At 44.8% G+C, this 238,627-nt stretch overlaps 6 protein-coding genes and 6 pseudogenes across 9 annotated transcripts; 6 read left to right on the forward strand and 6 right to left on the reverse strand.

Annotated features, from left to right (window-relative positions):
* LOC132766000 (zinc finger protein Xfin-like) overlaps positions 1–20,559 on the reverse strand; it is a 27,850-nt pseudogene extending 7,291 nt beyond the window's left edge.
* LOC132766150 (zinc finger and SCAN domain-containing protein 16-like) lies at positions 5,306–13,479 on the forward strand. The gene is made up of 3 exons (XM_067465473.1): positions 5,306–6,161; positions 9,624–9,702; positions 9,826–13,479. The coding sequence occupies exons 1-3, from the start codon at positions 5,751–5,753 to the stop codon at positions 9,918–9,920; spliced, it is 585 nt and encodes a 194-aa protein (XP_067321574.1). The 5' UTR covers positions 5,306–5,750; the 3' UTR covers positions 9,921–13,479.
* A 34,717-nt stretch (positions 20,560–55,276) lies between the features above and the next one.
* Positions 55,277–110,718, reverse strand: LOC132765976 (zinc finger protein 585A-like; annotated as a pseudogene).
* On the reverse strand, positions 67,692–86,647 carry LOC132765988 (zinc finger protein 208-like; annotated as a pseudogene).
* On the reverse strand, positions 96,561–102,273 carry LOC137096279 (zinc finger protein 160-like). The gene has a single exon (XM_067465321.1). It carries the CDS (start codon positions 100,616–100,618, stop codon positions 98,858–98,860), a length of 1,761 nt encoding a protein of 586 aa, XP_067321422.1. The 5' UTR covers positions 100,619–102,273; the 3' UTR covers positions 96,561–98,857.
* A 3,630-nt stretch (positions 110,719–114,348) lies between the features above and the next one.
* Positions 114,349–123,200, reverse strand: LOC137096254 (zinc finger protein 585A-like; annotated as a pseudogene).
* Positions 123,201–126,072: 2,872 nt separating this feature from the next.
* Positions 126,073–149,587, reverse strand: LOC132765790 (zinc finger protein 420-like). Its single transcript, XM_067463474.1, has 11 exons — positions 149,475–149,587; positions 147,066–147,556; positions 144,443–144,542; positions 142,303–142,382; positions 139,643–139,763; positions 137,477–138,496; positions 131,606–132,324; positions 131,292–131,463; positions 129,125–129,204; positions 128,802–128,922; positions 126,073–128,308 (listed from the first exon to the last, which is right to left on the reverse strand). The coding sequence occupies exons 2-11, from the start codon at positions 147,474–147,476 to the stop codon at positions 127,131–127,133; spliced, it is 4,002 nt and encodes a 1,333-aa protein (XP_067319575.1). The 5' UTR covers positions 147,477–147,556; positions 149,475–149,587; the 3' UTR covers positions 126,073–127,130.
* Positions 149,588–149,679: 92 nt separating this feature from the next.
* LOC132765962 (zinc finger protein 585A-like) lies at positions 149,680–163,543 on the forward strand. Its single transcript, XM_060760271.2, has 5 exons — positions 149,680–149,954; positions 151,756–151,834; positions 155,237–155,319; positions 156,305–156,425; positions 158,303–163,543. Exons 1-5 carry the CDS (start codon positions 149,844–149,846, stop codon positions 161,341–161,343), a joined length of 3,435 nt encoding a protein of 1,144 aa, XP_060616254.2. The 5' UTR covers positions 149,680–149,843; the 3' UTR covers positions 161,344–163,543.
* A 1,463-nt stretch (positions 163,544–165,006) lies between these two features.
* Positions 165,007–192,681, forward strand: LOC132765789 (zinc finger protein ZFP2-like). 4 transcript variants are annotated; one of them, XM_067465222.1, is made up of 7 exons: positions 165,007–165,164; positions 168,711–169,230; positions 170,774–170,876; positions 171,654–171,736; positions 174,693–174,813; positions 176,072–177,581; positions 191,382–192,681. In XM_067465222.1, exons 2-7 carry the CDS (start codon positions 168,817–168,819, stop codon positions 192,481–192,483), a joined length of 3,333 nt encoding a protein of 1,110 aa, XP_067321323.1. In that variant the 5' UTR covers positions 165,007–165,164; positions 168,711–168,816; the 3' UTR covers positions 192,484–192,681. The 4 variants fall into 4 exon arrangements, with proteins under 4 accessions (XP_067321323.1, XP_067321320.1, XP_067321321.1 ...); XM_067465220.1 differs by lacking the exons at positions 165,007–165,164; positions 168,711–169,230; positions 170,774–170,876; ... (1 more) ...; positions 174,693–174,813; positions 176,072–177,581 and adding exons at positions 182,037–182,297; positions 182,404–182,879; positions 184,849–184,960; ... (1 more) ...; positions 186,949–187,069; positions 187,864–187,986 and having other exon boundaries at positions 191,288–192,681; XM_067465221.1 differs by lacking the exons at positions 165,007–165,164; positions 168,711–169,230; positions 170,774–170,876; ... (1 more) ...; positions 174,693–174,813; positions 176,072–177,581 and adding exons at positions 182,038–182,297; positions 182,404–182,879; positions 184,849–184,948; ... (1 more) ...; positions 186,949–187,069; positions 187,864–187,986 and having other exon boundaries at positions 191,288–192,681.
* A 3,832-nt stretch (positions 192,682–196,513) lies between these two features.
* Positions 196,514–203,872, forward strand: LOC132765968 (zinc finger protein 585A-like; annotated as a pseudogene).
* A 4,031-nt stretch (positions 203,873–207,903) lies between these two features.
* On the forward strand, positions 207,904–217,743 carry LOC132765977 (zinc finger protein 585A-like). Its single transcript, XM_060760292.2, has 5 exons — positions 207,904–208,526; positions 208,663–208,768; positions 212,084–212,163; positions 212,366–212,486; positions 213,744–217,743. Exons 1-5 carry the CDS (start codon positions 208,002–208,004, stop codon positions 216,026–216,028), a joined length of 3,117 nt encoding a protein of 1,038 aa, XP_060616275.2. The 5' UTR covers positions 207,904–208,001; the 3' UTR covers positions 216,029–217,743.
* A 1,468-nt stretch (positions 217,744–219,211) lies between these two features.
* LOC132765995 (zinc finger protein 208-like) lies at positions 219,212–236,211 on the forward strand (annotated as a pseudogene).
* The last annotated feature ends 2,416 nt before the right edge of the window (positions 236,212–238,627 follow it).

Here is a 238,627-nt window from a genome sequence, read left to right on the forward strand (position 1 = left end):
TAGAAAACTATTTCTAGATTTAAGTCTAGATTTAAGTCGTTGACGTGCTGGCTGATACCCAAACAGGGGATGAGCTGGAGATGTCTCTGCCTTGGTCCTTTCACTATTGGCTGCTACTTCCCGGCGGATGTCAGGTGGTGCAATACTGGCTAAGCAGTGGAATTTCTTCCTTCGGGAGATGTTAGCGGGATACAAAATTTTGTATTAATTAATTAATTAATTAATTAATTAATTTTTGAATAATACCACTCTGGATTGCCTTTGTGTTTGGAACAGAAACCAATGGAGCTGTTGCCACTCACCTGCGTCTCCCTCTCTTTCGCCTCTTGGTCCCGACTCAGGAGGAAGCCTTCCGCCAGGGCCACCGCCTGGGAAGAGGTCTCTGCCCCACACTCTCGGACCCAGCTCCCCATCTCTGGGGGCAGGATGCTCAGGAACTGCTCCAGGATCACCAGGTCCAGCATCTCCGCCTTGGAGTATCGCTCAGGCTTCAGCCACAGGCGGCAGAGAGAGTGGAGGCGGCTGCAGGCCTCTCGGGGTCCTGCAGCCTCATGATAGGAGAATTGTCTGAAACCTTGTTGTGCCCCCAAATCCCCCTCCTGTCCCCCCAGTTCCTTCTGCATGGCTCCTCCCAATGATTCCCCCCTGTGCTCAGCCTGGACAAGACCAGGCCCTTCTCCCAATTCTGGGCCCACTCCCTGCATGGGCATCTCAGCCTGGAACATGTTCCCACATGGACTGCTCTGCCCTGAATGATCTCCCTATCTGACCCTTTCACCCCACCATTGAACTCTCTCACTTCCTTGCTCTCTTCCTCCTCTCCTTGCCAAAAAAAGGACTGAGAAGGAGGCAGGCTGTTCCCCAGCTGTCACTCTTGGCCATAGCCCCACCCCTTCCTACTACACTTATGCTCCTTCCTAGAGCAGAGTGGGAAGCAGCCACAGGTACCTTGGAGAGGGCTGTATGGAAGAGTTTGGCGCCCCCTTTCCACTGGAGGACTCCAGCTGGAGTTCAATAGGTCCTTTGGAACACACAACCCCCCTGACACAACATTTGCACATGCAGTGTCACAAGCTAATTTAGATCTGGGTTGTTGTAGGTTTTTTTCGGGCTATATGGCCATGTTCTAGAGGCATTCTCTCCTGACGTTTCGCCTGCATCTATGGCAAGCATTCTCAGAGGTAGTGAGGTCATAGAATCATAGAATCAAAGAATTGGAAGAGACCTCCTGGGCCATCCAGTCCAACCCCATTCTGCCAAGAAGCAGGAATATTGCATTCAAATCACCCCTGACAGATGGTCATCCAGCCTCTGTTTCAAAGCTTCCAAAGAAGGAGCCTCCACCACACCCAGGGGCAGAGAATCATAGAATCATAGAATCATAGAATCAAAGAGTTGGAAGAGACCTCATGGGCCATCCAGTCCAACCCCATTCTGCCAAGAAGCAGGAAAATTGCATTCAAAGCACCCCTGGCAGACGGTCATCCAGCCTCTGTTTCAAAGCTTCCAAAGAAGGAGCCTCCACCACACTCCGGGGCAGAGAGTTCCACTGCTGAACGGCTCTCACAGTCAGGAAGTTCTTCCTCATGTTCAGATGGAATCTCCTCTCTTGTAGTTTGACATATGCGAGTTGTAGTTACTGGGATGTATAGTTCACCTACAATCAAAGAGCATTCTGAACTCCACCAATGATGGAATTCATAGAATCATAGAATCATAGAGTTGGAAGAGACCTCCTGGGCCATCCAGTCCAACCCCATTCTGACAAGAAGCAGGAATATTGCATTCAAATCACCCCTGACAGATGGCCATCCAGCCTCTGTTTAAAAGCTTCCAAAGAAGGAGCCTCCACCACACTCCGGGGCAGAGAGTTCCACTGCTGAACGGCTCTCACAGTCAGGAAGTTCTTCCTCATGTTCAGATGGAATCTCCTCTCTTGTAGTTTGAAACCATTGTTTCGCGTCCTAGTCTCCAAGGAAGCAGAAGACAAGCTTGCTCCCTCCTCCCTGTGACTTCCTCTCACATATTTATACATGGCTATCATGTGTCCTCTCAGCCTTCTCTTCTTCAGGCTAAACATGCCCAGCTCTTTAAGCCGCTCCTCATAGGGCTTGTTCTCCAGATCCTTGATCATTTTAGTCGCCCTCCTCTGGACACATTCCAGCTTGTCAATATCTCTCTTGAATTGTGGTGCCCAGAATTGGACACAATATTCCAGATGTGGTCTAACCAAAGCAGAATAGAGAGGTAGCATGACTTCCCTGGATCTAGACACTATGCTCCTCTTGATGCAGGCCAAAATCCCATTGGCTTTTTTTGCCGCCACATCACATTGTTGGCTCATGTTTAACTTGTTGTCCACGAGGACTCCAAGATCTTTTTCACACGTACTGCTCTCGAGCCAGGCGTCCCTCGTTTTGTTTTATTGTTCCTATTGTTTTTATATGGTTTATATTATAGTAAAGGTAAAGGTTGTCTCCTGATATTATGTCCAGTCGTGTCCGACTCTGGTGGTTGGTGCTCACTTCCATTTCTAAGCTGAAGAGCCGGCGTTGTCCATAGACACCTCCAAGGTCATGTGGCCAGCATGACTGCATGGAGCGCCATTGCCTTCCCGTCAGAGCGGTACCTATTGATCGACTCACATTTGCATGTTGTCAAACTGCTAGGTTGGCAGAAGCTGGGGCTGACAGTGGAAGCTCACGCTCAGGGGCAGCTCAACCATTACGCAAAGTAAGCATTTGCAGTATAGTTGATTTTACCCAGGGGTGCTCTTGAGGCGCTTTTGGGGGAAAATAGACCTTCATAGAATCATAGAATCAAAGAGTTGGAAGAGACCTCATGGGCCATCCAGTCCAACCCCATTCTGCCAAGAAGCAGGAATATTGCATTCAAATCACCCCTGACAGATGGCCATCCAGCCTCTGTTTCAAAGCTTCCAAAGAAGGAGCCTCCACCACACTCCAGGGCAGAGAGTTCCACTGCTGAACGGCTCTCACAGTCAGGAAGTTCTTCCTCATGTCCAGATGGAATCTCCTCTCTTGTAGTTTGACATATGCGAGTTGTAGTTACTGGGATGTATAGTTCACCTACAATCAAAGAGCATTCTGAACTCCACCAATGATGAAATTCATAGAATCATAGAATCAAAGAGTTGGAAGAGACCTCATGGGCCATCCAGTCCAACCCCATTCTGACAAGAAGCAGGAATATTGCATTCAAATCACCCCTGACAGATGGCCATCCAGCCTCTGTTTAAAAGCTTCCAAAGGAGGAGCCTCCACCACACCCCGGGGCAGAGAGTTCCACTGCTGAACGGCTCTCACAGTCAGGAAGTTCTTCCTTATGTTCAGATGGAATCTCCTCTCTTGTAGTTTGAAACCATTGTTTCGCATCCTATTCTACAGGGAAGCAGAAGACAAGCTTGCTCCCTCCTCCCTGTGGCTTCCTCTCACATATTTATACATGGCTATCATATCTCCTCTCAGCCTTCTCTTCTTCAGGCTAAACATGCCCAGTTCCCTAAGCCGCTCCTCGTAGGGCTTGTTCTCCAGACCCTTGATCATTTTAGTCGCCCTCCTCTGGACACATTCCAGCTTGTCAATATCTCTCTTGAATTGTGGTGCCCAGAATTGGACACAATATTCCAGATGTGGTCTAACCAAAGCAGAATAGAGCATGGGGAGCATGACTTCCCTGGATCTAGACACTATGCTCCTCTTGATGCAGGCCAAAATCCCATTGGCTTTTTTTGCCGCCACATCACATTGTTGGCTCATGTTTAACTTGTTGTCCACGAGGACTCCAAGATCTTTTTCACACGTACTGCTCTCGAGCCAGGCGTCCCTCGTTTTGTTTTATTGTTCCTATTGTTTTTATATGGTTTATATTATAGTAAAGGTAAAGGTTGTCTCCTGATATTATGTCCAGTCGTGTCCGACTCTGGGGGTTGGTGCTCACCTCCATTTCTAAGCTGAAGAGCTGGCGTTGTCCATAGACACCTCCAAGATCATGTGGCCAGCATGACTGCATGGAGCGCCATTGCCTTCCCGTCAGAGCGGTACCTATTGATCGACTCACATTTGCATGTTGTCAAACTGCTAGGTTGGCAGAAGCTGGGGCTGACAGTGGAAGCTCACGCTCAGGGGCAGCTCAACCATTACGCAAAGTAAGCATTTGCAGTATAGTTGATTTTACCCAGGGGTGCTCTTGAGGCGCTTTTGGGGGAAAATAGACCTTCATAGAATCATAGAATCAAAGAGTTGGAAGAGACCTCATGGGCCATCCAGTCCAACCCCATTCTGCCAAGAAGCAGGAATATTGCATTCAAATCACCCCTGACAGATGGCCATCCAGCCTCTGTTTCAAAGCTTCCAAAGAAGGAGCCTCCACCACACTCCGGGGCAGAGAGTTCCACTGCTGAACGGCTCTCACAGTCAGGAAGTTCTTCCTCATGTTCAGATGGAATCTCCTCTCTTGTAGTTTGACATATGCGAGTTGTAGTTACTGGGATGTATAGTTCACCTACAATCAAAGAGCATTCTGAACTCCACCAATGATGGAATTCATAGAATCATAGAATCAAAGAGTTGGAAGAGACCTCATGGGCCATCCAGTCCAACCCCATTCTGACAAGAAGCAGGAATATTGCATTCAAATCACCCCTGACAGATGGCCATCCAGCCTCTGTTTCAAAGCTTCCAAAGGAGGAGCCTCCACCACACCCCGGGGCAGAGAGTTCCACTGCTGAACGGCTCTCACAGTCAGGAAGTTCTTCCTCATGTTCAGATGGAATCTCCTCTCTTGTAGTTTGAAACCATTGTTTCGCGTCCTAGTCTCCAGGGAAGCAGAAGACAAGCTTGCTCCCTCCTCCCTGTGGCTTCCTCTCACATATTTATACATGGCTATCATGTCTCTTCTCAGCCTTCTCTTCTTCAGGCTAAACATGCCCAGCTCTTTAAGCCGCTCCTCATAGGGCTTGTTCTCCAGACCCTTGATCATTTTAGTCGCCCTCCTCTGGACACATTCCAGCTTGTCAATATCTCTCTTGAATTGTGGTGCCCAGAATTGGACACAATATTCCAGGTGTGGTCTAACCTAAGCGGAATAGAGCATGGGGAGCATGACTTCCCTAGATCTAGACACTATGCTCCTAGTGGCAACTCTCTCTCCATGTCTTGCTCCCCTTTCCAGCTCGAGTCCTCCAGTGGAAAGGTGGCGCCAAGCTCTTCAGTGCAGTCCATCTGATGTTTCTGTGGCTGCTTTCAACTCCGCTCTAGGAAGGAGCATCATCATAGCAGGAAGGGGCGGGACCAAAGCCAAGAGCAACAGATGGGGGATACCTGAGACAGGCAGGTATCACCTTCTCGGATGGAGGGACATCTCTGTATACATTGCCTCTGTTGATGCCTCCTTGGTGTAGCCCTGCTGAATGATTGGAAACTGCTTCAGCCCTCCATGGAAGGCCAAAGGAGAAAATGACAGGGAATGATAAAGGACAGGACAGTGGACATCTCTCTTTGGGAGAAGGTGGAAGGCCAAGATTGTAGGTTTTGACTGTGAGAGCCATTCAGCAGTGGAACTCTCTGCCCCGGAGTGTGGTGGAGGCTCCTTCTTTGGAAGCTTTGAAACAGAGGCTGGATGGCCATCTGTCAGGGGTGATTTGAATGCAATATTCCTGCTTCTTGGCAGAATGGGGTTGGACTGGATGACCCATGAGGTCTCTTCCAACTCTTTGATTCTATGATTCTATGGTTCCCCTGCTTGCAGAGAGCACTGATTCGGGAGAAGGGCCTGGCCTTGTTCCAGTTCAGCGTACAGAGGAATTCTTTGGAGGAGCCATGCAGAAGGAACCGGGGAACGAGGAGTGGGATTCAGGCGCACAACAAAGCTTCAGGCAGTTCACCTACAAGGAGGCTGATGGGCCCCGAGAGGTGTGCAGCCGCCTCTACTCTCTCTGCCGCCTGTGGCTGAAGCCCCAGCGACACTCCAAGGCGGAGATGCTGGACCTGGTCATCCTGGAGCAGTTCCTGGCCGTCCTTCCTGCGGAGATGGAGCGCTGGGTGAGGGAATGTGGGGCAGAGACCAGCTCCCAGGCCGTGGCCTTGGCTGAAGGATTCCTCCTGAGTCGGGCCCAAGAGGAGAAGGACAAGGAGACACAGGTATTTATTTATTTATCGTGTCATCAGCAACCATACCATTGTATTACAGTTCTAGCAGAACAAAGCAAACACACAGATTAAAAAGAAAAAGAAAAAAACCCACAGATTTTGCAAATTTGGTAGTTGGTTAAATGTCCTTTGACCAGTATGTGGCCACTTGGAGTGCCTCTGGTGTTGCCGCAAGAAGGTCCTCCATTGTGCATGTGGCAGGGCTCAGGGTGCATTGCGGCAGGTGGTCAGTGGTTTGCTCTTCTCCACACTCGCATGCCGAGGATTCCACCCTGTAGCCCCATTTCTTAAGACTGGCTCTGCACCTCCTGGTGCCAGAGCGCAGTCTGTTCAGTGCCTTCCAAGTCGCCCAGTCTTCTGTGTGCCCATGGGGGAGTCTCTCATCTGGTATCACCCACGGACTGAGGTTCTGGGTGTGAGCCTGCCACTTTTGGACTCTCGCTTGCTGGGGTGTTCCAGCGAGTGTCTCTGTAGATCTAAGAAAACATGACATGAGAGAACATGAGAGAAGCCTCCTCGCAGGATTGCAAGACATCCGGGCGTCCCCTGGGCAACGTCTTCGTAGACCGCTGAGTCTCTCGCCACAGAAGCGACCAGCATGCAAGCAAGTAAGCAAAACAACCAACGGTCCTTTTCAGGACCAACCATGACAATAATCTCAATCAACATCGAATGCATGTCAGCTGCCAAAGAACAACTGCTCTATGAACTGTGCCGAGATAAGAAATGTGATGTGCTGTGTGTCCAAGAAACACACAGGGATGGTAGAGACACAGGTGAGAAAGAGCAGATCATCCCTACGCTTCCAAAGAGCAAGGAACGCTTGTCATGAAGGAAGCCAAACTCCAGAACCCTCCCTCTTTCCCTTGTTTTCTGACCATTTCTACCTGAAACCCCAGGTGAGGCAAATTCATCTTAGTAATTCCAAGGAGCCAAAAATGACTGTTTTGAAGCACAATATCCACATGTTATGGACATTGTTCAACTCACCCAGGAAAATAGGTGATTGTTGTTATATTCTTCTGACAATTCCAGTCAGTTTAAGATCTTCTGGGGAGGCCCTGCTCTCGGCCCCACCTTTATCAGGTTTAGCAGCTTGGGTGTGACCCTGGACTCATCGCTGAGCCTGGAACTCCAGGTTTCGGCGGTGACCAGGGGAGCATTTGCACAGTTAAAGCTTGTGCACCAGCTGCGCCTGTACCTTGGGAAGTCTGACTTGGCCACGGTAGTCCACGCTCTGGTTACATCCCGTTTAGACTACGGCAACGCTCTCTACGTGGGGTTGTCTTTGAAGATGGCTCGGAAGCTCCAACTAGTCCAACGCTCGGCAGCCATGATACTAACAGGAGCGGAGCGCAGGGAGCATACAACTCCTCTGCTGCACCAGCTTCACTGGCTGCCGATTTGCTACCGGGCTCAATTCAAAGTGCTGGCGTTGGCCTATAAAGCCCTAAATGGTTCTGGCCCAAGCTACTAGGCTTGGGCAATCCATGATTCTAAATGGTTCTAACAAAACTAAAGTTCTGGTGGTGAAAATTTCAGAACTCTAACAAAACTCTCAAAATTTCATAATAAATGGCAGTTCCTAATTGGTTCTGTCATTAAAATCACCAATAATGAAATAATAATTAAATTTTGAAAGGTTTGTTAGAGTTCTGAAATTTTCACCACCAGAACTTTAGTTTTGTAAGTACTTTAGAACCATTTAGAACCATGGATTGCCCAAGCCTACAAGCTACCTATCCGAACATATCTCTGCCTATGAACCCACCAGGACTCTAAGATCTTCTGGGGAGGCCCTGCTCTCGATCCCGCCTGCATCACAAGCATGGCTGGCGGGGACGAGGGACAGGGCCTTCTCTGTGGTGGCCCCTCGGCTGTGGAACGCCCTTCCCATGGACATTAGATCAGCCCCTTCGTTAATGGTGTTTCGAAGAAAACTAAAAACCTGGCTGTTTGAACAGGCGTTCGGATAAACAGCGCAATGAATATGATGAATATAGGAAAATGGAATTACAGATGACGAATTTGGATCACGATTCTAGTTGCGAGACGTTGATGTGTTGTTTATTGATGTGTCATTGCTTTGTATATTATGCTGTTGTTGGTTTTTAAATATTGTATGTTGTTAGGTTTGACTTTTTGCTCTTGTTGTGAACCGCGTTGAGTCGCCTGCGGGGTGAGAAACTGCGGTATACAAGCAAAGTAAATAAATAAATAAAATAATAATAAATTATCACAAGTGAGGCTGGTGGAGACGACGGACAGGGCGATATTGACAAGCTGGAATGTGTCCAGAGGAGGGCAACTAAAATGATCAGGGGTCTGGAGAACAAGCCCTATGAGGAGCGCCTTAATGAGCTGGGCATGTTTAGCCTGAAGAAGAGAAGGCTGAGAGGAGATATGATAGCCATGTATCAATATGTGAGAGGAAGCCACAGGGAGGAGGGAGCAAGCTTGTTTTCTGCTTCCTTGGAGACTAGGATGCGGAACAATGGCTTCAAACGACAAGAAAGGAGATTCCATCTGAACATTAGGAAGAACTTCCTGACTGTGAGAACCGTTCAGCAGTGGAACTCTCTGCCCCGGAGTGTGGTGGAGGCTCCTTCTTTGGAGGCTTTTAAACAGAGGCTGGATGGCCATCTGTCAGGGGTGCTTTGAATGCAATATTCCTGCTTCTTGGCAAGGGCTTGGACTGGATGGCCCATAAGGTCTCTTCCAACTCTATGATTCTATTCCAAGTCAACCAGTTTTCTGTGTGCCCAGGAGGGAGTCTCTCATTTGGTATCAGGCATTGATTGAGGTTCCAGGTTTTAGCCTGCCACTTTTGGACTCTCGCTTGCTGAGGTGTTTCAGCGAGTGTCTCTGTAGATCTTAGAAAACTATTTTTAGGTGAATTTGTTGTTTTGAGGCACTGTGTATGTGCCATTGAGTCCTTGAGTCCTCCTGCTGAAGTAGAGAAAGGCAGGGTATAAATATAGCAAATAAAAATAAATAAATAAATAAATAAATAACGGAGGTTTTCCTGTGTGGAAGGGCCCTCTGACCAGCCCAAATTACAATCCCAGGATCAATAGGAGTCTAGTGTCTAGATCCAGGGAGGTCATGCTCCCCATGCTCTATTCTGCTTTGGTTAGACCACACCTGGAATATTGTGGCCATTTCTGGGCACCACAGTTCTGGGCAACTAAAATGATCAGGGGTCTGGAGAACAAGCCCTATGAGGAGCGGCTTAAAGAGCTGGGCATGTTTAGCCTGAAGAAGAGAAGTAGAAAAAGGCAGGGTATAAATATGGCAAATAAATAAAAAATAAATAAATAAATAACGGAGGTTTTCCGGTATTGGAAAACTCCCCACTGCTTTCCTCCTTTTTCTGGATACCATGCATAGTAGTCCGCCAGACTTTGTCCTTTTCTTAATTTACTTTTTTTTTCTTTCCTGTCCTCGATACAGAACATCTTTGAGAAAGAGACGGTCGAGGTAAAGAACGAATGGGCTGTGCAAGATGGTAACAGAGCATCCATCTCAGTGGGTAAGGATCCCTCCTGAGTCTGCTGAAAATAGTTGAATTTTTTATTTATTGTATCAGAAGCAAATTGAGAATAGTTACAGAAAAATTACAATCTTGGCATGATGCTAAATGTCCTTTGTCCAGAAGCTGGCCACTTGGGGTGCCTCTGGTGTCACTGTGAGAGGATCCACCATTATGCATGTGGCAGGGTTCACACTGCATTGCAACAACAGCCATAGGATCTCCGTCTTTGCTGGATTCACCCTCAACCTGCTGGCACGCTGCCATCCAGTAACGGCCTCGAGGCACTGATGGAAATAATTGGGTACAGAGTCCGGTCTGCCCTCCATCCTCAGCACCAGCTGAGTGTCATCAGCGTACTGGTAACACTCAAGCCCAAAACCTCGAACCAGTTGAGCAAGTGGTCGCATATAGATGTTAAACAACCGAAGGGAGAGAATGCCCCCCTGAGGAACCCCACAAGATAGAGGGGACCTCTCAGAGACCAAGCCTCCCCTCTCCACTCGCTGTCCACGGTTGTGAAGAAAGAAGGACAGCCAATTTAAAGATGTCCCCCTGACTCCATCAACAGCAAGGCGATGGGTCAAAAGATTGTGGTCGACTGTGTCAAATGCTACTGTGAGATCAAATAACACAAGCAGCGCCGATCCGCCCTGGTCAAGCTGGCATCGAAGGTGATCCATGATGGAGACCAGCACAGTCTCTGTCCCATGTCCTGCACAGAAGCCGGACTGGAAGGGATCTAGTCCGGCTGTGTCGTCTAAGAATTGCTGCAACTGCTCTGCTGCTGCCCTCTCAATCACCTACAATCAAAGAGCATTCTGAACCCTACCAATGATAGAATTGGGCCAAACTTCCCACACAGAACTCCCATGACCACAGAAAATACTGTGTATTTGGCGACCCTGACACCGCTTCACAACTCCCCCAGGGGCCCCAACTCTCAGGTTGAGAAACACTTTAGACTTTAGCAAATATTTAATTTTATTAATTTTATTAAAATGTTATTTAAAAGGCCTTTCTCCTGTGTAAGTTGCCTGATGACTAATAAGGTTGCTCTTGTGACTGAAGCTCTTTTCACACTGCAAACATTTAAATGGCTTCTCTCCTGTGTGAGTTGCCTGATGACTAATAAGGCTGCTATTGCGACTGAAGTTCTTTCCACACTGCAAACATTTAAATGGCTTTTCTACTGTGTGTTGCTTGATGACTAATAAGGCTGCTCTTGCGACTGAAGCTCTTTTCACACAGCAAACATTTAAATGGCTTCTCTCCTGTGTGAGTTGCCTGATGACGAATAAGCTTGCTCTTTTGACTGAAGCTCTTTTCACACCGCAAGCATTTAAATGGCTTCTCTCCTGTGTGAGTTGCCTGATGACGAATAAGCTTGCTCTTTTGACTGAAGTTCTTTTCACACTGCAAGCATTTAAATGGCTTTTGTACTGTGTGAGTTGCTTGATGACTAATAAGGTGGCTCTTTTGACTGAAGTTCTTTCTACACAGCAAACATTTAAATGGCTTCTCTCCTGTGTGAGTTGCCTGATGACTCATAAGGTGGCTCTTTTGACTGAAGCTCTTTCCACACTGCAAACATTTAAATGGCTTCTCTCCTGTGTGAATTGCCTGATGACGAATAAGCTTGCTCTTGTGACTGAAGCTCTTTTCACACTGCAAGCATTTAAATGGCTTCTGTGTGAGTTGCCTGATGACTAATAAGGTTGCATTTGTGACTGAAGTTCTTTCCACACTGCAAACATTTAAATGGCTTCTCTCCTGTGTGAATTGCTTGATGACTAATAAGGTGGCTCTTGCGACTGAAGCTCTTTTCACACCGCAAGCATTTAAATGGCTTCTCTCCTGTGTGAGTTGCCTGATGATGGATAGGGCTGCTCTTTTGACTGAAGTTCTTTCCACACTGCAAACATTTAAATGGCTTCTCTCCTGTGTGAATTGCTTGATGACTAATAAGGTGGCTCTTGCGACTGAAGCTCTTTTCACACCGCAAGCATTTAAATGGCTTCTCTCCTGTGTGAGTTGCCTGATGTCTAATAAGGCTGCACTTGTGACTGAAGCTCTTTCCACACTGCAAACATTTAAATGGCTTTTCTCCTTTGTGAGTTGCCTGATGACTAATAAGGCTGCATTTGTGACTGAAGTTCTTTCCACACTGCAAACATTTAAATGGCTTCTCTCCTGTGTAAGTTGCCCGATGACGAATAAGGTTGCTCTTTTGACTGAAGCTCTTTTCACACTGCAAGCACTTAAATGGCTTCTCTCCTGTATGAGTTGCCTGATGATGGATAAGGCTGCTCTTGTGACTGAAGCTCTTTTCACACTGCAAGCATTTAAATGGCTTCTCTACTGAGTGAATTGCTTGATGACTAATAAGGTGGCTCTTGCGACTGAAGCTCTTTTCACACCGCAAGCATTTAAATGGCTTCTCTACTGAGTGAATTGCTTGATGACTAATAAGGTTGCTCTTGCGACTGAAGCTCTTTTCACACCGCAAGCATTTAAATGGCTTCTCTCCTGTGTGAGTTGCCTGATGATGGATAAGGCTGCTCTTTTGACTGAAGTTCTTTCTGCACTGCAAACATTTAAATGGCTTCTCTCCTGTGTGAGTTGCCCGATGACTAATAAGGTTGCATTTGTGACTGAAGTTCTTTCCACACTGCAAACATTTAAATGGTTTCTCTCCTGTGTGAGTTGCCCGATGACGAATAAGGTTGCTCTTTTGACTGAAGCTCTTTTCACACTGCAAGCACTTAAATGGCTTCTCTCCTGTATGAGTTGCCTGATGATGGATAAGGCTGCTCTTGTGACTGAAGCTCTTTTCACACTGCAAGCATTTAAATGGCTTCTCTACTGAGTGAATTGCTTGATGACTAATAAGGTGGCTCTTGCGACTGAAGCTCTTTTCACACCGCAAGCATTTAAATGGCTTCTCTACTGAGTGAATTGCTTGATGACTAATAAGGTTGCTCTTGCGACTGAAGCTCTTTTCACACCGCAAGCATTTAAATGGCTTCTCTCCTGTGTGAGTTGCCTGATGATGGATAAGGCTGCTCTTTTGACTGAAGTTCTTTCTGCACTGCAAACATTTAAATGGCTTCTCTCCTGTGTGAGTTGCCCGATGACTAATAAGGTTGCATTTGTGACTGAAGTTCTTTCCACACTGCAAACATTTAAATGGCTTCTCTCCTGTGTGAGTTGCCCGATGACGAATAAGGTTGCTCTTTTGACTGAAGCTCTTTTCACACTGCAAGCACTTAAATGGCTTCTCTCCTGTATGAGTTGCCTGATGATGGATAAGGCTGCTCTTGTGACTGAAGCTCTTTTCACACTGCAAGCATTTAAATGGCTTCTCTACTGAGTGAATTGCTTGATGACTAATAAGGTGGCTCTTGCGACTGAAGCTCTTTTCACACCGCAAGCATTTAAATGGCTTCTCTACTGAGTGAATTGATTGATTACTAATAAGGATGTGCTTGTGACTGAAGTTTTTTTCACAGTGCAAGCATATAAAGAGCTTCTCTCCTGTGTGAGTTGCCTGGTTACTAATAAAGTTTCTTTTGTGACTGAAGCTCTTTTCACACTTTAAGCATTTAAATGGATTCTCTCCTGAGTGGGTTTCTTGAGAAAAGGTGGGTGCTTCCTTCCTATTGAGATTCCTTCCATCTTCCAAAGATTTAAATTGTGTCTTCTCTATTTACATAGTTCGAGAACAAGGGAAGTGTGACCATGTGTTGAAAATAAAAAGTTGTATTAAAGTTAAAATGTATACAAATTGCAACATGTATTTAGTCAAGACAGTCCTTTCCCAACACCCTTTCCAACACTGGCTGTTAAGTAAAAAAAAAATCTGTTTTGTTTTTGCTCTAAATATTATACCAGGATATAAGTCTCGAATTAAATCATAACTCTACCAGGACTAGGGAAAATAGAACTGTTTTCTTTAGCCCTAGTTTCTCTTGAATCCCCTGTACTCCTGGCACAAGAAAGGTAAAAACCCTTGATCTTCTTCATACGACAAAGATACGTGACCTTAATTTCATGGCATCAGGCAACAGAACAAACATCCACATTCAGATAAAAAGTCAGAATAAAGTTGCCATTTTAAAAAGCACCAAATGAAGATGCATACAACTGGAGTTTGACATTCTCTCTGTTTTGACACTCCCTAGATTACTGATTAAATTATATTTCTCCTAATTTAACCCCTGAGGAGAGGCAGATAAGAATTATTATTATTATCATTATTATTATTATTATGTGCTACCACCGCTCCACTGGCTGCCAATTTGTTTCCAGACACAATTCAAATTTCTGGTTATGATCTATAAAGTCCTTAATGGCTCAGGTCCAGGCTATTTGACTCATGTACCTGCTTGTACAAACCTACCTGGGCCTTACAATCCTCAAGAGAAGCCCTTGTCTCACTCCCACACCATCACAAGCATTGCTGGTGGATGGAAAATAAATATCGGCCTAAATTTCATACAATATGGCAACTCCAGCAAAGTGCCAGTTCTTTTTTTAAGCTGCCACCCATGTGGGATATGGAATGCGCTTATTTTCTATGGCTTCAAAGGAAGATATCTAAAACACTGGATGAGTTTTAGAACTTGTAAATGTATTTGGTTAACTACAAGCATAATGGAGCTTTACCCAGAGATGACACGATCCCTGAATAGTCCATGTTTTTTGAGCACCCCTACTGATTTTCTCTATTTGGGAATTAGTGAGGCACGTGGTAATACCTATTTAATATAGCTAGCTTCACAAGTGTGGACTGGTATATATTGTATTTGTTTTGGTACAGCCGCACCAGGAGTTCCAGCTTATCTTGCTATTTGTTCGTTGCTGCATGTATTTTGAAGTTCTGTGCCTTTACAGTTAGATGGCTCTCCTTACTTTGCACTTATTGGGTCAATTGCTTGTCATTATCCTTGGGTTTCCTGCCCCCCCCCCCCTTTTGGGCTTTGGTAGGGAAGTGAGCCATTTTGTTAGTTTAGTTTCAGCCAGGTTAACCAATGTAGAGGATGTGTGCAACTTCCCCTCTACAAAGGCTTCAACCTTTAAGAATTCCAGGGTCACAGAAACTCTAACAGAATCTCCAGGGAAAGAGTTTCCAGGAAGACAGCCTTAAGGTCTAAAGAACTCCAGCTGGAGAACATCCATTGCCTTGCTGGTAGGTCCTCTCAGCGCTCGAGAAGCAGTTCGGCCTGGCAGCGGAGCCCAGACCAGTGAGGGTTGGATTTTAGTTAGCCTTGGGAGAAGTTAAAAAGGGGTTTTTCCTTTCAAGAAAAGTGATTGAAGATAGGGCCTGTCCCCTGTGGGCAAGATCGAAAGAACTCATTCTTTATCAAGAAAGCCTTGAAGTACCTGTTTGATTCATTAATAAAAGACTTTGTTGTATTTTTCAAGCCATATGAAGATTCTTTTGTAGTGGAAACCTCTGAGAACTTCTTCTTAGGCCCCTGGCTTCCCGCTGGGCAAAAGTTACACATCCTATATTTAAAGCCAACCAAATACAGGCCCAGCGGTGACAGAACGGTATTACTTTTTGTGTATGGAGAAATCAATATATACATAAATACATAATGTCAGGAGAAACGTCAGGAGAAAATGCCTCTAGAACAGTGGTTCTCAACCTGTGGGTCCCCAGGTGTTTTGGCCTACAGCTCCCAGAAATCCCAGCCAGTTTACCAGCTGTTAGGATTTCTGGGAGTTGAAGGCTAAAACATCTGGGGACCCACAGGTTGAGAACCACTGCTCTAGAACATGGCCATATAGCCCGGAGAAACCTACAACAACCCAATAATAATAATAATAATAATAATAATAATAATAATTTGCTGCCATCGCTCCTCTGATTGCCAATTTGTTTGTAGAACCAATTCAAATTGGTGGTTCTGACCTATACATATTTAAATGGCTCAGGTTCAGGCTATTCTACTGATTCTATCTCCTTGTATAAGAGATCTGAAACACTGGATAATATTTAGAACTTGTAAACGGATTTGGTTAACTACAAGCATAATGGCGCTTTACCCAGAGATAACACCATCTCTAAATTCTCCTCCAAGACTTGCTGGTATAAGGCTTTTTGGCTTGGATCCAAGAGGGCCCACTCCTCCTCTGACAAATCCACAGACACGTCTTCAAAAGTCACCTGAAGACAAAAATAATGTTATCTGCAAGCAGAAAATGCCATCCAAGTGGGGGGGGGGGGGGCACAGGCTATTTGTGATTTTCGTCTTTGAATAAGTTAATCAATTGAAAACATGTAGAAGATTCATTGAGAGTCAGGGCAATATTCAAGGGACAAGGAGACTTGGCTTCCCCTCCCCTCCAGGGATCCTGCTGCCTACCTGATCCGGTCCCGCAGAATCTCCTCTTAGGAAAGAATCAGGAAAGGTTGTGCTACTCTCACTTGGCCGTGTTTCACCTCCTGTGAAAGAGAGGAAAGACGTCAGGGAGGGCAAGATCAGTCCGTTTCCCAGGCTGCTCCACAGTTCCTTCCCTCTGAAGCCCGTCACTCTCCCTTTGCCCCTCCTTGAATTTTGGTCCCAGGTCTTTAATGGGGACTGTTTTGTTTTATGGGGGTCTTGTGACCTATCCCCAGAAAACGTAGAGCAGTGGTTCTGAACCTTCCCAATGCCACGACCCCTGAATACACTTCCTCATGCTTTGGTGACCCCCCAACCATAAAATGAGATTTGTTGCTACTTCATAACTGCCATTTTGCTGCTGTTATGAATCGTAATGTAAATATCTGATATGCAGGATGTATTTTCATTCACTGGACCAAATTTGGCACAAATACCCAATATACCCAAATTTGGATACTGGTGGGATTGGGGGAAGGTATTAATTTTGCCTGTGGGAGTTTTAGTTGCTGGGATTTATAGTTCACCTACAATCAAAGAGCATTCTGAACTCCACCAATGACGGAATTGAGTCAAACTTAGCACATAGAACTCCCATGACCATCAGAAAATACTGGAAGGGTTTGGTCGACATTAACCTTGAGTTTTGGAGTTGTAGTTCACCTACGTCCCGAGAGCACTGTGAATTCAAACAATGATGGATCTGGACCAAACTTGGCACGAATTCTCAATATGCCCAAAAGTGAACACTGATTGTGTTCAAAAGTTATTTGAATGCAATATTCCTGCTTCTTGGCAGAATGGGGTTGGACTGGATGGCCCATGAGGTCTCTTCCAACTCTTTGATTCTATGATGGAGTTTGGGGAAAACAGACCTTGGCATTTGGGAGTTGTAGTTTCTGGGATTTATAGTTCACCTACAATCAAAGAGAATTCTGAACCCTACCAACGACTGAATTGGGCCAAACTTCCCACACAGAGCCCCCGGTGGCGCAGTGGGTTAAAGCACTGAGCTGCTGAGCTTGTTGATCGAAAGGTCGCAGGTTCGATTCCAGGGAGCGGCATGAGCTTCCGCTGTCAGCCCTGGCTTCTGCCAACCTAGCAGTTCGAAAACCTGCAAATGTGAGTAGATCAATAGGTACCACTCCGGTGGGAAGGTAACGGCGCTCCATGCAGTCATGCCGGCCACATGACCTTGGAGGTGTCTACGGACAACGCTGGCTCTTCGGCTTAGAAATGGAGATGAGCACCACACCCCAGAGTCAGACATGACTGGACTTAATGCCAGGGGACTACCTTTACCTTTACCTCCCAAACAGAACCTCCATGTCCAACAGAAAATACTGTGTTTTCAGGATGGTCTTTGATGACCCCTCTGACACCCCCTCGCGACCCCTCCAGGGGTCCCGACCCCCAGGTTGAGAAGCACTGACGTAGAGGGTTGACTGCATTCGTTTCTGTATTTGTGCCAATGTAGCCAAGAGAACATTCACCGCCATAAGTATCCAGATAGAAGCAAAAGAAAGTAGTAGTTTTGAAAGTGGCGCAAATACGTATTGTGGAGAAATGTCTCCTGTCAACAGCGTTCTCAAGTTCCCTGGCTTCCCAATGTTTTTTTTTAATTCTCGCAGCTCAGACATTTCTTGCCTACTCAAGAGGAGGTGAGCATGCACGAAGGGCCCTATGAGGAGTGGCTTGAAGAGCTGGGTATGTTTACCTGCAGAAGAGAAGGCTGAGAGGAGACATGCATATATATTTGAAGGGAAGTCATAGGAAGGAGGGAGCAAGCTTGTTTTCTGCTGCCCTGGAGACTAGGACACGAAGGGAAAGGAGATTCCACCTAAAAATTTGGAAGAACTTCCTAACTGTGAGAGCTGTTCAGCAGTGGAACTCTCTGCTCCAGAGTTTGGAGGAGGCTCCTTCTTTGGAGGCTTTTAAACAGAGGCTGGATGGCATTCTGTCAGGGATGCTCTGAATGGGATTTTCCTGCTTCTTGGCAGAATGGGGTTGGACTGGATGGCCCATGAGGACTCTTCCAACTCAATGATTCTATTATTTTATCACCACTCCCCATCCCTTACTTACCAACTGTGGTATGTTCTCCATTTCCAGTCTGGGCGACGCACATGGTGTCTGAAGGAGACTCCTCCACCTGGTTGGTCTCATTCACAAAAGAGTCCTGCACCTGAACAAGCAGCACAGATCACAAAGACAGATTAGAAAAGGAGGGAGGGCTCTCGTTCTGCAACCTGTTCCAGACCGCTTGGATTGTGGTTGGGACCCAAGACTGGTTTCCTTCATTCTGTAGAAGAATCCGTCTCTCCTCCATTTTGGTGTGCGAATTCTGCCTTCGTTTGGGCATTGCACTCTGCTTCAGGACTAGGTCTGAAGTGGAAGGGCTACTGCCATGATAAAGAAAGTATTTTGTACTTTGGGTCAACCCTAGAGGGGATCTCAGGTTGAGTAACCTAAGTCTGTATATCTGTGCTTTCAGGTCCCTGTTGAGTTATCTCTACCTGTGAATGACATATAGTTTCTTAGGGAAAGAATATTCAGAAGTGGTTCAGCCAGTTGCTTCCTCTGAAATACACACCACTGGAATTCTCAATACGTTCCTTTTAAACTTCAAAGTTTACCATCCTATGACTTCAGATCATTATACCTGGTTATTCCATCCTGGGGAATGGAGATGACCGGGGGGGGGGGGGGGGGTGCAAAGGAGGCAATCGTGGCACTCCGAGTCTCATTTCCAGGGTGAACACACCTGGATCACCCTTTCCTAATGTCTTCCTTTCCGAAAGGTTCTCTGAACTCGTTCCAACTTATTTCGATTATTCTTAAAGTTAGCTACCTGGCAGTGAATATGATAACCCCGGCCTGAGGAGTTCAGAAGAGTTTTACACTATGCTTCAAAGCACTTATTCTTGGTTCTTTGAAACTACAAGATTACTAACCGGTGCTTCTTACAGGGAGCGGTCAACCCTCCTGTTTAAGGAGCTCCACTGGCTGCCGTTCATTTTCCGGTCCCAATTCAAGGTGCAGGTTTTTACCTACAAAGCCCTGAATGGTTTGGGACCAGCCTATCTGCGTGACCGCATTTCTGTGTACGAACCCACACGTTCTCTTCGATCATCTGGAGGGGCCCTGCTCACGCTCCCACCTTCTTCGCAGGTGCAATTGGTGGGGACGAGGGAAAGGGCCTTCTCGGTGGTGGCCCCTCGACTCTGGAATTCACTCAGACATGCCCCAACGTTGGCAGTCTTTAGGAGGAGCCTGAAAACGTGGTTGTTCCAGTGTGCCTTCCCAGAATAAGGAAAACTCTTAGCAATATGTCCTCACATGCACTTTAATATTGACTTAGGGTTGTCTGCGTGCCCTCATCTCTCTCTGAAAACCCTATTTTAATTTGCCTTACCTTATTCATGCCCAGGACTTTTTAATTTTAAATTTGAATTATTACATTTGGCCCGGCCATAGGTTTTTAAATGCTGTATTGAAGGAGGCTTCAAGAGTCTCTGAGTGAAAGAAAGTAAGGGGCTTTGAATGAAATTAACAGCAAAAGAGAGACATACCCTTTCTCTGTAGAAAAAGAGCAATACGGAAGAAAATGTTTTTAAGATGTGACATATAGAGGTACTTTTCTGACACAGGATGTGTTGTGGTTAACTTCAAAGGTTGTTTTTTGAAGTGCAGAGGTTGCATGTACAAGAAGGTACTTTCCATCAAAAGGTCGGGTCTCTAACAATATGTTGTGATATGTTATTGTTATTGCTTATTGTGTATTTTCTGTTTTGAGTTTATTTTAACTGTTTTGTATTGATTATTGTTATTGATTTTGTTTATTGATGTGCTGTGGGCTTGGCCTCATGTAAGCTGCACCGAGTCCCTTGGGGAGATGGTAGCGGGGTACAAATAAAGTTATTATTATTATTATTATTATTATTATTATTATTATTATTATTATTAATCTCTCTCTCACACACACACACACACCTGGGGCTTCTCCTGCTTCCTCTCCTCTTCCTGACTCAGGAGGAATCCTTCAGCCAAGGCCACGGCCTGGGAGCTGGTCTCTGCCCCACATTCCCTCACCCAGCACTCCATCTCGGCAGGAAGGACGGTCAGGAACTGCTCCAGGATTAATAAGTCTAGCATCTCTGCCTTTGAGTGTCGCTGGGGCTTCAGCCACAGGCGGCAGAGAGAGTGGAGGCGGCTGCAGACCTCTCGGGGCCCCAAGGCCTCCTGGTAGGTGAACTGCCTGAAGCTCCGGCACTGAAGGTCTGAGTGGAGTAGACTGCTCTCCTGGTCTTTCCTCCAAGGGTCCTCCCATAGTGTTCTATTGTTCTCTGCCTCACCAGCAGAAGAAAATACTTCCAACTGGGTGACAACTGGCTCTTGGCCTTCCATCTTGGTTCTGCGCTTCTAGGCTGTCTTCTGCGCTTCTAGGCTGTGTCTAGGCATACTCCGAAAGGTATGTCCACGTCTTCCCTCAGATGACATTCAAAGTTGGAGGGCTGAGAGAACTGATGGGGCCTGCAAAGAAAACAAGATGAATGAGCTCATGGGAATAGTCTCAAGACATGATAATGTTTTGCCATGAATGTTGAATTAATGACTGGCTTCTGAATCTGGGGAGAAAAGATTCAAGGGGATCCTCTCCTTCCCAAAGACCAAAACCATTGCCCTGGGTCTTCTCCATGGCTGGGTCCTTTGCTATCTCTTTCTCATCCTTTGTGAATCTCTCCAAATCATTTTCCAGGCGGGTTCTCTGGGGGCAGGTGGTGAGGACCCTGTCCTTGCAGCCTCTCTCTGCCCTCCTTCAGGCCCCACAGATCCCATTCCCAGGCAGAGGCAGACGAGGCTGAGAAGGCAGCATCCTCCTCTGAAGAAGGGGGAGAAAAAGGCAGGAAAGCATGGACCCCTTGATAGATTCCAGAGGGACCTCCAGAGCACCTTGCTCCTCTGCAGAGTAAATAAAAAGGGTTCTGAGTCTGCCCTCATTGCCTCCTGCTGACCTCTGCTCCCTGAGCCTACCTGGCAGAGGGCCAGCTACCTCTGCACAAGGGAAGAAGGAACCCCACCCCCTTCCTCCCTCTCCTCAGGACAGAAGAGGGAAAGAGGTGACAGAAGAGGGAAGAGACCCACTGAAAGGGTCTTTGAGTGAAATTTGCAAATACTAAGTAAGGGGCTTTGAATGAAATTAACAACAAAATAAAAGTATACCCTTTCTCTGTAGAAAAAGAGCAATACGGAAGAAAATGTTTTTAAGAAACAAGATGTGACATGTAGAAGGTACTTTCTTATACAGGATGTGTTGTGGTTAACTTCAAAGGTTGTAGTAAAGTGCAGAGTCTGCATGTACAAGAAGGTACTTTGCATCAAAAGGTCAAGGGAGAGGGGCTGGAAAGAGGGACAAAAAATGTTCTTGTTTACTTGAGGTTATATTTGTTCATTTGTTCAGTCGTCTCCGACTCTTCGTGATCTCATGGACCAGCCCATGCCAGAGCTCCCTGTCGGCCGTCACCACCCCTAGCTCCTTCAAGGTCAGTCCAGTCACTTCAAGGATGCCATCCATCCATCTTGCCTTTGGTCGGCCCCTCTTCCTTTTACCTTCCACTTTCCCCAGCATAATTGTCTTCTCTAGGCTTTCCTGTCTCCTCATGATGTGGCCAAAGTACTTCAACTTTGCCTCTACTATCCTTCCCTCCAATGAGCACTCGGGCTTTATTTCCTGGAGGTTGGACTGGTTGGATCTTCTCGCAGTCCAAAGCACTCTCAGAACTTTCCTCCAGCACCACAGTTCAAAAGCATCGATCTTCCTTTGCTCAGCTTTCCCTAAGGTCCAGCTCTCACATCCGTAGGTGACTACAGGGAATACCATGGCTTTGACTAGGCAATGGATCTTTGTTGCCAGTCTGATGTCTCTGCTCTTTACTATTTTATCGAGATTGAACATTGCTCTCCTCCCAAGAAGGAAGCGTCTTCTGATTTCCTGGCCACAGTCTGCATGTGCAGTCATCTTTGCACCTAGAAATACAAAGTCTGTCACAGCCTCCACATTTTCTCCCTCTATTTTCCAGTTGTCAATCATCCTTGTTGCCATAATCTTGGTTTTTTTGATGTTTAGCTGCAACCCAGCTTTTGCGCTTTCTTCTTTCACCTTGATTAGAAGGCTCCTCAGCTCCTCCTCACTTTCAGCCATCAGAGTGGTGTCATCTGCATATTTGAGGTTGTGAATGTTTCTTCCAGCAATTTTCACCCCAGCTTTGCATTCATCAAGCCCCGCATATCCTCGCATGATGTGTTCTGCATACAAGTTAAAAAGGTTGGGTGAGAGTATGCAGCCTTGCCGTACGCCTTTCCCAATCTTGAACCAGTCTGTTGTTCCGTGGTCAGTTCTGACTGTTGCTACTTGAGGTTATATAATGGTGGTCAAAAGTCAAGGGGGGACAGCAGTCACTTGAAGGGTAGCATCTGTGTATGTTGCCTGGCTGTCCGTCTTCTTCATGAAGAAACTAAAAATAAAACCTTGTTTTTCAATCTCTTTTGGGACTGTCTCCTTCCTTACGTGTTCCCGTGACGACACAGACCTAAAAAGACCCAATTTAGGGCCTCTAACACCACCTCCAGCATTTGTATTCCAGAATGTCCCTTCACTCATCTCCCAAAGGGAAGAAGAGCCTTTTCCCCAGCCGGATGAATCGATTTAGAAAGGTGCTGAACAGACTGCACTCTGGCACCATGAGATGCAGGGCTCACCTTAAGAAATGGGGCAACAAAGTGGAGAAGAGCAAACCACCTTCTACAATGCAGCCTGAGCCCTGCCACATGCACAATGGAGGACCTTCTCACAGCGACACAGAGGCACTCCAAGTGGTCAAAGGACATTTCGTATAATGCCAAGTAATTATCGTTGTTTGTGGTTTTTCTATACATTATAACTCAAATTGGAATATGAACTAGGAACAGCTAAGACGATGGAACGTTTGAGGATTTGAACAAGAAGACATTGTTTTTATAAATTTTATTGTTTATTGCTTTTATGGTTTTTAAATGTATTGTGATTGTTTTTTGGGTTTTTTGGGGGTTTTTTTTGCTTTTAACCGATGTATGTATTTTTATATGGCATCTAATTGTGCCGATTTGTACGCCACCCTGAGTCACCTTAAGGCTGATATGGGCGGGATAAAAGTGACGTAAATAATTAATCTATATCAATAAAAATGTAATGTTCGTTTGTGGGATTAACAGAACTCAAAAACCACTGGATGAATTGACACCAAATTTGGACACAAGACACCTAATGTCCTTCACTCAAAAAAATTGCTTTTGTCATTTGGGAGTTGTAGTTGCTGGGATTTATAGTTCACCTACAATCAAAGAGCATTCTGAACCCCACCAACGATGGAATTGAACCAAACTTGGCACACAGTTCTCCCATGACCAACAGAAAATACTGGAAGGGTTTGGTTTGGTGGGCAGTGTCCTTTGGTTTTGGAATTGTAGTTCACCTACATCCAGAGAGCACTGTGGACTCAAACAATGATGGATCTGGACCAAACGCTACATGAATACTCAATATGCCCAAAAGAGAACACTGGTGGAGTTTGGGGAAAACAGAATCTTGACATTTGGGAGTTGTAGTTGCTGAGATTTGTAGTTCACCTACAATCACAGAGCATTCTGAACCCCACCAACAATAGAATTGGGCCAAACCTCCCACACAGAACCTCCATGACCACCAGAGTGGGCCGCAGCAACGTGTGGCAGGGGACGGCTAGTTAATAAATAAATAATAACTGTATTCTCAATTTTCTCCTGACATGATACATAAATGATAGCCAGATGAATCGGGCTTTTGCTTCTTTGTCCTGTTCTCTCTCAAGACAGAAACAGGCAGTGTTCTTGGGAATACAACATCCTAAAAGGGACACAAAACAGTCATAATTTTTATCATTTCATTAATCAGCGTCCTGCTTTTCTCTTAATAATGAGACTCAATGCAAAACAACATGGAAACAACAGGAAGCCTTGATCGCAGGCACGGGGCAAACTGTGGCCCTCTGGGCGTTTTGGACTTCAGCTGCAACGTCTGGATTTGGCCTCACAGCTCAAAATCCAGGTTTGTTTGGGTTTTTTTTGCCTGAGAACAAGGCAAGGAGGACCCTCTTCCCAATCCCTGTAAGAGAAGCACAGGCACAGACATGTGAGGCTGGGAAGGAAGGAGCAGTCCTCTAAAGAAGGGGGAGAAGGAGGCGGCAAGGAGTGCAAGGAACCCTTGGCCCGCTTCACAGGGGCCTCCAAAGCCCTTCCTGAAAGAAACAAAGGGCCTGAGCCTCCCTCCTTGCCACCTCCTTCCCTTTCCTCCACTTTAGGGTAAGTGTTTGGGGTATGGTAAGGGTTAGGGGTACGATTAGGGTTAGGGTTTGACCATTAAAGAACTCTCACATTCCTTCTATAATATCTGTGTTCCGTTCTCCGTTGCACAAACAGCACTCCTGAAGGAGCGAAGCGGAAACAGCGTAACGCTCAGAGCTTCCGGACTCAGCTATCATACTATTATCCTGTGCTGCCTGAGCCTGCTTGCCTGAGGCCCCGGCCATCGGCTAAGGAACACTAGGGAGCAGCAGGGATTCCTCTAGGCCAGTGGTTTTCAACCTTCCTAATCCCGCGACCCCTTAATACAGCGCCTCACGTTGTGGTGACCCCCAACCATAAAATTATTATTACTGCTACTTCCTGATTGTAATTGTGTTACTGTTATGAATCATAATGTAAATATCTGAAATGCAGGATGTATTTTCATTCACTGGACCAAATTTGGCACAAATATCCAACAACAGCGCTCCATGCTGTCATGTCAGCCACATGACCTTGGAGGTGTCTATGGACAACACCGGCTCTTTGGCCTAGAAATTGAGCACCAACTCTCAGAGTTGGACACGACTGGACTTAATGTCAGGGGAAAACTTTTGCCTTACCTTACCCAATATGCCCAAATTTGAACACTGGTGGGGTTGGAGGGAGAATTGATTATGTCATTTGGGAGTTGTAGTTGCTGGGATTTATAGTTCACCTACAATCAAAGAGAATTTTGAACGCCACCAATGATGGATTGGACCAAATTGGCACACAGAGCTCCCACGACCAACGAAAAATACTGGAAGGGTTTGGTGAGCACTGACCTTGAGTTTTGGAGTTGTAGTTCACCTGCATCCAGAGAGCATTGCAGACTCAAACAATGATGGATCTGGACCAAACTTGGCACGGATACTCAATATGCCCCAATGTGATCACTGGTGGAGTTTGGGTAAAACAGACCTCGGCATTTGGGAGCTACTGGGATGTATAGCTCCCCTGCCATCAAAGAGGTCGGAAGGGTGCACAGGGAGCGGACAGAAAGGCTGCGGTCATGGCAAGCCCCCCCCCCCTCCTGCGCCCGTCCAAACTCAGAAAGGTGCATTTAGAACTGTCTGCACTTTCTCCTATCCCAAAAGGATAGGAGAAACTTTTACCTTACCTTACCAAATATGCCCAAATTTGAACACTGGTGTTGCTGTTGTTGTTTTTATGTTGTTTTTGGGCTTGGCCTCTTGTAAGCCGCACCGAGTCCTGCGGGAGATGGTAGCGGGCTATAAGAAGAATAAATCAAAATAATAAATAAATACTAGCTGTACCCGCCACACATTGCTGTAGCCAACTTTCCCTCCCTCTCTCCTTCCTTCCCTCTTGTTCTTTCCCTTCTTCTTTCCTTCTCTACCTGTTTCTTTTCTCGCTTCCTTTGCTCTTCGGTTCCATCCTTCCTTGTCTCTTTCCTTCCTTCCTTCCCTTTCTCTTTCGTTCCTTCCCTCTTTCATTTTTTTATTTCATTCTCTCCCTCCTTCCCTACTCTTCTTTCTCTCCTTCCCTCCTTCTTTCCCTCTTTCTCTCCCTTCTTCTCTCCTTCTTTCCTTCTCTCCCTTTCTTCCCTCCTTCTTCCCTTTCTCTCCTTCCTTCCTTCTCTACCCTTCTCTTTCCTTCTTTATCTCCTTCTTTCCTTCTCTGCCTTTTTTCTTCCTTTCCTTCTCTTCTTCCCTCTTTCTCTCCCCTTCTCCCTTTCTTTCCTTCTCTACCCTTCTTTTTTTCTTCCTTCTCTCCTTCCCTCCTTCTTTCCCTTCTTCTCTCCCTTCCTTCTCTACTTTTCTTTCCTTCTTTCTCTCCTTCCTTCCTTCTCTACCCTTCTCTTTCCTTCTTTATCTCCTTCTCTACCTTTTTTCTTCCTTTCCTTCTCTTCTTCCCTCTTTCTCACCCCTTCTCACCCCTTTGGCAACTCACTCCTTCTCTCCTTAGGAACCCATCCTGGCCCAAGATCCTCAGGAGATCCTTCTCTCATTTTGCTCCCATTGCAGGCACAGTTGGGAAAAACATGAGGGACTTCTCGGCAGGTCCCCAAATCTGGAATTCCCTGCCCAAGGAAACCAGAATTGTTCTCTCAATGCTGGACTTCCCGCAGCAGGCTAAAACCCTTCAGTTAAGACAGACTTTTGAAGAAAGTTTTTAACACCAACACGAGTGCTGTGTTCTATGTAGAGAACAGGTTTTTAAATGGCTTAAAAGGACGAGAAAGAGATAGCAAAGAACTGTGAGATCTCCTTTCCTGTAGTTTGAACTCACAACTCCGAGTCCTCGTTTCAAATACAGCAGAAAACAAGCCTGCTCCCTCTTCCTTATATCTTATAGTAACGAATGAATAAGAGGACTCCACCCAGGCACTAACGTGGTTCCCCCACAACAAAGTTCATATTTACAACCTGAAAGATAACTTAATGATTCCGTAGCTTCCAGGCGTGGATGTTTCTGAGGAGAAGAGATGACAAGTTTTCCTCAGGAAAATAGATGACAGTTACCTCGCTCTCCGTCTCTGGCACAGAGGCCTCTGAGGAACCCCTAGGCCTCAAGTGTTCGCCGGTTGCTGTTTAACTGTTGGTTGATGAAAAGTTAATTGGTTGAAAGTATAACTGGAGATAGATAGTAAACCAGCACTGGTTAAAGTATAGACTTGAAATGGCTTCTAAAAGCCTGGTACTCTGGGACCAACGGAAGACACGTCCTGCTTCTAGAATTCCCTGCTGGACTATGATTGATAACGGCTCTTTTTACCTCAAGCAAAAGGGGGCGTGGCCAACTAACTGACACAAAATGGCTCCCTTTTCTTCAGGCAATTTCATTTACACTCTGGGTCCTTTACATCATGCTGGCAATAAGTTAAAATAAACAGTTGCAATAAATAATACTCATTGAAAGCAATTAAAAAACTAGCCGAGGTAAAGTGTCATTATCAGTTCCCTTTGGCCTTCTCTCAGGCTTCTCCTATTGACGCAGCCTAAAATGGCATTGGCCTTTTCAGCTGCAGCATCACATTATTGGATTGTGGTCGACGAAGATCTCTTTCACAGAATCCTAAAGTTGGGAGGGACCTCTAAAGGCCATTTAGTCCAACCCCCCTCATTTTGGCATCATGTAGGGAAAGCACAATCAAAGCACCTCTGACAGATGGCCATCCAGCCTTAATATTAACATGAATAATAATATTAATAATAATAATAATGTTGGAAGGGAGCTCTAAAGGCCATCTAGTCCAACCCCCTTCATTCTGCCTTCATGGAGGGAAAGTACAATCAAAGCACCCCTGACAGATGGCATCCAGCCTTAATATTAACATGAATAATAATAATAATAATAATAATAATAATAATAACAACAATAATAATAATAATAATAATAATAGAAGAGTTGGAAGGGAGCTCTAAAGGCCATCTAGTCCAACCCCCTTCATTCTGCTTTCATGGAGGGAAAGTACAATCAAAGCACCCCTGACAGATGGCATCCAGCCTTAATATTAACATGAATAATAATAATAATAATAATAATAGAAGAGTTGGAAGGGAGCTCTAAAGGCCATCTAGTCCAACACCCTTCATTCTGCCTTCATGGAGGGAAAGTAGAATCAAAGCACCCCTGACAGATGGCATCCAGCCTTAATATTAACATGAATAATAATAATAATAATAATAATAATAATAACAACAACAATAATAATAATAATAATAATAATAGAAGAGTTGGAAGGGAGCTCTAAAGGCCATCTAGTCCAACCCCCTTCATTCTGCCTTCATGGAGGGATAGTACAATCAAAGCACCCCTGACAGATGGCATCCAGCCTTAATATTAACATGAATAATAATAATAATAATAATAGAAGAGTTGGAAGGGAGCTCTAAAGGCCATCTAGTCCAACACCCTTCAATTTGCCTTCATGGAGGGAAAGTAGAATCAAAGCACCCCTGACAGATGGCATCCAGCCTTAATATTAACATGAATAATAATAATAATAATAATAATAATAATAATAATAGAAGAGTTGGAAGGGAGCTCTAAAGGCCATCTAGTCCAACACCCTTCATTCTGCCTTAATACAGGGAAAGTACAATCAAAACACCCCTGACAGATGACCACACAGCCTCAATAATAACAGAAACAACAACATCAATAATAATAATAACATTAATACTAATAAATAGTTGGAAGATATCCCTTAGGCCATTTAGTCCAACCCCCTTTTGCTTTCATGCATCAAATCTACAATCAAAGCGCTCCTGACAGATGGCCACCCAGCCTCAACAACAACAACAACAACATTAATACTAATAAAGAGTTGGAAGAGACCCCAAGGGCCATCTAGTCCAACCCCCTTCTGCCTCAATGCAGCAGAAGCACAATCAAAACACCTCTGACAGACAGCCAACCTTTCTCAATAATAATAATAATAATAATAATAATAATAGCAATAAGATTCATACTGATTAGTCTGAGGAGACCCCAAGGGCCATCTAGTCCAACCCCCTTCCGCCTCAATGCAGCACAAGCACAATCAAAACACCCCTGACAGACAGCCAACCTTTCTCAATAATAATAATAATAAAATAGCAATAAGATTCATACTGATTAGTCTGAGGAGACCCCAAGGGCCATCTAGTCCAACCCCCTTCTGCCTTAATGCAGCACAAGCACAATCAAAACAACCCTGACAGACAGCCAACCTTTCTCAATAATAATAATAATAATAATAATAATAATAGCAATAAGATTCATACTAATAAGTCTGAGGAGAACCCAAGGGCCATCTAGTCCAACCCCCTTCTGCCTTAATGCAGCAGAAGCACAATCAAAACACCCCTGACAGACAGCCAACCTTTCTCAATAATAATAATAATAATAATAATAATAGCAATAAGATTCATACTAATAAGTCTGAGGAGACCCCAAGGGCCATCTAGTCCAACCCCCTTCTGCCTTAATGCAGCAGAAGCACAATCAAAACACCCCTGACAGACAGCCAACCTTTCTCAATAATAATAATAATAATAATAATAATAATAATAGCAATAAGATTCATACTAATAAGTCTGAGGAGACCCCAAGGGCCATCTAGTCCAACCCCCTTCTGCCTTAATGCAGCAGAAGCACAATCAAAACACCCCTGACAGACAGCCAACCTTTCTCAATAATAATAATAATAATATATAATAATAGCAATAAGATTCATGCTAATAAGTCTGAGGAGACCCCAAGGGCCATCTAGTCCAACCACCTTCTGCCTTAATGCAGCAGAAGCACAATCAAAACACCCCTGACAGACAGCCAACCTTTCTCAATAATAATAATAATATATAATAATAGCAATAAGATTCATGCTAATAAGTCTGAGGAGACCCCAAGGGCCATCTAGTCCAACCCCCTTCTGCCTTAATGCAGCAGAAGCACAATCAAAACACCCCTGACAGACAGCCAACCTTTCTCAATAATAATAATAATAATAATAATAATAATAATAATAGCAATAAGATTCATACTAATAAGTCTGAGGAGACCCCAAGGGCCATCTAGTCCAACCCCCTTCTGCCTTAATCCAGCAGAAGCACAATCAAAACACCTCTGACAGACAGCCAACCTTTCTCAATAATAATAATAATAATAATAATAATAATAGCAATAAGATTCATACTAATAAGTCTGAGGAGACCCCAAGGGCCATCTAGTCCAACCCTCTTCTGCCTTAATGCAGCACAAGCACAATCAAAACACCCCTGACAGACAGCCAACCTTTCTCAATAATAATAATAATAACAATAATAATAATAGCAATAAGATTCATACTAATAAGTCTGAGGAGACCCCAAGGGCCATCTAGTCCAACCCCCTTCTGCATTAATGCAGCAGAAGCACAATCAAAACACCCCTGACAGACAGCCAACCTTTCTCAATAATAATAATAATAATAATAGCAATAAGATTCATACTAATAAGTCTGAGGAGACCCCAAGGGCCATCTAGTCCAACCCCCTTCTGCCTCAATGCAGCAGAAGCACAATCAAAACACCCCTGACAGACAGCCAACCTTTCTCAATAATAATAATAATAATAATAATAGCAATAAGATTCATACAAATAAGTCTGAGGAGACCCCAAGAGCCATCTAGTCCAACCCCCTTCTGCCTTAATGCAGCAGAAGCACAATCAAAACACCCCTGACAGACAGCCAACCTTTCTCAATAATAATAATAATAATAATAATAATAATAGCAATAAGATTCATACTAATAAGTCTGAGGAGACCCCAAGGGCCACTGCGAGCGGAGGTTCTCATCCGCTGCCTCGGCTGCTTCGGCTCCAGTGTCACTACTATTTGTCATCTGCTACATCCGGAAGATTAGACGACCCCCAACTTTTCAAAGGATTTTAAAGGCTTAGAAAGTTGTCTAATAGCCCGGTTTTTACGGTAACTGCTCTAAAACTATGTGAGAGGAAACCAAACAAAGGGAAACTGGAACTTATGCAGTTCCAGCATAGAGGACGAAAGGGAGAAATGTGCCAAGAGGAAGGCTCGTCAAACCAACCACTTTCCACTTGGAAACCAATGTCCTCACTATGGAAGAACATGCGGGTCAAGAATAGGGCTCTAAACGCCTAAATATTTAAATTTCTTGACTATTTCCAGACCTGTCATCTATTTTCCTCAGGTCTGGAAAAACTGACACAAAATGGCTCCCTTTTCCTCAGGCAAAAGGGGGTGCAGCCCACTAACTGACACACAATGGCTCCCTCTTTCTCAGGCAAAAAGGGGTGCAGCCCACTAACTGACACACAATGGCTCCCTTTTCCTCAGGCAAAACAAAATGGCTGACACAAAGCAGGAAGGATTTTCCTAAACTCCACCCTTATAAACTAACATAAAAGTACCGTATATTCCGGCATATAAGACGACTGGGCGTATAAGGCGACCCCCAACTTTTCCCGTTAAAATATAGAGTTTGGCATATGCTCGCCGTATAAGACCACGTATAAGACTCTTCCAATGCACACTAAATAAAAATTTAAAAAAATCAGATTTGAATTCAATATGGTAATTTTAATTCAAATGCTTATGAGAAGCGGGTTCCTATGAGAGGGACATTGTCCCTTACATTGTACATAGAATCATAGAATCATAGAATCAAAGAGTTGGAAGAGACCTCATGGGCCATCCAGTCCAACCCCAATCTGCCAAGAAGCAGGAATATTGCATTCAAATCACCCCTGACAGATGGCCATCCAGCCTCTGCTTAAAAGCCTCCAAAGAAGGAGCCTCCACCACACTCCGGGGCAGAGAGTTCCACTGCTGAACGGCTCTCACAGTCAGGAAGTTCTTCCTCATGTTCAGATGGAATCTCCTCTCTTGTAGTTTGAAGCCATTGTTCCACGTCCTAGTCTCCAGGGAAGCAGAAAACAAGCTTGCTCCTCCTCCCTGTGGCTTCCTCTCACATATTTATACATGGCTATCATGTCCCCTCTCAGCCTTCTCTTCTTCAGGCTAAACATGCCCAGCTCCTTGAGCCGCTCCTCATAGGGCTTGTTCTCCAGACCTTTTATCATTTTAGTCACCCTCCTCTGGACACATTCCAGCTTGTCAATATCTCTCTTGAATTGTGGTGCCCAGAATTGGACACAATATTCCAGATGTGGTCTAACCAAAGCAGAATAGAGGGGTAGCATGACTTCCTTAGATCGAGACACTATGCTCCTCTTGATGGAGGCCAAAATCCCATTGGCTTTTTTTGCCGCCACATCACATTGTTGGCTCATGTTTAACTTGTTGTCCACGAGGACTCCAAGATCTTTTCACACGTACTACTCTCGAGCCAGGCATTGTCCCCCATTCTGTATCTTTGCATTTCGTTTTTCCTGCCAAAGTGGAGTATCTTGCATTTGTCACTGTTGAACTTCATTTTACATTAGAGTTGCTCTTTCTCCTTGAATTTCATTTACACTCTGGGTCCTTTACATCATGCTGGCAATAAGTTAAAATAAACAGTTGCAATAAATAATACTCATTGAAAGCCATTAAAAAACTAGCCGAGGTAAAGTGTCATTATCAGTTCCCTTTGGCCTTCTCTCAGGCTTCTCCTATTGACGCAGCCTAAAATGACATTGGCCTTTTCAGCTGCAGCATCACACTATTGGATTGTGGTCGACGAAGATCTCTTTCACAGAATCCTAAAGTTGGGAGGGACCTCTAAAGGCCATTTAGTCCAACCCCCCTCATTTTACCATCATGTAGGGAAAGCACAATCAAAACACCTCTGACAGATGGCCATCCAGCCTTAATATTAACATTAATAATAATAATAATAATAATAATAATAATAATGTTGGAAGGGAGCTCTAAAGGCCATCTAGTCCAACCCCCTTCATTCTGCCTTCATGGAGGGAAAGTACAATCAAAACACCCCTGAAAGATGGCATCCAGCCTTAATATTAACATAGAATCATAGAATCAAAGAGTTGGAAGAGACCTCATGGGCCATCCAGTCCAACCCCCTGCCAAGAAGCAGGAATATTGCATTCAAATCACCCCTGACAGATGGCCATCCAGCCTCTGCTTAAATAATAATAATAATAATAATAATAATAATAATAATAATAGAATAGTTGGAAGGGAGCTCTAAAGGCCATCTAGTCCAACCCCCTTCATTCTGCCTTAATACAGGGAAAGTACAATCAAAACACCCCTGACAGATGACCACCCAGCCTCAATAATAACAGTAACAACAACATCAATAATAATAATAATAATAATAATAATAACATTAATAATAATAAATAGTTGGAAGATATCCCTTAGGCCATTTAGTCCAACCCCCTTTTGCTTTCATGCATCAAATCTACAATCAAAGCGCTCCTGACAGATGGCCACCCAGCCTCAACAACAACAACAACAACATTAATACTAATAAAGAGTTGGAAGAGACCCCAAGCGCTATCTAGTCCAACCCCCTTTTGCCTCAATGCAGCAGAAGCACAATCAAAACACCCCTGACAGACAGCCAACCTTTCTTAATAATAATAATAATAATAATAATAATAGCAATAAGATTCATACTAATAAGTCTGAGGAGACCCCAAGGGCCATCTAGTCCAACCCCCTTCTGCCTTAATGCAGCAGAAGCACAATCAAAACACCCCTGACAGACAGCCAACATTTCTTAATAATAATAATAATAATAATAGCAATAAGATTCATACTAATAAGTCTGAGGAGACCCCAAGGGCCATCTAGTCCAACCCCCTTCTGCATTAATGCAGCACAAGCACAATCAAAACACCCCTGACAGAGAGCCAACCTTTCTCAATAATAATAATAATAATAATAGCAATAAGATTCATACTAATAAGTCTGAGGAGACCCCAAGGGCCATCTAGTCCAACCCCCTTCTGCATTAATGCAGCAGAAGCACAATCAAAACACCCCTGACAGACAGCCAACCTTTCTCAATAATAATAATAATAATAATAATAGCAATAAGATTCATATTAATAAGTCTGAGGAGACCCCAAGGGCCGCTGTGAGCGGAGGTTCTCATCCGCTGCCTCGGCTGCTTCAGCTCCAGTGTCGCTACCATTTGTCATCTGCTACATCTGGGAGATTAGATGACCCCCAACTTTTCAAAGGATTTTAAAGGCTTAGAAAGTCGTCTAAACAGGGGGAGCTGCCGCTTCTCCGTCCACTTGTAACACTGAGTCCTTGATGGAGCACTTCCTCATTCTTCTGCACGCTGCTGGAATATTTTATGGCGTCATAGATTAGTTAAATTAGCCTTCCCGCATAAAGTGGTACCTAAATTTCCTAAATTGACAGATGCAACTGTCTTTCAAGCTGCACAGGTCTACAGCAAGCTAGACTGTTAATGGTCGGGAGCTCACTCTGACCCGCGCTGGCTTTGAACTCATGACCTCATGGTCAGTAGTGATTTAATGCAGCTGACTACTAACTAGCTGCGCTACATCCTGAACCTTAAAATTTTGGGTCAGATGGTGGTGACTGTGGTTATCGCAATATTTTCCCCCTGAAGGCCCCACAGCTCCCACCCAAGAAATTCTGCTGCATGAAGTCAAGGTCTAGGAGGCCTCCATTTCCTGGACCTGCAATTAAAACTCTCTATTTTAATTGCAGGTCCAGGAAATGGAGCCCCCCTAGACCTTGGCTTCATGCAGCAGAATCTCTTGGGTGGGAGCGGTGGGGCCAGAAATGGGACTCTTCCATAATGAGGCTTGTGGGGCAGGATAAATATTTCACCACGAATGTCTAATAGATGACTGGCTTCTCTATATGGATAGAAGACAACAACCTAGATTCACAGAAAGGATCCTAAACTTCTCACAGATCAAAATTGTTTCGTCCTGCAAATCCCTCCTCTTATTTTGTGTATCCCTCTGAATCCCCTGAATTCTTAAACTTATGTATTTATTTATTTACTTATTTACAGTATTTATATCCCACCCTTCTCACCCCGCGGGGCACTCAGGGCGGATTGCAATGCACATCTACATGGCAAACATTCAATGCCATAGACACACAACATATATGTCCAGAGGAGGGCGACTAAAATGATCAAGGGTCTGGAGAACAAGCCCTATGAGGAGCGGCTTAAGGAGCTGGGCATGTTTAGCCTGAAGAAGAGAAGGCTGAGAGGAGATATGATAGCCATGTATAAATATGTGAGAGGAAGCCACAGGGATGAGGAGGGAGCAAGCTTGTTTTCTGCTTCCTTGGAGACTAGGACGCAATGGAACAATGGCTTCAAACTACAAGAAAGGAGATTCCACCTGAACATGAGGAAGAACTTCCTGACTGAGAGCCGTTCAGCAGTGGAACTCCCTGCCCCAGAGTGTGGTGGAGGCTCCTTCTTTGGAAGCTTTTAAACAGAGGCTGGATGGCCATCTGTCATGGGTGCTTTGAATGCAATATTCCTGCTTCTTGGCAGAACGGGGTTGGACTGGATGACCCAGGAGGTCTCTTCCAACTCTTTGATTCTATGATTCTATATAGACAGAAACAGAGGCAATTTAACATTCCAGCTTTCCGGCTTCATGAGGGTATACTCGATTCTGGCCACAGGGGGGAGCTGCCGCTTCTCCGTCCACTTGTGATACTGAGTCCTTGATGGAGTACTTCCTTATTCTTCTGCATGCTGCTGGAAGGTTTTATGGTGTTGTAAATTAGTTAAATTAGCCTCCTCGCATAAAGTGGTACCTAAATTTCCTAAATTGACAGATGCAACTGTTTTTCGGGTGGCATAGGTCGACAGCAAGCTAGACTATACTATAGTCCTTGATCCCTTCTGTTTTCCTTATAGGAGGTGCAACAAGTGCACGGCTGAAAGCATCGCGTCACATGGATGGACCTAGAATATTTCCTATGAGGCCGAACCAGGTGAGGGGGCAGGATTCCTGTTGGGTGGAGAAGAGGGCTGGCTGAGAGTTCATGTCCTTTGAAGATTGCAAAACTCCTGCCTTGCCTTTGCCTCTTGACAGACCTCGCAACACTGCAATTCATGGGTAATGTCTGTTTAATTCAGGTGACATTTGAGGAGGTGGCTGTGGATTTCACGGAGGAGGAGTGGGCCCTGCTGGCTCCAGGCCAAAGGGCCCTCCATGGAGAAGTGATGGAGGAGAATTTGAGGATGGTGGCCTCTCTGGGTAAGACCCCTTTCCCCTTCCTTTCTTGTCAATTTTGCAAGAGCCAAAGCATTGTTTTCGTGCTCTTCTTTGGCCTTCCTGTACTTGTCATGTACAGTTTAACTCTGATCCAGAAACCGAGATATCTCAAAAGTCTAGAAGCTTTAGTTGATTTCACTGCAAAGTCATTAGAACAGCAGAAACAATTCAAGAGAGATATTGACAAGCTGGAATGTGTCCAGAGGAGGGCGATTAAAATGATCAAGGGTCTGGAGAACAAGCCCTATGAGGAGCGGCTTAAGGAGCTGGGCATGTTTAGCCTGAAGAAGAGAAGGCTGAGAGGAGATATGATAGCCATGTATACATATGTGAGAAGAAGCCACAGGGAGGAAGGAGCAAGCTTGATTTCTGCTTCCTTGGAGAATATGATGCGGAACAATGGCTTCAAACTACAAGAGAGGAGATTCCATCTGAACATGAGGAAGAACTTCCTGACTGTGAGAGCCGTTCAGCAGTGGAACTCTCTGCCCCGGAGTGTGGTGGAGGCTCCTTCTTTGGAAGCTTTTAAACGGAGGCTGGATGGCCATCTGTCAGGGGTGCTTTGAATGCAATATTCCTGCTTCTTGGCAGAATGGGGTTGGACTGGATGACCCATGAGGTCTCTTCCAACTCTTAGATTCTATGATTCTATGATTTTAAGGGATTATACAATATATAGTTTTAAGTGTGCATTTTAAACTTGTGTCTTGTGTTTAATCTCTGTTATACAAAACACAAATCAACTACCAAGCTTGCAGACTTTGTTCTTTGTATGTTTGTTTGTTTAAAAATGCAATACAACTGTTTGGTTTGCTCCTGACACGATAAATAAATAATCTTTGTTATGTGTATTTTAATATGTATTTTATAGAAATACGTTTTAATGTGTGCATTTGTGAAAATTTTAAGAGTGTTTATGTGTTTTAATTATGCTGTAATCCGCCTCGAGCTGTGAGCAAGGCGGGTAAGAAGTAATATTATTTTTATTATTAATATTATTGTTAGATAAAATCATAGAATCATAGAGTCAGAAGAGACCTCATGGGCCATCCAGTCCAACCCCATTCTGCCAAGAGACAGGAAAATCACATTCAAATCACCCCTGACAGATGGCCATCCAGCCTCTGCTTAAAAGCCTTCAAAGAAGGGGCCTCCACCACACTCCAGGGCAGAGAGTTCCACTGCTGAACCACTTTCACAGTCAGGAAGTTCTTCCTCATGTTCAGATGGATCTCCTTTCTTGTAGTTTGAAGCCATTGTTCCATAGCGTCCTAGTCTCCGAGTCAGCAGAAAACAATCTTGCTCCCTCCTCCCTGTGGCTTCCTCTCACATATTTATACATGGCTATCATATAAGAAGAAGGAGAAGGAGAAGAAGAAGGGCAATTTTACAAATGTTACAACTCCATTCCTCAATTAATGAAACTATCCCATGAATTATCTCCCCTCCTGTCTCTCAGTAAGACAACTCTGGCCTATACTTCTCACTTCCTATGCATCTGACCAGTCAACTACAACTCCAAAACTCAAGGTCAGTGCCCACCAAACCCTTCCAGTATTTTCTGTTGGTCATGGGAGTTCTGTGTGCCAAGTTTAGTTCAATTCCATCATTGGTGGAGTTCAGAATGCTCTTTGATCATAGGCTAATTATAAATCCCAGCAACTACAACTCCCAAATGTCAAGGTCTATTTCCCCCAAACTCCACCAGTGTTAACATTGGGTCATATTGAGTATTCGTGCCAAGTCTGGTCCAGATCCATCATTGTTTGAGTCCACAGTGCTCTCTGGATATAGGTGAACTACAACTCCAAAATTCAAGGGCAATGCCCACCAAACCCTTCCAGTATTTTCTGTTGGTCATGGGAGTTCTGTGTACCAAGTTGGGTTCAATTCCATCATTGGTGGAGTTCAGAATGCACTTTGATCATAGGCTAATTATAAATCCCAGCAACTACAACTCCCAAATGTCAAGGTCTATTTTCCCCAGGACCAAGAGCAGGGCCTCCCCAGATGATCTTAAACTCCTAGATGATTCATAGGGAGAGATATGTTTGGACATGTACACTGGGCCGGAACCGTTTAGCGCTCTATAGGCTAAAGCCATCACTTTGAATTGTGCCCAGTAGCTGTATTAAGGGGTCCAATTTGACACAAATAGCCAATACACCCAATTTTGAATACTGGTGGGGTTGGAGGGTTGGTTTTGTCATTTGGGAGTTGTCGTTGCTGGGCTTTATAGCTCACCTACAATCAAAGAGCATTCTGAACTCCGCCAGCAATTGAATGGAACCAAATAGTGGAAGGGTTTGGTGGGCATTGACCTTGAGTTTTGGAGTTGTAGTTCACCTACATCCAGTGAGCACTGTGGACTCAAACAGTGATGGATCTGGACCAAACTTGGCATGAATATGCAAAATGTGAACACTGGTGGAGTTTGGGGGGAATAGACCTTGACATTTGGAAGTTACCTGTCCGAACGCATCTCCCCCTATGTACCATCGCGGTGATTCAGATCCTCCGGAGAGGCCCTGCTTTCCGTCCCGCCATTGTCACAGGCACAATTGGTGGGGACGAGAGACAGGGCCTTCACGGTGATTGCTCCCCGGCTATGGAACTCCCTTCCTGGTGAGATCAGGTCGGCCCCCTCCCTCCTGTCCTTTAGAAGGATGGTAAAAACTTGGCTGTGGGACCAAGCTTTCAGGACAGGGCAATAAAGCGGCAAGAGGAAAGATGACCAGGCCAATTAGATTTGACGCGGATGACTAGGACGGTTTTAAATGGTGTATTTTAATATTTTGATATTTTCTTTAATGTTTATGTATGGGTATGTGAATTTGTATCCTGGCATTGAATGTTTGCCGTATATATGCTGTGCTCCGCCCTGAGTCTCCTTTGGGGTGAGAAGGGCGGAATATAAATGTTTTAAATAAATAAATAAATAGTTTTTGGGATTTGTAGTTCAGCTACAAAGAGCATTCCGAACCCCAACAACGATAGAATTGGGCCAAACGTCTCACACAAAACTCCCATGATGAGCAGAAAATACTGTGTTTTCTGATGGTCATTGGCGACCCGTCTGACACCCCCTTGTGACCCCCCCCCCCCCCCCAGCGGTCCCGACACCCAGGTTGAGAAACGGTGCTCTAACATCTTTCAGAGAAGATGAAAGACTTGATGGAGCTGGTTTCTCAGGAGAGCCATTATAGAGACTCTGGAGTCACACCTCTCTTTTGAGAAGCTTCCTTAGCTTGATCCCAATCGATGTCAGCTTAATAATTGTGTTATGTCTTTGACTTATGTCTATATTGCGGTTGGGCTGTGAGTAGTTGTACTTTTCTTTTTCAGGTTGGGATGAGCAAGAGATTGAGAACAATGGAGAACTTAGTAGGGGATTCCTGCAAAGGAAGAAGCAGAAGAAGATGACAAGGAATGAAAGAATATCAGATTCCAACGGCAAGAGAAGGAACACGTATCCTGCTTCTCAGGAGGGTGACAACTCAGTCGAAGAAATGACAGGGAAAGAAGGAAGTAAATATTTTTGTCCCCTGTGTGGGAAAAGCTTTAGGTGTCAAGCAAGCCTTATTGTTCATAGGCGAATTCACCCAGAGGAGAAATCCTTCAAAGCTGGTGAGTGGAGAAGGACACCCAGTTTAAGGAAGTCTCTGGTTTCCCAAATGAGAGAGAAAACCTTTAACTACCTGGGGTGCGTCAAGAGCTTCAGGTGGAGGTCACATCAAGGAACGCACTCAGGAGAGAAATCCTTTAAATGCCTGGAATGTGGAAAGAGCTTCACCGGGAAGAAACAACTCACTCGTCACGTGGCCACGCACACAGGAGAGAAACCCTTTCAATGCCTGGAATGTGAGCAAAGTCTCGATCAGAAGGCACACCTTACTTGTCAGCAAGTCACTCACATAGAAGAGAAACCATTTAAATGTTTGGAATGTGGGAACATGTTTGGTCACAAAACAGAACTTCATCGCCATCTGGCCACTCACTCCGGGGAGAAACCGTTTCAGTGCTTGGAGTGTGGGAAAAGCTTCTCTCAAAAGGCACACCTCACTCGTCATTGCAGAACGCACACAGGAGAGAAACACTTCCAGTGCCCGGAGGATGGGAAAAGTTTCATTCGCAAATCCTGCCTCGCTTCTCATCAAGCGACTCACTCCGGGAAGAAATCGTTTCAGTGCTCGGAGTGTGGGAAGGGTTTCTCTCAAAAGGCGCACCTCACGCGCCATTACAGAACTCACACGGGAGAGAAACCCTTTCAGTGCTTGGAGTGTGGAAAGAGCTTCAGTGAAAAATCGGTACTTCTGTCACATCAGAGAATTCACACAGGCGAGAAACCCTTTGGATGCTCGGAGTGTGGGAAGAGGTTCAGGCATAAAATAAGCCTCACTCGTCACCTGGCAGCACATAAAGGAGATAAATCATTTCACTGCTTAGAGGGTGGGATAAGGTTCACACAGGAAACAAGCCTCGCTTGCTATCAAGCAACTCATACAGGTGAGAAACCATTTCAGTATTTGGAAAGTGGGGAAACACTCATTGAGGAAGGAAGCTTCACTTCGTCACACTCAGGGGAGAAACCATTTCGATGTGCGGATTGTGGGAAAAGCTTCAACCAGAAGTCAATCCTCACGTCACACCAAAGAATCCATACCGGGGAAAAGCCGTTTAAATGCTTGGTGTGTGGGAAAAGCTTCCGGCAGAGATCCATCCTCTTGTCACATAAAAGAACTCATACAGGGGAGAAACCATTCAAATGTGTGACTTGTGGGAAGTGTTTCAGTCAAGAAGTAAGCCTTAACTGTCACCAAAGAACTCACACCGGGGAGAAACCATTCCAGTGCTTAGAGTATGAGCAAAGTCTCGATCAGAAGGCACATCAAGTCACTCACGTAGAAGAGAAACCATTTAAATGTTTGGAATGTGGGACCACGTTTGGTCACAAAGCCAAACTTCGTCGCCATTTGGCCACTCACTCCGGGGAGAAACCGTTTCAGTGCTCGGAGTGTGAGAAGAGCTTCTCTCAAAAGGCACACCTCACTCGTCATTGCAGAACTCACACAGGAGAGAGACCGTTTCAGTGCTTGGCGTGTGGGAAGAGCTTCAGGCATAAATTAAGCCTCACCTCTCATCAAGCGACTCACAGAGGCGAGAAACGATTTCAGTGCTCGGAGTGTGGGAAGAGCTTCTCTCAAAAGGTGCACCTCACATGCCATTACAGAACACACACAGGAGAGACACCCTTTCGGTGCTTGGAGTGTGGGAAGACTTTCCGGCACAAAATTAGCCTCAGGTGTCACCAGGCAACCCACACAGGAGAGAACCCCTTTAAATGCCTGGAGTGTGGGAAGAGCTTCCCTTGGAAGCAAAGCCTCACACGTCACCTGGCAGCACATAAAGGAGAGAAACCATTTCAATGCTTGGAATGTGGGGAAAAGTTTGCTCACAAAATAACCTTCAGTCGTCATTTAGCCACTCACACTGGAGAAAAGCCCTTTCGCAATGTGGCGGGTGGGAAATGTTTCGTGCGCAAATCGAGCCTCACTAGTCATCGTACAGGGAAGGAACCATTTCAGTGCTTGGAGTGTGGAAACAGCTTCAGTGGAAAATCAGCACTTCGAACACATCAAAGAATTCACACAGGGGATAAACCCTTTGGATGCTCGGAGTGTGGGAAGAGGTTCAGGCACAAAATAAGCCTCACGTCTCATCAGGCAACCCACACAGGAGAGAGACCATTTAACTGCTTAGAGTGTGGAAAGGGCTTCATTTGGAAGCAAAGCTTCACTCGTCACCTGGAAGCACATAAAGGAGAGAAACCATTTCAATGTTTGGAGTGTGGAAAAAGTTTCAATGAGAAGACATACTTCACTCGTCATCTGACAACTCACATAGGAAAGAAATCAGTAAAATGATTGTTGATGGCTTTCATGGCCAGAATCACTGGGTTGTTGTAGGTTTTTTGGGCTGTCTGGCCATGTTCCAGAAGCATTCCCTCCTGATGTTTCGCCTGCATCTATGGCAAGCATCCTCAGAGGTTGTGAGGTCTGTTGAAAACCAGGCAAGTGAGGTTCATATATCTGTGGAAAGTCCAGGGTGGGAGAAAGAACTCTTGCCTGTTGGAGCTAGGTGTGAATAATAATAATAATAATCATCATCATCATCTAAATAAATAAAAATGTAATGTTGAAACATTCACACCTAGCTCCAGCAGACAAAAGTCCTTTGTCCCACCCTGTTCTTTACACAGATATATAAACCCATTTTCCTACTTCCAACAGACCTCACTACCTCTGAGGATGCTTGCCATAGATGCAGGCGAAACGTCAGGAGAAAATGCCTCTAGAACATGGCCATATAGCCCGGAAAACCTACAACAACCCAGTGATTCTGGCCATGAAAGCCTTTGATAATGTAATGTTCGTTTATGGGATTAACAGAACTCAAAAACCACTGGACGAATTTACACCAAATTTGGACACAAGACACCTAACAACCCAATGTACGTCCTTCACTCAAAAAAAGTAGCAGCCAATAGTGAAAGGACCAAAGTAGTGACATCTCCAGCTCATCCCTTGTTTGGGTATCAGCCAGCACGTCAACGACTTAAATCAAGAAATAGTTTTCTAAGATCTACAGAGACACTCTCTGGAACACCCCAGCAAGCAAGAGTCCAAAAGGGGCAGGCTCAAACCCAGAATCTCAACCAATGGCTGATACCAAATGAGAGTCCCCCCGCTGGGCACACAGAAAACTGGGCGACTTAGAAGGCGCTGAACAGACTGCACTCTGGCACCACGAGATGCAGAGCCAACCTTCAGAAATGGGGCTACAAAGCGGAATCCACGACATGCGAGTGTGGATAAGAGCAAACCACTGACCACCTGCTGCAATGCACCCTGAGCCCTGCCACATGCACAAGGGAGGACCTCCTTGCGGCAACACCAGAGGCACTCCAAGGGGCCAGATACTGGTCAAAGGACATTTAATCAACTACCAAGCTTGCAAACTCTGTTTTATCTGTTTGTTAAAAACTTGTTAAAAATGTAATACAATTGTCTGGTTGCTACTGGCACGATAAATAAATAAAAACAAATAAATACTCAAAAAATGATTTTGTCATTTGGGAGTTGTAGTTGCTGGGATTTATAGTTCACCTACCATCAAAGAACATTTTGAACCCCACCAGCGATGGAACTGAATCAAATTTGACACACAGTTCTCCCATGACCAACGGAAAATACTGGAAGGGTTTGGTGGGCAGTGTCCTTTGGTTTTGGAGTTGTAGTTCACCTTTGGTCAATGATGGATCTGGACCAAACTCTACACAAATACTCAATATGCCCAAATGTGAACACTGGTAGAGTTTGGGGAAAATAGAATCTTGACATTTGGGAGTTGTAGTTGATGGGATTTATAGTTCATGTACAATCAAAGAACATTCTGAATCACACCAATGATAGAATTGGGTGAAACCCCCCACACAGAAGCCCCATGTGGGCCACAGCAACGCATGGCAGGGGACGGCTAGTCTATATAAATAAAAATGTAATGTTCATTTGTGGGATTAACAAAACTCAAAAACCACTGGGGGAACTGACACCAAATTTGGACACAATACACCTAACCACCCAATGTATGTCCACTCAAAAAAATGATTTTGTCATTTGGGAGTTGTAGTTGCTGGGATTTATAGTTCACCTACAATCAAGGGCATTTGGAACCTCACCGACAATAAAATTGGACCAAACTTGGCACACAGTTCTCCCATGACCAACAGAAAATACTGGGAGGGTTTGGTGGGCAGTATCCTTTGGTTTTGGAGTTGTAGTTCACCTACATCCAGAGACTCAAACTGTGGACTCAAACAATGATGGATCTGGACCAAACTCTACACGAATACTCAATATGCCCAAATGTGAACACTGGTAGAGTTTGGGGAAAATAGAATCTTGACATTCGGGAGTTTTTGTTGCTGGGATTTATAGTTCACCTACAATCACAGAGCATTCTGAACCCCAGCAACAATAGAATTGGGCCAAACCTCCCACACAGAACCCCCATGTGGGCCACAACAACGCGTGGCAGGGGACGGCTAGTAATAATAATAAACTTTATTTATACCTCGCCAACATCTCCCCCAAGGGGGGACTCGGAGTGGCTTACATGGGGCCAAGCCCAAACAACAAATTATAATACAAAAAATACAAATTGCAGTAAAATAAACAACATAACATTAAAGTATAAAACATCAAAGCATATAAACAATATACACAGAACAGAGAAATCAAACATAATGATCGAGAGTGGGCCGCATGTACATAATGTGATTTAAAAACATAATGTGATTTTAATTTACATAATGTGATTTAAAAACTCAGGGTGAGATAATATACATCAGGGTGGTAATATACATCAGAGAGGACATCCCTGCAGAACTACTATTCAAGGATCAGGAGGGCAGAATGGTTGCCGTTAAGATCAACTTGGGTGGCGAAGGGATCTTGATATGCAACATATACGCCCCTAACGGGCCCAAGACTAAGTTCCTCAGCATCCTGAAAGAAAATCTTCTAAAATCGGAGTGCGACAGTATAGTCTTATTAGGAGACTTCAACGGAATTTTAGATAATTACATGGATAAACGCCCCAACGGGAAAAAAAACCGGTGCAAGGCCACGCTTCCTAAGAACTTTATTGCACTCAAAGAGGAATTTGACCTCCAGGACACATGGAGACACCACCACCCGGGAGAAAAGGATTTTACGTTCTACTCCCACCGCCATAGATCATGGTCTAGGATAGACATGATCTGGGCATCCAATTCTATCCTAACTAATATTGATAACATCCAAATACTTGCAAGGGAACTTTCGGACCATTGCCCCATAACCCTGAACCTCAACAAGAAGGGCGAACATAGGAGGTGGAGACTGAACGACAATCTTCTCAAAACAGAATCGGACATTAAGAGGAACAAAGAACTCATCCTGAACTATTTAGAACTAAACGACTCAGCCGAAGTCTCACCTCAAATAGTATGGGACGCCCTAAAGGCGGTCATGAGAGGTCACTTAATACAGCAGAACGCGATCAAAAACAAGAAGAATAACGCAGAGATGAAAAGCCTAGAAAAACAAATAGCTGAAAAAGAGCTAGAATTTAAAGCCAATCCAGAAATGAGTAAGATTGACGACACCCTGAAGTGGCTCAGGAGGAAGAAACATCACCTGGAGATCGAATCCCTAGAGAAGAAATACAAATTCATAAAGCAATACGAATTCGAAAATGCCAACAAGCCCGGTAAGTGGATGGCGAGGAAAATAAGGAAAAAGAAGCAATCGCAGCGTATAACCAAGATCAAAAAAGGAGATAGCCACCTGACCACGGATAAAGAGATCATTGAGGACTTTCAAGAATACTTCACACTCCTATACAACAGAGATGATACAAAAGAAACTGAAATAACAGGCTATCTAGCTAAGCTCAAATTGGACAAGATCTCAGATGAGCATAGAGAGGCCCTTAATAAAGAAATTTCGAAAAAGGAGATTTTAGAAGCAATTTCCAACCTCCCCACAAACAAGGCACCGGGCCCTGACGGCTTCTCTGCCAGGTTTTACAAAACTATGAAAGAGGAGCTCTTACCATTACTTCACAAAATCTTGAATTTGGCACTTACTAAGGGGGAGATCCCGAATTCCTGGAAGGAGGCTGAAATAGTCCTTATCAAGAAAGGTAACACGGACGGGTCGGAAAAACAGAATTACAGACCGATATCTCTCCTAAATTTCGACTATAAAATTCTGGCTGCTATACTAGCGAAAAGGTTGAGAGGTTTCCTGGTAGATTGGATCGGCGAGGACCAAGCGGGCTTTCTCCCCGGTAGAAGCATTAAAGACAATCTGAGGGTAATCATCGATACCATTGAGTATTATGATACTAATACCCAGAAGGAACTGGCCCTGCTGACCATCGATGCGGAGAAAGCCTTCGACAACCTAAGCTGGAACTTTCTTAAACTTCTCTTAGAGGAGTTGGACATCGGCTTCTCCTTTAGAAATGCTATAGCCGCAATTTACACAGATCAATCAGCAAGGCTCCTGGTTAATTCTCAACCCTCGGGGAATATCCGGATCTCAAAGGGAACCAGACAGGGGTGCCCCCTTTCCCCCCTATTGTTCATCATGGCCCTAGAGCCCTTATTAAAATCAATTAGAGAAGACCCTAACATCAAGGGAATGAAGATAGGAAAACTCGACTATAAGATCAGGGCGTACGCCGATGATGTCATCTGCATCATTGAGGATCCTATCCATAACATACAAAAATGGTTAGCCAGATTAGAAGACTTTGGCAATGTATCCGGATTCAGAATAAATAATAGAAAGACATACATACTTACAAAGAACATGGACCGAGGCAAACAGAGCGAATTGGAAAATCAATCGGGCCTGGTGGTAAGTAAAAAAATAAAATATCTAGGCATTTGGCTCTCGGCTAGCAACGCCAAACTGTTCAAAAACAATTATGAGCCGACCTGGAAAAAGATCCAGGCTGACCTAACTAACTGGAGATTCCTGAACCTATCTTTGTTGGGGAAAATTGGTTTAATTAAAATGAGTATTCTGCCAAGACTTCTTTTCCTTTTTCAAAATCTGCCAATCATAAGAAACAACACAGTCTTTGATAAGTGGCATAAAGATCTTTCAAAATTCGTCTGGAACGGGAAAAAACCGAGACTGAAACATCGAATAATGGTGGACAGTAGGGGTGGCTTCGGCCTTCCCAGTTTAAAAAACTACTATGAAGCCTGTGCCCTTATCTGGGTCAAGGACTGGGCCTCACTCAAAAATGAGAAAGTCCTAACATTAGAGGGGTTTAACTTACGAGTAGGTTGGCACGCGTACCTATGGTACGGTAGATCTAAATTGGAGGGTAACTTCGGGAATCATTTTGTTAGATCTAGCCTCCTTAAAGTATGGAATAAATATAGGAGATACTTTTATGCCAAAACCCCCAGGTGGCTGTCCCCAATCGAGGCGAAACAAAGACGTCTGTTAGGCTGGCAGCATTGGCCTACCTACAAAGACTTGCTTGTCAGAGATAATGTTAAAAAAATATGGGTCCTGAACTCCTTGGAAAAACTAACTCCGAAGTTTAAGAAACTCTCGTGGCTGCAATACTTCCAACTTCGAGAGACCTTCAAGCAGGACCAGAAGATCGGTTTCGAGGAAAAAGACTCAACTTGGGATGTAGTGCTGAAATCGGACAGGAAGTCTATAACTAAGCTATACAACCAGCTCTTAAAATGGGAGACAGAAACAATCAAAAATTGCATGACCCTCTGGGCCAAAAATATAGGGCGTCCCATCAGGTTACAGGAATGGCAAACAATCTGGCAGAGAAAGCTAAAATATACGTATTCCGTAACATTAAAAGAAAGCTGGCTAAAAACATTCCATAGGTGGTACTTAACACCTTATAAGCTTCACCAAATGTATAAGAATCTGAAGAACTTATGTTGGAAATGTAAAGAGCAGCCAGGGACCTACTTTCATATGTGGTGGTCCTGTGCAGAAGCAAAAAAATATTGGCTTGGGATCCAGGAAGAAGCACAAAAAATTCTCAAGAGGAACTTTCCAAGAAAGCCGGAGTACTTCCTATTAGGGTTGACGGACGAGGACTTTACGCTCAGCCCTAATGAAGATGTCTTGTGGATGCACATCTCCTCCGCAGCCCGCATTGTTTTTGCTAGACATTGGAAGGAAGACAGGTTACCAGATATAGAGGAATGGCTAGTCAAAATTTCAGAACTTAGAGACATGGACAAACTTACCTTTCTGCTGAAATCTAATTCGGGTAGTCCGATCAGGCAGACAGATTGGTCCGACTTAGACGAATATGAAAAAAAGAAATACGAATCTTAACGGATTTAAAGCTGACCAGAAGAGACATGAGCAAGAATAAACAGCGAGGTGCAAGACAAACCAGGAGACGAAAAGTGGTCTCATGGTAAGGTGCATTGGACTCTCTTTATAGGAACTAAATGGAAGTCACAGTCTGCATGGCGGACAAGGAGCAAGCTTTCTGTTAACTGTCGCGGTGTGCCAACACCCCTCCTACCCCTCCCTTGTGTTTCGGTCCCCCCCTCTTTCCCTTCCTTTCGCATCTTCCCCTCCCTTTTCCCTCTTGTAACCCCCCCTCCCCCTTGTTCAGTCGTTCATCCATTGTCGATAAGCTTGTATTTTTATATATGTATAAAACAATAAAGATTATTTATAAAAAAAAACAAAAAAAACTCAGGGTGAGATAAAGGGGCAGAACGATTTGTAAGGGAAAACTCGTAGAGAGACAGGGAAATAAACAAACTTTCGTACATTGGGGGGGGGGGGGGGCGGACAACCGGAACAAAAACGTTGAGGGAGCAATAGCATAAAATGATGTGACTACTCTCCGAAAGCGCAACGGCAGAGCCAGGTCTTGAGAATGCTTCAAGTGGCCACCTTAATTAGCATTTGGTGGCCTGACAGTTCAAGGTGTGACTTGTTACTGCCTGGAAGAATCCTTTGTTGAGAGGTGATTAGCTGTCCCTGATTGTTTCTTGTCTGGAGTTCCCTGTTTTTTAGTATTTACTGTTGTACTTTTAGAGATATTTAATACTGATAGCCAGATTTTGTCCATTTTCTCTAATGGGGGCTCTAATGGGGGCAGCTAACATGAGGCCAAGCCCAAAAATACAATACAACACAATAAAATACAGAATATAGAAAACAAAAATTACATCACAAAATAATTACAATAGCAAAATAAAGTAATAAAGCATTAGCTGTCCCTGGTTGTTTCTTGTCTGGAGTTCCCCATTTTTGAGTGTTGTTCTTTATTTACTGTTATAATTTTAGAGATTTTTAATACTGGTAGCCAGATTTCGTTCATTTTCATGAACAAAATAATAATAATAATAATAATAATAATAATGTTTATTTATACCTCACGACCATCTCCCCAATGGGGACTCGGGGCAGCTAACATGAGGCCAAGCCCCAAAATACAATACAACACAATAAAATACAGAATACAGAAAACAAAAATTACATCAGAAAATAATTACAATAGCAAATATAAAGTCATAAAGCAAATTACATGATATAAAATCGAACAGAATGGCAGGCCAAATGGACGAGATAAAATGATAAAACCCTGGGTGAGGTAGGAATAAAAAATATGTAATTTGGGGAGCCCAAGAAGGATAAAACAGTGGAGTAAGGCTTTCAGTTCTGTGAAATGATGTCCAGGGTGGGAGAAAGAACTCTTGTCTGTTTGAGGTAAGTGTGAATGTTTCAATTGGCCACACTTAACCCCTATTGTGCAGTCTGGTATCTTTGTCCTTTGCAGAACTATAAGTCACCATCCCTTGTTAGGGGGGGGGGGGCATGCTCAACTTCACAACCAATTGTGTGTAGCCTGTTGTCGACCTTTGCAACCCAAAGACAGTTGCATCTGTCAAGTAGGAAAATTAGGTACCACCTTAAAAGTGTGGAGAGGCTAAATTAACTGATTTATGAGGCCATAAAGAAGACTCCAGCAAAGCATTCCAGCGGGGAAGCATGCGGGGAATGCGGAAGTGCTTCATCAGCATCGCAGATGGACGATGAAAGCGACAGCTCCCTTGGCGGCCAGAAAAAAAAAAGTTAAGTAGCCTCTGCGTATGTCTGTACATGTTTGTGTGTCAAAATTTGGCATTGAATGTTTGCCATATATGTGTACACTGTAATCCGCCCTGAGTCCCCTGCGGGGTGAGAAGAGTGGAACATAAAAGCTGCAAATAAATAAATTGTTGTTTACCTGAATCCAGAGAGTCCCAGAAGGCAGGCCACGGGCGCGACGCACTCCACTCCCAGCCACAAGTGTGGCAAGACTTCAACGCACAGGCACAAAGGCCTGCCACGTGCATGGGTGCAAAAGCCTGTCAAGTGCACGGGTGCAAAGGCCTATTGCAGCCTCCAAATGGTCTGTGGTGCGGCGGCATCCTCTTTTGCACCTGGGCTGTCGGTGCACTCCCCTTCCTCTCCTGGCACCGAAGGCTAAAACTGGGGCACTAAAAAGGAAAGAGAGTGCACCGAGGGCCCAGGTGCGGACAAAGGCGCCACCGTACCACGTACCAGTAAGGCCTTCTCGTGGACCACCCTGAGAATTTCAGTGGGAGGGCTGAAGATAGAAATGTTGGACCATAGTCCTGCATATAATGTCTCACATTTTGAGGTAGACATCAGAACAGGGCATAGGGTTACAGCCTGTGTTAGACGGGGTTACACTCCCCCTGAAGACGCAGGTTCGCAGCTTGGGAGTGATCCTAGATTCACCACTGAGCCTGGAACCCTAGGTCTCGGCGGTGGCTGGGACAGCTTTCGCACAACTAAAACTTGTGCACCAGCTGCGCCCGTACCTTGGGAAGTCAGATCTGGCCACGGTGGTCCACGCTCTTGTCACATCCCGGTTGGACTACTGCAACGCACTCTACGTGGGGTTGCCTCTGAAGACTGCTCGGAAACTTCAACTAGTCCAGCGAGAAGCAGCCAGGTTGCTCACCGGAGCGACATACAGGGAGCATACCACCCCCCTGCTGCGTCAGCTCCACTGGCTGCCGAGCACAATTCAAAGTGCTGGTTTTGACCTATAAAACCCTATATGGTTCCGGCCCAGTGTATTTGTCCGAACGGATCTCCCTCTACGTCCCACCTCGAAGTTTAAGATCTTCTGGGGAGGCCCTGCTCTCGACCCCGCCACTCTCACAAGTGAGGTTGGCGGGGACGAGGAGCAGGGCCTTCTCAGTGGTGGCCCCCCGCCTGTGGAACTCACTCCCCGGGGAGATTAGATCGGCGACGTCCCTTCTGGCGTTTAGGAAAAAACTGAAGACCTGGGTGTGGGACCAAGCCTTTGGTCATTCTGACAATTAATTTAAGGATCTGACGATAAACAAGGGCAAATGAAATGGAATGGATATATGGACTCTAACCCTGATCATGAGATTGTTTTATTATTGTATGATGTATTGATGTTTTAATTTAACTGTTGAATTGCTTTGTATTTTATACTGTTTGTCAATGGATTTGGGCATCTAATTGTGCCTCCTCTGTAAGCCGCCCTGAGTCCCCTCCGGGGTGAGAAGGGCGGGGTATAAGTAAGAGAAATAATAATAAAAAATAATCAGACAGGCCCCTTCGTTGCTGGCGTTTCGGAGGAAGGTCAAGACTTGGCTCTACGAGCAAGCGTTTGGCTAAACAGCGCAACTGAACAACTGAACACAGGAAGTCGGTAAAATTGAACATAGGAATGGCACAAGGATTATGAGAATGGATCTTGTTCTGTTTGAGGCGTCATGAATTGTTAAGGAATTGATAATAATTGTTGATTTTGTTGTAATGTGTGATGTGTTTTTAACTGTATATTACTGTATATTACTGTACTCTATGTGGGGTTGCCTTTGAAGACAGCTCGGAAGCTCCAACTAGTCCAACGCTCGGCAGCCATGATTTTAACAGGAGCGGAGCGCAGGGAGCATACAACCCCCCTGTTGCGCCAACTCCACTGGCTACCGATCTGCTACCGGGCTGAATTCAAAGTGCTGGCGTTGGCCTTTAAAGCCCTAAACGGTTCCGGCCCAAGCTACCTATCTGACCGCATCTCTGCCTATGAACCCACCAGGACTTTGAGATCTTCCGGGGAGACCCTGCTCTCGATCCCGCCTGCTTCTCAAGCTCGGCTGGCGGGGACGAGAGATAGGGCCTTCTCGGTGGTGGCTCCTCGGCTGTGGAACGCCCTTCCTACGGACATTAGACTAGCACCATCTCTAATGGTATTCCGCAAAAAGGTGAAGACCTGGATGTTTGTGCAGGCGTTTGAGTAATTTAGTGCAATCTGGTAATGGAACATAGGAATGGAACAATGGACGACGAACCTGGACTACGCTTGGATGATGAGAAGGTTGGGTACGGTTGTTTTTCGTAATAATTGTGCATTGTAATTGCTTATTGGTAATTTATGGATAATGTGTTAAGTCAATTGTTATATGTTGTATGGAACCACTGCTGTTTCTACTGTTTTTACTGTTTGTGAACCTCTGTGAGTCGCATTCGGGCTTGAGATACAGCGGTATATAAGCAAAGTAAATAAATAAATAAATAAATAAATAAATATAACTTGCATTGTGTAAACCGCATTGAGTCGCCTAATCTAGGCTGAAAAATGCGGTATAGAAATAAAGCAAATAAATAAATAAATAAGGCTAAGGGTTTAAAGATAGTTTCAAAGCGACTTTACATAAAAACGTGAGCATACCACTTAAAATATACAAACATTAAAACAGAACTAAATGGAAACAGTATTAAAAGATTCAGAGTTAAAGCCATTCAAACATATTTGCATTATATCTCCTTCAAGCTAAGCTAAGTTATTGCTGTATCATCTATCCATCTATCTTCTATACACACAATTAAAGTGAAAATGTGTATGTGTGTATGTGATGGAGGTGTCCACTTACACAGTCAGCCTCCCGTCTCCACAAACAACTTTAACCCAGAGTTTTATTTGTCGTGTCAGAACAACCAGTCAAATTATATTACATTTCTAACAGAACAAAGCAAACAAGCAGATTACAAAATTTGTGAGTATGAGAGTTGATGAAATGTCCTTTGACCAGTATCTGGCCACTTGGAGTGCCTCTGGTGTTGCTGCAAGAAGGTCCTCCCTTGTGCATGTGGCAGGGCTTAGGGTGCATTGCAGCAGGTGGTCAGTGGTTTGCTCCTCTCCACACTCGCACGTCGAGGATTCCACTTTGTAGCCCCATTTCTGAAGGTTGGCTCTGCATCTCGTGGTGCCAGAGCGCAGTCTGTTCAGTGCCTTCCAGGTCGCCCAGTCCTCTGTGTGCCCAGGGGGGAGTCTCTCATTGGGTATCAGCCATTGGTTGAGGTTCTGGGTTTGGGCCTGCCACTTTTGGACTCTCGCTTGCTGAGGTGTTCCAGTGTCTCTTAAATCTTAGAAAACTATTTCTAGATTTAAGTCGTTGACGTGCTGGCTGATACCCAAACAGGGGATGGGCTGGAGATGTCTCCAACCCAGAGTGCTGAGGAGCCACCCAAAACACTCCCTCTAAGGACATTTCAGGTTATACCAGCCCCATGAACATGTCTCCCAATCCCTGCCAATGTCCTCCCCAAACACCATCCTGCCCACCACCCATGGAATACTTTCATTCGGAGACAATCTCATCCTAGATGTTCTGTTTTTCCTTCAGAAAAGACATCCCAGCGTTCCTTTCTTTCTCTCCATGGGTGTGGAATTTGCATGACCCCGCCCACTGCCTTTCCCTTAACCCTTTCCTACTCTTTCCTATGGCACACAGCAAACAGGAATTGATCAGCAACTGAACAAGAGATTTGGGGGGAATTGACCTTGATTTATAGGAGTTGGAGCTCAACAAACTTGGCACACAGGTACAACTGTGGATACAGGCAGGTTTTGGGTGTGACTGCCCTGGGAATCCATGAGTTGTAGTTCACCTGCATCCAAAGAGCACTGAACCCACCCAATGTCAGATTTGGACTAAACTTGGACGCAACTGTGCATACAGGCCTGGTTTGGGGAGGATTGACCCACGATTCTGGGAATTGTAGTTCACTACAACCTTATATATTTTCTAATGGGAGCATTAAAAAAACAAATAAAATGACTTTTTTCTAATAAATAGTGTTATCTAAATGATATTACCTTTCACCCCAAAACAAACAATGCCTTTTTCAAATAACCCGAGCATCACTGGGTACCCAAGCTAGTATTAAAAAAAAACTGCAAATGTTTTAATTAAAAACTAAAAATATAATTTGTATGAGATATATATTTAACTCCCTTAAATATTTATAAATTTCCCAAAAGGAGGAAGCACTCAAAAAAGGTAAATCAGCAGCAACAGCTGTAGCAGTAGCAGTTTAGCAAATGAGAAGCTTCTGGTGACAGCAACAGAGCGATTGAGCTTAAGCAATTCAGGAGCTGAGTCAAACTTAGCAAGTTATAATAGACTTTATTCAAAGAACATCACTAGATAGGAGAGTGAACAGGTCCTATCTATCTGTCTAACCCACAGCAGACATCTTTCCATTCTCATTGAAGAAGAGCAAAGAGAACAACTGCTTTGAGCCTCCTTTGTGGAGAGAAAAATTGGAGTACCAATATATACTTCATAGATTTGGCCATGAATTTTGACCAACCTGAAATCTTTTTGTCCTGTCTTATTTTCAGCAACTCTTTTTTTTTATAGTTCATCAAAAGAAGCCAGTTTGTTTATAAAGAACTAGCTGTACCCGTCACGCGTTGCTGTGGCCAACCTTCCCTCTTTCTCTCCTTCTTTCCCTCTTTCCTTCACTCCCTCTTTCCCGCCTTTCCTCCTCTTCTTCCTTCCTTCTCTATCTCTTTCCTTCCCCCTATTTCTTTCTCTTCTGCTGTCTCTTTTCTTCCTTCTCTTTCCTTCTTTCCTTCCCTCCCTTTCTCTACATCTTCCCCTTTTTTCTTTCCTTTTCTCTTTCCTTCCTTCTCCCCTTCCTTCCCCCTTTTTCTTTCCCTCCCTTTCTCCCCTTTCTTCCTTCCCCCTCTTCTTTCTCTTCTGCTGTCTTTCTTTTCTTCCCTCTTTCCTTCCCTCCCTCTTTCTCTATATCTTCCCCCCTTTCCTTCACTTCCTCTTTCCCTTTTTTCTTTCCTTCTCTCCTTCCTTCCTTTTCTAACTTTCCTTCCTCCCCCCTTTTTCTTTCTCTCCCTCTTTCTCTCCTTTCTTCCTTCTCTACCTCTTTCCTTCCTTCTCTCTTTACTTCCATGTTTCCTTCTTTCCCTCCCTCCCTCCCTCTTTCTTTCTTTTCTCCCCTTCCCTCCCTCTTTCTTCCCTTTTTTCTGTATTGTCATTTAGCTTTTCCTCATTTAGATTTTTGGGGCTTTTTAAGTCCCTTCTGCTGTGTTTTTCAGTGTTTTTTTGAGTGAAGGACATACATTGGGTTGTTAGGTGTATTGTGTCCAAATTTGGTGTCAATCCATCCAGGGTTTTTGAGTTCTGTGAATACCACAAACAAACATTACATTTTTATTTATATAGATGATTTTTTAAAATTCCAATCATTCGTGAAAAAAACAACAACGAAATAGAATTTTAAAGTCATCTCTATTATAGAAGTTCAGTCTCCTCAGGGTTTGGATGAGGGAAAAGAAGGGAGGCATTTCTACTGGCAAAAGCACTTTACACACTCTGGGCATTTAACAGGTTCCATCCCCCTTGCGTTTCGCTTGATGAATATGTAGGGTTTGTCTTCTGTTTGAAACTTCTTCCACACTCCAAGCATTGAAATGGATATTCTCAAGTGTGGATTATTTGGTGTTCTGTGAGCTTTGCCTTGTGTGAGAAGCCCATCCCACAATCCAAGCATTTAAATGGTTTTTCTCCAGTGTGGATTCTTTGATGTTGTGTGAGGCTTGCCTTCTGTGGGAAGCCCTTCCCACACTCCAGGCATTTAAATGGCTTCTCCCCAGTATGAGTAGCTTGATGAAAGGTGAGGCTTACCTTCTGAGTATAACTCTTCCCACACTCCAGGCATTTAAATGGCTTCTCCCCAGTATGAGTAGCTTGATGACAGGCGAGACTAACCTTGTGAGTGTAACTCTTCCCGCACTCCAAGCATTGAAATGGCTTCAACCCAGTATGAGTAGCTTGATGATAGGTGAGGTTTGTCTTCGTAGTGTAACTCTTCCCACACTCCAAGCATTTAAATGGCTTCTCCCCAGTATGAGTAGCTTGATGATAAGTGAGGCCTATCTTATGAGTAAAAGACTTCCCACACTCCAAGCAATTAAATGGCTTCCCCCCACTATGAGTAGCTTGATGATAGGTGAGGCTTTTCTTCTGAGTGTAACTCTTCCCACACTCTAAGCATTTAAATGGCTTCTCCCCAGTATGAGTAGTTTGATGATTGGTAAGGCTTGTCTTCTTAGTGAAACTCTTTCCACACGCCAAGCATTTAAATGGCTTTTCCCCAGTATGAGTAGCTTGATGATAGGTAAGGCTTGTTTTCTGACTGAAGCCCTTCCCACATTCCAAGCATTTAAATGGCTTCTGACCAGTATGATTAGCTTGATGATAGGTGAGGCTTGCCTTCTTAGTGAAACTCTTCCCACACTCCAAGCATTTAAATGTCATCTGCCCAGTATGAATACCTTGATGATAGGTAAGGCTTGTCTTCTGATTGAATCCCTTCCCACATTCCAAGCATTTAAATAGCTTCTCCCCAGTATGAGTAGTTTGATGTTTCGTGAGGCTTATCTTGTGAGCGAAGCCCTTCCCACACTCCAAGCATTTAAATGGCTTCTCCTCAGAATGGACTGCTTGATGATAGGTGAGGCTTCTCTTATGAACGAAGCCCTTCCCACACTCCAGGCATTTAAATGGCTTCACTCCAGAATGGACTGCTTGATGATAGGTGAGACTTAATTTATGAGTGAAACGCTTTCCACACTCCAAGCATTTAAATGGCTTCTGCCCAGAATGACTAGCTTGGTGATAGGTGAGCTTAAGCTTCTGAATGAAGCCCTTCCCACACTCCAAGCATTTAAATGGCTTCTGCCCAGTATGAATAACTTGATGATAGGAGAGGCTTAACTTATGAGTGAAACTCTTTCCACAATCCAAGCATTTAAATGGCTTCTCCCCAGAATGGACTACTTGATGATAGGAGAGGCTTAACTTATGAGTGAAATGCTTTCCACACTCCAAGCATTTAAATGGCTTCTGCCCAGTATGAATAACTTGATGATAGGTGAGTTTTGTCTTCTGATTGAAGCGCTTCCCACACTCCAAGCATTTAAATGGCTTCTGCCCAGTATGAATAACTTGATGATAGGTGAGTTTTGTCTTTTGAATGAAGCCCTTCCCACACTCCAAGCATTTAAACGGCTTCTGCCCAGTATGAATAATTTGATGATAGGCAAGTTTTGTCTTCTGCTTGAACCCCTTCCCACACTCCAAGCATTTAAATGGCTTATCCTCTGTATGAGTAGCTTGATGACAGGTCAGGCTTGTCTTCTGCGTGAAACTCTTTCCACACTCCAAGCATTTAAATGGCTTCTTCCCACTATGGATAGCTTGATGATAGGTGAGGCTTAACTTACGAGTGAAACACTTTCCACACTCCAAGCATTTAAAGGGTTTCTCCCCAGAGTGAATTGTTTGATGAGAAGTGAGATTTCCCTTCTGAATAAAAGACTTTCCACACTCCAAGCATTTAAAGGGTTTCTCTCCCAAGTGAATTTTTTGATGAGAAGTGAGATCTCCCTTCCGAATAAAAGACTTTCCACACTCCAAGCATTTAAATGGTTTCTCCCCCGAGTGAATTTTCTGATGAGAATTGAGATCTCCCTTCCGAATAAAAGACTTTCCACACTCCAAGCATTTGAACTTTTTCTCTCTGGTGTGCATTCTTTGCTGACTAGAAAGGCACAGCTCCTGATTCGCTCCACAGTCTCGGTATTGAGATGACTCCCCTTCTCTGTGAGTTGCTTAACAACAAAGACAATGAAAACACATATTAAAAGAAACCAAAAAAATCTTAATAGGCATCATTAAAATGCTCACCAGCAATTTAAACAATAAATCCCACTGTTGAACTTCTCCCACTTGAAGAGTTTCCTTCTAGGGTTTTTTCAAAATCTATTTTCTTGTAACTTCCAACAATTAAACCTGGACTAAATGCTATATTCCAGGGGTAGCAAACTGTAAAAACATGTAGAAGATACCACTTTCTCCAAGGCTTGGGTGCGGGAAACCACACATATAGGGCACATGCTGTAGTTACTAATTGTGAATAAGAGAGTGCCTATTTCTGCATTTTTGGAAAAAATAATAATAATAAACCAAATTACAAACAAGCAGTTCTTGTTGACCCAGAAACAGGATGCTCCACATATTTTGTGACAAGTCTGAGGGACTGCAGCCTAACGAACTAATTGGGGGTGGGGGGGTGTTGTTGTTTGATTGCTAATATATGAACAATAGAAAAAAGTGGATGATCTCTCAGCTGGAGTCATTTGAACATTGGGCTATGGCTTTTCTAGACACTATAGTCAATTCCCAGCTCAGTCATGGAAACCTATTGAATGACCTTGGACGAGTCACACAATATGAGCCCCAGAAAACCCTGTGATAGGTTTGTCTAAGACAGTGGTTCTCAACCTGTGGCCTACAACTCCCAAAAATCCCAGTCAGTTTACCAGCTGTTAGGATTTCTTGGAGTTGGAGGGCAAAATATCTGGGGACCCACAGGTTGAGAACCACTGGTCTAAGGCTTGCCATAAAATGGAAACGACTTTAACGTACACAACGATGACAACAATAACAATGCAAAAATGACATCTGCTCTAGAAAAAGTACAGTACATCATGTTGGACCTATAGAGACATGCTATAGTTGAATGGTAAACTTTTAATTGATATCATGCGGCTATGTCATGTTGTGACTAATACTAAGAGGGAGCCTTACTTAAAGTGGACACAATCTCCAGGTTTTCCTCCATGACCTCCTGATGGAAGGCCCTTTGGTCCGGATTCAGCAGGGCCCACTCCTCCTCACTGAAAGACACGGCCACCTCTTGGAAGGTCACCTGGGCAGAGAAACATGATCGGTAAGCAGGACATGCTGATCCCAAATAGAAAGCAGTTGCTTCTGGTGGCCAAGTTAGATGTCAGTCTTTACACAGGGACATTGCTGCATGCATCTTGGGTGGAATGAGGGGGAAATAGCAATTTGAAGAGGATGCTGGAAGCCTGAGCCCTTCTTGGCCCATCAGGGATTCTCTCACCTACCTGATCTGGTGTCACAGAATGTGTGCTGCGTACATCAGAAGGAAGAGGTAAGCCAGTATGTGTTGGTTCTGATTCACCTCCTGTAGGAAGAGAAAAGGTAAGGGTACTTTTATTGGCTCCCATTTCTGGTGGTACCATCTTCCTAATGGTAACAGCGGTTCCACAATGGAGTATGCTGCGAACTAAGAGTGTGGTGGAGTCTCTTTCTCTGCAGGTTTTTAAACAGAGGCTTGATGGCCATCCATAAGGACAGCTTTGAATGTGTATTACTGCCTGGCAGGGAGTTGGGACTGGATGGCCCTTGTGGGCTCTTCCAACTCTAGGATTCTATTATTTTACGATTCTATGATTCAATCGTGGAAGACAAGACCTGAGCAAGGCTGGGGATGAGAAGGCGTTGTTAGTTTGCCTCAGTGAGGAAACTCCTCAGTCGGTGTGAGGTAAACTTCTGTGTAAGAGAAGCCTTGTGAGGGAGCTCCAGTATAAAGACTGTGTGCTGTGTGTAAAGCAGTCTTATTGGTGTTATAGAAACCTTGTTATTGTAAATAGTGCGACTATATACAAAGAAAAGCCTCTTGTGGAAGAGAGAATATTGGTCTGTGTGTTTCTCTTCTTTCAGTCACTTTGGGCTACGGCTGCTGGGTCATGCTGCTGCTAATAACTAGCTCTGCTGTGAATGTATGGGGAGAGTATTCTGTTATTAAGCCCACTTGCCCAACAGTATTTGCCTTTTTAGCCGACGGCATTCCCCAAACTCCCCTCCAGGACATTTCAATTTGCCTTTCTCCACTGTGCAGCTTTCAGAGTCATACATAGAAAAGGGTACCTTGCGGCCTTTCATTCATTAGCCGAAGCCACGTTGAGAGCAGTTGACATCAGCAACAACCTCTGGCCTGGAGACTTCAGCCCTTTTATGCACCCTGACCCCCATTGGGCTCTTTGAGGAATTTCTCCCCTTCCTCTTCTGCTTTTTTTGATAGATATTGAGGAGAGAAAACTGTACCAAATACTAACACTTTTAAGTAGTGCTGGTCAATGACCGAAATAAATGATTTGATTGATTTGAACACTTTTAAGTGCCATATGGGTTAAGTACAGTTTTCTCTCCTCAATATCCACACACTTTTTGGTGGACATTGAGGAGAGAAAACTTACCTAATACATATGGCACTTAAAAAAATAGGTTCTCAGTGTGGGAATAGCATAGCAGTATGTATATTAATATGATATCCTTTCAACATATTCCCCTCTCAGCCTGCTCTTCTCCAGGCTGACCATACCTGGCTGCCCCTCGTAGGGATTCATGATATCCAGAACAATGAGCAATTTGGTCTCTTTTGGCCAGGCTCAGCCACAGAGCCCTGCTGTTGTGTTATTTACTTTTATTTTCTAAAGGAAGTGACTGGGGAGAAACAAGGAATGGTTAGGTTTCCTATTTCTTCTCTGGCTGCCTACGAGTAGTGATAATGGGAGCAGTCTGGGAGCAGGCGAGCGCAGTGGAGAGGAGGAACGGCCACAACACACCTACCATCTATGTCAGTAGCCTCAAAGTCACTGCACATTATTATGTGGCTGAAATTGCTTTGAAAGACTGATTGAAAGCATGTTGAGCAGGCCTAATTTTCCAAAACAGCTACTTAAGCACAACTTGAAGATTTGTCTGCAGTGAGTTGTTGGTGCTGCCATGTGAAGCCAGCCACCATCCAACGCAGCTCGCATCCCTAGGCACTACACTCCTCTAATGATGCAGCAAATATGCTTGATTGTACTGTTTACCCATGTTCAGGAGAACCTGTGTATCCAAAGGGACCTGGATCCCTTTCATTCACTGAGCAACAAAAACCCCAAAGGAGTGGAGTCAAGCCACCCAAGTGTCGCTGGGTCTTTACTTGTGGAGCTGGGAGGTTCCCTTTGTCCTGCACAATCCGGCATCCAGCTGGAAGTGGAGGGAGGCCTTTCCAAGGCGGAAAATACTTCTGCACACATGTCCGCCACCTGAAAAAACACCAAAGGGACACAGATACTAATGATCGGAAAATAAGGGAAAGAGGGGAGGGAGGGATCTGGAGTTTGGCTCCCTTCATGATAAGCGTTCCTGGCTCTTTGGAAGCGTGGGAATGATCTTCTCTTTCTCACCTGCGTCTCCTTCTCCTCTTGGTCCCGACTCAGGAGGAAGCCTTCGGCCAAGGCCACGGCCTGGGAGCTGGTCTCTGCCCCACATTCCCTGACCCAGCGCTCCATCTCGGCAGGAAGGACGGCCAGGAACTGCTCCAGGATGACCAGGTCCAGCATCTCCGCCTTGGAGTGTCGCTGGGGCTTCAGCCACAGGCGGCAGAGAGAGTGGAGGCGGCTGCAGGCCTCTCGGGGCCCCAAGGCCTCCTGGTAGGTGAACTGCCTGAAGCTCTGGCGCTCTGCCCCTGAAGGTGGTGGGGGCTCTCCCCTTCGCAGCCCCCCCTCCTCCTCCTCCTCCTTCCCCACCAGAAGGCTTCCTCCTCCTCCTCCTCCCCACCACTGCCCCCCATTCCCAGCAGCAGCAGCAGCAGCAGCAGCAGCAGGAAAGGCAGGCGGAGGGTCCTGGCTTGGCTCTGCTGGGCCTGAAGATGCACCACCGGGCTGGCTTCCCTCCTGCGGCCTCTCCTGGCAGCCAGGCTCCAACCTGGGCAGCAGGAGAGCCATGGCCCCCCTACCTGGGAAGGAAGGAAGGAAGGAAGGAAGGAAGGAAGGAAGGAAGGAAGGCACTCTCTCCCAAGGCTCTCCCAGCCACTCCTCCTCCTCCTCCAGGAAGAGATCCACATGGCCAGAAGAGGAGGGGCCTGGCCTGCAGGACGCTTCTGATTGGCCATTGACTTCCCCTCTAGGAATCCAGATGTTTTGCTTTAACTCTTTGGAAGCCAACTAGCAAAACCTCCCTCTGAAAGACATGGGGAGAGGCTGCTTTCAAGGGATTTCCCCAGGAACAGGAGAGGGTTTGAAGAACTCAAAGCAGCAGTTCCCAAACTGAGGTCCTCTGGATGTTTTGGATGAAATCCAAAACATCTGGAAGTCTAGAAATTGGGACACTTTCTTAAAGGCACCAGGACACTTTCTGTCCTTGCAAGCTAAGAAGGAGTAGCTCTGGTAGTGCTTGGATGAGAGACAGCAATGAATCCCAGTAGGATTCAGAGGAAGCCACTGGCAACATTTGGGTGTTACTGTTACTGCCTGCTCAGAGCTGCTTCTTTAAAACACCACACCTTCCAGCAATGGAAAAGAAAACCAGAGAAATAGGCAACACTTCCCTCCAGGAGCCTCTCCTGTTTCTCTGCCCTCAGCTTCCTTGGGTGACTCTATGCTGTAGAACAGGCATCGTCAAACTGCGGCCTTCCAGATGTTTGGGTCTCCAACTCTGAGAATTTCTAACGGGCTTCTTCCATTGTCAGGAATTCTGGGAGTTGAAGGCCCAAATAGATGGAGGGCTGCAGTTTGAGCATGCTTGCTGTAGAATGAATGCAGCTTGACACCACTTCAATGGTCCCGGCTCAGATTCCTGGGAGGTGTAGTTCAACAAGCTCACTCTTTAGCCTTCTCTGCCAAAGAGGGCTAGGGCCTCCACAAACTACAAATCCCAGGATCTCATACACTGAATAACGGTACTCTCAGTGTTATCACACAGCATACACGCTTACAGTATAGAATAGGTATATCATAGGTGATTCTGAGCCCGAGCGCGGCGGGGAGCCCCGCCTTCACATTGGTGTGAGTTGCAGCGGAGAGTTCCGCAGTTCCTGGACCAAGCCTTTGGGACTAACAGATGAAATGCGCCCCAGCAGCTAGCTCAAAGACCAGGAATGCCTGCAGTCTCACCTAGCCTTCCCTTTCCCTATACTTTGTATCCTTCCCCTAATAAAAGGACTTGAATCTTGCAACTTTATATCTTTCCGCAAAAGAGCTCAATTCTAAAGTCCTTGGGTGGGATTGTGGTGCAGCTGGCTGAGTGTCAGCTGCATTAAGATCACTCTGACCAAAAGGTCATGAGTTCGAAGCCAGCCCGGGTTGGAGTGGGTTTCCAACCAATTGTGTAGCCTGTTGTCGACCTTTGCAACCCGAAAGACAGTTGCATCTGTCAAGTAGGAAAATTAGGTACCACCTTAAAGTGTGGGGAGGCTAAATTAACTAATTTACGAGGACATAAAAAAGACTCCAGCAAAGCATTCCAGCGAGGAAGCATGCGGGGAATGCGGAAGTGCTTCATCAGTGTCGCAGATGGACGATGAAAGCGACAGCTCCCCCTGGCGGCCAGAAAAAGTTACATAGCCTCTGTGTATGTCTGTATATGTTGTATGTTAAAAATTGCCATTGAATTTGTGGCGCAGCTGGCTGAGTGTCAGCTGCATTAAGATCACTCTGACCAAAAGGTCATGAGTTCGAAGCCAGGCCGGGCTGGAGTGGGTGTCCAGCCATTGTGTAGCCCGTTGTCGACCTTTACAACCCGAAAGACAGTTGCATCTGTCAAGTAGGAAAATAAGGCACCACCTTGTGTGGGAGGCTAAATTTAACTAATTTATGAGGCCATAAAGAAAGAAGACTCCGGGGAATGTGGAATGCGGAAGAACTTCATCGGTGTCGTTGATGGACGATGAAAAGCAGCAGCTCCCCCGGCGGCCAGAAAAAAAAAAAAGTTAAATAGCCTTTGTCTGTTAAATGTTGTTTGTCAAACTGGCATTGAATGTTTGCAATATATGTGTTTACTGTAATCCGCCCTGAGTCCCCTGCGGGGTGAGAAGGGCGGAATATAAGAACTGTAAATAAATAAATAAATAAATAAATAAATAAATATATGTGTACACTGTAATCTGCCCTGAGTCCCCTGCGGGGTGAGAAGGGCGGAATAGAAATACTGCAAATAAGTAAATAAATAAATAAATGGGTGAATTTATACGGGAATCAACGCAGCCTGATGCCACTTTTACTCCTATGGTTCAATGCTATGGAATCATGAGGACATGAGTTTGCAATGTACTTCGCTTTCTCTGCCAAGGAATGCTGGTGCCTCCCCAAGCTACAACTCCCAGGATTGCATACTGAGGCATGGCAATTGGAAGTGCTGTCAAACTGCATTAATTCTGCAGTGTAGATGCATCCTGGGAGGGCTATGCTTGTGCCCTAGACTTTAGCCCTCAAATGCACTAAAAGGGAACCACAAGCAAACCAAATCGAGTTTGGCTGCTGGAAATGACCATTTTGGCGGCCTTTCTCTGGATATATTATAGGTTGTGGATTCCATAAACAAAGTTCCACATAAGAACCACAGTGACATTTGGTAGGCCCTGTGTAGAATCATAGAATCAAAGAGTTGGAAGTGACCTCATGGGCCATCCAGTCCAACCGATTCTGCCAAGAAGCAGGAATATTGCATTCAAAGCACCCCTGACAGATGGCCATCCAGCCTCTGTGTAAAAGCTTCACAGAGAAGAAGGAGCCTCCATCACGCTCCGGGGGCAGAGAGATCCACTGCTGAACAGCTCTCACAGTCAGGAAGTTCTTCCTCATGTTCAGGTGGAATCTCCTCTCTTGTAGTTTGAAGCCATTGTTCCGCGCCCTAGTCTCCAGGGAAGCAGAAAACAAGCTTGCTCCCTCCTCCCTGTGGCTTCCTCTCACATATTTATACATGGCTATCATATCTCCTCTCAGCCTTCTCTTCTTCAGGCTAAACATGCCCAGCTCTTTAAGCTGCTCCTCATAGGGCTTGTTCTCCAGACCCTTTATCATTTTACTCGCCCTCCTCTGGACACATTCCAGCTTGTCAATATCTCTCTTGAATTGTGGTGCCCAGAATTGGACACAATATTCCAGGTGTGGTCTAACCAAAGCGGCATAGAGGGGTAGCATGACTTCCCTAACCACAGCGGTAGTCTAAGCGGATGAGTTTGTTTTTGAAGAACCTTAGGTTGCAAAGACAGAAGAGAGAGATCTTTTCACTGATTGTAACTCTACACAGTGGGGATCAATATCATCTAAGGGCAATGGCCCACTCAAATAGTATTGATCTTGGGTTGCTGTTAAATTGTCCACCTGCTTGTGGATTTCAATGGCTTCTCTGTGTAGCCTGTCATGGTGGTTGTCAGAGTGTTCCAACATTTCTGTGTTGTCAAAAAACACTCTGTGTCCGTGCTCTGCTATGGCTGATTTCTCTGGTTGAATGAGTCTGCAGTACCTTTCATGCCCTTTGATTTGTGTCTGCGTTTTGTGGTCCTGTTCCGTCTTCCAGGAACTTGGTTTGCATTGCCCCTTAGTTGCTTGAAATAGCATCCCTTTGTATTTCCTCCAATGTTGCTACAGTCTTAGCAGCACCCCAATAGTCAAACATTAGCAAAGGCTGGAAGCCAACCTGCAAGCCTTTTGCAGTTATTGATTTTAAAAAGTATCTGTTAGACCGCCCTTTTTCCTGGGGATGAGATCTCCATTTTGGAAAGGCTCTCCTGCCTTCTTTAGTATAAAAAAAAAGCCTCAGATGTGCTGGTGGCCAAGCTAGGCAGCTCAGACAGGCCATTGTGAGTATGGTTAGGGTTAAGGTTACTCTCTCGCCTTTGAAACTGGTGCTGAGCTCAGATAGAGAAAGACCTGCTCTTTCTAAAGGACAGTAGCTCAGTGCTGGGGCAGGGAATATCTCAGGATTTCTCTGCCATTGAGAGAGGCTCCATTACTTCATCTCCAAAACTAATCTTGAGCTTAGATAGGGGAAGACCTGCTCTTTCTGAAAGATAACAGCTCAGGGTTAGGGTAAAAGATCCCAGGATTTTTCTACCGTTGGGGAAAAGTTAACTTGGTAATTGAAGGAAAAAGGAAAGAAAGAACATCTATATGGTTTCCCAAATTGACTGTTTGTGTTTGTAATTTCATCAAGCTGTGCCAAGTCTGTCAAGGACTTTGAAAAATAAATGTTCTGTTGATGTTCAAATCTGGACCAGCCTCAGTTGCTGAGAATCTTGAGCTTCTAAGAAAGGCACCCACAGTTCACCCAGATAAAGAGAGAAGCACATCTTAGTTTTAACCTTATAGTGTCTGGGTGGGTCAGCACAGGTCCCTATGTAGACTTCTTGTCCACAGTTGCATAGTATACAGAAACTTTTGCAATGGTGAGAGAATCCCTCTGATACTTTGCTGAACATGGCGTTTGCTGAATTTTCATGTTGGGTCTGTACTGAACTTCCCACAAAACCACGTAAGGACTTCAGTCATAGATAACTGTGAGGGGTCTTTCCAGGTCAAAGGGAATCTCCTTCCACAAGGCTCTCTTGTCTTCAGGCAGCCATTCGTGAAATGTAAAGAGCAGTGACCACATTACTATCAGAAAGGTTAAAATTAACTGGGTATTTTTTATTACAAAAGTGTGAGTCAAGGATTGAAAGAGTGAGCAGGCCGAAGCCTGTTAAAAGAATCAGTGGGCCAAAGCTAGCGTCGTTCTGAGAAGAGTGAGCAGGTCGAAGCCTGTTAAGAGTCAGTGGGCCAAAGCTAGTGTCATCCTGAGTATACGTAGGCCGAAGCCTGTTAGAGTCAATGGGCCGAAGCTAATGTCGTCCTGAGGAGAGTACGTAGGCTGAAGTGTGTTAGAGTTAGTAGGCCAAAGCTAGTGTTGTCCTGAGGAGAGTAAACAGGCCGAAGTCTGTTACTGTCAATGGGCCAAAGCTAGTGTCATCATGTGGAGAGTGAGCAGGCCAAAGCCTGTTAGAGTCAGTGGGCCAAAGCTAATGTCATCATGTGGAGAGTGAGCAGGCCGAAGCCTGTTAGAGTCAGTGGGCCAAACCTAATGTCGTTCTGAGGAGAGTACCTATGCCAAAACCTGTTAGAGTCAATGGGACGAACCTAATGTCGTCCTGAGGAGAGTACATAGGCTGAAGTCTGTTAGAGTTAGTGGGCCAAAGCTAGTGTTGTCCTGAGGAGAGTGAACAGGCCAAAGTCTGTTACTGTCAATGGGCCAAAGCTAGTGTCATCATGTGGAGAGTGAGCAGGCCAAAGCCTGTTAGAGTCAGTGGGCCAAAGCTAATGTCATCCTGAGGAGAGTACGTAGGCTGAAGCCTGTTCAGTGGGCCAAAGCTAGTGTCATCCTGAGGAGTGAGCAGGCTGATGTCAAATTGAGTCAGTGGGTCAAAGCTAGTATCGTCCTGAGGAGAGTGAGCACGCTTGTTAGAGTCAGTGGGCCAAAGCTAGTGTTGTCCTGAGGAGAGTATGTAGGCTGAAGCCTGTTACAGTCAGTGGGCCAAAGCTACTGTCATCCTGAGGAGTGAGCAGGCCAAAGTCAAATTGAGTCAGTGGGGCAAAGCTAGTGTCATCCTGAGGAGTGAGCAGGCCAAAGTCAAATTGAGTCAGTGGGTCAAAGGTAGTATCGTCCTGAGGAGAGTGAGAACACTTGTTAGAGTCAGTGAGCCAAAGCTAGTGTCATCCTGAAGAGGGTGGATAGGCTGAAGCCTGTTATAATCAGTGGGCCAAAGCTACTGTTGTCCTGAGAGTGAACAGGTCAAAGTCTGTTAGAGTCAGTGGGCCAAAGCTAATGTCATCCTGAGGAGAATATGTAGGCCGAAGCCTGAGTGATGCTGCTTTCAAGGCATTTTCCCAGGAACAAGAGAGGGTTGAAATAATTCAAAGCAGCAGTTCCCAAACTCAGGTCCTTTGGATTTTTGGAATTTAATATCAGAAATATTAAAAATTTGCTGGGTGTTTTTGATTACAAAACTGTGAATCATACACCGAAAAAGTTAGTGTGCCAAAGCCTGTTAGAGTTAGTGGGCCAAAGCTAGTGTCATCCTGAGGAGTGAGCAGGCTGAAGTCAAATGGAGTCAGTGGGCCAAAGCTAATGTTGTCCTGAGGAGAGTGAGCAGCCGAAGCCTGAGAGTCAGTAGGCCAAAGTTAGTGTTGTCCTGAGGAGAGTGATTAGGCCGAAGCTTGTTTGTGTCAGTAGGCCAGAGCTAGTGTCGTCCTGAGGAGAATGTTCTGTTGGAGCATGTAAGGAATCAGTTGGTGAGTGTGTTAAGTGTAAAATGCAAAGCACAAAACTAACTGGTTGGGCCATGCCCAGGGAGCTAGCTGAGCCTGGGAGTTTTGGCAACAGTTACATTTTTTTGCTTCAGCAGTGCAGGTGATTTCAGACAGAGAGACAGTTTTTGCTTCATGAGCTGCTAGAAGGTAGATTTTCCACGTGGACAATGAAAGACGATTTATATCTCTCTCAAGGGATATTGTGTGAGTCAATGCAACTGTTCACATGATTGCATATATGTTGCTCTGCATTACAAAGAGTAAACTACTTTTTTTATTAAGCATCTGCGTGGCATTTTTTCCACGCCTGGCAGTGTGTGGACTGCTAAAATGTGAACTACGTGTCATTTACATTACATAAACAGTTCAGAAAGAAAGTTTTTTAAAGGCTCCAGTCATTCCTCAAAAAAACCACAACAGATATATACTATTTTAAAGTCTTCTCTCTCTATTACAGAAATTCAGTCTCCACATGGTTTGGATGAGGGAAAAGGAGGGAGGTGTTCTCCGGGCATTTAAAGGGTTCTTTCCCTCATGTGTTTCGCTTGATGAAGATAGAGGGATCTCTTCAGTTTGAAACTTCTTCCGCACTCCAAGCACTTAAATGGTTTCCCACCAGAGTGTGTTGCCTGATGAGCAATGAGGTAACTTTTTTCTGTAAAAGAGCTTTTGCACTCCAGCATTTAAAGGGTTTTTACCCAGAGTGGATTCTTTGGTATTCTGTTAGCCTTGCCTTCTGTGTGAAGCTCTTCCCACACTCCAAACATTTAAATTGCCTCTCCCTAGTATGAGTAGCTCGATGATAATTCAGGAGTGTCTTCTGAATGAAGCCCTTCCTACATTCCAAGCATTGGAATCACTTCTCCCCAGTATGTGCAGCTTGATGACGGGTGAGGGATGTCTTCTGAGTGAAACTCTTTCCACACTCAGAGCATTTAAATGGCTTCTCCCCAATATGAATAGCTTGATGTCGGGTGAGGCTTGTCTTCAGAGTGAAGTCTTTCCCACACTCCAAGCATTTAAATGGTTTCTCTCCCGAGTGAATTCTTTGATGAGAAGTGAGCTGTTCCTTCAGAATATATGACTTCCCACACTCCAAGCATTTAAATGGCTTCTCCCCAATATGAATAGCTTGATGTCGGGTGAGGCTTGTCTTCAGAGTGAAGCCCTTCCCACACTCCAAGCATTTAAATGGCTTCTTTCCCGAGTGAATTGTTTGATGAGAAGTGAGGCTTAACTTACGGGTGAAACATTTTCCACACTCCAAGCATTTAAATGGTTTCTCCTCAGTATGAGTAGCCTGATGATGGGTGAGGCTTATCTTGTGAGTGAAACTCTTTCCGCACTCCAAGCATTTAAACGGTTTCTCCCCCGAGTGAATTGTTTGATGTGTAGTAAGATGGGTCTTCTGAATGAAGCCCTTCCCACACTCCAAGCATTTAAATGGCTTCTCCCCAGTATGAGTAGCTTGATGATAGGTGAGGCCTATCTTCTGAGTAAAAGACTTCTCACACTTCAAGCATTTAAATGGCTTCTCCCCAATATGAATAGTTTGATGTCGGGTGAGACTTGTCTTCTGAGTGAAACTCTTTCCACACTCCAAGCATTTAAATGGCTTCTCCCCAGTATGGGTAGCTTGATGATGGGTGAGGCTTATCTTGTGAGTGAAACTCTTTCCACACTCCAAGCATTTAAAGGGTTTATCCCCCGAGTGAATTGTTTGATGAGTAGTGAGATGGGTCTTCTGAATGAAGCCCTTCCCACACTCCAAGCATTTAAATGGCTTTTCCCCAATATGAGTAGCTTGATGACAGGCGAGGCTTGTCTTCAGAGTGAAACTCTTTCCACACTCCAAGCATTTAAATGGCTTCTGACCAGTATGAGTAGCTTGATGACAGGTGAGGCTTGTCTTCTGAGTGAAACTCTTTCCACATTCCAAGCATTTAAATGGCTTCTCCCCAGTATGAGTAGCTTGATGATAAGTAAAACGTTTCTTCTGAACGAAGCCCTTCCCACACTCCAAGCATTTAAATGGCTTCTGCCCAGTATGAATAGCTTGATGATAGGTGAGTCTTGTCTTCTGAATGAAGCCCTTCCCACACTCTGAGCATTTAAATGGCTTCTGCCCAGAATGGACGGCTTGATGATAAGTGAGGCTTGTCTTATGAGTGAAACATTTTCCACAATCCAAGCATTTAAATGGCTTCTCCCCAGTATGTGCAGCTTGATGATAGGTGAGGCTTATCTTCTGGGTAAATGACTTCCCACAAACAAAGCATTTAAATGGCTTCTGCCCAGTATGAATAGCTTGATGATAGGTGAGTTTCGTCTTCTGAATGAAGCCCTTCCCACACTCCAAGCATTTAAATGGCTTCTGCCCAGAATGGATTGCTTGATGATAGGTGAGGCTTAACTTATGAGTGAAATTCTTTCCACACTCCAAGCAAATAAAGGGTTTCTCCCTCGAGGGAATTGTTTGATTAGAAATGAGATTTCGCCTCTGAATAAAAGACTTTCCACACTCCAAGCTTTTGAATTTTTTCTCTCTGGTGTGAATTGCTTGATGATAAGCAATACTTTTCTTCAGACAGAAACATTTTCCACATTCCAAGCACTTGAAGGGCTTCCTCTTAGTGGACGTTGCTTGCTGACAAGAGAGGCACAGTTCCCGATTCTCTTCACAGTCCCGGTACTGAAATGATTCACCTTCTCTGTGAGTTGCTTGACAACAAAGATAATGAGAACACATATTGAAAAATCAAAATCTTAATAGGTGTAGTTAAAGTCCTCACCGACAATTTAAGCAATCAATCCCATTACTGAACTTCTCTCACTTCAAGGGTTTCCATCTCTCCTTTAAGCAGAATGAATGCTTAAAGGACAGATGGTTTAAACTTTGAGCCAATAAGCAATGTACCTGCATGCTGAATACACGAAGTTCTAAGTAAATCAACTATGCTAACTTTTAACAACGACTATTTATTTTTGGTCTCTTGAGAGCATGATTTAAAAGCCATATATTTTAGGGGAGAGTAGATGCTTTTGGGCAACTAAAGTAAGACTTCTGAAGATCTGATATATATTTTATGCATTGGCATATCTTTGTTCCTAACAACTCCGACAGGGAGCTCTGGCGTGGGCTGGTCCATGAGGTCACGAAGAGTCGGAGACGACTGAACGAATGAACAACAACAACAACTCAAAGGGATCACCAGGGATAATACAACTGAGAAAACTAAATTGCCTTGCACGAATACTAGTGGATATTTACCACTAAGAGAAGATTGACTCAAGTGAGTTTTTAACTCTTCTCAGGAAGATCATACTTTATGACGACTCCAAATAGTGTAAATGCCAGTTAATCTCAAAAAAGGGTCACACTTCCAAATGGCTATGGAGACTCTGGTTTTACAAAAGGTCTCAAAAAGTTCCTAATTTCCAAAAGGTTTGGCCTTTCAAAAGGCTATGATTTCCAAAAATATTTGATTCCCTGCTCAGTCATGGAAACCTATTGGGTGACCTTGGGAGAGTCACACAATATCGGCCCCAGAAAACCCTGTGATGGGTTTATCAAAGGCTTGGCATAAAATGGAAATGAATGACAACAAGAACAATGGAAATAATGACATATGCTGTAAAAAATAATGGAAACAAGCAGTTTCTTTTCAACCTGTTTCAACACTGTTGATTTTGAAAACGACACATGGGAGTTGGACCTATAGAGATGCTATAGTGGAATGGTAAACTTAATGTGATCTTACCCTTATCTTAGCTTTTAATTGACATTATGTGGCTATGTCATGTTTTGACTAATACTTACTCATAAAAGAGGGGGCCTTACTTAAAGAGGACACAGTCTCCAGGTTTTCCTTCATGACCTCCTGATGCAAGGCCCTTTGGTCTGGATTCAGTAGGGCCCACTCCTCCTCACTGAAAGACACGGCCACCTCTTGGAAGGTCACCTGGACAGAGAAACATGATTGGTAAGCAGGACACACTGACCCCAGCCAGAAAACCTGTTGCTTCTGATGGCAGATATAGATGTCCATCTTGACACAGGGACTTTGATGTAGGCATCTTGGGTGGAAAGAGGGGGAAATAGCAATGAGAGAGGACACAGGATGCCTGAGCCCTTCTTGGCCCATTAGGGATTTTCTCACCTACCTGATCTGGTGTCACAGAAGGTGTGCTGCGTACATCAAAAGGAAGAGGTAAGCCAGTATGTGTTGGTTTTGATTCACCTCCTGTAGGAAGAGAAAAGGCAAGGGTATTTTATTGGCCATGGTCTCCATTTCTGGTGGTATTTATTTATTTACGACATTTATATGCCGACCTTCTCACCCCGAAGGGGACTCAGAGTGGCTTACAAGTAAAAAGTAAATATAATATATTACATTATTATCATAGCACGATATTAATATTATATATTACATTGTACTATAACATTATACTGTAATATTATTAGTAATATTACATTTAATATAAACTATATAAACTATATAATTATATCATATTATTATTAGTATATTGTATTACATTGCAATATGATCAATATTATATGTATATACAATTTATATTATATATATTATATTATTATATTATATTATAAGGACAGTTCAGGAGACAAGATGGAACTGTCTTCATGGCCCCTCCATTCATTCTGATCTCAGAGCAGCGGTTGGTGCCGGGGGGGAGGGGTCCCAACTGATGACACTGGAGGCAAGATGGTCCCATTTTCCTAATGGTAAGAGCTGTCCAATAATAGAGTATGTTGTGAGTTGAGAGTGTGATGGAGTCACTTTCTCTGGAGGTTTTTAAACAGGTTGGATGGCCATCCATTAGGAGTACTTTCAGTGTGTATTTTAAGAGAGATACTGACAAGCTGGAATGTGTCCAGAGCAGGGCGACTCAAATGATCAAGGGTCTGGAGAACAAGCCCTATGAGGAGCAGCTTAAGGAGCTGGGCATGTTTAGCCTGAAGAAGAGAAGGCTGAGAGGAGATATGATAGCCATGCATAAATATGTGAGAGGAAGCCACAGGGAGGAGGGAGCAAGCTTGTTTACTGCTTCCATGGAGACTAGGACTCGAAACAATGGCTTCAAACTATAAGAAAGGAGATTCCATCTGAACATGAGGAAGAGCTTCCTGACTGCGAGAGCCGTTCAGCAGTGGAACTCTCTGCCCCGGAGTGTGGTGGAGGCTCCTTCTTTGGAAGCTTTTAAACAGAGGCTGGATGGCCATCTGTTGTGGGTGATTTGAATGCAATATTCCTGCTCTTGGCAGGGGGTTGGACTGGATGGCCCATGAGGTCTCTTCCAACTCTAGGATTCTATGATTCCATGCTCTCCTCAGGATGACACTAGCTTTGGCCCACTGACTCTATCAGGCTTCAGCCTGCTCACTCTCCTCAGGACAACACTGGCTTTGACTTACTCATGAGGTCTCTTCCAACTCTTTGATTCTATGATTTCTGCATGGCAGGGAGCTGGGACTGGATGGCCCTATTATTTTATGATTCTATGATTCAATCCTGAAAGGCAAGATCTGAGCAATTTTGGGGATGAGAAGGTATTGTTGTTGTTGACAAGTGCCTTCAGGCCAACTTTGACTGATGGAGATGCTATGATTGAGGGACCTCCAAGCCAGGTCTGCTCAGGTCTTGGAGACTCAGGAAAGCCACGTCTCTCTTGGTGGAGTCCATCCCCTTGCAATTCAATCTCCCTCTTTTCCTGCTGCCTTCTCTCTTACTAAGACTTACTGTCTTTTCTAGCAAGCCCTGTGTAATCGTAATATGGCCACATTACAACTAGTCAGTTCAGTCATTTTGGCTTCTAGTAGGAAATAAAGATTGATTTTTTGCCTTTTTAAACTGATGGTATCAACAAAACTCGACTCCCTCACATTTCAATTCAGCGTTCTTCACTGTGCAGCTTTCACAGCCATACATAGATAATGATACCATGTGGGCTTTAATACATTAGTCAAGGCCACTTTAGAGAGCAGCTGACAACAGCAACAACCTCTGGCCTTGAGACTTTAGCCCTTTTATGCACCCTGATCCCCATTGGGCTCCTTGAGTAATTTATTTTCTAACACTCCCCCCCCACCCCCCCGGCATTGTTTGGTGGGATATTGCGGATATTGTTTCAAATACTAACAGACAATGTTTTCTCTCCCATGTGGCACTAAAAATAGGTTCTCATTATGAGAATAGCACAGCGGTGTGTATAGCAATATGACATCCTTTCAACATATTCCCCTCCAGGCTGACCATACACAGCTCCCTAAGGAATTCATGATATCCAGACCGATGAACACTGGTCTCCTTTGGCCAGGCTCAGCCACAGATCCCTGTTGTGATTGGGGAGAAATAAGAAAGTTTTAAGTTTGCACCCGAACATCTTCAAAAGGAGTGAGGTCAAGCCACCCAAGTGTGGCTGGGTCTTTACTTGTGGAGCTGGGAGGGTCCCTTTGTCCTGCACAATCCGGCATCCGGCTGGAGGTGGAGGGAGGCCTTTCCCAGGCAGAAGACACTTCTGCACACAAGTCCGCCGCCTGAAAAAACACCAAAGAGACACATACATAAACAAATGATCAGAAAATAAGGGAAAGAGGGGAGGGAGGGATCTGGAGTTTGGCTCCCTTCATGACAAGCGTTCCTGGCTCTTTGGAAGCGTGGGGATGAGCTTCTCTCTCTCTCTCACCTGTTGTTCCTTCTCCTTCTCCTCTTGGTCCTGACTCAGGAGGAAGCCTTCAGCCAGGGCCACGGCCTGGGAGCTGGTCTCTGCCCCACATTCCCTGACCCAGCGCTCCATCTCGGCCGGAAGGACGGCCAGGAACTGCTCCAGGATGACCAGGTCCAGCATCTCCGCCTTGGAGTGTCGCTGGGGCTTCAGCCACAGGCGGCAGAGAGAGTGGAGGCGGCTGCAGGCCTCTCGGGGCCCCAAGGCCTCCTGGTAGGTGAACTGCCTGAAGCTCTGGCGCTCTGCCCCTGAAGGTGGTGGGGGCTCTTCCCTTCGCAGCCCCCCCTCCTCCTCCCCCACAAGAAGGCTTCCTCCTCCTCCCCACCACTGCCCTCCGTTCCCAGCAGCAGCAGCAGCAGGAGAGGCAGGCGGAGGGTCCTGGCTTGGCTCTGCTGGGCCTGAAGATGCACCACCGGGCTGGCTTCCCTCCTGCGGCCTCTCCTGACAGCCAGGCTCCAACCTGGGCAGCAGGAGAGCCATGGCCCCCTCTGGGAAGGAAGGAAGGAAGGAAGGAAGGAAGGAAGGAAGGAAGGAAGGAAGGAAGGCACTCTCTCTCTCCCAAGGCTCTCCCAGCCACTCCTCCTCCTCCTCCAGGAAGAGTTCCACATGGCCAGAAGAGGAGGGGCCTGGCCTGCAGGAGGATTCTGATTGGCCACTCACTTACTCTCTAGGAATCCACATGTTTAGCTTTAACTCTTTGGAAGTCAACTAGCAAAACCTTCCTCTGGAAGACATGGGGAGAGGCTGCTTTCAAGGGATTTCCCCAGGAACAGGAGAGGGTTCGAAGAACTGAAAGCAGCATTTCCCAAACTGAGGTCCTCTGAATATTTGGACTTTAATCACCACAATCCGCAATCCTTGGCCAACGAAGATGAGGCTTCTGGAAGATGAAGTCCAAAACATCTGGAAGTCTAAAAATTGGGACATTGTCTTAAAGGCACCAGGACACTTTCTGTTCTTGGAAGCTAAGAAGGAGTAGCTCTGGTTGTGCTTGCATAGCTGAAGCTTGATAAAATAGTTAATGGGCCAAAGCTAGTGTTGTTCTGAGGAGAGCGAGCAGGCCAAAGCCTGTTAGTCAGTGGGCCAAAGTTAATGTCGTCCTGAGGAGAGCGAGTAGGGTAAACCTGTTAGAGTCAGTTGGCCAAAGTTAGTGTCGTCCTGAGGAGAGCGAGTAGGCCAAAGCCTGTTAGAGTCAGTGGGCCAAAGTTAATGTCGTCCTGAAGAGAGTGAGCAGGCCGAAGCCTGTTAGAGTCAGTGGGCCAAAGCTAGTGTCATCCTGAAGAGAGTGAGTAGGGCAAAGCCTGTTAAGAGTCCGTAGGCCAAAGCTAGAGTCGTCCTGAGAGTGAGCAGGCCGAAGTCTGTTAGAGTCTGTGGGCCAAAGCTAGTGTCGTCCTGAGGAGAGTTAGTAGGCCAAAGTCTGTTAGACTCAGTAGGCCAAAGCTAGTGTCGTCCTGAGGAGAGTGTGCAGGCTGAAGCCTGTTAGAGTCAGTGGGCCAAAGCTAGTGTCATCCTGAAGAGAGTGAGTAGGCCAAAGCCTGTTAAGAGTCCGTAGGCCAAAGCTAGAGTCGTCCTGAGAGTGAGCGGGCCAAAGCCTGTTAAGAGTCCGTGGGCCAAAGCTAGTGTCGTCCTGAGAGTGAGCGGGCCAAAGCCTGTTAGAGTCCGTGGGCCTAAGCTAGTGTCATCCTGAGGAGAATGGGCAGGTTAAAGCCTGTTAGTCAGTGTGCCAAAGCTAGTGTCGTCCTAAGGAGAGCACGTAGGCCGAAGCCTGTTAGTGTTTGTTTGCCTCAGTGAGGAAACTCCCCAATCAGAGTGAGGTAAAAATTTCTGTGTACGAGAAGCCTTGTGAGGCAGCTCCAGTATGAAGGCTGCTTCATGTAAAGCTAATATGTATTTGTTTATGATCGAGTTTGGCTGCTAGAATTGACCATTGTGGTGGACTTTCTCTAAACATACCATAATTTTTCAGGATTAATTACATAAAGAAAGCTTCACGCAGGAACCACGGTGACATCTGGGAGGCTCCTGTGTAGAACCACAGCCGTAGTCTAAGCGGACGAGTTTGTTTTTGAACAACCTTAGGTTGCAAAGACTGAAGATGTCAAATTCGGAAGAGATGGGCAGATAGAAACTGTCATATTAGACTGTCCTAAAGTATAGCATGAGTTCAGCTAAGCCTATGTTAGCTATTCATAATTCTCCTCTGTTTTCTATTACTTTTCTTCATTCTCAGCATGGACTCAATTTACTTGCTCTTCAAGCAACCGGATTATTTAATGGTGATTAACTTTAAGGCAGTGGTTTGCAACCTGAGGATCCCCAAATATTTTGGCCTTCAACTCATCTAACTCCTAACTGCTGGTAAATTGGCTGGGATTTCTGGAACATCTAAGCCAAAACTCCTGGGAACCCACAGGTTGAGAACCACTCTTTTAAAGGCTATTGACGAAGGATCCGGTGGAATACTCAAAGATCCTCTCTTCACATGTATGTATACTGTTTGTGTTAGAATAGGGCGTGTGTAGTCTATAAAGACAGATAGGGGGAAAAAGAAAAAATAGAATGGAGGAATCAGTAAGGAATACCTCAACACACTATTTATTTATTATTATTATTTGAAACACAACAAGATTACTACACAGCAAACAAGATCACTATGCTGGTTGTTGCATTGGATCACATGTCGAACACTTTCCAAGTATCTAGGACTATGTGATGTATTGGCAAATAATGCATGCAGATCCCAGTAGGGCGGCCTTTTGCAGCTGACAGGTGGTAATTTTTTCCGTGCCAATTGTGTTTACGTGTAGGCCAAGGTCTTTAGGCATTGCATTATTATTATTATTATTATTATTATTATTATTATTATTATTGATACCCTGCTTTATCACCCCTGAAGGGGACTCAGAAGCAGCTTAACATAAAAGTGCAAGCACACCATTTAAAATATACATAGATACAAATTCGGAAACAGAATTAAATGGAAACAGTATTAAAAGCTTAACAACTAAAACCGTTCAAACATATTTGCATTATATCTCCTTAAAGATAAATTAGTTATTTCTGCATCATATTCTTCCACCCAAAAAACGCTGACTGAAAATGTTTTATTAAAACCTAAATATATGATTTGTTTGAGGTATATATTTAACCCACTTAAATATTTCTAAATTTTCAAAAAGGAGACAGCATTTCAAAAAGGTAAATCAGCAGCAACAGCTGTAGCAGCAGTTCAGCAAATCAGAAGCTTCTGGTGGCTGTAATAGAGTGACTGAGGTTACGTAATTCAGGAACAGGGTCAAGCTTAACAAGTTATAGAAGACTTTGCCCAAAGAACATCACTAGATAGGAAAGTGAACAGGGCCTAGCTATCCATCTAACCCACACCAGACATCTTTCTATGCTCATCAAAGAAGAGCAAAGAGAACAGCTGCTTTGAGTCTCCTTAGTGGAGAGAAAAAGTGGAGTCCCAACATTGTATGCTTCGCATTCCTGACCATGAATCTTGTCTAGCTTAAAACCTCCTTTTGTCTTCTCTCTTATTTTCAGGCACTCTTGTTTTGATATTTCATCAAAAGAAGCCAGCTTCTTCATAAAGAAAGATTTTTAAAAAAATTCCAGTCATTCCTGAAGAAAACAACAACAAAGAAATACTATTTAAAAGTCATCTCTTTCTATTACAGAAGTTCAGTCTCCTCATGGTTTGGATGAGGGAAAAGGAAGATGTCTCTTCTCACAAAAGCTCTTTTCACACTCCTGGCATTGAAAGGGTTCTTTCCCCCGTGTGTTTCATTTGATGACGCTGTAGGCTTCTCTTCCGTTTGAAACTACTTCCACACTCCAAGCACTGAAATGGTTTTTCCTCAGTGTGGATTCTTTGATGTTCTGTGAACTTTGCCTTCTGTGTAAAGCCCTTCCCACACTCCAAGCATTTAAATGGCTTATGCCTAGTATGAGTAGCTTGATGATAGCTGAGGCTTGTCTTCAGAGTGTAACCTTTCCCACACTCCAAGCATTTGAATGGCTTCTCCCCAGTATGAGTAGCTTTATGATAAGTCAGATGTGCCTTCTGAATGAAGCCCTTCCCACACTCCAAGCATTTAAATGGCTTCTCCCCAGTATGAGTAGCTTGATGATAAGTGAGGCCTATCTTCTGAGTGAAACTCTTTCCACACTCCAAGCATTTAAATGGCTTCTCCCCAGAATGAATTATTTGATGAACTGTGAGGTTTCCCTTCAGATTAAAAGACTTCCCACACTCTAAGCATTGAAATGGCTTCTCCCTAGTATGAGTAATTTGATGACAGTTGAGGCTTGTCTTCTGAGTGAAACTCTTTCCGCACTCCAAGCATTTAAATGGCTTCTCCCCAGTATGAGTAACTTGATGATTGGCAAGGCTTGTCTCCTGAATGAAGGCTTTCCCACACTCCAAGCATTTAAATGGCTTCTCCCCAGTATGAGAAGCTTGATGATTGGTAAGACTTGTTTTCAGAGTGAAACTCTTTCCACATTCCAAACATTTAAAGGGTTTCTCCACTGAGTGAGTTTTTTGATGAGAAGTGAGATGTGCCTTCAGAATAAACGACTTCCCACACTCCAAGCATTTAAAAGGCTTCTCCCCAGTATGAGTAGCTTGATGATAAGTGAGGCTTGTCTTCATAGTGAAACTCTTTCCACACTCCAAGCATTTAAAGGGTTTCTCCCCTGAGTGAATTCTTTGATGAGAAGTAAGATGTGCCTTCAGAAAAAAAGACTTCCCACACTCCAAGCATTTAAATGGCTTCTCCCCAGTATGAGTAGCTTGATGATAAGTGAGACTTGTCTTCATAGTGAAACTCTTTCCACACTCCAAGCATTGAAAGGGTTTCTCCCCTGAGTGAATTCTTAGATGAGAAGTGAGATGTGCCTTCAGAATGAAAGACTTTCCACACTGGAAGCATTTAAATGGCTTCTTCCCAGTACGAGTAGCTTGATGATAAGTGAGGCTTCTCTTATGAGTAAAAGACTTCCCACATTGGAAGCATTTAAAGGGCTTCTTCCCAGTATGAGTAGCTTGATGATTGGTAAGGCCTGTCTTCCGAATGAAGCCCTTTCCACATTCCAAGCATTTAAATGGCTTCTCCCCAGTATGAATTGCTTGATGATTGGTAAGGCCTGTCTTCTGAAGGAAGCCCTTTCCACATTCCAAGCATTTAAATGGTTTCTCCCCAGTATGAATTGCTTGATGATTGGTAAGGCCTCTCTTCTGAAGGAAGCCCTTTCCACATTCCAAGCATTTAAATGGCTTCTCCCCAGTATGAATTGCTTGATGATAAGTCAGGTGACTCTTCTGAAGGAAGCCCTTTCCACATTCCAAACATTTAAATGGCTTCTTTCCAGAATGGATTGCTTGATGACGGGTGAGGCTTCTCTTATGAGTGAAACTCTTTCCACACTCCAAGCATTTAAAGGGTTTCTCCCCTGAGTGAATTGTTTGATGAGAAATGAGAGGTCCCTTCCGAATAAAAGACTTCCCACACTCCAAGCATTTGAACTTTTTCTCTCTGGTGTGAGTTGCTTGATTCTTAGCAATGCTTTTCTTCTGACGGAAACATTTTCCTCGCTTCAAGTACTTGAAGGGTTTCCTCTTACTGGAGGTTGCTTGCCGACGAGAGAGACACAGCTCCTGATTCTCTCCACAGTCCCGGTATTGAGATGATTCTCCTTCTCTGTGTGTTGCTTGACAACAAAGAGAATGAGAACACATATTTGAGAAATGAAATCTTAATAGATATTAAAGTGCTCCCCAACAATTTAGGTAATCAATCCCATTGCTGAACTTCTCTCACTTCAAGAGTTTTCTTCTGCGGTCATCTTACAGCCTATTTTTTTGTAACTTCTAATGATTAGACCTGGATGTACCCTGTTCAGCAAGATTAAATGCTAATTTCCAGGGCTAGCAAATCATGAAATCATATAGAAGATACCACTTTCCACCAGGCTCAGATGGGTGAAACCACAGATATGAATATACAGGGCACATGCGGTAGTTACTAACTGTGAATAAGAGAGCGCCTATTTCTGCATTTTTGAAAAAAAGTATTTCTAATAATACCCCAAATTACAAACATATATATATACATATATAAGATATATAACATATCTTATATATGTATATATATGTATATACACACACACACACACACATATATATGTTTTTATATATGTATGTATGTATGTATGTGTATATATATATATATATACACACACACACACACATACATACATATACATATATACATATATAAGATATATAAACCTCTTTTTTCCCAGTTCCAGCAGACCTCACCTCTGAGGATGCTTGCCATAGATGCAGGCGAAACGTCAGGAGAAATGCCTCTAGAACATGGCCATATAACCCGAAAAAACCCACAAGAACTGAGTACAAACTAACAGTTCTTGTTGACCCAGAAACAGGACGGCTCCCCATATTTTGTGACAAATTTGAGGGACTGCAGTCTAAATAGCTAATTATTTGGGGGTTTTGTTGTTGTATTATAGCTAATAGATGAGCACTAGAAAGAAAGTGGACGATTTCTCATTGAGGTGGTTTATACATTGGGAGCCCAATGGGTTAAACCCTGAAGACTGAAACAGGTTTGAATCCAGGGAGAGCACGGATGAGCTCCCTCTGTCAGCTCCGGCTCCCCATGGGGGGACATGAGAGAAGCCTCCCACAAGGATGGTATAACATCAAAACATCAGGGCATCCCCTGGGCTACGTCCTTGCAGACGACCAATTATCTCACACCAGAAGCGACTTGCAGTTTCTCAAGTCGCTCCTGACAAAGGGAAAAAAATACATTGGACTATGACTCCTCTAGACACTATATCCGATTCCCTGCTCAGTTATGGAAACCTACTGAGTGACCTTGGGCGAGTCACACAATATCAGCACCAAAAAACTCTGTGATGGATTTATCTAAGGCTTGCCATAAAATGCAAAGGACTTCAAGGTACACAACAACAACAACAACGGAAAAAAATGACATCTGTTGTACAAAATGATGGAAACAACCAGTTTCTTTTCCACTTGTTTCAACACTGTTGATTTCAGACATGACACCTGGGTGTTTCTGCCTCCCTCCACATCATGTCAGACCTATAGAGAGATGCTATAGTTGAATGATAAACTTAATGTTATCTTATCCTGCTGTGAACCTATGCCAAACCTGGCTCATCCCCCCCCCCCCCCCCTTAAGTGATATTATGCGGCTATGTCATGTTGTTACTAATACTTATACAAGGGGGAGCCTTACTTAAAGAGGACACCATCTCCAGATTTTCCTCCATGACCTCCTGATGCAAGGCCCTTTGGTCCGGATTCAGCAGGGCCCACTCCTCCTCACTGAAGGACACGGCCACCTCTTGGAAGGTCACCTGGACAGAGAAACATGATCGGTAAGCAGGAAATGCTGACCACAGGCAGAAACCAGTTGCTTCTGGTGGCCAAGTTAAATGTCAGTCTTTATACAGGGACTTTTCTGCAGGCATCTTGGGTGGAAAGAGGGGGAAATGGCAATGCAAAGAGGACACTGAAAGCCTGAGCCCTTCTTGGCCCACCAGGGATTTTCTCACTTACCTGATCTGGTGTCAAAGAAGATGTGCTGCGTACATCAGAAGGAAGAGGTAAGCCAGTACGTGTTGGTTCTAATTCACCTCCTGTAGGAAGAGAAAAGGAAGGGCATTTTATTGGCCATGGTCTCCATTTCTGGTAAGAGCTGTTCAAGAATGGAGTATGCTGTGACCTGAGAGTGCAGTGGAGTCTCTTTCTCTGGAGGTTTTTAAACAGGTTGGATGGCCATCCATTTGGAGTGCTTTGAATGTGTGTTTCTGCCTGGCAGGGAGTTGAGACTGTATGGCCCTTGTGGGCTCTTCCAACTCTAAGATTCTATTATTTTACGATTCTACTAGCTGTCCCCTGCCATGCGTTGCTGTGGCCCAGTCTGTGTGTATATATGTGTGTTGATGTATATATGTGGTTTTGCGCATGTGTTGTAATATATTTTGGGGGGGGGGTTGTGTTTTTCAGTGTTTTTCTGAGTGATGGTCACTCGTTGGCCTGAGAGGTGTCTTTTGTCTAAATTTGGTGTCAATTTGTGAAGTGTTTTTTGAGTTATGTTAATCCCACAAATAAATATTACATTTTATTTATATAGATGATTCAATCATGGAAGGCAAGTTCTGAGTAAAGCTGGAGGCATTGTTATTGTTGTTGGTAAGTGGTTCAGGCCAACTTTGACTGATGAAAATTCTATGAAATAGGGATTTCCTAGCCAGATCTGCTCAGGTCTTGGAGATTAAGGACAGTCAGGGCTCCCTTGGTGGAGTCTATTCCCCTGTAATTCAATCTCTCTCTTTTCTTGCTGCCTTCTTACTAAGACTGTCTTTTCTAGTCAGCCCTGTGTAATCATGATATGGCCACATTACAACTAATGTCAGTTCAGATATCTTGGCTTCTAGGAGGAAGTAAAGCTTGTTTTTCTCTAGGAACCGTGTATTTGCCTTTTTTGCCAACGGCATCCACCAAACTCTCATCCAGCACATTTCAATTTGGTTTTCTCCACTGTGCAGCTTTCACAGCCATACCTAGAAAACGGTACCTTGCGGCCTTTCATTCATTAGCCAAAGCCACTTTTAGAGCAGCTGACATCAGCAACAACCTCTGGCCTGGAGACTTCGGCCCTTTTAGACACCCTGATCCCCATTGAGGAATTTATTCCCCTCTGCTTTTTTGGTGGATATTAAGGAGAGAAAGTTGTACCTTAAAAATAGGTTCTCACCATGGGAAGGGCATAGCAATATGTATAGCAGTATGACATCCTTTCAACATATTCCCTGCTTCACCTGTTCTTCTCCAGGCTCACCATGCCCGGCTCCCTAAGATGCCCCTTGTATGGATCCATGATATCCAGACAGATTACCACTTTCGTCTCCTTTGGCCAGGAACAGCCTCAGAGCCCTGCTGTTGTTTTATTTACTTCATTTTTTAAATGAAGTGATTGGGGAGAAATAGAATCATAGAGTTGGAAAAGACCTCGTGGGCCATCTAGTCCAACCCCCTGCCAAGAAGCAGGAAAATCATGTTCAAACCACCCCCAACAGATGGCCATCCCGCATCGGTTTAAAAGCCTCCAAAAAAGGAGCCACCACCACACTTCAGGGTAGCGAGTTCCACTGCGGAACAGCTCTCTCAGTTAGGAAGTTCTTCCTAATGTGCAGGTGGAATTTCCTTTCTTGTAGTTTGAAGCCATTGTTCCGAATCCTAGTCCTTGTCCACAAGGACTCCAAGATCATTTTCACACGTACTGTTCTCAAGCCACGCATCCTCCATTCTTTATCTTTCCATTTCATTTTTCTGCCTAAGTGGAGTATCTTGCATTTGTCACTGTTGAACTTCATTTTGTTAGTTTTGGCCCATCATCTCTCTAATCTGTTAAGATCGTTTTGAATTCTGCTCCTGTCTTCTGGAGTATTGGCTCTCCCTCCCAATTTGGTGTCGTCTGCAAACTTGACGATCATGCCTTCTAGCCCTTCATCTAAGTCATTAATAAAGATGTTGAACAGGACCGGGCCCAGGACAGAACCCTCCTGATGGCACTCCACTTGTCACTTATTTCCAGGATGAAGAGGAAGCATTGGTGAGCACCCTCTGGGTTCGTTCGCTTAACCAGTTATCTCACCGTAGTTTTGTCTAGCCCACATTTGACTAGTTTGTTTGCCAGAAGGTCATGGGGGACCTTGTCAAAGGCCTTAACGAAATCCAGATACGCTACATCCACAGCATTCCCTGCATCTACTTAGCTTGTAACTATCGAAAAAAGAGATCAGATTAGTCTGGCATGACTTGTTTTTCATAAATCCGTGTTGACTATTAGCAATGACCGCATTTGCTTCTAAGTGTTTGCAGACCACTTCCTTAATGATCTTTTCCAGAATCTTGCCTGGTATCGACGTGAGGCTGACTGGACAGTAATTGTTTGGGTCATCCTTTATCAACTTTATCAAAATAAAGAGGTCAGATTAGTCTGGCATGACTTGTTTTTCATAAATCTGTGTTGACTATTAGCGATGACCGCATTTGGTATCTTTCTACTATTGTAGTAGTGGACCTGTTGTCTTATTGGACTGGATGACCCATGAGGTCTCTTCCAACTCTAGGGTTCTTCTCTGGCTGCCTACCAGTTGTGGCAATGGGAGCAGACTGGGAGCAGGTGACAGCAGTGGAGAGGAGGAACAGCCACAACACACTTCCAGTATATGCCTATGGCCTCAAAGTCACCACACATAATCACATGGCTAAAATTGCTTTGGAAAACTGATTGAAGGGGCTGGGGGTGGTGACGGCCAACAGGGAGCTCTGGCGTGGGCTGGTCCATCAGGTCACGAAGAGTCGGAGACGACTGAACGAATGAACAACAACAATGTGCAAATACAGCTACTTGAGCACAACTTGAAGATCGATTTGCAGTGAGTTGACGGTGCTGCCATGTAAAGCCAGCCACCATCCAACGCAGGTCTCATCCCTAGGCACTACACTCCTCTAAGGATGCAATCAAAAATGCATTAGTTTTTTAAGCTGTTTGATTATATTGTTTACTCCTGTTAAGGAGAACCTGTGTATCCAAAGGCTCCTGGATCCCTTTCATACATATATACGTTCACTGAGCCACAAAGACTTCAAAGGAGTGGAGTGGAGCCACCCAAGTGTGGCTGGGTCTTTACTTGTGGAGCTGGGAGGGTCTCTTTGTCCTGCACAATCCGGCATCCGACTGGAGGTGGAGGGAGGCCTTTCCAAGGCGGAAGATACTTCTGCACACAAATCCGACATCTGAAAAACACCAAATGGACACAAGTAGAAATAATTAGAAAACAAGGGAAAGAGGGATGGATCTGGAGTTTGGCTCCCTTCATGACAAGCGTTCCTGGCTCTTTGGGAGCACAGGGATGAGCTTCCTTCTCTCACCTGTTGTCCCTTCTCTTTCTCCTCTTGGTCCCGACTCAGGAGGAAGCCTTCAGCCAAGGCCACAGCCTGGGAGCTGGTCTCTGCCCCACATTCCCTGACCCAGCGCTCCATCTCGGCCGGAAGGACGGCCAGGAACTGCTCCAGGATGACCAGGTCCAGCATCTCCGCCTTGGAGTGTCGCTGGGGCTTCAGCCACAGGCGGCAGAGAGAGTGGAGGCGGCTGCAGGCCTCTCGGGGCCCCAAGGCCTCCTGGTAGGTGAACTGCCTGAAGCTCTGGCGCTCTGCCCCTGAAGGTGGTGGGGGCTCTTCCCTTCGCAGCCCCCCCTCCTCCTCCCCCACAAGAAGGCTTCCTCCTCCTCCCCACCACTGCCCTCCGTTCCCAGCAGCAGCAGCAGCAGCAGCAGCAGCAGGAGAGGCAGGCGGAGGGTCCTGGCTTGGCTCTGCTGGGCCTGAAGATGCACCACCGGGCTGGCTTCCCTCCTGCGGCCTCTCCTGGCAGCCAGGCTCCCACCTGGGCAGCAGGAGAGCCATGGCCCCCTCCCCCTGGGAAGGAAGGAAGGAAGGAAGGAAGGAAGGAAGGAAGGAAGGAAGGAAGGAAGGAAGGAAGGAAGGCACTCTCTCTCTCCCAAGGCTCTCCCAGCCACTCCTCCTCCTCCTCCAGGAAGAGTTCCACATGGCCAGAAGAGGAGGGGCCTGGCCTGCAGGAGGATTCTGATTGGCCACTCACTTTCTCTCTAGGAATCCACATGTTTTGCTTTAACTCTTTGGAAGTCAACTAGCAAAACCTCCCTCTGGAAGACATGGGGAGAGGCTGCTTTCAAGGCATTTTCCCAGGAACAGGAGAGGGTTCGAAGAACTTAAAGCAGCAGTTCCCAAACTGAGGTCCTCTGGATGTTTGGGCTATAATGCCAGAAATATTAAAAATTAAAATAATGAAACAAAAGTGTGAATCAAAATCTGAAAGAGTCAGTAGGCCAAATTCAGTTAGAGTTAGTAAGTCAAAGCCAGTGTTGTCCTGAGGAGAGTAAGCAGGCTGAAGCCTGATAGTCAGTGGGCCAAAGTTAGTGTCATACTGAGGAGAGCATGGAATAATAGAATCAAAGAGTTGGAAGAGACCTCATGGGCCATCCAGTCCAACCCCCTGCGAAGAAGCAGGAAAATTGCATTCAAAGCATCCCCGACAGATGACCATCCAGCCTCTGCTTAAAAGCTTCCAAAGAAGGAGCCTCCACCACCCTCAAGGCAGAAAGTTCCACTGCTAAACGGCTCTCACAGTCAATAAGTTCTTCCTAATGTTCAGATGGAGTTTCCTTTCTTGTAGTTTGAAGCCATTGTTCCATAGCATCCTAGTCTCCAAGGCAGCACAAAACAAGCTTGCTCCCTCCTCCCTATGACTTCCTCTCACATATTTATACATGGCTATCATGTCTCCTCTCAGCCTTCTCTTCTTCAGGCTAAACATGCCCAGCTCCTTAAGCCGCTCTTCATAGGGCTTGTTCTCCAGACCCTTGATCATTTTAGTCCTCTGGACACATTCCAGCTTGTCAACATCTCTCTTCAGTTGTGGTGCCCAGAATTATTTATTATTATTTATTTCGAGGTTTTATATACCGACCCTCTCACCTTACCGGTTCACAACATGTGTTAACATACAAAAAATATACAATAACAACACAATGCCACTTCATTACACGATTAAAATATCAGCACGATACACATTAAAACATTATCATCCCAGTTAAAAGAATTGGGCACAATATTATACGTGTGGTCTAACCATGGCAGAATAGAGGGGCAGCATGACTTCCCTGGATCTAAACACTAGACTCCTATTGGCTTTTCTTACCGCTGCATCATATTGTTGGCTCATGTTTAACTTGTTGTCCACGAGGACTCCAAGATCTTTTTCACACTCGAGCCACATGTCCCCCATTCTGTATCTTTGCATTTCATTTTTTTTCTGCTTAAGTGGAGTATCTTGCATTTGTCACTGTTGAACTTCATTTGGTTAGTTTTGGCCCATCTCTCTAATCTGTTAGGATCGCTTTGAATTCTGCTCCTGTCTTTTGGAGTATTGGCTATCCCTCTCAATTCGGTGTCATCTGCAATCTTGATGATATGGCCCTGGGGACTTGAACTCGTTTAGAGTGGCCAGGTATTCCTGGATGACTTGTTTTGGATGTCCTCTAATCCCCCATCCAGTCCATCTTGCTGAGGTAGAAGATGACTTTCTTTTTGTAAGAAGACCGAGGGAAAGAAAGCATTAAGGAGTTCTGCCTTTTCTTCATTCTCAGCCTGGACTCAATTTACTTGCTCTTCAAACAACCTGATTATTTAATGGTGGTTAGTATTAACTTTAAAGCAGTGATCCGCAACCCATGGGTCCCCAGATATTTTGGCCTTCAACTCCCCCGAAATCCTAACAACTGGTAAATTTGCTGGGATTTTGGGGAGTTGTAGGCCAAAACAACTGGGGACCCACAGGATGAGAACCACTGTTTTAAGGGTTATTGAAGAAGGATCGGGGAATACTCAAAGATCCTCTCTTAGCATGAATACTGTTTGTGTTAGAATAGTGTGAGTGTGGTCTATAAAGACAGATAGGGAAAAAAGAAAAAATGGAATGGAGGAATCACTAAGGAACACTTCAATACACTTTATTTATTTATTATTATTTGAAACACAACAAGATTAGTACACAGCAAACAAGATCACTACGCTGGTTGTTGTACTGGATCACACGTTAGACATTTCCCATGTGTCTAGGACTGTGTGATGTATTGGCAAATAATGCATTCAGATCCTAGTAGGGTGGCCTTTTAAAGCTGGCAGATGGTAATTTTGTCAGTGCCGATTGTGTTTAAGTGCAGGCCAAGGTCTTAAGGCATTGCATTATTATTATTATTATTATTAATTATTATTATTAATTATTATTAATTATTATTAAAATTGTTGAAGGCTTTCATGGCTGGAATCACTAGGTTCTTGTGGGTTTTTTTCGGGCTATATGGTCATGTTCTAGAGGCATTTTTCTCCTGACGTTTTGCCTGCATCTATGGCAAGCATCCTCAGAGGTAGTGAGGTCTGTTGGAATTAGGAAAATGGGTTTATATATGTGTGGAATGACTGGGGTAGGGCAAAGGGCAAAAAGCTCTTTTCTGCTGGAGCTAGGTGTGAATGTTTCAACTGACCGTCTTTATTAGCATTTGAAGGCCTGGCTGAGCCTGGGGGAATCTTTTGTTGAGAGGTGTTAAGATGTGCCTGGTTGTTTCCTCTCTGCTGTTTTGGTGCTGTATTTTTAGAGTTTTTTAATTATTAAAATTATTGATACCCTGCTTTATCTCCACTGAAGGAGATTCAAAGCAGCTTAACATAAGTGTTAGCACACCATTGAAAAAAATATATACAAATACTGAAACAGAATTAAATGGAAACAGTATTAAAAGGTTAAAACCCCATTCAAACATATTTGCATTATATCTCGTTCAAGCTATGCTGGGGAAGTTTTGTAAAAGGAGAAAGCATTTTAAAAGGTAAATCAGCAGAAACCTAAATATATAAGCTACCTATCTGACCGCATCTCTGCCTATGAACCCACCAGGACTTTGAGATCTTCCGAGGAGACCCTGCTCTCGATCCCGCCTGCTTCTCAAGCTCGGCTGGCGGGGATGAGAGATAGGGCGTTCTCGGTGGTGGCTCCTCGGCTGTGGAACGCCCTTCCTACGGACATTAGACTAGCACCATCTCTAATGGTATTCCGCAAAAAGGTGAAGAGCTGGCTGTTTGAGCAGGCGTTCGAATAATGCAATGATTGGTTAATGAACACTGGAATGGAACAATGGATGACGAATCTGGAACATGTTTTTGATGACGAGACGACAGTGAATGAGTATTGTAGTAACTGTTTATTAATTGTGTAATGTGTTAGGTTGTTAACTGTTTCTATACTGTAGCACTGAATTTTTGCTGTTCGTATTTGTTGTGAACTGCTGTGAGTCGCCTTCGGGCTGAGAACAGCGGTATATAAGTAAGGTAAGTAAGTAAATAAATAAATAAATAAATAAGTTGCTTGGGATATATATTTCACCCACTTTAGAGTACTGGAGAGAAAGCATTTAATAAGGTAAATCAGCAGCAACAGCTGTAGCAGCAGTTCAGCAAATCAGAAGCTTCTGTTGCCAGCAATAGAGCGACTGAGCTTAAGCGATTCAAGGACAGAGTCAAGTTTAACAAGTTATAGAAGACTTTACCCAAAGAACATCACCAGATAGGAAAGTAAACAGGGCCTAGCTATCTGTCTAACCCACAGCAGACATATTTCCATGCTCATCGAAGAAGAGCAAAGACAACAGCTGCTTTGAGCCTCATTTGTGGAGATAAAAAGTAGAGTCCCAACACATACTTCATATTCCTGGCCATGAGTCTCATCCAGCCTGAAACCTCTTTTTGTCCTTCTCTCTTATTTTCAGAACTCTTTTTTTGATATTTCGTCAAAACAAGCCAGTGTGTTCAAAAAGAAAGACTTTTAAAATTCCAGACATTCCTGAAAAAAACAACAACCAAGAAATACTATTTTAAAGTAATCTCTGTTACAGAAGTTCAGTCTCCTCATGGTTTTGGATGAGGGAAAAGAAGGGAGGTGTTTCTACGGACAAAAGCTCTTTCCGCACCCCAGGCATTTAAAGGGTTCTTTCCCCCGTATGTTTCACTTGATGACGCCGTAGGCTACTCTTCTGTTTGAAACTTCTTCCACACTCCAAGCACTGAAAGGGTTTTCCCTCAATGTGGGCTCCTTGATGTTGTGTGAGGTCTGCCTTCCGTACGAAGCCCTTCCCACACTCCAAGCATTTGAATGGCTTCTCCCCAGAGTGTGTTGCTTGATGAACAATTAGACCTCTTTTTCCTGTAAAGGAGCTTTCGCACTCCAAGCATTTAAAGGGTTTTTCCCCAGTGTGGGTTCTTTGGTGTTCTGTGAGCCTTGCCTTCTGTGCGAAGCCCTTCCCACACTCCAAGCATTTAAATGGCTTCTCCCCAGCATGAGTTGCTTGATGAATAGTCAGATACATCTTCCGAATGAAGCCCTTTCCACACTCCAAGCATTTAAATGGCTTCTCTCCAGAATGAGTAGCTTGATGATATGTGAGGTTTGTCTTCTGAGTGAAACCCTTTCCACACTCCAAGCATTTAAATGGCTTCTCGCTCAAGTGAACTGTTTGATGAGAAGTGAGATGTGCCTTCAGAATAAAAGACTTCCCACACTCCAAGCATTTAAATGGCTTCTCTCCAGTATGAGTAGCTTGATGATAGGTAAGGCTTCTCTTGTAAGGAAAACTCTTTCCACACTCCAAGCATTTAAATGGCTTCTCGCCAGTATGACTTCCTTGATGGTAAGTCAGATTACTCTTCTGAAAAAAGCCCTTTCCACACTCCAAGCATTTAAAAGGCTTATTCCCAGAATGGATTGCTTGATGACGGGCGAGGATACTGTTATGAGTGAAACTCTTTCCACACTCCAAACATTTAAAGGGTTTCTCCCCTGAGTGAACTGTTTGATGAGAAGCGAGATTTTCCTTCCGAATAAAAGACTTTCCACACTCCAAGCATTTAAAGGGTTTCTCCCCTGAATGAATTGTTTGATGAGAAGTCAGATGTCCCTTCTGAATAAAAGACTTTCCACACTCCAAGCATTTGAACTCTTTCTCTCTGGTGTGCGTTGCTTGATGATAAGCCATGCTTTTCTTCTGACAGAAACATTTTCCGCATTCCAAGCACTTGAAGGGCTTCTTTTTAGTGGACGTTGTTTGCTGATCAGAGAGGCAGAGCTCCTGATTCTCTCCACAGTCCCTGAATTGAGATGATTCCCCTTCTCTGTGAGTTGCTTGACAACAAAGACAATGAGAACATATATTTAAAAAACAAAATATTAATAATAGGTAACTTTAAAGTTCTCACCAACAATTTAGGCAACCAATCCCATTGGTGATCTTCTCTCACTTCAAGAGTTTCCTTCTATGGCTATCTCAAAATCTACTTTCTTGTAGCTTTCAACAATGAGACCTGGATCTCTCCAGCAAGACTAAATGCTAACTTCCAGGAGTAGCAAACCAAAAAATCATGTAGAAGATACCACTTTCCTCAAGGCCTGGGTGGGTGAAACCACACATATAAATATACAGGGCACATTCTATAGTTACTAATTGATAAGACTGTGAAAAAAGAGAGCACAAATTTCTGTATTTTTGGAAAAAGGTATTTCTAATAATAAACCAAATTACAAACAAGCAGTTCTTGTTCACCCAGAAACAGGATGCTCCACATATTTTGTGACAAATCTAAAGAGCTAATTATTTGGGGAGGGTGGAGTGTTGTTTTATTGCTAATAGATTAGCATTAGGAAAAAAAGTGGACGACCTCTCAATTGGAGTGTTTATACATTTGAGAGTCCCTGGTGGCACAATGGGTTAAACCCTTGTTCCGACAGGACTGAAAACCGGCGGGTTGCAGGTTCGAATCTGGGGGGAGAGCGTGGATGAGCTCCCTCTGGCAGCTCCGGCTCCCCTTGGGGGGACATAAGAGAAGCCTCCCACAAGGATGGTAAAACATCAAAACATTATCTGGGCAACGTCCATTCAGGTGGCTAATTCTTTCACACCAGAAGCGACTTGCAGTTTCTTAAGTCACTCCTGACACAGAAAAAATACACTGGGTTATGGCTCCTCTAGACACTATATCCGATTCCCTGCTCAGCCATGGAAACCTACTGGGTGACCTTGAGTGCACAGTTTCAGCCCCAGAAAACTCTGTGATAGGTTTATCTAAGGCTTGTTATAAAATGGAAAGGACTTCAAGGTACACAACAACAACAACAATGGAAAAAATGACACCTGCTGTACAAAATGATGGAAACAACAAATTTCTTTTCAACCTGTTTCAACACTTGATTTCAGACATGACACCTGGGTGTTTCTGCCTCCCTCCACATCATGTCAGACCTATAGAGAGATGCTATAGTTGAATGGTATCTTAATGTTATCTTATCCTGCTGTGAACTTATGCCAAATCTAGTGTATTCTTTGCCCCCTTCCTTTTAAGTGACATTATGCAGCTGTGTCATTTTGTGACTATTTTTTCCTTACATAAGAGGGAGCCTTACTTAAAGAGGACACAGTCTCCAGATTTTCCTCCATGACCTCCTGATACAAGGCCCTTTGATCCAGATTCAGCAGGGCCCACTCCTCCTCACTGAAGGACACGGCCACCTCTTGGAAGGTCACCTGGACAGAGAAACATGATTGGTAAGCAGGACACGCTGACCCCAGTCAGAGACCAGTTGCTTCTGGTGGCTGAGTTAAATGTCAATCTTGACACAGAGACTTTGCTGCAGGCATCTTGGGTGGAAAGAGGGGGAAATGACAATGCAAAAAGGATTCTGGAAGCCTGAGCCCTTCTTAGCCCATCAGGGATTCTCTCACCTACCTGATCTGGTGTCACAGAAGGTGTGCTGCGTACATCAAAAAGAAGAAGCAAGCCAGTATGTGTTGGTTCAGATTCCCCTCCTGTAGGAATAGAAAAGGCGAGGGTATTTTATTGGCCATGGTCTCCATTTCTGTTGGTACTATCTTCCTAATGGTAACAGCTTTTCAAGAATGGAGTATGCTGTGACCTGAGATTGTGGTGGAGTCTTTCTCTGGAGGTTTATAAACAGATTGGATGGCCATCCATTTGGAGTACTTTGAATGTGTATTCCTGTCTGGCAGGGAGTTGGGACTGGAGGGTCCTTGTGGGCTCTTCCAACTCCAGGATTCTATTATTTTATGATTCTGTGATTCAATCATGGAAGGCAAGACCTGATCAAGGATGGAGGCGTTGTTGTTGCTGTTGGCAAGTGCCTTCAGGCCAGCTTTGACTGATGGAGATTCTATGAATGAGGGACCTTCCAGCCAGATCTACACTGGTCTTGGAGATTCAGAACAGCCAGGGCTCCCTTGGTGGAGTCTATCCTCCTGCGATTCACTCTGTCTCTTTTCCTGATGCCTTCTCTCTTACTAAGGCTTGCTGTCTTTTCTACTTAGCCCTGTGTAATCGTGATATGGCCACATTGCAACTACTAGGGTTGAATGAAAAGTAATGCCTCCACCTTCGTAACTCAACAGTGGGCAGTACTGGTATGCTTGTTCAGTAGACTCTCCTCTACAGTTCTATTTTGGCAGGAAGGCTTAGCATTAAAAGGTTGTGTTGTTAAAGTGCAAAGTATGGAACCCTGCACAGACGGTTGGTCAATGCGACTCAAGCAGCGTGCAGTCATTAAATTATTGACAGGAGAAGGTATCACCCCAAAGAGAATGGAAGCTGTTTATGGTGATTGTGTTGATGTGAGTATTGTGCGAGTAAGCTTAATGTAAATATGTAAATAATTTTTGGGAGAAAGTATTTAGAGAAATAGAAGATATAATGAACATTAAAATAGAAAGAAGTCCTAGTATAGCTTTATTATCATTATATAATAATAAACAATTGAAAAAAAGAGGAAAAAGATGTGATAACAAATGTATTAACAATAGCAAGACTGCTTATAGCAAGGGACTGGAAAAGAGAAATAAATATACAAATAGAGGAGTGGTACAAGGAAGTATGGAAATTGGCAATAAATGATAAGCTGACATGTTTATTAAAAGTTAAAAGAGGTATATGGAAACAAAGTGATTTTGATGACGTATGGAGAAAATTTATGGGAAAAGGATTTAAAAATAAAGAAGGAAGGTTTCCTCCACAAGAAGAATTGAAATTTTGGACATGATATGTAAAAGCCATGGCTTTGGGGGGGGGGGGCACAGCGGTGAGGGATAGATAATATGTATAAGCAGAAAAGATCTAAGAGCTACAGACACTCGCTGGAACACCCCAGCAAGCGAGAGTCCAAAAGTGGCAGGCTCAATCCCAGAACCTCAACCAATGGCTGATACCAAATGAGAGACTCCCCCCTGGACACAAAGAGGACTGGGCGACTTGGAAGGCACTGAACAGACTGCGCTCTGGCACCACGAGGTGCAGAGCCAACCTCAAGAAATGGGGCCACAAAGTGGAATCCACGACATGCGAGTGTGGAGAAAAGCAAACCACTGACCACCTGCTGCAATGCATCCTAAGCCCTGCCAGATGCACAATGGAGGACCTTCTTGCGGCAACACCAGAGGCACTCCAAGTGGCCAGATACTGGTCAAAGGACAATTTAATCAACTACCAAGCTTGCAAATGTTGTGTTTTGTCTGTTTGTTTGTTTTGTTCTGTTAGAAATGTAATACAATTGTCTGGTTGCCCCTGACACAATAAATAAATAAATAAATAAATAAATAGCAGAAAAATAACACTAGATACCTAAAGTTAAAGTATGGTAGGCTGTATGAAATAAATAATAAAAAAATCAGAGAGGAATTTCAAGCATAATCGGTATTTCACAAGAATGTGTGGGTCACATCATTGCTTTGCTTGGCTATCAGAAGATCTGTGCACAATGGGTACATTGAGAGAACTGTGAGACTCTGGTTGCGGAAACAAGAGTGTCGACTTCTCCTGTGACGGCTTCAGAAAACTTGTTCATCATTTTTGAGGAATTTATTCCCCTTCACCCCTGCTTTTTCGGTGGATATTGACAAAACTGTACCTAACTCATCAGGCATTTAAAAAATAGGTTCTCACCATGGGAAGAGTATAGCATCCTTTCAACATATTCTCCGCTTAACCTGTTCTTCTCCAGGCTGACCATACCCAGCTCCCTAAGCTGTCCCTCGTAGGGATTCACGATATCCAAACTGATGACCAATTTCTTCACTTTTGGCTAGGTTGAGGCACAGAGCCCTGCTGTTGTTTTATTTACTTTGGTAATAGTGAGACAAGCTGACTAGATGGCCACAAACGCCCTCCCCCAATCTTTTAAGCTAAGTACTAAATTTGAAAGATCCTGATAAGTTCTACTTGTGGCTATTGGCCATTACCTTGTTGTGGAATAGAATTGTGTGGGAGAGACCGAGACCCAGATGAAACTGTCAGTAGACACTGGAACAAGAAATGACTGCTAGTAGGAGAAGGTTAGAGATAGAATCATAGAATCATAGAATCAAAGAGCTGGAAGAGACCTCATGGGCCATCCAGTCCAACCCCATTCTGCCAAGAAGCAGGAATATTGCATTCAAATCACTCCTGACAAATGGCCATCCAGCCTCTGCTTAAAAGCTTCCAAAGAAGGAGCCTCCACCACACTCCGGGGCAGAGAGTTCCCCTGCTGAACAGCTCTCACAGTCAGGAAGTTCTTCCTCATGTTCAGATGGAATCTCCTCTCTTGTAGTTTGAAGCCATTGTTCCGCGTCCTAGTCTCCAAGGAAGCAGAAAACAAGCTTGCTCCTTCCTCCCTGTGGCTTCCTCTCACATATTTATACATGGCTATCATATCTCCTCTCAGCCTTCTCTTCTTCAGGCTAAACATGCCCAGTTCCCTAAGCCGCTCCTCATAGGGCTTGTTCTCCAGACCCTTGAGAACAAGATTGATGACGGCTGCTCCCCTCTGCCCAAAAAACAACTCAAGATAAATGATTATTTTATGCCCAGGAATGCAAAGATCCTCTCTTGGCATGTATAGTGTTTGTGTTAGAATAGGGTGGGTGTGGTCTATAAAGACAGATTTGGGGGGGGGGGGGGGAGAGAGAAATGGAATGGAGGATTCAGTAAGGAACACTTCAATACACTTTATTTATTTATTCATTTATTATTATTTGAAACACAACAAGATTAGTACTCAGCAAACAAGATCACTATGCTGGTTGTTGCATTGGCTCACATGTGACACTTCCCAAGTGTCTAGGACTGTGTGATGTATCAGCGAATAATGCGTGCAGATCCCATTAGGGTGGCCTTTTGCAGCTGACACATGCCGATTGTGTTTAAGTCCAGGCCAAAGTCTTTAGGCACTGCATTATTATTGTTATTAAAATTATCTCCCGTGAAGGGGACTCAAAAGCAGCTTAACAAAAAAAATGTTAGCACACCATTTAAAATATACATATATACAAATACTGAAACAGAATTAAATAGAAAGTATTAAAAGCTTCACAATTAAAACCATTCAAATATATTTTCATTATATCTTGTTCAAGCTAAATTAGTTATTTCTGCATCATATTCTTCCACCACAAAAGAAAAACCAACTGAAAATGTTTTTATTAAAATCTAAATATATACATTGCTTGAGATATATATTTCACCCACTTTAAAATGCTGGGAAAATTTTCTAAAAGGAGAAAGCATTTAAAAAGGCATATCAGCAGCAACAGCTGTAGCAGCAGCAGTTCAGCAAACGAGAAGCTTCTGTTGCCAGCAATAGAGCGACTCAGCTTAAGCGATTCAGGAACAGAGTCAGGCTTAACAAGTTATACAACACTTTACTCAAAGGACATCATTACATACGAAAGTGGACAGGGCCTAGCTATCCGTCTAACCCACAACAGACATCTTTCCATGCTCATCGAAGAAGAGCAAAGAGAACAGCTGTTTTGAGCCTCCTTTGTGGAGGGAAAAAGTGGAGTCCCAACATATACTCCATATTCCTGGCCATGAACCTTGTCCAACCTGAAACCTCTTTTTGTCTTCTCTCTTATTTTCAGCAACACTTGTTTTAATATTTCATTAAAAGAACACTGTGTGTTGAAAACAAAAGCTTTTTTTAAATTCCAGTCATTCCTGGAAAAAATAACAACAAAGAAATGCTATTTTAAAGTCATCTCTCTCTCTATTGCAGAAGTTCAGTTTCCTCATGGTTTGGATGAGGGAAAAGGAGGGAGGTGTTTCTGGTGGAGCTCAGCCTGTGATTGTGTTTAAGGATCAGGGTACTTTGGATGTGGGGAATGATGACAATGAGGTTCATGAAGGTAATGGTGTTTCCAACGATATTGATGCAGAGAATGACCAGGAGATCCCTGTTCAAAGTGTATTTTCTCATGAGAATGTTCCTGAAGGGTGTGGGGATGATGGTGTGCTCCCTGAATTGCTACCAGAGAATTCCCATGATTTGGAGCTTGAGAACAGCCTGGCACTTGGGCCAGCTGCAGAAATCAATGAGCAAATAGACAGGATGTTGTTAGTCAGAATAGGAAAGCAGATCAGTGTCTCAGGCGTTCTGCAAGGCTCAAAGAAAGAATGATAAGGGATTCAAGGCTAAAACAAAACCCATTTCCGTCCGCTTGGGACATATCGTAATGAGGAGATAAAAGTCCCAAGTACAGGAACTGTAGTCAGATGAAGCATCATTTGGAATCAAGTCAAGACCTCTTTCCTGTTTCTTCGAAGCCTTTTAAGTGCCTTTGATTCATGTTTTCAATTCTTGGATTTTATGATCATGGGTTAAGTGCCTTGCATTCATGTTTCCAGTTTTTGGATTATACTATAGAACAGGGGTCCTCAAACTTTTTAAACAGAGGGCCAGGTCATAGTCCCTCAAACTGTTGGAGGGCCGGATTATAATTTGAAAAAAAAAGAATTAATTCCTATGCACACTGCACATATCTTATTTGTGGTGCAAAACCACTTAAAAACAATACAATAATTAAAATGAAAAACAATTTTAACAAATATAAACTTATTAGTATTTCAATAGGAAGTGTGGGCCTGCTTTTGGCTGATGAGTAGGATTGCTGTTGTTGTTGTGTGCTTTCAAGTCATTTCAGACTTAGGTTGACCCTGAGCGAGGGCCGGGTAAAAGACCTTGGAGGGCTGCATCCGGCCCCCGGGCCTTAGTTTGAGGACCCCTGCTATAGAAGTTTCTGCCTTTGTTTTTCATGAACTTTGATAGACTAATTTCTTAGACTATTTGTTCCGGCTTATCTTCCTAGCTAATTGGATTTACCTATTACTTTAAAGTGCATTTTACTATTACTCCTTTTTAATTATCTTCAATTACCTGATTTCATTTCTACTCAGCTGTGTGGTGTTTAAAGTCAGAGGGCTTTTCCTGGTCTACTGACAAAAGCTCTTTCCGCACTCCAGACACTTAAAGGGTTCTCTCCCCTATGTGTTTCACTTGATGACACCGTAGGCTACTCTTCTGTTTGAAACTTCTTCCACACTCCAAGCACTGAAAGGGTTTCCCCTCAATGTGGGCTCCTTGATGTTGTGTGAGATCTGCCTTCCGTACGAAGCCCTTCCCGCAATCCAAGCATTTGAATGGCTTCTCCCCAGAGTGTGTTGCTTGATGAGCAATTAGACCTCTTTTTCTTGTAAAGGAGCTTTCACACTCCAAGCATTTAAAGGGTTTTTCCCCAGTGTGGATTCTTTGGTGTTCTGTGAACGTTGCCTTTTGTGCGAAGCCCTTCCCACACTCCAAGCATTTAAATGGCTTCTCCCCAGTATGAATAGCTTGATGATTAGTCAGGTGTATCTTCCGAGTGAAACTCTTCCCACACTCCAAGCATTTAAAAGATTTCTCGCCAGTATGAATTGCTTGATGATAAGCTAGTTGTTTCTTCTGAATAAAGCCCTTTCCACACTCCAAGCATTTAAATGGCTTCTCCTTCAAGTGAACTGTTTGATGAGAAATGAGATGTACCTTCTGAGTAAAAGATTTCCCACACTCCAAGCATGTAAATGGCTTCTCCCCAGTATGAGTAGCATGATGATAGGTGAGCTTTAACTTCTGAAAGAAGCCCTTCCCACACTCCAAGCATTTAAATGGCTTCTCCCCAGTATGAGTAGTTTGATGATTGGTGAGGCTTATCTTGTGAGCAAAGCCCTTCCCACACTCCAAGCATTTAAAACGATTCCCGGAAGTATGGATTACTTGATGATAAGTCAGGTGACTCTTCTGACAGAAGCCCTTTCCACACTCCCTGCATTTAAATGGCTTCTCCCCAGTATGAGTAGCTTGATGATTGGTGAGGCTTATCTTCTGAATGAAGCCTCTCCCACACTCCAAGCATTTGAATGGCTTCTCCCCAGAATGGGTTGCTTGATGATAGGTGAGGCTTAACTTACGAGTGAAACTCTTTCCACACTCCAAGCATTTAAAGGGTTTCTCCCCCGAGTGAATTGTTTGATGAGAAATGAGTTTTGTCTTCTGAATGAAGCCTTTCCCACACTCCAAGCATTTGAATGGCTTCTCTCCAGAATGGGTTGCTTGATGATAGGTGAGGCCTCTCTTATCAGTGAAACTCTTTCCACACTCCAAGCATTTAAAGGGTTTCTCCCCCGAGTGAATTGTTTGATGAGAAGTGAGTTTTGTCTTCTGAATGAAGCCTTTCCCACACTCCAAGCATTTGAATGGCTTCTCTCCAGAATGGGTTGCTTGATGATAGGTGAGGCGATTCTTATGAGTGAAACTCTTTCCACACTCCAAGCATTTAAATGGCTTTTCCCCAGAATGGATTGGTTGATGATAGGCGAGGCTTTTCTTATGTTTGAAAGTCTTTCCACACTCCAAGCATTTAAAGGGTTTCTCCCCCAAGTGAATTTTTTGATGAGAAGTGAGATGTCGTTTCCGAATAAAAGACTTTCCACACTCCAAGCATTTGAACTCTTTCTTTCTGGTGTGCGTTGCTTGATGATAAGCAATGCTTTGCTTGTGACGGAAACATTTTCCGCACTCCAAGCACATGAAGGCCTTCGTCTTAGTGGACATTGCTTGCTGACGAGAGACACACAGCTCCCAATTCTCTCCACAGACCCGGTATTGAGATGGTTCTCCTTCTGCGTGAGTTGCTTGACAACAAAGACAATGAGAACAGATATTTAACAAACAAAACTTAATAGGTATCATTAAAGTGCTCACCAGCTATTTAGGCAATCGATCCCATTGCTGAACTTCTCTCATTTCAAGAGTTTCTTTCTATGGCTATCTCAAAATCTACTTTCTTGTAGCTTCCAACTATTAGACCTGGATGTACCGTCTTCAGCAAGAGCAAATGCTAACTTCCAGGGGTAGCAAACCAAAAAATCATGTAGAAGATACCACTTTCCCTAAGATACCACCACCCTGGGTGGGTGAAACCACACATATGAATATTCTATAGTTACCAATTGATTCTATAGTTACCAATTGATCAGACTAACTGTGAAAAAGAGAGCATCTATTTCTGATTTTCGGGAAAAGATATTTCTAATAATAAACCAAATTACAAACAAGCAGTTCTTGTTCACCCAGAGACAGGATGCTCCACATATTTTGTGACAAATCTGAGGGAAAATCTGCAGCCTAAAGAGCTAATTATCTTGGGGATCTTTGTTGTTGTATTATTGCTAACTCCCTCCCTAAGGAGGTTAAATCTGCCCCCTCCCTCTTGACCTTCCGGAGGAAACTTATTTCAGCAATGTTGTTTAACTGTGATGAAATATTGCTTATAGTTTAAACTCTGTGTTCGGTATAGAAATGAAATGCTGTGCAAGAGTTAAGTGCACAAAGCAATGCTTTATGCCTAGACCGTAACTTTGGACAGATTCTGTTTCGACACACATTCCAGAGAGGAGATAACAACACATGCTTCTTACAGCGATGTACGCCAAAGAGGAAAGATGTGTCTTTGGCTATTCCTGTAGTTTCTGTAGTTTTTTAGGAAATAGCAATAAATCTTTAAGTGCCGCTCTGAGGCTTCAGAGCTGAACGAAAGCTGCATGGTTCATTTGTTTTGTGCCTCCGAGCAGTTGCTATGAAGTCGAATAACCGACAACCTAAATCCTGGCTAAGCATTTGCAGATTAGATTGATTTTACTGGCAATGATGAGATGTTATTGGACGGCAATTTGGATGGATTTCGATGACATTTTAACCTGGCAAACTGTTTTAATGCATCCTGTATATAGTTTTTTAGGAAATAGCAATAAATCTATTTTTTAGGGATTTGATTGTATTTTATGATTTGTTTTATGGTTTCAGCATTGAATTGTTGCCTGCTGGTAGCCGTCCTGAGTCCCTCCTCGGAGGTCGAGAAAGGACAGGGTATAAAAATTCCAAATAAATAAATAATAGATGAGCATTAGAAAAAAAAAAGTGGACGACCTCTCAATTGGAGTGGTTTATACATTGGGAGTCCCCGGTGGCGCAATGGCTTAAACCCTTAAACTGAAGACCGACAGGTCAGAGGTTCGAATCCGGGGAGAGCGCGGATGAGCTCCCTCTGGCAGCTCTGGTTACCCATTTGGGGACATGAGAGAACCTTCCCACAAGGATGGTAAAACATCAAAACATCCAGGCATCCCCTGGGCAATGTCCTTGCAGGCAACCAATTCACACCAGAAGCAACTTGCAATTTCTCAAGTCGCTCCTGACACACAGACACACACAAAAATTACATTGGGCTATGGCTCCTCTTGACACTATATCCGATTCCCTGCTCAACCATGGAAACCTACTAGGTGACCTTGGGCGCACAATATCAGCCCCAGAAAACTCTGTTATAGGCTTTTCTAAGACTTGCGATGAAATGGAAAGGACTTCAAGGTACACAACAACAACAATGGAAAAATGAAATAATGACACCTGCTGTACAAAATGATGGAAACAACCAGTTTCTTTTCAACCTGTTTCAAGACTGTTGATTTCGGACATGATACCTGGGTGTTTCTCCCCCCTCCACATCATGTCAGACCTATAGAGAGATGCTATAGTTGAATGATAAACTTAATGTTATCTTATCCTGCTGTGAACCTATGCCAAACCTGGGGAATCCTTTGCCCCCCTCCCCCCTTTAAGGGATAATAGCGGCTATTTCATGTTGTTAAGTAATACTTTCTTACAAAAGAAGGAGCCTTACTTAAAGAGGACACCATCTGCAGGTTTTCCTCCATGACCTCCTGATGCAAGGCCCTTTGGTCCGGATTCAGCAGGGCCCACTCCTCCACACTGAAGGACACGGCCACCTCTTGGAAGGTCACCTGGACAGAGAAACATGACTGGTAAGCAGGACATGCTGACCCCTGCCAGAAAACCCATTGCTTCTGGTGGCCAAGTTAGATGTCCATCTTTACACAGGGATTTTGCTATACGCATCTTGGGTGGAAAGAGGGGAAAATGACAATGCAAAGAGGATGGTGGGAGCCTGAGCCCTTCTTGGCGCATCAGGGATTCTCTCACCTACCTGATCTGGTGTCACAGAAAGTGTGTTGCGTACATCAAAAAGAAGAATTAAGCCAGTATGTGTTGGTTCTGATTCACCTCCTGTGGGAATAGAAAAGGCAAGGGTGTTTTATCGGCCATGGTCTCAATTTCCTATAGTACCATCTTCCTAATGGTAAGAGCCGTTCAAGAATGGAGAATGCTGTGACCTGAGAGTGTGGTGGAGTCTCTTTCTTTGTGTGATAGAGGCTGGATGGCTATCCGTTTGGAGTGCTTTGAATGTATATTCCTGCCTGGCAGGGAGTTGGGACTGGATGGCCCTTGTGGACTCTTCCAACTCTAGGATTCAATAAAGAAACTGAAGCTCTTAATAAGGATATTATTACTTCTTTAAGAGACTATAATTAGTATTGTGAATACAACATACTTAAGTTTATTGTAGATTTTTGCTGATTCTATCTTGTACAAGCTGTCAAATATATGCTTGGAATTTTTCTACTATTGTAATAGTGGACCTGTTGTCTTGTTGGGCTGGATGACCCACAAGGCCTCTTCCAAATCTAGGGTTCTTCTCTGGCTGCCAACCAGTACTGGCAATGGGAGCAGACTGGGAGCAGGCGACACCAGTGGAGAGGAGGAACAGCCACAACACACTCACTAAATGCATATTGAGCAGTCCTGGTGTTCAGAAACAGCTACTTAAAAATAATGTGAAGACTGGTTTGCAGTGAGTTGACGGTGCTGCCAGGTAAAGCCAACCACCATCCAGTGCAGCTCGCATCCCTAAGCACTACACTCCTAACAAGGCAGTCAAAAATGCATTAGTTTTTTATGCTGCTTGATTGTTCTGTTTACTCCTGTTCAGGAGAACCTGTATATTTAAAGGCTCCTGGATCTCTTTCATACATATACACGGTAGTCCACACTCTGGTTACATTCCGAATAGACTACTGCAATGCTCTCTATGTGGATATGCCTTTGAAAACTTCTTGGAAGCTTCAATTAGTCCAACAGTCAGCAGCCAGGTTGTTAACCGGAGTGTCGCATAGGCAGCGACACTCCACTGGCTGCCAATGAGCCTCTGGGCACAATTCAAAGTGCTGGTTTTAACCTTTAAAGCCCTGAATGGTTTTGGTCCAGATTACCTGTCCGAACGTATCTCCTACTATGAACCATCATGAAACTTAAGATCGTCCCCACCACTTTCGCAAACACGGTTGTTAGGGACAAGAGACACGGCCTTCTCGGCAGTTGCCCCCCATCTGCGAAACTCTTGTTAATGTATTGTATAATGTTCTAAATTGAGTTTTACGGTACTAATTGAAATTTTATTGTATATGTTGATAGCATCATTGATGCTTATGTGAGGCCGCCATGAGTCCCCTTTGTGGGGAGAAGGGAGGGAAAGAAATGATTGGTTTGCAGTGAGTTGATGGTGCTGCCATGTAAAGCCAGCCACCATCCAATGCAGCTCGTACCCCTGGGCACTACACTTCCAACGAGGAAGCCAAAACTTAATTGCTTTTTAAGCTGCTTGATTGTATTATTTCTTCATGTTCAAGATTGTGGCGCAGCTGGCTGAGTGTCAGCTGCATTAAGATCACTCTGACCAAAAGGTCATGAGTTCGAAGCCAGCCCGGGCTGGAGTGGGTGTAAAGCCATTGTGTAGCCCAGGGGGTCCCCAAACTAAGGCCCGCGGGCCATATGCGGCCCGCCGAGGGCATCTATCCGGCCCGCGTGGCCTGGCCTGGCCTCACGCAAAGCCCCTCGCTGCCTCGCGCCACCCGTCGGCCCTGGCAAGCAATGGAAGCAGCGATGAAAATTACCTGCCTCACGCTGCCCCTCGTGCAAGCCAGGCAAGGGAAGGGCATCGCGCGAGAACAGGCCACGAGTTGCAGCTTCCCTTGCCAGGCCCGACGGGCAGCGAGAGCGCTGTATGGAAGGGCTCTGGAGAAGCGCCTTTCCAAACAAGCACACCATTAATTTGTCCTGTGGAGCGAGAGCAGCCTGGCTCGCCTCTTCCTGGGAAGAGAGTTGAAACGGAGGCCGAGGCCTGGCAGGCCCTCCTTCTCAGGCGCTGCTCTCCCCTCCCCCGCCAGAAAGGCCGCCTCCCTTTCCCTCTCCCTTCCATCCCCTTGTGCAAAACACACTGGTTCCCCGTAGCAGAACCAGCCCAGGCTCCTGGGACATCGGAGGAAGAGAAAGGAAGGCAGGAAAGGCCCGTCGAGGAATTCTGAGGTGGGTTCTTGTCTTGGTTTTATCTGAGCCCCCACTGCCATATATTCCAGTTCAAAGCAGATATGGTGGGATTTTCTGCCTTAATATTCAGGGATATAGAGACGTATGGAAGGGCACCCAGATCCACACATTTCTATATCCCAGAATACCAAGGCAGAAAATCCCACCACCATATCTGCTTTGAGCTGCGTTATCTGAGTCCACACTGCCATATATTCCAGTTCAAAGCAGATATTGTGGGATTTTCTGCCTTGATATTTAGGGATATAGAGACGTATGGAAGGGCACCCAGATCCACACATTTCTATATCCCAGAATACCAAGGCAGAAAATCCCACCACCATATCTGCTTTGAGCTGGGTTATCTGAGTCCACACTGCCATATATTCCAGTTCAAAGCCGATATGGTGGGATTTTCTGCCTTAATATTCAGGGTTATACAGCTGTGTGGAAGGGCACCCAGATCCACACATTTCTATATCCCAGAATACCAAGGCAGAAAATCCCACCACCATATCTGCTTTGAGCTGCGTTATCTGAGTCCACACTGCCATATATTCCAGTTCAAAGCAGATATGGTGGGATTTTCTGCCTTAATATTCAGGGATATAGAGACGTATGGAAGGGCACCCAGATCCACACATTTCTATATCCCAGAATACCAAGGCAGAAAATCCCACCACCATATCTGCTTTGAGCTGCGTTATCTGAGTCCACACTGCCATATATTCCAGTTCAAAGCAGATATTGTGGGATTTTCTGCCTTGATATTTAGGGATATAGAGACGTATGGAAGGGCACCCAGATCCACACATCTCTATATCCCAGAATACCAAGGCAGAAAATCCCACCACCATATCTGCTTTGAGCTGGGTTATCTGAGTCCACACTGCCATATATTCCAGTTCAAAGCCGATATGGTGGGATTTTCTGCCTTAATATTCAGGGTTATACAGCTGTGTGGAAGGGCACCCAGATCCACACATTTCTATATCCCAGAATACCAAGGCAGAAAATCCCACCACCATATCTGCTTTGAGCTGCGTTATCTGAGTCCACACTGCCATATATTCCAGTTCAAAGCCGATATGGTGGGATTTTCTGCCTTAATATTCAGGGTTATACAGCTGTGTGGAAGGGCACCCAGATCCACACATTTCTATATCCCAGAATACCAAGGCAGAAAATCCCACCACCATATCTGCTTTGAGCTGCGTTATCTGAGTCCACACTGCCATATATTCCAGTTCAAAGCCGATATGGTGGGATTTTCTGCCATAATATTCAGGGTTATACAGCTGTGTGGAAGGGCACCCAGATCCACACATTTCTATATCCCAGAATACCAAGGCAGAAAATCCCACCACCATATCTGCTTTGAGCTGCGTTATCTGAGTCCACACTGCCATATATTCCAGTTCAAAGCCGATATGGTGGGATTTTCTGCCTTAATATTCAGGGTTATACAGCTGTGTGGAAGGGCACCCAGATCCACACATTTCTATATCCCAGAATACCAAGGCAGAAAATCCCACCACCATATCTGCTTTGAGCTGGGTTATCTGAGTCCACACTGCCATATATTCCAGTTCAAAGCCGATATGGTGGGATTTTCTGCCATAATATTCAGGGTTATACAGCTGTGTGGAAGGGCACCCAGATCCACACATTTCTATATCCCAGAATACCAAGGCAGAAAATCCCACCACCATATCTGCTTTGAGCTGCGTTATCTGAGTCCACACTGCCATATATTCCAGTTCAAAGCCGATATGGTGGGATTTTCTGCCTTAATATTCAGGGTTATACAGCTGTGTGGAAGGGCACCCAGATCCACACATTTCTATATCCCAGAATACCAAGGCAGAAAATCCCACCACCATATCTGCTTTGAGCTGCGTTATCTGAGTCCACACTGCCATATATTCCAGTTCAAAGCAGATATGGTGGGATTTTCTGCCTTAATATTCAGGGATATAGAGACGTATGGAAGGGCACCCAGATCCACACATTTCTATATCCCAGAATACCAAGGCAGAAAATCCCACCACCATATCTGCTTTGAGCTGCGTTATCTGAGTCCACACTGCCATATATTCCAGTTCAAAGCAGATATTGTGGGATTTTCTGCCTTGATATTTAGGGATATAGAGACGTATGGAAGGGCACCCAGATCCACACATCTCTATATCCCAGAATACCAAGGCAGAAAATCCCACCACCATATCTGCTTTGAGCTGGGTTATCTGAGTCCACACTGCCATATATTCCAGTTCAAAGCCGATATGGTGGGATTTTCTGCCTTAATATTCAGGGTTATTCAGCTGTGTGGAAGGGCACCCAGATCCACACATTTCTATATCCCAGAATACCAAGGCAGAAAATCCCACCACCATATCTGCTTTGAGCTGGGTTATCTGAGTCCACACTGCCATATATTCCAGTTCAAAGCCGATATGGTGGGATTTTCTGCCATAATATTCAGGGTTATACAGCTGTGTGGAAGGGCACCCAGATCCACACATTTCTATATCCCAGAATACCAAGGCAGAAAATCCCACCACCATATCTGCTTTGAGCTGGGTTATCTGAGTCCACACTGCCATATATTCCAGTTCAAAGCCGATATGGTGGGATTTTCTGCCTTAATATTCAGGGTTATACAGCTGTGTGGAAGGGCACCCAGATCCACACATTTCTATATCCCAGAATACCAAGGCAGAAAATCCCACCACCATATCTGCTTTGAGCTGCGTTATCTGAGTCCACACTGCCATATATTCCAGTTCAAAGCAGATATTGTGGGATTTTCTGCCTTGATATTTAGGGATATAGAGACGTATGGAAGGGCACCCAGATCCACACATCTCTATATCCCAGAATACCAAGGCAGAAAATCCCACCACCATATCTGCTTTGAGCTGGGTTATCTGCGTCCACACTGCCATATATTCCAGTTCAAAGCCGATATGGTGGGATTTTCTGCCTTAATATTCAGGGTTATACAGCTGTGTGGAAGGGCACCCAGATCCACACATTTCTATATCCCAGAATACCAAGGCAGAAAATCCCACCACCATATCTGCTTTGAGCTGCGTTATCTGAGTCCACACTGCCATATATTCCAGTTCAAAGCAGATATTGTGGGATTTTCTGCCTTGATATTTAGGGATATAGAGACGTATGGAAGGGCACCCAGATCCACACATCTCTATATCCCAGAATACCAAGGCAGAAAATCCCACCACCATATCTGCTTTGAGCTGCGTTATCTGAGTCCACACTGCCATATATTCCAGTTCAAAGCAGATATTGTGGGATTTTCTGCCTTGATATTTAGGGTTATACAGCTGTGTGGAAGGGCACCCAGGTCCCCACATCTCTATATCCCAGTATACCAAGGCAGAAAATCCCACCATATCTGCTTTGAGCTGGGTTATCTGAGTCCACACTGCCATATATTCCAGTTCAAAGCAGATACTTAATATTCAGGGATATATGGAAGGGCACCCAGATCCACACATCTCTATATCCCAGAATACCAAGGCAGAAAATCCCACCACCATATCTGCTTTGAGCTGGGTTATCTGAGTCCACACTGCCATATATTCCAGTTCAAAGCAGATATGGTGGGATTTTCTGCCTTAATATTCTGGGTTATACAGCTGTGTGGAAGAGCACCCGGGTCCACACATCTCTATATCCCGGAATATCAAGGCAGAAAATCCCACCATATCAGCTTTCAACTGGGTTATCTGAGGCAAGGGAGGCTACACTGCACTTCCTGTTCTCGCATGAAGTCCTTGCCACCTGCATTGCTTGCCAGGCCTGACGGGCAGCATGAGGCAAGTGAGGGGATTGGGCCTTGCAAGCGGCGAGGGGCTTTGCGCGAGGCCAGGCTTTCATGATGGGCAGCGCGAGGTAGGTAAGTTGCACTGTGCCGCCTCCTTTGCCCGGCCCGCACGATGGTCCGGCCCTCCAACGGTCTGAGGGTCAGTAATCTGGCCCCCTGTTGAAAAAGTTTGGGGACCCCTGGTGTAGCCCATTGTCGACCTTTGCAACCCAAAAGACAGTTGCATCTGTCAAGTAGGAAAATAAGGTACCACCTTGTGTGGGAGGCTAAATTTAACTAATTTATGAGGCCATAAAGAAAGAAGACTCCGGGGAATGTGGAATGCGGAAGAACTTCATCAGTGTCGTTGATGGACGATGAAAAGCAGCAGCTCCCCTGGCGGCCAGAAAAAAAGTTAAATAGCCTTTGTCTGTTAAATGTTGTTTGTCAAACTGGCATTGAATGTTTGCCATATATGTGTTTACTGTAATCCGCCCTGAGTCCCCTGCGGGGTGAGAAGGGCGGAATATAAGAACTGTAAATAAATAAATCTGTGTATCCAAATGGACCTGGATCCCTTTCATACAGATATACATTCATTGAGCCACAGAGACTGAAAAGGAGTGGAGTCGAGCCACCCAAGTGTCACTGGGTCTGTACTTGTGGAGCTGGGAGGGTCCCTTTGTCCTGCACAATCCGGCATCCGGCTGGAGGTGGAGGGAGGCCTTTCCAAGGCGGAAGACACTTCTGCACACAAGTCCGACATCTGAAAAAACACCAAAGACACACAAGTAGAAATAATTAGAAAACAAGGGACAGAGGGGAGGGAGGGATCTGGAGTTTGGCTCCCTTCATGACAAGTGTTCCTGGCTCTTTGGAAGCGTGGGGATGATCTTCCCTCTCTCACCTGTTGTTCCTCCTCCTTCTCCTCTTGGGCCCGACTCAGGAGGAATCCCTCCGCCAAGGCCACGGCCTGGAAGCTGGTCTCTGCCCCACATTCCCTGACCCAGCGCTCCATCTCGGCAGGAAGGACGGCCAGGAACTGCTCCAGGATGACCAGGTCCAGCATCTCTGCCTTGGAGTGTCGCTGGGGCTTCAGCCACAGGCGGCAGAGAGAGTGGAGGCGGCTGCACACCTCTCGGGGCCCCAAGGCCTCCTGGTAGGTGAACTGCCTGAAGCTCTGGCGCTCTGCCCCTGAAGGTGGTGGGGGCTCTCCCCTTCGCAGCCCCCCCTCCTCCTCCTTCCCCACCAGAAGGCTTCCTCCTCCTCCTCCTCCCCACCACTGCCCTCCATTCCCAGCAGCAGGAGAGGCAGGCGGAGGGTCCTGGCTTGGCTCTGCTGGGCCTGAAGATGCACCACCGGGCTGGCTTCCCTCCTGCGGCCTCTCCTGGCAGCCAGGCTCCAACCTGGGCAGCAGGAGAGCCATGGCCCCCTCCCCCTGGGAAGGAAGGAAGGAAGGAAGGAAGGAAGGAAGGAAGGAAGGAAGGAAGGAAGGAAGGAAGGAAGGAAGGAAGGAAGGAAGGAGGGCACTCTCTCTCTCCCCAAGTCAGGAAACCTCCCAAGGCTCTCCCAGCCACTCCTCCTCCTCCTCCAGGAAGAGTTCCACATGGCCAGAAGAGGAGGGGCCTGGCCTTCAGGAGGCCTCTGATTGGCCACTCACTTACTCTCTAGGAATCCACATGTTTTGCTTTAACTCTTTGGAAGCCAACTAGCAAATTCTCTCTCTGGAAGACATGGGGAGAGGCTGCTTTCAAGGCATTTATCCAGGAATAGGAGAGGGTTCTAATACTCTATGCAGCACTTTGAACTATAATGCCAGAAATATTAAAAAATTAATATAACAAAAGAAAAGTGAATCAAACACCGAAAGAGTTAGTAGGCCGAAGCCTGTTAGAGTCAGTGGGCCAAAGCTAGTGTCGTCCTGAGGAGTGTGAGCAGGTCAAAGCCTGTTAGAGTCAGTGGGCCAAAGCTAGTGTAGTTCTGATGAGAGTGAGCAGGCCGAAGCCTGTTAGTGAGTAGGCCAAAGCTAGTGTCATCTTGTGGAGAGTGAGCAGGCCGAAACCTGTTAGTCAGTGGGCCAAAGCTAGTGTCGTTCTGATGAGAGTGAGCAGGCCAAAGCCTGTTAGTGAGTAGGCTAAAGCTAGTGTCATCCTGAGGAGTCACTAGGCTAAACCTAATGTCGATCTGAGGAGAGTGAACAGGCCAAAGTCTGTTAGAGTCAATGGGCCAAAGCTAGTGTCATCCTGAGGAGAGTGAGCAGGCCAAAGCCTGTTAGAGTCACTAGGCTAAACCTAATGTCGATCTGAGGAGAGTGAACAGGCCGAAGCCTGTTAGAGTCAGTGGGCCAAAGCTAGTGTCGTTCTGATGAGAGTGAGCAGGCCGAAGCCTGTTAGTCAATGGGCCAAAGTAGTGTCCTGAGGAGAGTGAGTAGGCCGGAGCTTGTTAGAGTCAGTGGGCCAAAGCTAGTGTCGTCCTGTGGAGAGTGAGCGGGCCAAAGCTAGTGCCGTCCTGAGCATCTAGAGCTTTATAGGCTAAAGAGGAGTTGTATGCTCTAGTGAGCAATGTGGTTGCTGCCCATTGAACCACTTAAAGGTTCGAAACAATCTGCAAAATCAACCCTACGTAGAATGTGTTGCAGTAATCTATGCTTGCTGGGGCCCTAGACTTTAGCCCCCAAATCTCACAGCTGCAAAAAGGAACTACAAGCAAATCTAATCAGGTTTGGTTGATAGAATTGACCATTTTGGTGGCCTTTCTTTGAACATATACATTTTCAGGGTTAATTACATAAAGAAAGTTATACATAAAGAAAGGAAACACGGTGACTTTTGGGAGGCCCCCATGTAGAATCACAGCTGTAGTCTAAGCAGACCGGTTGCTTTTGAAGAACCTTAGGTTGTAAAGACTGAAGATGTCAAATTTGGAAGAGAAGGGCAGATAGAAATGGTCATATTAGGAAAGACTGTCCAAAAGTATAGGATGAGTTCAACTACGCTTTTGTCAATTATTTGTAATTTTCCTCTGTTTTCTATTACTTTTCTTCTCAGCATGGTCTCAATTTACTTGCTCTTCAAACAGCCTGATTATTTAATTGTGGTTGGTATTAACTGTAAAGCAGTGGTTCACAACCTGTGGGTCCCCAGATATTTTGGCCTTCAACTCCTCGAAATCCTAACAGGTGGTAAAATGGCTGGGATTTCTGGGAGTTGTAGGCCAAAACGCCTGGGGACCCACAGGTTGAGAACTACTGTTTTAAAGGCTATTGAGGAAGGATTTGGTGGAATACTCAAAGATCTTCTCTTCACAAGTATGTATACTGTTTGTGTTAGAATAGGGTGGGTGTGGTCTATATTGACAGATAGGGGGGAAAGGAAAAAAATGGAATGGAGGAATCAGTAAGGTATACTTCAACACACTTTAGTTATTTATTATTATTGTTTGAAACACAACAAGATTAGTACACAGAAAACAAGATCACTATGCTGGTTGTTGTATTTGATCACATGTGTCTAGGACTATGTGATGTATCAGCAAATAATGCATGCAGATCACTGTAGGGTGGCCTTTTGCAGCTGACAGGTGGTAATTTTTTCGGCGCTGAGTGTGTTTAAGTACAGGCCAAGGTCTTTAGGCACTTCATTATTATTATTATTATTATTATTATTATTATTATTATTATTAAAAATTTTGATACCCTGCTTTATCTCCCCTGAATGGGGACTCAAAAGCAGCTTAACATAAAAGTGTTAGCACACCATTAAAATATATATATACAAATACTGAAACAGAATTAGACGGAAACAGTATTAAAAGGTTAAAACCCCATTCAAACATATTTGCATTATTATCTCGTTCAAGCCAGATTAGTTATTTCTGCATCATATTCTTCCACAAAGAAAACCTAACTCAAAATGTTTTTATTAAAACCTGAATATATAAGTTGCTTGAGATATATATTTCACCCACTTTAGAGTGCTGGAGAGAAAGCATTTAATAAGGTAAATCTGCAGCAATAGCTGTAGCAGCAGTTCAGCAAATGAGAAGCTCCTGTTGCCAGCAATAGAGCGACTCAGCTTAAGCAATTCGGGAACAGAGTCAAGCTTAAATTATAGAAGACTTTACCCAAAGAACAGTGAAAAGGGCCTAGCTATCCGTCTAACCCACAGCAGACATCTTGCCATGCTCATCGAAGAAGAGCAAAGACGACGGTTGCTTTGGTCTCCTTTGTGAAGAGAAAAAGTGGTGTCCGAACACATACTTCATATTCATAGAATCATAGAATCAAAGAGTTGGAAGAGACCTCATGGGCCATCCAGTCCAACCCCATTCTGCCAAGAAGCAGGAATATTGCATTCAAATCACCCCTGACAAATGGCCATCCAGCCTCTGCTTAAAAGCTTCCAAAGAAGGAGCCTCCACCACACTCCGGGGCAGAGAGTTCCACTGCTGAACGGCTCTCACAGTCAGGAAGTTCTTCCTAATGTTCAGATGGAATCTCCTCTCTTGTAGTTTGAAGCCATTGTTCCGCGTCCTACTCTCCAAGGAAGCAGAAAACAAGCTTGCTCCCTCCTCCCTGTGGCTTCCTCTCACATATTTATACATGGCTATCATATCTCCTCTCAGCCTTCTCTTCTTCAGGCTAAACATGCCCAGTTCCCTAAGCCGCTCCTCATAGGGCTTGTTCTCCAGACCCTTGATCATTTTAGTCGCCCTCCTCTGGACACATTCCAGCTTGTCAATATCTCTCTTGAATTGTGGTGCCCAGAATTGGACACAATATTCCAGATGTGGTCTAACCAAAGCAGAATAGAGGGGTAGCATTACTTCCTTAGATCTAGACACTGTGCTCCTATTGATGCAGGCCAAAATCCCATTGGCTTTTTTTGCCGCCACATCACATTGTTGGCTCATGTTTAACTTGTTGTCCACGAGGACTCCAAGATCTTTTTCACACGTACTGCTCTCGAGCCAGGCGTCCCCCATTCTGTATCTTTGCATTACATTTTTTCTGCCAAAGTGGAGTATCTTGCATTTGTCACTGTTGAACTTCATTTTGTTAGTTTTGGCCCATCTCTCTAATCTGTCAAGATCGTTTTGAATTCTGCTCCTGTCCTCTGGACTATTGGCTATCCCTCCCAATTTGGTGTCGTCTGCAAACTTGATGATCATGCCTTCTAGCCCTTCATCTAAGTCATTAATAAAGATGTTGAACAGGACCGGGCCCAGGACGGAACCCTGCGGCACTCCGCTCGTCACTTCTTTCCAAGATGAAGAGGAAGCATTAGTGAGCACTCTCTGTGTTCGTCCACTTAACCAATTACAGATCCACCTCACCGTAGTTTTGCCTAGCCCACATTGGACTAGTTTCCTTGCCAGAAGGTCATGGGGGACCTTGTCGAAGGCCTTACTGAAATCCAGGTACGCTACATCCACGGCATTCCCCGCATCTACCCAGCTTGTAGCTCTATCGAAGAAAGAGATCAGATTAGTCTGGCATGACTTGTTTTTGATAAATCCATGTTGACTATTAGCGATGACTGCATTTGTTTCTAAGTGTTTGCAGACCGCTTCCTTAACAATGTTTTCCAGAATCTTGCCCGGTATCGACGTGAGGCTGACCGGACTGTAGTTGTTTGGGTCATCCTTTTTTCCCTTCTTGAAGATTGGGACCACATTGGCCCTCCTCCAATCTGCTGGAACTTCTCCCGTTCTCCAAGAACTCTCAAAGATGGTTGCCAATGGTTCCGAAATGACTTCCGCTAGTTCCTTCATATTCCTGGCCATGAGTCTTGTCCAGCCTGAAACTTCTTTTGTCTTCTCTTATTTTCAGGAACTCTTTTAAAAAAATTCCAGACATTCCCGAAAAACAACAACAAAGAAATACTATTTTAAAGACATCTCTTGCAGAAGTTCAGTCTCCTCATGGTTTGGATGAGGGAAAAGTAGGGAGGTGTTTCTACTGGCAAAACCTCTTTCCGCACTCCGGGCATTTAAAGGGTTCTCTCCCCCATGTGTTTCACTTGATGACGCCGTAAGCTACTCTTCTGTTTGAAACTTCTTCCACACTCCAGGCATTGAAATGGGGTTTCCCCGGTGTGGATTCTTTGATGTTCTGTGAGGTGTGTCTTCCGAGCGAAGCCCTTCCCACAATCCAAGCATTTAAAGGGTTTTTCCCCAGTGTGGATTCTTTGGTGTTCTGTGAGGTGTGCCTTCCATATGAAGCCCTTCCCACACTCCAAGCATCTAAAGGGTTTCTCTCCAGTGTGGATTCTTTGGTGTTCTGTGAGCCCTGCCTTCCATATGAAGCCCTTCCCACACTCCAAGCATTTGAATGGCTTTTCCCCAGAGTGTGTTGCTTGATGAGCAATGAGGCATTTTTTTGTTGTAAAAGAATTTTTGCACACCAAACATTGAAAAGGTTTTTCCCCAGTGTGGATTCCTTGGTGTTCTGTGAGGTGTGCCTTCTGTGTGAAGCCCTTCCCACACTCCAAGCATTTAAAGGGTTTCTCCCCAGTGTGGATTCTTTGGTGTTCTGCAAGCCTTGCCTTCCATACAAAGCCCTTCCCACACTCCAAGCATTTGAATGGCTTTTCCCCAGAGTGTGTTGCTTGATGAGCAATGAGGTATCTTTTTCCTGCAAAAGAGCTTTCACACTCCAAGCACTGAAAGGGTTTTTCCCCAGTGTGAATTCTTTGGTGTTCTGTGAGCTTTGCCTTCCGTGCAAAGCCCTTCCCACACTCCAAGCATTTAAATGGCTTCTCCTTAGTATGAGTACCTTGATGATAGGTGAGGCTTATCTTGTGAGTGTAACTCTTTCCACACTCCAAGCATTTAAAGGGTTTCTCCCCAGTATGAATAGCTTTATGATAAGTCAGATGTGTCTTCTGAATGAAGCACTTTCCACATTCCAAGCATTTAAACGGCTTCTCCCCAGTATGAGTAGCTTGATGATAGGTGAAGCTTTTCTTATGAGTGAAGCTCTTTCCACACTCCAAGCATTTAAATGGCTTCTCTCCAGTATGAATTCCTTGATGATAAGTCAGATGTCTCTTTTGAAAGAAGCCCTTTCCACACTCCAAGCATTTAAATGACTTCTCCCCAGTATGAGTAGCTTGATGATAGGTGAAGCTTTTCTTATGAGTGAAACTTTTTCCACACTCCAAGCATTTAAATGGCTTCTCTCCCGAGTGAATTGTTTGATGGGAAGTGAGCTGTTCCTTCAGAATAAAAGACTTCCCACACTCCAAGCATTTAAATGGCTTCTTGCCAGTATGAGTAGCTTGATGATAGCTGAGTCTTCCCTTCTGAGTGAAACTCTTTCCACACTGCAAGCATTTAAATGGCTTATCCCTTGAGTGAATTGTTTGATGAGTAGTGAGATTTCCCTTCAGATTAAAAGACTTCCCACACTCCAAGCATTTAAATGGCTTCTTCCCTGAGTGAATTGTTTGATGAGAAGTGAGATGTGTCATCAGAATAAAAGACTTCCCACACTCCAAGCATTTAAATGGCTTCTCCCCAGAATGAGTAATTTGATGGTAAATCAAGTGTGTCTTCTGAATGAAGTCCTTCCCACATTCCAAGCATTTAAATGGCTTCTTCCCAGTATGAGTAGCTTGATGATAGGTGAGGCTTGTCTTCTGAGTGAAACTTTTCCCACACTCCAAGCATTTAAATGGCTTCTCCCCAGTATGAGTAGCTTGATGAGTAGTCAGATGTATCTTCTGAATGAAACCCTTTCCACACTCCAAGCAATTAAATGGCTTCTCTCCAGTATGAGTAGTTTGATGATAGGTGAGGCTTGTCTTCAGAGAGAAACTCTTTCCACACTCCAAGCATTTAAAGGGTTTCTCCTCAGTATGAATAGCTTGATGAGTAGTCAGATGTATCTTCTGAATGAAGCCCTTCCCACACTCCAAGCATTGAAATGGCTTCTCCCCAGTATGAGTAGCTTGATGATAGGTGAGGCCTATCTTCTGAGTAAAAGACTTCCCACAGTCGAAACACTTAAATGGCTTCTCCTCAGTATGAGTAGCTTGATGACAGGTGAGGTTTGCCTTCTGAGTGAAACTCTTTCCACACTCCAAACATTTAAATGGCTTCTCCCCAGTATGAGTAGCTTGATGATAGGTGAGTCTTATCTTGTGAGTAAAGCCCTTTCCACACTCCAAGCATTTAAATGGCTTCTCCCCTGAATGGACTGCTTGATGATAGGTGAGGCTTAACTTACGAGTGAAACTCTTTCCACACTCCAAGCATTTAAAGGGTTTCTCCCCAGTATGAGTTGCTTTGTGATAAGTCAGGCGTTTCTTCTGAATGAAGCCCTTCCCACACTCCAAGCATTTAAATGGCTTGTCCCCAGAATGGGTAGCTTGATGATAGGTGAGGCTTAACTTACGAGTGAAACTCTTTCCACACTCCAAGCATTTAAATGGCTTCTTCCCAGAATGGACTCCGTGATGATAGGTGAGGCTTATCTTATGAGTGAAATGCTTTCCACACTCCAAGCATTTAAATGGCTTCTGCCCAGAATGGACTGATTGATGATAGGTGAGGCTTAATTTATGTGTGAAACTCTTTCCACACTCTAAGCATTTAAAGGGTTTCTCTGAGTGAATTGTTTGATGAGAAGTGAGATGTCCCTTCCGAATAAAAGACTTTCCACACTCCAAGCATTTGAACTCTTTCTCTCTGGTGTGAGTTTCTTGATGATTAGCAATGCTTTTCTTCTGACGGAAACTTTTTCCCCACTCCAAGCACTTGAAGGGCTTCCTCTTAGTGGACGTTGCTTGCTTTCCACAGTCCTGGTTTTGAGATGATTCCCCTTGTCTGTGATTTGCTTGACAACAAAGAAAATGAGAACATGTATTTAAAAAACAAAATATTAACAGATATCATTAAAGTGCTCACCAGCAATTAGGGAATTGCTGAACTTCTCTCACTTCAAGAGTTTTCTTCTACTGTTATTTCAAAATCTACTTTCATGTAACTTCCAACTATTAGACCTGGATGTACCCTCTTAAGCAAGACTGCATGCTAACTTCCAGGGGTAGCAAATCATAAAATCACATAGAAAATACCACTTTCCCCAAGGCTCCGGTGGATGAAACCACGGATATGAATATACAGGACACATGCTGTAGTTACCAATTGATCTGACTAACTGTGATAAAGGGAGCACCTATTTTTGCGTTTTTGAGAATGGTATTTCCAATAATAAACCAAATTACTAACCAAGGAGTTCTTGTTGACCCAGAAACAGGATGCTCCACATATTTTGTGACAACTCTGAAGGATTGCAGTCTAAAAAGGTATTTGGGGGGGGGGGGGTTGTTTGTTGTTGTGTGATTGCCAATAGATGAGCTTTAGGGAAAAAATGGATGACCTCTCATTTGGAGTGGTTTGAACATTGGGTGATGGCTCTTCTAGACACTATATTTGTTGGATATAGCAACCTTCTACAAGCCTCCTATACTAGTTATTTGTTACGTATATAATTGAGATTGCTTACTATATTGTATGTATATATTGGTATGCAGTTTTTCCTTTAACTCTACGTTGTTTGCGGTTGTGGGAGGGACTACAGACCATGTGAGACTGAGTCAGTATGCTTCTCTGACTTCTATGCTAGTTATTTGTTATGTATATAAATTGTGATTGCTTGCTGTATTGTATGTATATATTGCTATGCAGTTTTCCCTTTATGTTGTTTGAGGTTGTGGGAGGGACTACAGACCATGTGACCAGATCTGGACTATTCAGAGTGAGACTCCATTTTGAAGTCAGGATGCTTCTCTTTGAGTTAGTATGTAGTATGCTTCAGTATATAGTTTAGCGATAGTATGCAGTTGAGTATAGTATGCTGCAGAGAGTAGTCAGTTTATATTGAGTCAGTGTTCAGTAATGTATTAAACTGAAAAAAGTGTTCTATATGCAACAGAGAAGAGACTGAAACAAAATGAATGCTTAAAAGACACAACGATTTAAACTTTGAGCCAATAAGCAATGTACCTGTATGCTGAATACATGAAGTTTGGAAGTAAATCAACTATGCTAACTTTTAACAAAGACTACTTATTTTTGTCCTCTTGAGAGCATGATTTAAAAGCAATATATTTTATGGGAGAGTAGATGTTTTTGGGCAACAGAAATAACACTTCAGAAGATCTGCTATATATTTTATTCATTGGCATATCTTTGTTCCTAACAGTTCAAAGAGATCGCCAGGGATAACAGTCTCACAACTGAGAAACCTAAATTGGCTTGCAGGGATACTACTGGATATTTATCACTAAGGAGAAGACTGACTCAAGCGAGTTTTTCACTCTACTTGGGAAGATCATACTTTATGATGACTCCAAACAGTGCGAATGCCAATTAATCTCCAAAAAGGGTCACGCTTCCAAATGGCTATGGAGATTCTTGTTTTACAAAATGTTATGATCTCAAAAAGGTTATAATTTCCAAAAGGTTTTGCATTTCAAAAGGATATGATTTCCCAAAATATTCGATTCCCTGCTCAGTCATGGAGACCTATTGGGTGACCTTGGGCGAGTCACACAATATCAGCCCCTGGAAACTCTGTGATAGGTTTGTCTAAGGCTTGGAATAAAATGGAAATGACTTTTAACGTACACAACGATGACAACAAGAACAATGGAAAAAATGACACCTGCTGTACAAAATGACAGAAAGAACCAGTTTCATTTCAACCTCTTTCAACACAATGTTGATTTCAAAAATGACACCTGGGAGTTTCTGCCCTCCTCCACATCATGTCGGACGTATAGAGAGATGCTATATTTGAGTGCTACATTTAATATTATTTCATCCTGCTGTGAACCTATGCCAATCCTGGTGAGTCCTCCCCCCACCCCCACCCCCGCTCCTTTAAGTGGCATTATGTGGCTATGTCATGTTGTGACTAATATTTCCTTATATAAGAGGGAGCCTTACTTAAAGAGGACACCGTCTCCAGATTTTCCTCCATGACCTCCTGATGCAAGGCCCTTTGGTCCGGATTCAGCAGGGCCCACTCCTCCTCACTGAAGGACACGGCCACCTCTTGGAAGGTCACCTGGACAGAGAAACATGATTGGTAAGTAGGACACGCTGACTCCAGCCAGAAAACCCGCTTCTGGTGACTGATATAGATGTCCATATTTACACAGGGATTGTTGTAGGTTTTTTCGGGCTATATGGCCACGTTCTAAAGGCATTTTCTCCTGACGTTTCGCCTGCATCTATGGCAAGCATCCTCAGAGGTAGTGAGGTCTGTTGGAACTAGGAAAACAGGGACTTTGCTGCATGCATCTTGGGTGGAAAGAGGGGGAAATAGCAATGCGAAGAGGGTGCTGGAAGCTTGAACCCTTCTTGGCCCATCAGGGATTCTCTCACCTACCTGATCTGGTGTCACAGAATTTGTGCTGGGTACATCGGAAGGAAGAGGTAAGCCAATATGTGTTGGTTCTGATTCACCTCCTGTAGGAAGAGAAAAGGCAAGGGTGTATGGCCATGGTCTCCATTTCTTATAGTACCATCTTCCTAATGGTAAGAGCTGTTCAAGAATGGAGTATGCTGCGACTTGAGAGTGTGGTGGAGTCTCTTTTTCTGGAAGTTTTCAAACAGAGACTGGATGGCCATCCATTAGGAGTGCTTTGAATATGTATTACTGCATGGCAGGGAGCTGTGATGGCCCTATTATTTTATGATTCTATAATTCAATCATGGAAGGCAAGACCTGAACAAGGTTGGGGGTGAGAAGGCATTGTTGTTGCTGTTGGCAAGTGCCTTCAGGCCAACTTTGACTGATGGAGATTCTATGAATGAGGGACCTCCAAGCCAGGTCTGTTCATGTCTTGGAGATTCAGGACAGCCAGGGTTCCCTTGGTGGAGTCCATCCCCCTGTAATTCAATCTCTCTCTTTTCCTTCTGCCTTCTCTCTTACTAAGACTTATTGTCTTTCCTAGTGAGCCCTGTGTAATCATGATATGGCCACATTACAACATCAGTTCAGTCATTTTGACTTCTAGGAGGAAATAAAGCTTGATTTTCTCTAGGACCCGTGTATTTGCTTTTTTTTTTGACAGTGGCATTCACCAAACTCTCCTCCAGCACATTTCAAATCAGCTTTCTCCACTATGCAGCTTTCACAACCATTCATAGAAAAGGGTACCTTGTGGCCTTTCATTCATTAGTCAAAGCCACTTTGAGAGCAGTTGACATCAGCAACAACCTCTGGCCTGGAGACTTCGGCCCTTTTATACACCCTGATCCCCATTGGGCTCCTTGAGTAATTTATTCCCACCTCCTTCTGCTTTTTTTTGGTAGATATTGGGGAGAGAAAACTGTACTGAATACTGACAGGCTTTCTCTCCCATCCGGCACTCAAAACTAGCAATATGTATGCTATTCTATTATCATCATGAGAATAGCATAGCAATATGTATAGCAATATGACAGATGTCCTTTCAACATATTGCCCTCTTAACCTGCTCTTCTCCAGGCTGACCATACATGGCTCCCTAAGCTGCCCCTCGTAGGGATTTATGATGTCCAGACCAATGACCACTGTGGTCTCCTTTGGCCAAGCTCAGCCACAGAGCCCTGCTGTTATTTTATTTACTTTGTTTTTTAAAGGACGTGATTGTGGACAAATAAGGGATGTTTAGGTTTGCAGCCAGACTTCTTCTGTGGCTGCCTATGAGTAGTGGCAATGGGAGCAGATTGGGAGCAGGCAACAGCAGTGGAGAAGATGAACGGCCACAGCACACCCACAGTATATGTCAGTGGACTCAAAGTCACTGCACATTATCGCAGGGCTGAATTTGCTTTGGAAGACTGACTGAATGGATGTTGAGCAGGCCCGATGTTCAAAAAAAGGTAGTTAAGCACAACTTGAAGATTGGTTTGTAGTGAGTTGGCGGTGCTGCCATGTAAAGCCAGCCACCATCCAACACAGCTCGCATCTCTAGGCACTACACTCCCAATGATGCAGGCAAAACTGCATTGCCTTTTAAGCTGCTTGATTGTATTATTTCCTCATGTTCAGGTGAATCTGTGTATCCAAACGGACTTGGATACCTTTCAAACATATATATGTTCATTGAGCCACAAAGACCCCAAAAGAGTGGAGTCGAGCCACCAAGTGTCGCTGGGTCCTTACTTGTGGAGCTGGGAGGTTCCCTTTGTCCTGCACAATCCGGCATCTGGCTGGAGGTGGAGGGAGGCCTTTCCAAGGCGGAAGACACTTCTGCACACAAGTCCGACATCTGAAAAAACACCAAAGGGATACAGATACAAATGATCAGAAAATAGGGAAAGAGGGGAGTAGTTAAGCACAATTTGAAGATTGGTTTGCAGTGAGTTGGCGGTGCTGTCATTTAAAGCCATCCAACATCCAATGCAGCTTGCACCCCTAGGCACTACACTCCTAATGATGCAGGCAAAACTGCATGGAGCTAGAGTATGGCTCCCTTCATCACACACTCTTTGAAAGCGTGTTGTACCTTCTCCTTCTCCTCTTGGTCTCGACTCAGGAGGAAGCCTTCAGCCAAGGCCACGGCCTGGGAGCTGGTCTCTGCCCCACATTCCCTGACCCAGCGCTCCATCTCGGCCGGAAGGACGGTCAGGAACTGCTCCAGGATGACCAGGTCCAGCATCTCCGCCTTGGAGTGTCGCTGGGGCTTCAGCCACAGGCGGCAGAGAGAGTGGAGGCGGCTGCAGGCCTCTCGGGGCCCCAAGGCCTCCTGGTAGGTGAACTGCCTGAAGCTCTGGCGCTCTGCCCCTGAAGGTGGTGGGGGCTCTCCCCTTCGCAGCCCCCCCCCTCCTCCTCCTCCTCCTTCCCCACCAGAAGGCTTCCTCCTCCTCCTCCTCCCCACCACTGCCCTCCATTCCCAGCAGCAGGAGAGGCAGGCGGAGGGTCCTGGCTTGGCTGTGCTGGGCCTGAAGATGCACCACCGGGCTGGCTTCCCTCCTGCGGCCTCTCCTTCCAGCCAGGCTCCAACCTGGGCAGCAGGAGAGCCATGGCCCCCTCCCCCTGGGAAGGAAGGAAGGAAGGCACTCTCTCTCTCCCAAGGCTCTCCCAGCCACTCCTCCTCCTCCTCCAGGAAGAGTTCCACATGGCCAGAAGAGGAGGGGCCTGGCCTGCAGGAGGCTTCTGATTGGCCACTCACTTACTCTCTAGGAATCCACATGTTTAGCTTTAACTCTTTGGAAGTCAACTAGCAAAACTTCCCTCTGGAAGACATGGGGAGAGGCTGCTTTCAAGGCATTTTCCCAGGAACAGGAGAGGGTTCGAAGAACACAAAGCAGCCGTTCCCAAACTGAAGTCCTCTGGATGTTTGGACTATAATGCCAGGAATTTTGAAAATTAATATAACAAAACAAAAGTGTGAATCAAACACTGAGTTAAAAGGCCAAATGCAGTTAGACTTAGTGGGCCAAAGCTAGTGTCGCCCTGAGGAGAGTGAGCAGGCCGAAGCCTGTTAAGAGTCTGTGAGCCAAAGATTGTGTCGTCTTTAGGCGAGTGAGCAGGCTGAAGCCTTTTAGAGTCAGAGGCCAAAGCTAGTGTTGTCTTTAGGCAAGTGAGCAGGCCCAAAGCCTGTTAGTCACTGGGCCAAAGCTAGTGTTGTCCTGAGGAGAGTGAGCAGACTGAAGCCTGATAGAGTCAGCGGGCCAAAGCTAGTGTCGTTCTGAGGAGAGTGAGCAGGCCAAAGCCTGTTAGAGTCAGCGGGCCAAAGCTAGTGTTGTGCCGAGGAGACTGAGCAGGCCAAAGCCTATTAGAATCAGTGGGCCAAAGCTAGTGTCGTCCTGAGGAGATTGAGTAGGCTAAAGCCTTTTAGAGTCAGTGACCAAAGCTAGTGTTGTCTTTAGGCGAGTGAGCAGGCCAAAGCCTGTTAGTCATTGGGCAAAACCTAGGATCCTGAGTAGACTGAGCAGGCCGAAGCCTGTTTGAGTCAGTTGGCCAAAGCCTGTACCGTTCTGAGGAGTGAGCAGGCCGAAGCCTCTTAGAGTCAGTTGGCCAAAGCTAGTGTTGTCCTGAGGAGAGCCCGTAGGCCAAGGCCTGTTAGAGTTAGTTTGCCTCAGTGAGGAAGTACCCAGTTTGTGTGAGGTAAAATTTCTGTGTAAGGGAAGCCTTGTGAGGGAGCTCCAGTATGAAGGCTGCTGCATGAAAAGCTACTATGTATTTGTTTATAATTGGGTTTGGCTGCTAGAACAGACCATTGTCCAAAACATCTGAAAGTCTAGAAATTGGGACACTGCCTTAAAGGCACCAGGACACTTTGTGCCCTTGGAAACTAAGAAGGAGTCGCTCTCGTTAGTGCTTGGGTGGGAGACACCAATGACACCCCAATGCTATAGGCTAGAATTCGGAGGAAGCCACTGGCCAAAAGGTGTGCATCTCAGTTGCTTTCTGCTTGGAGCTGCTTCTTTAAAAACCAAAGGGTTAGGACACCAAATCTTAGAATCATAGAATCAAAGAGTTGGAAGAGACCTCATGGGCCATCCAGTCCAACCCCATTATGCCAAGAAGTAGGAATACTGCATTCAAATCACCCCTGACAGATGGCCATCCAGCCTCTGTTTAAAAGCTTCCAAAGAAGGAGCCTCCACCACACTCCGGGGCAGAGAGTTCCACTGCTGAACGGCTTTCACAGTCAGGAAGTTCTTCCTCTTCCAGGAATTGAAAAGGAAACCAGATAAATACTTGTTTATTTATTTGCCTCACTTGTATATTGCTTTTCTCCTGCCAGCGGGGCACTCAAAGCGGTTTCCAACAAAATTACGGCAAAATTTAATGCCTCATGTACAGGAACCTAACATAGCAATAATAACATACAATTATCAATTAAATCATAAAACACGACATCATTTCACATTCAAACATGAAATTAAAAACATATGAATAAAAACATTAAAATCACACAATCTAACAATCATAGTCCAGGCCGTTCAAAATATCTCAAATATCTATTGCTCATAATCCCTGATCATTCCTTGTACTGCTTACTGCCCAAAGGCTTGGTCCCATAGCCAAGTTTTTACTTTTCTTCTGAAGGCCAGGACAGAGGGCGCTGACCTGATTTTGTTTGGGAGGAAGTTCCTCAGCCGAGGAGCCACCACTGAGAGTTGTATGCTCCTTGTACGCTGCTCCAGTGAGCAATTTGGCTGCTGCCCATTGGACCACTTGAAGCTTCCAAATAGTCTGCAAAAGCCACCCCACGTAGAATGCGTTGCAGTAATCTATGCTTGCTGGGGCCCCAAACTTTAGTCCCCAAATCTCAGAGCTGCAAAAAGGAACCACAAGCAAATCTAATCAAGTTTGGCTGCTAGAATTGACCATAGATTGTAAGGCTTAATTACATAGAGCTTCACACAGGAACCACGGTGACATTTGGGAGGCCCCCTTGTAGAACCACAACTGTGGTCTAAGCGGACGAGTTTGCTTTTGAAGAACCTTAGGTTGCAAAGACTGAAGATGTCAAATTTGGAAGAGAAGGGCAGATAGAAACGGTCATCACCTCACCTCTGGGACCTCACCTCTGAGGATGCTTGCCATAGATGCAGGCGAAACGTCAGGAGAAATGCCTCTAGAACATGGCCATATAGCCCGAAAAAACCCACAAGAACTGAGAGAAACGGTCATATTAGGAAAGACTGTCCTAAAGTATAGCATGAGTTCAACTAAGCTTTTGTCAATAATTTAGAATTTTCCTCTGTTTTCTATTACTTTTCTTCATTCTCAGCATGGACTCAATTTACTTGCTTTTCAAACAACTTGATTATGTAATGGTGGTCGGTATTAACTTTTAAGCAGGGGTTTGTAACCTGAGGGTCCCCAGATATCTTGGCCTTCAACTTCCTTAAAACCCAACCAGCTGGTAAATTGGCTGGGATTTCTGGGAGTTGTAGGCCAAAACACCTGGGGACCTACAGGTTGAGAACCACTGTTTTAAAGTCTATTGAGGAAGGATCCGGTGAAATACTCAAAGATCCTCTTTTCGCATGTATGTATACTGTTTGTGTTAGAATAGGGTGTGTGTGGTCTATAAAGACAGATGGGGGGGGGGGGATGGAATGGAGGAATTGGTAAGAAACACTTCAATACACTTTATTTATTCATTAATTTATTATTATTTGAAACACAACAAGATTAGTACATAGCAAACAAGATCACTATGCTGCTTGTTGCATTGGATCACATGTCGGACACTTCCCAAGTGTCAAGGACTATGCGATGTATTGGCGAATAATGCGTGCAGATCCCAGTAGGGTGGCCTTTTGCAGCTGACAAGTGGTAATTTTGTCAGCACCGATTGTGTTTAAGTGCAGGCCAAGGCCTGTAGGCACTGCATTATTATTATTGTTATTAAAATTATTGATACCCTGCTTTATCTCCCCTGAAGGGGACTCAAAAGCAGCTTAACATAAAAGTGCTAGCACACCATTTAAAAATATACAAATACTGAAACAGAAATAAATGGAACCAGTATTAAAAGCTTCACAATTAAAACCATTCAAACATATTTGCATTATCTCTCATTCAAGATAAATTAGTTATTTCTGCATCATATTCTTCCACCAAAAAAGATCTAACTGAAAAAGTTTTTATTCGAACCGAATTATACAAGTTGCTTGAGATATATATTTCACCCACTTTAGAATGTTGGAGACAAAACATTTAAAAAGGTAAATAATCAGCAACGGCTGTAGCAGCAGCAGTTCAGCAAATAAGAAGCTTCTGTTGCCAGCAATAGAGTGACTGAACTTAAGCAATCCTGGAACAGAGTCAAGCTTAACAATTTATAGAAGACTTTGCCCAAAGAACAGTGAACACAGCCTAGCTATCCATCTAAGCCACAACAGACATCTTTCCATGCTCATCGAAGAAGAGCAAAGAGAACAGCTTGCTTTGAGTCTCCTTTGTGGAGAGAAAAAGTGGTGTCCCAACACATACTTCATATTCCTAGCCACGAGTCTTGTCCAGCCTGAAACCTGTTTTTGTCTTCCCTCTTATTTTCGGGAACTCTTTTTTTAATATTTAATCAAAAGAAGCCTGTTTCTTCAGAACGATTTTTTTGAAAAAAATTCCAGTAATTCCCGAATAAACAACAACAAAGAAATGCTATTTTAAAGTCATCTCTCTCTCTATTGCAGAAGTTCAGTCTCATCATAGTTTGGGATGAGGTAAAAGAAATGAGGTATTTCTATTGGCAAAAGCTCGCTCCGCACTTGGGCATTTAAAGCGTTCTCTCCCACGTGTTTCGCTTGATGACGCCGTAGACTATCCTTCTGTTTGAAACTTCTTCCACACTCCAGGCATTGAAAGGGTTCTTCCCCAGTGTGGATTCTTTGGTGCTCTGTGAGCTTTGCCTTCTGTGTGAAGCCCTTCCCACACTCCAAGCATTTAAATGGCTTCTCCCCAGTATGAATAGTTTGATGATTAGTCAGATGTATCTTCCGAATGAAGCCCTTTCCACACTCCAAGCATTTAAATGGCTTCTCCCCAGAATGAACAGCTTGATGATAGGTGAGGTTTGTCTTCTGAGTGAAACCCTTTCCACACTCCAAGCATTTAAATGGCTTCTCCCTCAAGTGAACTGTTTGATGAGAAGTGAGATGTGCCTTCAGAATAAAAGACTTCCCACACTCTAAGCATTTAAATGGCTTCTCCCCACTATGAGTAGCTTGATGATAGGTGAGGCTTCTCTTGTAAGGGAAACTCTTTCCACACTCCAAGCATTTAAAAGGTTTCTCGCCAGTATGACTTGCTTGATGATAAGTCAGATGACTTTTCTGAAAGAAGCCCTTTCCACATTCCAAGCATTTAAATTGCTTCTCCCCAGTATGAGTAGCTTGATGATTGGTGAGGTTAATCTTGTGAATGAAGCCTTTCCCACACTCCAAGCATTTAAATGGCTTCTCCCCAGAGTGTATTACTTGATGACGGGTGAGGATGTTCTTATGAGTGAAACTTTTTCCACACTCCAAACATTTAAAGGGTTTCTCCCCCGAATGAACTATTTGGTGAGAAGTGAGATGTTCTTTCCGAATAAAAGACTTTCCACACTCCAAGCATTTAAAGGGTTTCTCCCCTGAGTGAATTGTTTGATGAGAAGTGAGATGTCCCTTCCGAATAAAAGACTTTCCACACTCTAAGCATTTGAATGCTTTCTCTCCAGTGTGCGTTGCTTGATGATAAGCCATGCTTTGCTTGTGACAGAAACATTTTCCGCACTCCAAGCACTTGAAGGACTTCCTTGTTGTTTGCTGACCAGAGAGGCACAGCTCCTGATTCTCTCCACAGTCCCGATATTGAGATGATTCTGACACAGAAAAAAAATTACATTGGGTTATGGCTCCTCTAGACACTATATCCAATTCCCTGCTGAGTCATGGAAACCTACTGGGTGACCTTGGGTGCACAGTTTCAGCCCCAGAAAACTCTGTGATAGGTTTATGTAAGGCTTGTCATAAAATGGAAAGACCTTCAAGGTACACAACAACAACAACAACAACAACGGAAAAAATGACACCTGCTGTACAAAATGATGGAAACAACCTGTTTCTTTTCAACCTGTTTCAACACTGTTGGTTTCAGACATGACACCTAGGTATTTCTGCCCCCCCCCCCCCACACACACATCATGTCAGACCTACAGAAAGATGCTATAGTTGAATGGTAAACTTAATGTTATTGTATCCTGCTGTAAACCTATGCCTAACCTGGTCCTTTGACCCCCCCCCCCCCTTTTAAGTGACCTTATGCAGCTATGTCATGTTGTGACTAATACTTTCTTATACAAGAGGGTGCCTTACTTAAGGAGGACACAGTCTCCAGATTTTCATCCATGACCTCCTGGTGCAAGGCCCTTTGGTCCGGATTCAGCAGGGCCCACTCCTCCTCACTGAAGGACACGGCCACCTCTTGGAAGGTCACCTGGACAGAGAAACATGATTGGTAAGCAGGACACACTGACCCCAGTCAGAGACCAGTTGCTTCTGGTGGCTGAATTAAATGTCAGTCCTCACGCAGGGACTTTGCTGCAGGCATGTTGGGTGGAAAGAGGTGAAAATGACAATGCAAAGAGAATGCTAGAAGCCTGAGACCTTCTAGGCCCATCAGGGATTTAATCACCTACCTGATGGGGTGTCACAGAAGGTGTGTTGCATACATCAAAAAGAAGAAGCAAGCCAGTATGTGTTGGTTCAGATTCACCTCCTGTAGGAATACAAAAGGCAAGGGTATTTTATTGGCCATGGTCTCCATTTCTGTTGGTACCATCTTCCTAATGGTAACAGCTGTTCAAGAATGGAGTATTCTGTGACCAGAGAGTGCGGTGGAGTCTCTTTCTCTGGAGGTTTATAAACAGGTTTGATGGCCATCCATTTGGAGTGCTTTGAATGTGTATTCCTGCCTGGCAGGGAGTTGGGACTGGAGGGCCCTTGTGGGCTCTTCCACCTCTAGGATTCTATTATTTTATGATTCTGTGATTCAGTCATGAAAGGCAAGACCTGATCAAGTCTGGAGGCATTGTTGTTGCTGTTGGCAAGTGCCTTCAGGCCAGCTTTGACTGATGGAGATTCTGTGAAAGAGGGACCTCCCAGCCAGATCTGCTCAGGTCTTCGACAGGCAGGGCTCCCTTGGTGGAGTCTACCCTCCTGTAATTCAATCTCTCTCTTTTCCTGCTGCCTTCTCTCTTACTAAGACTTACTGTCTTTTCTAGTCAGCACTGTGATATGGCCACATTGCATCTATGTCAGGAGGAAGTAAAGCTTGAGTTTCTCTAGGACCAGTATATTTGCTTTTTTAGCCAACGGCATCCACCAAACTCTCCTCCAGCACATTTCAAATCAGCTTTCTTCACTGTGCAGCTTTCACAGTCATACATAGAAAAGGGTACCTTGCGGCCTTTCATTCATTAGTCAAAGCCACATCGAAAGCGGTTGACATCAACAACAACCTCTGGCCTGCAGACTTCAGCCCTTTTATACACCCTGATCCCCATTGGGTTCCTTGAGGAATTTATTCCCCCTTGCCCCTGCTTTTCTGGTGGATATTGACAAAACTGTACTTAACTCATCAGGCATTTAAAAATAGGTTCTCACAATAATAATAATAATAATAACAACAACAACGACAACAACAACTTTATTTGTACCCCGCTATCATCTCCCCATGGGACTTGGTGTGGCTTACATAAATCCGAGCCCACAATACATCAACACAAGCAAAAACATGGGAAGAGTATAGCATTATGGATAGCCATATGACATCCTTTCAACATATTCTCCGCTTAATCTATTCTTCTCCAGGCTGACCATACCCGGCTCCCTAAGCTGCCCCTCGTAGGGATTCATCATATCCAGACTGATGACCAATTTCTTCACCTTTGGCCAGGTTGAGGCACAGAGCCCTGCTGTTGTTTTATTTACTTTGGTAATAGTGAGTCAAGCTGACTAGATGGCCACGAACGCCCTCCCCCAATCTTTTAAGCTAAGTACTAGATTTTAAAGATTTTGTTAAGTTCTACTTGTGGCTATTGGCCATTACCTTGTTGTGGAATAGAATTGTGTGGGGGAGACCGAGACCCAGATGAAACTGTCAGTAGACGCTGGAACAAGAAATGACTCCTAGTAAGAGAAGGTGAGAGACTGATGACAGCTGTTCCCCTCCGGCCAAAAAAACAACTCAAGATAAATGATCATTTTATGCCCAGGAATGCAAGATCTGCCCAGAGCATTGAGATTAATATACCAGTGTCAACCCAATATGCTCTACTTGAACAAGAGCTTTTGGAGGAAGGGGTACTGCTTGGTATTTTTCTACTATTGTAATAGTGGACCTGTTGTCTTGTTGGACTGGATGACCCACGAGGTCTCTTCCAATTCTAGGATTCTATTATTCTTCTCTGGCTCCCTAAAAGTAGTGGCAATGGGAGCAGACTGGGAGCAGGTGACAGCAGTGAAGAGGAGAAACAGCCACAACACACCCACAATACATATCGGTGGTCTCAAAGTCATTGCACATTATTGCAGGGCTGAAAATGCTTTGGAAAACTGACTGAATGCATGCTGAGCAGCCCTAATGTGCAAAAACAGCTACTTATGCACAACGTGAAGATTGGTTTGCAGTGAGCTGACGGTGCTGCCTGTAAAGCCAGCCACGATCCAATGCAGCTCACATGCCTGGGTACTACACTCCCGATGAGGAAGTTTGTTTTTTTAGCTGCTTGATTGTACTGTTTACTCTTATTCAAGAGAACCTGCGTATCCAAACGGACCTGGATCCCTTTCATACATATATACCTTCATTGAGCCACAGAGACTGAAAAGGAGTGGAGTCGAGCCACCCAAGTGTGGCTGGGTCTTTACTTGTGGAGCTGGGAGGGTCCCTTTGTCCTGCACAATCTGGCATCCGGCTGGAGGTGGAGGGAGGCCTTTCCAAGGCGGAAGACACTTCTGCACACAAGTCCGGCATCTGAAAAAAACACCAAAGGGACACAAGTATAAATGATCAGAAAATAAGGGCAAGAGGGGAGGGAGGGATCTGAAGTTTGGCTCTCTTCATGATAAGTGTTCCTGGCTCTTTGGAAGCGTGGGGATAAGCTTCCCTCTCTCACCTGTTGTTCCTTGTCCTTCTCCTCTTGGGCCCGACTCAGGAGGAATCCTTCAGCCAAGGCCACGGCCTGGGAGCTGGTCTCTGCCCCACATTCCCTGACCCAGCGCTCCATCTCGGCCGGAAGGACGGCCAGGAACTGCTCCAGGATGACCAGGTCCAGCATCTCCGCCTTGGAGTGTCGCTGGGGCTTCAGCCACAGGCGGCAGAGAGAGTGGAGGCGGCTGCAGGCCTCTCGGGGCCCCAAGGCCTCCTGGTAGGTGAACTGCCTGAAGCTCTGGCGCTCTGCCCCTGAAGGTGGTGGGGGCTCTCCCCTTCGCAGCCCCCCCTCCTCCTCCTTCCCCCCCACCAGAAGGCTTCCTCCTCCTCCTCCTCCCCACCACTGCCCTCCATTCCCAGCAGCAGCAGCAGCAGCAGCAGGAGAGGCAGGCGGAGGGTCCTGGCTTGGCTGTGCTGGGCCTGAAGATGCACCACCGGGCTGGCTTCCCTCCTGCGGCCTCTCCTGGCAGCCAGGCTCCAACCTGGGCAGCAGGAGAGCCATGGCCCCCTCTGGGAAGGAAGGAAGGAAGGAAGGAAGGAAGGAAGGAAGGAAGGAAGGAAGGAAGGAAGGAAGGAAGGAAGGAAGGAAGGCACTCTCTCTCTCTCCCCAAGTCAGGAAACAGCCCAAGGCTCTCCCAGTCACTCCTCCTCCAGGAAGAGTGGCCAGAAGAGGAGGAACCTTACCTGCAGGAGGCCTCTGATTGGCCATTTACTTCCCCTCTAGGAATCCCCCTTCTTTGCTTTAACTCTTTGGAAGCCAGAAAGCTTGTCAGAATGCTCCAGCATTTCTGTGTTCTCAAATAATATTCTGTGTCCAGGTTGGTTCATCATAGTATGAAAGCTGAGTCTGGAAGCTCAGAACCTTAACACTGTTTCCGCTTCGCTCCTTCGAGAGAAGCTGTATGCGCAACGCAGAACAGAACACAGATATTATGGAAGGAATGTAAGAATTCTTTAACGGTAAAACCGTGAAGCTGGGTTGCAGTTAAACATCAAAAAAACCAAGATTATAGCAAAAAGAATGATTGACAACTGGGAAATAGAGGGAGAAAACGTGGAGGCCGTGACAGACTTTGTATTTCTAGGTGCAAAGATTATTGCAGACGCAGACTGCGGCCAGGAAATCAGGAGACGCTTCCTTCTTGGGAGGAGAGCAATGTCCAATCTTGATAAAATAGTTATGAGTAAAGACATCACACTGGCAACAAAGATCCGCATAGTCAAAGCAATGGTATTCCCCGTAGTCACCTACAGATGTGAGAGCTGGGCCATAGGGAAGGCTGAGCGAAAGAAGATAGATGCTTTTGAACTGTGGTGTTGGAGGAAAGTTCTGAGAGTGCCTTGGACTGCGAGAAGATCCAACCAATCCATACTTCAAGAAATAAAGCCTGACTGAGTTCTTGTGGGTTTTTTCGGGCTATATGGCCATGTTCTAGAGGCATTTCTCCTGCCTCTAGAACATGGCCATATAGCCCGAAAAAACTGACAAGAACTTAGTGATTCCAGCCATGAAAGCCTTCGACAATACATTAAAGCCTGACTGCTCATTGGAAGGAAGAATACTAGAGGCCAAGATGAAGTACTTTGGCCACATAATGAGAAGAAAGGAAAGCTTAGAGAAGACAATTATGCTGGGGGAAATAGAAGGAAAAAGGAAGAGGGGCCAACCAAGGGCAAGATGGATGGATGGTATCCTTGAAGTGAGTGGATTGACCTTGAAGGAGCTGGGGGTGGTGACGACTGACAGGGAGCTCTGGCGTGGGCTGGTCCATGAAGTCACGAAGAGTCGGAAACAACTGAACCTTATCCTAACCCACCCCTCCTTTCTATCCTTCCATCAAATTGAAGTATATTCCTGCCCTCGGTGTGCCACTCTCCCCTTCCATTATTCACAACCACCGTTGCGGAATGTGCGTAACGCTTGAAGCTTCTGGACCCAGCTATCATACTATCATCAGGTGTTCTGCTATGGCTGACTTCTCTGGTTGAATGAGCCTTCAGTGCCTTTCGTGCCCATGGATTGATGTCTGTGTTTGGTGGTCCCTATGTAGACTTCTTGTCCACAGCTTTACAGTATACGGAGACTCCTGCAGTGGTGAGAGGATCCCCCTTTTCCTTTGCTGAATGTAGGATTTGTTGATTTTTCTGTGTTGATCTTACCACAAAACCATGTAAGAGCTTCACTCTTTGATAGTTGTGAGGGGTCTCTCTTAGTGTGAGAGAATTGCTGTCTACAGAGACATGGAGCGCTTGGATATGCTACAATCCTGCTGGGAGGCTTCTCTTATGTCCCCGCATGGGAAACTATGGCTGACAGATGGGAGCTCATCCCGTCTCGCAGATTAGAACCACCAACCTTCAGGTCAGCAGTTCAGCCGGCACAACAGTTTAACCCATTGCTCCACCGCAGCCCCTGGGGAATACAGTCATTCCCACATAGTATTGCTCTTATGCTTTAAAGCAACCTCCCCCAACCTTGATCTTTTCTCCTGACTAGAAAGTAATCAAGATTTTCCAAGGGATATTGGTAATTTAACATGTCTAGAAAAGGTCATGTTGGGAAAGACTGTCCAAAAGTATAGGATCACTTCAACTACGCTTTTGTGAATTACTTGTAATTCTCCTGTTTTCTATTACTTTTCATTATTCTCAACATAACTCAATTTACTTGTTCTTCAAACAACCTGATTATTTAATAGTGGCGAGGATTCATTTGAAAGGCTATTGAGGAAGGATCAGGTGCTTTCAGATGAAATACTCACAGATCCTTTCTTAGCATGTATACTGTTTGTGTTAGAATAAACCATATAAAATTTACAAATATTAAAGCAGAATTAAATGTAAACTTGAAGTCCTTGTGGACAGCAAGTTACACATGAGCCAACAATGTGATGTGGTGGCAAAAAAAAGCCAATGGGATTTTGGCCTGCATCAATAGGAGCATAATGTCTAGATCTAGGGATGTCATGCTACCCCTCTATTCCACCTTCGTTAGACCACACCTGGAATATTGTGTCCAATTCTGGGCACCACAATTCAAGAGAGATATTGACAAGCTGGAATGTGTCCAGAGGAGGGCGACTAAAATGATGAAGGGTCTGGAGAACAAGCCCTATGAGGAGCGGCTTAAGGAGCTGGGCATGTTTAGCCTGAAGAAGAGAAGGCTGAGACATGGTGGCCATGTATAAATATGTGAGAGGAAGCCACAGGGAGGAGGGAGCAAGCTTGTTTTCTACTTTCCTGGCGACTAGGACGCAATGGAACAATGGCTTCAAACTACAGGAGAGGAGATTCCATCTGAACATGAGGAAGAACTTCCTGACTGTGAGAGCCGTTCAGCAGTGGAACTCTCACCCAGAGTGTGGCGGAGGCTCCATCTTTGGAAGCTTTTAAACAGAGGCTGGATGGCCATCTGTCAGGGGTGCTTTGAATGCAATATTCCTGCTTCTTGGCAGAATGGGGTTGGACTGGATGGCCCATGAGGTCTCTTCCAACTCTGTGATTCTATGATTCTATGATATGCAGTGGCCATCAACAGAGCATTTTTCTATGGAGCGTATAATAGTATGATGTGTGGTCTATAAAGACAGAAAGGGGGGAAAACGGAAAATTGACATGGAGGAATCAGTAAGGAATGCTTCAGCACACTTTATTATTTATTGTTATTATTATAATATTATTTATACCCTGCTTTATCTCCCCCGAAGGGGACTCAGAGCGACTTAACATAAAAACATTAGCACACCATTTAAAATATACAAATATGAAAGCAGAATTAAATGTAAATAGTATTAAAAGATTCAGTTAAAACCATTCAAACATATTTGAATTATCTCTCCTTCAAACTAGTTATTTCTGTATCATATTTCCCTCCCGCCAAAAAAACAACTGAAAATATTTTTGTTACAAACAAAATATATAATTTGTTTTAGATATATAAATACTTCACCCACTTTAGGATGTTGGAGAAATTTTCCAAAAGGAGAAGGCATTTTAAAAAGGTAAATCAGCAGCAACAGCTGTAGCAATTGCAGTTCGGCAAATCAGAAGCTTCTGGTGCCAGCAATAGAGTGATTAAGCTTAAGCAATTCAGGAGCAGTCAAGCCTGTCAAGTTATAGAAGACTTTATTCAAAGAACATAACTAAATAGAAAGGTTAGCAGGGCCAAGCTATCCAACTAGCCCACAGCAGACATCTTTCCATGCTCACTGAAGAAGAGCAAAGAGAACAGCTGCTTTGGGTTTCCTTTGTGGAGAGAAAAGGTTGAGTCCCAACATATACGAGGGTTATCCAGAAAGTAAGGTTACAAGGCATGTAGCTCTCGCGGGGAATTTTCACGCTGCAGCCAAAAGCCAGTGGAAGCGAACGAACAGTGTCTGTCGTCCGTAGTTCATCGACTGGCGTTGTGGTGAAGGTTAGAGATGAGTGTCCTCATTCCATTTCCTGCCAAGTGCAAAGTTTGCACTGTAATATGCTACCTAAATGCTAAGGGCACAAACGCCGTTGCGATTCATTGCAAGAAAAATCGTGGCATCAGTGTTTTTGGACAGAAAAGGGATTCCGCTCGTTGATTTTTTGGAAAGAGGTGAAACAATCAATGCTGCAAGGTATTGTGAGACCATGAAGAAACTTCAAAGAGCCATCCAAAACAAACGTTGTGGAATGCTGATAATAGGGGTCTGTCTCCTTCATGACAATGTGCATCCACACACTGCTCATGCAACACAAGAGTTGTTGACTTCATTTGGTTGGGATGTTTGAAGCCACCCCTCTCACGGCCCAAATCTTGCATCCAGTGACTATTTATTTATTTATTTACAGTATTCATATTCCACCCATCTCACCCTGCAGGGGACTCAGGGCGGATCACAATGCATATATACATGGCAAACATTAACACAACACACAACACATATAGACAGACACACATAGGCTAGTTAACATTCCAGCTTCATGAGGGTATGGTTAAATTCCGTCCACTTCCCCATTCTTTTGCATGCTGAGGGAGATTTTTTATGGAGTCATAAATTAGTTAAATTAGCCTCCCCGTATAAAGCGGTACCTGAATTTCCTACTTGACAGATGCAACTGTCTTTCAGGCTGCAAAGGTCGACAGCAAGCTACACAAATGGTTGGGAGCTTATTCCAACCCAGGCTGGCTTCGAACTCATGACCTTTCGGTCAGTGGTGATTTTAATGCAATTGACTCCCAATCAGCTGTGCCACAGTCCAGTTCACGCACCACAACCCAGCCCACAACCCGGTGACTATCATCTCTTCACTAAATTGAAGGAATACCTGGGTGGAAAACACTTTTCTGATGATGCCAAGGTGACAATCGAAGTGATGAACTGACTGAAAAAGGAAACGGGAGAGTCTATGACACAGGAATCAAAAAACCCATTGCACGGATGACAAAATGTATTGAACTGAATGGTGATTATGTGGAAATAGAATGTAATACCTATGCTATAATCCGTACAAGTTTTATTAAAATATATTCTTTGTATTTTTAAAAAACCTTGCAACCTTACTTTCTGGATAACCCTCGTACTTCATATTCCTGGCCATGAATCTTGTCCAGCCTGAAACCTTTTTTTGTCCTTCTGTCTTATTTTCAGTAACTCTTGTTTTGATATTACATCAGAAGAAGCCAGTTTGTTCAGAACTAAAGATTTTTTTAATTCCAGTCATTCCTGAAAAAAACACAACAAAGAAATACTATTTTAAAGTCATCTCTCTCTACTGCAGAAGTTCAGTCTCCTCGTGGTTTGGACGAGGGAAAAGAAGGGAGGTGTTTCTTCTGGCAAAAGCTCTTTCCGCACACCAAGCATTTAATAGGTTCTTTCCCCCGTGTGTGTCTCTTGATGAAGATGGAGGGTTCTCTTCAGTTTGAAACTTCTTCCACACTCCAGGCATTGAAATGGTGTTTCCCCGGTGTGGATTCTTTGATGTTCTGTGAGGTTTGCCTTCCGAGCGAAGCCCTTTCCACAATCCAAGCATTTGAATGGTTTCTCCCCGGAGTGTGTTGCTTGATGAGCAATGAGGCATCTTTTGTCTGTAAAGGAGCTTCCACACTCCAAGCATTTAAAGGGCTTCTTCCCTGTGTGAATGGTCAGGTGAGAGGCAAAGCATCCCTTTTGCCGGAAGCTCTTTCCGCACACCAAGCACTGATAGGGCTTCTCCCCAGAGTGAATTGTTTGATGAGTAGTGAGATTTCCCTTCCGAATAAAAGACTTTCCACACACCAAGCATCTATATGGCTTCTCCCCAGTATGAGTAGCTTGATGATAGGTAAGGGCTGTCTTCTGAATGAAGCCCTTTCCACACTCCAGGCATTTATATGGCTTCTCTCCAGAATGAATCGCTAGATGATAAGTGAGGCCTGTCTTCTGAGTGAAAGTCTTCCCACACTCCAAGCACTGAAATGGTCTTTCTCTTGTATGAGCTTCCTGATGAGGAATCAGATTCCTTTTGTGACGGAAGCTCTTTCCGCACTCTAAGCATTTAAACGGTTTATCCTCTGTGGGAACTGCTTGATTGGCAGTGAGGTTTCTCTTCTGCATGAAAGCTTTTGCACACTCCGAGCATTTAAATGATTCGACGCCTGCTTGCGTTGCCTGATTCCACATAAAGTTTTCATTTTGAGAGAAGGTCTTTCCACATTCTGAGCATATAAATAGTGTTTCCCTAGTGTGATAGGTTTCCTGACTACTAAGGTTTTCCTTCGGAATGAAGCTCCCTCCAGACAAGTATTCAAAAGATTTCTCTCCTGTGTGAATTGCTTGATGGAAGGTGAACTTTTCCTCCCAACTGAAAGTCTTTCTATTATCCCAACATGTAAATGGTGTCGCTTCTATTTACATGGTTTGAGAAGAAGGGAAGTAAAAGAAAAACATGGATTAGATTCAAATTCTCCTTGAATCATTACAAATTATACAAATTACAATATGCATTTAGTCAATAGGATCAATAGGATCAATTGCATCAAGAGGAGTCTAGTGTCTAGATCTAAGGAAGTCATGCTCCCCATGCCCTATTCTGCCTTGGTTAGACCACACCTGGAATATTGCGTCCAATTCTGGGCTCCACAATTCAAGAGAGATATTGACAAGCTGGACTGTGTCCAGAGGAGGGCGAATAAAATGATCAAGGGTCTGGAGAACAAGCCCTATGAGGAGCAGCTTAAGGAGCTGGGCATATTTAGGAGAGAAGACTGAGAGGAGATGTGATAGCCATGTAGAAATATGTGAGAGGAAGCCACAGGGAGGAGGGAGAAAGCTTGTTTACTGCTTCCCTGGAGACTAGGACGCGGAACAATGGCTTCAAACTACAAGAGAGGAGATTCCATCTGAACATGAGGAAGAACTTCTGACTGTGAGAGCCGTTCAGCAGTGGAACTCTCTGCCCCGGAGTATGGTGGAGGCTCCTTCTTTGGAAGCTTTTAAACAGAGGCTGGATGGCCATCTGTCAGGGGTGATTTGAATGCAATATTCCTGCTTCTTGGCAGAATAGGGTTGGACTGGATGGCTTATGAGGTCTCTTCGAACTCTTTGATTCTATGATTCTAATATAACCCTTTTCTCACACTGGCTGTTCATTACAGAAAATGTTTGTTTTGTCTTTGCTTCAAAAACTATACCAAGATGAAAGTTTCAAAATAAATAATTTCTAAACCAGGGATGGTAGAAATATAGCCCAAGCATGTCAGAAATATTAAAAATTAACTTGGTATTTTTGATCACTGAAGTGTAAGTCAAGCACTGAAAGAGTTACTAGGCCAAAGCCTGTGAGAGTCAGTGGGCCAAAACTAGTGTCGTCCTAAGGAGTGTGCAGTAAACCTCAGTGTGAGGGAAGCCTCATGTGAGAAAGCTCCAGTGTGAAGGCTGCTGTGTGTAAAGCCACTATGTGTTTATTTGAGACTGATTTCTACAGATTCTGATGAAAAGACCTGAAACAATGGATGATTTGGGGGATAACCACAAGTATAAGAGAGCTTTACCCAGAGAGGACACCATCCCTAAATTCTCCTCCATGACTTGCTGGTGCAAGGCTCTTTGGCCAGGATCCAAGAGGGCCCATTCCTCCTCTGTGAAACCCACAGACACATCTTCAAAAGTCACCTGGAGACAAAAAAAACAACAACCACACACATCAAAATTGTGCTGAATTGGAAGCTTTGTCTATTTATTTATTTCGGTTACCTTTTACCCCGCCCTTCTCAACCCCCGAGGGGGGACACAGGGTGGCTTACAAAAAGGCACAATTCGATGGCTATACAAATTACACATACTGTACAAAACCATAGTTAAAACAATTATCACAGTTAAAACAATCAAAAAAATCAGTATATAACACATCATATAAAACTATTCTCATGCTCAGCGTTTCGTCTTTCAGAGTTCCATAGTTCCCTTCCATTAATCATTTCCTGACCATTGTCAAAGTCCTTTCTTTATCTGCCAGATTGTCCGAATGCCTGGTCCCAAATCCATGTTTTCAGTTTTTTCCTAAAGGAAAGGAGGGATGTCACTGATCTAATCTCCCCGGGGAAGGAATTCCATAGGTGGGGTGCCACCACCGAGAAGGCCCTGCTCCTCGTCCCCGCCAACCTCACTTGTGATAGAGGCGGGGTCGAGAGCAGGGCCTCCCCAGAAGATCTTAGACTCCAGGGTGGGACGTAGAGGGAGATCCGTTCGGACAGATACACTGGGCCGGAACTGTATAGGGTTTTGTAGGTCAAAACCAGCACTATGAATTGTGCTCGGAACTGGATTGGCAGCCAGTGGAGCTGACACAACAGGGGGGTAGTATGCTCCCTGTATGACGCTCCAGTGAGCAATCTGGCTGCCTCCCGTTGGACTAGTTGGAGTTTCCAAACAGTCTTCAAAGGCAACCCCACGTAGAGTGCGTTGCAGTAATCTAATCGGGATGTAACAAGAGCGTGGACTACAAAAGACTACAGAAAATTATTAAATGGGATGAAGGAAATATTAGGGGAAAGACAGAGTTGACCAAAAAACAGTAGAAGGTAAAGGAGGAAATAAAGAATGGGGCAAAATTCCCAAACCAGGCCTGTATGCACAGTTGGCCATGTTGGGTCTGTGTGCCAAGTTAGCTCCAGATCTGTTGTCGACTGGGTTCAGTGCTCTCTGGATAAGGGTGAACTGCAACTCCCAGATTCCCAGGGCAATCACCCCCAAAACCAGTCAGTATTTACAGTTGGCCATGTTGGGTCTGTGTGGTCCAGATCCATTGTCAGCTGGGTTGAGTGCTTTCGGGATGCAGGGGAACGACACCTCCCAAAATCAAGGTCATATCCCCCAAACTCCTGCAATGTGTTCAGTTGGTGATGGGCTTCTCTGTGCTACCTTTGGTCCTGGTGCATTGACAGACCCCTGCAGTCTATTCAGCTGCTGATCAGTTCCTCTGTGTTTGCTGTGTGCCATAGCAAAGGATATGAAAGGGTTAAGGGAGAAGAAATGGGCAGGGTCATGCAAATTCTACACAAGGAACCATGGGATGCCTGCCTGTGGTGGAGGAAAAACATCAAATCTAGGATGAAACTGTCCTCAAATGAAACCATTCCTTGAGTGGTGGGCCGTAGTGTTTGGGGAGGATATTGGCAGTGTTTGGGGTACATATGTCCATGGTGCTCGCTCTAACCTGCAATGTCAGTTGGAGGCTTCTCAACACTTAGCCTGTTTGTGGAGGCCAGAGGCTATCTGTGTAAGTCGACACCTCTGCCACATACACATTTTTCACTTTTATGATGTGTAAGATATAGATAGAAGATAGCTACACACACTCATACATACCTGAAGACAAAAAGTGTTATTACTGAGGAGGAAATGCAACCCCAACCAGAAAGGAAAACCAGACCATTTGTGACTGAGTGTCACGGGGTGTGTGCACCCTACACCACTGGAGAAATTGCACTATTCAACCGGTATTGCACCACCTGACATCTGCCGGGAAGTAGCAGCTAATAGTGAAAGGACCAAGGCAGTGACATCTCCAGCTCATCCCCTGTTTGGGTATCAGCCAGCACGTCAACGACTTAAATCAAGAAATAGTTTTCTAAGATCTACAGAGACACTCGATGGAACACCTCAGCAAGCGAGAGTCCAAAAGTGGCAGGCTCAAAACCATAACCTCAACCAATGGCTGATACCAAATGAGAGACTCCCCCCTGGGTACATAGACGAGTGGACGACTTGGAAGGCGCTGAACAGACTGCACTCTGGCACCACGAGATGCAGAGCCAACCTTAAGAAATGGGGCTACAAAGTGGAATCCACGACAGGCGAGTGTGGAAAAGAGCAAACTACAGACCATCTGCTGCAATGCAACCTGAGCCCTGCTACATGCACAATGGAGGACCTTCTTATAGTAACACCAGAGGCACTCCCAAGTGGCCAAATACTGGTCAAATGGCATTTAATCAACTATCAAGCTTGCAAATGTTGTGCTTTGTTTGTTAAAAAATGCAATGCAACTGTTTGGTTTGCTCCTGACATGATAAAGAAATTTGTGACGGACATTTAAAAGAGCATATTGGATGGAAGGAAAAGGAAGACAGAGAGGTTCAGCCAGGGCCAGGGCAACATTCAAGGGACAAGGTAACTTGCTTCCCTCCCCTCCAGGGATCCAGCTTCCTACCTGATCTGGTCTTGTAGACTCTCTTCTTAGCAAGGAAGCATGAAAAGATGGGCCACTACCACTTGGCCATGTTCCATTGCCTGTGAAAGAGTGGAAAGACATCAGGGAGGGTTAAACCAAGCTGGCCCCCACCATTCCTAGCCTTGGGAGTCTGCCACTCATGGTCCCCCTTTAAAATCCCTCTTTAAAATTGTGTTCTGTGCCTTTAATGTGGACCACTTGGTTTCAAAAATGATTTGCTTGCTGTTAGGTGTGACCTACCCTATCACTCAGGGTCAAGGATGTTAGCTAGAGTGAGTCTGAGGAGGAACGCAAGGCAGTTCAACTTTTTTAGACCATGCAAAAAAGGTAAAAGTAAAGGTTCCCCTTGAGATTAAGTCCAGTCATGTCTGACTCTGGAGGCTGGTGCTCATCTCCATTTCTAAGCCGAAGAGCCGGCGTTGTCCACAGACACCTCCAAGGTCATGTGGCTGTCATGACTGCATGGAGCGGTGTTACCTTTCTGCCAGAGTGGTGCCTATTGATCTACTCACATTTGCATGTTTTTGAACTGCTAGGTTGGCAGAAGTTGGGGCTAACAGCGGAAACTCACGCCGTTCCCCGGATTTGAACCTGGTGTGCAGCCCCCAACCCTTACAAGTATTCCCTTCCATGAGAAAGTTGGAGAGAAGGCCCATAGAGATAAAAGAATGATGAGAAATCCCTTGTCTCAATAAGTCATCTTCTTGACTATACAGAGAACTAGTATTTAACCTACACCTGTTGATAAACTCTACAAACTAGCTGGCATGCCCCCCCCCCCCCCATGTGCGTCGGGATGTTGCTAACTGTGAGAGAAATAAGGCTGAACACTGCGAAAGCAAGGCTACCAGCCTCCTCCCAGTAGATTCAAATCAAGGAAAAGCTTCATGAGAACCACCACTCCTCTTAACATCCCCCCAGCAACAGCAAGGGTATTCCTCTGGGCAGCTAATCCAGGAAATCCCAACTGGATAGCCCCCCACGAGAGAGGGTCTTCCTCCAGACGCGAACCAAGAATGGGCAACTTGCAAGTCCCTGACAGACTCAGAAGCAGAGTGGGCAGAACAAAAGACAACCTGGCAAAATGGCACTACCTAAAAGAATCCCCCACCTCGTGTGACTATGGAGCTGAGTAGACAACTCTGCATCTGTATGCTTGCCCACTATGCTCTGCCTCATGTACAGAGGAAGAATTGTTGGAGGCTACAGACAATGCCATTGCTGTTGCCCGTTTTTGGTCAAAAGATATTTGGCTTCTTCTATTTTTATCAGTTTTATACTAATGTATGCAATGGTTTTGATACAAAGTAAATAAATAAACCAGTATTTAAATGGTACAAGGTGGAAATGGTCACATTTAGTTTTCCTTCTACAATTCCAAAACACACAAAGTGAGGAGTTCCTATGGAGGGCTAGAAAGCCTCAATGGACAATGCATGCTAACTGAACCCATTCCTAGTGGAGGACAGGGAAAGAGATTTAAAGATGGGCTCAAAGCCAACCTTAAAAGCTCTGCCATAGACACTGAGAACTTGAGTGCTCCACCTGGAGGTCAGCTGTGACCAGCAGTGCTGTAGAATTTGAAGAGGCACAAAAGGAGGGCGAAAGAGAGAAATGTGCCAAGAGGAAGGCGCATCAAGCCAACCCCAGCCAGGACCATCTTCCACTTGGAAACCAGTGCCCTCACTGCAGGAGAAGATGCAGATCAAGAATAGGACTCAACAGTCACCTACGAACCCACCGCCAGGACACCCATCTTGGAAGACAATCCTACTCGGACTATGAGGGATCGCCTAAGTAAGTAAGTGGGAAGTAGAGGGTGTGTGAAGAGAAAGTATTGGGCCATGTCGGACATGGACACCAAGGGATAAAAACAGGCATTCCACTTACATATTGCATTCCCAATCTTTTCTCCTTACACACATCAGGGTTCAAACAGTTAGGTCGTATAAACTCTCATCAGTGTTGGATTTAGCATTGTGCTTAGGTGTGCTTAAGCACAGGGCCCAGTTGGCCGGGATGAGGGTGGGGGGCATATTCCTAACCAATTTTTTTTTTTTTTTACAATGGATTTCGCTAACTACTTAAGAGGGGATGATCATCCTTGCCCATCCCTTACCAGCTGTGGTGCATTCCCTGTCTCCAACCTGGACAGTGCAAGTAGTGCCCGAAAGAGACTTTTTCACCTCATTAGTGTCATCTGCAAACGAATTCCGCACCTGAACAAGAAGCAAGGATCACAAAGAAAAACAAAGATTAGAAAAGTGTGTGGAGGCAGGCAGGGCTCTTGGACTGTTGTTGAGGAGCCAATTATGGTTTTGTGCATTCTATAGAAGACCCTTTGGAGTCTCCATGGACAACAAGTTGAACATGAGGCAACAATGTGATGAAACAGCTAAAAAAGAGCCAATTTTGACAAGCTGGAGGGTGTCCAGAGGAGGAGAATTAAATTGATCAAAGCTCTGGAGACCATGAATCCCCATGAGGAGTGTCTTAAAGAATAATAATTTTAAAAACTTTATAACCTGCCCTCTCTCCCCGACAGGACTCAGAAATAACAAAAATGGCAAACATTCAATACCAAAGAACAGATAAGCAACAAACCAAGCAAAATAGGAAATGAAATAATTAAATATAACTTGGACAACAAACAAAGCCAAATGTAAACAGGGTATGTTTAGCCTGCAGAAGAGAAGATTGAAAGGAGACATGGTTGCCATGTATAAATATATGAAAGGGTGTCATAAGGAAGAGGGAGAAGGCTTGTTTTCTGCTGGATTGTTGTAGGTTTTTTTGGGCTACATGGCCATGGTCTAGAGGCATTCTCTCCTGGCGTTTCACCTGCATCTATGGCAAGCATCCTGTGAGGATGCTTGCCATAGATGCAGGCAAAACGCCAGGAGAGAATGCCTCTAGACCATGGCCATATAGCCTGAAAAAACCTACAACAACCCAGTGATTCCAGCCATGAAAGCCTTCGACAATACCCTGTTTTCTGCTGCCTTGGAGACTACGACTCGGAGCCATGGGCACCAATTACAGGAAAGGAGATACCATCTAAACATTAGGAAGAACTTCCTGACTGTAAGAACAGCAATGAAACTCTTTACCTCAGAGTGTGGTGGTTTTTAAACATAGGCTGGAGGTTCCTTGGAGATTTTTAAACATAGGCTGGATAGGCTGGATGCCCTCTGTCACTTTTGTTGTGCTTTTCCTGCATGATAGGGGGTTGGACTAGATGGCCCATGTGGTCTCTTTCAGCTTTATGATTCTATTACTCTTGCCTTAGTTTTGGTGGGAAATTCCTGCCTCTGTTTGTTCACTGAGCTCTGCTTCCGGGCACAATTCAAAGTGTTGGCTTTAGCCTATAAAGCCCTAAACTGTTCCGTCCCAGCTTACCTATCCAAATCTCCTCCTATGAACCATCTAGGACAGTGGTTCTCAACCTGTGGGACAGGGCCTTATCAGTGGCCCCCCCCCCCCCCCCGGTATGGAACCTGGTTTTCCGAAAGAAGGTGAAAACCTGGCTTTTTGAGCAAGCTTTTGAGAATACAGCAGAATAGATAACATGAAACTATGAATGATGAACTTGTAATGGCTAGACGATGTTATGGGAAATCGATTATTATTATTATTATTATTATTAAACTTTATTTGTACCCCGCTAGCATCTCCCGAAGGACTCGATGCAGCTTACAAAGGCCAAGGCCTCAACACACAATACAACAATACAAACCTAAAGCAAATTAAAAACAGTTAAGGATTACAGTTAAGGATTACACTAGAGACAACATGTTTTACTGCCTTTATATTGTCATGTTGATTGTTTTACTTGGTTCTTTGAGCAAGCTTTTAAGAATAGAGCGAAATAGATAATATGAAACTATGAATGATGAACTTGTAATGGCTAGACAATGTTACGGGAAATTGATTTTAACAGGATTACACCAGAAACAACATGTTTTCTTGCCTTTATATTGTTATGTTGATTGTTTTTAATTGCTTTTTTATGAATGCATGGCATCGAATTGTGCCAACCTGAAACCCACCTTGAGTCGCCGTATGGCTGAGAAAGGCAGGCTATAAATATCGTAAATAAATAAATAAGTAATTGTGAAGGGGAAGGGCTATGGCTGAGATTAAAGAAGTATGTTAAATAATCCTGGGATTGTAATTTGGGTCGCTCCTAGAGGGACTCTCAGGCTGAGAAAATCAAGTCTGTATATTGTGCTTTCAGGTCCCTGTTGACTCATATAATTGGAAAAGACCACATGGGCGATGTAGTTCAACACTCTGTCATGCAGGAAAAGCACAACCAAAGCATCCCTGACAGATAGCAATCCAGCCTCTGTTTAAAAGCTTCCAAGGAAGGAGCTTCTACCCATCCATTACATACAGATTTTAGGCAAATAATATTCAGAGGTCTGGGCTATTTTTTAGGCAAATAATATTCAGAGGTCTGGGTTGTTGTAGGTTTTTTCGGGCTATATGGCCATGTTCTCTAGAACATGGCCATATAGCCCTAAAAAACCTACAACAACCAGTGATTCTGGCCATGAAAGCCTTCGACAATACATTTAGAGGTCATCCGAAATACAGATCATTGGAATTGTCAGAAGAATATAATAGCAATCTCCTATTTTTCTGAGTGAGTTGAACAATGTCCATAACAAGTGGATATTATGCTTTCAAACAATTATTCCTGACTCCTTGAAACTACAAGATGACTCTCTCACACACACCTGGGGCTTCTCCCGCTTCTTCTCCTCTTTCTGACTCAGGAGGAATCCTTCAGCCAAGGCCACGGCCTGGGAACTGGTTTCTGCCCCACATTCTCTCACCCAGCGCTCCATCTCTGGGGGCAGGATGCTCAGGAACTGCTCCAAGATCACCAGGTCCAGCATCTCCGCCTTGGAGTGTCGTTCGGGCTTCAGCCACAGGCGGCATAGAAAGTGGAGGCGGCTACAAACCTCCCGGGGCCCCTCGGCTTCCTCATAGCGGAAGCACCGGAAGAGTAGGCTCTGAAGTTCTGAATGGAGCAGACTGTTTTCCAGGTTTTGCTTCCAAGGGTCCCCCCAGAATACTCCACCACTCTCTGTCTCAACAGCAGGAAGTGTTTCTAACTGGGAACCAGCTGGCTCTTGCCTTTCCATCTTTGTTCAGTGCTTCTCAGGTGCCTCCAAAGTGGATGAAGAGTGTATCCAAAGGCAAGGATTGAAAACACCGAAAGGGCCTGAAAAAAGAAAACAAGATGATAATGAGACTCTCATAATGAGACTTTTGGGCAGGATAAATGTTTGAACATGAATATCTAATAGATGGCTGGCTTCTTGTTATGGATAGAGGGCGAAAACCTGGAGTCAAGGAAAGGGTCCTAAATGTCTCACAGATCAAAGGCTCCTCTCAATAGTTCTCACACTCAAATCCCTCTTATTTTGTGAATCCCCTGCATTCTCTGGCTGGATTTACACTGCCCTATCTCCCAGGATTGGACCCCAGATTATCTGATTGCGGAGATGGTGGCTGGGTATTAAATAAAGTTTATTATTATTATTATTATTATTATTATTATTATTACTCTGTGATTCATACCAGACAGCCCGGAAAACTCACAACAACCCTGTGTCCTTTTTGGTTGTGGCTGTGGTTCTTGCACTGCTTCCCCCTTGCAGGCCCCACAACTCCCAACCAGCTTTTAAACAGGGGCTGGATGGCCATCTGTCAGGGGTGCTTAGAATGCAATTTTCCTGCTTTTGTGTAGGAAAGCGTTGGACTGAATGACCCACGAGGTCTCTCCCAACTCACTGCTTCTTGGCAGGGGGTTGGATTGGATGGCCCATGAGGTGTCTTCCAACTCTTTGATTTTATGATTTATGTAAGCCGCCCCGAGTCCCTATTGGGGAGAGGGTGGCTGGGTATTAAATAAAGTTTATTATTATTATGATTATTATTATTCTATTATTCATGGCCAGACAGCCTGGAAAACTCACAACAACCCTGTGCTCTTTTTGGTTGTGGCTGTGGTTATTGCAATGCTTCACCCTTGCAGGTCCCACAACTCCCAACCAGCTTTTAAACAGGGGCTGGATGGCCATCTGTCAGGGGTGATTTGAATGCAATATTCCTGCTTCTTGGCAGAATGGGGTTGGACTGGACGGCCCATGAGGTCTCTTCCAACTCTTCGATTCTATGATTCTATGACCGGATGGCCATCTGTCAGGGGTGATTTGAATGCAATACTCCTGCTTCTTGGCAGAATGGGGTTGGACTGGACGGCCCATGAGGTCTCTTCCAACTCTTTGATTCTATGATTCTATGACTGGATGGCCATCTGTCAGGGGTGATTTGAATGCAATATTCCTGCTTCTTGGCAGAATGGGGTTGGACTGGACGGCCCATGAGGTCTCTTCCAACTCTTTGATTCTATGATTCTATGACCGGATGGCCATCTGTCAGGGGTGATTTGAATGCAATATTCCTGCTTCTTGGCAGAATGGGGTTGGACTGGACGGCCCATGAGGTCTCTTCCAACTCTTTGATTCTATGATTCTATGACCGGATGGCCATCTGTCAGGGGTGATTTGAATGCAATACTCCTGCTTCTTGGCAGAATGGGGTTGGACTGGACGGCCCATGAGGTCTCTTCCAACTCTTTGATTCTATGATTCTATGACCGGATGGCCCTCTGTCAGGGGTGATTTGAATGCGATACTCCTGCTTCTTGGCAGAAGGGGGTTGGACTGGATGGCCCATGAGGTCTCTTCCAACTCTTTGATTCTATGAATGCTTCTGGAACATAGCCAGACAGCCTGGAAAACTCACAGCAACCCAGTGTCCCTTTTGGTTGTAGTTATTGCAATGCTTCCCCCCTGCAGGCCCCATAGATCCCAATGAAGATGTTTTGGTGGCTTAAGACAAAGCCCAAGAGGCCTCCTTATCCTGACCCTGCAGAGGGAGCAGCAGAGAGAGGGATCTTCCTCTGGGGCAGCCACTGAAGGCAGGGCCCCTTGGCCCCCTCCTCCCTCCACAAGAGAAGGGCTCTTTGGGGCTGCCCCCCACTCTCTGCTGCCTGAGCCTACCTGGTGGAGGCCCTGCTCCTCTGCCTCCATGCCCAGCCCCTCCCCAGCAGCATCCCTCCCCATTAGCACTACCTGTCAAGTCCTGAGAGGAGCCTCCAAGGCAAGGCCTCAGCTTCAAAGCCCCGCAGACGTCAATGCCTGTGTCCAGGAGACATTCCTCTCTCTCTCCTCCCAGAAAAGGTGGGCCACTTCCGGCCCCGCCCCTCGCCATCCCCCTTTGAGGAGCCCTGCAGCGGAAGCCCCGCCCACACCACCCCTGGCCGGAAGTGGCTGGGCTCTGGACTTCCTCCTTCCCCTCTAGGAATCCCTCTCCTTCAGTTTTAACCCTTCAGGGGAGGGAGGAGAGGCAGGCTTCCTTTTTTCCCAGCCTTCAGGCCTCAGAGTTGGGAGAAGGGCCTGGCCTTGTCCAGGCTCAGCACTGAGGGGGATTTTTTGGAGGAGATGGAGCGCTGGGTGAGGGAATGTGGGGCGGAGACCAGCTCCCAGGCCCTGGCCTTGGCGGAAGGCTTCCTCCTGAGTCAGGCCCAAGAGGAGAAATTCGGAAATCAGCAGGTGAGTGGATTTCAGAAGGTGAGATATAGGTAATAGGGTAATAGTGTAATTCTGGGCACCACAGAATCATACTATTGACAAGCTGGAATGTGTCCAGAGGAGGGCAACTCAAATGATCAAGGGTGTGGAGAACAAGCCCTATGAGGAGCGGCTTAAAGACCTTGCTATATTTAGCTTGAAGAAGTTAACAGTTCTGCAATTGCAGTTCTTTTCAGGGTCAAAGAACGTTTCAGTGGTTTCTTGCCTGTTAATTGCTTGATGATAAACGAATCCTTTCACATCAGATATTGACAAGCTGGAATGTGTCCAGAGGAGGGCGACTAAAATGATCAAGGGTCTGGAGAACAAGCCCTATGAGGAGCGGCTTAAGGAGCTGGGCATGTTTAGCCTGAAGAAGAAAAGGCTGAGAGGAGACATGATGAGGGCCATGTATAAATATGTGAGAGGAAGCCACAGGGAGGAGGAGGGAGCAAGCTTGTTTTCTGCTTCCATGGAGACTAGGACGCAATGGAACAATGGCTTCAAACTACAAGAGAGGAGATTCCATCTGAACATGAGGAAGAACTTCCTGACTGTGAGAGCCGTTCAGCAGTGGAACTCTCTGTCCCGGAGTGTGGTAGAGGCTCCTTCTTTGGAAGCTTTGAAACAGGGGCTGGTTGGCCATCTGTCAGGGGTGATTTGAATGCAATATTCCTGCTTCTTGGCTGAATGGGGTTGGACTGGATGGTCCATGAGGTCTCTTACAACCCTTTGATTCTATGATTCTATGATTTGAAGCACAGAAATTGTTCTGACACATCTGTGCCAGGAGCTCCAATTTTGTTTGCTTTGCATTGAATGTTGGTTTGTAGTCCTAAGTTTTAGGGACTCTGCAGATAAGTGGCTTCTTTTGGCTGCAGTCATAGGGCAGGCCACCTGTCCATCAACATTAAGTTTTGGTCCTGCCCCTTGCTAAGAGTAATTGGGAAGGGAAGTGAGCCACTTTGTTAGTTAGTCTCAGCCAGGTTAGCTTATGTATATTATTATTATTATTATTATTATTATTAAACTTTATTTGTACCCTGCTAGCATCTTCCGAAGGACTCGATGCGGCTTACAAAGGCCAAGGCCTCAACACAACAACAACAGACAATAACAATACAATGCAAAGCAAATTAAAAACATAAGCAATAACGAAAACAAAACATTACACTATTATGCAATAAAACCAGGGCCGGGCCAATGAAGAGTGCAGGTTAAAAAGTGCTGGGTGTGAGAGGTGATATGTTGGGATTCTGGGCAAGTGCAATGTGCAGAGAGTCTTAAACTCTAATAAAGTGCTTTTGGGACATAGTGCTGGAGGTTATCCTATTCTGGGAAGACACATCGAATAGCCAGGTCTTCAAGCCAGGTAAACAATGAGCTAGGCTGACAGTTGGCAGCTCACGCCAACTCGGGGCTTTGAACTTACAACCTTTGGGTTGATAGATCTTAAAATTGCTGATGATTTACCAGCTGTGCTAAACCTCTGGCTTTGGCTCAGCACTAGTCCCATGGCTCTCCCCTCAAGTCCCAAATGGAGTGGCTCTGAGCTCAGGAGGGCTGTGGTGCCCAGAGCACATCCCAGGCTCTTCCCATGTTGCATAGAAACATTCAATGAGATATTAGTATGTGAAAACTCCCCACTGCTTTCCTCCTTTTTCTGGAAGTCATGTAAAGTGGTGTGGTGCTAGTCATCGACCGTAATAAATAAATATATATACAAAGTAGTCCACCAGACTTTGTCCTAATTTTCTTTTTTTCTTTCCTGTCCTCGGTCCAGGACATCTTTGTGAAAGAGGTGGCTGAGGTGAAGAGTGAGTGGGCCTTTGAAGATGGTGACAGAGCATTCACCTCAGTGGGTAAGGATTCCTCCTGGGTCTGCCCAAAATAGTTGAGTTGTGTGCTTTGCAGTCCTTTCACACTGCGAACGTGTCCTCTCTAGCCCTTGGACATTCCATATGTCTGTGGTGGTTTGGCATCCTCACCCCAGACAGACTGACAGAAAGCGGACCACATCACTCTAGGGGAACTACCCACTGGAAATCCTTTGGCTGCCTTCTTCCTGCAGAATTCTGGGATTTCTGGGTTTGTTTAATGAGGCCCAGGACCTCTCTGTCTGAACTACTAGCCCCACATTCTTCTGCAGCATAAGCTTTATAAAGTGGTCAGTGATGCAGCAGATGATGCACAGCACACAAATGTGGCAGCCCTTTCACCCATATGGCCTAGCCTTACAGCCTTATTGCTCTCCCAAATTAATTTTCGCCAGACGATTCGAATTTCTTATCACAGGATCCATGCCGCGATAGCTTGGGGTGCCCCTTTCCAGGGCAAGGCTGAAAGCAACCGAACTCTGAAGGGTTATATGGAACAGAATTAAAGAAAATCCACGTCTGCAAGTGTGATGCGTAACTATCTTCCCCTCTGGTTATTAAGTCTGTTCTCAGTCTTCCTACCTTGGCCCCAGGTTCAAACTGCCAAGTGAATTTTAAATAAAGTATCAGACAAGGCCACTAATACAAATTAATTGAATTTTAGACTTGTGTCCCTTGGGGAGATAGGGCGAAATACAAGAAAGTTATTTGTTTATTATTTATTTAATCTCTGTTTTAATATGTATTTTATAGAAATACATTTTAATATGTGTATATGTTTTAATTATTCTATAACCTGCCTCGAGCCATGAGGAGAGGTGGGTAAGAAATAAAATTATTATTGGGTTGTTGTAGGTCTTTTTGGGCTATATGGCCATGTTCTAGAGGCATTCTCTCCTGACGTTTCGCCTGCATCTATGGCAAGCATCCTCAGAGGTAGTGAGGATTATTATTGTATGATATATAACAAGATGAGTACACAGCAAACAAGATCACTATGATAGCTTTTGTATTTGATCACACGTCTGAAACTTCCCAAGTGTCTAGGACTGTGTGATGTATGGGCAAATAATGCGTGCAGATCTGAGTAGGGGGGGGGCTTTTTCAGCTGGCAGGTGGTAATTTTGTCAGTGCCGATAGGTTTTAAGTGCAGGCCAAGGACTTTAGGCACTGCACCCAGTGTGCCAATCAATCTATATATCCTTATATCATGTAAGCTTTTCTAGTTGCTGTTCGTCAATCCTGCTGTCACCTGGGATTGCAACATCAATGATCCAAACTTGTTTGGTTTTCCCCTGGTCGTGAGGTCAGGAGTATTGTGCTCCAAAATTCCTTCAGTCTGAATCTGGAAGTCCCAGAGTAGTTTTATTGTTGTTGCTGCTGCTGCTGCTGTTGCTGTAGTAGTAGTAGTAATAATAATAATAATAATAATAATAATATTTGAACCCTTTAAATACCCCAAAGAGGAGAGTGCAGACCTGCTTCCTACTGCTCGGGAAGACAAAACCATGGTTTGAAGTTACAGGAGGGTAGACTTTGGTTGAACATCAGACGGCAGGGTCTCCATCTCTGAACGTCTTCAAGAAAATGCTGGTCATCTCCATGCAGTGGATGCTCTAGCTCAGTGTTTCTCACTCTTCCTAATGCCAGGACCCCTTAATACAGTTCCTCATGTTGAGGTGACCCCCAATCATAAAATTATTTGCGTTGCTGCTTCAGAACTGTAATTTTGCTACTTTTATGAATCATAATACAACTATCTGATATGCAGGATATATTTTCATTCACTGGACCAAATACTCAATATGCCCAAATTTAAATACTAGTGGGGTTGGGGGAGGATTGACTTTGTCATTTGTAGTCGCTGGGATTTATAGTTCACCTATAATCAAAGAGCATTCTGAACTCCATCAGTGATGGAATTGAACCAAACTTGGCACGCAGAACTTCCATTACCAACAGAAAATACTGGAAGGGTTTAGTGGGCATTGACCTTGAGTTTTGGAGTTGTAGTTCACCTACATCCAGAGAGCACTATGGACTCAAACAATGATAGATCTGGACCAAAGTTGGCACGAATTCTCAATATGCCGAATGTGAACACTAGTGGAGTTTGGGGAAAATAGGCCTTGACATTTGGGAGTTTTAGTTCTTGGGATTTATTATTATTATTATTATTATTATTATTTACAGCTTTTATATTCCGCCCTTCTTCTCACCCCACAGGCGACTTAGGGTGGATTACAGTGTACACATATATGGCAAACATTCAATGCCAATTTTTGACATACAAACATATACAGACATACACAGAGGCTATTAAACTTTTTCTGGCCGCCAGGGGAGCTGTCGCTTTCATCGTCCATCTGCGACGCTGATGAAGCACTTCCGCATTCCCCGTATGCTTCCCCGCTGGAATGCTTTGCTGGAGTCTTCTTTATGGTCTCATAAATCAGTTAATTTATAGTTAATTTACAATCAAGGGGCATTCTGAACCCCACCGACGATAGAATTGGGCCAAACTTCCCGCACAGAACCCCCATGCCTTGAACGGACTCGCTTGCATGAGCCTCCCTCCAGCTTTGCGTGCTCTCCCTCGCCCGCACATGTGCACCACACTGCCATGCGCCAAGCATGCCTGCTCTCCCCTCCCCGCTTGGAGTCTCAGAAACTGTCCCCTCTCGGCTGACAGACCAGCCAATCATAGCAGAAGAGGGCTTTTGCTGGGAGGAGTTGCCGTCTGTTTCCAAAAAGGAGGAGGACAGACGTAGACATCTTCAACCTTCTCTGCCAAAGGGGTTCCTAAGACCATCAGAAATACATGGTTTCTGATGGTATTTTGCGACCCTTCTGAAATCCCATATATAAATATGTGAGAGGAAGCAACAGGGAGGAGGGAGCAAGCTTGTTTTCTGCTTCCCTGGAGACTAGGACACGAAACAATGGCTTCAAACTACAAGAGAGGAGATTCCATCTGAACATGAGGAAGAACTTCCTGACTGTGAGAGCCGTTCAGCAGTGGAACTCTCTGTCCCGGAATGTGGTGGAGACTCCTTCTTTGGAAGCTTTTAAAGAGAGGCTGGATGACCATCTGTCAGGGGTGATTTGAATGCAATATTCCTGCTTCTTGGCAGAGGGTTGGACGGGATGGCCCATGAGGTCTCTTCCAACTCTTTGATTCTATCATTCTATGAAATCCCCTCGCAACCACCCAAGTGGTCCCGACCCCTAGTTTGAGAAACGCTGCTCTATCTGGAGATCCTGCAATGAACAAGGAGTTGGACTTGGTGGCCATGAGGCCCCTTCCTACTAAAGTATTTTACGTGTGTGAATGAAAAGACTTGAATGAGAAATAATGCTCTCTTTTCTCTCCATCTGTTCTCACAGGAGGTGGAATGAGGACCCAGCTTATATGTCCAAGCACATCTTTTCAGTGTGGTTTGAGAACACCTTCTGCAAGACAGGTCGAGGTAAGGATTGGGATCTCTGGTGGGCCAAAGGAAGAGCAGGTTGGAAGGAAGGGCAATAATCATCACTAGTCTCCTCTTCTGCACCCTCCATATTGGATTCAAGATTAGAAATATGTTAAAACAACATAAGAACGTTTTCTAAGACTGAGCCGGGGGTTCTGTGGAGTGTTTTAACTATTGGGTTGTTGTAGGTTTTTTCGGGCTATATGGCCATGTTCTAGAGGCATTCTCTCCTGACGTTTCGCCTGCATTTATGGCAAGCATCCTCAGAGGTAGTGAGGTCTGTTGGAACTAGGAAAATGGGTTTATATATCTGTGGAATGACCAGGGTGGGACAAAGGACTCTTGTCTGCTGGAGCTAGGTGTGAATGTTTCAACTGACCACCTTGCTTAGCATTTGATGGCCTGGCAGTGCCTGGGGCAATCTTTTGTTGAGAGGTGATTAGATGTCCCAGATTGCTTCCTCTCTGTTGTTTTGCCGCTGTAATTTTAGAGCACATAAATACGGGATTTCAAAAAAAAAAAAAAAACCCATAGAAAAAAATTACAAGGGGCCAAATCTGGTGAGCGGGCTGGGCACTCCAAATCCGCTCGAAAAGTAGGCCTCAAAGGCAAAAGCACGCTCCTCACTGTTCCAACGCATGATGGCGACTGAACTGTGTCAGAACAAAACTTTATACTCCCGCCTCTCGAATGAGACCACTAGAGGTCCGCTATGTCTTCAACCGACTGAAGGGCGCACATTTTAAAAAAGGAAGTTATGCTGCCTCACCCTGTATTTCTTTTCCTTTGATTCCATCAAAGTTGCCCACCGAAGGCATTGCAAATGTTACTGTGTGGGGGTTTGTGCTGGTCAGTGACCCTAATAAAGTTTTGTATTGTATTGTACTGTGCGGGGGGAGGGGGGGGAATCCCAAACTACATTCTTCTCTTTTCTGACTCGGGGTTTGCACGTTCAGCTTGTGGGTGATTGGTCTTTCATTAGGTGACCTTCCAAGATGTGGCTGTGGATTTTTCCGAAGAGGAGTTTGCCCTGCTGGACCCCGGCCAAAGAGTCCTTCACAGAGAGGTGATGGAGGAGAATTGGGAGCTCGTGTCCTCCCTGGGTAAGGCTTCATCTTTCTTTTGGTTGAGCAAATCCATTTATAAATACTGAAGAAAGAAAATCCCTTCTCGGTTCTCTTTATTTTTATTTCCGAGCATTTATACCTCATGCTTCTCATGCCCGGAGGGGGACTCTGGGTGGCTTACAGTTTTCCCATCTGGAAGTGTGCTGGTTTCTGACTCTCTTGTCCCAGGAAGCTGTTCACAGTTATATCTTGGTTAAGATCACAATATTGTTCAGGCCTGGGCAAACTTTCTAACTTGGAGGCCACATGCTAGCACTCCCTGCTAGGAGGACTGGCTGTCCAATGATGGAAGGAAAGACAAAAGCAAGGAAGGGAAGGAAGGGAGGAGAAAGAGGGAATGAGGGAGAAAAGGGTTGAAGGAAGGAAGGAAAGACAAAAGAGAAGGAAGGAAGAATGAAAGGGTGGAAGGGAACCCAAAGGAAGGAAGGAAAGGAAACATAAAGGAAAGAGAAGGAAGGAAAGACAAAGGGAAGAAAGGAGAAAGAGGGAAGGAAAGTTGGAAGAGAAGGAAGGAAGGAAGAAGGAAAGAGAGAAGGAAGGAAGTACAAAAGGTTGGAAGAGAAAGAAGGATGGAAGAAGAAAGGAGGAGGAAGGAAAGATGGAAGTAAGGAAAGACAAAAGAGAAAGAAGGAAGGAAGGAAAGGAAGGAAGAAGGAAAGAGAGAAGGAAGGAAGAAGGAAAGAGAGAAGAAAGGACGGAAGGGAAAGAAGAATGGGAGGAAGGGAAGGATAAAGGAAAGAGAAGGAAGGAAAGACAAAGGGAAGAAAGGAGAAGGAGGGAAGGAAGAAGGAAAGAGAGAAGGAAGGAGCTACAAAAGGGAGGGAGGGATGGAAGGGAAGAAAGGAAGGAAGAAGGAAAGAGAAAGAAGGAAGGAAAAACAAAGGGAAGAAAGGAGAAAAAGGGAGGGCAGGGTGGAGGGAAGGAAGAAGGAAAGATAGAAGGAAGGAAAGACAAAAGGGAGGTAAGGATGGAAGTGAAGAAAGGAAGAAGGAAAGAGAGAAGGAAGGAAGGACAAAAAAAGTGGAAAGGGAAGGAAGGGCAGAAGTAGAAAGAGGAAGGGAAGGAGAAAGGAAGGAGAGAAGGAAGGAAGGATAGGATGGCGAGAGAGAATAGGACCTGAGAAAAGAACTCCAGAGGCTGCATCTGGCTCCCAGGCCTGGGTTTGCCCATACCTGGTATTGTTGGTTCGCCACATTTGTGGTGTTTGACCTTTGCAGGTTTGATTTTTCACAGATTTGATTAAGTGTTCTCTCTAGCAAACTCTAGATCCTCCAGTGCAAATATAGAGTCAGGCTCCTTTGTTTATTTGTTTGTTTATTTATAGTGTCAGAAGTGAATTGAGAATACAGCTATAATGTATAGAAAAACCACACAGTTAAAAACTTGGCATTCTACTAAATGTCCTTTAACCAGAAGCTGGCCACTTCAGAGTGCCTCTGGCGTTGCTGTAAAGAGGTGCTCCATTGTGCATGTGGCAGGGCTCAGGCTGCATTATAGTAGGTGGTCTGTGGTGTGCTCTTCTCCACACTCGCATGTTGTGGATTCAACTCTGTGGCCCCATTTCTTAAGGTTGGCTCTGCATCTTGTGCTACCTCCCTTTCTAAGTGTGAGATACAAATGTATTTCTTTCAGTAAAGTTAAACACTTGATTCACTAGTACTGCACAGATTTCTAATTTTCTCCATAAATGCCGAGGAAAGGAAATTCCTCTTCAATTGAGGTAATGGAGAGAAACCATGGAGTCCCATCTCTCTCTCACGTAGCTTCCTCAGTTTGATGCCAGTTGCGGTTTGCCAGTTGTGTGTCCCCTTTTTCAATTTTAGGCTCTGAGCAGTTGTGTTGCTCTTTTCCAGGTGGAAGCGACCAGCTGAGTGAGAAGGAAGGAGAACCGCACAGAGCATTTCTGCAAAGAGTCCACTGTAAACAGAAGAATGAGAATCGAATAAAATCTGACCCTCCAAAGAGGTGGAAGATTATTTCCCAGAGTGGTGAGGTCTGTGAAACCTCCCTTGAAGAAATAGCACAGAAAGAAAGGGAGAGACAGCTTTGTCTTGTATGTGGGAGGAGCTTTAGATGTAAAACAAGCCTGAATCTTCACAGGAGAGTTCACACAAGGGAGAACTCTTCCAAAAGTAGTGAATATGGGAAGACATCCATTTTGACTTCATATAGAAGGACTCACACAGGAGAAAAACCGTTCAAGTGCCTGAGATGTGGAAGGAGATTCAAGTGGAGGTCACAACTGATACCACACCAGGAGGCTCATGTAGAAGGCAAGCCATTTAAATGTTTGGAGTGTGGAAAGAGCTTCAGTTGGAAGGTGAATCTCAGTCGTCACCAAGCAGTCCACAGAAGGGAGAAACCATTTGAATGCTTGGAATGCGGGAAGGCCTTCAGTGGCAAGATGAATTTTGCTTCTCATCAAAGAACTCACACCGGGGAGAAACTCTATAAATGCCCTAAGTGTGGAAAAACCTTCAGTTGGAAAACGAACCTCATTCGTCACCAAGCCACTCACACAGGGGAGAAGCTGTTTAAATGCTTGGAGTGTGGGAAAAGCTTCTATCATGAAATAAGCCTCCTCTGTCATCAAAGAACGCACACTGGGGAGAAACTCTATAAATGCCCTGAGTGTGGGAAAGCCTTCAGTCGGAAAATTACCCTCATTTGTCACCAAACTACTCACACAGGGGAGAAGCCGTTCAAATGTTTTGAGTGTGGACTGACCTTCAATCGGAAGGGAAACCTCATTCGTCACCAAGCCACTCACACAAGGGAGAAGCTGTTTAAATGCTCAGAGTGTGGGGAAAGCTTCAATCGTGAAAGAAGCCTCCTCTGTCATCAAAGAACTCACACTGAGGAGAAACTCTATAAATGCTCTGAGTGTGGGAAAGCCTTCACTCGGAAAACAAACCTCAAGCGTCACCAAGCCACTCACACAGGGGAGAAGCTGTTTAAATGCTTGGAGTGTGGAAAAAGTTTCTATCATGAAAGAAGCCTCTTCTGTCATCAAAAAACTCACACCGGGGAGAAACTCTATCAATGCGCTGAGTGTGGGAAAGCCTTCAGTCGGAAAACGACCCTCATTCGTCACCAAGTCATTCACAAAGAGGAGAAGCCATTCAGATGTTTTGAGTGTGGAAAGACCTTCATTCGGAAGGAAAGCCTCACTTATCACCAAGCCACTCACACAGGGGAGAAGCTGTTTAAATGCTCGGAGTGTGGGCAAAGCTTCAGTTGGAAGATAAGTCTCACTCTCCACCAAGCGACTCACACCGGGGAGAAACCGTTTACGTGCCTCAAGTGTGGGAAGAGCTTCAGTCGAAAGAGAAACCTCGTTCATCACCAAGCGATTCACACCGGGGAGAAACCCTTTAAGTGCTTGCAGTGTGGGAAAAGCTTCAGCCAGAAGACAAACCTGACTTCTCATCAAGTGATTCACACGGGGGAGAAGCGGTTCAAATGCCTCGAGTGTGGGAAAAGCTTCAGTTGGAAGAGAAACCTCTTTCGTCACCAAGCGACTCACACTGGGGAGAAACCCTTTAAGTGCTTGCAGTGTGGGAAAAGCTTCAGCGAGAAAGCAAGCCTCACTTTTCATCAAAGGACTCATAGCGGAGAGAAGCCATTCAAGTGCTTGGAGTGCGGGAAGAGCTTCAGCCGGAAGACAAACCTGACTTCTCATCAAGGGATTCACACGGGGGAGAGGCGGTTCAAATGCGAGTGTGGGAAAAGCTTCAATCAGAAGGCACACTTCATTCGTCACCAATTGACTCACACTGGGGAGAAACCCTTTAGTTGTTTGCAGTGTGGGAGAAGCTTCAGCCAGAAGTCAATCCTCATTCTTCATCAAAGGACTCATAGCGGAGAGAAGCCATTCAAGTGCTTGGAGTGTGGGAAGAGCTTCAGTCAGAAGGGAAACCTGACTTCTCACCAAGCGACTCACACAGGGGAGAAGCGGTTCAAATGCCTCGAGTGTGGGAAAAGTTTCAGCCAGGAGCTCAAGTTCACTTTTCATCAAGCGACACACACTGGCGAGAAACTGTTTAAATGTGTTGAATGTGAGAAAAGCTTCAGTCGGAAGGCAAACCTGACTTCTCATCAAGTGATTCACACGGGGGAGAAGCAGTTCAAATGCCTCGAGTGTGGGAAAAGCTTCAGTTGGAAGAGAAACCTCTTTTGTCACCAAGCGACTCACACTGGGGAGAAACCCTTTAAGTGCTTGCAGTGTGGGAAAAGCTTCAGCGAGAAAGCAAGCCTCACTTTTCATCAAAGGACTCATAGCGGAGAGAAGCCATTCAAGTGCTTGGAGTGCGGGAAGAGCTTCAGCCGGAAGACAAACCTGACTTCTCATCAAGGAATTCACACGGGGGAGAGGCAGTTCAAATGCGAGTGTGGGAAAAGCTTCAGTCAGAAGGCACACTTCATTCGTCACCAATTGACTCACACTGGGGAGAAACCCTTTAGTTGCTTGCAGTGTGGGAGAAGCTTCAGCCAGAAGTCAATCCTCATTCTTCATCAAAGGACTCATAGCGGAGAGAAGCCATTCAAGTGCTTGGAGTGTGGGAAGAGCTTCAGTCAGAAGGGAAACCTGACTTCTCACCAAGCGACTCACACAGGGGAGAAGCGGTTCAAATGCCTCGAGTGTGGGAAAAGTTTCAGCCAGGAGCTCAAGTTCACTTTTCATCAAGCGACACACACTGGCGAGAAACTGTTTAAATGTGTTGAATGTGAGAAAAGCTTCAGTCGGAAGGCAAACCTCACTCTTCATCAAATGACTCATAGCGGGGAGAAGCCATTTAAGTGCTTGGAGTGCGGGAAGAGCTTCAGTCAGAAGACAAAACTCACTTATCACCAAGCAACTCACACCAGAGAGAAGCCCTTTAAATGCCTGTAGTGTGGGAAACGATTCCATCAGAAGACCCACCTCGATTGTCATCGAAGAATTCACACAAAGGTCAAATGGTAGAACTGGTTTGGTACTACAGGGTGAGGCAGCATAACTTCCTTTTTTTCAAAACTTAATAAAACCCATTGTATGAATCAGAAATTTTTATTTATATAACATAGGCGCATACCTAAAGTTTTGTTTTACGTAGTTTTGAAGATCAAATTAGGTAGGTGACGTCCCCTATTCTCCATATACTGAGGAAACAGATTTCTGGCGTTTGTCCTGACTCTTGCCAGCATAGCAGGCGTTATGTTGGCAATTTCTTCCTGGATGTTGGTCTTCACATCTTGTAGGGTCCTTGGACGGTTCACAGAAACACGGGATTTCAAAAAACCCCATAGGAAAAAAATCACAAGGGGCCAAATCTGGAGAGCGGGCTGGCCACTCCAAATCCGTTCAAAAAAGTAGGCCTCAACGGCAAAAGCACGCTCCTCGCTGTTCTAACGCACGATGGCAACTGAACTATGTCAGGACAAAATTTTATACTCCCGCCTTTCGAACGAGACCACTAGCGCTCCGCTACGTCTTCAACCGACTTAATGGCACGCATTTTGAAAAAGGAAGTTATGCTGCCTCACTCTGCATTGCAGTTTCAGTCAGAACTGAGATTTTATGTATTATTGAAGAATTAATATACAGAAGGTACCATTTTTTGTATGCCAGAGCAGGAACACCTCTGTCCTTAAATAACACACCGGTGTAGTAAAATCCACAAGCACTTTATTGAAGGATAGATGTAAGCAGGGTAATAAAAATGGTAAAAACAGTATAGTTCAAAGCAATACTGTTGCAAGATAAAAGTCAGTCCATAAACTTTCAGGTAACAACGTAAAACCACAAGATCCAGGGCACAGAATCCATAGAACAAGGCAGAGTGAAAGTCCAATGAACAGAACAGGAACTTGGCAAAACTTGAAACTTGAAACTAGAAATGCACTTGGAAAAACAAAACTGTCATGAAGTATCAACGTTGACAAGACTGAAGTGAACCTTTCTTTTGTATCCATATAAAGCCTTTCCTGGCCCTGAAACGAAAGGAAAGCATTCCACTTGCCCTTACAACCAAATAAGGATTTCTTATCTCTCTTCTCCTGAGAACTATGCCTCTGTTTACAAAAGTCTAGAAAGACTGCTGTGGCCCGATCCCAGAAATTTGACGGTGTGCATCTGCAGGAGAAACACTCCATTCATCAGACACCTTGGGCCTGTTGCCTGGGAACCACTGTCCTAGACAAACCGTTTCTTACACTGTTGCATTTTCTCCTCTGTAGCAGGGCCAATGGAAGTCACATTATTTTCATACAGAAACTAATAATATACATTCTGATTATAAGATGTCTTAGTAGCAGAGGTAACATTATAAAAGTAATGTAATGCATCTTGAATTAAGGACCTAAACAATTTTTTGAGCAATAATATTAAGAATGCGGTAGCATTTTAGAGTTCCAGAATATTTGGAATGTATGCTGTACCACTAGTATTGTAGTTCATAGAGTGTTGTTTTCAAATCTTGTCTTTTGTAACATGGATATTAAATATAGAAAAGAACCTGTGTAGGCTACATCATACATTTTTGTTACTATTGCCTTTTTATACTGAACTGTGATTAAATTTGGTCTTAGAAATACCAAAACAGAGAGAGATAGCCTTTAGCCCTCCAGTCCTGATCCTGACCATTAACATTAAGTCTTAAACAACATCCTTGTCTGGCCCCAAAGAGCCAGCCCATTGTCATAAAGTTCAGCAATATTACCTTTTTTATATATATAAGATCTTGGATCCTTTTCCTGGGACTGAAGGAGGCTCAAGCCTGTAATAGATTTACTTTGGTCACAAAATGTCCCTGCAGCAACACGCCAACCACAGGGTGGAATGCTCCAAGAAATTGTGTGTTTTGCAATAGATAAGCTAGTCGTGAAGGTAGGGCTTGCTGAACATGGACTGGGACTTGTGTGGCAACAGATATTTGGCTGAAATTTGCCCCAGAAAACATGTACAGTAGAATCTTGATAGATAAGAAAAAACTATATAATGTGTGGTCAAGAGGTGTGGGGGACGACAGCCTTTTTCAAGTACTGTGACCTGCGTGTGCAGTATGGCTGATCTCTTTATGGCCATAATGAAATAAACCTTGCTTTTGCTCTTCTCCTGAGACTGGATATTTTTGCTGTTTGCCTCATTCAACCGGACTTTCAACAGGGGCTCATATTTGGGGTCCCTTACAGGACGGGGAATAGCTTTGTGGGGAGAAATGGCAACATCCCTTTTTCCTCACATTTGGGGAAAATGTCCTTTGTGTCACGTGATTACCATGTCTGTGAACCCCATACCTTAGGTCAGCATTTCTCAACCTGGGGGTAAGGACCCCTGGGGGGGTCGCGAGGGGGCATCAGAGGGGTCACCAAAGACCATCAGAAAACACAGTATTTTCTGTTAGTATGGGGGTTCTGTGTGCCAAGTTTGGCCCAATTCTATCATTGGTGGGGTTCAGAATGCTCTTTGATTGTAGGTGAACTATAAATCCCAGTAACTACAACTCCCAAATGTCAAACTCTATTTTCCCCAAACTCCACTAGTATTTACATTTGGGTGTATTGAGTATTCGTGCCAAGTTTGGTCCAGATCCATCATTGTATGAGTCCACAGTGCTCTCTGGATGTAGGTGAACTGCAACTCCAAAATTCAAGGTCAATGCCCACCAAACCCTTCTAGTGTTTTCTGTTGGTTGTGGGGGTTCTATGTGGGAAGTTTGGTCCAATTCTATTGTTTGTGGGGTTCCGAAAGCTTTTTGATTGTAGGTGAACTATAAATCCCGGCAACTACAACGCCCAAATGTTAAGGTCTATTGGAGTCTACAGTGCTCTCTGGGTGTAGGTGAACTGCAACTCCAAAACTCAAGATCAGTGCCCACCAAACCAATCCAGTATTTTTTGCTGGTCATGGAAGTTCTTCTGTGTGCTAAAATTGTTTCCATTACCTCATTGGTGGAGTTCAGAATGCTCTTTGATTGTAGGTGGACTATAAATCCCAGCAACTACAACTCCCAAATGACAAAAATTAACTACAACTCCCAAATGCCAAATTTGGTCCAGTGGATGAAAATACATCCTGCATATCAGATATCTATATTACGACTTGTAACAGTAGCAAAATTACAGTTACGAAGTAGCAACAAAAATAATGTTATGATTGGGGGTCACCACAACATGAGGAACGGTGTTAAGGGGTCCCGGCATTAGGAAGGTTGAGAACCACTGTGTTAGAGTATTACATAAACCCAATTTTCCTAGTTTCCTACAGACCTCACAGCCTCTGAGGATGCCTGCCATAGATGCAGGCGAAACGTCAGGAGAGAATGCTTCTGGAACATGGCCATACAGCCCAGAAAACTTACAGCGACCAAGAACCACACTTGATTCAAGCCTCCAACCTTCCTGACATGATATCCTTATTAAGTAGGCTATCTGAAATGAATGGGAGAGAAAAGCTGAACTCCAAAGAGGAGAGCTTTTTTTCCTGGCTGGCTTGGAATGGGTTAACACCAGCGAGAAGGGTATTCCTAGAGTTGCAGGAAGTGAAGGGGTGGGAGGTGGAGGCAGCACTTCCTCTATTCCCAAGCCCCTCCCCTTCCGGCTGTCTGTGCCAAGGAGCCCAGATGGGCTGAGAAGAGGATGCAGAAGGAAGTCTGTGGGTCTCTCTCCATGTTTTCCTTTTGACAGAAGGAGGGACAACTCTGCTGTTTCTCTTCCCCAAGAAGGGAGATCCTGGTGAGTCCCTTCTCCAGGTGATCTGGATTGTATTGAGTCTACACTGGCATATAATCCAGTTCAGAGCAGAAACTGGATTATATAGGGCAGTGTGGATGGGGCCTAACTGTAAGCAACCCCCCCCCCCCCCCCCAGTTACCCAGTTACGAAAAAGATATGATTCATGCAATAATTTATTTTAAAGACTAGAATCATAGAGTTGGGAGAGACCTCATGGGCCATCGAGTCCAACCCCATTCTGTCAAAATTGCATTCAAAGCACCCCCAACAGATGGCCATTCAGCCTCTGTTTACACCCAAATGCCTGGGAGTTACTCTGGACCGTGCTCTTACCTACAAGAAGCACTGCCTGAACATCAAGCAAAAAGTGGGTGCTAGAAACAATATCATATGAAAGCTGACTGGCACAACCTGGGGATCACAACCAGATACAGTGAAGACATCTGCCCTTGTGCTGTACTACTCTGCTGCTGAGTATGCATGCCCAGTGTGGAACACATCCAACCACACTAAAACAGTGGATGTGGCTCTTAATGAGACATGCCGCATTATCACGGGGTGTCTGCGCCCCACACCACTGGAGAAATTACACTGCCTAGCCAGTATTGCACCACCTGACATCCGCCAGGAAGTAGCAGCCAATAGTGAAAGGACCAAGGCAGAGACATCTCCAGCTCATCCCCTGTTTGGGTATCAGCCAGCCAGCCAACAACTTAAATCTAGACATAGTTTTCTAAGATCTACAGAGACACTCGCTGGAACACCTCAGCAAGCGAGAGTCCAAAAGTGGCAGGCTCAAACCCAGCACCTCAACCAATAGCTGATACCAAATGAGAGACTCCCTCCTGGGCACACAGAAGACTGGGCGACTTGGAAGGCCCTGAACAGACTGCGCTCTGGCACCACGAGATGCAGAGCCAACCTTCAGAAATGGGGCTACAAAGTAGAATCCTCGACATGTGAGTGTGGAGAAGAGCAAACCACTGACCACCTGCTGCAATGCAACCTGAGCCCTGCCACATGCACAATGGAGGGCCTCCTTGCAGCAACACCGGAAGCACTCCAAGTGGCCAGATACTGATCAAAGGACATTTAACCAGCTACCAAAGTCACAAGTTGTGTATTTTTCTGTTTGTTTGCTTTGTTCTGTTAGAAATGTAATATAATGGACTGGTTGCTCTGACACGACAAATAAAATAAAAGCCTCTGTTTAAAAGCCTCCAAAGGGGGAGCCTCCACCACACTCCGGGGCAGAGAGTTCCACTGCTGAACAGCTCTCACAGTCAGGAAGTTCTTCCTCATGTTCAGATGGAATCACCTTTCTTCTAGCGTGCTGGAAGAAGCAAAGACCACAAACATTGAAGCGATGGTCCTCCACCACCAACTCCGTTGCACCGGCCACGTTATGCCATTGTTCCATTGCGTCCTGGTTTCCAAGGCAGCAGAAAACAAGCTTGCTCCCTCCTCCCTATGACTAGGTGTATCTTACTTATTTAAGCAATACTTTGTAGTTTGAGGATGATGTTCCTCCAAGTGATGTGTCTTGGCGGTGGGTCCGTAGGTGGCTGTGGAGCCCTATTCTTGATCTGCATCTTCTCCCACAGTGAGGACATCGGTTTCCAGATGGGAGGTGGTCCCAGTCAGGGTTGGTTTGACGCGCCTTCCTCTTGTCAAATTTCCTCCTTTCGCCCTCCATTTATGTCTCTCTGAATTCTGCAGCACTGCTGGTCACAGCTGACATCCAATTAGAGTGCTCAAGGGCCAGGGCTTCCCAGTTCTCTGTGTCTGTGCTGTCAGGATTTATTGAGATATAATTGTGTGTTTTAAATGTAATTCTTGTATTACCAATATGGATGCCACTTAGAGTGTAATGCTATGCTGAAATGTTTATGTTGAAGCTGTGATTGAGTGACCTTAAGATAAGCTCTCTGCTGCTGAGACAAATTAGGGAGTTAACCACTTGGAGCAGAAGAGCTAAGCAGCTGCAAAAGAACTGTTTTGACTCGGTTTTCCTTGTGTGTTCCTGTGTGTCGCTTGCTGAAGATGGATGTGCTTTTGCTCTGTGCTTAGTAAACTGAGTTTTCCTTGTAACCTGACATCTCCAGAGCCCATGATTTTACAGAGCTGTATCTGGTGTATCTAGCATTCGCTTCTGTCAAGATGCGCCTAAGCTTGACATATGCCACCGTTTTTAAGGTTGGCTTTAAACCCATCTTTAAATCACTTTTCCTGTCCACCAACATTTCCCATTCTTGAGTTTAGAGGATAGCAACTGCTTTGGGAGACGGTGATCAGGCATTTAGACAACTTGGCTGGTCCAACGGAGTTGGTGGTGGAGGACCATCACTTCAATGCTGGTGGTCTTTGCTTCTTCCAGCACGCTATAATTGGAAAATGTGCAATGACTACAGAATAGCCTTAAGACTACGATTTCTGGATGGTGTGATTCTCATATTGAATGTAATTTGAAATGCTTTATATGTATTAATTTTAATTCAGTTGACTGTAAGCTTAATGTTTGTAAGTGTTTAAGTCATTGAATAATTGCCATATGTAAGCCACCTTGAAGTATTATTTATAAATAGGGTAAATAAATAAATATTTTTCACAGTTTTATTAGTGGCGTTGCATCTCCTTGAAAGGGAGAAAGCAGGATGCAAAGAAGAGGCAGGTTATATTATTATTATTATTATTATTATTATTATATTTCTTTTAATAAATAAGCAATTCTGGTTTAAAACCATTCCCTTCCCTCGCCTATGGGTGCATCTGGAATACTGTGTCCAATTCTGGGCACCACAATTGAAGGGAGATGTTGACAAGGTGGAATGTGTCCAGAGGAGGGCAACTAAAATGATCAAGGGTCTGGAGAACAAGCCCTATGAGGAGCGGCTTGAAGAGCTGGCACATTTAGCCTGAAGAAGAGAAGGCTGAGAGGAGACATAATGAGGACCAGGTATAAATATGTGAGAGGAAGCCAAAGAGAGGAGGGAGCAAGCTTGTTCTCTGCTTCCCTGGAGACTAGGGCGCGGAACAATGGCTTCAAACTACAAGAAAGGAGATTCCATCTGAACACGAGGAAGAACTTCCTGACTGTGAGAGCTGCAGTGGAACTCACAGCACAATGTGTGGTGGAGGCTCCTTTTTTGGAGGTTTTTAAACAGGCTGGATGGCCATCTGTGAGGAGTGCTTTGAATGCAATTTTCCTGCTTCTTGGCAGAATGGGGTTGGACTGGATGGCCCATGAGGTCTCTTCCAACTCTTTAATTCTATGATTCTAAGAACTTCCTGACTGTGAGAGCCATTCAGCAGTGGAACTCACTGCCCCAGAGTGTGGTGGAGGCTCCTTTTTGGAGGTTTTTAAACAGAGGCTGGATGGGCATCTGTCGGGGGTGTTTTGAATGCTATTTTCCTGCTTCTTGGCAGAAAAGGGTTGGACTGGATGGCCCACGAAATCTCTTCCAACTCTAGGATTTTATGATTCCTGAATTATCTCTCTCAACATTCATTGCAGCTCTTTCACAGACTTTTTTTGTTTGTTTCTAGTGTGCTTCATATCCAGAAATTTGGCCTTTTTTCATGCCTTGAGAGTGAAGATACACACACACGCACACCTTCTGTTGTGCTATCTGCCTGGGAACAGAGCCCAAAGATGGAAAAGCAAGACTCGGCTGGTCCTGAGTTGGAAAACGGTTGTGCTGCCATTCTGCTTGCGAAAAGTGGGGAGTCCTGGAAAAGGAACCCAAGGAAGAGCTCGACGGAAGATGTGCTCAATTCAGATGTGCAAAGACAGCTTTTCCGGCAATTCCACTACCAGGGAGCCAAAGGACCCCGAGAGGTTTGCAGCCAACTCCATGCTCTCTGCTGCTGGTGGCTGAAGCCAGAGCGATACACCAAGGCGGAGATGCTGGACCTGGTGCTCCTGGAGCAGTTCCTGGCCATCCTGCCCTTGGAGATGTCCGCCTGGGTGCGGGAGTGTGGGGCGGAGACCAGTTCCCAGGCGGTGGCTTTGGTGGAGGGTTTCCTCCTGAGTCAAGCAGAAGGGACCAAGGACGAGAAGCAACAGGTAAAGAGAAATTCCTCTGCAGTATTTCAAACATAAGGTAAAACAGACCTTCCAGCAAAGTACAAATCTCATCTCTATGGGACCACAACTTGTGGTTTCATTGCAGTGACAAAAATATGACCTCTCAAAGCATTTTCTAGTTCCTTTTTTTTTTTTTGGTTTTGTGTCAGGAGCGACTTGAAAAACAAATGTTTATTTTGTATTGTCGAAGGCTTTCATGGCCGGAATCACTGGGTTGTTGTAGATTTTTTCGGGCTATATGGCCATCGTCTAGAGGTATTCTCTCCTGACGTTTCGCCTGCATCTATGGCAAGCATCCTCTACCTCTGAGGATGCTTGCCATAGATGCAGGCGAAACGTCAGGAGAGAATGCCTCTAGACCATGGCCATATAGCCCGAAAAAACCTACAACAACCCAATGTTTATTTTATTTATTTATTTAAAAGTTTTATATCCCGATCTTCTCACCTCAATAGAGGGACTCAGACTGGCTTACAGCAAGGATTCAATGCTATGAATACAAGTTAAAACATCATACAACAATACAAAATTAAAATACATATAGATAAAATACATATATACCAAATCACCAAGGTAAAATCATGTCCAACTCAGTCTGCATATGTGGCCACTCACTTCGGTCTGTAACCAGTCTCAGCCATTATTCTGGGAATGCTTCGTTCCATAACTAGGATTTCACTAGCCTCCTGAAGGACAAGAGGGAGGGGGCGGATCTAATCTCGCTCGGGAGAGAGTTCCATAGCCGAGGGGCCACCACAGAGAAGGCCCTGTCTCTTGTTCCCACCAGATGCGATTGCGAGGGTGGTGGGATCGAGAGCAGGGCCCCTCCAGAAGATCTTAACAACCTTGATGGTTCATAGGGAGAATCCGTTCGAACAGGTAAACTAGGCTGGAGTCGTTTAGGGACTTATAGGTCAGCACCGGCACTTTGAACTGTGCTCGGAAGCTAATTGGCAGCCAGTGGAGCTGACGCAGCAGAGGAGTAGTATGCTCCCTGTACCCCGCTCCTGTTAGTAATTTGGCTGCCACTCATTGGACTAGTTGAAGCTTCCGGGCAGTCTTCAGAGGCAACCCCACGTAGAGAGCATTGCAGTAGTCTATACGGGATGGAACCAGGACCGCCGTGTCCAAGTCAGACTTCCCAAGGAATGGGTGCAGCTGGCGCACAAGTTTTAATTGTGCAAAAGCTCTCCCGGCCACCGCCAAGACCTGGGGTTCCAGGTTCAGCGATGAGTCCAGGATCACTCCCAAGCTGCGAACCTGCGCCTTCAGGGGGAGTGTGACCCCGTCCAGCACAGGCTGTAACCCTATGCCCTGTTCGGCCTTTCGACTAAAGGATTAGGATTAAAGGAGTATTAATCCAGGAGTAAAGAATTGACTATTATGTGATGAAATACAGTATACCCCATGAATATGGGAATTGTATTGTATTTGCTGAAGGTCATGGAATGAGGATTTTCCCAGCCCTGCTCCTGGGCTCATTCCTCTCTTTTTGCCATTATCCCTATTTTTTCTTTTCCAGAAGCTGTTTGCTCAAGAGGGCTCGGAAGCAAAGACGGCAATCCCAGACTCTGGACAGAAAACAGGGAACATGGAGGAAAATGATGGGGATGCCAGCTCTGTAGGTAATAATAATAATAATAATAATAATAATAATAATAATAAACTATATTTATACCCCGCTACCATCTTCCTGAAGGGACTCAGGGCGGCTTATATGAGGCCAAGCCCATCAAATACAATACAACAATACATCCACAAACAAGCAAGCAACTAAAACAATACAAATAATACAATTGCAATAGAATCATAGAATCAAAGAGTTGGAAGAGACCTCATGGGCCATCCAGTCCAACCCCATTCTGCCAAGAAGCAGGAATATTGCATTCAAATCACCCCTGACAGATGGCCATCCAGCCTCTGTTTAAAAGCTTCCAAAGAAGGAGCCTCCACCACACTCCGGGGCAGAGAGTTCCACTGCTGAACAGCTCTCACAGCCTAATATTCAGATTCTTCCTCATGATCAGATGGAATCTCTTCTCTTGTAGTTTGAAGCCATGGTTCCATTGCGTCCTAGTCTCCAGGGAAGCAGAAAACAAGCTTGCTCCCTCCTCCTCCCTGTGGCTTCCTCTCACATATTTATACACGGCTATCATATCCCCAATAACACACAAAAGATTATTCTTCCTCGGCCAACCTTCCCCACATGACAGTGTATTTTTCTTTCTAAATTCCATAACGTTTTCTATCTCTACTGATCTTCTTGGTTCTTTTGAGTCCCCGAAGCTTGCCTAATGACTTGGGGCTGTTTATGTGAATTTTGAAAAAGGAAAAAAAAAGAAACATGAATCAGAACTAGGGGGATTGCCAAACTTTATTATTTACTTTTTTGTTTTTCACAGGAGGGGAAACAAGAACACTAGCGAATGACAGCAACTCGTTTCATTTTGAGGACAGGAGAACAACTTCAGTAAATCTGGATCAGGTAAAGGTCAGGAACCAAGAAAAGTCCAAGAAATTGATAGTTTAGATCAGTATTTCCCAACCTTCCTAATGCCGCGGCCCCTTAATACAGTTTCTCATGTTGTGGTGACCCCCAACCATAAAATTATTTTCGTTGCTACTTCATAATTTTGCTCCTGTTATGAATCGTAATGCAATTATCTGATAAGCAGGATATATTTTCATTCACTGGACCAAATTTGGCACAAATACTCAATATGCCCAAATTTGAATAGTGGTGGGATCGTGGGGGGTTGATTGATTGATTTTGTCATTTGGAAGTTTGAGTTCTTGGGATTTATAGTTCACCTACAATCTGAACTCCACCAGCGATGGAATTGAACTAAACTTGGTACACAAAACTCCCATGGCCAACAGGAAACACTGGAAGGGTTTGGTGGGCATTGACTGTGAGTTTTGGAGTTGTAGTTCACCTCCATCCAGAGAGCACTGTGGACTCAAACAATGATGGATCTGGACCAAACTTGGCACAAATATTCAATATGCCCAAATGCGAACTCTGGTGGAGTTTGGGGAAAATAGACCTTGACATTTGGGAGTTGTAGTTGCTGGGATTTATAGTTCACCTACAATCAAAGAGCATTCTGAACCCCACCAACAATCAAATTGGACCAGACTTCCCACATAGAACCCCCATGACCAACAGAAAATACTATGTTTCTTGATGGTCTTTGGTGACCCCTCTGACTCTCCCCGGCAATCCCCGCAGGGGTCCCGACCCCCAGGTTGAGAACCACTGGTTTAGATGCTCTTGTTCCTGGAACATCTCTTGGACCTTTACATCCATCAGACTTGTCCAGGAAGGTATCAGCAATGCCCTGCGTGAAGACAAGTCTTTGTTTGTTTATTGCATTTGCTTTGCATCAGGGCCGCTCCCAAACAGAAGCAATGAAAATGAAAGAAGAACCATTAAACCGTATAAAATCGTACAACATTTGAAAAAATATACAAAATATTATTTATACCTTCTTTCTCTCAGAGTGAGACCCAAGGCAGCTTGCAAAGACAAACGATTAATACATCGATATAAATAAAAATGTAATGTTCGTTTGTGGGATTAACATAACTCACAAACCACTTGCTCAGTTGACATGAAATTTGGACACAATACACCTAACAGTCCAACGAGTGTGCATCACCCCTAAAACACACACAAACACACCCACACACAAAACCCCACCAGAAAAGACTTAAAACCCCCCAAAATACACCATAAATACATATACAAATACACTCATATACATATACACACATTCATACACACACACACGTAAATATATGCACAAACACATGCACACACAAATATACATATATACACACATATATATGTGTGCCCCCGGTGGCGCAGTGGGTTAAACCCCTGTGCTGGCAGGACTGAAAACCGACAGGTTGCAGGTTCGAATCCGGGGAGAGGCGGATGAGCTCCCTCTATCAGCTCCAGCTGTTTATGCGGGGACATGAGAGAAGCCTCCCACAAGGATGATAAAAACATCAAATCATCCAGGCGTCCCTGGGCAACGTCCTTGCAGACGGCCAATTCTCTCACACCAGGAGTCACTCCTGACATGACAAAAAAACAAACAAACATGCACATACACAAATATTCACACAAATATTCATATAGACAAGCACACACATATACATAATATGCATGTACATATATAAACACACATATACACAAATACGCATATATATGCAAACACACATAGATACACAAATGTATACACCCACAAACATACACCCACAAAACACATATACACAGACTCGGCCACAGCAACGCGTGGCAGGGGATGGCTAGTATCTATATAAATAAAAATGTAATGTTCGTTTGTGGGATGAGCATAACTCAAAAACCACTGGGTGAATTGACACCAAATTTGGACACAAGACACCTTTCAGGCCAAGGAGTGATCATCAGTCATAAAAATACTGAAAAACACAGTGGAAGAGACTATAAAAAGCCAAAAACAAAAAATACATTACAACTCCTGTGCAAAACCACATATATACACAAACACACATATATACACACACAAAACATATATGCACAGACTGGGCCACAGCAACACGTGGCAGGAGACCGCTAGTCTATAATAAAAGCGATAAGCCAATAAACAATAAATATTAAAAAGCAATAGAAAATACCAGCCACATTTTCAGGCTCCTCCTAAAGACTGCCAATGTGGGGGCTTCTCTGATATCCTTGGGGAGTGAGTTCCAGAGTCCGGGGGGGGGGGGGGGGCACCACAGAGAAGGCCCTCTCTCTCGTCCCCACCAATCGCGCCTGCGAAGGAGGCGGGAGCGAGAGCAGGGCCTCTCCAGATAATCGAAGAGATTGCGGGGTTCGTACACAGAAATGCAGTCACGCAGGTGGGCGGGTCCCAAACCGTTCAGGGCTTTGTAGGTAAAAACCTTGAATTGGGACCAGAAAATGAACGGCAGCCAATGGAGCTCCTTAAACAGGGGGGTTGACCACTCCCTCTTAAGTCGCTCCAGTTAGTAACCTGGCTGCTGCCCATTGTACCAATTGAAATTTCCGAGCCATCTTCAAGGGCGGCCCCATGTAGAGTGCATTACAGTAATCAATCTGGAGGTGACTAAGGCGTGGACCACCATGGCCAAAAGAAATGATGGAGGAAATGATGGAGAATTATAAACCTGTTTGAACAAAAGCATCTTAGCCTTCTGTGGGAACAGCCACTAGGAAATGTCTGCTTTCCTTTCCAAACATAGTGAAAACCTTTCCATGGCGAGATGCGGTCTTTCAGATACTCTAGGTCCAAGCCACAGAGGGTCTTCTAGGTCTTGATCATGATCTATGTGCTCAGGAACGAACTGGCATTGTTGAGCATCTCTAAATTACTCAGTTTTCTTTTCAGATTAGGATGAGTTTTATTTTTTCCTCCTTCACTCCATAGGTGACCTTTGAGGAGGTCGCTGTTGATTTCAGCGAGGAGGAGTGGGCCCTGCTGGATCCACCACAAAGGGCCCTTCATGGAGAAGTGATGTCGGAGAATCTGGCCATCCTGGCCTCTCTGGGTAAGGCTCCTTCTTTCTTAACTGAACAATTAGAAAGGTATACTAAAAGATATCAGAGACTACTTGGTAGCGAAACTCAAACAAAAATTTATCTCTGGAAGATTACCTCCCTGTGGAATGAACTGGAAGCCCCCCAACCCCTATCTCCCCCCACACCTGCCCTACCCACCCCTTTCCCCAACCCCTTCTACCCATCCCACTACTTACCTACTTTATATTCGATTTGTTCCCCCTCTTTTATTGTTATTTGGAAACGGTGTCAAATAAAAATGATTAATTTAAAAAACAACAACAAAGGATTCCCCCAGGCAGTAAGAAGCTACACCTTGAAAACCGCTAGGCCATTTGCAGAATTGTTTTTTTTTTAAACCAAGTGTTAATGAGTGGAGGAAATCTTATTGAACGTAATGTAAAAAATAGGTATGAGTTTAGCCACTACAATAATAATAATAATAATAATAATAATAATAATCTTTATTTATACCCCGCCACCATCGCCCCGATGGGGACTCGGAGTGGCTTACATGGGGCCAAGCCCGAACAACATATTACATCAAAATAAAACCAAACCATGAACAACAAGCAACATCATCAAAAGGAAAAAAAAATGAATACAATAACAAAATAACATTACAATAAACAAAAAACACAGTTGCAGTAACAGTGGGCAGGCCACATGTACAGGATAAAAAGTTAGAAACTCTAATGAGATGAAAATAGGAGCAAGTTATTTGCAGAGAGCTCATAAAGACACACTTAGTTGTGAAACTAAACTTCCTATTTGGGGGGGGGGGCATGTACTCCAGTGACAGAAGCATTGAGGGGAGCAATAGTGTCATGTTGTGCACCTACTCGCCAAAGGCGCAGCAGAAGAGCCAGGTTTTAAGGTTCTTTTTAAATGTTTCTAGTGTAGGGGCTTTCCTGATCTCTCCAGGTAATGAGTTCCAGAGTCGGGGAGCCACAGAGGAGAAGGCTCTCTCCCTTGTGCCCACAAGTCGAGCCTGTGAGATTGGCAGGGGTAAAAGGAGGGCCTCCCCCGAAAATCAAAGGGCCTGGGTTGGTTCATGGAAAGAGATATGGTCACGATACGGTTCATGCAGAGAGATACGGTCATTACTTCTTTAACTGGAGATTCTGGCAGAGGGTCCATGAATGGCAGCTGGTTGAATTGGTTGGCCGTTGTGGTCTCTTCTAGACATACGAGTCTAGAATTGTGCTTCTCCTTTGGATTCTGATCTTTTGTTTCTTGCCTTTCAAGGTGGAGATGGGCAAGATCATGACGATGAAGAGGAACCACATGGGACTTTCCTCGGAGGAGGTGAATGTAATCAGAAAGAAAGACAGGAGCCCAAATCTGACCATCAAGAGAGGAGCGGGGATCCCTGTGGAACATCAGCCGAGGAAATGAAACAAAAAGAAGCGGAAGAAAATGAATACCTTTGCCATGAATGTGGAAGAGGCTTCAGCTGTCAAACAAGCTTCCGCCTTCATAGGAAGACCCATACAGAGGGGACACTCTCCGTAGACAGTGAGGGTCTCAAGGCCTTCGGTGCTACCAAGCGCCTACCGCCTCACAAAACCAACACAGGAGAACAACGAATTGTATCACTGTGGTGTGGAAAGAGCTTCAAGTGGGGCTCACAGTTGTTCCCTCCACCGAGAAACCATGTCAAAGAGCAACCATTTAAGTTAGGGGAATGTGGGAGGATCTTCAGTCAGAAGCCACACCTCGGTCCGCCTCAAGCAACTTGCACAGGAGAGAAACCCACTCCAAACATGGATCATGAGACAAGTTTCACCTCCATGATAAACATCACTCCGCTGCAAGGATCCGAACCGGGAGAGAAACCATTCAAGTGTTTGGAGTGTGGGAAAAGTTTCACTCAGAAGACACACCTGGTTTGTCATCAAAGGAGTCATTCGGGGGAGAAGCCATTCAAGTGCTTTGAGTGCGGGAAAAGCTTTGGGTGGAAGTCAAGCTACACAAACCACCAGGCGACCCACACGGGGGAAACGCCATTTCAGTGTCTGGACTGTGGAAAGAGCTTCGGGCGGAAGACGAGCCTCATTAACCACCAAGCAACTCACAGAGGCGAGAAGCCGTTCGAATGCTCAGAGTGCGGGAAGAGTTTCCGATGGAAGACCAGCCTCACGAACCACCAAGCCATCCACACGGGAGAGAAGCCCTTCCAGTGTCTGGAGTGCGGCCAGACCTTCAGCCAGAAGGTGCACCTCACCTCCCATCAAGCAACTCACACGGGAGCAAAGCCCTTCGAATGCATGGAGTGCGGGAAAACGTTCATGCAGAAGACGCGCCTCATTTGCCACCAGGCGGCTCACCGGGGGGAGAAACCCTTCAAATGCTCAGAGTGTGGAAAGAGCTTCAGCTGGAAGACCAGCCTCACGACGCACCAGGCGTCTCACGCGGGGGAGAAGCGGTTCCAGTGCTTGGAGTGCGGGAAGAGATTTGAGCGGAGGATCCACCTCCTTCGTCACCAGGGGACTCACACCGGGGAGCAGGCCTTCCAGTGCTTAGAGTGCGGGAAGGGCTTCAGTTGGAAGACCAGCCTCATCAACCATCAGGCCACTCACACGGGAAACAGGCCATTCCAGTGCTTCCACTGCGGAAGGAGCTTCCGGCAGAAGGCCCACCTCACTTCCCACCAGTCCACTCACACAGGGGAGAAACCCTATCAGTGCCTGGAGTGTGGGAAGAGCTTTTGCTGGAAGACAAGCCTCATAAACCATCAGGCATCCCACACGGGCGAGAAGCCCTTCCAGTGCTTGGAAATCTGAAAGATGACACAATTCCGAGTGTGGACAAACTGTAGAAATGTATTGTCGAAGGCTTTCACGGTCGGAATCACTAGGTTGTTGTAGGTTTTTCAGGTGATATGGGCATGTTCTAGAAGCATTCTCTCCTGACGTTTTGCCTGCATCTACGGCAGTCATCCTCAGAGGTTGCCTGCCATAGGTAGGTAAAGGTAGTCCCCTGACATTAAGTCCAGTCATGTCTGACTCTGGGGTGTGGTGCTCATCTCCATTTCTAAGCTGAAGAGCCAGCGTTGTCCGTAGACAACTCCAAGGTCATGTGGCTGGCATGACTGCATGGAGCGCCGTTACCTTCCCGCCGGAGCGGTACCTATTGATCTACTCACATTTGCATGTTTTCGAACTGCTAGGTTGGCAGAGCTAGGGCTGACAGCGGAAGCTCACGCCGCTCCCCAGAATCGAACCTGCGACCTTTCGATCAACAAGCTCAGCAGCTCAGTGCTTTAACCCACTGCGCCACCGGGCAGGCAAAGCGTCAGGAGAGAATGCTTCTAGAACATGCCCATATTGGCCGAAAAACCTACAATAGCCATTGAAATGCAGAACGAGCTTAAGGGAGAGGCCAGATTTCAAAGCCTGGAGCTTGGAAAAGACTTCTGTTGGAAGCCAGCCCTTGTTTCTCGTCAAGCAACTCACACAGAGGAGGAACCAAAGGCTTTCACGGTCGGAATCACTAGGTTGTTGTAGGTTTTTTGGGCAATATAGCCATGTCCTAGAAGCATTCTCTCCTGACATTTCGCCTGCATCTAGGGCAGTCATCCTCAGAGGTTGCCTGCCATAGATGCAGGCAAAACGTCAGGAGAGAATGCTTCTAGAACATGCCCATATTGCCCGAAAAAACCTACAACAACCGTTGAAATGCAGAAAGAGCTTGAGGGAGATGCCAGATTTCAAAGCCTGGAGCTTGGGAAAGCCTTCTGTTGGAAGCCAGCCCTTGTTTCTCGTCAAGCAACTCACACAGAGGAGGAACCATAAAGTATTTTTATTTTATTTTTGTTTAAGGTAAAGGTTTTCCCCTGACATTAAGTCCAGTCGGGTCCGACTCTGGGATGTGGTGCTCATCTCCATTTCTAAGCCGAAGAGCTGGCGTTGTCCGTAGACATGTCCAAGGTCATGTGGCCAGCATGACTGCATGGAGCGACCTTCCCTTCCCGCCAAAGTGATACCTATTGATCTACTCACATTTGTATGTTTTCTAACTGCTAGGTTGGCAGAAGCTGGGGCTGACAGTGGAAGCTCACACCACTCCCCAGATTCGAACCTGCGACCTTTGGGTCAACAAGCTCAGCAGCTCAGCGCTTTAACCCACTGCGCCACCAGGGACTCCTATTTTTCATTTACAGTACTTCTATTTTGTCCTTCTCACCCCGGAGGGGACTCACGGCAGATTACAGAACACTTTTATAGCAAACATTCAATGCCAATTATACAATGACAAGGCAGACAACAGATAGAGGTAAATATAGGCTTTTTCTCATCATTCGGTATGTTTGGAGGCTGTGTCCAGTTCGGGCCACAGGGGGGTGCTGTTGCTCCATCTCCTTGCCGATGAGCTTTCTTTGTTTGTAAACTTTCCTCCAAACACCGTGCCTAAAATACCTCCCCATTTAATGCGGTTCTAATTCATCTACTCGCATTGCTGTTTTCGATCCGCTAGGTGGGTGGGGAGCTGGGCTAAAGGTCAGGAGCTCACCCTGACCCGGCTTTGAACTGTCAACCTTTTGGTTGGCAATATTTACTGCAGCTGGTGATTAACCTACTGTGCTAAAGCCAGTAGAGTTGGATGAGGTGCCCAGGGCCACCCATTTCAACTCCCTTCTGTCATTCAGGAAGCACCATCCAACCACGCCTGACAGATGACATCCAGCCTCTGCTTTAAAATCTCCACTGCCAAGAAGCTCTTACCATCAGGAAGTTCTTCTTAATGTACAGGTGGCACTTTTTTTGTGCAGTTCATTAAAGCTCATTAAAATAATAATTGTGTCTATTTCGTATTTTTCAGGGATTGCTCACTTATTACCTGATCGAACTTACATTGGGTGATTCACAAGTTCATAGCTGAGATAATAAAGGCAAAACACAGGAACGATACAACTTCAATGTATTGTGAATCTTTTGTGTATTTGATTTTGCCTGTCGGTTTCCCACATCAGGGCTGTCACCCAGACACTCTTGAGTGAATTTATTTCTGCTAGACTATGCTGATTTTTCCAGGAAAGTTCCACCTTGTTTCTTGTTGTGACTACTATGAAACCAGTTAGTTCCTTTATTTCAGTGGTTCCCAACTTCTGGTCCGTGGGCCACCAGTGGCCTTAATATTACTACACCATTGCCTCGAAACCACGTGGCAACGAGAGCGACTGGTCTAGAGAAACTCTCTTATAGTGCCAAGACAACGGGGATATCGGGAGGGGAGAGGCTGACTACCCAGGAAAGATTACTACCACCACATCAGCTCTGATGATTAAATATGGTTTTCTATAGGTGAGCTGATGGCGACTACTGGATGGCACATGTTCTGTATCAGAAACTAGAACTGATGTGGTCTACCCAATGTAGTTTTCTGAATCAGCATCCCAAATAACCAAACTGAATCTAAAGTTGGCCAAAACTTGATTCGTAACCCTTTTGGTACTTACGTTGGAGAGTGGTCCCTGGTCAAGTGTTCCCTGGTCAAAGTGGTCCCTGATCAAAGTGGTTCCTGGTCAAAGTGATCCCAGGTCAAAGTGGTTCCTGGTCAAAGTGATCCCAGGTCAAAGTGGTTCCTGGTCAAAGTGGTCCCTGATCAAAGTGGTTCCTGGTCAAAGTGATCCCAGGTCAAAGTGGTTCCTGGTCAAAGTGATCCCAGGTCAAAGTGGTTCCTGGTCAAAGTGGTCCCTGGTCAAAATGGTCCGTGGTGGAGGCTCCTTCTTTGCAGGCTTTTAAACAGATGCTTGAGGGCCATCTGTGCAGGGTGTTTTGAATGCAATTTTGACAGAATGGGGTTGGACTGGATGGCCCACACGGTCTCTTCCAACTCTAGGATTCTGTGATTCTGTTAAAACAAATATAAAAATTCATGTTCGAAGAGTAAAGGTAAAGGTAAAGGTTGTCCCCTGACATTAAGTCCAGTCATGTCTGACTCTGGGGTGTGGTGCTCATCTCCATTTCTAAGCCGAAGAGCCGGTGTTGTCCGTAGACACCTCCAAGGTCATGTGGCCAGCATGACTGCATGGAGCGCACCCGTGTGTTTTTAAATGGATGGCATCTGCTTCAAGTTTTGTGTCAAAAGCATGCATAAATAAGCAAGTATAAAACTGATAAAAATAGAGGGAACACAAGCAACTAAATAATTTTAAGACCAAATACGGGCAACAGCCACTACATTGTCTGTGGCTTTAAACAGTCCTCCCTCTGTGCATGAAGTGACACCTAGATTCATTTCACACAGACTGATTGTGATTGAGCCCAGATAGATCAAACCATAAAAGTATACCTTCATCCTTACGTATGGAAGTGGGTGTTCTACCTCTGTCCTGCACAATCCGCTTGGGCTGCAACGTCCAATGTCCAATGTCGTGGCCTCTTCTGCAAACAAGTCAGTCATCTAAAGAAACAATGACCAGAACATGGGAAAGGGAAAAGGTTGTGTTGTTGAAGGCATGAAAGCCATGAAAGGCCAGAATTACTGGGTTGCTGTGAGTTTTTCAGGCAGTATGGCAATGTTCCAGCAGCATTGTGGGCAAGCATGCAGATGCGAATAATTCAGAGTCAAACATCCCCAACAGATAATGTTCAGGTTTCATTGTCAATTCTGCGCTTAGTATTATTTGACACTCTTTATGAATCATTTCCCAATAAGGGTTTTCCTCCTCCTTTAGGGTGAGAGCTCAAAAAGGGTCTGAAACTGCCAGACCGACAATTGGAGACAGGTCGTACATCCTTCATCAGTTTGTAGAAGCAGGAATTTCATAGAATCCTAGAGTTGGAAGAGACCTCATGGGCCATCCAGTCCAACCCCATTCTGTCAAGAAGCAGGAATATTGCATTCAAATCACCCCTGACAGATGGCCATCCAGCCTCTGTTTAAAAGCTTCCAAAGAAGGAGCCTCCACCACACTTTGGGGCAGAGAGTTCCACTGCTGAACGGCTTTCACAGTCAGGAAGTTATTCCTCATGTTCAGATGGAATCTCCTTTCTTGTAGTTTGAAGCAATTTGAGCAAGTTTTGCCTTGGACCAGGCTGTGTAACAAGCCTTCTACACAACCATTGGAGTTACAAGGAGATCTCTCCAGTTCTCCATCTGAGAAAGGGACATGTTGCTTTGAAACTGGAGACAAGAAGGAGGAGATCACAATGAGTCTCAAAGCTTCTATTACAAGATCCCTTTGCAGACAGGCTTTCTGCGGGTTAAGCTGAGTGAGGTGGATTCCTAGAGAGAAAGGAAACGACCAGGGGACAAATGTGCCTCTTGCATCCAAGGTCCAGCCCTTTCCGTCCATGTGAAGAGGTCAGGTCCTCCCCCTCCAGATGTTTCTCTTTGATTCAAGCTAGTGTTGCCTTCTTTCCCAGAAGGAAGAGCAATTTTGGAGAGTGAGTGTGATGCTCATACATCTCTCGGTCAAGGGAAAGCATTAATCAGGCTGGAAGAGAAAAAGTTGCAAGAGCAGAAGGTAAGAGAGTTTCATCCTGATGCTTTCACAAAAAGTTCATTCACCAAACCTTTCTATTTTATTCCCAGGCTGGGGATTTCTCATCAAACCATTTTTTGTCTTGAAGGGGAGAATCCCACCAAAGGGGACATGGCTCTGGTAGCTCTGCTGGAACTTGCCTGGAAGAACAGATCGCAGGAGGAAAAGCAAGACCTCTGCGTCCCCCGGTCAAAGGATGATGACTCTCCTGCCATTCAGGCTGGGAGTGGAGGACAGCTTTTGGGAAATACATTACCAGGGAATGCACTGAGTTCAGAGGCAGAGCGCCAGAGCTTCAGGCAGTTCATCTACAAGGAGACTTCTGGGCCTCGAGAGGTCTGCAGCCGCCTCCACTCTCTCTGCCGCCTGTGGCTGAAGCCCCAGCGACACTCAAAGGCGGAGATGCTGGACCTGGTGATCCTGGAGCAGTTCCTGAGCATCCTTCCTGCCGAGATGGAGCGCTGGGTGAGGGAATGTGGGGCAGAGACCAGCTCCCAGGCCGTGGCCTTGGCTGAAGGATTCCTCCTGAGTGAAGCAGAAGAGAAGACACTGGAGGAAAAGCAGGTGAGAGAATTTAATCTTAATACTTTCAAAGAAGCAGGGATAATTATGATGAAGAGAATAAAACTCTAGATCTAGGGTTGTTGTGAGTTTTTTGGGCTTTATGGCCATGTTCCAGTTGCATTCTATCCTGATGTTTCTCCTGCATCTGTGGCTGGCATCTTCCCAAGTATGTTGGAGGTGAGGCAAGTGTATATATATCTGTGGAATGTCCAGCATGGGACAAAGAAACTTTGTCTGTTTAAAACAGTGGTTCCCAACTTTTTTTTGACCAGGGACCACTTAACCAGGGACTACTTTGATCAGGGACCACTTGACCAGGGACCACTTTGACCCCAGACCATTTGACCAGGGACCACTTTGACAAGAGACCATTTGACCAGGGACCACTTTGACCAGGGACCACTTGACCAGGGACCACTTTGACCCCAGACCATTTGACCAGGGACCATTTTGACCAGGGACCACTTTGACAAGAGACCATTTGACCAGGGACCACTTTGACCAGGGACTACTTTGATCAGGGACCACTTGACCAGGGACCACTTTGACCCCAGACCATTTGACCAGGGACCACTTTGACCAGGGACTACTTTGATCAGGGACCACTTGACCAGGGACCACTTTGACCCCAGACCATTTGACCAGGGACCACTTTGACCAGGGACCACTTTGACAAGAGACCATTTGACCAGGGACAACTTTGACCAGGGACTACTTGATCAGGGACCAATTGACCAGGGGCCACTTGACCATGGACCATTTCACCAGGGACCACTTGACCAGGGACTACTTTGATCAGGGACCACTTTGATCAGGGACCACTTTGACCAGAGACCACTTGGCCATGGACCACTTGACCAAGGACCACTTTGACCAGCGACCATTTGACCAGGGACCACTTTGACCAGGGATTACTCTCCAACATTAGTACCAAAAGAGTTACGAATCGGTTTTGGCCAACTTTAGTTTCGGTTTGGTTATTTGGGGTGCTGATTCAGAAAATTGCATTGGAATAGACCACATTAGCTTGAGTTTCTGACACAGAACATATCCCATCCAGTAGTCACCATCTGCTCGCCCACAGAAAGCTATATTTAATAATCTAGAGCTGATGTGGTTGTAGTAGACTTTCCTGGGTAGTCAACTTCTCCCCTCCCGACATCACTATAAGAGTGGGTTGTTGTAGGTTTTTCGGGCTATATGGCCATGTTCTAGAAGCATTCTCTCCTGACGTTTCGCCTGCATCTATGGCAGGCATCCTCAGAGGTTGTGAGGTCTCTCTCAGACCTCACAACATCGGAGGATGCCTGCCACAGATGCAGGCAAAACATCAGGAGAGAATGCTTCTAGAACATGATGATATAGCCCGAAAAACCTACAACAAGCCAGTGATTCCAGCCATGGAAGCCTTTGAAAATACTATAAGAGTGTTTTGTGAAACCACTTGCTCTCGTTGCCGTGTGGTTTCAAGGCAACTGTATAGTAATGGTGAGGCTGCGGACCATGTTTTCATTCTTGTGAACCACTGGTGGTCCATGGACCACAGGTTGGGAACCACTGAAAGCAAGTGTGAAGGGAGCAATTAGTAAGCATGAATAGCATTGAGTAGCCATGAAGCTGCAAAGTCAACCATAACCCCTCACTGATAGACTTTGCAGCTTCACGGCTACTAAATGCTATTCAAGCTTGCTAATTGCAATATTCTCACTTGCAACTTAAACAGATAAGGGGTCTTTCTACCACCCTGGACATTCCACAGGTATAAATATACACTCCACTTGACTCACTGCCAACAGAACCTCTGAAGATGCCAACCACAGGTGCAAGTGAAACATTAGGAGGGAATGCTGCTGGAATATGGCCATACAGCCCGAAAAACTCACAGCAACCCAGTGATTCCAGCCATGAAACCTTCAACACCTTTTTCTCTTTCCCTTTTCCATGTTCTGGTCATTCTGTGTTTCTCTAGATGACCGACTTGTTTGCAGAAGAGGCCATGACATTGGCGATGTCCTCCTCCAACTCCAAGCGGATTGTGCAGGACGGAGGTAGAACACCCACTTCCATAAGTAAGAATGAAGGTATACTTTTATAGTTGGGTCCACTCCTCCTTTTGATCTAGTCCTCCCCTTCTGACATCCTCTTTGCCTTGGCACTATAAGAGGGTTTTGCGAGATCACTCACTCTCGTTGCCATGTGGTTTTGAAGCAATAATGTAGTAATGGTGAGGCTGCAGACCAGATTTTTGTTCTTGCAGACCACTGGTGGTCCATGGACCTCAGGTTGGGAACCACTCCTTAAATCTACTGCTTTTTCCAATAGTTGAAATCGAATCATAGAATCAAAGAGTTGGAAGAGACCTCATGGACCATCCAGTCCAACCCCCTGCCAAGAAGCAGGAATTTTGCATTCAAATCACTCCTGACAGATGGCCAAACAGCCTCTGTTTAAAAGCTTCCAAAGAAGGAGCCTCCACCACACTCTGGGGCAGAGAGTTCCACTGCTGAACGGCTCCCACAGTCAGGAAGTTCTTCCTCGTGTTCAGATGGAATCTCCTCTCTTGTAGTTTGAAGCCATTGTTCTATTGTGTCCTAGTCTCCAAGGAAGCAGAAAACAAGCTTGCTCCCTCCTCCCTGTGGCTTCCTCTCACATATTTATACATGGCTATCATATCTCCTCTCAGCCGTCTCTTCTTCAGGCTAAACATGCCCAGCTCCTTAAGCCGCTCCTTATAGGGCCATTGTTTATTTGAAAAGGCAATAGCCAATTTTAAAAACCCTCACCTTTTCTATTCCTACAGGAGATGAAACAGAACCAATATGTCCTGGCTCACCTCGTCATTTCAACGTACACAGCTCAACGTATGTCAAACCAGATCAGGTAGGTGCTGGGATCCCTGTTGCACCAAGAAGAGGGTCAAACTTCCTGTATTCCCTATACACCTCCATGGACTCAATATAATTTTGCTTGTTGTTTCTTCGCTCAGTTGCTTCCAACTCTTCGTGACCTCATGGCCAATGCCAGAGCTCCCTGTTGGCCATGGCCACCCCCAGCTCCTTCAAGGTCAAGCCAGTCACTTCAAGGATACCATCCATCCATCTTGCCTTTGATTGGCTCCTCTTCCTTTTTTCTTCCACTTTCCCCAGCATAATTGTCTTCTCTAAGCTTTCCTGTCTTCTCATGATGTGGCCAAAGTACTTCATCTCTGGGTTGTTGTAGGTTTTTTCGGGCTATATGGCCATGGTCTAGAGGCATTCTCTCCTGACGTTTTGCCTGCATCTATGGCAAGCATCCTCAGAGGTAGTGAAATAAATGTTGTTGTGCTGTTGTAACTCTAAAATTACAACAGCACAACAACAGAGAGGAAATAAACAAGGGCATCTAATCACCTCTCAACAAAAGTTTGCTCCAGGCACTGCCAGGCCATTATATGCTCATCAAGGTGGTCACTTGAAACATTCACACCTAGCTCCAGCAGACAAGGGTTCTTTGTCCCATCCTGGTCATTCCACAGATATATAAACCCTTTTCCCTAGTTCCAACAGACCTCACTACCTCTGAGGATGCTTGCTATAGATGCAGGCGAAACGTCAGGAGAAAATGCCTCTAGACCATGGCCATTACAGCCCAAAAAAACCTTCAACAACCCAGTGATTCGGCCATGAATGTCTTCGACAATATACTTCATCTCTGCCTCTACTATCCTTGCCTCTACTATCCTTCCTGAAGTATGGACTGGTTTTCTCGCAGTCCAAGGCACTCTCAGAACTTTCCTCCAGCACCACATTTCAAAAGCACTTCTCTTCCTTCACTCAGTCTTCCCTATGATCCAGCTCTCACATCTGTAGGTTACTACGGGGAATACCATTGCTTTTACTATGTGGATAATTTTGCTATTTCTCCCTTTTTCCATTCAAGATACTTGCAGCAAAGTCCCAATGCAAAGATTTAAATCTACACGGGTCACCACAAGCAACTGGTTTTCTCAGTTCTTGTGGGTTTTTTCGGGCAACTGGTTTTCTCCTTGGGGTGAGCATTACCTGCTCACAGATAATGTTTCTTTGTCCAGACCATCTTCCAAGAGGTGACCGTGTCTTTCAGTGAGGAGGAGTGGGCCCTGCTGGATGCGGACCAAAGGGACTTGCATCAGGAGGTCATGGAGGAGAATTTAAAGGCTGTGGCCTCCTTGGGTAAGGCTCCTGTTTTCTGTGTTGTCAAAGGCTTTCATGGCTAGAATCACTGGGTTGCTGTGAGTTTTTCAGCCTGTATGGCCATGTTCCAGCAGCATTTTCTCCTAACGTTTCACCTGCACCTGTGGATGGCATCTTCAGAGGTTCTGTTGACAGTGAAGCAAGTGGAGTGTATATGTATCTGTGGAATAATGTCCAGGGTGAGAGAAAGTATTCTTGTCTGTGAAATAAGTGTGAATGTTGCTCTTAAATTTCTCTTTCTTGCCTGGACTCTTATTTATTTCATATCAAATGCATTGCATAAATTAGTATAAAACTGATAAAAATAGAAGGAGCGCAGGCGGCTAAATATTTTTTGACCAAAAACGGCCAACAGCAATGGCATTGTCTGTAGCCTCCAACAATACTTCCTCTGTACATGAGGCAAGGCATAGTGGACAAGCATACAGATGCGAAGTTGTCTGTTCTGCTCCACAGTCACACAAGGTGAGGGATTCTTTTAGGTCGTGCCATTTTGCCAGCTTGTCTTTTGACTCTGCTTCTGAGTCTGTCCAGGGACTTCCAAGTTGCCTGTTCTTGGTTTTCCCCTGGAATAAGACCCTTGTATGGGGGGGGGGGGGGCATCCAGTTGGGATTTCCAGGTTTAGCTGCCCAGAGGGATACCCTTGCTGTTGCTGGGGGCACGCCAAGAGGAGTTATATAAATCAAGGTTGGGAGGAGGCTGGTAGCCATGCAGTGGATGGTTTTCACAGTGTTCAAACTTATTTCTGATCAAAGATTTCTGTGCTTTCCAGGAGCTGGTGACTGGGAGAATGTGAAAGAACCATTGATGGAAGAAAACAGATCCACAGAGAGAGAAGACAGAGTTATCCCTTATTGGACAGTCAGACAAATGGAAAATGGTCCAGAAAAATCAGGTAATGGGTCAAAGGGTAGAGCATTCATAGAATCATAGAGTCATAGAATCAAAGAGTTGGAAGAGACCTCATGGGCCATCCAGTCCAACCCCATTCTGCCAAGAAGCAGGAATATTGCATTCAAATCACCCCTGACAAATGGCCATCCAGCCTCTGCTTAAAAGCTTCCAAAGAAGGAGCCTCTACCACACTCCGGGGCAGAGAGTTCCACTGCTGAACGGTTCTCACAGTCAGGAAGTTCTTCCTCATGTTCAGATGGAACCTCCTCTCTTGTAGTTTGAAGCCATTGTTCCGCGTCCTAGTCTCCAAGGAAGCAGAAAACAAGCTTGCTCCCTCCTCCCTGTGGCTTCCTCTCACATATTTATACATGGCTATCATATCTCCTCTCAGCCTTCTCTTCTTCAGGCTAAACATGCCCAGTTCCCTAAGCCGCTCCTCATAGGGCTTGTTCTCCAGACCCTTGATCATTTTAGTCGCCCTCCTCTGGACACATTCCAGCTTGTCAATATCTCTCTTGAATTGTGGTGCCCAGAATTGGACACAATATTCCAGGTGTGGTCTAACCAAAGCAGAATAGAGGGGTAGCATTACTTCCTTAGATCTAGACACTATGCTCCTATTGATGCAGGCCAAAATCCCATTGGATTTTTTTGCCGCCACATCACATTGTTGGCTCATGTTTAACTTGTTGTCCACGAGGACTCCAAGATCTTTTTCACACATACTGCTCTCGAGCCAGGCATTGTGCCCCATTCTGTTTCTTTGCATTTCATTTTTTCTGCCAAAGTGGAGTATCTTGCATTTGTCACTGTTGAACTTCATTTTGTTAGTTTTGGCGCATCTCTCTAATCTGTCAAGATCGTTTTGAATTCTGCTCCTGTCCTCTGGAGTATTGGCTATCCCTCCCAATTTGGTGTCGTCTGCAAACTTGATGATCATGCCTTCTAGCCCTTCATCTAAGTCGTTAGATGCAATAAAGATGGTTGCTAATTAGGACCAGAGCATGATGGCCGAATTATGTGACAATCTCTCTGATTGGGGTGTAGTAGGGTTTCTAAGGGTTTCTAAGATAAACCCTTCAAGGAAGCGAAGGCAGAAACTTGAGACTACATGAATCATAAACGAGAGCAGAGACAGGAGAGCCAGCCATCCCTATGGCAGCGTTGTCTCCTCTGAAAGGCCTGAGATCCACACTCCTTAATTTAAGCCTGACCAATGTACCCATGAGATGATGTCAAAAGCACCTGGTCTTCAAGGTCTTCTCACTCCCTCCGTTCTCAAGCCTAATCTAGCTTCTCTGGAAAACTCCCCATCAGATAAAGGCCATTTCCCAGGGGACCTGGGGTTGTCACTTTCCTTTGTTTCCCCTGTTGCCTGGGAACAAGTACTGGAATCCAAAACACCAGCCTCATCTGGCTGCAATTATCTCCTAGCACTGATGGATTTTTCACTTTGAAACCCATCAAATTCTCAGCTGCTTGCTGAGCTACAACATGTACCTTCAAATCATTTCAGACGTAGGGTAACCCTAAGTCTAAAAATTAGAGTGGGGGGCTGGGTAAATGGCCTTGGAGGGCCACATCTGGCCCACAGGCCTTAGTTTGGGGACCCCTGACCATGAGGTTTGAATGTTGGACTATGACTCTGCAAACCGAGCTTTGATTCCTTCCGTAGTCACAGTCAGCCTCAGAAAACCCTTTTCTTTTGTCAGACAAAAAGTCAAAAGAGTCCAAAAGAGTTGAATAAACACCTATAGGTCCCTCATTTCAGGTTTAGGCATTACTTTTTGAAAAATGGCATTCATAAACTTTTGGGAAAAACAGGTTTCTCCTAAGAAGAGTTAAAAACTCGCTTGAGTCAACCTTCCCTTAGTGGTAAATATCCATGTATTCATGCAAGGCAATTAGGTTTCTTAGCTGTTAGACTGATATACCTAGATATCACTTGGAACTGTTAGGAACAAAGATATGCCAATGCACAAAAAACAGCAGAGTTTCAGAAGTGTTTCGTCCAGTAACCCCCAAACATCTACTCTCCCTTAAAACATGCTCTCAAGAGACCAATAATAAAGTAGAATCAGAGAATCCTAGAGTTGGAAGAGACCTCATGAGCCATCCAGTCCAACCCCCTGACAAGAAGCAGGAAAATCACATTTTAACGAACATAGTTGGTTTACTCACAAAATTCATGTATTCAGCATACAGGTACATTAAGGAGCCCCCAGTGGTGCAATGGGTTTGTACTGGCAGGACTGCTGACTGAAAGGTCAGTGGTTCAAATCTGAGGAGCGGGGAGAGCTCCCGTCTGTCAGCTCCAGCTTCTCATGCAGGGACATGAGAGGAGCCTCCCACAGGATGGTAAAACATCCAGGCATCCCATGGGCAATGTCTTTCCAGATGCCAATTCTCTCACACCAGAAGCAACTTGCGGTTTTTCAAGTAACTCCTGACACAACAACAACAACAATCAACAGGTACATTGCATGTCAGTCCAGTTACAGATAGGATTTGAAGTAGTTTCTCTGTGCAGTTATTATAGTCAACAGTCCAAAGTCTAAAATAGTCATTCTCAACCTGTGTGTCCTCAGATGTTTTGGCCTTCAACTCCCAGAAATCCTAGCAGCTGGTAAACTGGCTGGGAGTTCTGGGAGTTGTGGACCACCCACAGGTTGAAAACTACTGGTCTAAAGCATCTCTCTGATCTGAAAGTCTAATGGAATCTCTACATTCTAAAATGGAGTCTGAGTCCTGAACAAGCCCAGATCTGATCACATGGTCTGCAGCCCCTCCCACAACATAGAGTTAAGGAAAGCTGCATACCAACACTCACGTATACGATACAGTAAGCAATCTGAATTATATACACAACAAATAACCAGTGGAGACTTGAAGAAGGTTCTTATTTCCAACATTACTTCCTCTAGTATTTTCTGTTTTTATTGACTCAAACCATAGCATTTATATATTTATTTACAGTATTTATATTCCCCCCTTCTCACCCTGAAGGGGACTCAGGGCGGATCACAATGCACACATACACCGCAAACATTCAATGTCATTTTCTAGACAGACAGACAGATAGAGGTATTCTGGCATTTCCACTTGGGAGCCTGGAGGTTATTCTCGATTCCGGCCACAGGAGGAGCTGTCACTTCATCCACTATGAAAGGAAGTTATACTGAAAACCCTCCTTTACTAAAAATGACTTTTCTTGTAATGTTAAACTATTTAATGAGCACTTTAATCTTATACACGTTATTTATTTCTTTTTATTATGTGGCCTCATTTTCCTCATTGTTTAGCAACTCACAGAGAAGAGGATTCATTTCAATACCGGGACTGTGGAAAGAGTCAGGAGCTGTACCGCTCTCGTCAGCAAGCAACGTACACTAAGACGAAGCCCTTTAAGTGCTTGGAGTGTGGAAAATGTTTCAGTCAGAAGATCAGCATAGCTTGTCATCAGGCAATTCACACAGGAGAGAAACTGTTTACATGTTTGGACTGTGGGAAAAGTTTCAGTCGGAAGAGAAGCCTCACGTGTCACCAAGCGATTCACACTGGGGAGAAACCCTTCAAATGCTCCGAGTGCGGAAAGAGCTTCAGCCAGAAAATACACCTCACCAATCATCATGCAACCCACACAGGGAAGAAGCCGTTTCCGTGCCCTGAATGTGGGAAGCATTTCAGTCGGAAGGAATACCTTGTTTCCCATCAAGCGACTCATTCTGGGGAGAAGCCATTTAAATGCCTGGAGTGCGGGAAGGGCTTCTGTCAGAAGAAACACCTCACTTATCATCAAGCCACTCATTCTGGGGAGAAGCCGTTCCAATGCGTGGAGTGCGGAAAGTCTTTTATTCGGAAGGAACACCTTGCTTGCCATCAAAAAACTCACTCCGGGGAGAAACCCTTCAAATGCTTGGAGTGTGGAAAGAGCTTCCGCCAGAAAGAATACCTTGCCTCTCACCAAACCATTCACACGGGGAAGAAACCCTTCCAATGCTTAGGGTGTGGAAGCACTTTCACAGAAAAGAGAAGTCTAATTGACCACCAAGCAACACACTCTGGGGAAAAGCCCTTCGAATGCTCGGATTGTGGAAAGAGCTTCCGGCGTAAGACCCACCTCACAGTACATCAAAGAATCCACACAGGAGAGAAACCCTTTAAATGCTTGGAGTGCGGGAGAAGTTTCAGCCTGAAGACAACGCTCCATCTTCACCAAGCGACACACACAGGGGAAAAGCCATTTAAATGCCCTGAATGCGGGAAGAGTTTCTCTCGAAGGACTCGACTTACTGCGCATCAAGTCATTCACACCGGAGAGAAACCACATAAATGCTCAGAGTGTGGGAAGGGTTTCAGTTGGCGACGAAGCATGATCCGTCATCAAATAACTCACACAGGAGAGAAGCCATTTCCATGCTCAGAATGTGGAACAAGCTTCCTTCGGAAGACGGACCTCAAGCGTCATCAAGTCATTCACAAGAAGGAAAAGCATTAACATGTTTGGAGTGAGGGAAGAGTTTGCCCAGAAAATTCATCCCATTTCTCAATTGTTGAAGTGCTCAGAGTGCAGAAGGAGCTGTTTTCCAAACCACGAGGGGCCTGAACTTTTGCTATAAAGATAACTTAATTGAAAAAAGTATTCTCTTAGGGGTTTCGTGGGGATTATTGGAATTAAAAAATATTTATTTCTGAACATGCTGACTTCTTTTAATAAAATGTCAATAAGAGAGTTCCAGAAAATAATTAGAGAAGGGTTCAAGCTGGGCAATATTCAATGCCAGATCCATGAATCATAGAATCATAGAATCAAAGAGTTGGAAGAGACCTCCTGGGCCATCCAGTCCAACCCCCTGCCAAGAAGTAGGAATATTGCATTCAAATCACCCCTGACAGATAGCCAAACAGCCTCTGTTTAAAAGCTTCCAAAGAAGGAGCCTCCACCAAACTCTGGGGCAGAGAGTTCCACTGCTGAACGGCTCTCACAGTCAGGAAGTTCTTAGAATCATAGAATCAATCATAGAATCAAAGAGTTGGAAGAGACCTCATGGGCCATCCAGTCCAACCCCCTGCCAAGAAGTAGGAATATTGCATTCAAATCACCCCTGACAGATGGCCATCCAGCCTCTGTTTAAAAGCTTCCAAAGAAGGAGCCTCCACCACGCTCCGGGGCAGAGAGTTCCACTGCTGAACAGCTCTCACAGTCAGGAAGTTCTTCCTCATCTTCAGATGGAATCTCCTTTCTTGTAGTTTGAAGCCATTGCTCTGCATCCTAGTCTCCAGGGAAGCAGAAAACAAGCTTGTTCCCTCCTCTCTGTGGCTTCCTCTCACATATTTATACATGGCTATCATATCTCCTCTCAGCCTTCACTTCTTCAGGCTAAACATGCCCAGCTCCTTAAGCCGCTCCTCATAGGACTTGTTCTCCAGACCCTTGATCGTTTTAGTCGCCCTCCTTTGGACACATTCCAGCTTGTCAATATCTCTCTTGAATTGTGGTGCCCAGAATTGGACACAATATTCCAGGTGTGGTCTAACCAAAGCGGAATAGAGCATGGGGAGCATGACTTCCCTAGATCTAGACACTATGCTCCTAGTGATACAGGCCAAAATCCCATTGGCTTTTTTTTGCCGCCACATCACATTGTTGGCTCATATAAATTATAAACAGTATTAAATAAATATCTATATATTGTAGAAGGCTTTCATGGCTGGAATCACTGGGTTGTTGTGTGTTTTTCCGGGCTGCATAGCCATGTTCCAGAAGCATTCTCTCCTGACGTTTCACCTGCAGGCATCCTCAGAGGTTGTGAGGTCTGCTGGAAACTAGGAAAACGGGGTTTGACCTACCTCCAACAGACAAGAGTTCTTTCTCCCACCCTGAAAATTTAACAGATATATTTGACCCCATTTCCCTAGTTTCCAACACACCTCACAACCTCTGAGGATACCTGCCGTAGATGTGGGCGAAACATCAGGAGAGAATGCTTCTGGAACATGGCAATGCAGCCTGGAAAAAAAAAACCAACCTGATGCTGCTGATTTACCTTTTTAAAATGCTTTCTCCTTTTGGAAAATTTTCCCCAACATTATAAAGTGGATTAAATATATATCTAAAACAAACAACCCAAAAGTTCAGAATGCTCTTTGATTGTAGGTGAACTATACATCCCAGTAACTACAACTCGCATATGTCAATGTCTATTTCCCCCCAAGATGCCTCAAGAGCGCCTCTGGGCAACATCAACTCTACTGCAAAGGCTTACTTTGCGTAATGGGTTGAGCTTCCCCTGCATCTGTCAAATGCCCTCTCTAGCAGGCGTCTGACACTTGGACCGGGCTGTGGTGCAGCTAGTTAGTGGCCAGGTGTATTAAATGACTACTGACCAAGAAGTCATGAGTTCGAAGCCAACCTGGGTCAGAGTGAGCTCCCGACCATTAATAGTCTAGCTTGCTGTTGACCTATGAAGCCCGAAAGACAGTTGCATCTGTCAAGTATGAAATTTAGGTACAGCTTTATGCGGAGAGGCTAATTTAACTGATTTATGATGGCATAAAACCTTCCACCAGCGTGTGTAAGAATGAGGAAGTACTCCATCAAGGGCTTGGTGTCAACTGGGAGTTGTAGTTGCCACCAAATTTGTCCACAAGACACCTACTAACCCAAGGAGAGACCATCACTCATAAAAATTGATTTTGGCATTTGAGAGTTGTACTTGTTGGGATTTATAGTTCACCTACAATCAAAGAGCATTCTGAACTCCACCTGTAATGGAATTGAACTAAACTTGACACACATAACTCCCTTGACCAACAGAAAATACTGGAAGGGTGTGGTGGGCATTGACCTTGAGTTTGGGAGCTGTAGTTCGCCTACATCCAGGGAGCACTGTGGACTCAAACAATGATAGATCTGGACCACACTTGGTAGAAATACTCAATATGTCCAACTGTGAACACTGGTGGAGTTTAGGGAAAATAGACCTTGACATTTGGGAGTTGTAGTTGCTGGGATTTATAGTTCACCTACAGTCAAAGAGCGTTCTGAACCCCACCAACGATAGAATTGAGCCAAACCTCCCACACAGAACCCCCATGTGGGCCACAGCAACGCGTGACAGGGGACGGCTAGCGGCCCTGGGCAAAATCAACTATACTGCAAAGGCTTACTTTGTGTAATGGGTTGAGCCGCCCCGCCCCTGCACCTTGATTAGCATATAATGGCCTGACAGTGCCTGGAGCAAACTTTTGTTGAGAGGTGATTAGATGTCCTTGTTTGTTTCTTCTCTGTTGTGCTATTGTAATTTTAGAGGTTTTTTTAATACTGGTAGCCAGATTTTGTTCATTTTCATGGTTTCCTCCTTTCTGTTGAAATAATCAAGTCGGTCAGTTGAAACATTCACACCAACTGCAGTAGACAAAGGTCCTTTGTCCCACCCTGGTCATTCTACAGATCTATAAACCCATTTTTTTCCTACTTCCAACAGACCTCACTACCACTGAGGATGCTTGCCATTGTTGTTGTTCATTCGTTCAGTCGTCTCCGACTCTTCGTGACCTCATGGACCAGCCCACGCCAGAGCTCCCTGTCGGCCGTCACCACCCCCAGTTCCTTCAAGGTCAGTCCAGTCACTTCAAGGATGCCATCCATCCATCTTGCCCTTGGTCAGCCCCTCTTCCTTTTGCCTTCCACTTTCCCCAGCATAATTGTCTTCTCTAGGCTTTGCTGTCTCCTCATGATGTGGCCAAAGGACTTCAATTTTGTCTCTAGTATCCTTCCCTCCAGTGAGCAGCCGGACTTTATTTCCTGGAGGATGGACTGGTTGGATCTTCTCGCAGTCCAAGGCACTCTCAGCACTTTCCTCCAACACCACAGCTCAAAAGCATCGATCTTCCTTCGCTCAGCCTTCCCTAAGGTCCAGCTCTCACATCCGTAGGTGACTACAGGGAAGACCATGGCTTTGACTAGGCGGATCTTTGTTGCCAGTCTGATGTCTCTACTCTTTACTATTTTATCGAGACTGGACATTGCTCTCCTCCCAAGAAGTAAGCGTCTTCTGATTTCCTGGCCACAGTCTGCATCTGCAGTCATCTTTGCACCTAGAAATACAAAGTCTGTCACGGCCTCCACGTTTTCTCCCTCTATTTTCCAGTTGTCAATCATTCTTGTTGCCATAATCTTGGTTTTTTTTTTACGTTTAGCTGCAACCCAGCTTTTGCGCTGTCTTCTTTCACCTTGATTAGAAGGCTCCTCAGCTCCGCCTCGCTTTCGGCCATCAGAGTGGTGTCATCTGCATATCTGAGGTTGTGAATGTTTCTTCCAGCAATTTCCACCCCAGCTTTGCATTCCTCAAGCCCCGCACATCCTCGCATGAGGTGTTCTGCATACAAGTTAAAAAGGTTGGGTGAGAGGATGCAGCCTTGCCATGCGCCTTTCCCAATCTTGAACCAGTCTGTTGTTCCGTGGTCAGTTCTGACTGTTGCTACTTGGTCCTTGTACAGATTCCTCAGGAGCGAAAAAACCTACAACAACCCAATTCCACATATCTTCCAGAGGGAGGTTTTGCTAGTTGACTTCCAAAGAGTTAAAGCAAAACATGTGGATTCCTAGAGAGTAAGTGAGTGGCCAATCAGAAGCCTCCTGCAGGCCAGGCCCCTCCTCTTCTGGCCATGTGGAGAAGAGGACTCTGTGAGTGAGTCTTGGGAAGTTTCCTGACTTGGGGGGAGAGAGAGAGTCTTCCTTTCTTCCCAAGAAGGGAGATGGCTCTCCTGCTGCCCAGGTTGGAGCCTGTCTGCCAGGAGAGGCCGCAGGAGGGAAGCCAGCCCGGTGGTGCTTCTTCAGGCCCAGCAGAGCCAAGCCAGGACCCTCCGCCTGCCTCTCCTGCTGCTGGGAATGGAGGGCAGTGGTGGGGAGGAAGTTCCCAGGCTGTGGCCATGGCTGAAGGCTTCCTCCTGAGTCGGGCCCAAGAGGAGAAGGACAATAAACAACAGGTGAGAGAGAGAGAGAAGCTCATCCCTGTGCTTCCAAAGAGCCAGGAATGCTTATCATGAAGGGAGGCAAACTGCAGATCCCTCCCTCCCCTCTTTCCCTTGTATTCTGATCATTTCTACTTGTGTCTCTTTGGTGTATTTTCAGGTGGCGGACTTGTGTGCAGAAGTGTCTTCCGCCTTGGACAGGCCTCCCTCCACCTCCAGCCGGATGCCGGATTGTGCAGGACAAAGGGAACCTCCCAGCTCCACAAGTAAAGACCCAGCCACACTTGAGTGGCTCAACTCCACTCCTTTGAAGTCTTTGTGGTTCGGTAAACATATATACGTATGAAAGGGATCCAGAAGCCTTTAGATCAGTGGTCCTCCACCTCCCTAATGCCGCGACCCCTTAATACAGTTCCTCATGTTGTGGTGACCCCCAACCATCACATCATCTTCGTTGCTACTTCATAACTAATTTTGCTACTATTATGAATCGTCATGTAAATATCTGATATGCAGGATGTCTTTGCATTCGCTGGACTGAATTTGGCACAAATACCCAATGCGCCCAAATTTGAATCCTGGTGAGGGCACTGGTTTCCAGGTGGAAGGCAGTCTCGGTCGGGGTTGGCATGATGCGCCTTCCCACGTTTCTCTCTTTCACCCTCCATTTGTGCCTCTTTAAATTCTGCAGCACTGCTGGTCACAGCTGACCTCCAGCTGGAGCGCTCAAGGGCCAGGGCTTCCCAGTTCTCAGTGTCTATGCCAGAGTTTTTAAGGTTGGCTTTGAGCCCATCTTTAAATCTCTTTTCCTGCCCTCCAACATTCCGTTTTCCGTTCTTGAGTTCGGAGTAGTGCAACTGCTTTGGGAGACGGTGGTCAGGCATCCGGACAACGTGGCCGGTCCAGCGGAGTTGGTGGAGAAAGACCATCGCTTCAATGCTGGTGGTAGAACGCAGCAGGAAAAGAGAGAGATTGAATTACAGGGGGGTGGACTCCATCAAGGGAGACATGGCTGTCCTGAATCTCCAAGGCCTGAACAGACCTAGCTTGGAGGTCCCTCATTCATAGAATCTGTCAAAGTGGTGGAAGGCACTTACCAACAACAATAACAACAACACCTCTTCACCCACAGCCTTGCTCGGGTCTTTCCTTTCATGATTGAATGTAGTATCATAAAATAATACAATCCTAGAGTTGGAAGAGCCCACAAGGGCCATCCAGTCCCAGCTTCCTGCCATTAAGCACTCTTAATGGATGGCCATCCAGCCTCTGTTTAAAAACCTCCAGAGAAAGAGACTCCCCCATAATCTCGAGTCGCAGAGTATTCCATTGTTTAACCACTCTTACCATTAGGAAGATGGTACCACCAGAAATGGAGACCGTGGCCAATAAAATACCATTGCCTTTTCTCTTTCTACAGGAGGTGAATCACAACCAACACATACTGGCTTACCTTTTCCTTTTGATGTACGCAGCAACCCAAATCAGGTAGGTGAGAGAATCCCTGATGGGCCAAGAAGGGCTCAGGCTTCCGGCATCCTCTTTGCATTCCCATTTTCCCCTCTTTCCACCCAAGATGCCTGCAGCAAAGTCCCTGCGTAAAGATGGACATCTGTATCAGCCACCAGAAGCAACTGGTTTCTGGTTGTGGTCAGCATGTCCTGCTTACCAATCATGTTTCTCTGTCCAGGTGACCTTCCAAGAGGTGGCCGTGTCTTTCAGTGAGGAGGAGTGGGCCCTGCTGAGTCCAGACCAAAGGGCATTGCATCAGGAGGTCATGGAGGAAATTCTGGAGACGGTGTCCTCTTTAAGTAAGGCTCTCTCTTGTGTAAGAAAGTATTAGTCACAACATGACAGAGCTGCATAATGTCACTTAAAGGGGGGGGGGGGGGGCAAAGGATTCCCCATAAGTTCACAACAGGATAAGATAACATTAAGTTTACCATTCAAGTATAGAATTTCTCTATAGTTCCAACATGATGTGCTGTGCTTTTTGTACAGCAGATGTCCTTTTTCCATTGCTCTTGTTGTCGTTGTGTACCTTGAAATCCTTTCCATTTTATGGCAAGCCTAATCAATTTTATTGATTGTTTTATTGATGTTGTGTTTATTCATGTTTTGTTTGATGTACTTTGGGCTTGGCCTCATGTAAGCCGCACCGAGTCCCTTGGGGAGATGGTAGCGGGGTACAAATAATAATAATAATAATAATAATAATAATTATTATTATTATTATTATTATTATTCGTAGACAAACCAATCACAAGGTTTTCTGGGGCTCATATTGTGTGACTCGTCCAAGGTCACTCAGTAGGTTTCCATGACTGAGAAGGAAATTATAGTGTCTAGAAGAGCCATCGTCCAATGTTCAAACCACTCCAATTGAGAGGTTGTCCACTTTTTTTCCCTAATACTAATTTTATTTATTTATTTATTTAAACCTTTTATATCCCGATCTTCTCAACCTCCATAGAGGGACTCAGACCGGCTAACAGCAAGGATTTAATGCTAACAATAAAATCTAAAACATTATACATCAACAATGAATAAAAATACATATAGGATAAAATACATATAAGCCATCCGCCAAGATAAAATCATGTCCAATTCAGTCCGCACATTGTGGTTGATAACTTTGGTCAATAGCCAGTCTCAGCCACCGTTCTGTAAATGCCTCGTTCCACAGCCAGGATTTCACTAGCTTCCTAAAGGTCAGGAGGGAGGGGGCAGATCTGATTTCATCTGGGAGAGAGTTCTATAGCTGGGGGGGCCACCACAGAAAAGGCCCTGTCTCTCGTCCCCACCAGACGCGACTGTAAAAGTGGCGGGACCGAGAGCAGGGCCTCTCCAGAAGATCTTAACAGCCTTGATGGTTCATAGGGGAGAATACATCTGGACAGCAGTCATACAACAGCAATCATACAACAGCAACACCCCCCCCCCCCCAATTAGCTCTTTAGACTGCAGTCCCTCAGATTTGTCACAAAATATGTGAAGCATCCTGTTTCTGGGTCAACAAGAACTGCTTGTTTGTAATTTGGTTTAGTATTAGCAAAACCTTTTTTCAAAAATGCAGAAATGGGTGCTCTCTTTTTCACAGTTCGTCAGATCAATTAGTAACTAGCATGTGCCCTGTATGGGTGGTTTCCCCCACCCGAGCCTTGGGGAAAGTGATATCTTCTACAGATTTTACGGTTTGCTACCCCTGGAAGGTATCATTTAGTCTTGCTAAAGAGGGTACATCCAGGTGTCATCGTTGGAAGCTACAAGAAAGTAGATTTTGAGTTAGCCATAGAAGGAAACTTTTGAAGTGAGAGAATTTCAGCAATGGGATTGATTGCCTAAACTGTTGGTGAGCACTTTAATGATACCTATTAACATTGGTTGTTTTTTAAATATGTGTTCTTGTTGTGTTTGTTGTCAAGCAACTCACAGAGAAGGGGAGTCATCTCAATACCAGGACTGTGGAGAGAATCAGGAGCTGTGCCTCTCTCGTCAGCAAGCAAAGTCCACTGAGTGGAAGCCCTTCAAGTGCCTGGAGTGTGGAAAATCTTTCTGTCACAAGCAAACCATTGCTTATCATCAAGCAATGCACAACAGAGAGAAAGAGTTCAAATGTTTGGAGTGTGGAAAGTCTTTTATTTGGAAGGAAGATCTCACTTCTCATCAAAAAATTCACTCGGAGGGAAAACCCTTTAAATGCTTGGAGTGTGGAAAGTCTTTTATTCGGAAGGGTTATCTCACTTCCCATCAAAAAATTCACTCAGGGAAGAAACCCTTTAAATGCTTGGAGTGTGGAAAGAGTTTCACTCGTAAGCTAACCCTCACCTATCATCAAGCTATCCATACTGGGAAGAAGCAATTTAAATGCTTGGAGTGTGGAAAGTCTTTTATTCGGAAGGGAGATCTCACTTCTCATCAAAAAATTCACTCGGAGGGAAAACCCTTTAAATGCTTGGAGTGTGGAAAGAGTTTCACTCGTAAGCTAAGCCTCACCTATCATCAAGCTATCCATACTGGGAATAAACCCTTTAAATGCTTGGAGTGTGGAAAGAGTTTCACTCGTAAGCTAAGCCTCACCTATCATCAAGCTATCCATACTGGGAAGAAGCAATTTAAATGCTTGGAGTGTGGAAAGAGTTTTACACGGAAGCCAAGCCTCATCTATCATCAAACTACTCATACTGGGGAGAAGCCATTTAAATGCTTGGAGTGTGGGAAGGGCTTCCGTCAGAAGACAAACCTAACCTATCATCAAGCTACTCATACTGGGCAGAAGCCATTTAAATGCTTGGAGTGTGGAAAGCGTTTCACTCGTAAGTTAAGCCTTACCTATCATCAAGCAGTCCATTCTGGGGAGACGCCATTTAAATGCTTAGAGTGTGGCAAAAATTTCAGTCGTAAGTTAAGCCTTACCTATCATCAAGCAGTACATTCTGGGGTGAAGCCATTTAAATGCTTGGAGTGTGGGAAGGGCTTCATTGAGAAGAAACGCCTGGTTTATCACCAAGCTACACATACTGAGCAGAAGCCATTTCAGTGCTTGAAGTGTGGAAAGCATTTCACTCATAAGTTAAGCCTCACCTATCATCAAGCAGTACATTCTGGGGAGAAGCCATTTAAATGCTTGGTGTGTGGGAAGGGCTTCATTCAGAACATAAAGCTCACCTATCACCAAGCTACTCATACTGGGCAGAAGCCATTTAAATGCTTGAAGTGTGGAAAGCATTTCACTCATAAGTTAAGCCTCACCTATCATCAAGCAATCCATTCTGGGGAGAAGCCATTTAAATGCCTGGAGTGTGGGAAGGGCTTTGTTCATAAGAGAAGCCTCACATATCATCAAGCAGTCCATTCTGAGGAGAAGCCATTTAAATGCCTGGAATGTGGGAAGGGCTTCATTATTAAGAGAAGCCTCACCTATCATCAAGCTATTCATACTGGGCAGAAACCATTTAAATGCTTGGAGTGTGGAAAGGGCTTCAATCAGAAGGCAGGCCTTACCTATCATCAAGCTACTCATACTGGGGAAAAGCCATTTAAATGCTTGGAGTGTGGAAAGGACTTCATTGAGAAGACAAGACTCACCTATCATCAAGCTACTCATACTGGTCAGAAACCATTTAAATGCTTGGAATGTGGGAAGGGCTTCGCAGAGAAGACAAGACTCACCTATCATCAAGCTATTCATACTGGGCAGAAGCCATTTAAATGCTTGGAGTGTGGGAAGGGCTTCATTCAGAAGACAAACCTCACCTATCATCAAGCAGTCCATTCTGGGGAGAAGCCATTTAAATGCTTGGAGTGTGGGAAGGGCTTCATTCAGAAGACAAGCTTCACCTATCATAAAGCAGTCCATTCTGGGGTGAAGCCATTTAAATGCCTGGTGTGCGGGAAGGGCTTCATTCAGAAGTCAAGACTCACCTATCATCAAGCTACTCATACTGGTCAGAAACCATTTAAATGCTTGGAATGCGGAAAGGGCTTCACTTCGAAGACAGGCCTTACCAATCATGAAGCTATTCATACTGGGAAGACACCATTTAAATGCTCTGAGTGTGGGAAATGTTTTGCTCAGAAGATAAGCCTCACCTATCATCAAGCTACTCATACTGGGGAGAAGCCATTTAAATGCTTGGAGTGTGGGAAGAGTTACACTCAGAAGATAAACCTGACCTATCATCAAGCTACTCATACTGGGGAGAAGCCATTTAAATGCTTAGAGTGTGGAAAGGGCTTCATTTCGAAGATAAACCTCACCTATCATCAAGTGACTCATACTGGGGACAAGCCATTTAAATGCTTGGAGTGTGGGAAAGGTTTCGCTCAGAAGAAAGGCCTCACCTATCATCAAGCTACTCATACTGGGCAGAAGCCATTTAAATGCTTGGAGTGTGGGAAATGCTTCATTCAAAAGAGAAATCTCAGTTGTCACCAAGCTACTCATACTGGGGAGAAGCCATTTAAATGCTTGGAGTGTGGAAAGAGTTTCATTCTGAAGACAAGGTTTACCGATCATCAAGCTACTCATACTGGGGAGAAACCATTTAAATGCCTGGAATGTGGAAAGGGCTTCCCTCACAGGACAAGCCTCAAACAACATCAAAGAATCCACACTGGAGAAAAACCATTTCAACGCTTGGCGTGTGGAAAAGGCTTTCCACACAATGCAAGCCTCACACAACATCAAAGAATCCACACTGGAGAAAATCCATTTCAATGCTTGGATTGTGGAAAGGGCTTCCCACACAAGGCAAGCCTCACCTATCACCAAGCAATCCATTCTGGGAAGTAGCCATTTAAATGCTAGGATTGTGGGAAGGGCTTCCCACACAAGGCAAAGCTCACAGAACACTAAAAAATTCAAACTGGAGAAAAACCGTTTCAATGCTTGTAGTATTAAAGAGATTTCCAACAGAAGAAAAGCCTCCATCTTCATCAAGCAAAACACACAGGGGAAAGAACCCTTTAAATGCCCGGTGTGTGGAAAGATCTTTTGCCAGTAGAGACACCTCCTTTCTTTGCCCTCGTCCAAACCATGAACTTCTTTAATACGAAAGAGATGACTTTAAAATTCTATTTCTTTATTGTTGTTTTTTCAGGAATGACTGGAATTTTTAAAAATAATTCTTTATAAACAAACTGGCTTCTTTTGATGAAATATCAAAAAAAGACTTGCTGAAAATAAGACAGAAGGACAAAAAAGAGATTTCAGGCTGGACAAGATTCATGGCCAGGAATATGAAGTATGGATCTCAGGACTCCACTTTTTCTTTCCACAAAGGAGACTCAAAGCAGCTGTTCTCTGCTCTTCGATGAGCATGGAAAGATGTCTGCTGTGGGTTAGACGGATAGCCAGGCCCTGTTCACTTTCCTATGTTCTTTGAATAAAGTTTATTATAACTTGTTAAGCTTGACTCTGCTCCTGAATTGTTTAAGCTCAATCGCTCTGTTGCTGTCACCAGAAGCTTCTCATTTGCTAAACTGCTACTGCTACAGCTGTTGCTGCTGATTTACCTTTTTTGAGTGCTTTCTTCTTTTGGAAAATTTAGAAATATTTAAGTGGGTTAAATATATATCTCATACAAATTATATTTTTTAGTGTTTAAAACATTTTCAGGTTTTTTAAAAAAATACTAGTATGGGTACCCGGTAATGCATTTGAAAAAGACATTGTTTGTTTTGGAGCATAGTGTCTAGATCTAAGGAAGTAATGCTACCCCTCTATTCTGCTTTGGTTAGACCACATCTGGAATATTGTGTCCAATTCTGGGCACCACAATTCAAGAGAGATATTGACAAGCTGGAATGTGTCCAGAGGAGGGCGACTAAAATGATCAAGGGTCTGGAGAACAAGCCCTATGAGGAGCGGCTTAGGGAACTGGGCATGTTTAGCCTGAAGAAGAGAAGGCTGAGAGGAGATATGATAGCCATGTATAAATATGTGAGAGGAAGCCAAAGAGAGGAGGAGGGAGCAAGCTTGTTTTCTGCTTCCTTGGAGACTAGGACGCGGAACAATGGCTTCAAACTACAAGAAAGGAGATTCCATCTGAAGATGAGGAAGAACTTCCTGACTGTGAGAGCTGTTCAGCAGTGGAACTCTCTGCCCCGGAGCATGGTGGAGGCTCCTTCTTTGGAAGCTTTTAAGCAGAGGCTGGATGGCCATTTGTCAGGGGTGCTTTGAATGCAATATTCCTGCTTCTTGGCAGGGGGTTGGACTGGATGGCCCATGAGGTCTCTTCCAACTCTTTGATTCTATGATTCTATGGTGTGAAATGTAATATCATTTAGTTAATTAGTAACACTATTAGAAAAAAAGCCAGTTTTTTATTTGTTTTTTATTAATGCTCCTATTAGAAACGTATAAGGATGTGGTGAACTATAATTCCCAGAATTGTGGGCCAATCCTCCCCAAATCAGGCCTGTATGCACAGTTGGCCATGTTGCATCTATGTGCCAAGTTTGGTCCAAAGTCAACGTTGACTGTTTTGAGTGCTCTCTGGATGCAGATGAACTACAACTCCCAGATTCCTAGGGCAGTCACCCCCAAACTCTGACTGTATTCACAGTTGGGCCTGGTGCATCTACATGTCAAGTTTGTTGAGCTACAACTCCTATAAATCAAGGTGAATTCCCCCAAATCTCTTGTTCAGTTGCTGATCAATTCCTGTTTGCCATAGGAAAGAGTAGGAAAGGCAGAGGGTGGGGTCATGCAAATTCCACACCCATGGAGAGAGAGAAAGGAATCCTGGGATGTCCATTCTGTAGGAAAGAAAGAACATGTAGGATGAGATTGTCCCCGAATGAAAGCATTCCTCGGGTGGTGGGCAGGATGGTGTTTGAGGAGGACATTGACAGGGGTTGGGAGACATGTTCATGGGGCCGGTATAACCTGAAATGTTCTTGGAGGGAACGCTTTGGGTGGCTCATCAGCACTTGATTCCTTTTAACTCTGAATCTTTTAATACTATTTAATTTAATTCTGTTTTAATATTTGTATATTTTGAATGGTGTGCTCATGTTTTTATGTAAAGTCGCTTTGAGACTATCTTTAAACAGACAAGGGGACAACAAGTTAAACATGAGCCAACAATGTGATGTGGCGGCAAAAAAAGCCAATGGGATTTTGGCCTGCATCAATAGGAGCATAGTGTCTAGATCTAGGGAAGTAATGCTACCCCTCTATTCTGCTTTGGTTAGACCACATCTGGAATATTGTGTCCAATTCTGGGCACCACAATTCAAGAGAGATATTGACAAGCTGGAATGTGTCCAGAGGAGGGCGACTAAAATGATCAAGGGTCTGGAGAACAAGCCCTATGAGGAGCGGCTTAGGGAACTGGGCATGTTTAGCCTGAAGAAGAGAAGGATGAGAGGAGATATGATAGCCATATATAAATATGTGAGAGGAAGCCACAGGGAGGAGGGAGCAAGCTTGTTTTCTGCTTCTCTGGAGACTAGGACGCAATGGAGCAATGGCTTCAAACTACAAGAGAGGAGATTCCACCTGAACATGAGGAAGAACTTCCTGACTGTGAGAGCCGTTCAGCAGTGGAACCCTCTGCCCAGGAGTGTGGTGGAGGCTCCTTCTTTGGAGGCTTTTAAACAGAGGCTGGATGGCCATCTGTCAGGGGTGCTTTGAATGCAATATTCCTGCTTCTTGGCAGATTGGGGTTGGACTGGATGGCCCAAGAGGTCTCTTCCAACTCTTTGATTCTATGATTCTATGAAGGGTTCTATCTCCTACTCTGGACCATCCACTGGTGTGTGTGCGTGTGTATGTACAGTATACACACACACACACACAAATATATACTCACACATCCCACTTGCCTCATTTCCAAGAGACCTCTGCACAAACTTCTGAGGATGCCAACCACAGATGCAGGCTAAACGTCAGGAGAGAATGCGACCAGAACATGGTCATACAGTCCAAAAACCTCACAGCAACCCAAGATCAATACTATTTGAATGGGCCATTGCCATTGGATGGTATTGATCCCCACTGTGCAAAGTCACTAGAAGTGAAAAGATCTCTCCCTGCCCTTCTCTTCCAAATCTGGCACCTTCAGTCATGCGGAGACATGAGAGAAGCCTCCCACAAGGATGATAAAAACATCAAATCATCTCGGCGTCGCCTGGGCAATTTCCTTGCAGACGGCCAATTCTCTCACAACAGAAGCGACTTGCAGTTTCTCAGGTTGCTCCTGACACGACCAAAAAAAAAAAAGTCTGTGGTTCTACATGGGGGCCTTCCAAATGTCACTGTGGTTCTTACGTAGAACTTTATTTATGGAATCCACAACTTATAATACGTCCAGGGAAAGGCTGCCAAAAAGGTCTATTCTAGTGGCCAAACTCTATTTGAATGTATTGTCAAAGGCTTTCATGGCTGGAATCACTAAGTTCTTGTGGGTTTTTTCGGGCTATATGGCCATGTTCTAGAGGCATTTCTCCTGACGTTTCGCCTGCATCTATGGCAAGCATCCTCAGAGGTGAGGTCTATTGGAGCTGGGGAAAGGGTTTATATATCTAATCAAGGTGGTCAGTTGAAATTTTCACACCTAGCCCAACTGACAAAAGTCCTTTGTCTCACCCTGGTCATTCCACAGATATATAAACCCTTTCCCCAGCTCCAACAGACCTCACTACCTCTGAGGATGCTTGCCATAGATGCAGGCGAAACGTCAGGAGAAATGCCTCCAGAACATGGCCATATAGCCCGAAAAAACCCACCAACTTAGTGATTCCAGCCATGAAAGCCTTCGACAATGCATTCAAATAGAAATGCCTCTAGAACATGGCCATATAGCCCGAAAAAACCCACAAGAACAAACTCTATTTAGTTTGCTTGTGGCTCGGGACTCTTAAGTGCATTTGGGGGCTAAAGTCTAGGGTCCCAGCATAGCCCTCCCAGGATGCATCTACACTGCAGTTTGGCAGCACTTTTAATTGCCATGCCTAAGTGCTATGCATGTAATCCTGGGAGTTGTAGTTTGGGGAGGCACCAGCAATCTTTCGCAGAGAAGGCGAAAGACATTGCAAACTCCTATCCTCAATATTACATAGCATTGAACCATAGCAGTGAAAGTGGGGTCAGACTGCATTGATTCCAGTGTAGATTAACCCAAGAACTTTGGAATCACCTAGGACGCATCTAGAGGACCTCAGTTTGGGAACTGCTGCTTTGAGTTCTTCGAACCCTCTTGTGTTCCTGGGAAAATGCCTTGAAAGCAGCAACTCCCCATGTCTTCCAGAGGGAGGTTTTGCTAGTTGGCTTCCAAAGAGTTAAAGCAAAACATGTGGATTCCTAGAGAGTAAGTGAGTGGCCAATCAGAATCCTCCTGCAGGCCAGGCCCCTCCTCTTCTGGCCATGTGGAACTCTTCCTGGAGGAGGAGGAGGAGGAGTGGCTGGGAGAGCCTTGGGAGAGAGAGAGTGCCTTCCTTCCTTCCTTCCTTCCTTCCTTCCTTCCTTCCTTCCTTCCTTCCTTCCTTCCTTCCTTCCTTCCTTCCTTCCTTCCTTCCCAGAGGGAGGGGGCCATGGCTCTCCTGCTGCCCAGGTGGGAGCCTGGCTGCCAGGAGAGGCCGCAGGAGGGAAGCCAGCCCGGTGGTGCATCTTCAGGCCCAGCAGAGCCAAGCCAGGACCCTCCGCCTGCCTTTCCTGCTGCTGGGAATGGAGGGCAGTGGTGGGGAGGAGGAGGAGGAGGAAGCCTTCTGGTGGGGAAGGAGGAGGATGAGGAGGGGGGGCTGCGAAGGGGAGAGCCCCCACCACCTTCAGGGGCAGAGCGCCAGAGCTTCAGGCAGTTCACCTACCAGGAGGCCTTGGGGCCCCGAGAGGCCTGCAGCCGCCTCCACTCTCTCTGCCGCCTGTGGCTGAAGCCCCAGCGACACTCCAAGGCGGAGATGCTGGACCTGGTCATCCTGGAGCAGTTCCTGGCCGTCCTTCCTGCCGAGATGGAGCGCTGGGTCAGGGAATGTGGGGCAGAGACCAGCTCCCAGGCCGTGGCCTTGGCCGAAGGATTCCTCCTGAGTCGGGACCAAGAGGAGAAGGACAATAAACAACAGGTGAGAGAGAGAAGCTCATCCCCACGCTTCCAAAGAGCCAGGAACGCTTGTCATGAAGGGAGCCAAACTCCAGATCCATCCCTCTTTCCCTTGTTTTCTGATCATTTCTCTCTGTTTCCCTCTGGTGTTTTTTCAGATGCCGGACTTGTGTGCAGAAGTGGCCTCCGCCTTGGAAAGGCCTCCTTCCACCTCCAGCCAGATGCCGGATTGTGCAGGACAAAGGGACCCTCCCAGCTCCACAAGTAAAGACCCAGCCACACTTGGGTGGCTCGACTCCACTCCTTTGAAGTCTCTGTGACTGAATGAACATATCTATATAAATAAAAATATAATGTTCGTTTGTGAGATTAACATAACTCAAAAACCACTGGATGAATTGACACCAAATTTGGACACAATACACCTATCAGGCCAACAAGTGACCATCACTCATAAAAACACTGAAAAATACAGCAGAGACTTAAAAAGCCAAAACACAAAAAAAAATTACAATGCATGCACAAAACCACATATATACACAAACACACACATATACACATATAAACATATATATACATACACAAACACATATACACAGACTAGGCCACAGCAACGCGTGGCAGGGGATGTCTAGTGTATGTATATATATATATATGGAAAGGATGTACTGAACATGAGTAAACAGTACAATCAAACAGGATGGGCCAGAGATGTCTCTGCCTTGGTCCTTTCACTATTGGCTGCTACTTCCCGGCGGATGTCAGGTGGTGCAATACCGGCTAAGCAGTGTAATTTCTCAGTGGTGTAGGGCACAGACACCCTGTGATAATTTGGCATGTCTCATTAAGAGCCACATCCACTGTTTTAGCGTGGTGAGATGTGTTCCACACTGGGCATGCGTACTCAGCAGCAGAGTAGCATAGCGCAAGGGCAGATGTCTTCACTGTGTCTGATTGTGATCCCCTGGTTGTGCCAGTCAGCTTTCGTATGATATTGTTTCTAGCGCCCACTTTTTGCTTGATATTCAGGCAGTGCTTTTTGTAGGTCAGAGCATGGTCCAGGGTAACTCCCAGGTATTTGGGTGCACTGCAATGCTCCAGTGGGATTCCTTCCCAGGTCATCCTCAGAGCTCAGGATGCTTGTCTGTTCTTAAGGTGAAAATCACATGTCTGTGTTTTAGATGGATTAGGGATCAGCTGGTTTTCCCTGTAATAGGCAGTAAGAGCACCTAGAGTTTCGGAGAGCTTCTGTTCAACCATCTCAAAGCTCCCTGCTTGAGCAGTAATGGCACGATCATCTGCATAGATGAAACTCTCTGTCCCTTCTGGCAGTGGCTGGTCATTTGCGTAAATGTTGAACATTGTTGGCACAAGCACCTCCCCTGAGGCAGGCTGTTCTTCTGTTTCCGCCATCTGCTTCTCTGGCCCTGGAACTCAACAGAAAAGCTGTTTTGTAGCAGGTTTCCTACGAGGCGGGTGAGATGGTAGTCCTTTGTGATAATGTACATTTTTCTCAGGAGGAGGCGGTGGTTCACATTATCATAAGCCGCTGATAGGTCTACGAAGACAGCTCCTGTGATCTGCTGCCTTTCAAAGCCATCTTCTATGTGCTGAGTCAGGTTCAGCACTTGCGATGTGCAGCTTTTGCGTTTCCTGAAGCCAGCTTGCTGCGGAATCAGACAGGGGTCTATTTTTTTCCATAATTCTATGCAAAGTCTCTCAAGAACTTTGTAAAGATGGCATAACAAGGAGATTGGTCTGTAGCTTTTTGGGTCATTGCGGTCTTTGCCTGGCTTCAAAATGGCAATGACCCTTGCTTTCCTCTAGATTTTGGGGATCTGACAGGAAGCAGTGCAGTTGTTCATCAGCTCCAGCAGCCAGCGCCTTGCTTTTGGACCAAAGTTCTTGATTTGTTCCATCCGTAGATCATCCAGGCCAGCAGCTTTGCCATTTTTACATTTATTGAGAGCTATGTCCAATTCAGTAGATGTAAAGGGTTCATGAATATGGTTGTTCTCACTCTCTGGTTGTCTGGCTGTTGGTTTCTTTCCTACTTTGGTGGCAAGGTTGGGTTTCCCATTCTTCAAGAGTTGGTGTGCTATCTGATCTGCCTTTATGTTGGCATGGGTATTAGTTTGTGAGGGGTCGTTGCTCAGCCGTCTTAGCAGCCTCCAGGCCTTCTGGCTGCTCCTGCCCATGTCGACCTCTGTGATCAGCTTGATCCACTGTTCTTTCTTGGCTTCAGAGATGGAGGACACAATGCTCTGCGCTGCCTGAAGGGTTTGCTCACTAAATGGGTCTTCGTTGTGGAGCCTGTAGTAGTTTTCCAGCAAGGCAGCTGTTTCAGGAGTAATGCCCTGAAGGTAGTTGGTTCTGCAGCCTCTCGGTATAGAGGCCCGTGAGCAGGTTTTCACTATTTTAATGAAATGCTCGTATTCCTCAGGGACTGGCGCAACCGATATGATCATGTGATTTAACATGTCTGAGAATTTAGTCCAATCTGCCTTTCTGAAGTTGAATCTTCATTTAAATCGAACATCCTGGGGCCTTATAGTTGGGAACAGTTGGCATACCATTGGTCGGTGCTGTCTGTTTGGAATTGGTGGTCCCACTGATTTAGTGCGATGCTGTACAATGCTGTTGCTCACAAATAAGAGGTCTGGGTTATATCCTCGGTGCCATCTCCTGCTGTTGTAGGATGGTGGGAGCTTACTATCATGAATGAGTGGTAGTTTGTGCCCAGGGAGCTGGGTAAGAACCTATTTTTGAGTACCAGGTGGGAGAGAAAGCACTGTCTGTTAGTATTGAGTATAGTTTTCTTACACAGAAGTTTACCTCACACAGACTGAGGAGTTTCCTCACTGAGGCAAACTAACACTAACAAACTTTGGCCTACTCACTCTTTCAGTGCTTCACTCACACTTTTGTATTCAAAAATAGCTAGTTAATATTTAATATTTCTGAGAAATACACGGGCCCTATAGAAAATCAAGCTTGAATGCCTCCTAGAAGCCAAGGTGACTGAACCGACATAGTTGTAATGTGGCCATATCACAATTACACAGGGCTCACTAGAAAATACAATCTTAGAAAGAGAGAAGGCAGCGGGGAAAGAGGGAGATTGAATTGCTGGGGGATGGACTCCACCAAGGGAGACGTGGCTGTCCCGAATCTCCAAGACCTGAGCAGACCTGGCTTGGAGGTCCCTCAGTCATGGAATCTCCATCAGTCAAAGTTGGCCTGAAGCCACTTGCCAACAATAACATCTCTTCATCCCCGGCCTTGCTCAGGTCTTGCCTTCCATGATTGAATATAGTATCATAAAATAAATACAATCCTAGAGTTGGAAGAGCCCATAAGGGCCATCCTGTCCCAGCTCCCTGCCATGCAGGAATACACATTCAAAGCACTCTTGACAGATGGCCATCCAGCCTCTGTTTGAAAACCTCCAGAGAAAGAGACTCCACCACACTCTCAAGTCGCAGTGTATTCCATTGTTGAACAGCTCTTACCATTAGGAAGATGGTACCACCAGAAATGGAGGCCAATAAAATATCCTTGCCTTTTCTATTCCTGCAGGATGTGGATCAGAACCAACACATACTGGCTTACTTTTTCCTTCTGACTCATGCAGCACACCTTTTGTGACACCAGATCAGGTAGGTGAGAGAATCCCTGATGCGCCAAGAAGAGCTCAGGTTTCTGACGTCCTCTTTGCATTCCCATTTTCCCCTCTTTCCACCCAAGATGCCTGCAGCAAAGTCCCTATGTCAAGATGGACATCTAACTCAGCAACCAGAAGCAATTGGTTTCTGGCTGGAGTCAGCGTGTCCTGCTTACCAATCATGTTTCTCTGTCCAGGTGACCTTCCAAGAGGTGGCTGTGTCCTTCAGTGAGGAGGAGTGGGCCCTGCTGAATCCGGACCAAAGGTCCTTGTATCAGGAGGTCATGGAGGAAATTCTGGAGACTGTGTCCTCTTTAGGTAAGGCTCCCTCTTGTGTAAGAAAGTATTAGTCACAACATGACATAGCGGCATAATGTCACTTAAGGGGTGGGGTGGGGGGGGGGGGAGAACTCCCCAGGTTTTGCATAGGTTCGCAGCAGGATAAATTTACATTAAGTTTACCATTCAACTATAGCACCTTTCTGTAGATCTGACATGATGTGTGTGTGTGTGTGGGGGGGGGACTTCCAAGTGTCGCTTCAATGTTCAAACAGGTTGAAAAGATAACTGGTTGTTTCCATCATTTTGTACAGCAAATGTCATTTTTACCATTGTTCTTGTTGTCATTAGGTTCTTGTGGGTTTTTTCGGGCTATATGGCCATGTTCTAGAGGCATTTCTCCTGACGTTTCACCTGCATCTATGGCAAGCATCCTCAGACCTCTGAGGATGCTTGCCATAGATGCAGGCGAAACGTCAGGAGAATTGCCTCTAGAACATGGCCATATAGCCCGAAAAATCCCACAGGAACCTAGTGATTCCAGCCATGAAAGCCTTAAACAATACCTTGCTGTCATTGTTGTGTACCTTGAAGTCATTTCCATTTTATACCAAGCTTTAGACAAACCTATCACATGGTTTTCTGAAGCTCATGTTGTGTGTTTCGCTCAAGGTCACTCAGTAGGTTTCCATTACTGAGCAGGGAATCAAACAGTGTCTAGAGGATCCATTACCCAATGTATAAATCACTCCAATTGAGAGGTCTTCCCTTTTTTTCTGATGCCCATCATTTAGTAATCATCAAACAACAACAAAAACCCAAAAAATAATTAGCTCTTTAGGCTACAGTCTATCAGAGTTGTCACAAAATATGGGGAGAAGTCCTGTTTCTGGATCAACAAGAACTGATTGTTTATAATTTTGTTATTAGAAATACTTTTTTAAAAAATGCAAAAATAGGTACTCTCTTTGTCATAGTTAATCAGATCAATCTGTAACTAAAGCATGCGCCCTGTCTTTTCATATCATGGTTTCACCCACCCAAGCCTGGGGAAAGTGTTAACTTCTACATGATTTTACTGTTCGCTGCCCCTTGAAGTTAGCATTTAGTCTTGCTAAGGAGGGTACACCCAGGTGTAATTCTTGGAAGTTGCAATTTTTAAATAACCCTAGAAGGAAACTTTTGAAGTGAAAGAAGTTCAACAATGGGATTGATTGCCTAAATTGCTGGTGAGCACTTTATGCCTATTAAGATTTTGTTTTTTAAATATGTGTTCCCATTGTCTTTGTTGTCAAGCAATTCACGGAGAAGGGGAACCATCTCAATACTGGGACTGTGGAGAGAATCAGGAGCTGTATCTCTCTCGTCAGCAAGCAATGACCACTAAGAGGAAGCCCTTCAAGTGCTTGCAGTGGGGAAAATGTTTCCGCCAGAGGAAAAGCATTGCTAAGAATCAAGCAACTCACACCAGAGAGAAAAAGTTCAAATGCTTGGAGTGTGGAAAGTCTTTTATTCGAAAGGGATATCTCACTACTCATCAAAGAATTCACTCAGGGGAAAAACCGTTTAAATGCTTGGAATGTGGGAAGAGTTTCACTTATAAAACAAGCCTCACCTATCATCAAGCAATCCATTCTGGGGAGAAGCCATTTAAATGCTTGGGGTGTGGGAAAGGCTTCATTGAGAAGAAATGCCTGACTTCTCATCAAACAATTCACTTGGGGGAGAAACGGTTTAAATGCTTGGAATGTGGGAAGAGTTTCAATTATAAAACAAGCCTCACCTATCATCAAGCAATCCATTCTGGGGAGAAGCCATTTAAATGCTTGGAGTGTGGGAAAGGCTTCATTGAGAAGAAATGCCTGACTTCCCATCAAACAATTCACTCGGGGGAGAAACGGTTTAAATGCTTGGAATGTGGGAAGAGTTTCACTCAAAAGTTAGGCCTCACCTATCATCAAACAGTCCATTCTGGGCAGAAGCCATTTAAATGTTTGGAGTGTGGGAAGAGTTTTACTCATAAGTCAAGCCTCACCTATCATCAAGCAGTCCATTCTGGTGAGAAGCCATTTAAATGCTTGGAGTGTGGGAAAGGCTTCATTGAGAAGAAACGCCTGACTTCTCATCAAACAATTCACTCGGGGGAGAAACCCTTTAAATGCTTGGAATGTGGAAAGTCTTTTACTCGGAAGGCACGTCTCACTTCTCATCAAGCAATTCACTCTGGGGAGAAAACCTTTAAATGCTTGGAGTGTGGAAAGACTTTCACTCATAAGTTAAGCCTCACCCATCATCAAGCAGTCCATTCCGGGGACAAGCCATTTAAATGCATGGAGTGTGGGAAGGGCTTCATTGAGAAGAAACGCCTGACTCATCATCAAGCAATTCATACTGGTGAGAAGCCATTTAAATGCTTAGAGTGTGGGAAGAATTTCACGCACAAGGTAGGCCTCAGTAATCATCAAGCTACTCATACTGGGGAGAAGGCATTTAAATGTTTGGAGTGTGGAAAGAGTTTCAGTCAGAAGATACACCTGAGTAATCACCAAGCTATTCATACTGGGGAGAAGCCATTTAAATGTTTGGAGTGTGGAAAGGGCTTCAGTCAGAAGATACGTCTAACTTATCATCAAGCAATTCATACTGGGGAAAAACCATTTAAATGCTTAGAGTGTGGGAAGGGCTTCGCTCACAAGATAAGCGTCACCAAACATCAAATTACTCATACCAGGGGGAAGCCATTTAAATGCTTGGAGTGTGGGAAGAGTTACACTCAGAAGACGGGTCTAGCCAATCATCAAGCTACTCATACTGGGAAGAAGCCATTTAAATGCTTGGAGTGTGGAAAAAGTTTCACTGAGAAGAAAAGCCTCATCTATCATCAAGCTACTCATAGTGGGAAGAAGCCATTTAAATGCTTGGTGTGTGGAAAGAGTTTCACTGGGAAGAAAAGCCTCACCTATCATCAAGCTACTCATACTGGGGAAAGGCCATTTAAATGTTTGGAGTGTGGAAAGGGCTTCATTCAGAAAAGAAATCTGACTTGTCACCAAGCAGTTCATACTGGGGAGAAACCATTTAAATGCTTGGACTGCGGGAAGGGCTTTGCTCACAAAATAAGCCTTACCAATCATCAAGCTACTCATACTGGGGAGAAGCCATTTAAATGCCTGGAGTGTGGAAAGGGCTTCATTCAGAAGAGATATCTCAGTTGTCACCAAGCAAGTCATACTGGGGAGAAACCATTTAAATGCTTGGAGTGCGGGAAGGGCTTCGCTCACAAGAAAAACCTTACCAATCATCAAACTACTCATACTGGGGAGAAGCCATTTAAATGCCTGGAGTGTGGAAAGGGCTTCCCATACAAGGAAAAGCTCACACAACATCAAAGAATCCACACTGGAGAAAAACCATTTCAATGCTTGGAGTGTGGAAGAAGTTTCAAACAGAAGAAAAGCCTCCATCTTCACCAAGTGAAACACACAGGGGAAGAAAAACCGTTCAAATACCCTTTTGCCAGTAGAAACACCTCCCTCCTTTTCCCTCATCCAAACCATGAAGAGACTGAATGTCTGCAATAGAGATAAATAACTTAAAAATTCTATTTCTTTGTTGTTCTTTTTTCAGATATGGCTGGAATTTAAAAAAAAAATTCTTTCTGAACAAACTGGCTTCTTTATATGAAATATCAAAACAAGTGTTGTTGAAAATAAGACAGAAGGTCAAAAAAGAGGTTTCAAACTAGATAAGATTCATAGCCAGGAATGTGAAGTATGTCTTGGGACTCCACTTTTTCCCCCTACAAAGAGGGCTCAAAGCAGTTGTCCTCTTTGCTCTTCTTTGATGAGCATGAAAAGATGTCTGCTATGGGTTAGACGGATAGCTAGGCCTTGTTCACTTTCCTATCTAATGATGTTCTTTTAATAAAGTCTATTATAACTCGTTAAGCTTGATTCTGCCCCTGAATTGCTTAAGCTCAATTGCTCTGTGGCTGCCACCAGAAGCTTCTCGTTTGCTGAACTGCTACTGCTACATCTGTTGCAGCTGATTTACCTTTTTTGAATGCTTTCTCCTTTTAGAAGATTTAGAAGTATTTAAGTGGGTTAAATATATATCTCAAAGAAATTATATATTTAGTTTTTAATTAAAACATTTTCAGTTGGTTTAAAAAAAATAGTAGCTTGTTTATCTGGCAATAAAAAAAGCATTGTTTGTTTTGGTGTGAAAGGTAATATTGTTTAGTTAATTAGTAACACTATTACTATTTAATAGTAATTGTGATAGTAATAGTAATACTAATAGTAACTGCGGTGGCGCAGTGGGTTAAAGCACTGAGCTGCTGAGCTTGTTGATCGAAAGGTCGCAGGTTCGATTCCGGGGAGCGGCGTGAGCTTCCGCTGTCAGCCCTAGCTTCTGCCAACCTAGCAGTTCGAAAACATGCAAATGTGAGTAGATCAATAGGTACCGCTCTGGCGGGAAGGTAACGGCGCTCCATGCAGTCATGCCGACCACATGACCTTGGAGGTGTCTACGGACAACGCTGGCTCTTCGGCTTAGAAGTGGAGATGAGCACCAACCCCCAGAGTCAGACATGACTGGACTTAATGTCAGGGGACTACCTTTACCTTTACCTAAGACTATTTATTAGGAAAAAAAACAGTTTCTGAGTTGTTGTTTTTTATGAATGCCCCCATTAGAAAATGCATAAGGATGTGGTGAGCTACAATTCCCAGAATCGTGGGCCCAAACCAGGTCTGTGTGCACAGTTGCCCATGTTGAATTTATCTTCCAAGTTTGGTCCAAATCCGACATTGGCTGGGTTTGAGTGCTCTCTGGATACAGATGAACTACAATTCCCTGATTCCCAGGGCAGTCACCCCCAAACCCTGCCTGTATTCACAGTTGGGCCTGTTGCATCTGTTTGCCAAGTTTCTTGAGCTACAACTCCTATAAATCAAGGTCAATTCTGTCAATGTAAGATTAATGTAATGTGAGCGTTTAAATGTAATTTTGTGCAATGCCTGTGAATGTAATTATGTGAATGTAATTATGTGAATGCGAATTAGCAGAGAGTATATTGACACTGAAAGGGTTAAACAGTCGAGCCTTTAATGAGCTGTGAAGATGTGACCCTGAGTTTGCCTTGAGCACGTAGGGAGGATCCAAAGATAAGGCTTCGTTCGTCCTTCTTACTTCTGTGTGTGTTTTTGTCTTGTTTCTGTCTGTCTGGTTGGATGTAAATGTGAATGTGTGCTGTATATTTGATCTACTCAGTAAAGCTCAATGTTTGCTTTTACCGAAGTCTCAAAGTGTCCATTCTTCTAAGCTTCAAAGCTTCTGTCTCACTCTGACAAATTCCCCCAAAACCTCTTGCTCAGTTGCTGATCAATTCATCTAGGATGAAACTGTCTCCAAATGAAAGTATTCCTTGGGTGGTGGGCAGGATGGTGTTTGGGGAGGACAATGACAGGGATTGGGAGACATGTTCATGGGGCCAGTATAACCTGAAATGTCCTTGGAGGGAGTGCTTTGGGTTAAATCACTCTGGGTTAAAGCTGGGAGGCTGTCTGTGTAAGTGGACACCTCCGCCACATACACATATACACATTTTCACTTATGTGTATAGAAGATAGATAGATAGATAGATAGATCGATCAATCGATAGATGATACAGAAATAATTAATTTAGCTTAAAGATGATATAATGCATATATGTTTGAATGGTTTTAACTCTGAATCTTTTAATACTGTTGACATTTAATTCTGTTGTAATATTTGTATATTTTAAATGGTGTGCTCACGTTTTTATGTTACCGTAAGTTGTTTTGAGCCCCCTTTGGCGGAAATAAAGCAAGGTATCAATAAATATGATAATAACAATAAATAATTAAGGGTGCTGAAGTGGTCCATGCCTTAGTCACCTCCAGATTGGACTACTGTAATGCGCTCTACGTGGGGCTGCCCTTGAAAACGGCTCGGAAATTTCAGTTGGTCCAACGGGTGGTGGCCAGGTTGTTAACTGGTGCCCCTTACAGGGAGCAGTCAACCCTCCTGTTTAAGGAGCTCCACTGGCTGCCATTCATTTTCCGGATCCAATTCAAGGTGCAGGTTCTTACCTTCAAAGCCCTGAATGGTTTTGGGACCTGCCTACCTGTGTGACCGCATTTCTGTGTACGAACCCACACGATCTCTTCGATATCTGGAGAGGCCCTACTCACGCTCCCACCTGCATCGCAAGTGCGATTGGTGGGGTCAAGAGAGAGGGCCTTCTCAGTAGTGGCTCCTCGACTCTGGAACTCCCTCCCTAAGGACATCAGGCATTCCCCATCTCTGGCAGTCTTTAGGGGGAACCTGAAAACGTGGTTGTTCCAGTGCGCCTTCCCAGAATAATGAACCCAGCATTATTTTTTGAACTTCAATTACATTTGGCCCAGCCATAGATTTTAAATGTGCACTGTTCCTTGATTCCGGTGTAGATCCACCCAAGAACTTTGGAATCACCTAGGACGCATCTAGAGGACCTCAGTTTGGGAACTGCTGCTTTGAGTTCTTCGAACCCTCTTGTGTTCCTGGGAAAACCCCTTGAAAACAGCATCTCCCTTGTATTTTGGAGGGAGGTTTTGCTAGTAGGCTTCCAAAGAGTTAAAGCAAAACACTGGATTCCTAGAGAGTAAGTGAGCGGCCAATCAGAATCCTCCTGCAGGCCAGGCCCCTCCTCTTCTGACATGTGGAACTCTTCCTGGAGGAGGAGGAGGAGGAGTGGCTGGGAGAGCCTTGGGAGAGAGTTCCTTCCTTCCTTCCTTCCTTCCTTCCTTCCCAGGTGGAGGGGGCCATGGCTCTCCTGCTGCCCAGGTGGGAGCCTGGCTGCCAGGAGAGGCCGCAGGAGGGAAGCCAGCCCGGTGGTGCATCTTCAGGCCCAGCAGAGCCAAGCCAGGACCCTCCGCCTGCCTTTCCTGCTGCTGCTGCTGCTGCTGCTGGGAATGGGGGGCAGTGGTGGGGAGGAGGAGGAGGAGGAAGCCTTCTGGTGGGGAAGGAGGAGGGGGGGCTGCGAAGGGGAGAGCCCCCACCACCTTCAGGGGCAGAGCGCCAGAGCTTCAGGCAGTTCACCTACCAGGAGGCCTTGGGGCCCCGAGAGGCCTGCAGCCGCCTCCACTCTCTCTGCCGCCTGTGGCTGAAGCCCCAGCGACACTCCAAGGCGGAGATGCTGGACCTGGTCATCCTGGAGCAGTTCCTGGCCGTCCTTCCTGCCGAGATGGAGCGCTGGGTCAGGGAATGTGGGGCAGAGACCAGCTCCCAGGCCGTGGCCTTGGCTGAAGCATTCCTCCTCAGTCGGGCCCAAGAGGAGAAGGAGAAGGTACAACAGGTGAGAGAGAGAAGAGCTTATCCCCACGCTTCCAAAGAGCCAGGAACACTTACCATGAAGAGAGCCAAATTCCAGATCCCTCCCTCCCCTCTTTCCCTTGTTTTTCTGATAATTTCTACTTGTGTCCCTTTGGTGTTTTTCCAGGCGGCGGACTTGTGTGCAGAAGTGGCCTCCGCCTGGGAAAGGCCTCCCTCCATCTCCAGCCGGATGCTGGATTGTGCAGGACAAAGGGACCCTCCCAGCTCCACAAGTAAAGACCCAGCCACACTTGGGTGGCTTGACTCCACTCCTTTTGAGTCTTTGTGGCTCAATGAATGTATATCTGTATGAAAGGGATCCAGGAGCCTTTGGATACTCAGGTTCTGCTGAACAGGAGGGACCAATAGAATGAAGCAGCTTAAAAACAATGCAGTTTTGCATCATTGCAAGTGTCATGCCTAGGAGTGCGAGCTGTGTTGGATGGTGGCTGCCTTTACATGACAGCACCGCCAATTCACAGCAAACCGATCTTCAAGTTGTGCTTAAGTAGCTGTTTTTGCACATCAGGGCTGCTCAACATGCATTCAGTCACTCTTCCAAGATAATTTCAGCCACGCGGTAATGTGCAGTGACTTTGAGGCCACAGACCTAGAAAGTGGGTGTGTTGTGGCTGTTCTTCCTCTCCACTGCGCTCGCCTGCTCCCAGACTGCTCCCATTGTCACTACTTGTAGGCAGCCAGAGAATATATAAGCAACCTAAACATTCCTTATTTCTCCCCAAACATTTCCTTTAGTAAATAAAATTAAATAAAATTGTGCCTGGCCAAAGGAGACCAAATTGCTCATTGGTCTGGATATCATGAATCCCTACGAGGGGCATCTTAGGGAGCCAGGGATGATCAGCTTGGAGAAGAGCAGGCGAAGAGGGGAACATGTTGAAAGGATGTCACATAAATATACATATTGCTATGCTATTCCCATGCTGAGGACCTGTTTTTAAGTTCTATGTGGGTTAGGTACTGTTTTCTCTCCTCAATGTCCACCAAAAAAGTGTGTGGATAATGGGGAGAGAAATCTGTACCTAACCCATATAGCACTTAAAAGGAGAGGAAGGGGAGAAATTCCTCAAAGAGCCCAATGGGGATCAGGGTGTATAAAAGGGCTGAAGTCCCACTAACTTAACAGGCTTTGGCCCACTAACTTAACAGGCTTCTGCCTACTCACTCTTTCAGTCCTTGACTCACACTTTTGTAATTTTTTTTTGTCGTGTCAGGAGCGACTTGAGAAACTGCAAGTCGCTTCTGGTGTGAGAGAATTGGCCATCTGCAAGGACGTTGCCCAGGGGACGCCCGGATGATTTGATGTTTTTATCATCCTTGTGGGAGGCTTCTTTCATGTCCCCACATGAGGAGCTGGAGCTGATAGAGGGAGCTCATCCGCCTCTCCCCGGATTTGAACCTGCGATCTGTCGGTCTTCAGTCCTGGGTTTAACCCACTGTGCCACCGGGGGCACTTTTGTAATTAAAAATAGCTAGTTAATATTTAATATTCCTGACAATAACATGGGTCCTAGAGAAAATCAAGCCTGAATGCCTCCTAGAAGCCAAGGTGACTGAACCGACATAATTGTTATGTGGCCATATCACAAATACACAGGGATCACTAGAAAAGACAATAAGTCTTAGTAAGAGAGAACACAGCAGGAAAAGAGGGAGACTGAATTGCAGGGGATGGACTTCACCAAGGGAGACATGGCTGTCCTGAAACTCCAGGACCTGAGCAGACCTGGCTTGGAGGTCCCTCATTCGTGGAATCTCCATCAGTCAAAGTGTTACCAACAATAACAACAACATCAGTCAAAGTGGCCTGAAGGCACTTACCAACAATAGCAACAACAGCATCAGGCACTGCTCAGTTCTTGCCTTTCATGATTGAATATAGTATCATAAAATAAATGCAATGCTAGAATTGGAGGAGCCCACAAGGGCCATCCAGTCCCAGCTCCCTGCCATACAGGAAGATACATTCAAAATACAACTAATGGATGGCCATCCAGCCTCTGTTTAAAACCTCCAGAGAAAGAGATTCCACCACACTCTCAAGTCACAGCTTACTCCATTACTGAACAGCTCTTACCATTAGGAAGATGGTACCACCAGAAACGGAGACCATGGCCAATAATACGCCCTTGCCTTTTCTATTCCTACAGGAGGTGAATCAGAACCAACACATACTGGCTTACCTCTTCCTTCTGATGTATGCAGCACACCTTTTGTGACACCAGATCAGGTAGGTGAGAGAAGCCCTGATGGGGCAAGAAGGGTTCAGGCTCCCGGCATCCTCTTTGCATTGCTAATTTCCCCACTTTCCACCAAGATTCCTGCAGCAAAGTCCCTGTGTAAAAATTGAGATCTATATTGGCCACCAGAAGCAACGGGTTTTCTGTCTGGGATCAGCGTGTCAGCTTATCAATCATGTTTCTCTGTCCAGGGGACCTTTCAAGAGGTGGCCGTGTCTTTCAGTGAGGAGGAGTGGGCCCTGCTGAATCTGGACCAAAGGGCCTTGCATCAGGAGGTCATGGAGGAAAATCTGGAGACAGTATCCTATTTAAGTAAGGCCCTCTCTTTTATGAGTATTAGTCAAAACATGCCATAGCTGTATAATGTCCCTTAAAGGGGCAGGGGGAGAACTCCCCAGGTTTTGCATAAGTTCGCAGCAGGATAAATTTACATTAAGTTTACCATTCAACTATAGCACCTTTCTGTAGATCTGACATGATATGGAGGGGGGCAGAAACACCCAAATGTCGTTTCAGTATTGAAACATGTTGAAAAGAAACTAGTTGTTTCCATCATTTTGTACAGCAAATGTCATTTATACCATTGTTCTTGCTGTCATTGTTGTGTACTTTGAAGTCATTTCGATTTTATGCCAAGCCTTAATGCTCACCAGCAATTTAGGGATAGACAAACCTATCACAGGGTTTTCTGAGGTTCATGTTGTGGGACTCGCCCAAGGTCACTCAGTAGGTTTCCATAACTGAACAGGGAATCGAATATAGTGTCTAGAGGAGCCATAGCCCAAGGTATATACCTCTCAAATTGAGAGGTCTTCCCCCTTTTTTTGTAATTAGCAGTCATCAAACAACAACAAAAAACCCGAAATAATTAGCTCTGTAGGCTGCAGTCTATCAGAATTGTCACAAAATATGGGGAAAAGTCCTGTTTCTGGGTCAACAAGAACTGCTTGTTTATAATTTGATTTATTATTAGAAATAACTTTTTTTGAAAATGCAGAAATAGGCACTCTCTTTTTCACAGGTAATCAGATCAATCTGTAGCGATAGCATGTGCCCTGTCTTTTCATGTCATGGTTTCACCCACCTGAGCCTGGGGAAAGTGGTATCTTCTACATGATTTTACGGTTTGCTACCCCTGGAAGGTAGCATTTAGTCTTGCTAAAGAGGAAATATCCAGCTCTAATTGTTGGAAGTTACAAGAAAGTAGGATTTGAGATAACTGTAGAAGAAAACTCTTGAAGTGAGAGTTCAACAATGGCATTGATTCCCTAAATTGCTGGTGAGCACTTTAATGATACCTATTAAGATTTTGTTTTTTAAATATGTGTTCCCATTGTCTTTGTTCTCAAGCAACAAAAAGAAAAGGGGAACCATCTCAATACCATGACTGTGGAAGAAATCAGGAGCTGTGCCTCTCCGGTCAGCAAGCAACGTCCACTATGAAGAAGCCCTTCAAGTGCTTGCAGTGGGGAAAATGTTTCCATCAGAAGAAAAACATTGCTAATCATCAATCAACGCACACCAGAGAGAAAGAGTCCAAATATCTGGAGTGTGAAAAGTTTTTAATTCGAAAGTCACACCTCACTTCTCATCAAACAGTTCACTTGGGGGTGAAACCCTTTAAATGCTTGGAATGTGGAAAGTCGTTTATTCAGAAGGCACACCTCACTTCTCATCAAACAATTCACTCGGGAGAGAAAACCTTTAAATGCTTGGAGTGTGGAAAGAGTTTCACTCATAAGTTAAGCCTCACCTATCATCAAGCAGTCCATTCTGGGGAGAAGCCATTTAAATGCATGGAGTGTGGAAAGGCCTTCATTCAGAAGATAAAGCTCACCTATCACCAAGCTACACATACTGGGCAGAAGCCATTTAAATGTTTGGAGTGTGGGAAGTCTTTTACTCAGAAGATAAGCCTCACCTATCATCAAGCTACTCATACTGGGGAAAAAGCATTTAAATGCTTGGAGTGTGGAAAGCGGTTCACTCATAAGTTAAGACTCACCTATCACCAAGCAGTCCATTCTGGGCAGAAGCCATTTAGATGCTTGGAGTGTGGAAAGCTTTTCACTCATAAGTTAAGCCTCACCTATCATCAAGCAGTCCATTCTGGGAAGAAGCCTTTTAAATGCTTAGAGTGTGGAAAGAGTTTCATTCGTAAGTTAAGCCTCACCTATCATCAAGCAGTCCATTCTGGGAAGAAGCCATTTAAATGCTTGGAGTGTGGGAAGGGCTTCATTGAGAAGAAACGCCTGACTTATCATCAAGCAATTCATACTGGGAAGCCATTTAAATGCTTGGAGTGTATGAAGAGTTTCACGCACAAGATAGGCCTCACCAATCATCAAGCTACTCATACTGGGGAGAAGCCATTTAAATGCTTGGAGTGTGGCAAGAGTTTCAGTCTGAAGACACAACTGACCAAACATCAAGCTATTCATACTGGGGAGAAGCCATTTAAATGCTTGGAGTGTGGAAAGGGCTTCATTCAGAAGATACATCTGACCAATCATCAAGCTATTCATACTGGGGAGAAGTCATTTAAATGCTTGGTGTGTGGGAAGAGCTTCATTCGGAAGACAGGCTTTACCAATCATCAAGCTACTCATAGTGGGAAGAAGCCATTTAAATGCTTGGTGTGTGGAAAGTGTTTCACTGAGAAGAAAAGCCTCACCTATCATCAAGCTACTCATACTGGGGAGAAGCCATTTAAATGCTTGGAGTGTGGAAAAGGCTTCATTCAGAAGAGAAATCTGACCAATCATCAAGCAATACATACTGGGGAGAAGCCATTCAAATGCTTAGAGTGTGGAAAGGGCTTCATTCAGAAGAGACATCTGACCAATCATCAAGCTATTCATACTGGGGAGAAGCCATTTAAATGCTTGGAGTGTGGAAAGGGCTTCATTCAGAAGACAAAGCTCACCTATCATCAAGTTACACATACTGGGGAGAAGCCATTTAAATGCTTGGAGTGTGGGAAGGGCTTCCCACACAAGGCAAAGCTAACAGAACACCAAAGAATCCACACTGGGGAAAGACCATTTCAATGCTTGGAGTGTGGGAAGGGCTTCACTCAGAAGAGAAATCTGACTTCTCATCAAGCAATTCATACTGGGGAGAAGCCATTTAAATGCTTGGAGTGTGGAAAGAGCTTCATTCAGAAGATAAAGCTCACCTATCATCAAGCTATTCATACTGGGGAGAAGCCATTTAAATGCTTGGATTGTGGGAAGGGCTTCCCACACAAGGCAAAGCTCACAGAACATCAAAGAATCCACACTGTAGGAAAACCATTTCAATGCTTGGAGTGTGGAAGAAGTTTCAAACAGAAGAGTAGCCTCCATCTTCATCAAGCAAAACACACAGGGGAGAGAACCCTTTAAATGCCTGGAGCGTGGAAAGAACTTTTGCCAGTAGAGAAACCTCCCTTCTTTTCCTTCATCCAAACCATGAGGACATTGAACTTCTGTAATAAAAAAAGGGATTACTTTAAAATTCCTTTTCTTTGTTGTGTTTTCAGGAATGTCAGGAATTAAAAAAAATTCTTTATGAACAAACTGGCTTCTTTATATGAAATATCAAAACAAGTGTTGCTGAAAATAAGACAGAAGGACAAAAAAGAGGTTTCAGGCTGGACATGATTCATGGCCAGGAATATGAAGTACATGTTGGGACTCCACATTTTCCCCCCACAAAGGAGTATCCAAGCGGTTCTCTTTGCTCTTCTTCAATGAGCATGGAAAGATGTCTGCTGTGGGTTAGATGGATAGCTAGGCCCTGTTCACTTTCCTTTCTAGTGATGCTCTTTGGTAACGTCTATTATAATTGTTAAGCTTGACTCTGCTCCTGAATTGCTTAAGCTCAATCGCTCTGTTGCTGCCGCCAGAAGCTTCTCGTTTGCTGCACGGCTACTGCTACAACTGTTGCTGCTGATTTACCTCTTTTGAATGCTTTCTCCTTTTAGAAAATTTAGAAATATTTAAGTGGGTTAAATATATATCGCGAACAAATTATATATTTAGTTTTTAATTAAAACATTTCTTTTTTTAAAAAAATACTAGCTCGGGTACTTGGTGATGAAAAGGGTATTGTTTATTTTGGGGTGAAAGGTTATATCATTTAGTTAATTACTAACACTATTTATTAGGAAAAAGCCGGGTTTTGATTTGTTTTTGTTTGTTTTTTAATGCTCCCATTAGAAAATACATAAGGATGTGGTGAACTACAATTCCCATAATCAATCCTCCCCAAACCAGGCCTGTATGCAGTTGGCCATGTTGCGTTGATGTGCCAGTTTGATCCAAATCCGACATTGGCTGTATTGAGTGCTCTCTGGCTGCAAATGAACTACAACTCCCAGACTCCCAGGGCAGTCACCCCCAAAACCTGCCTGTATTCACAGTTGGGCCTGTTGCATCTGTTTGCCAAGTTTGTTGAGCTACAACTCCTATAAATCAAGGTCAACCCCCCCCCCCCCAAATCTCTTGCTCAGTTGCTGATCAATTCCTGTTTGCTGTGTGCCATAGGAAAGTGTAGGAAAGGCAGTGGGTGGGGTCATGCAACTTTCACACCCATGGAGAGAGAGAAAGGAACCCTGGGATGTCCATTCTGAAGGAAAAACAGAACATCTAGAATGAGATTGTATTGTCAAAGGCTTTCATGGCCGGAATCACTTGGTTGTTGTAGGTTTTTCCGGGCTATATGGCCATGTTCTAGAGGCATTTTCTCCTGACGTTTCGCCTGCATCTGTGGCAAGCATCCTCAGAGGCAGTGAGGTCTGTTGGAAGTAGGAAAATGGGTTTATATATCTGTGGAATGACCAGGGTGGGACAAAGGACCTTTGTCTGCTGGAGCTAGGTGTGAATGTTTCAGCTGACCACCTTGATTAGCATCCAAACCATTTATTTATTTATTTACATCACTTATATCCCGCCCATATCAGCCCGCAGGCAACTCGGGGCGGTCTCCATATTGGCACAATTCGTTGCCATCAATACAATACAAAAGCAAAAACAATTAAGTGCATTTAGACAAAAAAGACAGTGCAATAACAATTTAAAAAGAACTATATCCTCTCATTCCAATCCTCATCCGTTTCATCGTCTTGGCCGTTCCTGGGTCATTCTCCATCTCAAGCTTGACTATCTATTCCGGGGTTCCGAATGCTTGCTCGAAGAGCCAGGCTTTCACTCTCTTCTGAAAAGTCAGGTGGGAGGGGGTCAGCTGAAACATTCACACCAACTGCATCAGACAAAGGTCCTTTGTCCCAACCTGGTCATTCCACAGATATATAGACCCATTTTCCTACTTCCAACAGACCTCACTACCTCTGAGGATGCTTGCTATAGATGCAGGTGAAACGTCAGGAGAAAATGCCTCTAGAACATGGCCATATAGCCCAGAAAAACCTACAACAACCTAGAATGAGATTGTCCCCGAATAAAAGCCTTCCTTTGGTGGTGGGCAGGATGTTGTTTGGGGAGGACATTGGCAGGGATTGGGAGACATGTTAATGGGGCCGGTATAACCTGAAATGTCCTTAAAAGGAGTGCTTTGGGTGGCTCCTCAGCACTCTGGGTTAAAGCTGTTTGTGGAGGCGGAGACTGTCTGTGTAAGTGGACACCTCTGTCACATACACACATGCACATTTTCACTTTAATTATGTGCATAGAAGATAGATAGATAGATAGATAGATAGATAGATAATACAGAAATAACGAATTTAGTTTAAAGGAGATATAATGCAAATATGTTGAATGCTTTAACTCTGAATCTTTTAATACTGTTGACATTTAGAGTGTTCCCTCGCTACTTTTCGGTTCACTTTTCGCGGACTCGCTGTTTTGCGGGTTTTTGCCTCCTGGCAACGATGGAGTGTGGAAGGGGGTTTAAAAAGAGAGAGAGAGGAGATACAAAGCAGTATGTAAATCATGGCCTTGTAGTCTCTTCCTTATAGCTAGCCAAAAAAAAGGGTGCGGTGCCTTTAAATCCCTCCTTACTTCTGCCTCACAAGATAGATAGATAGATAGATAGATAGATAGATAGATAGATAGATATGCATGCATCCCTACTTCACGGATTTTCACTTTTCGTGGGTGGTCCTGGAATGTAACACCCGCAATAAGTGAGGGAACCCTGTAATTCTAGTTTAATATTTGTATATTTTAAATGGTGTGCTCACGTTTTTATGTTAAGTCGCTTTGAGTCCCCTTTGGGGTGGTCAAAGCAAAAATCAATAAATTTAATAAAAGTATAAATAATAAAAGGTGAAGTATTCCTTACTGATTCCTCCATTCCAATTTTCACTCCCCCCCCCCCATCTGTCTTTATAGACCACACCCACGCTATTCTAACCCAAAGAGTATACATGCTAAGAGAGGATCTGTGCGTATTCCACCTGATCCTCCCTTAATAGCCTTTGAAATTAATACCGGCCACCATTAAATGATCAGGTTACCTACATAAAAACTCCAATCATCACCCAAGTCAAAAAAGAAGCACCATTAAAGCCCTGGCAGACGGTGCAAAAAGAATATGTGAACGTCACCTCCTCCAAGACGAACCGAACCACCTAAACTGGGCTTTACAGCCCAATGGAGACTCCACCACAGACATCAGAAGAGATACAAGACCGTGATCAAGCCATGAGAGTAAAGGCAAAGATCCACCCAGAGGAAAAGTGTTCTTGCCAGACATCAAGAGAACCACTGACCGCAGAGGGAAGCTGATGAGGAAACACAACCTACAAACTATCTACAGACCCACCAAGAAAATCCAACAAATGCTACGTTCAGCAAAGGACAAGAGGGATCCTCTCACCCCTGCAGGAGTCTACCGTATACCATGCAGCTGTGGACAAGTCTACATAGGGACCACCAAACGCAGCAAGGCCCAAACATGAATCAAGGAACATGAAAGGCACTGCAGACTACTTCAACAGAGAAGTCAGCCACTTAGACTACCGTTGTGGTTCTACACAGGAGGCTCCTGAATGTCACCATGGTACTTATGTGGAGAGAAAGGCCACCAAAATATCCAAAGAAAGGCTGTTAAAACGGTCTGTTCTAGTGTCCAAACTCAATTTGGTTTGTTGTGGTTCTCTTTTGGGGCTCTAAGTGCATTTGAGGGCTACAGTCTAGGGCCCCAGCATAGCCCTCCCAGGATGCATCTACACTGCAGAATTAATGCGGTTTGACAGTACTTTTAATTGCCATAACATAGTACTATGCAATCCTGGGAGTTGTAGTTTGGGGAGGCACCAGCAATCCTGTCCTCATGATTCCATAGCATTGAACCAGAGCAGTGATAGTGGTGTCAGGCTGCATTGATTCCAGTGTAGATTCACCCAAGAACTTTGGAATCACCTAGGATGCATCTAGAGGACCTCAGCTTGGGAACTGCTGCTTTGAACCCTCTTGTGTTCCTGGGAAAATGCCTTGAAAGCAGAACCTCTCAATGTCTTTCAGAGGATTTGCTCTCTGGCTTCCAAAGGGTTACAGCAAAGGAGGAGGATTCCTAGAGAGGAAGTGAATGGCCAATCAGAAGCCTCCTGCAGGCAAGGCCATGTGGAACTCTTCCTGGAGGAGGAGGAGGAGGAGGAGGAGTGGTTGGGTGAGCCCTGGGAGGCTTCCTGACTTGGGGAGAGAGAGAGAGAGAGAGCCTTCCTTCCCAGAAGGGGAGATGGCTCTTCTGCCCAGGTTGGAGCCTGGCTGCAAGGACAGGCCGCAGGAAGGAAGTCAGCCCAGTGGTGCTTCAGGTTCAGCAGAGCCAAGCCAGGACCCTCCACCTGCCTTTCCTGCTGCTGGGAATGGAGGGCAGTTGTGGGGAGGAGGAAGCCTTCTTGTGGGGAAGGAGGAGGGGGGGCTGCGAAGGGGAGAGCCCCCACCACCTTCAGGGGCAGAGCGCCAGAGCTTCAGGCAGTTCACCTACCAGGAGGCCTTGGGGCCCCGAGAGGCCTGCAGCCGCCTCCACTCTCTCTGCCGCCTGTGGCTGAAGCCCCAGCGATACTCCAAGGCAGAGATGCTGGACCTGGTCATCCTGGAGCAGTTCCTGGCCATCCTTCCGGCCGAGATGGAGCACTGGGTCAGGGAATGTGGGGCAGAGACCAGCTCCCAGGCCGTGGCCTTGGCTGAAGGATTCCTCCTGAGTCGGGCAGAAAAGGAGAAAGAGAATGGACAACAGGTGAGAGAGAGAGAGAAGATCATCCCCATGCTTGTCATGAAAGGAGCGAAACTCCAGATCCCTCCCTCCCCTCTTTCCCTTATTTACTGATCATTTCTATCTGTGTCCCTTTGATGTTTTTTCAGGCGGCGGACTTGTGTGCAGAAGTGGCTTCCGCCTTGGAAAGGCCTCCCTCCACCTCCAGCTGGTTGTCAGATTGTGCAGGAGAAAGAGACCCTCCCAGCTCCATAAGTAAAGACCCAGCCACACTTGGGTGGCTCGACTCCACTCCTTTTCAGTCTCTATGGCTCAATGAACACATATGGAAGGGATGTCCTGAACATGAGTAAACAGTACAATGAAGCAGCTTAAAAATCAAGCATTTTTGCTGCATCGCTAGGAGTGTAGTGCCTAGGGATGTGAGCTGTGTTGGCTTTGCATGATAGCACCATTAACTCCTCCCAACATGGCTTCAGCTAATGAATTAAAGGCCGCAAGGTACCCTTTTCTAGGTATGGCTGCCAATTTGCTACCGGGCACAATTCAAGGTGCTGGCGTTAGCCTATAAAGCCCTAAAAGGTTCTGGCCCTACTTACCTCTCTGAACGCATCTCCACCTATGAACCGACTAGGACATTAAGATCGTCCGGGGAGGCCCTGCTCTCGGTCCCGCGCGGTTGGCCTGGACGAGGGACAGGGCCTTCTCGGTGGTGGCCCCTCGGCTATGGAATGCCCTACCTGTAGACATCAGACAGGCCCCTTCGCTGCTGGCGTTTCGGAAGAAGGTTAAGACCTGGCTCAATGAACAAGCGTTTGGCTAAACAGTGCAACTGAATATAGGAGGACGGAAAAAATTGATCTCAGGAATGGCACAAGAATTATGAGAACGGATTCTGATTTCATATTTCATAGAATCATAGAATCAAAGAGTTGGAAGAGACCTCATGGGCCATCCAGTCCAACCCCATTCTGCCAAGAAGCAGGAATATTGCATTCAAATCACCCCTGACAAATGGCCATCCAGCCTCTGCTTAAAAGCTTCCAAAGAAGGAGCCTCCACCACACTCCGGGGCAGAGAGTTCCACTGCTGAACGGCTCTCACAGTCAGGAAGTTCTTCCTAATGTTCAGATGGAATCTCCTCTCTTGTAGTTTGAAGCCATTGTTCCGCGTCCTAGTCTCCAAGGAAGCAGTAAACAAGCTTGCTCCCTCCTCCCTGTGGCTTCCTCTCACATATTTATACATGGCTATCATATCTCCTCTCAGCCTTCTCTTCTTCATGCCCAGTTCCCTAAGCCGCTCCTCATAGGGCTTGTTCTCCAGACCCTTGATCATTTTAGTCGCCCTCCTCTGGACACATTCCAGCTTGTCAATATCTCTCTTGAATTGTTAATGATTGTTTGATTTTGTTGCTGTATATGATGTGTTTTAATTGTTTAGGATATTGTTGTGATAGTATTGATGTTATTGTGATAATTTTCATTGTGTAAACCGCATTGAGTCGCCTTATCAGGCTGAAAAATGCGGTATAGAAATAAAGCAAATAAATAAATAAATAAATAATAAAGCTGCACAGTGTAAAACGCCGATTTGAAATGGGCTGGAGGAGAGTTGTGTGGATGCCATCAGCTAAACAAGAAAATACTGTTGGGCAAGTGGCCTTAATAACAGAATACTCTCCCCATAAATGCACAGCAGAGCTACTTATCACCAGCATCGTGATCCAGAACCAGTAGTCCAAAGTGGCAAAAAGAACAGATCAATGTTATCCCTTCCATAGGAGGCATTTCTTTGTAGTAAAATAATATAGTTGCACTCTTTACAATAACAAGGTTTCTATAACACCAATAAACAAATCCATTTTAGCTTTACACGCCGCAGCCTCTATACTGGAGCTCCCTCACAAGGCTTCTCTTACACTGAAGTTTACCTCACACTGACTGAGGAGTTTCCTCACTGAGGCAAAAATAACACTAACAGGCTTTGGCCTACCCAGTCTTTCAGTGCTTCACTCACACTTTTGTAATCAAAAATAGCTAGTTAATATTTAATATTCCTGACAAATACATGGGTCCTAGAGAAAATCAAGCTTGAATGCCTCCTAGGAGCCAAGGTGACTGAACTGGAGGCTCCTTCTTTGGAAGCTTTTAAGCAGAGGCTGGATGGCCATTTGTCAGGGGTGATTTGAATGCAATATTCCTGCTTCTTGGCAGGGAGTTGGACTGGATGGCCCATGAGGTCTCTTCCAACTCTTTGATTCTATGATTCTATGAACTGACATAGTTGTAATGTGGCCATATCACAGTTACACAGGGCTCACTAGAAAATACAATCTTAGTAAGATAGAAGGCAGCAGGAAAAGAGGGAGATTGAATTGCAGGGGGATGGACTCCACCAAGGGAAACATGGCTGTCCTGAATCTCCAGGACCTGAGCAGACCTGGCAGGGAGGTCCCTCAGTCAGGGAATCTCCATCAGTCAAAGTGGTCTGAAGGCACTTACCAACAACAATAACCACAACAACACCTCTTAATCCACAGCCTTGCTCAGTTCTTGCCTTTCATGATTGAAAATAGTATCAAAAAAGAACATAATCCTAGAGTTGGAAAAGCCCACAAAGGCCATCCAGTCCCAGCTCCCTGCCATTCACGAATACACATTCAAAGCACTCCTAATAGATGGCCATCTAGCCTCTGTTTAAAAACCTCCAGAGAAAGAGACTCCACCACACTCTCGTCACAGCATACTCCATTATTTAACAGCTCTTACTATTAGGAAGATGGTACCACCAGAAATGGAGGCCAATAAAAATACCTTTGCCTTTTCTCTTCCTACAGGAGGTGAATCAGAACCAACACATACTGGCTTACCTCTTCCTTCTGAAGCACGCAGCGCACCTTCTGTGAAACCAGATAAGGTAGGTGAGAGAATCCCTGGTGGGCCAAGAAGGGCTCAGGCTTCCGGCGTCCTCTTTGCTTTCCCATTTTCCCCTCTTTCCAACCCAAGATGCCTGCAGTAAAGTCCCTGTATCAAGAATGACATCTAACTCGGCGTCCAAAAGCAATTGGTTTCTGGCTGGAGTCAGCGTATCCTGCTTACCAGTAATGTTTCTCTGTCTAGGTGACCTTCCAAGAGGTGACCGTGTCTTTTAGTGAGGAGGACTGGGCCTTGCTGAGTACGGACCAAAGGGCCTTGCATCAAGAAGTTATGGAGAAAAATCTGGAGATGGTGTCCTCTTTAAGTAAGGCTTCCTCTTGTATAAGGAAATATTAGTCGTAATACTCGTAAGTTAAGCCTCACCCACCTGAGCTTGGGGAAAGTGGCATCTTCTACATGATTTTACAGTTTGCTACCCCTTGAAGTTAGCATTTAGTCTTGCTAAAGAGGGTATATCCAGGTCTTGGGAGTTACAAGAAAGTAGATTTTGAAGTAATCCTAGAAGGAAACTATTGAAGTAAAATAAGTTCAACAGTGGGATTCATTGCCTAAATTGCTGGTGGGTACTTTAATGATATCTATTAAGATTTTGTTTTTTAAATATGTGTTCCCATTGTCTTTGTTGTCAAGCAATTCACGGAGAAGGGGAACCATCTCAATACTGGGACTGTGGAGAGAATCAGGAGCTGTCTCTCTCTCGTCAGCAAGCAATGACCACTAAGAGGAAGCCCTTCAAGTGCTTGCAGTGGGGAAAATGTTTCCGTCAGAAGAAAAGCATTGCTAAGAATCAAGCAACTCACACCAGAGAGAAAAAGTTCAAATGCTTGGAGTGTGGAAAGTCTTTTATTCGGAAGGGACATCTCACTACTCATCAAACAATTCACTCAGGGGAGAAACCCTTTAAATGCTTGGAATGTGGGAAGAGTTTCACTCAGAAAACAAGCCTCACCTATCATCATGCAATCCATTCTGGGGAGAAGCCATTTAAATGCTTGGAGTGTGGGAAAGGCTTCATTCAGAAGACAAGACTAACTTCTCATCAAACAATTCACTCGGGGGAGAAACCCTTTAAATGCTTGGAATGTGGAAAGTCTTTTATTCGGAAGGCACATCTCACTTCTCATCAAACAATTCACTCTGGGGAGAAAACCTTCAAATGCTTGGAGTGTGGAAAGAGTTTCACTCATAAGTTAAGCCTCACCTATCATCAAGCAGTCCATTCTGGGGAGAAGCCATGTAAATGCTTGGTGTGTGGGAAGGGCTTCATTCGGAAGAAACATCTGATTTACCATCAAGCAATTCATACTGGGGAGAAGCCATTCAAATGCTTGGAGTGTGGAAAAGGCTTCATTCAGAAGAGACATCTGACTTATCATCAAGCAATTCATACTGGGCAGAAGCCATTTAAATGCTTGGAGTGTGGAAAGCGGTTCACTCATAAGTTAAACCTCAACTGTCATCAAGCAGTCCATTCTGGGGAAAAGCCATTTAAATGCTTGGAGTGTGGAAAGTGTTTCACTCATAAGTTAAGCCTTACCTATCATCAAGCAGTCCATTCTGGAGTGAAGCCATTTAAATGCTTGGAGTGTGGAAAGACTTTCACTCGTAAGTTAAGCCTCACCCATCATCAAGCAGTCCATTCTGGGGACAAGCCATTTAAATGCTTGGAGTGTGGGAAGGGCTTCATTGAGAAGAAACGCCTGATTTATCATCAAGCAATTCATACTGGGGAGAAGCCATTTAAATGCTTGGAGTGTGGGAAGGGTTTCACGCACAAGATAGGCCTCAGCAATCATCAAACTACTCATACTGGGGAGAAGGCATTTAAATGTTTGGAGTGTGGAAAGAGTTTCAGTCAAAAGACACACCTGACTAAACATAAAGCTATTCATACTGGGGAGAAGCCATTTAAATGCTTGGAGTGTGGAAAGGGCTTCAATCAGAAGATACATCTGACTTATCATCAAGCAATTCATACTGGGGAGAAACCATTTAAATGCTTAGAGTGTGGGAAGGGCTTCGCTCACAAGATAAGTGTCACCAAACATCAAACTACTCATACCGGGGAGAAGCCATTTAAATGCTTGGAGTGTGGGAAGAGTTACACTCAGAAAACGGGTCTTACCAATCATCAAACTACTCATACTGGGAAGAAGCCATTTAAATGCTTGGAGTGTGGAAAGAGTTTCACTGAGAAGAAAAGCCTCATCTATCATCAAGCAATTCATACTGGGGAGAAGCCATTTAAATGCTTGGAGTGTGGGAAAGGCTTCGTTCAGAAGAGAAATCTCAGTTGTCATCAAGCAATTCATACTGGAGAGAAACCATTTAAATGCTTGGAGTGTGGGAAGGGCTTCGCTCACAAGATAAGCCTTACCAATCATCAAACTACTCATACTGGGGAGAAGCCATTTATATGCCTGGAGTGTGGAAAGGGCTTCCCATACAAGGCAAGGCTGACACAACATCAAAGAATCCACACTGTAGAAAAACCATTTCAATGCTTGGAGTGTGGAAGAAGTTTCAAACAGAAGAAAAGCTTCCACCTTCATCAAGTGAAACACACAGGGGAAAAAACACTTTAAATGCGCTTTTGCCAGTAGAAACACCTCCCTCCTTTTCCCTCATCCAAACCATGAGGAGATTGAACGTCTGCAATAGAGATAAATAACTTTAAAATTCTATTTCTTTGTTGTTCTTTTTTCAGGAATGGCTGGAATTTAAAAAAAAAATTCTTTCTGAACAAACTTGCTTCTTTATATGAAATATCAAAACAAGTGTTGCTGAAAATAAGAAAGAAGGACAAAAAAGAGGTTTCAAGCTAGATAAGATTCATATCCAGGAATATGAAGTATATCTTGGGACTCCACTTTTTCCCTTCACAAAGAGGGCTCAAAGCAGTTGTTCTCCTTGTCCTTCTTCGATGAGCATGAAAATATGTCTGCTGTGGGTTAGATGGATAGCTAGGCCCTGTTCACTTTCCTGTCTAGTGATGTTCTTTTAATAAAGTCTATTATAACTTGTTGAGCTTGACTCTGCTCCTGAATTGCTTAAGCTCAATTGCTCTGTCGCTGCCACCAGAAGCTTCTCGTTTGCTGAACTGCTACTGCTACAGCTGTTGTTGCTGATTTATCTTTTTTGAGTGCTTTCTCCTTTTGGAAAATTTAGAAGTATTTAAGTGGGTTAAATATATATCTCAAACAAATTATACATTTAGTTTTTAAATCAAACATTTTCAGTTGTTTTTTGTTTTTTTAAAAACTATCTTTTGTACCCGGCAATACAAAAAGCCTTGTTTGTTTTGATGTGAAAGGTAATATTGTTTAGTTAATTAGTAACACTATTTATTAGAAAAAAGCTAGTTTTTTATTTGTTTTTTATGAATGCTCCCATTAGAAAATACGTAAGGATGTGGTGAACTATAATTCCCAGAATCATGGGCCTAAACCGGGTCTGCGTGCACAGTTGGCCATGTTGCATTTATGTGCCAAGTTTGGTCCAAATCCGACATTGGCGGGGCTTGAGTGCTCTCTGGATACAGATGAACTACAACTCCCAGATTCCCAGGGCAGTCACCCCCAAACCCTGCCTGTATTCACAGTTGGGCCTATTGCATCTGTGTGTCAAGTTTGTTGAGCTACAACACCTATAAATCAAGATCGACCCCCCCCCCCAAACCTCTTATTCATTTGCTGATCAATTCCTGTTTGCTGTGTGCCATAGGAAAGCGTAGGAAAGGCAATGGGTGGGGTCATGAACTACAACTCCCAGGTTCCCAGGGCAGTCACCCCCAAACCCTGCCTGTATTCACAGTTGGGCCTATTGCACCTGCGTGTCAAGTTTGTTGAGCTACAACTCCTATAAATCAAGGTCAATTCCCTCCAGATCTCTTGCTCAGTTGCTGATGAATTTGCTGTGTGCCGTAGGAAAGGGTTAAGGGAAAGGCAGTGGGTGGGGTCATGCAAATTCCACACCCATTGAGAGAGAGAAAGGAATCCTGGGATGTCCATTATGAAGGAAAAACAGAACATTTAGGATGAAACTGTCCCTGAATGAAATCATTCCTTGGGTGGTGGGGTGGTGGGCAGGATGGTGTTTGGGGAAAGCATTGGCAGGGATTGGGAGACATGTTCATGGGGCCAGTATAACCTGAAATGTCCTTGGAGGGAGTGCTTTGGGTTAAATCACTCTGGGTTAAAGCTGTTTGTGGAGCCGGGAGGCTGTCTGTGTAAGTGGACACCCCCGCCAGATACACATATACACATTTCACTTTAATTATGTGTATAGAAGATAGATGGTTAGATGATACAGAAACAACTAATTTAGCATGAAGGAGTGTAATGCAAATATGTTTGAATGGTTTTAATACTGTTGACATTTAATTCTGTCGTAATATTTGTATATTTTAAATGGTGTGCTCACGTTTTTATATTAAGTTGTTTTGAGCCCCCTTTGGGGGGATAAAGCAAGGTATCAATAAATATGATAATAACAATAAACAATAAAGGATGCTGAAGTATTCCTTACTGATTCCTCCATTCCAATTTTCTCCCCTATCTGTCTTTATAGACCACACCCACCCTATACTCACACAAACAGTATTCCACCTGATCCTTTGTCAATAGCTTTTGCAATTAATACCGACCACCATTAAATAATCAGGTTACTTACACAAAAACTCCAACCAAGTCAAAAAAGAAGCACCATTAAAGCCCTGGAAGACTGTGCAAAAAGAATCTGCGAACGTCATCTCCTCCAAGATGAAATGAACCACCTAAACTGGGCTTTACAGCCCAATGGAGTTTCCACCAAAGACATCAGAAGAGATGCAAGACCGTGATCAAGCCACGAGAGTAAAGACAAAGATCCGCCCAGAGGAAAAGTTTTCTTGCCATACATCAAGGGAACCACTGACCGCAGAGGAAAATTGATGAGGAAACACAACCTACAAACTACCGACGGACCCATTAAGAAAATCCAACAAATGCTACGTTCAGCAAAGGACAAGAGGGATCCTCTCACCTCTGAAGTAGTCTACTGTATACCATGCAGCTGTGGACAACTCTACATAGGGACCACCAAACACAGCATCAAGGAACATGAAAGGCACTGCAGACTACTTCAGGCGGAGAAGTTAGCCATAGCAGAACACCTGATGAACCAACCTGGACATAGCATATTATTTGAGAACACAGAAATGTTGGAACACTCTAACAACTACCATGTTAGGCTCACACCGAAGGCATTGAAATCCACAAGCATGTGGACAATTTCAACAGAAAGGAAGAAACCATGAAAATGAACAAAATCTGACAACCAGTATTAAAAAACTCTAAAATTATAATTTTAATAAAGAACATTCAGATACTGAGGAATTATAGAAAGCAAACAATTAAGTGCCAGTCAACCCCCAACAAACAGGTGATGCCTCCAGGCAACAGAA

Source organism: Anolis sagrei, chromosome 2, assembly GCF_037176765.1.
Source record: "Anolis sagrei isolate rAnoSag1 chromosome 2, rAnoSag1.mat, whole genome shotgun sequence".
NCBI classification, from domain to species: Eukaryota; Metazoa; Chordata; class Lepidosauria; order Squamata; family Dactyloidae; genus Anolis; species Anolis sagrei.

Bases quoted from the DNA above. Each gene is read 5' to 3' on its own strand.
- LOC132766150 (XM_067465473.1), top strand. From the start codon at position 5,751: ATGGTTCCCCTGCTTGCAGAGAGCACTGATTCGGGAGAAGGGCCTGGC. The intron at 6,162-9,623 runs GTATTTATTTAT...TCCTCGATACAG, and splicing joins AGAAGGACAAGGAGACACAG to AACATCTTTGAGAAAGAGAC. The intron at 9,703-9,825 runs GTAAGGATCCCT...TCCTTTGTCCAG, and splicing joins CAGAGCATCCATCTCAGTGG to AAGCTGGCCACTTGGGGTGC.
- LOC137096279 (XM_067465321.1), bottom strand. From the start codon at position 100,618: ATGATACCTATTAAGTTTTGTTTGTTAAATATCTGTTCTCATTGTCTT.
- LOC132765790 (XM_067463474.1), bottom strand. From the start codon at position 147,476: ATGGAAAGGCAAGAGCCAGCTGGTTCCCAGTTAGAAACACTTCCTGCT. The intron at 139,764-142,302 runs GTAGGAAGCTGG...TTTTGTCTCCAG, and splicing joins AGTCTACAAGACCAGATCAG to GTGACTTTTGAAGATGTGTC. The intron at 132,325-137,476 runs AAATGCTTGGTG...GGCCTCCTGCAG, and splicing joins CACGGGGGAAAGAACCTATT to GTAAGGTTCCTCCTCTTCTG.
- LOC132765962 (XM_060760271.2), top strand. From the start codon at position 149,844: ATGGAGCGCTGGGTGAGGGAATGTGGGGCGGAGACCAGCTCCCAGGCC. The intron at 155,320-156,304 runs GTAAGGATTGGG...GTCTTTCATTAG, and splicing joins CTTCTGCAAGACAGGTCGAG to GTGACCTTCCAAGATGTGGC. The intron at 156,426-158,302 runs GTAAGGCTTCAT...GCTCTTTTCCAG, and splicing joins GGAGCTCGTGTCCTCCCTGG to GTGGAAGCGACCAGCTGAGT.
- LOC132765789 (XM_067465222.1), top strand. From the start codon at position 168,817: ATGGAAAAGCAAGACTCGGCTGGTCCTGAGTTGGAAAACGGTTGTGCT. The intron at 171,737-174,692 runs GTAAAGGTCAGG...TTCACTCCATAG, and splicing joins CTTCAGTAAATCTGGATCAG to GTGACCTTTGAGGAGGTCGC. The intron at 177,582-191,381 runs GAAGCCCTTCCA...GTACACTAAGAC, and splicing joins CAGGCATCCCACACGGGCGA to GAAGCCCTTTAAGTGCTTGG.
- LOC132765977 (XM_060760292.2), top strand. From the start codon at position 208,002: ATGGCTCTCCTGCTGCCCAGGTGGGAGCCTGGCTGCCAGGAGAGGCCG. The intron at 212,164-212,365 runs GTAGGTGAGAGA...TTCTCTGTCCAG, and splicing joins CTTTTGTGACACCAGATCAG to GTGACCTTCCAAGAGGTGGC. The intron at 212,487-213,743 runs GTAAGGCTCCCT...TTTGTTGTCAAG, and splicing joins GGAGACTGTGTCCTCTTTAG to CAATTCACGGAGAAGGGGAA.